The sequence below is a fragment of the Trachurus japonicus genome, chromosome 9 (assembly GCF_045865225.1).
Source record: "Trachurus japonicus isolate A0001 chromosome 9, Traja_1.0".
NCBI lineage: Eukaryota > Metazoa > Chordata > Actinopteri > Carangiformes > Carangidae > Trachurus > Trachurus japonicus.
The window spans coordinates 38,257,119-38,545,476 of NC_140915.1; the positions used below are offsets into that span (position 1 = coordinate 38,257,119).

At 43.8% G+C, this 288,358-nt stretch overlaps 5 protein-coding genes across 13 annotated transcripts; all 5 read right to left on the reverse strand.

Moving 5' to 3' along the window:
• Positions 1–11,207: 11,207 nt before the first annotated feature.
• Positions 11,208–49,467, reverse strand: tet3 (tet methylcytosine dioxygenase 3). Of its 5 annotated transcripts, XM_085787787.1 has the most exons (11): positions 42,704–42,801; positions 41,935–41,995; positions 24,330–27,279; positions 21,763–21,853; positions 19,458–19,551; positions 17,786–17,994; positions 17,141–17,291; positions 16,924–17,013; positions 16,560–16,697; positions 15,148–15,502; positions 11,208–13,374 (listed from the first exon to the last, which is right to left on the reverse strand). In XM_085787787.1, exons 3-11 carry the CDS (start codon positions 27,229–27,231, stop codon positions 11,570–11,572), a joined length of 5,835 nt encoding a protein of 1,944 aa, XP_085643913.1. In that variant the 5' UTR covers positions 27,232–27,279; positions 41,935–41,995; positions 42,704–42,801; the 3' UTR covers positions 11,208–11,569. The 5 variants fall into 5 exon arrangements, with proteins under 5 accessions (XP_085643913.1, XP_085643908.1, XP_085643912.1 ...); XM_085787782.1 differs by lacking the exons at positions 41,935–41,995; positions 42,704–42,801 and adding an exon at positions 49,090–49,467; XM_085787786.1 differs by lacking the exon at positions 41,935–41,995 and having other exon boundaries at positions 42,704–42,884.
• Positions 49,468–54,688: 5,221 nt separating this feature from the next.
• On the reverse strand, positions 54,689–63,014 carry ap3m2 (adaptor related protein complex 3 subunit mu 2). 2 transcript variants are annotated; one of them, XM_085787789.1, is made up of 9 exons: positions 62,890–63,014; positions 60,976–61,260; positions 60,714–60,885; positions 59,608–59,745; positions 59,357–59,442; positions 58,787–58,920; positions 58,478–58,685; positions 58,136–58,280; positions 54,689–56,817 (listed from the first exon to the last, which is right to left on the reverse strand). In XM_085787789.1, exons 2-9 carry the CDS (start codon positions 61,246–61,248, stop codon positions 56,717–56,719), a joined length of 1,257 nt encoding a protein of 418 aa, XP_085643915.1. In that variant the 5' UTR covers positions 61,249–61,260; positions 62,890–63,014; the 3' UTR covers positions 54,689–56,716. The 2 variants fall into 2 exon arrangements, with proteins under 2 accessions (XP_085643915.1, XP_085643914.1); XM_085787788.1 differs by having other exon boundaries at positions 62,898–63,000.
• Positions 63,015–67,849: 4,835 nt separating this feature from the next.
• kat6a (K(lysine) acetyltransferase 6A) lies at positions 67,850–106,099 on the reverse strand. 3 transcript variants are annotated; one of them, XM_085787792.1, is made up of 17 exons: positions 105,878–106,099; positions 102,991–104,457; positions 88,014–88,122; positions 85,724–85,839; positions 85,168–85,249; positions 84,759–84,873; positions 83,494–83,768; positions 82,090–82,202; positions 79,724–79,839; positions 78,388–78,529; positions 77,436–77,597; positions 76,169–76,262; positions 75,816–76,047; positions 74,230–74,428; positions 73,411–74,118; positions 72,972–73,236; positions 67,850–71,937 (listed from the first exon to the last, which is right to left on the reverse strand). In XM_085787792.1, the coding sequence occupies exons 2-17, from the start codon at positions 103,687–103,689 to the stop codon at positions 68,567–68,569; spliced, it is 6,798 nt and encodes a 2,265-aa protein (XP_085643918.1). In that variant the 5' UTR covers positions 103,690–104,457; positions 105,878–106,099; the 3' UTR covers positions 67,850–68,566. The 3 variants fall into 3 exon arrangements, with proteins under 3 accessions (XP_085643918.1, XP_085643917.1, XP_085643916.1); XM_085787791.1 differs by having other exon boundaries at positions 72,972–73,233; positions 83,452–83,768; XM_085787790.1 differs by having other exon boundaries at positions 83,452–83,768.
• Positions 106,100–121,778: 15,679 nt separating this feature from the next.
• On the reverse strand, positions 121,779–137,107 carry cdca2 (cell division cycle associated 2). The gene is made up of 15 exons (XM_085787793.1): positions 136,979–137,107; positions 136,046–136,238; positions 135,571–135,707; positions 132,766–132,931; positions 132,257–132,411; positions 131,686–131,814; positions 128,141–128,270; positions 127,125–127,444; positions 126,722–126,773; positions 126,544–126,618; positions 125,644–125,789; positions 125,389–125,454; positions 125,076–125,147; positions 123,127–123,301; positions 121,779–123,000 (listed from the first exon to the last, which is right to left on the reverse strand). Exons 2-15 carry the CDS (start codon positions 136,236–136,238, stop codon positions 122,075–122,077), a joined length of 2,742 nt encoding a protein of 913 aa, XP_085643919.1. The 5' UTR covers positions 136,979–137,107; the 3' UTR covers positions 121,779–122,074.
• Positions 137,108–142,332: 5,225 nt separating this feature from the next.
• Positions 142,333–242,263, reverse strand: sema4c (sema domain, immunoglobulin domain (Ig), transmembrane domain (TM) and short cytoplasmic domain, (semaphorin) 4C). Of its 2 annotated transcripts, none has more exons than XM_085787794.1 (17): positions 241,574–242,263; positions 208,471–208,607; positions 190,539–190,748; positions 172,426–172,580; positions 166,548–166,610; positions 164,477–164,575; positions 163,909–164,005; positions 163,299–163,418; positions 161,052–161,203; positions 157,733–157,908; positions 155,682–155,826; positions 154,866–155,079; positions 151,294–151,409; positions 149,409–149,566; positions 148,854–148,945; positions 146,080–148,626; positions 142,333–143,619 (listed from the first exon to the last, which is right to left on the reverse strand). In XM_085787794.1, the coding sequence occupies exons 3-16, from the start codon at positions 190,660–190,662 to the stop codon at positions 147,728–147,730; spliced, it is 2,610 nt and encodes an 869-aa protein (XP_085643920.1). In that variant the 5' UTR covers positions 190,663–190,748; positions 208,471–208,607; positions 241,574–242,263; the 3' UTR covers positions 142,333–143,619; positions 146,080–147,727. The 2 variants fall into 2 exon arrangements, with proteins under 2 accessions (XP_085643920.1, XP_085643921.1); XM_085787795.1 differs by having other exon boundaries at positions 190,539–190,752; positions 241,574–241,930.
• Positions 242,264–288,358: the final 46,095 nt, after the last annotated feature.

A 288,358-nucleotide genomic window follows, 5' to 3' on the forward strand; every position in this document is an offset into this window, starting at 1 on the left:
AGGATTGCGTCCCTCACACGGGCAGAATAGCACGTGCAATCCATTTAGCGTGTTTGCCTTGATGAATATGTAAATATGGGCGTTTCAGCCAGAACGTGCAGAATACTGGGAGGAGTAGATGCAAATCGATTTATTTAGCGCGTGCAATGTGATTTACCAAACCAGGAAGAGATTGCGGTGGCTGTTTTTGCGTCTTTATTCACCACGTCTGAAAACCATGTACTAACTGATACAACTTTGCCAAAACGTATGCGTTTATTGATTTGATACCTGTCAGAGCCCCATGTTCTTACATCTCTGCATTTCCTCATATCTGGGTAATTCTGTAACAGTTTTTCAGCCGTGTTAAAAGTCTTTTACGCGCCGTTACGCACGGGGCACGTCTGTCCTGCAGTGCGCTCCTCTCCTCTCCTCTCCTTTCCTCTCCTCTCCTCTCCTCTCCTTTCCTTTCCTCTCCTCTCACCTGGCTGCTCAGCTCCGTCTCTCGGTCCCGGTCCCGGACTGAGACACGTCACCGCTGCCTTCACCCGTCTTTGATCCCTCTGGTCAGTGGTCAGAGCGTTTAGATCCGTGTGTCCCACCTGAGCTCTCTATTAATCCACTCGATCATGGGCGGCATACACACACACACACACACATATTACAGGTGTGTGTGTCGCTGCAGCTGCTGCCTGTTCGTCACTATATGACGAGTTGGGCCCTGTAGCGATTTGTGTTTATTTATCTAAACAGAGCGCGAGAGAGATGAACACACATGCTGTCATTGTATGCATCGGATCAAATGTCATTCTGTCCCTTCGTCCGTCCAGCTCTCTGTCCACTCTCTCCATGGCGGAAACGATTACCACGCGCAAAACCCTCATTTACATACTGCGGTTTGCACGTGTTTTCATTTAGCGGGTTACTCTTAGTAGATCACCTGTTTTGCGTGCACTAACCAAACACGCAATATTATAGCGGGTGCAAACAATATAGCGTCCGCTATTTGGGATCTTAGTAAATCCAGCCCATAGTCATTAATTTATCTTATTACTTGATCTATTTATAAATCTAATGGATATCAGCACAGCACTGATCATCATCACTGCTTAGGTAACCTGAAGGTGACTGGATGTAGCCTGATTAGATCTCACAACAACACCATCAACGAATGTTATGAACTTCAAAATGAAATGTAATGAAGGAATGTGCATATTCTGTTCATCTTGTGTCTGTTCCTTGAATCCGTAAGTTGTCACGGTTTCTAAATCTATTTATGGATTTCCATAGTTGTTTCCTGAGATCTGTTGCAGGTAATGTTATCGTGCTTGCTGACTGTGATGAGCAACCTAAACACAACCTGTTCCTCGCTGTGTATACTGCACTTTACTTAAGCCTGTTTTTTTTTCATACAACAAAAATAGAAAAGTGAACTATATAGCCTACATGTACTGTATGCACATTTTCAACAGTAACTGCACACGTTTTACAAAGTGAAATAGTTTGAGAAGCAGTCGGTTGATACTGCCGACCAGTCCTGACGCAGTGACAAATGGAAACAGAGGAGGTCGTGAGAAAGAAGTTTCTCTGTGAAGCCTCATGCAAGAGACATGGGCGTCATTAAATAGAACAACAGGTCTCAGTGAAGCTCTGACCTTGTAGGCTGGAGCTATTAATGTACATTTTGAGGGAACAAATAATGGGACATGCACAACACACTCCATTTGCATCTAATTACATTTTAAGTTTTCTGTCCACAATATGAGAAGGACACAAATACACATACTCAATACGTGCTTGATATTTGAGTGTCCTGTTCATGTAAATGATTGCCACTGGACCTGATGATGAAACACAAGCAGCTGGATAGCCCAATGAGAAGTGCTAGTGACCTGGGAGGCTGTGGTTCAAATCCAACTTTGAGCAAACATGTTACTATTTAATCAACAAGATCTGAAGAAGAGTTGGTTTGTTTTGTTTGTTTTTAAATAACAAATAGATATGAAAAGTATTTGTATCTGTAATCACAAGGAACTGTTTTTTGCAGCATTATTAGTAAGTGTTATCAGGAAGTATGTTTTTTATATATATTTTTATACCCGTTTTGTACATCCCCATGCACAACATTTATTACAAAAACACATACAAAAGGGCACTTTTTAATACGAGGCAAAAAGGGCAGGGGCTCAAGCACGCTTTGGGCCCTATGTATGCACGTGCCTGTGGCACAGGATCTTATACCCATGCTTTCAACAATCCTTGAAGAACTCTTTATTCGGCGTTTCCTCCGAAGGCCGCGTAGGCTGCGTCCTCCGAAGGCTGCGGCCGCTGAATTGGGACACAGCTTCCAAGAACCAAGAAATCTACCAAGAACCCTTGAAAAACCCTTTCTTCAAAAAAGGTTTTTTAAGAAGCAAAGCATTTTGGAACCCTTATTTCTAAGAGTTCATTCAACTATAACCAGGGCCCAGTTGTTCAAAAGTAATCTGATCAGATTTTGGATAATGGATTGGATCAAATCTTGAAAATGGGTTGTTCAAAACCAAAATCGGATTCTGAGATTCTGAGAGCTCCACAACTCGAAATAGGCGGGCGGTCAGAGGGCGGTCAGAGGGCGGTCAGAGGGCGGTCAGAGGGCGGTCAGAGGGCGGTCAGAGGGCGGTCAGAGGGCGGTCAGAGGTCTGGCGCAGCGGAGAGTGACATCACGGACAGTCAAAAAAACCGATCTGAGTGTTTGGAGCTGTTCAGACTGAGATGAATCTGTCCAAATGTCAGATCGGTCAATGTGGCCCAGTCTGAACAGAGCCAAATCCAATTTGGGCACTTTCTAAAAACAGTGTGGACAGTCAGGCCTAAAAATCTGATTTGAATCAGATTCGCCTGCAGTCTGAACCTTTGAGAGCTGAGGCTGCATCTTCATCCAGAAGTTTCATCTGTGCTGAGCATCACGGGTGTGAATAATCACATGAACTGCTGCTGCATGCAGTCTTCCACCTGTGGACATACACTACTCAAAAAGTTATAGATATTCGACTTACTGGTGAAATTAATGTAAAATGTAAAACGTTCATGTCACAGTGATATTATACATTATAAGTATGTAATGGCAATGTCCTCAACTCAAACAATGTATTGAAACAGCTAACAACTGTGGTGGGTATACCACAATGAAACATGTCAATGTGTCAATAATAGATGCAATAGATGCTGGCGCACCTCTGCCCGTCACGTCGCCCCGTAGCTATTTGAGGATTAAATAGTGCATCCTGTTTTGAACCAGTAGGACGATTCCCAGTTGTGTTGAATGCAGCATCATCCCACTTGCATTCTGTGAAGAGCAGCTGCACTCTGCCCTTGATCAGATCAACTTGAAACAACTTCACTGGTGTTTTTTTTTTTTTTTCAACAGACGAGAGTGGGACAATCTGACAGTGGAAGGAAGGAAGGAAGGAAGGAAGGAAGGAAGGAAGGAAGGAAGGAAGGAAGGAAAATTGATTTCTATAGCACCTTTCACAGACAGCAGTCACAAGGTGCTGTTCACGAGTCGGTCAAATATTGACTATATTTGACCGACAGGGAGACAAAAAAAAAAAAAAGCAAGAGTAAATAAGTGGGTTTTTAGCTGCTTTTTAAATGATATGACTGAGGAAGCAGCATCAGCTCTGGGCAGGGCGTTCCAAAGCCTTGGTGCAACAGATTCAAAAGCCCTGTCACCTTTCGTAATGAGCCTAGTGCGGGGGACATGGAGCAGGCCTTGATATGTGGAACGTAACAGTCTGGGAGTGATGTAGGGTTTCAGGAGTTTGGAGATGTAGGTGGGAGCTTGTCCATGAATGGCCTGATAGGTAATAACCAATATTTTGAAGTGAATCCTGAAATGTACCGGAAGCCAGTGAAGAGAGAACAGAATGGGGGTGATGTGGTGTGATTTATGAGACCTGGTAAGGAGCCAGGCAGCAGCATTCTTCTAATTGAAGACGGTCAGTGGACGATTTGCTGAGGCAGGAGAACAGTGAATTGGAGTAGTCCGACGGGATGAAACAGTGACTATCAGACTAGTTGTTGTAAACTTTGTCTGCGACCTGGACTTATAGGCTACATTTCATTGTGCATTATGACTGTATCTACCTTTAATTGTTTGTTTTCACAGATGAACTGTTCAATGGGAGATGAATAATATGCTTCACATCTCACATGTTCCTACTAAAGCCTTGTTCATGGTCTCTACACAGTTTAGCTCTGACAATATGGTCACTATAGAAGCCTGCAGAGGAAAATGAATGCAGCTGTTAAAGGGACAACAAGGAGTTTCTATTTGGTTATTAAAAAGCTGGCCGACCAGATTTTCTTTACTTTCGGTTTCGTGGCGACTCGGCGAGTCATGAGAATAACGCCGCCGAATCTCCGTTTATGATGGGAACTACGACGGTATGTGATCGTCTTCCAACCTCTGACTTTAATTCTTGATGAATGAAAACATGAGTCTGTCTTGCGCCGGTCAAAGAATTTCACGGTGCGGAGGCTCATAAATGTAGTGTGGAAACACTTCGCTTTTCCAAAACTCCTGGTTGTCCCTTTAATATTGATTTCAATAGCTATAGGAGTTTATGTCGTTTATGTGTTAAGTTGGACATGTGGTTTATTTCTAATGTCCACTAGTAACAAAGCAGTAGCTATGTGTCAGTCTTTTTTAAAATAGTTCAAACGTCCCTGCCCCCAGCTACACAACCTCCTCCAATCAGTTTTATCATTCAAAAGTGACAGTATGAGTTCCCAAAATGAAATGCACTATGGGCTTATGTACAATAAATAACAAGTAAAAGATCAGCAGCAGAAAGGAAGTTGCTGATGGAGGCGCCAGTGACCAGCAGGAGCATGCTGGGTGTAGCTAAGCTAAATGCTAATAGGACTGTTTATATATGAGAGCTAGCAGAGAAGATGGGATTAGAAAGGTGTGTGCATCACTGTGCCGCCACATCAATACATTGCCTAGCAACACAGCATGTTGTCTCTGTCATCTGCAGCCTGTGGAGTTTATGTTGAATATAGCATACATCTCCGCTTTTTTCTGCTGTTTTTATTTCAAGAAGCCTTAGCAATGGAGCCCCTGCCAAGATGTCCGTGTGTTTTTCCTACTTTTTCCCATTGTAGAAGGCGAATTAGAAAAGGCATCACACACATCATCACATGGTTGTAGCCTACTCTTGGATTGTTTTTATTCCTCTCTAATGTTTATTCACAATGCTTTCTACTTGTGTCTGAATGCATTATTTACACAAGCAGTTTTACTTTTAGAGTAAAATGTATCTTAGTAAAAAACTAAAAACTTAGTACCTAAAGTCCAGCAGTTAAAGTGACAGTCGTCTGGATACAGCTACACAAACATTACTGCAGAGTTCAGTGTCAGGCCATCTTGAAGAACAAGCAAACAGACATGTAGCTCCCGGGTAAACAGAGTCTGTTTCTTTGCTTTTCACTCATATGATTATGTTGTAAGGTTGTCTATCCATAATCCTTCTGTTTTTGTGTTTTCTCTCCTCCTCCTCGTCTCTTTCTATCATTGTGCATATAACTATTGTGGTGTTGCTGTTATTGTCAATGATATAATCATAATAATTATGAAAAAATCAGGACAGCGACATTTCTATTATTCTTCATTGTTGGCGATGACAGCTGGTATTGATTTGGTTTTTTTTCCTGTTCCTGCCAGAATATGTCACACAAAATGGATTCATAATATATAATAATTAATTTCTACCCCGCCACACAACTCATCTTTGTGCCTAATGTAGAGAAGAAAGACCTCTTGTCCTCTGCCTGTCTAGAATAGAAAGCAGCCTAATCTTGTCCTTGATGTATTTTATCCGCTCAGCAAGTGCCTGGTATTGTCATGAAAGCCATGACTGAGTATTCACAGTATGTTGCTGCACTACTAGCTCCACTGTCTCTGCAACAGTCTGAAACTAAGCCTGTGGCTCTCAGTCAGCTGGATCAGGATATAAATAAATACCAAATGCATTTTCACTTCAATGTTTTTATTTATCGCGCAACATAAAACAATATTGTGGGCTTTTTACCACATACACTATGTATTCACATAATACACCATACAGCTACAAAGAGAGAGAGACTGAACAAAAACACTTTTTTTTTTACATACTGCATCATTGACATGAAAAATAAAGAACCAAGAACAATCCCCAAACTCAAAAAGGAATGTAGCTGCCAGTTGTGTAGGTTTGTTTTCTTTTCTTTCTTTCTTTTTTTTTGTATGGGCCAGGGTCCAAGTCTCTATCCCAAATTTGTAGAGTGTTCGTTAAATTAGGTGTTCGTAGACATCTAAAAGTGGGCCATACACAGTGAGATGCATATGTTTGTGTGTGTGAGAGAGACAAAAATCTACAAGGTGTTAAGAGAAAGAGGGGGTAAGTAAAGGAAGTGCATGGGTAGGGAGAGGAGGGGGGAGGCAGTACGCAATTGCTATTCTTGAACTGATCAAATATCTTAGCATTCATTTAACATGAACATATACAACATACTCAAAAGATAATTTCAATAGCCTTTGGTACCTGCGCTGTACCAAATGTGAACCCCGGATAACAGTCTTCATAATATATGATTCTATATCTCGTTCTAGTTTAAATGACTTCAAGTACAATATGGAATGAATATTGATAGAGGATGTGATCAACTGTTTTGAGTGCCCCCCTGCCCTCAAAAAGAGATGTAAATCTGTAGCGTTGTAACAAAGGACTTTTCGTAAAGTCAGCACCAGGGCAGCCTCCCATCCTGGGAAACTGCTTTAATCAAAAGTATAGTTCTCTTGACATTCGAAGAGCTCAGAAAAATATTTGTGGTAATCATTTATCCCTCACATTTTCTTTTCTATACACAGTGAATTTAAGGTGTGAGCATCGTCATAGCACCAGCTGACCAACCCCTGTGTCTTGGTGATTGGGAGGTGGCGCCTCACAAGAGAGCAATGCACCAAACTCGTGAGACATTGAGAAATTTACAGTTATTAAGTTATCGAGAGATCATATAGACCGTATCCTCAGCACCCTTTCTTAGGCAAATGTGTATGTGTGTGTCATGTCAGCTATGTGTAATGGTTAAAAAATAAGATGGGCCCTATCTCAGCCCCTGCACCAATCAAACTACTGTTAGCCATGATGTGTGTGCCATAGAATTACCGTTACAAACTAAACACCTGGTGTCTTCCACAGGGACGTCGTTGACTTTTATGCCAAGTGCAAACTTACTATCATGAGAACTAGATTAGATAGTTATGACGGATACATCTAAACAAGCAGGGAAGCAACCTCTTACCCGATAGTCTAACACAACTGACAAAGACAGCGGTTGTTTTAATACACACTAAAACATCACCCGCTGATTCACCTTAAAACTGGCTCTACAACCAGATAGCTCTAAAACATCCAGTAGAGGCGGCTCTGGATGCTATCTTCAGCTCTCCAGAGCAGCTCTACTGATAGAACAGGAATACTTCAAGATTTTGGGAAACATGCTTATTTGAAGATTGAGAGCACTTATGAATTCACTTATTTGCATAAAAATGACAGTAAAAAGGTGGAAACAGCTAACTTTCCTCAGTCCAAATGTATTAAGCACCTCCAAAGTTCACTAAAACACACACTATATTTCATTGATTTGATCCCAGAACTCTTATGGTTTCTCTGGGGTTATTATTTCCTGCTCAGAAGCAGAAAGCCACGTGTTAGTCAACAAGGTTTCAAGGCACTGGCAGGCTGGCTGTTGTCCTCTGTTTCCAGACTTTATGCTAACCAGCTGCTGGCCCAAGCTTCTATATTTAGTATACAGACGTGAGAGAAGTATCAATCCTCTCCTTTAAGGCTTTCAAGTCAGCAAATAAGACATTTCCCAAAATATTGTACTATTCCTTTCAACAACACACAGCACATCCCAGGTTCATGGCTACCTCTTTAGATTTGTCCTCAGCTTACTGACACCAGACCATCTCTGAGCACCATACAATTGCAGTTTTGATATTTGTCAGGCTTCAATTGAAATGTTTCTCCTGCAATGCCAACACCTGCTGCTTTAAAAATGTAAAAACCAATCCATTGTTGTCAAACAGACAATCTTGTCTAAAACTCTACACTACATACCCTATGTAGAAGTTTTGGTTGTAAAACACAGGAGATCTTCTCTTTGTTTTGAGTGTCGTAAGTGGCTAAATAAAGTGTGGCGTTGTGTTGTATCTTAGGGCTAATTGATTTGTTTTTAGAAGGTGACAGGTCTCTTGTCAGTTACATACTGACACGGGGTACAGTACTTAAAAACAAAACAGCAGTGTTACTGAGCACACATTTACACACAACACATGGTGTCCATGTGTTGTTTACTGTTGTTAAGGGCTGTCAGAGTCTTAAAATACCCCCTTGTCATTCATGGTTTAGTTACTATCCTCACCAGTTAAATAATCTTACCTAAATATTTTAATATTTACATTTTTTCATCTCTCTCTTGAGAAAATAATTAAAAAAAACAAAACAAAACGAAAACCTAAGCTTCAAGTTGTCAATAATCGGCTCTTTCTTTTTGTCATTAAAATCAAGATTAAAAGTGCTTTTATAAATCTTTTCTTCTGTATGTACAATTTGTATTAGCTATATAAAAAAAGATGAAAAAAACATCAAAGACAATCATTATCATCATCACCATGTAGTAATAAATAAGAGTAAAAAAAAAAAAAAAAAAAAAAAAAAAAGCAGGTTAAAATGAGTGTGGAGGTCTAGAGCACACAAAGGGACATATGTATGATTATCTGCCATCAGTAGCAAATTGTGATTGTGACCAGTGTCTCTACAATGTGAGGTAGAGAGCTGGAGACCCTCGGGAGAGGTAACAGGGTCTTTCACAGATGACCAGGGCCTTGACCCAAACAACCACCCAGTAGCCAGGAGTCAGCCTGGTTTCAGATCTGCTCGTCGCTCATTTTCATTTTCATCGCATGGTACAAGTTAAACAAGTCAACTGGTCATGTGGTCACATGGTTCATGGAGAGAAAATAAAAATGAGTGATTCACTGGACTTTATCCAGGCGTTCAAATAGTCTCTCTCTTTGGCTCTTCCCTTTCACGCACACATGCATTTGTGTCATTTTCAGACACACACACACACACACACACACACACACACACACACACACACACACACACACACACACACAAACACACACACACAAAGTGAGAGATTCATTGACTCAATGCATTTGCATTTGGTGCCAACTCCCAGAGGCTACAGTAATTTTCTAACATCTCCCTTTAACTCTTAGTACTATTGTTTTCTCTGCGAGTGTGTTGCCAAGAATGCATTGAATGACTGTGCTTTCTCTGCCCTGTACAGTGTGTACTTTGTTTGAGACAAAACAGCTTTGCCACAATTAACTGCAAAAAAAAACAACAAACAAAAAAAAAACACCTCAAAAAAAGGAACCAGTTCTCCAGCCCAGTGACAGAGCTGCAACCACCGAGACGATCGCTTCGACGGGCTGGCTCTGTGGTGACCAAGGTGCCTGCGGAAGGACGCACCCCCGCTCTGCTCGAAGATGACAGCACCATGCAGAGGGAGGAGTGGGCCCTTCACAGTAAATCAAGTGTAATAGGAGAGCACCAGAGTGTGTCTAGGAGCACCAAAAGCACTGCTATCCCAACACTGTTACCTTCTGCTCAAAACCAGGACGGCCTTCCCAAAGGCATCTCCAAGGCTTCATTCACATTTGAGCCACAGTGGGTCAGATGCCAACTTTGCCTAGGAGCTTCTTTGGTGAGGCCCATGCGTGCTCTGCAAACAGGGTGTGAGACCCCCCTCTACTGGCCATCGATGGCTAAAGCAGGCAGCCGAGGATCTGCCGGCTTCTGCTGTGGACCTCAAGTGCTTGTGGGGTTTGTTTGTACACACCACTTCCAAACAGCAGTCGCTGCTGCCCTCTAGAGTTTACACTGGGAAGTGCTAACCCCTATTTGAACGTGATAGGAAGATAAGAGTGCCACCTGTTACGTCTCTGTGGTAATAGCTGACATTGGTCAAATTGCATTTGGAAATAGTATCACTCAGTTTAGCTTTTGAAGAATACCAGACAATGCTCCACACGGGATCACAAAACATTTAAGAGAATTCATTATACTTATACTGTTTACGCGATACATTTCCTGCACTTGCTTGTTTTGAAGCAATAATTCTGGTGTCATCCGTCTGGTACATCACCTCAGTCAAAACAAAAACAAAAATACTTACTTGCAAATGCAATTTGAGTCATATTTGAGCACCTAAGTACGAGCACCGAAGTACAGCATCAAGTGCCATGAAAAGTAGTGGAATGAAAATCGATCAGAGCTGGAAGTTGAGCACCAGTCGAAAGCTGGAGGGGTGTAGACGAGGAGTAGCACATCATCTGACGACAAGAGCAGCAGCAATGTTTCTCTCAGTGCGGTTCGAAGGGGGATGGCAGAGGCTGATGGTGATTTTTTAAATTATTTTTAAATTGGAATAATTTGAATCAGCTTATAACTTTGACAAGTCAAGTCATCTTTAGCCTCTGCTCTCCCATACACGCTGAAACCCACCACTGCTCTGCTGCTGTGTATGTGGGACATGAAAAGCGCAGAATGCAGAGTTTTGTTTTCTAATTGTTACTGTAGCCATATCAAAAACACATGTTGGATTGTATCAGCACAAATACAACTGATCATTTGGACATGTTTTGACAGCTGACCTTGTGGATTTTCCATTTTCCTTGCTTCCCTCCTCTTGTTCTACCATTAGAGTAGACATTATTTATAATAGTATAAGAGTAGACTTGTGTACTGGTAAACTGACTGACCCTTTATGGAGGCCTAAACTTACAGAAGCATATCTGTGTTTTGCCAATATACCTATGGAAAGCCTGTTGCAAAGGCTTTTACACATGCAGTCACGTGATGACTGAAATATTGTTTTGCTCTCTTGCCAAACAGATGACGACTCCTCCTCTAAGCACAGCTGGAAAATTGACGAGCACCAAAAAAACAAAACCAAATAAAAAATCAAACAGAAAGTAGGGTAGACGTTTTCCAAACATGGAAAAAAACTATTATTTGAGTCTGACTGACTCAGACTGATTGATTTAAAAAAATATATAACCAAAAACAATCACATCATTAATAACATTAATGAAAACAGCAATAATAAAAAAAAAACAAGTCTTCATTATAATAATACCTGTAATAACAACATTGACAGTAACAATAGCAATCATAATAATATTGATAATAATAGCAATAATTAGAATCATTAAAATTCTATAAACAAGAAAAAGCAATGGAGTTCCTCTCAAGGGAAGAGAGAGGAAGAGCACCACAGGCAGTGTGTCTGAAGCCCAAACCACTGCCTGACATGAGGTAAAAAACAATAAAAATGTCCCCTCCTCCAAGTGGACTGTGGAGGGGGCAGGATGGAGAGATGCCAGACTGCGAGACGGCTGAGAGACATTCATCCTGTTCATCGCTCTCTCCAGCCCTTCACGGCACCACTCTGTAGCTATCAGTCTGTGTGTGTCTGTCTGACCTCAGACAAAGTGGCTGTAGGGCCCAGTGAGGCGGGTGAAGGCATAGGGAGACACAGTAACCATAGAGGTGGTGTGGAACGTGGGCGCTAACCGCGTCACCAGCCCCTCCCTCTTGTCTTTAGATTGTCCAGGTCCTGGACTGGCACCTGCCACCGTAGATCCCCACTTGCGTTTCTTCCCCAGGGCCTTGATGTCCTCCTGCGAGAGGCCGAGCAGAGCTGCTTCCTGTTGCCTCTGCAGCGCTCGCTCTGCCAGGATCTTCATTTTGGCCTCCCACAGAGCCAGGCCATGCATGGGCTGGTTAAGGTTCTTGTGCTGGTAGAAGACCAGGGAGATGCGGGTGGGGTGGGAGCGATCGGGCTTTTTGAGTGGGGTGGTGGCATGTAGTTCTCGACGGGCACATTCGATCAGGATGGAGCCGTGGGCCGGTGCTACAGCTACACCGCCGATGTTGGGGTCCAGGAAGTTGTGCTCACTGTCAGAGAACACCTCGTCGTCGTCGTCATCCCGACTCTTCATGCTCTCTGCGTCGCTGTCAGCCTGCCTGGGGCCCCAACACGCCTGGTCCGACTGCTGCAGGGCATCTGGGAAGAGCCTGCCCTCGGGGGCAGGGGATGGGGTACCTGCCACTGAACCTCCAAAAGACTTCCAGGCCTTCTCTTGGAGCCCGAGTGGAGTGGAACACCGACTTTCCCCGGTCCACATTTTGTCGGGGTAGGCTCCTGCAGGATTACTGTGCTTCAAACCAGGGCTGTAAGCAGCGGGCCCCATGGCCCAGGCGTTTGGCTGGGGGCTAGGGGCAGGGCTGGCCCAGTGCCTGGGGGTGCTTGGGCCTGGAGTACTTGGCTGTGGTGTAATCGAGCCTGAGTGAGAGATGCCAGGTTGTGGTGTTCCTGGGTGAGGGGTACTTGGGCGTGGGGTGGCAGGGCGCGGGGAGCCCTGGTATAAATTACCTGGGAGCACTGCGCCCGGGTGAGGGGACGGAGTTGGAGAGGGAGGTACCTGGGGCAATGGTGATGGGGCAGGTGAAGCCATCAAGGCATTGGAGCCGGGGTAGGCTGTCCACTGCTGGGGGTAAGGAGCGTGCTGCTGCTGGGGGTGCTGGTGAAACTGCTGCTTGTCCGGGTTCAACGATGAGGCTTCAGGACTCGGTTTATGGTTCTGATGGCTGTCCCAGTTTGTGGGAACAATATTTCCATTAAGCTTGTGCCCAGGCCAGGCAGCAGGCTGGGTGGCGTTGCTCGGCGTGTTGGCCCTCGCCTGGTTCGGCACTGTGCCCTCGTAGACTGGCACATCCATAGGCTCCTGTTTGATTACTGGAGTTCCTCTGTTGGAGGACTCGGAGGAGACGGAGGAAGGACGGGACTGACTGTAGTCTGCAGGCTGGGAGTAAGCGCTATGATTTGGTTGGTTGCTTTGCTCTGGTTGGCCAGGGTAGGACTGGGCCAGTCTGGCCTGAAGGCTCTGGATACTAGGCTTCTTGTCCACCTGGAGAACCTTGTCACCTGCTTTGGGCAAAGAGCTGTTTCGACCCTCGTAGGTCCTCAGCTTAGGGCGGAAAAGTGCATTGGGGGGGTAGTTGTAGTAGCCATAGTGCGCTGCGGGCATATTGGGTGGTGGATGGTACCCGTTAACTGGGTCTGGTGCAGAGGACTGGCCAGGTGGGGGGAGGCCTCCCCTTGCATAGTAGGCATGGTGTGGATAAATGTTGTTGAACGGGTCTGCTGCCTGCACAGGGTATCCATCCATTGACCCGTTGAAGGTCTCCTTCTTGATGTTGGGCTTCATCTCTTGTTTTACGATATCTGAGTGTTCGAAACAAATGAAAGTCAAATTACAGGCTGAACTTCACAAGTCAAAACATTTTAGTTTCAAGTAATCTAACCATTCTGTGGACCTTTATTTTGAGGTTCTATACACGAATTCGGCAAAATAACCGTTAGTCGAGCAGCCGCCATCACTGCGGTGACAGCTCCCAGTCAGGCAGCGATGGGTTCTGTGCGTGACGCAGGCATTTGAATGCAAGCGCCAAGAAGTGGACCTTTTCTCTTCTGTAAATATGTCTAGGAAGGCTGGGAGGACATGTGCCGTCCTCGACTGCTCTAGTATCAGCAAAACACAGCCCCTTACTTCAGGAGGAGTGTCCGTGTTTAGACCGTAACATTACGTACAGCATGTCAGTGTCAGCAGCAGCCGCCAGCGACGCAGTCACAGCTGACCTGTACAACCTGGCTACTCTCCCTTCTCACCGTTACCTTCACATCGTGGTAAAAGTGGATGGTCTGTGAATGTCTCACTGATCCCTTCAATATGATGTGACCATGGTCGTCTAAAAGCTGGTGTAAAATATGTCCGACCCATCCGGAGCTCAGGTCATTTTGACCATAAATCAGAGACCTGTCCTGTAATTGACGTTTTTTCTGATCATCGGAGGCCAGCTGATCAATAAAATATTCTTGAATATCTAAAACAAAGCACAAGTTGTTGTTGTTTTTATTCATGTAGCCTGTCCACATGATTAAATATCCCGCTGCTGGCTTGCTATCGTCAGCACGCATAACGTACCGGTGTGTTATATCGTTTATGATACAGTCTCTTATCTCCCTGTTACTCTAATCTTTCCTGCTAATCGCTCAAACAAATGATTAATTCCTAAATCAATATTGGTATTCATGTAAGATACCTTAATCAGTTACTGGGGGGCACTAAACATCACCAATGCAGCCTATTTATGATGCTGTCATAGAGAATCAGTTTACTATGACTGACACATGTCACCGCAGTAATGGCGCCGTCGCAAGATGGCGGCATACACAAATCGCTCGCCGAATTCGTGTATAGAACAAATCACCTTGTTGTTTACAACTACTTCCTGGTAGAAAACCAGCATTTGAATGAGAACAGTAGTAACGAACGAGAGTTTAGCTATATATATCATGTTTTTCATGCACACACTATTTCTGTGTGTGTGTTTTGTGTTGCTATGTGTTGTATTTATTCAGTTTTGGGGAATCACAGTGTCTAGAAATCATCAGTGGCTCAGCTGACAGTGACAACGGCAGTAGCTAAGCTAACATCAGGACGTCAACTGTTAAAACCCTTCAGTTGTTGGACACGACATGAAACTACTCCAGTTAGCTCAGTCATGTTGGAACTAAGATATCCGCTGGAAAAAAATTTTTTTCATGGAGCGTTTATTGAGTCACTGAGTTATTAAAGCTAAACAGCCAATTTACGATAACCATGAATAATTACAAAAACGTGCACACAGAAATAGTAATGTTTGTCCAATCATTGGTTTTATAGACTTTACAAACATCAGATTAGTCTAAATGGTGATACGTATAGTGATGTGAAAATGAGATATAGCTAAACTCTCGTCTGTCACTATTGTTCGGATGCTGGTTTTCTACCTGAAAGTGGTTGTAAACAACAAGGCGATTCGTTCTATTGCACTCTGATAGAGCACCAGGAAAGGCCCCAACTGAAAATATTCTGCCTTACAGTGTGAACACCTGCTGAACACAATCAAAGTTTTTGAGGAGTAACACAAAAATAAGCACACAACAATTACTAACCTTTATTGCCTTGGGGATTAGGGGACCCACTGACGCACACCCCAGCCTTGACCACTGCTTTCTCCGGCGTCTCCCCTGTCTGCTGCATGAGTTTAGTTTTCTTCTTCTCTGACGCTGCCTTCTTGGCCTCCAGTCGGCGCTGTCGGCAGGATTTGGCGGGCTCGGGCAGTTTGCGTACTTCACGCCGGAAAGCCTGTAGCACCTGGATGGCTCCGGTCTTCATCTTCATGCGCTGGGCCTCCTCACTACCAAACTCATCGGTCGGGGCGACCTTGTACAGAGGCAACACATGAAGCTGCTCGTCCTCAGGGATCTCTCCCACCACCCGGTTGTCCTCCTTAGTTAAAGTGCACACCTGAGAGAGACAGAGAGAGAGAGGGGAAATGTAGACTGTACCAAAATACAGAACATCAACACATCACCACATTCATTTAGCTCATTCAGCGTCTCACACACACACACACACACACACACAAAGATTCACAAGTCTCAGCAGCGTCTCTCCGCACCGCAGCACTATCAAATCCGACACGGCCTCCTGTCGTGAGTATGTAGGCTGAGCTGCAGCAGCTAAAGCTAAAGGGAAGAGGGAAGAGTGAAAGTTGGAGAAGAGGGAGGAGATAGTAGAAGTGGAGCAACTAGAAGTGGCAGCTGAAGTGACGGTGAACATGTGGTTCATGAGAAGAGTCCGGCCCGGTCCGTTCGATTGTGTCGGGTCGTCATGTGTCTGAAGCGTCACACCGGACGCCCAGCAAAGTACTTTGATTAGTGTCGGGGGCGGAGGGTTGAGTCCAGTAGCTACAGCAGCAGGTCAGTGAGGAGACAGAGGAGGCTTGTGTCGTTTATTCTGTGGTAACATGTCTCATATGTTGACTGGTCTACGGCGTGAAGACCATGGACAAGCCAAGGCTGCTGTAGATGCAGCGTTACAGTGTGTGTGTGTGTGTGTCAGCGCTGTACACAGACACACACACACGGGGCACAGCGTCGGAGCAGTGAAGTGAAACAACAACCTGCAGATCACCTGAGCTGACGTGAGCTGTGAGTCAGAGCAATACAACTTTAAGAGTAAAATAAATATAAATATTCATCAAGAACCATAGATGGAGATCCTATTTTATCATGATGACGATGATCTAATCCCTCTCACTTCAGGTTAACTGTTGGCTGCTAAGGGTTTTAAGGCAGGTATTGAGATGACTTCTCTGCTGTCAGTTTTTTTTAATTATGTTGCTGGTGTTACCCCCCTAATTTAAAAAAATAAAAAAACGGTTGAATCTTTTAACATCTTTATTTTTACACTAAATTACATGTTGTAGTATCGATAAGAGTATCGAGGAGTATCGGTATGGGTATGGGTATCGATAAAATCCTAACGATATACATCCCTAGTTCATAGTGAGTGATCTTACCACTGTGCAACCGTTATGGAGGTTGTGCTGGTCCTTATGAGCATGGGCGCAGAAGTCCATGCACGCAGTCACTCCAGAGAACGGCCGGCCCTCCGTTAAGCCCAGCCTGCACTCGGGAGCTTTGGTCTCCCACTGGCACTGAGGGAGAAGACAGCAACAGGAGGGTGATGCTTTTATTTCCTTACTTAGATCCAACATAGACACATACACACAGTAGTTACGTTTTATTCTCTTGCATTCTCAAAGGCTGTTTATCTATAGACACGGGAATCGATTTTTAACTGGATAATAAGTGAAGAAACTGAGGTGTAGTTGGTGTTGGCGTGAGTTGTTACTGTGCTGAGGCTTTGCCTGTACAACGAACCTGGTTACTGTATGCCTGTGGGGCCAGCCGTTTGTACAAAGGAGCCACCTCAGTTGCAAGATGCTGAAAGTTATCCCTGAGTTTGTCCTCCTGCAGAATGAAAACATGGGTCACAGTTCAGAACAAAACAGAGGCACGTGAGCATCACCTCAAAGCCTACTCAAGAGATTACGGAAGTCTTGGTCATTTTCATAGTTCAATTTGACAAAAGGAATACCTCTTCAGGGCGATCTCCTTGTAGCCTGAACTTGCGTGGCAGTTTGCTTCGGGCGTACTTACAACCATTGAAGTACATACTCCAGGAGCAGCCAAAGGAGAAGGAAGCACCACATTTTTCGGGATCCTTGCCTTGACACGCACAGGTACGACTACAGGGGGAGACAGTGAGCGTGCTGTCAGCCACATGGATAAGTGATGTGTACCTCATGCATGCTTTGCATCGCAACATCACCGTGTCAACTGAACAGGGTGGGGAGTTGGTGCACATTTCATTGAAGCGTTAATGTTTCAACATATCAGCACATGTCGGATGAGAAAGTATCCACAAATAATTTGTTTTTTTGTTTTTTTGTTTTTCTTCTTTTTTTTCCTTTTCCACATGAGAACAGACAAGATGATGGAAGGTAATCTCATGGGACTTTAAAATAAACCCAGTCATGTCGTCTACCAGAATATCCTTTGTCAAACCCCTGATAAAGTTCACTTGAGATAAAATAGTTCAGCACTTTAAACACTTTAAAAATAACTCCTTCTCCATGACCAAACCTCTAGGCCGACATGCAGTGATCACCTCTGCAGATTTACAAAAAAAAACCCTGTATGCCAGAAAAACAGTGTCACAGAGCACCGATCAGCCACTCACTCGTCATTGAGACCACAGCGCCGGCTGGTGGGGTTGCCGAATTTGGTGAGGGTGTCGCTGAGCTCGCGGTACAGCTTGTCAGCCAGCATCTTTGGGACACCTTCCCAGGCCATGATGAGGATGATGATGTGTGCGTTGGCGCAGTGGTGGCCCGCACGGTGGCGCACCAGACAAAGCAGCTTCTCTGTCTCACTGCCACGTCGGATCACCTGAGAGGAAACAGTGCTCATCGTTATTTCAACTTTCATTTCACACACAGGGAAACAGGGAAACATCCAGTGTCTTGTTCCAACACAGACCAAAGTTACATCTCTGATTTGCATAATCATAACAGTCAAATTATATTTTGAACATTGCTGTTGCTGAATTGGTGGGTCTAAAACATTTGTGCTTACAGCACAGTCACCTTCACACACACACACACACACACACACACACACACACACACACACGCTTTTCAATTACTGTGCAAAACCCAACCCAGCATATGCTTACTCTGCATTTTGGAATTATATTTGATACCTGTGTTGAAATCTGATCTACTCTGATGAAAAGTAAAAGTCCTAATTCTCCTTCTGATCCTATACATTATGTTCAATTTGAAGGGGAATCAAGTGATATTGTGCAAACTGTAACACATACAGGTACCAAAAAATATAAATGTCTGTTGATATTTGCATGTTATCACTACAGTCTGTCTCTCTCTCCCTCTGTGTCTCTGTCTCTAACAGACACAGACACTCTGCACCAACCCACCTTCAGTAGAATCCATAAAGTCATTAGCAGGATGTGTCAGGGTGACACAGGAGGGAAGAGCAGACAGTTGTTACAGAGTGAGACCTCCTACTGATTTACTTACTGTGGGTAACAAACTCCTTACACGCGCACACACACACACACATGTACACAGCATGAGTCTGCTGTTCATTTGCTGTCATTATAGTCCGATGGGACAAAAACCACAAAATAGACAGGCTTTTCTCAATGCAGTTTCCCACAAGTTAAAGGGATAGTTCAACATTTTGGCAAATTGGTCCATTGCCATAGTCCCTATAGTTTTAGGAGTAGGTTTGTTACCTTTAATTGTCGGTGCAAGCTATTTTTATAACGGTGGAGAAGAGGAGTGAGCTGCTCAGAGCTACGCTACGGAGGCTAATGGGATTTCTTGGTTTCCCTCATCAAACTCATCAAATACACAATCCAACAACTCCAAAACGCTCTGGTGGACAAGTTGTGACCTGCACATTCACCACGCTATGAGATAATAACGGAACGTTACGAGACGGAGTTGTTTTCGTGGTAAATTCATGCAAAACCGCTGATGCGCATTTCCATCGGGGGCAGTTTTTCATCAAGCAGTCTCTGTGTCTACCTCAAAAACAACTCCGTCTTGTAACGTTCCATTATAATCTCATAGCGTGGTGAATGTGCAGGTCACAACTTGTCCACAAGCTCGTGGCTCTGCTCCACCGTTCTAAAAATAGCTTGCACCGACAATTAAAGGTAACGGACCTACTCCTAAAACTATAGGGATTATGGCAATGGACCAATTTGCCACAATGTTGAACTATCCCTCTAAGTATTGAAAAAGCCTTCATAACCTCTGCCATGTGAGGAGGGGTCCGCAAACACCTCACACACATTTGTGTGGCATTTGTGATGTGCCACTTACCCACTTTGCGATAGGACATCCTCGTGAGCTCTTTCCTTCTCTGCCTGTGTACTGCACCTTCTCGATCCGGACGGCATCCCCTTTCTCTCCATACCTACACAAATGGAGAGACAAAAAATGTTAATGTTAATCCACTTTAGCACTTGGTGTTTGGAGCCAGAGTTGACCCCGACCCTGAAGCTTGACTTCAGAGCTCTGATAAACCAAGCTGACATTCATGTGTCTCTACATTTGAAACACATCCTTTTGTCTTCAGGGCCATAAGGGGCCCACAAGTCGACTTCAAAGAAAGTGATGCTGAAAGAAGCTGACTGATCAAATGCTTCCCATAATTTCTTATGGCCTCAATTGCTCTGTTGAAAGTTGCACTAAAATACATCACAAAGACTGTAAGAGCCAGCTGACCACCAGTCTGGATGTGTGTGTGTGTGTTCACAATCCAATTTAAACCATTAGCTGATATTAACTACAGACTACAGCACCACATTGCAAAAACTATGGGCAACACATGGCGTCAGTGAGCAGCCCAGCAGAGCCTTAGCAGCTGCTGACTGATGACTTAGTGCATCAGTGTTGTAATGGGAGACAGAACCTCGTTTTGCAGTGATCAATCAATTATTTATTTGAGTTTGAGTTTTGAGTTTTGGTCAGCTATAGCTTTAGCCTGTGTATTTGCCCACAGAAGTCTATGTAGAGTTTATATCTGTCAACTCTAACAAAGATGGGCCAAACTCAGCAGTTCTGGCTGGAGAGGAGTGTTCACAAGGCTCTGCTGAGATTCACACAAGGATGCCAGTGTAAACCAGAACCCACTAGCCTGAACACAATGCCAGCCACAGGACTTCACTTGGAAATATTTGTGTGGAGTCCCCATGGACATTTATGGATTTATTTCCTGTTCACAACTTTGGATTTGTTCTGTGTGTGTTGGAGTGAACACCTGCTTGAGCGAATAATAGAGCGCTGGGAGTGGGAGACTTCCCGTCCCTTGGTGTAGTGCGGAGGTGCATAGGAGAGGGGAGGGGGTCAGAGGTTGTGTTGGGGTGGGGATGGGCCATCAGAACTTGTCAGATGCCATATCAGGTCGCCTGGCTGCTTTGATACCTGCCATTGTGAAAACGTCAGCCCTGAGCAGAGCTGGCATGACAGTGAACACAAGGGGCTCCTGCTGAATAGGAGTCATCCTGAGGGGGGTTGAGGGAGTGGGAGGAGAGTAGGCTCTCGCACCACAGGGGTGGCCTGCCAGGGTCAGAGGTGGGTCAGAGGTCAGCTAGGGACTATGGGGTCTTCACATCTTACATCATCTCTCAAACAACAAAAGGTGGTCTCTGGGCTAACATCCCCCTCATCCTGTCCTCTCCAGGGACTAATGACTCACTGGTCTTATTGAAAACAAGCTTTGAGTGAACAACAGCCAAATATCTAACACCACCAGGCACCCAGTTATACACAGTTACTACATTCAGTTACTATAACATCATCAAAACGTGTTAACCAAGCGACAACAGCTACGGCAGTTACTCATGTACCATTGTCACATTCAATCAGTGATATGTGTTTGCGAGATAACCACAGCAACTCCATTATAGAGGCTGTAGCTGCACTTTGGTTATTAAAATCCACACCAGGGGAGCTTCCTGATGCTCCTGCCTGAACTGGATGCTAATCCTCTACAGATCAAACTGCTGAGTGCAATCTGTTTTTCATAACAATGTCTGCTGATGCACTGCAGACAAAAGCAACAACAGTTTATTAGATTGGTTTGGGGAGGCTGTCCTGTTAGTACCTGGTAGTTGAAGGGAAATGCGGCATGCCATCAGTTTCTGTTTCTTACTGTAAGATTGTTGATTTTTACAGTAAGTTTTGAATGTGCATTGATTGCACATTCAAAGATATTAAACACCAAAGTCCAAATTGAATTGATGGTAGGGGGTTTTGTAGGATACAAATACTGTAACTGCACTTGATTATGCACAAAATGCTTTCTACTAAAATTCTACTTTCTCTCATTTCCCTTCCTCATTTTTTACTTCCTCTCCTGCCTTCTTTCTCAGTTCTTGTCTCTCTGATTGGATTTCTATCATTTTGCTACTCCTGTGCTCTGCCCCTGATATGCTGATGATGCTGATATTTCCTGTTCCTCCTACTGGATTCTGGGTCACATATTCCCTAAGGACAAAATGTGAGGAGGAGGGAAGGTGGAGAGAGAGAAGGAGGGGGAGGAGGGAGAAGCATGGGAAAGGGAAAGCAAGAACATGTGGGAGGAAGAGAGGAGAAGAGAAGAGAACAGAAGAGAAGAGCGCACCTTGTCTCCATCAGATCTCGTATGGAGGCGACAGTAGGTCCAGATCCCAGGTGATTATAGTAGGGACCTTCATCCTTCTCCAGAATTTGTTCTAGAAAAAGAGAACAAAGTGAGGACATAATACAGTGTGCAACTGAAATGCCCTGTGGCAAATTGCACATTGAAATCTAACCAACGATTCTCAACACAAATAAACGACACAGTCAATTTGACATCAATGACTCATTCTGTTACTAATGGTGTTTATTATACTCAGACTGAGTCTACCCAAATAAAGTTGTTATTCAACCTGGTTGCTTTATTATTATTCTGAGTTAATATAGGAGTTAATACTACACTTTATGATTCATTTTCAGCTTCCTTATCTTGCACTCATAGAGGAAGTCAGGTCAAATTTGACTGGCTTTACTAGCATGAGCTTTGTTGCTCACAGATCAGAGAGCAGTAATATCTCTTGTCAATTTGCAAAAGCCCAAAGAGGTTTTTTGAAACCTCTTTCATTTTAAATATCTTGAATACAACATTCTTGTGTCAAAATAATCAGCAGTACACAAAACTCCTCTTGGTGGAGTCTACTTTATTGCATTGATCAAATGAATCATTTCTCTGCCTTTTACCAGTGCGTCGATTAAGTCCTGCTTGAAGCTAATGGGTGTTTGCCTCATTAAACTAAGTAAGGTCCCAGTCATGCTGGAAACAGTTTGTTTACCTCAATAAAGACCAGAGCTGTGTCTTTCTATGTTGCTCTGCATATTTTTGTACAAGGTCAAAAGTACGGCTAATGTGTTTTGATGTGTATTTTTGGACAAAAAAATTACATATGGAAAGCGTGAGAAAGTGCAGCTGATTGCACCATCCAGTTCTCACAAACAAATGAGCGCACTAACCTCCCTGTGCACAGTGGGCTGTGACTGCAGGGTGTGGTGCCTGAGTGGTGATACTTTGCAAAGCAGAAGATTTTTGAGGTAGGCATGAATGACTCAGTGTATGTGAGTATTAAGAGGGACCACGGGTGTGTCCTGAGTCCTGCACCCTGTGTGCATCTGTGTTTATGTTGGAAATGAGTGTGTGAGGGGATTCAACTATTGTCCTAGATGCATCTTTGGTGTGTAATACTGTGCAGCTGCAGTTTGTTAGACTATAATAGACTTTGTTGTTTGGCTCTGTAACATCTTGCTATGTGTTTTTAAAAAGGGTTGTTTGACAGCTGAAACTGTGCTGCTCTTGCTTTCTTTACATGGCACCTCTGTATCATCTGTAGTGGATAACAACATGAGCTAAATGTCGTCTACTCTATCAGCTGATTATCTCAAATGTGGACATGCACTCAGTGCTGAGTGTGTGTCTGGTTCAAAGGCAATATGAGGTCGCATTCCCCCGTTGGTGCAGGGAGGCAGCAGGGCGTGGCTCTGGGCAGGAAGTGGAGGAGTCATAATAAATTCTTGCGTGGGAATTGTTTTTCTATCCTTAGTGTACACCAAAGGCTTTGTGTTTCCATGGGGACACAAACTGAGGTCTCCACGGGCAGAGTGCTGTTTAGGGGTTAAGACTTAGCTTTGCATTTAGAGCTGTGTGGGTATTGTATTGGAGGCAGTCTCATTCCAATGTGGTGTTGTGACAACAAGGAGTTGACAGGGCAGTGTGTAACCAAGCTTTACCATGAAGACTGTTGTGTGCTTTAACAGCACACAGCTAGCAAGTGTGTCGCTGCAGCTGCTCTCCCCCTGCTGTGTACTCGCCTCAGTGTTTAGGGACAACTAGGGTCTATTTACCAGGCTTTAACCCTTCATATGCCCACAGTTAACACCCAGTGACAGCAGGGAAATTATGCTAGTTATCAACTGCTTCTCTCAAAACAAAACAGAGTTAACAAGCTGTTACCAAGACTGACCACAGCAGTAATACTCTGATTTATTAATGTCTTAATGGACAGAGACAGGCTGGGTCTGTTAAAATAGTAAAGACATTTTATTATTTCACACATATTCTATTCTATTCTATTCTATTCTAATCTATTCTGTCTTAATCATGGGGCATATGGAAGGGTAGATACACCTAGACTGACCTTATGTACCTGTTGAAGCTGACAGGTGGATTTATGTCCATATTCAAATATGTAGTACAGAATTTGTTAAACATATTTCCATATACTTTCACAGTATAAGACCTAATCTGTTGTAAATAAACAAGCTCTAGAAGGGCTCTAGACAAGCCATGGGACTGAACACTTTCTGTCAAACAAAGACTCTGTTCTGCTTCCCTGCCAGACCCAAACCCACTTTTGTGTCCACTGTGTGTGCCACGGCTGCTATTGTTCCTGCTGCTGCCTTCATTGCCTCACAGTCACACATCCCTGCTGCTCCAGAAGGCTTTACTATGTAACGCTGGTCAGATTTGTTGCCCCTACAGTCTTACAGACTTCAGTTTATCTCCAGTCATAGATGAATAGGTTTTGTTTGGAGTTGTGATATTTGTTTGAACATTTCTGAAAATGCGCTAATACGGTATGTGGACTGACAGCCACCTGATCGCACTGCGCACACACAGACACTAACACGCTGACTTACCCACACAGGTGCAGGTTGGGAACTCAGACTGTGGGTCCTTGGGAGGAGTATCCAGCAAGCTCTTGGTGGGGGTGTCCAGGTAGCGCAGCGGAGACTCTAGGAAGCCTCTGAGAGATGGAGAACAGGGCAGGCTGTCCTTGGTGGGTGTGTCCTCCTCAGAGTAGCATGTGGTGGATAGCACTGCTATATCACCCGAGGCTTCAAGCTTCATGCGTTTAGGCATTGGGGAACATGGCATGCTGAAGTTATCCTCTAACACACTGGGCTGCTGCTGCTTATCCACAACAGCCTCCTGACGCAGAGAGCCATGGAGGGGCTCCCCATGCTGCTCCTCCATGGGGCTGTCTGTGGAAGCCTGTTTCAAGGTCGCTTCACTTTGGGTCCCTGACTCGTCCTTGTTAACCTCCATCTCCTGATCATTTGGATGAGGTGCGGAGCTGGCTTGAGTGGTGACACTTAAAGGAACCGATTGGGAGGTGGATGATGACGATGAGGGACTGAGGTCCTGAGGACTGGTCTGGGATTGATTCCCTAGCTGAGGGGCTGTAGCAGTCGCCTCCATGGACTGACTGGCAGATGTATCTTGGGCTGAGTCCCCGAATTCAGCCTCAAACTGGCGGATCAGGTCTTCGTACTTCGGGTCTATGTTGGTAAGACTCGGTAACTGTGAGGTGTTCGATGGAAATGTGGAGGTCGGAGGTATGGTGGTGCTGGTGTTATTGGTGGCTAGGCCGCCCACTCCTTCTGACTTAGCATGGGCTGCAGGTGCCACAGGTGGGGGCAGAGGGCCCGCGTGGGCTGGAGTGTTTTCTGGCATAGCAGAAACAGTGGAAGAGGGAGTCATTGAGGAGTTGGAAATGGATACCTGAGATTGGGCTGGGGCAGGGAGGCCTGCAGCAGCAGCCTGAGTGGAGTTACTGTGGAGGGGTAGAAAGGGGAAGCCTGCTTGCAGACTGTTCAGGGCCGGGGCTCTTTCTAAGTGGACTGGTTGTTTTTGTATGGTGATCTGAGTCTGAGGCAGGAAGGTTGGCATGGAGGCTTTCTGCTTGGTCTTCTTGATGATTATCTGTTTGGGTTTGGGCATGGGAGGCCCCGTAAGCATCCCACTCATAGCTTTAATGACAGGAGATCCCGAGCTGCTTTTTTTCTTCTTGGGTTCCTTAGGTTCCTGTTTGATGGCCAGATGTGGCAAACCTTCTGCCTCCTGTGGCCACCATTTTTTCAAGTTTTGGCAAGCCAGCGGTGGACGTGGGCCCGGTGCTCCAAAGCCAGGGGAGTGGTTAGAGAAGAGGTTCCTCTTGTAGTGAAGGTGCTGTTGCAGAGCTGCCTGAGTGGAGTGGCTGATGGCTGCTGCTTGGCCAGGTGACAGAGGAGTGCCAGGGTAGTGCTGACCCTGCTGTTGACCATTAGCCATGCCATAATGTCCCATGGAGGCAGTGTGATGGTAGTGCTCACCAGAGTCGGGCTCTTGCTTTATTCTGGACAGTGCTGGGTGATCCTGGATACCTCCGTTCTGGTTCAAGCTGAGCTGCTGTGCCACTGGAAGCTTGAAAGAAGAATTGCTGAATTTGCCACTGGTGTCACCAAGCAGCTGTTTGAGTTCTGACATTGGGTCTGAGCTACTGTGAGGTGCAGTAGCAAAGTGAGACTGGGGCTCAGACTTCACAGACATCCATTGGTTTCTCTGTTCAGGCCCTCTGTCTGAGCTCTGTTGCCATTGCTGGGGATTGGGGCTGAAACCTTGAGGCTTTCCCTGACCTGGGAAGGGAGAGGTAGCGGAAGGGAGTGGCGTAAAATGGGGCGGCAGGCCCTGGGACTGGGGCCTGTGGTGCTCACAGGACACTGGGGCCTGCTGGCTGGTGTGTAGTCCTGGGGGGACGGACTGAGAGCGTGAGGAAGATGAATGGCTGCCTGGAGACGGTGGAATCAAACTAGAGCTATTGGGGGGCTGGGGTGGGAGGCTCTGGGGGTTTTGGTGGTGATGGAGGTTACTGTTGTAGGGGTTTTGACCTGGAGGGCAAGCAGCTTGTGGATTGGTACCAGATAGCTGGGTCAGGGCTTCAATGGCAATGGCTGTCTGAAGACTGATGTTCTTTTCCTTGGCTATGGAAAGCACCTGGGGGGAGCAAGGAATTGGGGGTTTGGAGCAGGGCACTTGGTCTGGGCGAGGGCCTTGAGATCCCTGTTGTTGCTGGGAATATGACGTAGACAGACGATGGCCACCATTCAGCTGGGGGTATGACTGAGAGTGATGCTGCAAAGGAGGCTGCTGTACGTGAGCCTTTAAATGTGGGGGAGCTTCAGCCATCTTACTGGCACCTTGGTCCTCACTGGTTGCCAACTTAATCTTCTTCTCCAGCCACTCAAGGTAGTCTGGACAGTCAGGCCCATCACAGTTGCAGTTAGGGGGCTTGTGTCCATGTTTGGCTTGGCTCAGTGCTGTCTGTAGGGTGTTCAGGTCTTCTGGAGGTTGGCGACTTCCCTCTGGAGCCCCCGCAGCGAGTCTGGCCTGAGCCCCGTCAGCACCCACCTCCTGGGTGAACCTCTCATATAGCTGGGCTGTGTTGGGCTGCACGAGAAGGCAGGAAGAGGAGGAAGAAGGAGGCAAGGAGCCAGCGATAGCAGAAAAAGCCACCAGATTGTGGGCGTCTTCCACATTTGCATGGTGGACAGGTTCGCCAGGGGTTACACCGCTGCTGCTGTTCCAACATGGCTGCTGTTGTTGGGTGTCACTGACCTTGCCATGTCCTGCCACCCAGCACTGTCTTGGAGGCACGCTTCCTGCCCTTTGCTGCTCCGTTTCCATAGATGCCTCATCTTCATTACGGTAGCGACTCACCCCATTGGCCAGTTCCAGGCTCAGCACGCCTTCCTGGAGGCGGTCATGTGACCCAATTTCCATCTGGCCTCCACTTCTGGGGCCATCCACTGAAGTGACTTCGCGAACAGTCTGAAAGAGACATATGGAGAAAGGTCAGTTAGGCTACAAGAAGTCAATAAATCCAGGACAAAGCGAAAAATACAAAAAAATAAGTATGCAATGTGTATTCAATAATGAAGTATTAAATAGATCAATTACTATTATTCATATGTAGGCTACTACTTGAAGAATTCGACAAGACCATCAAAGTCAGACTCCATTCCCGTCCTCCCAGCTGTTTTCCAGAGTTTCTCTCCCACCTCTCACACATACAGAACATACAGTGCTGCAGGGTCAGTAGGGCTAAGGAAAACTGAATTAACTATGGCTTCAATAGAGGGGTTTCACAACAGACATGTTTTGTCGAGTAAGTCACAGGTCATATGAGAGTTTGACTGTTATCCATAAATGGACACTACTCCAGTTGGGTTATGCAAAGCAGGCGGTTGGAGTTGAACCATGTGACCCATATAACTGGGAGACTGTGTTGGAGTATTAAATACACACTGAGAGGTGAGAAATACAAAATACAATACACTAAATAACTCCAAAGTCAAAAATCAAGCCCACTTTAAACTGATTTTTTTTAACCATTTGATTAACTGTTAAAACCAGAAAAAATACTAAAATCTAGGCAATATGTTATTGTTGTTTTGCAATTGCGTCTGTTAAAACTTTGAAAGAACTTCTACTTAAAATATGATTTATAATCGGCCTGTTGGTGATAATCTGTTTAACTGCAAACTTAAAGTGTGTAGTGCAACTCTCATTCACTGGAGTGATTATTATAAACCTCAGAAATTTTCATCCAAGACAAGACCTTAAATGGCAAACTTGAATATTTGAAGACCAGTGTGCAATCCTAATATAATCTGTAGCCAAGCAGACAGCACCTCATGTAACTCAACTAAACAAAAACTGAGCGAGCCCTGGTTGGTAAAAGTAGAGTAACATGAGATCTATTGAAGAGCTGTTGAGCAAGTGTAGAGCAAGGAACACTGTCTTCATCAGAAGACTGAAAGAAAGTCCTGTTTGAACTGCAGCAGGAGTTTGAACATTAGTTATTTGGTCACATAGAGGGTTTAACCATTAATTAAAGCAGAATGAAGTTTGGTGTAGTGACTCTCCTTTTGTGATGCTCTACAATGTGTGAGGACATCCACCAGTAGGGCCTGAGATACACAACATCTTATGAACATAAACATACAAGAATAAAAAGTTACAACCACATGCTCATATAAGAGAGGAGCCTGGGGAGTATTAAAACATCAAATATTAGAAATATTGTGCTCATATATGACTTGAGGGTAAATTAAAGCTGTGAAAAATATTCTATATTCTATTATATATATTTTTTCCTATGTGATCTATTAGCAACTAATGAAGGCCACATTATGTTGAGAAACTGGTGAAGTGTGAGTAAGAGAAGAAAGTATTCAGGTCTGACTTGACATGCAGCACAAGATCTGAACCTGACTGAACTTATTTGGAAATATTTCAGGAAGAAGAAACACACCTCAACATCATAAGACACCCTGTGACTTTTTCTGACCCCTTTGTGAACTTGAGAGACACAATGTAACAAAACATGTCATTGTTCTCAGTGATTAAAAAAGCAGTTCCTTGAAGAGTATGGCCAATATAATAATAATAATAACTTTATTTCAATAGCACTTATCGAAACTAAAATTAATAAAGTGCTTCACATTTAAAACAATAACAAATAAATGACAATTTAAAAAATAGTACACTAAAATCAGCAGCAAATACAATACAATTAATTTACAGAAGGAAAAGGGAAGGCCAATCGATAAAAGTGAGTTTTAATAAGGGATTTTAAAGAATATACTGAGGTTGCCTGCCTGAGATCCAAGGGGAGAAAGTTCCAAAGTTGGGGAGCACGGACTGCAAAGGGCCGCTTACCCTTTGAGATAGACGGGATTTTGGGACCGAGAGTGGGCCCTTGCTGGAGGATCTCAGGCAGCGATCAGGCTCGTAGGGAGATAAAGTTCAGATACAGTATGTATGCTGGAGCCTGACCATTTAGGGCTTTAAAAACAAGCAATAAAACCTTAAAATCTATCCTAAACCTCAGAGGTGGCCAGTGAAGGGCTGCAAGGACTGGAGTGATATGCTCGTTTACGTTACACTGTGTTGAATAAAGTGTTGTGGCGTGACAAACATTTCATATTTTTCAAACGATGATTCCAAACAAATATTTGTCTTTTCTCTCAAATATTATATTTAAAGAAACAATCTCTTGCTCCTGATAATTGCTCACCTTTCCCACCCAATACTTCAATGTACAATGCTCTGCAATAGGACAAACAACTGCACCTGTTATAAATAGACATATATAATATATATATATTTTTTAACTGCAGTATTTTCTGAAGTCATTGAAGCACACAACAGCAGAAGATATAAATGCAGACGTATTCTACACACACTGTTTAGATGTTAGGGGTTACACATGAGTGAGAAATTGCTTAATGTGTCTTGTGCATTTTATTATCGGCCATTGGAGTAGGTTTTCAGACCCTCTCAGATATGTGGTGACACTAATCAGTAGCTGATCAGTGCAGTAACATACATGTATCTCACTTCCTCTCTCAGTAAAACTGGGACAGCCGACACATTCATAGCTACACTGAAACACATCACCTGACCTTGTGTCAAATTACATTTTCAGAGTTGTGTGTACGTAAGGCTTCCTTGAAGCACCGGTTTGGTGACAATAACGGCTTTACTTTGAAAAAGGTGTGGACAGTGACAAAGGTGTGTTTCCGAAATGAAAACTAATCTGACGTGTTAAAGGCACCCATGCATGATTTCTGAGATATTACTGGTAGACAGTATTCAGTCCAGGTCTGCCCCTCATAGATTATAATTAAATGAGTCTGGGAGAAGAACAGCAAACAAAGATAACCCAAGGGCAGGCTGAGAAATCATTGACAGAGTTCATGTTGTGGCTGAATAGTATATTCCAACATGCATAATTGCTCTTGTGAGAGGAAAACAATGGCAGACACACTACATAAATACTGTGTGTAGTGGCCAACGCTCCATTAATAACCGATTTTGGTGTCAAAGTCTTCTTCCCCTGTCTTAACTATAAACAGAAAAGATACCCTGAACAAGCACCTTCACACACAGATAGTGTTACCTGTTAAAGCAAACTGCCCTGCATCAAGTATTATTATTCCCTGACAGAGGATATAAAACATTAGTGCTGGGTCTTGCTACAGAATTTGATTCAGAGATATTTCACTTACAATATCTATATATACATACTGTATATCTATACAGCTTCTTATTGCACATCTTGCATAAACATGTAATGATTAAATCCAGTCTTACACATTTAAATTAAGATCATGGTTTAAATTCAAAGTTCAACCACACAAGTTGCTTTTAGACTTGTTGGTGACATCATTGTCACTATGTTATCACTCTCAACAACAATAATAATAATAACAACCCTTTTTCGGGGTGTAGTGCTGTTTGTTTGTGAGAGTAAAGTTGTGGCTCATTACAAAACCAAAGCAGCACAAATTCTAAGTAGGTCCAACTGACTTTGTCATGTTTCTGTGTAAATGCATCATCAAAGATACAGAAACTGCCAGAGCAGTGAAGGATGGATGAAACGACTGTCTTATACTGGAATACATAGTGCACTAAATAATTTCTACAGGCACTAAAACCAAGTCATCTGACAGTCTAACACTTGAGAATAAATATGCACTAGTTCCTGATAGATAAGGATGGGTGAGATAGACACTGTAGATGTCTACCACCCTTTATTCCATCATTTCTAGTCAGGAAAAAGAAAAAAAAGATGGTTCTTGTTTGTAGATCCATCAGTGTGTGACAGTAGAAGTGAGCCTGACGTCCAGCTTCCCCACCATTTGAATATCATTGAAATGAGCCTTTGAAGTGGCTAATTACTGGACAGGCAGTGGTGCTAGGAGGCTTTTGAATCCACCTTCTGCGCCGGGTGTCTGATGGGAGTCCCAGGGGGTGGCGGTAGTATTGATGAGAGGTGGTGAGGTGGGGGTGGGGGTGGCGAACAGCCGGCATGCAATACGTGAGAGGCCCCATGTCTGCACTATCAGTGGCATCAGACGGGAAAGAGGAAGGGGGGGTGGAGGGGGTAGCTCGCTGTGCACGGCAGTTATGAGAACTGCAGTGTTGAAACAGTGACTGCAACACTGCACAACCAAACATCCCACAATCATGCACTGTCAGTCACACAGGCACTCTCTTTTCCTCTTTTTTTTCTCACAGTTACTTATACAAAACACAACCACAGACTCGAGTCACGTGGGTTTAAAGCACTTCATTTTGGAACAAATGGATTCTTTTGGCATGTGACGAATACTTAACCGCACACAAAATAATATTAGATTTAATCTAAGCCTTTGGTTAGGCTTCATTGCTTTGTTCCTGTGTCTGCATACCTTTCTAAACTGGAAATGCTACACTCAAAGTCAAACCTGCAGCGCACAACACCTAGGACTGTACACACCACGTGCTTTGACAAATATTTACACCGTGACAGAGCCTACTCTATTGGACTCTATCCCTGACCTCTCTCTAACTGTGTCACTCCGTTTCACGCACGAATACACACGCACACACACTTTGTACAAGATTGACACAAGTGTTTCAAAAAAAAAAAAAAACATCAACAAAACTAACTGGATCAGATCTTGCAGAACCTGCTGGACCAGGCGCTCGAGTCCATGAGCCCCTTTAAACAAGATAAGCCTTTACAGCTCTGTGTGGGCGCAAAGCAAGAGCTCTTTAACACTGACACTGCAAAAAAACAACTAGAGGAGATAAAGTGAGTAAAGATACTACTGGTGGTGGTGAGGGGGTTAAGTTCGGCTCACGAATAGACAGCTGAACCTAAATCCTAAACACACAACACTCCCCGTCCTCCCTCTTGTCCTCCTCCCTCTACCTCCCCCCCACCCCCCCCCCCACCCCTTCCTTTTGCTGCCGTGCTGAGCAGGAACATGAAGCACTGACAATATGAAGCCGGCTGAAGGGGGGGCTGATCGGCGACGCATACTTACGTGATCCTAGACGTCCAGACAGAGCTGCCGGTCGCAGAGCAGAAAGCAGAAGAGGAGACAGAGAGGCGCATGAGACTCGCTTTGCCGGCACACCAGCCTACGAGCGCTTCAGCCCTGTCCGGGTTGTTCCTTTTTTATTCCTTCCAGCCTGTGCGGCGCACAGACACAGCGAGTGCCGAAAGACGCATGCATGCATTCACTCACGCACACACTGCCAGCCGCACGCACGTAACACACCTCCCCCCCGGCGCAGCACACACGTTTCTCATTCTCTTGCCTCTTCTTATGGCCGATGCTTTCTGTTCTCTCCTTTTTCCTTTCTCATTATCTCTGTCTGCTCCTCCCTTCCCTTTTTCAATATCCTCTTTCTTTCTCTCGGCTACACATGCAGTCGGGCTTCTCTTCGCAGCCCCCACCTTCCCCTCTCTCTCTCCCTCCCTCCATTCCCCTCCCTCTTGCGCAGCCTCTCCCTCCATCTCCTCTCCTCTCTCTCTCTTCAGTGTGTGCAGAGCGAGAGGCCATTATCTGAGCCACAGCGGGCACGTACGATGGAATGGAGGAGTGTGCAGTGAGCAGAAACAGAGAGGGCTGTGAGGGATCGTCTGTGGTAGCAGCAGCCTAGGAAACAGCACAGTGCAGCAGGGCGGAATGGGAATGGGAAAGGGAAAACCACTCTGTCTCTAGTCTATCTACACCCTTCAACATTATTTGCTCTATTACATTAGATGTTGTTGGGTATAACATCATCTAGAGCCGCCGTGTCCCTGACTTGTTTATCCACAAAAGCCAAAAAGTCAAGTGTTAGCAATTTCAGCTATGACAGAGATTGTCTGCCTTTCGAGTGCAGGGGGCGAACCAGCGGCTGCCAAGCGAACACGCAATCTCAACTCACAACGGCGTCGGCGGGAAAAAAGAGGAAAGGACAGGCAATGTTGGGTTGCTTATTTATTCCTTCTGAAAAACGGCGTCTGCTTTTTCCTAATGGAGATTTTGTTCTGTGTTTGAACGTCTAGAAAACCGGCGCAGCCCTGGGCCGAAGGAGAAGAAGCCACCAATAGCGGCTCCTCAATGTCCATTTTCCTCCTCATCCACGTTCACATCGGTTGCTCATTCATCGAATGAATACAAGAAGCTTCAATCTCACACCTGGGGCTGATAATAGCTCCACTAAGCAGGGCTGCATGCACAGGGAAGAAGAAGATTGGTAGATGGCTTGCTAGCGCTCTTCCTGGCCCTTCTTCCGAGATCCAACGGATGCAGGCGAGGTGGAAGGTTTCTGACTGGAGGAAGCTGAGGGTCACTTGATGTACATTCATCCGCTGAAATGAATGTCAACTCTCTCACCAACAAGGGGGAAAGCAAACGGGGGAAAATGATGGCGAGAAAAGTACAAGAGCAAGACATTTCAGCAATGGAGGGAGAACAGCAAAGGACATTAAAAAAATTTCCGCAAGCAAGAGTAGCAGGATGAAGAGAAGGGGGATGAGGAGGATGCTGGGAAGGAGGGACGGCGATGAGAGAGAAGTCCGTGTAAGATAACAGTTTAAAGCGAGGCAGTCGCCGAGTTATTCATTTGACTGATTCTATAACAGAAGGGAAGATGATGAAGGAGGAAGAGGGCGCAAACACAGAACGAGAGAAGGCAGCTTGTTGCCGAATGAAGACAGCAACCACAAGTGATCAAGCCACTACAGTTCGCTTAAGACCTCTGTCCTCCCCCTGTTCAGCATCCTTTGATAACGTCCTCTTGTTGTTCCCCACCTCACCGTTGCTCTGCCCGCCGTTATCATCACCGACGTCGTCCTGATCGCTGGATGTTTCCTTTTCGCCCACTTGCTGGCTGACCCGGCCTTGTGGTTGTTTCCTCTCTTCTCTCCAACATTGCTGGAGTTTTGGAGCAGATTTAACCAGGAAGAGCAGGACGAAGGAGGGGGAGTTGGGGAACATGGCTGTCTCCCCCATGCAGATCGCTGTCAGCTCCTGCGTAGTAATTTTTTTCTGTTGTATTACTGAGCATGTTACCGGCTACAGCGCGCTATGGCTGGATTAACTTCAGTAACCTTTCCCTCCTCTCCTCTTCCCTGTTTCTCTTGGTCTCTTCTCTTGATGTCTCATTTTCTCTGGCTTTCTCAATCTGCCTCTGCCTCCCTCTCTCTCTCTCCCTCTCTCGATGTGCCTCTCTGTTTTGTTTCCTGAGCCCTTTTCTCCTCCAACACAGCTCATTGCATTGCCGTTTCCAACACTTTCTGACGCACCCCGCTTCTCCGGCCCTGCGAGTTGTACACTGTCTGTCTCTCTGTTGCCACACATATTCATATATACACACAGATGAGTGTCAATTCCAAAGAGAAACACGGCGCAGCCTAAGCTGTCTAAAGGGAAGGAGAGGAGAAGTAGAGCATTAGGTCACATGACTGGGGAGTGCCAATGAGCGAAGAGTGAGAGCAGTGAGCAAGAGAGGTAGGAAACACATGTCGCGATGACGTAGCCGCGTCGTCATCGTCCTCGGTGGCTCCCACCAGGGCGCTCGCCTCCACTGCTGGGTGGGCGCATGTATCATCTAACTAACACATGCCCACTCTCTACTATCACCAACACCACAGACCAACGGACGCTCAAAAACATGCTCTTTCATTCATTCGACTGACTCGCTGCAGTGACACTGCATTTCTAGCCCGAGTCTCCACTTAACCCCTGAATCACATGCTCATGCTCACTGTGGATCAGTTCCTCTTCTCAAAGATTCAACACCACATTCTTTTGTCTGAGCTTTGTTATCAGAAACGTAACACCTTTTCATTTTAAGGCCTTGACGGAGTGATACAAGTGACATGACACTTGCCAAAATAAACTTTCAGAGCTAACATGGTCATAGGGCTAAATCTTTGCAGACCGCCAGTCTTCACAGCTAGATCTAACATAAACAATGTGGGGAATTAGTGACACAACATGGCGAGAATGCTTTCACAGAACATCAAGAAAACAGAACAGAAAAAGCAGAACTTGTGACAGAGAGAAGAGCACGTGAAAACGTGATTTTAGAGTGAGTCCATACTGAGTGAAATAAAGAAGTATAACTGGACCAAAACATTGTTACAGATGAGGGAACCCTACAGTAATGATTTATGCCGTTTACGGTGCTAAACAAATATAGTATGGGACACATTGACTGTATGTTATGTAAATGTAACTGACAGATAAAGACTACTCTTCCTTTTAATACACATTCATGAATGGTAAACTTCAAAAAGTGACAATAACTAAAGCAGACATGAAGTGTGTTCTTGGCTTTAAGATGTTTCTGTGATTAAAGAGGCAACAGCACGATGCTGCCACTGAAGTTTACCCAAGAGAGCTGCCCTTACGTCACTGTCTGAACACAATGAGTTAATTCACAACCAGATAACACAACGTGATAGGTTACATTATAACTGGAAGCACTGGCACAGAGTCTATAGCCGTGTCCTAGCTGACTTCTAATTCCTGGAACCCCCCAAGAAAATACAACAATATGAGTTTGTTAACCTTTCAGTGAAAATGAAATGGAAAACATGACTTACGGTGAACCTGCTGTAACCGGGCATTGAGAGAGAAGTAGTAGACGGCACAACAGAGACTCCAGTTCTCACATCGATCGCTTAATCTCACAACGTTGTCAAATTATCGTCCAAATGAGTTGTTTCACGCCCTCTTCTCTTTCTATCTCTCTCCATTTCTCTCTCTCTCTCCATCTCTCTCACTTCTCTGTCTCACTGTTTCTCAGCAGCACAGAGGAAACGTCTTGGTTGTAGGAGGGATGACTGACAACAAAAGTCCATCCTCAGCAGTGTGTATTGGGTTGGCTTGCATATGACTAAGCCTGAGTCATCTTTCTCTTTTCTTCTCAACAAAGTCCTGACATAAAACCCTCACACACTGAAACAAGCTTTCAACATTTTTTTTTTTTTTTTTTACAGTACATCAGTAGTGGGAGGTCTATGATTTGTGTGTGTGTGTGTGTGTGTGTGTGTGTGTGTGTGTGTGTGTGTGTGTGTGTGTGTGTGTGTGAAACACACATAAACGCTGGCGAAGAACAAACTGTGCAGTTTCAAGTCCTCAGTGGGTGAAATGATGATTTCACTCTCCCTGTTCATCACCTCTGATTCAGTGGGAAGACTTTTTGCTACAACAACAACAACAACCCCAAAACCAGTTTCTCCAGCAGCCATTTAACAACTCACATGAGCATCATGGTCATGACATGAGGGTCTTTTCCCCTCCTCCCATGTCTTCCTGTCAGCTGACTCCACCTCTCTCCACCACAGCTCCTATACACCCCCCTCCTCTCCCCCTCATTTTACCCTGCAGTCTAATGGCATCAAGGTCATCTGATCTGACACGCTCACGCTCTCCTTCCCCCTCTCCGTCTCCCTGCGCTCTGTTTCTTTATCTTTCACTTTCTTTCTCTCTTCCTGCCCCCAACACCACTCTAACACACGTGTCTGTTTCTCATCATATGCACACGCAGGCAAAAACACCAAAGAGTCCTGCAAACGCAGAGACAAACTAATGATTTTTTTCCCCCTCCGCACACATACATGCTAGCATGCATACAGTATTGGATTGTTCACTGAGGGTCAACGGGTTTAATGGTGGGCGGGACAAGAGGCTGCAGGGCTGCACCGAGCACATTGGATTTAACAGAGTAGAAGCAACACAAAGTGTTTGAGCCTCGATGAACAGATTAGGCAAATAACTCTCTGAAACCTCTCAGTATTATGACTAGTTTATCATTTTTAACCTTCTGGAACAAACCAGACACAGATGAGCTTTATTTTATATCATTCATTTCTCTGTGGAATAACTGACAGTGCACAACATGATCAGTGTGTACTGTATCTTTCCACCTGTCTTGATAATGAGTAACAGACTGTTAGCATATTCTTATTTAATTGTCACCTTGCTTGTTTTTGTCCCCCCTCCCCCTACACACACACAAACACACACACTCACTCCCCAGGCAGGACGGTGTTAGATTCAGGGTGTGTTTGGGTGTGGATAGTAGTAATGAGTGTAGGGTATCCAGTCTGAGTCATACCTCCTGACATTCGGCACGTGCAAGTCAGCACGAACAGCCCAGCTGGGGAAGGCCTATCCCTCTCTACCACCCCGACCCCCCCTCCTTCCTCACTGCTCCTCACAAAGAGAAAAGGAGGAGTGGTTTGAGAGGGAGAAGAGGGAAAAAAAATGGAAAGGTAGCAATGGGTGGGGGGGCTGTTGGGCAGGGTGGAGCTGCTAAAAAATAATAAGGAGGGGGGAGGAAGAGGTGGGGGTGGCGCTGTTTTTTTGAGAGGCGACTCTTTGTGCTTGAGGTTTGGGACATGAAAAGAAGGAGAGGAATGTAATCAATCTAGACAATATGTTGGAAAATGCTAGGTCTGAGACAAAGACGGTGGGCAACAGACACAAGGGAAATGGATGGGAAATAGGCGATTTAAAAAACAATAAGGGAACACTGTGTCCTCGTATCTGCCAGGGTACCGGGGGCCAAGTCATTGAAAAGAGCTGAGCAGTCAAATCTGATTGGACAATGATGTAATCATTTACAAAACACACCGTAGTTGTTTCAAACGCTGTGACTATTTTAGTGTAGGTGAAGCACATCACAGCCTGAATTATTCTGTGGTGTGTTTCTGTTGATAATATTTTTTTGGAATAGATCATAAATTGCCCAAACTTGAGAGAGAGAAAAGCAGAAAGAGAGAAAGCAAGAGAAACCTTCCCCAGCCCTGCACAGTGGCTGGTTGCCAGCCTTGTCTCTCTCAGGGCTTGGGCTAAGATTAGCTTCCCATATGTTCAAGTCAGGCGTAGCCGGGCTTAAAGGGCCAGTACTCCATGTGGCAAAACAGAGAGCCTCTATTGTGCACTGTGAAACCTTATAGTGCTTAATATACACTGAATCATCTGTGTTTACAGTCAAGGTCAAACCTATTTCTAATCGTTTTAAATGAAAAAAACACATCAAAATGGTTTCATTTTCTCATTAAAAGGTGAAAAGTGAGTACATGCCACATATTGTATTTTTGCATTGTCTCACATTATACTCAGTGCAGTCCACTCCTGCCTGCCTCGTTTGCATATAAATATGCTTCAGAAATCAATATTTTCATGTGCGCGCTTCAATAGTGTGTGGTGAAAACTCCAACAGCTGTGGTGCTGTGTTACGTAAAACCTGGCAGCGTCTGGCAGCAGTGGGATTGAGGACTGAATAAACCGCGTGCCCGGTGGAAGCAGCAGAGGAGCCACCAGAGAGGTGAGAGTTAAAGCGCTCCAGCAACAGCTGAGGGCTCCTCCCCCTTCTCTTTCCATTCATTTTTTATTAACTGCGGCACCAGGCGGCTGACAACCTCCCTCCGACATCAAACACAGATACCACCAACGATGCCAACAAGCCACCAACCACAGCTCACTGTGCCCATGCAGGTTATCGATCCAGGCCGAGGATCCATGGAAGCATCAGCGATGTTCAGTGGTTCATGTACGACTGTGGCAGCGTAGCCGGGCAGACGGTGCCGAGATTAACATCTGCTAATTGTCATACATTAGAAATGAAGCATGACAACTCTGCATAGCTCATCCCAATCCCTATATAAAAATGAATGCATGCAAGCAGTTGTTGGTGATCCACGTGGAATCTCATGAGGATTTCTTTGTGTTGATTTTGAAGTCTGCAGTGTCAATAAAATGCTTCTTTTACAACTTTAAGCGGAAGTCTGAGTGGCAATCACTTGCACTTGCACACATGACTCACTGTTGTTACAACAGTTGCTCAGCGCCTGCAAGCAGCTGACTCTTGGTTCAGTCTGCATGCAGGGCTAAAAGGGACAGTTAACGGGGAAATGTAGTTAGTCACCTTGTACTTGTAGACAATGATTCAGCTTAAACCTGCTTCATATAATATAAAAGTATCTTCAGGCTGAAGGCCTCTATAGTGACAGCAAGTTAAGGACAAACAACAAAGGAAGGCTTTTCAGAACACATAATTCACCTTTGTTCATATTTCTGGCACAGTTGTGGCCAAGACCAGCTAGCACAACTAGCTCGTAATAGTATTTGATTCTATTTTTTATCTTTTTATTCTTTATTAATGTTTTTTTTCCTTTTCAAAATCGTTTAAAATCGATATTAAGCTATTTTATAGTCAGCTATCTTGTTTGATTTCTCCTTGGCTTCATCGCTGAGGAACTGGAATACAACTCCAGCCTGTTTGAAAAGCTCCAAACAAACAAAGTTTTGTTTGATTGATTGAGTGTTTCATTCTGTTAGAGATCTCGCAATATCATTAAATACAGGACACCGAGATCCGACCCTCACTCGTTTCCACAAACCAACTGAGGTGGAGACCAAAGGAAAACCGAGAGAGATCAAATTGCTTCAAGATGATTTTGAGAACCAAAAGCCTGACTTGTTGCATTGTTGACTGTATATCACAGCGTCCCGACACATGGTTAGCAGCGCTGCAGTTCTGCTCTGACTGAGTGGAAACCTCACAGTAAATGCATCGACAGCCAACACTGAATGGAAGAGGTGATGTCAAACCCTCCACTTCCTGAGTTTACTATATCACACCACTCACTACCAACTACACACACACGCATGTGTATGTGTGTGTGTTGCCGACCGACTGGTCATGTGACCAACCTTGGATGCCGGACTTGAGCTAAAATTAAAGCAGTGATGTCATCAGACATTCAGTGTTGCCACGGAAACTAGGTCAGTGTTAACCCTTTGCGAGTGAGGCTGGGGATTCCACGCGAGGCTGAACACATGATTAACAAACGTTCCATCTGCTGTCACGCACTCAGTGGTTCGAGTGTCTCTACTCCACTTTTGACTCTTTCCCACCAGCGTGCCGTGTGAAGCGCACCTCACGCATGAAGAGGAAATCCTGTGTATGAGCGTGGAAAGAAAAAAAAATCACGCGAGTTGCAGTCTGTGTCTTGTAACCTGCTGCGGTAACCTCTTAATTCAGTTTGGTTTCCTGAACGGCAGAGAAAAGTAGCACTCAACTCTGCTGCTGTAAAAAACTGAAATCAATCATTCAAAAAAAAATGCTGCTGGACTCGTTTTAACCGTGTTTATTGTCACATAATGCTTATGTGTTCAAACAAGTTTGGTGCTGTTGCGTGGGTCCTGGAAATACTTCAACAGAGTGTATAACTGCTTATTTAAAATGTCAAAATAAAACCCTCAGCTTGTTGGGTGTACACCATGTTTGTCTTTGTGTATCCAGGCGAATGACTGACAAGGAAACAGATCTCCACCAAGGACACGCATAGCAACCAGGACCCTCTACAAACAGGAGCTTTGGAGAGCCACAAAGGAAAACAGACTCGTTAAAGACAGCCAACAGCTTCCCTCACAAACGGACAGTTGAATCATTTTGTTTCTCTGTGACCCAGATGGTCATATATACCTTGTGGATAAAGAGGCTGTCTACACATGGCTGGGGATTAGAGCGGGGCTTAGAGGTTAGCTTGTGTATGTCTGAGCTAAACCCATTCATGACATTTGAAACTGATTGACTAACCCATATTTCCTATCACTGTAGTGACGCAAGCCGACACATCTTGTATCATTTGTGTCATAAATGTGCTCGTCATGACTTGCCGCTTCCACATGGTGCACAATATTGAAACGTCTGACGGTAAATCACATCAAAGCTTTTTTATCCACTCGCAGAGGACATCACAAGATTCTTATAACGTTACAATTCATACACAGCTTTCTCTATGAAACCCTCGCCACCTCAGACTTCCTTTCCACATAAACACACGAGCGTGCCCCGGCTCGGCAAGCTGTAGAACAGCAGCTCTCAACGGCCACACGCCACAGGTTACTACGCCCGACAATCAAGCACGTACGCATGCGTGACCCACTAACTTTTACTCCCTTTACCTCATTTGACTCCAGAACCTAGGAGAAGAAGGACGGCCCCCTGGCTCCTGAGCCAGCGCGTAGGGTTCCTCCTCCTCCCTCCTCCTCCTCCTCTCCTTGGTCTCTTGCATCTACACATGCCTGGCTCTGGCACCAATCAGTGGGCAGCGTGGGACGCTTTAAACCGAGGACGCCGCCACTTCATCACTGAGGCACACAGCTTACCGCGGCTTGGAGATGAAGCCGAAAAAAGCTCATTTTAATGTAGACAGCTTCCGATGGAGGACAGCGCGGATGCGCAAGATTGATGCATAAAGGTGACTAAACCACATTTATTCCATCCTGCGATCTTTTCAGGGCTGATATAACAAGCTCATATCTTGGTTCTAGAGAGTCTGAGTGTACAGTCTAGACGCCGAAGTGACCGGTATCTATGGTTAAACCCATACACGCACATACAGACATTATAATAATAGTGACATTAGAACGAATGCACACGTGAATAAACACACAGACAGTAGTAGAGGACCTGCTTAACGTGTTGACCAACAACCACCTTTTCACCTCTCAAGAGTCTCACTGCACTGATGAACCAACAGCTGAGAGTCAGACCAACATGGACAGAAATCACGCACAGATGACAAACACACAAACCGCGCGCAGACACAGACCCAGTGCCCTCTCTTACCTCAGCTGCCAGTTTAGGGTTTCCCAAACAGCCTCAAATGTTGTCTTCAAAAATATTCCACCTTTACAGCCATTCAACAGAACGAGAGAGGGGGGAGTGAGAGGGAGACAGAGAGAGATGGGAGGGGGGGAGAGAATAACAATCAATAGAATAATGCGACAAGGGCCTGTTCAGAAAGACTCGTCATTAAGGACGGTGGGACGAGCAGGTAAAAGCCGGTCTACATGTAATTTTCTTATCATTCCTGTCATCCCCCCAGCAACCAACACACACAAAAAAAAAGCAGCTGTGCACGCAAATCTCTTTTCTTTGATTTGTGCTCAAACAGTGAGCCGGCACTTCCCTCTACTGCCGGGACAGAGAATGAGAGACGGCTAAGCAAGGATTCAATTTCAATTATAGAATTATGTAATGTCTGTATCCCGACCTGGCGCAGCCTCCATAATATATGCATTAGACAACCCATCTTTTTTAAAGGGCAACTTGACAAAACATGCACAAGTGTCTGTGACTATGTGAGCTGAGAGTGAGATGTGATAGATTGAAGTGGTTCATCAAAGCAGGTCTGATCATTGTAAAGCAATAGCATTTTTCCTATTTGGCACAGCATGTACCCCTTGTCTACATGGCCCTGGCTGTCTCAATGTTAAATGATGTGTTTTGTCTCCGAGCTGTTCCCCGGTCCCGCCAATCTCATCTCCCACTCCCCCTCCACCCCCCTACCACCCACCTATCAATCTTAAAATAGTCTGGAGTGATGAATATTTACCCTCCAAGCCTCTGAGCTGCCTTGGTTTGTACTCCTCCGTCCGCTGGCCGAATCCCCATCAGAAGAGTCCGGCTCCCTCTCGTCTTCACCTCTGTCCCTCTATTCCTTTCTTCTCTCTCTCTCTCTTTCTCTCTCTCTATCTCTCCACTCTTCTTGCTCGATCTCTCTCTCTCTCTCCCTCGTCTGTGTTCCAGCAGCCCATTCAGGAAGCCATCTTGTGTTTTTAATCTGGTTTTACATGAGCCCTCGTACGCACGTTCTCTCTCTCTCTGTCGCTTACTCCCTTGCTCTACCCCCCTCCCTCTCTCTCCCTCTCTCTCTCTCGTGCTAGTATGCCAATAGGTCTACCGCACACGCGCGTGCACACACACACACACAAGGGATTTTTTTCTCTGTGATCACTATCACTGCTTCCTCCCACTCAGTTCAGTTTTTTTCTCTCTTTTCCCTCAGCATACATGTATGTATGTAATGCCCCTTCAACCTACCCCCCCCTCCCCTCCCTCTTTTTCTGTCTCTTCAAACATATACACTCATGAACAAATGTACACACATGCACACAAAAACACACACGGAGAGACGTCACGCTAGAGATAGCACACAAAGGCAGCCCCGTCCACCAATCAGAGGCCAGGCTGGGCTCTGCTGCTAGGGTGAAATTGAAGGAGAGCAAGTGAGGGCGGTGAGAGAGAGAGAGAGAGAGAGAGAGAGAGAGAGAGAGAGAGAGAGAGAGAGAGAGAGAGAGAGTTAAAAGAGGAGGTTAAAATACAAAAAGGGAGAGACGGTGAGTTTGTTTGCGAGCGTGTGTGTAGGACCATAAAAAGAGAGAAAGAAGCTGAGACATAAGGAGACAAAGTGAAGGTGGACAGGAGGTGTGCATGTGTGTGTGTGTGTGTGTGTGTGTGTGTGTGTGTGCATTAGGGGGGGATGGGTCTTCTCTATGCCTGTCAATTATCTCCTCGAACTCGCCTTCCCTAAACAATGCCTCTGGTATGTGGTATTGCTGAGCACCATCTGTGTCAGGGAGGGCTGCATGCACAAAGTGGACTGGACTGGACTGGACTGCACCGCACACGCGCGCACACACACACACACACACACACACACACACACACACATACACAGACCCTCTAAAACAGCCACAACCCCCCTTCTGACATGCAAAATGCACAATTACATTGTACATGCTGACTCAAAGCAAGTGGAAATGCATTGTATCACAGACACACATTAAAGTCTCACAAGTTGTCATGTTGTCACAAGATCAAATAATCATCTGCTGTGATTGTGTGTAAATCAGTGATCAACCTCTCACTTAAAGGAGAGAAGCTAGTGGGGGCTCAAGTTTCCTTTTTACTCTGTGAGAATGAACATACCGGGCGTGTTTTGGAAGCTCCTGCACTTTGTTTACATTCTGAGAGTGAAAGATCATCTCCAGCTTGTACCTTTTTTTTTTTTGAACCAGACATGAGTGCACGCTCTTGCCAGACTGCTGAACATAACTGCAAGAGCCAGAGGGGAAATGTTACTGTCCAAATCATACCACTGCGAAAATGCATTTGATCTTTTTTCATGAAACCTTGAAAAAAGAAAATCTGTCTTGATACAGATCAGCTTCTCTCACATGGGAAGTTGAACAAAAAAAACAAATAGTGAAGCGAAGCATGTGAAAGAAAGCAAAAAAAAAAGGGGGCAACATTAAAAAGCCGGTGCTGAATTAGAAACCTCCGAAGAGACAAAACAAAGTCAGCGAAAGTTCAGGCAGCCCGCCGAAGACCCGGCGGGTCGAGGCAAAAAAAGAAAGCCAGAAAGCGAGAGGCAGGCAGAGACACAGAGAGGTAAACCAAGGGAGGAGAGGGAGTGTGGCGTGGGGAGGTGAAGCACCCGCGCGGTGACACAGCATTTCTAGTGTCTGTCTGACGCTCTCGTGTGGCATGGGAAATCCCCTCCGCTGACGTCACACGGACCACGTGTGTGTACGAATGTGTGTGTTTGTGTGTGTGAGCGGAGGCGTGTTTGCAGTAAGCCGGACAGTGTGAGCCGGTCCGCTTGCTTGGCTTCACCGTCGCTTCGTTATAGGTGGATGTGGATGTGGATGTGGTTGGTTCGGTGGCTACTACTGTCGTCACGGGGCAAACGTCTTCAGTGGGGACGGTCGTCATGATGACAGCCGCTGTGGTTGTGATACTATAACTGGGTGTAAAAGCTCTAACGAGAGCAAAGGCAGTGGTTGTAGTAGGACTATAAATAATGACGTGACAGAAGAGGAAATGGTACTTCCTCTGCTAAATGTTTATCTCACGCTGATATAATTACCAAAGAGCGTCTATAAAGGGAGGAGTGACAAATATCTACACCGCTAAGAGGAACAAACGTTATCCAGCACATCTCTCATCAGATCGAACCTTCCTCTCGACGTCCCCAGCCTTCAACACACCTGACAGTTACAGACTATCACACACATGCAAATCTTGCAGATCACTCGCCGTTAGCATCATAAACCTGCACGCCCCTTCATTTAATTTCACCTCATTCACACGGCCCATCTGTTGTTGTTACCCACTCACGCTTAACAAGAGATTAGCGCTCTCCTCGACCTGCACACTTGAAGCAAACTCTTCCTCCTGCTCACCGTCACAGTGAAAACCACACGCCACACACAGACAGACACGGGAGAGGTGCGGCTTGTTTCAGCCATTCTGATTGCACGTCGTAAAAAAATCCCAATTGGCTGCAGGCGGATGGACAGAGGAAGACCAGGGTGCTGGGTTAGTGACTAACCCTAACCCTGCAATTAGACTAAATGATGTAATTAATGGTATTGATCAAGCTTGTCTGTCTTTTCTCTTTCTACTGACAAAGCAGTGCACACACTAGAGCTGCTCAATATGCAACTGTTTCTTCAGTTGGAATAGTTTTAGATTTTTTTCATTGAATGATGGATTGATCAACATAGTACAGTGTTGGGTCTCAGCCAGTTCAGAAAAGGGTTTAGGAATGCAAAGGGTCATGGGTAAAAAAACACACGTGTCATGGGAACCTTTAGTTGAACTGCACTTTCAGCAGATTGTTTGACATTAGAAATGAATTTGTTCTGTCCAGTCAAAGGTTAAAAACTGTAACAGGGTAGTGGTCAGAATGGAGGATGTGGTTGCCAGGCAATAAGAGCCTGAGCTGCTGCATCCATACAGAGGTCAAAGGCTGGATGGATGGATGGATGGACGGACGGACGGACGGACGGACGGATGGATGGATGGACACACCACATTACATTCCAGATGACTGGCCTACTAAATATGTGATTGCACGGTCCTAGTTGTTTAAAGGGATAGTTCAACATTTTGGCAAATTGGCCCATTGCCACAATCGCTATAGTCATAGCAGTAGGTTTGTTACCTTTATTTGTCGGTGCTGTTTTTGTTTTTAGAACGGCGGAGCAGAGCCGTGAGCTGCTCAGGGCTATGCTACGGAGGCTTAAGGAATTTCTTGGTTTCCCTCATCAAACTCATCAAATACAAAATCTCAAAACTCCAAAATGCTGTCGTGGACAAGTTGTGAGCTGCACAACCACCACGCTATGAGATAATAACAGAACGTTACGAAACGGAGCCGTTTTCGAGGTAAATACAGCGTCTGCTTGCTGAAAAACTGTCCCTGAACGCAACGTGCATCAGCGGTTTTGCATGAATTTACCTCTAAAACAGCTCCGTCTCGTAACGTTCGTAACCGTTATTATCTCATAGCGTGGTGATTGTGCAGCTCACAACTTGTCCACGACAGCCTTTTGGAGTTGTTGGGTTGTGTATTTGATGAGTTTGATGAGGAAAACCAAGAAATTCCCTTAGCCTCCATAGCATAGCCCTGAGCAGCCTGCCGCTCCGCTCCTCCGTTCTAAAAATAGCTTACACCGACAATTAAAGGTAACAAACCTACTGCTATGACTATAGCGATTATGGCAATGGGCGAATTTGCCAAAATGTTGAACTATCCCTTTAAATAATAAGGTCCTTGTTTTCTTAGGTCAAATTTATGTTTTCTTATATGTATCAGAAATACTCGGAGCAGAACTAGAAATGATCAGACTACAGGTTACTATGATGTGATGATGAAGCTAAACCTGAACAAGCTGATGGTGGACCATTAAGAACATATTCCTGTGTGTGTACATTATAGCTTGTGGAGATACTGGACAAAGAACTAAAAGGAAAGTGGGAAAAGGTTTGGCTGAATAGAGTAAGAGTTCTCTCAGAGGTCAGGGGTTTTGAAATATAGAGGCAGTAAATTTCTATTACCCCTCAGCCACGGAAGAGCTTTGAAAACGACAATGAGTACAATTAGGAAACCCCTTAAGCCGGCTGTTTCCCTCTCAGCTGCTGAACGCACACGATCCGGAAATTCTGAGCAGTGATACCCGCTGGTAGCAACAGCGAGTGGATATGCTTGGTGATCTTTACTCTGATAATGTGTGTCTCTGTCACACAAGTCTAACAGGTATGTAAATATGTATTTAAACTCTGGGCCACCGCATTTTTGGAAAACAAATTCTTGTTTTGTTATGACTGGATGTGCGCCTGCAGTGTGTTGCTGCTGATTCAGAAATGTCCTACCAAACAAGACAGGGCAGGCCTGGAGTGTACTGAAGGAAAACCGTATTTCCTGTTTGTGGCTCAACAACCATGGGCCCTTTTCCTCTAGACTGCAACTTTGTGACTTGCAGGTCCCCGTCTGCGTGGCATCTACACCTCTGATCTACCGCTGTAGACATGATGGGTGGCACTGAGGTTTGTCTGTTGTTGCAGTTGTGCAAACAGTGTCTCCACGGTAGTTATGAAGTCATGCTTTCGTAGCACTTTCCACTTTTTCCGGCTTCTCTACCTCTAATAGTGCTGACCAACTATCCTCCTCCTCCTTGGCTTTTACAGCCCATCCCCCCGTCCCCTGTTGAAGACTCTGATGCACACACACACACACACACACTTCCATTAACACACAAGTGCACACTTTAAAGACATGCTCTCTCTCTCTTTCTTCTCACACCCACAGACACACACACAAATACAAAATGGCCTGAGGTTAACCCCCACTCTCCAAATCGAAGCCTCAGAGGTCAGAGGACAAAGCACAAGCAACTGCAGGAATTCTCCACTGCTGCAGTTCGGTAGCTGTCACAGTCTCTGAGCTTTGCAAACACACACACACACTCTCAGTTAAAACAGGTTTTTCACAGGTTTGTAATATCGAAATAGAATGTGAGACAAATACAACTACAGCAACTAGATTTAAGGTACACTTATAGGTGGGTGAAGGTATAGGGGCTTTATAATTCAGATTTTTCTAATTTGTTTTAATAGCTATAGTAGTTGTTTAACTATGTGTGTAAAGACTGTCTCATTGTGTGAGGTGCTATCTAGAAATACATTTGAGTTGGCAGGGAAACGACTCCCATCAGTTCCGGCTCTGTTTCACACTGGTTAATGTTGGCAAGCAGAAACTAAGACAGAAGAGGAGTTGTCATGAGAACAATGAAAAATTATAACTGTGGCTCTGAATCGATGAATTAATTACAGTTTGGGAATTGAAGTGCCACAAGTGACCACATTAAAGTGTCTGTCATTAGCTAGTTGGGTAAGTGCACTAATGTCTACACATATGGCACATGTGGATGGCTATACACATGTGGATGGCTATCCTACATGTGGATGGCTATCCACATGTAGGTCTAGATTTGACAGGTAACGAACATCAAGGACATCAGGAGGACTGGGGACTGCAAAGGTTTTGCCTGGATTGACACCCCTAAAGAGATGTTTATAATGTTCGTAATGGAAATACTGGAGCAAGCGAACAGATGGACGGACGGATGGATGGATGGATGGATGGATGGATGGATGGGATAGTTCAACTGGGATAGTTCAACATTTTGGCACAGTGGCCCATTGCCATAATCCTTATAGGTAGGTTCATTAACTTTAATTGTCGGTGCAAGCTATTTCTAGAACGGCGGAGCAGAGCCACGAGCTGCTCAGAGCTACGCTACGGAGGCTAATGGGATTTCTTGGTTTCCCTCATCAAACACATCAAATACACAATCCAACAACGCTCTTGTGGACAAGTTGTGACCTGCACATTCACCACGCTATGAGATAGTACAGTAACACAACGTTACGAGACAGAGTTGTTTTCAAGGTAAATGCAGAGACTGCTTGCCGAAAAACAACCCCTGACGGGAACGCGCATCAGCTGCTTTGCATGAATTTACCTCGAAAACAACTCTGTCTCAAGAGTGGTACTCTTAAAGAACTAGAAGCAGACTGCTCCTTCAGCAAAAAACCCTATCACCTAATGACATGAATGTGTTTCAGGTGAACAGAAAGTACCTCACTCACCTCCCACTCGATGTTTCTTCTCTTCAGCTGCTCACATTTGCGCAGTTTGCAGATCTGCTTGCCGGTCTTGCGATTCAGGCAGTTGCCGCAGCTGCCGCAGTTCTCTTTGCGGAGACATGGGGTACAGGTGCCACACTTCTTCCTCCTTTTCTTCTGGAGGTCAACAGCAGCATCCAGGGAGGCATCAGCATCAGAGGGAGAGAGAGTGAAGAGCCCGGCTTGTTGGTGCTCACTCTCAATATATTTGCTCAGTGGAGATGTCTTCTCTAAGGATTTTCTGTACAGGTGGAGAGACTGGGCATCATCTGCATCTACAGAGAATTCCTCAGGTGGTGGACCAGGCCCTGCCTTTGGCTTGGGCATGATGCCTGTCCTGTCTTGTACCTATATCTGTCTTTTAATTAGAGAAATTTAAAAAAGTTTAAAATCAACATCAGATCCCATCCAAATGAATATTTGACTAGTTTGTACTTTTCTTGGATCAGTCTCTGTCATTGACTTTGTCGAACTAGATATCGAGCCTGCTGGAGAAAGCCGTGACTCTTTGGGGTGTTAGCATTGTGCTCATCTTGTCCACTAGTCTGAGCCCTCCAGGGACAAACTACTCTGTTACTCTATGCTCTTGGTTACCCGGGTGGCCCTGGAGAATCCGGATAGGAACTTCCAATATTGAGTCCATCTTTCCCAACTACCCTGAGGGATGGCTGGCAGTCCACCACAATCTGAGCAGCATAGCTGGAGCCAGGGGAATCATGGCAGTGCCTGCCCAGAATACACAAAGCCTGGGAAGGGACACAGAAAACAAAGATAAAGAGGGATAAGAATAAACATTTTAACGAAACCCAAAATGCTAAGGAGAAAACATTTTTATTCCAACTTTTTGTCAAGGAGACATTCATGTCTATATCTCTTGGTTAGATGTAGGTGTCAGTAATACTGTGAGCCAAATGAGGTAAGTTAAGAAACAAGACTCAAGAAAACACTGTAGCAAAGTATTAGTTAACATACTGTAGGTCAAACTAGACCAAACATTATCTTGTCGGGAATCAGACACTGGCTCAAATCAGTGTCATTATATAGGGTTAGGGTAAACTGACTTTGTGTCATAAACCGATATTAGATGGTGGGTCCTACATTAGTGTTCAGTCTGACACTCCTGATTGCTGTCTGGATACTGTCTGGTTTCCAAACACAGCTGTCAGTGCTGTGCATCCAGCTGGCTCGTTGCCATACAGGCTCACATGAGCAGTTTGAGACTGAGACTGTTTAATGCCAGGCCTGTAGTGAACGAGGTGTGGGGGTCTTGGGTGCTTGTGTCATTTTGAATAAAAGAAGGGGGTGATAAGTTGATGCCAGGGACAGTCCTCTTTGTCTTGTGGGAGCATGCTCCAGTCAACCGTCAATGAAGTGAATTGCGCAAAGACAACCCAAAGTTTCTTTGCTTGCAGCCTTCTCTCACAGCCATACTGTTTACAGATATTTACAGGAATGCAGTGGGGTTTGAATCAATATAAATTCAGTGTAGCATTGGCTCCTTTAATGTAGGAAAACCTTAATGTAAACCAGTGGACTAGTGGTTTGCAGTGGATTTAATATGGTTTGTAGGCTAGGCTACAACTTGTAGCTAGCTGTTTTTCAAGGTTGTGCTTTTCCCATAACACCAAATGCAACTTTGTAAAAATAAAAAATAAACTTTTTAGGTTAGAACAGAACAAAAATGTATGTCATTAAAAAAAAAAAAATTTTTTTAGGAAAAGAACATTTCATAGCTTGTTTATTTTCTAGCTAGCTAGCTAACGTTAAAGCACACCAGGGATTCTAGCATAAACAGGGCAGGACCATTACCTAAACACTAACTTTTGTAGGCTACATTATAAATGAAGCAAACCAAACTTCTGAGAGAGTTGAGGGCAAAAACCTTACCAAATGGAGGTCCATGGTGTAGCTTTAGTGCAAAGCAAACGGTTGCTAACCCCTTGACAGTACGCGCAAAAACACTATGGTGCAGGTAAAGACCTTCTCAATAGACATAAAGCAGATATAACGACACTAACGCTGCTGTTCCTCTCAATTTGACTAACCTCAAACCTATGGTAGTGCACGAGGCAATAATAATAATAATTTCCATGGTGATATTTTGAATTAACTGCAGCTGTGCGAAGCCGTAATTAATGACACACAGGTGTTTAACTACAGCAGCACGCGCTCTGCCACCTCATCCAGCACGTGTTAAAATCAACACGTATGTCGGTCGGGAGGCATCAGCACGCGCCCGGTCAGCACTGTCAGAGCGCGCGCCAGCTCCTCTCTGCTACTGTTGTTACTGTACGTGTGTGTCCACGTGGGCCCCGACAGGAAACTACTTAACATGACTGTGGGCAGTCCGGCCAGGGCCACACAGTGAAAGCTATCAGCTAGAGCCTAGCAGGCATAGTAGATTTACACTGAGATAATGTTGTTATCAACAGTAAGGCAAACAAAACACATTAGGGTGTGGATTGGAGCTAATTGCTAATTGCTTTGGGTGACAAAAAACAGCACTCTGACTGGGTGCGAGTTTGATTTACATCCACGACGAGGGTCTAAAACTTTGTTGTTCCAATACATGGCCTCAGTGATCAGGACACCCAATGAAGTCACAATATTATTTTTTTTATTTTTATTTTTTAGTAAATGCATCAATGGAATCAACTAATCCCATATACTTTCACACAACTTCCACGGTGTAGCCTGTAGGATAACTAAATAAGGAGGCATAGGATCGTGTTACTCACAGATGTGCAGGAACAGATCACCACCGCTGCAGCCACATGTGCGCAACTAGCGCAAGCAATGAAAGGCTAATATTATTTGATAGAAAAAATAATAATAGTGAGGCAACTTACCTGAATGGCTCTTTAAATGTTCTCATAGATTCCTCCTTACTGCATTTAAATGTTTGCAAAAAATAAAATAAAATAAAAATAACAAAAGTCCTTAGAAAGCAAAAATAATTAACAATATTAACTGTACGTAAAATGCGACGACGAAAACGTTTCAACTAAAATAAAATATAAAAAAAAAAGGTGCAGGAGAAGGAGGAAAAAGTTCGAGCCTAATGACTTAATGACATAACTCTGACTTGGAGCTGCGTGTCTGGTCAGTGGAGCTGAGGTGAAAACCAGAGAGAAACTTTGCTGAGGGGGTTAAAGTGATCAGGAAATTATGGAGTGGACTCCTGCCAGCTGGAGCAAAGGGGGAGGATGACGTCACACTGAGGATGAGAGGGTTAAGACCCCCCCACCCCACCCCACCCCAACACACACACACCCACCCACCTAAAGTTGCGTGGTACCTCTGAGCTCATGGGCTGACTCCATAATGGCTTTTTACCAGCAGCTCTCATAGCAGCTGAGGTTAAGATTGTCTGATGTCACAAGTGGGGGTTTAAACCAGATGTTGTGACGTCATGCGGGAGACTGAGGGACTTTTTAGGTTTATATTGAAGCCATCCATCACCCTCCTGGACATACTTGGCCCTGTCTCTGTTCACAGCAGCAACAGCAGCAGCAGCAGCAGCAGCAGCATTAACAGCAGCAGCAGCAGCAGCAGCTACAGCAGCTACAGCAGCAGCAGCAGCAGCAGCAGCAGCAGCAGCAGCAGCAGCAGCAGCAGCAGCAGCAGCAGCAGCAGCAGCAGCAGCAGCAGCAGCATTAACAGCAGCAGCAGCAGCAGCAGCAGCAGCAGCAGCAGCAGCAGCAGCTACAGCAGCATTAACAGCAGCAGCAGCAGCAACAGCAGCAGCAGCAGCAGCAGCAGCAGCAGCAGCAGCAGCAGCAACAGCAGCAGCAGCAGCTGACAGAGTCGAGGCGTCTCAGCTGCATTTCACCACAAGTCTCATGACCCAGACCATCCTCAGCCGGTGCTGATGTAAGATTTACTAGTGTAAGGCGCAAGAATTACTCTATCTAACAAAAGGCTGGGAGTGCTGTGCACATTTAATAACAGCTCCGCTCACTTACAACAGAGATATGTTTAATTCATAGAATGGAGTTTGAGTGTCTGGGAAAATCCTAAGTGGATAAAATAGTCTTGAAATCAGGATACTCATAAGAAGTCCTCCTTATGTCGGTGCTTTACAGTATCTTGTCAATCATCAGCCCTCTGTCCACTTTGTTCCCAAATTACTAGATATCTGCAACTCCTGGAGTTATGGTGGCAAATATAATTGGATGCAGGAACCCCCAGGGGTCTTTGCATAATATTTGCTGGTGCTTCCGCTGAGAAGTGCATCGACTGCAGTCTGCTGTGCATGAAATAAAAAGAGTCAGACTCAAATTGAAACAATGTCTCTGGTTTCAATTGCGCCATGACAGTGACTTATCAACACAGACCGTCTCATAATGCTGAATAAAGACACATTTCCCAGACGGTGTAGACTTCACTGTCACCTAACTTGGAAACCATCTGCTTGTGTTCATCTCAAAATGACTGTGTAATGATGGACTAATATTTACATATGAAGAGACTCATAACTTGAATACCTTTATCTGTGTCTAGGATACGCACATTTAAATGTAATAGTGCCAATAAAAAATAGAGTTCAAGATCTATTTAAGCAGTGAGGACTGCATTGAACTAGGTGAGTATTTATTTTGCTATCCTGTTTTATTTTAGTTAGCTTGTTTTCGTCTTGCAAGAGATTTATACTATAGATATCTGTTAACTTTCTGTGTGCAAGTCTCCATATTAATTGTTGTGCAACCAAACATTTGCCACATGTATACTTATGGCAAGCGGATTTAACATTTAAAAGCTAAGTTTGACTATCCAGAATTAACATTGTAGATATCAACAACGTCTTTCTGACTAGTCGTAATTACATTTTGAATAGTTGGATTTTTTATTCAAGATATCTGTAATTCAGTTTTGCCTCTTGTCAAAAAGAACATTTCAGATATCTGCTACTACGTCTTCCTAGGACAAATGACGTCACTTTTGCCATTCATGTGTATGGGGTTTGCCATTATAGATATCTACAATTCAGTTGCGGATATCCGCTATGTGAATTACAGATATCTGTAACTGAATTATGACTAGTACTAATTCCAGTTTGAGATATCTACAACGTCATTTCGCCTAGTCAAAACTTAATTTAAGATATCTGAAAAGGGACATGTAGATATCTTTAATTGAGGTGAATTAAAGATATCTTGAATTGGAATTATGACTAGTCAGAATCAAATTGTAGATATCTCAAACTGGAATTAGTACTAGTCGTAATTCAGTTACAGATATCTGTAATTCACATAGCGGATATCTGCAACTGAATTGTAGATATCTGTAATGACAAACCCCATACACATGAATGGCAAAAGTGACGTCATTTGTGGATATCTGAAATGTTCTTTTTGACAAGAGGCAAAACTGAATTACAGATATCTACAACACATATCCAGTCTGGCTTTTAAATGTTAAAATGGCTTGCCATATATACTTGTATGTGTGATATTCAAAAATCTATAAAATCCTATTAGTATTAATCATAAAAAAATAAAAAAATAAGTGAGCATTTTTGAAGAACCTTAAAAGAGGCAGCACGATATGGAACTAAACAGATTAATCTGTTCTATCACTCAGTTATAACACATCAAATCTTTATTCGTACACCGGTATAACACTCCATTGGAGGCTGTTAAACAAACACACAAACAAAAAAGTCCATAAACACAAAATGCAAACCTTCAATATAACGTCTGAGTTACCTGGTACATAGTTTCATATAATTCTTTTTATTTCGAGCTGTTGACACGGCGCTCTGTTTGCAACCACGCACCTCTATGCCAGAGAGATCAGAGGTGTGAATATGATGTGGAGTCCCAGAGGAATGTATGAATCACACCTTCTCCCTCGTACTGGTTTATCTAGATCAGCACAGTTGGCATGGTGATGTTCATAATTATTTTGACATAATGTATATGAATAGATATTAAGACTGGAACCGTTGGGATGCACTGAGGAAAATTTTTGGATCACAGCACCAAACTGACAGGGGGAAAGATGTTTTTCATATTTCGATACGTTCGATATACTGACAGTTCGGCCGTATTGCGGTTCATCGACAGGCTTCTTACTTAGATGACTTCTGCTTTGTTTAATAAATAATAATTTAGGTTGAATAAAACAGACAAACATGTACCTGAAACCGTCATGGTAGTTGAGTTTTAACAGCTTTCCAGTCATGTTCATCTCACTTGCATTAAAAAGGAAACGTTAGTACCAGCAGTTGTGAAAGTGCATGATTGAGGACGGCTTCAGTATCATACTCTCATACATCAGTGTGTTGACTCCAGTGCTGCAGGCAAAATCATACAAAGAAAAAAAATCAAAGAGGAGCACAAGATCAGAACAAACAATGGACAGATGAATTCTAGGGAAGGAGTTAGACGGGACAAATATAGATAGATGACACGTTCATCATTTTCACTAGGAGTTCATCTTTGGAACAGTTTATCATTACAGCAGTTCTGTCCTAAAAGATTTTGGAGAAAAAATGGGCCCATTTAAATTATAATTTAGGTTTTTCTAGGACAGCAGAAGCTCCCTTGCTACTGCTGGTCCACATAAAAAACCTCCAGGTATAAACTGTAGTACAGTACATCCATCCAATCAACAGCCACCAGTTTTTTGGACTCTCGGGTTGATGTATTTCTGTACAGACGTCCTTTAACATGGGAGAATGCCGAATTTCTGTCATATACATTTCAATTCATAATATCTCAATTTATACTTGGAAAACTCTGTTTTGATTTATTATTGGACCAGTGTTGAATGTTTCTTGTTTTATAGGGCAAATAATAGTCACCTTGACACATTCATTGAGACAGTCATGAAAGACAAGTGTGAAAAGTGGAGGATGGATCACTTTCAAAGCTCAGCCTACATCCACACTTCTACGTTTTCATTTTAAAACTGGGGTTTTCATATCCATGTTGCATTCACCACAGACGGTCTTGACCAATAAGAACGTGGGTATCTACTTCTTTTCCACAGTGCAACCCTGGAGTTTTCAAAGTGCCTGAAAAACTCTGTAGTAGTGTGGATGTGGAAGTGTAAACGTAGCACAAGAGATGTGTTTTAAACCGTAACATTGTGTATGCAGCCTGATACCTACAGCTGTTACAGTACAGCATCAGATTGAGGCCTGTTGATTATTTGTTAGAGCTTGAAATTTACATCTGCATTTGATGAAGCCTAGATTAACATAAACTTGCAAACTGCATGGGTCTGATTGGGTTTAAGGATTAAAACGATTAAAAAGATGCTGTGTCTGTTATAGTTAATGAGTGATATATATTGGGACCAGCTGAATTTGGCCTGGGTTCAGCTTGGACGGTGACAGAAATGTTTAATTACATTTGGTTCTAACTGCAGATTCAGTCAAAGCTCTAACCTGTCCACCAGACATTTGATGCTTTTGACTCAACAGAGAAAATGTCCATTTTTCAACTGCTACGAGGCGTCTCCAGTTTGTGTAGGTAAATCTTGAAATGCATATACACAGGGAATGTACCAACTCCCCCTTCCTCCATCACATCACCCCACCGTCTCATTGCGGTTTGGTCCAGTAGCCACAGAGCAGTAGTCTTTATGTCCGGACCTGGAACTTGCCAGCCTTTGTCATGTATTTGATGCCTTTGAAAGGTTTATACTTCTCACCATACATGTCCAGTCGATTCACCTTCAGCCCTGTAAAAGGACACAGTTCACATTCATTAATCGTATCATTATTCTATAAAAACACCATCCTAACTGTGTGTTTGGGGCGAGGGTGAGTCTGCTGACAGATTTATAGATCTTTACAGAGACTTGATCCACATACAACAACATCAGAGGTCAACGTTAGGCGTCTACACAATATCTGCTGTGATACACTTTAGTGCTTCCTCACATGTGTTACAGTTACATCCCAGTTGATCCATAGCATCATCATCAATTTTATCTCACAGTTTTACTCAGATGCTCTTTGTTTTACTTTACACCTTCTTCGGTTTTAACTTTTTTTATCCCATCTTTTCTTATTGTATCTCATCTTATTTGTTTTTTTTTTTATCATGTATACCCCCACCCCCTTTTATTTATTTATTTAACTGCATCCTGCATTCTAATTTGCATCCTCTTGGTCTCAATTTGTTGTTGGGTTCCTGTATTGCCTGTGTTGCTGTATCACTTGTCCATCTCTTATGTTTTTATGGCATTTGTGACTTGTCTTTTATGTTGTTTTGTGAAGCACTTTGTAAACTTGTGTTTTTTAAGGTGCTATATAAATAAAGTTATTATTATTATTTCAAAAGGTAAAGTTGTGAGTTCTTATGGACTCTTTCAGTTACCCGGATAACCAAAAGTTTCTAAATTTCACCTATTATTGTTTGTATTGAATTGTATTGTTTGTAAATCTTTATTGTCCCCTAAAATACCCAGACACACAAGACAGAAACAGTCTCTTTGTCTCTTAAGTGAAATATTCATTCCTGACAAAGATGACATACTGTATGTCTGTGCCTAATTTAGTACAGAGAACCAATCAGCCTTTAAGCTTTTACAAGAACGTATACATCATGTCATGCTAGCTGGATCAGGAAACACATCTGGAACTCGAGGTAAGGGTAAAACTAAATATCTACAGATGTGCCCATAGAATACAGAAAGAACGAGTTGTATTTGTTGCATTTGGCACCATCTAGTGGCCGTTGTTCACTATGCTCAGACAATGGGGCGGTCAGGTGGTTATCAGCTGAGCAGGCTGTGTGATGAAAACCTCCTCTGTTAGTAGCAGGGACTGAGTACAATAATCCCCAGTGTTTCTAAGAGTAACTTTGAATATATAAACTCTCATTAGGTACTGATAAAATGTGTGGGAGTTAGTATCAGGGTATTTGACAGAAGATCTCAAGAAGGAAAAACTGAAAATTCAACAAAAAAAGAAGAATTCATCCAGAGACATGACTGTGACTGCATTAGGACAAGCTGTTTAGATATTTGCATTTGTGTGTGTGTGTGTGTGTACCTGAGATGGCCATCTGTTGGATCTTCAGCTGGATGTTGATGGTGGGGTTCTCGTCAGGTTTGGAGGCCCCGGCCTGCAGGCTCATGGTGCCTTTTAGACTTGGGAGCTTCTGTGGGTTGATCTTACCGACATCCCATGTCAACAACTGGACAAAACATAAAATATCAAGATGTGTGAAGTGTGAGATCACTGCCACTTAAAGACTCGGCAACACAGAATGAATATACATAGAGGCTGCAGCTTAATGCATCTGACCTCAAGCCACATGATTTCAATCCTACATCCTACACACATGTTCTATCCTAAATCCTACAAACAGCCTTGGTGACAGTTTCTGAGTACCTTTGTGACTGGATCAAAGGTGTATGTTCCCTGGGAGGGGTTGAGGTTGGCGTTGAGGACTCCCCGGGGCAGCTGGCTGCTGACTAGGACCGACTCCACAGCCTTGCCCATGGTCTGTTTTGGACCCAGAGTCAAGTCGAAACGTCCCTGTGAGCTTCCCTCTCTGAAGGTGATGTTGTGTTTGACGTACACTGGGATGGCCACCAGGCTGAGGGAGAAGCAGGCCGACATACAGGGGTCACACGGGCTGCTGGAAAAACATGTTTTGACATTTTCCATCATGTGACGTAAACAGAGGAAAACACTGACTTCTGAGAGCTGACGTGGTAGGAGAGCAGCCGGAAGTTTCCATCAGGGGGGATGAAGGAGAGGATCCGCTCGGCCTCCCAGCGCTTGAACCGAACACACGGGTGGAAACTGACGTCATCCAGCAGCCGAGGATTCTGGGAGAAGGAGAAAGAGATAGTTGGGTGGCAGGTAAAATATAATATATTTCAATTTATCTGTTTAGGTATTTTAATTTTAATTTTTTTGGCTCTAAGACATTTGACCAAAGCAAATCTGAGTTTCAACAACTTGAAATGTTGTTTTCAAATACGGCAAGTGACATATCGTCTTACATACAGCATGCAATGTGCACACACCACACACCTCGGATGAACTTCAAGTTCAAATAAAATGGAGGCACTGTCTTTAATAATTCACAGACAGAGGCCAGCTGAGGCAGAGCACCAGCTGGTCTCTGTGTCTTGGTCATGTAATCATGTGGGCACTTCTTTCTAATGGTCAATATTAGTCTGATTGTGTAAATGCACTAAGAGCTAGCTTGTTGAAAATCCACAAGAGGCTGGAAAAGGTTTTTAAGAGTTGTCAACTCACCATAAATGATAGGGTGAGGTCAGGCATGCCTGTCAGCTTCACACAGGCATCGATAACTCCCTGGATTTCTGCTGTAATAGTGGAGCCTGAGGAGGAAACAACATGTAACACTGCTTTAGAAACAAGGATGTGACCAAAACTCACTCTATAGACAAACACTGTTGAGATTCGAGTAACTTTTAATTTATGCTGATGTTCAAAATATTTCACAGTAATCTATACATGTCTACGTGATTAGTACAGAAAAATACCTGATTTATCAATGATGGCATCGATCTCCTCCACCACATCAAAATAAGCCTCATTGTTGGTGTACTTGACCCCGGTGCGTCGCCATGGCACCACAGACAGCTGGCCTGTAGGGAGCTGTTCACCCACGTTGGTGCTACCTGGAAAACATGTACACATGTTAAAGAGCTGTAACATAAACAGTGTTAACTCTGATGATGTAGCAGACAGTAGGGGGCAGAAGCCTTCAGTGCAGTGCAGGGTCAAGGGTTACACAGAGTCTGGCGTCAGTCCCCATCAGTCTACACAGCAGAAATAAACATCTTTACAGTCTGGTACAAAAAAAAGCAGTATTTCTTATTCACTGTTTTACAATGACTCGTTTCCCCCTTCAGCTGTATTCTGTAACAGTACCCTCCTATTTAAATTTCATTAAGGCTTAAAGGGATAGTTCAACAGTAGTGGTTGCCACACTATGAGATAATAACAAAACGTTAAGAGACAAGAGAGTTGTAGAAGAGAGTAGAAGAGTTGTTTTTGAGGCAAATTCATGCAAGACCGCTGATGCACGTTCCCGTCTGGGGCGGTTTTTCAGCAAGCAGTCGCTGCATTTGCCTGGAAAACAACTCTGTCTCTTAACGTTGTGTTATTATCTGATAGCGTGGTGAATGTGCAGGTCACAACTTGTCCACCAGAGCGTTGTGGAGTTGTTGGATTGTGTATTTGATGAGTTTGATGAGGGAAACCAAGAAATCCCATGAGCCTCCGTAGCGTAGCTCTGAGCAGCTCGCAGCTCTGCTCCGCCGTTCTAAAAATAGCTTGCACCGACAAATAAAGGTAACGAACCTACTGCTAAAACTATAGGGATTATGGCAATGGGCCGATTTGCCAAAATGTTGAACTATCCCTTTACGTTGTGCATAATTAAAAGCACATCAGTTGCTCAGACCTATCTGTAAGGTAGAAGGGAGATTAAACATTTAGAACTTGATTTACTAATTATCTATAAGTGAATAGTGTTAGTGGATCCCTGAAGCTTTAAGGAGAGAAAATCACAATATCACACCAACATGTGTCTCACACCTGCATTTTGATGTAAATAGCTTTATAAATAGTACATATATCCTACCTGTGATGGTGTTGACCATTGTGCGGAGGATGGTGGGAGGCTTGATGAGTTCTTTGAGGATGTTGGACTCTGTGGCCAGTGGGAAGCCGTTGTCCAGCATCTCCTCCAGTAGTTCATAGACCACCACCACATTGTCCTTAATGGCAGCCTCCGTACACACTCCAAAATAGTCCTGGGATCACAGAAAACAGGCAGGATGTGAGTATTTATAGACGTAGATGTGAGTCACTAACTTCAACTGAGCAGAGAAGTGAGCAACAACCTGGAACGTGTCGACGACTCTGTGCAGGAACTCGATGACGAAGAGCGGCGGCACCTCGCTCTGGATGACCGCCACGAAGTAGATGCGATGCCTGAGCACGCTGATAAGGTAGTGGTGCGGCGTGGGGATCACCGGCGGGACGTTCTCCGGCTCGGTGGCACGCTCCTGCGCCTCGAAGAAGTAGTCGCACACCGAGCGGCTGACCACGCTCTTCCAGTGCTTCTCCAGGAAGATGTCCCCCGAGGCGTTGACCAGGAACAGGCTGTGGATCATCTTGGCTGGGGGCTGAGAGACGGTCCAAATAAAAGAGAAAACCAAAGCATTTCACATTAAGAGCAGGATGAAAAGGTCACTGGTCTTTGAGGAATGATACTATACTATTTAGTGCACAAAAAATGGAGTGTTTGACCACAAGTGCCGAATATAAGTAATAAAGATTTAAGTGTACTTTCATATAGAAGCAGATATACGGCACTCAGCCGTCGTTAATTATATCACTTATATCTGAGCTTTTATTGCTCAGATATGACAAAGAGCGCACTATATGACCTGCTGCTACACTTAGCATAATAATAGATATTACTATTACCATTATGATCATCATCACTATTATTCTTGTTGCTGTCATTATTATCAGCATGGCTATCATTGTATAGTGAACTCCTCTGTCTGTCTCACCCACCCTGACTCTGGTTCTGCTAGAGGTTTATGTCTCTTAAAGGTTTATCCTTGTCACTTGTCAAGTGCTTGTTAATGGTGTGGACTGTTGGACCTCCAACATTATAAAGAATATGGTCTGACTCTGGTCTAGAACAGCTCTTTGTCAGTAAGTGCCTAGAGATCTATCTTTTCATTAGCCTATTGCCCCTCTTGAAAAACAATATGTTGAAAGCATTACAATACCACCTACAAAATCATTGTACAATACATGTAATAATAATAATAATAATAATAATAATAATACATTTACTTGGTTAAAACAAATTTAGGTATTTCACATAGGCTATGTATGGACATTATTTTTAAGCAGTTATGGAGTTGTTGGGGAGCTAATATCACATGAAGCCTGACAAAGAGTTTGAATAGAGAAGTAAGACCCAGTCATTCATGTTCACTACAGAAAGTCAGCCCTTCCTCCTCTCACATGACACGTTTCACCAAGTTTTACGCTCTGGACAACGCACAGACATTGGTCATACAGTGTGTTGTGTTGTGTTGTGTTGTGTTGAGTTCAGCATCAAAGAATACTGGAGGTCTGTCTGTATCTGTAATATAACACTACAAACTGTACACTCTTGTTTTAATGGATTCAAGAGCAAAGCATGTTCTCTGTAGAATCCATACGCGTCCTTCTGGTTCAACCCACAACTATTACAATACTATATAGCCTTGGCTACATAAACCTTTCCAAAGCAAAGCAAGAATAAATCCGTGACAAATGACAACATTAAGCCTGTAATTTTGCATTAAGACTTGTGTGCACTGCTCCCTTCTCGCAGAGAGGATAAGAGCCAAACTAACGGGGTTTCACTTGATCCAACAGTGAGTCTGACTCCTGCTCAGTGTATCGCTGCTGGCTGAGGAAATATGACACCGGAATATTCATTAAATATGCGACAAAGGTATCGAGTTCAGACCGGATACAACACAGCGCTACAAAAACCCGAACAAAGCTCTGCTACACACATTTTATAGCATGATAACATTAACCGAGTGACTCGCCAGCTTTCCACAGAGGCAGTAGGCCTCCATCTCTCCACACAGGATGCTCCGTCCCTCCTCCCGCCTCAGTCTCATGACAGAGGAAAAGCCCCGTCACCCGGTAGGTCCGGAGGATGGAAATACACTGAAATAACCGAGCTGTTCTGGCTGAAAATCTCACATTTTCCACTCGCGTTATTCATTAATTGCAACCGACTTACCGAAGACAATGTTGTAGCGTTTTCGTCTCGCCTTACACCTTTTTTTTCTTCCCAATGAAAGATCAAGCGACCGACGTTGCTTCCCGTTCAGTAAAGCAGCTCTCGATGCAAGGAACGTAGCGGACTGCACCGGACCAATCAGAAAGCGAGGAGACTGTTAAGCCCCGCCTTCTCAATCGTGCCATTGGTCAATAATACGGAAGCTGATGAATTGTGACTCGGCTGTGATTGGACCGTGGGGGGAAAGCTACAGTAAACACCAGTAAAGCTGTCCGCGGATTGGCTCTAAAATGGAGATAGTCTGACATTTTGTTTCAGTATCAGATTTCATCTTGTGGAGCTTCTCTCCATTCAGATTTATCAGACAGGTGTACAAGGGAGCACTGAAGAGTTCAGAAAGAATATAACTTAGAATAGATAATATCTTTTAGACAGAATCCAACACTTTATTATGCATGTTAGTATATTGGAAACAGAAAATACCATTGCATTTTCCCAGAAAACAAAGTGAGGAAGAGATGAAAATTGAACAGAATAAAACATGACACTATGTCTATAAAGAGGCTTCTGCTGACGTGGTCATAGTTATTTATGCATAACAAAATTATGTATTTAATGTAAATTATTTATTGCTGACCCTGTGTAATGATCAATTCATGTCATTTAAGATGACAATTAAATACACAGTTAACACATGTGACATATAGAGGGTTTACTAACTTTCTAAAATGTTTCCCCGTTGAAACAAAAATGATCAGAATCAGCCGTATTGTTATTATAGAAGGTGCAATTAAACTGTGTGTGGCTTCTGGCATGAATGAAAGTACAAAAATAACATGGAAGACGGCAGAAAACTGAGTCTGCATGCGTTGCCATCTTGTAATATTTAAACATACAGTAATATGCACACACAGTTTACAGTTATTTTCTTTACGTGACTTATAGTGTGATATACTGACTATTATGGGAACAACTTACAAATGGCAAAAATGACAATTATCCTGTTGTGTCCTAACCTTTCACCATGCATCATGTGGTAAAAGCAGCCAGAGAACTGACCAGTAGTCGATGTTCCCAGAGGACACAGGAGAATGAGAACAGTGTGCACATGATGTCTGAGAGTTCACACAGTCACCGCCAGTCTCTGCTTTCAGCCAACACCCTGAAGACAAAGGTTCAACCCACAAGCAAACAATGATCACCTGAGGAAACTCAAAACATCAGTCAGTTAAAACCTCACAGTAAATGTTAAACACAGACACTAAATGCCAAACTGAAATCTACTATAAAGACTGAACACCATTCAGTAGAGGAGTGTAAACAATAAAGACAGTTTCTGACTTGTTTCTATGCATTCTTTGTTCTCTTCTAACTATATTCTTTCTGTCTCATCTAGTTGTTTTAACTGATATTGAATTGATGTTTCATTGTATGTGTGTATTTTTCATGCAAAGGCACATGTCATTTCTGTGTTGTGAATTGCATTACTTGTGTGAAAGCTTCTTTACAAATGTGGTGAAATATGTTCAACTTGTTATGATGATGATGAAGAATACAGTATGCTCTATGAAAAGTGGTCTGATAACCTCTGTTTAGACTCGAGTGCTATATTGAATTGAAGACAGCAAAAGATCATTCACATGCTCATGGCCTCATCTCTCTGTTGTGATGATAAAAAAAGCTGATGCTACGATCACTGATAGTGATTATGGAAATAAGACTAAACCAAAATGTCATTTTCACATGAACTCATATACTCCTCAGACTGTGTTAACACACACGGATAAACACCAGTACAGTGATAAACAGTGATCAGTTACTGAGTGGTCTAAGATGGTGATTGTCGTACTCAGAGCATCCTGGTCTTCTTTGTGGGACTGGGACACTGTAGCAAACTGAACGAACAAACTCCAGGTGATCTACTTTACTTATCAGGGCTAAAATGATTATAAACTCAAACTGAACTATGAAACTGTAGGATATCAACACTATACGATTACTAATCTTTGCTACATATGGAAACCATAGATGTTTTTTCAGGCTTTTTGGTGTGACATAATATTTCACAGGGACATCTAGTGGCCAAAACTGGTCAAAGCAAATAAGCAACTGAGCTGATTCCAGTGGTCTGTTATCAGTGTTGGCCAACTATACAGTAAGGTAAAATTGAGTATAAATAATATTCAGAATAAAACCTGGTATAGCATTTCTCTGATCTGTTTGCTGCTGATCTTAATAAATTATACCTTAAATCCTGTCATAACCACAAGTCAGGTAGTAGTAGTAGTAGTCATGACTCATGTCACCAATGATGGTGAAGAGTTCCTCTACTGCAATTTTAAATTGGAGCAAGAAGTTATAGTTATGGGATAGTTTTAAAGACCCTGAAAAGCCATTTCCCAGTCAGCTTCTTGCTATGAGAGCTGACACATACATGTTGTTTAATTCCATGTCAAAATTAAAGCAGCTTTGGTTATTTTGCATGATATTTACCACCACTGTAATGCCGGGTTTATGTAAATTGTCATAATTAACTTACTGTGCTAACCATCACATATATCATAAAGTGAGATTTCCATGTGTAGTTTGATTATAAAGCAAGTATATAAATACAGTGAAAGTATCAAAGTGACCAGTCCACCGATAGCCTGTATTCAGAAACGCTGCCTTAAACAAGCCATCAGGAACTCTGTGACTTTGTGATGTTACACTAACCAGGTAGTCACTCACCACTCTGGCAGGGCCCAAGCCCCTCCCACCAGGACTCACCACCCAGCCTTACAGGATCTTGAGCCACTGTGCAGAACTGTAAATGAGCATTTCTGCAGACTTTGCCTGGTGTGACATTAAACAGGGTTACTGACTCAGAGCTGGAACTGTTTCTATCTGTCCTGACATAATTCCAAATCTACCGTCATCACATCCGATCCAACCATCATTTTGTTTACAAGCTGGAAGTGAAAGAAGACAATAAAGATGTAAAATCACACAGCCCCTAACCCAAGTATTTAACATAGTATGTAACCAAGTGCTGTCCGAGTGTTTTTATTAGATCGCTCAGAAAACTATTAGCTGATCAAAAGAGAGGCTCAGAGGTATCTTGCTTGTGATTGGCTGACTGACCTGTTGTTACCAGAGCTCCAGAGAGAAACTACGCTAAACTATTGGTTCTTCAAACCAAATATACTGTAGCTTTATATAGATATCAAAACAAATTGGAGACAAATTAAACACTTCAAATGTAAAATAGGGGCAGTTAAAAGTAGCGGGACAACAATTTCAAACATTAATTTGTACCGGTTCAGATGAAACTATAGAAAGTTCAAGGGAAACATGAATGGCTCAACATAATTTATTTTCATTTTATGTTAAAATGTACAGAGTTCTTTGAAAGTACTTGCTAAGAAAGAAAAAAAAAGGAATAAATGGAAATACATACAGGGACAGAGTAGAGAGTCGAGGCTGCTGGGCGCAAATCAACCTTCACTGTGTGCCCAGCTGTCACTCCTCTTTATTTTGCGCCATCTCTTAGCATACAACGCAACATGTACAATTACAAAGGATACAAAAAGGGAAGCGATATAAACAGACAGAAATATACTGAGCTCATTTTTACATGCCTCTTAAATGTAAGGAAGTCATCCTATACACACACAAGAAGTAAAAAAAAAAGAAAAGAATGCCAAGTGACCTTTAGATATTTGTAGTCCTTTTGTTTAAAATAGCATTAATATACTACACAAAGATAGAAAAACTCTAGAGATGAAATGGAATGGAGAGGTTAAAGGCATCTTAAAGTCACTAAAAGTGAGTGGTAATTTTTTTAAATTTTGAATTTCTTAGTAATTATTACCCAAGAGGCGAGCTAAAAAATATGTATTGTTTTTTTTTCCTGAAACAGAAGTGAAAAAAATGACAGTACCAATATCAATGTCAGAATTTCCTTTTATATTATAGAAAAAACATTTTCTCTACAATAGGTTTTCTAAAGTCAAAAAGAGTCAGCTTGTGTCATAAAAGAAAGCTGCCCAGTCTGATAAAATTCAGAAAGAAACAAAACAAAACATAAGTACAGAACAGAACAATACACACCAAGTATGCAATGTCAGGTCTGTAAGAAAATGAAAACTCCTCTTTTGACTTTGAATACTGGTACATGGAGCGACAAGGTCAACCCATTCACCCCTGCCAGTTGAACGCCGCGGCCTCAACAGGACCTCAAACACTAACTCGCTTCTGACCCTGCTTTTTTCTATGAGTGTGCCTCTGTGAGGGCCGGACCATGCGCTAGATGAGGCATTCAGGCACACCTTTTACAAAGGAGGGCTGTCTACTGCCGTGTCTCTAGCCAATGGGAGTGCAGAGTTTTGCAGAGAAAAAAAAAGCAGTTTTAACAGAATACACCATTCAAAAGCAGACTCCTCGACCTCTTTGGGGTCGCTAACACTTAGGGAGGGGAAGTCGGCGAAGTTAACCGACTTTTGTTTAAAGCAGGTAAATGGAAATCCCACCTTTTGTTCTGCGTCCCCCTAAACTGCTAAAAAAAAAAAGGCTGACATTGTACACCGTCGTCTGTCAGTGGAGTGTGGAACAGCTGAATGTTTTCCTGAGCCAGCCGCCGATTGGCAACGGCTAGCCAGTGTGTGTGTGTATCTGTCTGTCTGTCTGTGTGTGTTTGTGTGTACGTGTGCTGGATATCGGGAAGTACCAGAATATTTACATCTAAACGTTTTCAGAGAGGCGGCAAACTGGAAAATAACGCTACTCGTTTCATTTATGGACATATAATAGACAGTAATGCGCTCGTCTCTTCTGTGTCTTTGCTGTGTTTTTGGTACGACACCGTCCATCCGGGGGAAGACAGAGACTGGATACAGCTCGACACCTCAGACTGCCGGAGGCCCCGCTCCTATGCTTTTTTTTTTTCTTTTTTCTTCTTTCTCTTCTGGAACCAGGTGAAAAGCTGTCTGACCAAGTGACCACAGAGATGTTTGGGTATTTCTGAGACAGCAAGAGGGTGTATCACTTTTTCAGAATGCCACACATATAAAGACCAAAGCATATAAGAGGTCGGACTGCACACAAGTATTTCAAAAAACAGTCAACGAAAACAACAACAACAAAAATAAGATTCAACATTATGTTTAACAAAACGAGAGTCCGCCTACTATGTTTCACTGTCTCTTTTTTCAATGTAAGGCTTCCTATATCAATTAAAAGATTGTGTGCATGGTTGAATATATTCAGTTTTTTTATTCGCAGTCTGACAAAACAAGGTACTCCTGTATCGTCCTTCTCTTCCTCGTTGTTCTCGTCCTGTCCTGCTCTCCTCCTGCGCGTGAGGAGGAGGAGACGCCACACCTGGGAGGACTGTGTGGGTCTGGCCTGAAGCAGCATGGCACGGTCGTGGTCCATATACACACCCCTCGCCCTAGCCACTTGCTCCCATACGCAGCCGGCTGGGAGGGGAGGGGAATCGAGCCCAAATAATAAGGGACAAAATGACAACGTAGAAAAACGGGAACACCCCCAAAGCCCCTCTCTGTCTGCGTCGCCCCGCGCTCCGCTGTGCCTGACGAGGCACCGGAGAGGACGAACGGGGGTAACGGACATTTAGAGTACAGCGAGTATCAGCTCTAGCCTCATGTCTCCCTTTCTCAGTTCTCGGCTCATCTGCTCATGTACGGCGACTGTTTGGGGACGCCGGCGTAGCTGTGGTGGGAGGGGCCGGTGTACATCATGTTGCCGTGGTGATTGGGCTGCATAGGCTGCTGCGGGTAACCCTGCCCTCCCATCATGCCCATCTGCATCTGCATGGGGTACTGAGCCGGCTGGTTCATGTACGGGGGGTTGCCGTGGTAGCCGCTGTTCATCATGGGCTGCGGCATCCTGTAGCCGGCCGACATGGCGTTGAGGGGCATGTTCATGGAGTTGTACGGCGCCGGCGTGGGCATGAGGTTGGGCATCATGCCGCGCTGCACGGCCAGGGTGCGCGGCGTGCCCTGCATGGTCACGGCCCCCGAGCTGCGGCCGTAGAGCTGCTGTTGGTGGGGGGCCGGGGCCAGCTGCTGGGTGGCTTTGGACCGGATGGAGATGTGGCCCTTCACCGTGGCCATCTGGCCCTGCAGCCGCTGCGTGTGGGAGGGGGGGCCGAGGCCGATGTTGGCGGTGGGCATGTTGCACTGCAGCTGCAGGGAGCCCAGGTTCATGGAGCCGGAGCCCAGGTTGGGGGGGGGGGTCATGGTGGGCTGGCCCTGAGGGAGGGGAGTGTGGGGGGAGGGGGCCAGCCCGGGGTTGGACAGAGACACGCTGGTGGCGTAGGAGGTGACGGAGGCCGAGTGGGAGTAGGGCATGGCGTGGGGGTCCATGATGGTGTTGGTGAGCTGCTGGAGTTTGGCCAGGCTGAAGGTGGCCGAGGGCTGGGGGTAGCCCCCGCTGCCGAAGTCCTGCCCCATGCGCTCGTAGATGGTGCGGCCCCCCCCTCCGCCCCCGCTCTCGGGGATCTCCATGATCATGGGCGTGGAGGCGAAGCCGTTTCCCATGCTGCACTGGGACAGGGCCTGCTGCTGCTGCTGTTGCTGCGGGGGCGGCGGCGCCGAGGGTGGGGGCTGGGGGTTGGGGGCTTGCTGCTGGGGGGGCTGCTGAGGAACCTTCTTCTGTGACTGCTGCTGCTGCTGCTGCTGGTTGGTGCTGGGGGGTCTCTCGATCACCACGCAGTTCTGAGGAGACTTGATGCCACAGCTGGGGGTGTTGGACGGCGGCGGGGGCGGCGGGGGCTGCGGCACGTTGCCGGCGCCCGGCCCCCCGTTGGGCCCCGGCCCCGTCTGCTGGATGAGGCTGCAGCTCATGGAGAGCTGCGACCCCCCGCTGCCCGTGGACGAGGTGAGGGGGGGGGCCGGCACGAAGGAGCAGCTGTTGGACTGGGAGGACGAGGACGGGGGGGCCGAGCCGGAGGACGACGACGCCGAGGACGCCGAGGAGGCCGAGGACGCTCCGGTGACCACGGCGGCCGACATCCCGCCTCCGTTGCCCCCGTTCCCCGTCCCGTTGCCCCCCCCCATGGTGGAGTCGTAGCTGCTGGGGTTGTCGTAGTTCTCCGTCGTGCTCTCGATGCTGCCCAGGTCGCTGAAGCCGCTGTCCACCACCTGCTGGGAGTGGTCCGACACCGACGGGACGTCCATCATGGGCGACGTCTCCATGTTCTGCTGCGACGGCGCCGACAGCGAGCTGGGGTGCTCCGGGGTGATCTGGGTGTAGCCCGCCCCCCCGCCGCCGCCCCCGCCGCCCCCCGCTCCGGGGGGACCGGGCGTCCCCCCCCTCTGCCCCGCCGACGTGGCGTCCATGATTCCCGAGGGCAGCCCCGGACTGTTCACCGAGCGCACCGACTGGCCGGGCAGGGGCGGCGCCGGGGGGTTGGGGAGGGGGCTGCTGTGCTGGGAGGCCCCGCACTCCTCCACCAGGGCCAGCGCCGCCTCCTCCTCCCCCTCCCCCGCGTGGCTGTAGCTCTGGAGGGTCCGGCAGGCCGCCAGCGTCTCCTCACAGTCCTGGTAGGCTCCGTGGTGGGGGGCCTCGGCCTCCTCGTCCTGGGCCTCGCCCTGCGTCAGCGACTGGACGGCCTGCATGGTCTCCAGGTCCAGCTCGTTGGAGTGGTGGTGGGCGTGGTGCGGGTGGTGGTGGCCCAGCTCCTCCTTGAAGTCGGGGTGCTGGTGGGGGTGGGGGTGGGGGTGGGGGTGCGGGGGCTCCATCAGCAGCGTGACGTCCTTGTCGTCGTGCAGCGGCGGCAGCTCCATGGGCTCCGAGGGAACAGACATGGCCGTGACCGTCTCCACGGCGGCGGCGGCGGCGGCCGACTCCTCCTGCTCCCGCCGCCGCCGCTCCTCCTGCTGCGCGTCGGCCGGGGAGGGCCGACACTTGGCCTCCTGCGCCTCCTCCTCAGCCTCCTCCTCCTCCTCTTCTTCCTCCTCCTGCTTGCTGACATAGTCTCGCGCCACGCTGTTCTCCATGTCTAAAAAAGCCTCTCCGCCTTGGGGTTCTTCTTTGACGGGAGGGGAACTCGCCCGGGAGGGGGGCTCCTCCTCCTCGTCCTCCTCCTCCTCCTCCTCTTCTGAGTCCTGGCTTTTTCTCTTCTTGCTGCCGTTGTTGCTGCCGCTGCTGCTCTTGTCCTCCAGGTGTCCGTCGCCTTCGTCGTCGGCGTCGTGGTCTTCGCTGCGCCTGCTCCCCGACCCCGGCGTGACGGCCGTCCTCCTGTTGATGCTGCCGCCGGCGCTGCCCGTGCTGCCGCATTCCTCCTCCTCCCGCTCGTCGTCGTCGTCGTCTTCCTCCCTGTCGCCCGTGTCTGTGTCCTGAGGCCGGGACTGGGGGGCCCGGGGCCCTGAGGTGCAGGAGGAGGAGGAGGGGGAGAGCAGGGGACGGGACGGTGGACGGCTGGGTTTGTCCTCCTCCCACGCTTGCTCCGTTTCCTCCTCCTCGTCCTCTTCCTCCTCCTCCTCTGGCTCGGAGGTGGGAGGGGGTTTGGGAGCGGGCTGCGGCGGCTGGCAGAGAGCGCGGTTCTTGGGCGGCCTCCCTCGCCTCTTGGGCACCTTCTGCTCAACGGGCTTAGGGAGATAATCATCTTCCTCATCGGAGTCTTTCTGTTTGCTGTCCCTGTCCGTGTTGGTCCTGCACACGCGCTTGCTGTTCCGATCGTCCTTCTGGAGCAGCTGAGGGTCTTTGTCCAGCTGCTGCTCCAACAGCCGTAGTCTCTCCTGCTCCTGCCTCTCTGCCTCCTCCTGGGCCCGCTGCAGGTACCAGCTGCGGGGCTTTCGGCCGGGCTTCATCTTGATCTTGGGGGGTGGAGGATCCCCACCCTGGGCCTGGCTGTCAGCAGCGCTTCCACTGTTGGGTGGTTTACCAGGTCCCCGTTTCTTCCAGTGCAGCGGCTTGCGGCTCTTTCCCTTGGGCCAGCCTTTCTTCTTCTTGACGGGGACCTCGGGGTTGGCTGTGAGGGTCTTTGACGGTGATGCTGACAGAGCAGCCACAGGCTTCAGCACAGGCGTTAGCTCTGGAAAGAGGTGAGAAGATGAGCCAGCGTTAGATAAACACACACACACACACACACACACACACCTCAGAATAAATCCTGCTCAGTCTGGTTACCGCAGCCTTTGTCAAAAAGTTGACTGTAGACCATTGGTGGTCCGTGAGCGACCTCTAGTGGTCCGCTATGTAACATCACGTTTCAAAATGTACAGTGTCTTAAACACTGCGACATACTAAAGGTGTGTTGTTTTCAATATGAACACACACATACTGGTGAGCAGCCAGCAGCACACCAGCAGCACACCAGATGCGAAAATGATACATAGCTTAATTTCTTTTGTTTTTATTGTGTAATTTCTTAGGTAGTGTGTTTCGCATTCGCACATGTGCCATTGGTGTGCTATTGGTTTACATGAGTAAAAATTAAACTTCAACAATGGAGACACACATACGGCTGCACTGCCCAGCCAACTACGTGCGTCTTTTTATTCTAGATAGATAGCTAGATAGATAGACTTTATTGTCTGTCACGAGTGACAGAAATTGTTCTTTGACAGGCTCGTATAAAAACACTTCAAAACAAAAACGTTGTGCAGTCATGCTGAAAAGGAGGAGGGGGGCTGTTAAAAGCAGCAAATCATTTTTGATTGTTCAGGGTGGTTATTGCAGAGGGGATGAAGCTCAAACGTGTCGTGTACACCAGGCAGTTGGAGCGGATCGAGGTCCTGCTGCGTTCACATAACAAACAGACCACACCAGAGTTGGACTGTAGCCGTTCAGTGTGCACCCAAATGGGACTGTTGTTCACACTGAACCAAACACACCGGCCCACAGCTAAACCCAAACACTGCCTGTGTGAAAACACCCTTAATCAACTCGTATGTAAAATCAGAGATATGATATTGGTAAAGCTGAAATTTGTAGGTTGTAATTTGTGAACTGTTGAAGTTGGTGTATTGTTTTGGAGGCTATGTAGAGACCGGTCAGTGTTCCACAAGTGTTTCTTTATGAGTTAAGCGTCTCTGGTCTGAAAAAGCTTGAGAAACACGGGCTTACCGTCTTCCTCTGAATCAGACAGGTTGGAGTGGCGTCCCCGTTTGGGCGCTGGGTCTGACAGCCTCAGAGCGGAGCGGGCTGGGGGGTAGCGGCGCAGCGGGTGGTGGCCCAGGGGCGTCTCCTCCTCCAGCCGGGGCATGGGCCTCTCCGAGTCCGAGTCCACAAAGGGCTCGTCCAGCACCTCCGTGGTCTCGGAAATGGTCTCCGTCACCACGCTGCTGTGTGGGTGGCTGCGCTGGCGAAAGCGCCGTTTCCTCAGGGGCTTCTGGGTAGAAATGGGACGGAGAATTAGACGTGCTTTTTGAAGTCGGTCTAAAACGACAGCTCACAGCTCATATAAAGATCACAGAGGATTTCATCACACGGACATAAATTCTGTCATAACTGGAGGATGAATTTATTTTAAAAACGCTTTCATCAAAACCACACCGACTCTTACCTTGCACTTGAGCCCCATGGCGGGCTTGGTGAGGATGGGTGGGGAGCACGCCCTCCTCTCTTCATCATCCTCATCGTCGTCATCTTCCTCTTCTTCGCTGCTTTCGCTGAAGCAGCTCTTCCGAACGGGTGGAGACTCGTTCAGCCTGGGGGCCAGAGGGAGCTGTGGCAGCCCCTCCCCGGGCCCTTCCGCCAGTCTGGGCTTAGGGCCTCTCTTTTTCCTCGGGGGCCGCCCTCTCCGGTTGGGGGTTATGGAGGGGTGCCGGGCCATGTCCAGTGAGTGAAAGGGTGTGGACTCTGCTTGTCTGTCCAAGGAGAAAAGAGAGGGGGGGCCGGTGGAAGAGCCGATGGTTTTCCCTCCCTCCGTTCTCTCCTCGTCTTCGTCGTCCTCGTCCTCCACGGGGCGGATCTTAGACGGCCGGACCACCCGCGTGTTGTCCTTCACTTTGCCCCAAGGCCAGTTTTTGGGCGGGCGCCCCCGCGGCCGGCGCTCTCCGTTTGTCGGGGGCGGGGGCCGCTGAGGTCGCGGCGGTTCGTGGACGGGGAGCGGGCAGCGGATGGGAGGGGAAGTCGGAGAGCTTTGGCTGATGGGAAACCCCAAAAAGCTCTTCCTCTCCTCTTCCTCGTCCTCGTCATCATCCTCTTCCTCGCCCTTCTTGGCCTGGTGCATGTGCCAAGACAAGGGCGGCACCTTGTGGCTTGGTTTGATCTGTTCACAGAGAGATTTAAATAAAATCAATCGATCACAACCAATAGAAATCTACGGTGACCTCATCGATCTGTTACATCCACTTCAAACGCATCGATCCACCGGACTGACCTCCTTGTGGTGGTCTTTCTCCGGGTCTTCGTCCTCCTCCTCATCATCGTCATCTCCATCAGCGTCTGAGACCACGGTGTTGGTCACGATGACGGGGGTCCAGCGGAGACACTCGGGGTCGACGTCCAGCTGCCGCGGCCGAGCCTTCAGACGAGTCATGTGTGTGGTCACCAGCTTCTCCCGCCGCAACAGGACCAGCCTGACAAAACCCCAGAGTAGATCAATCAGATGACATACAGATACGTATATGTGTTTATATGTTTATATTTATGTGTTTATACAGTAAATTCTCCAATAGAACTGCAACTGCAGAACTGACCTGGCTTATATTAGAGACAGGTTTCTATATGGGACAGGCTTTTGTTTTGTTGAACAAATCTTATGCTCAGCAAAGATGGAAAATCCTCTCTAATTGTTCTATTCTTACTGTTTAAAAAAGTAAGAATAGAAGGAAAGAGTCGGAGTCGGAGCAAGCAATTATTTAGAAGTGCCGATTAAGCTTCTTCTAAATGCGTGCTCCGGTCACGGACTGTATATACTGTATTCTTTGGTCAGTCAGAGTTTTCAATGGTCCGGTTCAGGTTGAAAACATAAATAACTCAGGATGGACCGGACAATGGTCCTTTTTTTTTGTTTTGTTTTTTGGATGCGTTCAGGCTGAGAATTATTATTATGCCTGTTGAGAACTCTAGCACGAATCAAGCAGCTGCTGCTCAAACAGGTTTTGTACATTCACAAGAACTTGCAGAAAATAGAAATAGACCCGGCTTCTAATTGAGATCGACTTTTATTTGCTCAAACCTGGAGCCAGACCCGGCCAGTATAGAAGACAGGCGTCTATTTGAGAATTTACGTTATACTCTATGGGTGTGTGCTTGCAATGTGTATATGTATGTTTGGTAAATATGCACACATGTAGTTACATGCAGACTAAATGTTCCTTGTGCACCAACATTATGAGGATGGTCACTGTGTATGTTTTACAACAGTACGACTTAGCATCTTTAATCACCCTGAGACCTAAAACTTTATTCTATAGGTCAATCCTGTCAATGACAGAACATTTCCCTCTCACATTAGACCGAGCCAACTGCCCGTAACAATTCCCTACCGTCCACACTGAAATTTGGGCACAATGTCAGAAGTGTCAAACGGCTTGGTTGTGTAACAGTGTTACAGTCACACTGGACCTCTTCAGCAAGATGTTTGAGCCGTTTAGACTAAGATGCAACTATATTTTAATTCCACTGTGATCAAGAATTACATTTAGAACAAAGTGTCTCCAGTGTTTCTAATTAATGTGTTTGAGCAGCGGCAGGAGACCAAACATGAAATGTCTAAAGTTACTAGTCGTAATCTGTGTCGTTAAGCTTTACAAGAATCTGTAATAAGATGCGACTGAGCAACTGTCTGCTGACCAGCACCTCGTTCCGTCCCTGACTGCACTGTAGGAAATTTCAAGTATGCAAATGAAGTAAAAAGAATTAAACATATACAGTGTGAGCCACTCGAGTGCAAACCTGCCCCTATAATGAGACTGAATAATTAGGAGTGTTTCTCAGTGTGTTCTGGGCTGTGTCTCTTACCTGTCTCCTCTCTGCTCCAGCATGTTGAGGCTGTGCAGGGTGGTGGTGATGTCCTGTGGGCAGATCCCCGTCAGTTTGCTGAGCTGTCGTATGTTGATCTGCCGGTCGCGGACCTCGTGGAGACACTCCAGGACCACGCTGCGCCAGTAGGCCATGTAGGACAGCCGGCCCAGGTCCGACAGGGGCTTCTCTGGAGATCCCGGCTGGCCCTCGCGCTTCGACAGTAAGTAGCCTGCAGGGAGGAAAGAAAAGGAAAAGAGGAACATAAGACATCACAGATAACACAGCAAAATATTTTCCCTTTTTCAATTTCTCAATTCAGGTTATGATGCGATGTATTTCTCAGCTCTTACTGAAGTCGATGAGAAAGCGCCCGTAGCCCTTGCGCTGGTACTGTGGAAGAATCATGATGCAGGAGACGTTGTATTTCTGTTGACAGTGTTTCTCCTGGAGAGGGCGGAAAGACACAGACACATCCCACCGTTAGGAAATACATTAGAGAGCTGTGAGAGTGTACAGCAGGGTGATGATGGCACTGGGTCTGCTCACTAGCTGCTGGATTTTGGCAGTGGTTTGGCATGTTGATGAGAGCACCTGTAAGGGTTCCTGCTCTTTTTTTCTTGAAATCATTTTCCAGGACATTATCTCTGCTACAGACATGTCATTACATACACTAATACATCGCCCGTCCCATTCATGCTTTGGAGAAGTGCTCATTTCAACAGTTGTACCTTATTTTGTACATTTAACCAGTTTGTTTCTATGTTTATTCCTCATTGTCTCTCACAGAAGTCTGATTTAAAGGTGTGCAGTCACGGGCGCCAAGTGGCACAGGAGGTTAAGCAGGCAGCTCTCTCTGCCTCCACATTTCCTGTCTCTCTCAACTGTACGATCTAATAGAAGGCATGAAAAGCCAAAAAACATACTTTAAAAAAAAAAGATGCACAATCTATGGCTTTAATTTTTCTATGAAATAATATCTTCCATGCTTAGAAATAATGACAAATCATTTCATAGAGCAGCAGTTAACATGTTGTTTTTGTTTTTAACCACACCCAGAACAGCTGCTGCTCCTCTATCTGCCCCACAGCAGAGGAGACAATAGGTCCAATACTGATAATACTCAAGAGCTCTACTTTTCTCACTAGGCAGTGGCACTTTGGAAAAGAAATCCTCTGCGAAAAGGTCAAATAGAGCTCTGGTAGCTGATGTCACGATGTGATAAATGATTTTCCAGGACAACCTAAGCTTTTCCAGGCCATTTGACTTTTTTTAAATCTAATTTTCCACGTGTTTTTCATGACTGGAAAATTGGTCAACCATTTTCCAGGTTTTCCAGGATGCGTGGGAACACTAAAACTCCACAGAAAGGCAACAGGGCGAACAGCATTCACTGCTCCTCTCACACACAACAGGAGTATGTCAGCATGAGTGATGCCACTGCATTTCAGTTCTTTTTTTTTGTCATGTGAGTTTTTGTGCACAGTGATGTTTTACAGGCTTTGTCAAGTCAATGAAGGAGACAGAGTGGAGTGGACGCTGGAAATACTAAACTCAGTCTGTCCTCGGCAGAAAAACAGATCAGTCTTAAAAAGGATGCCGAGAGCCTCGTGGTCATACCTTGGAGAAGTAGCCGACGAGGTGGCAACCTTTGTTGTCGTTCTGGGTCAGGACGTAGAAAAGGAAGGGCTCCACATCGTAGTAGAGGGTCTTGTGGTCCAGGAACAGCTTGGCCAGTAGGCACAGGTTCTGACAGTAGATTGTGCTCACATTCCCATCAACCTGTTGACGGATAAGTGGAGAGAAACGCATCGGTATCATCAGTCAGGGTAATGCTCGGCCACAGAAACAGTCCACAAGTACATCTTTAAGCCGCTGTTAGGGAGCTGAGGGAGCAAAGTGAAAGTGAATGGACTAGAAGTTAGTGTCAGGCAATGATCTCAGCCGAGTCTCCTGAGACCCTGACAGATAGAGAGGGCAGAGGAGGGAAACAAAGAGCTGTAGAGAGAGAGAGAAACAGAGAGAAGAGAGGTTCACGTTGGCAGATGGCCAGTTATTTCTGCTCTCCTCCGAGTGAGGATGGACTGCGGAGTGGGAAAACCGGAGAGCTGCGGCGGCCGTGGCCTGCAGGCAGCGAATGCACTAGATCTGCTGCTGTGCTACGAGACCCAGAAGAGAAGCTCCACTGATCTATAATTATGAGTTATTCTAATAATGACGATAACACCGACTCGAACAGAGGATTAAATATCCCACTGTAGCCGGCGGAGGTGTCAATTAAACATCATTAGGAGCTTAACTGATAAAAACACTGTTCGGTTGTAAAGATGTTGGCAGAGGCCCAGCGTGTCGGGCGACAGAATAACCTGTGATCACACCGACGCTCCTGGTAAAAGGCTCTCTGCATTTAGAAACTAGAAAGCTGGCTGCGGTTTTGTGTTGATAAGATTTAGGAGGAGATTTGGCTGCAGCGGCGCCGTCATTCACAGGTTCAACAGAGGCCTGTCTCTCTGCGCTGCAGTGTCGCTGACCATCTCACGCTCCCTGTAAACGATCTGATCGCTTCCCTCACCTCGAATACCGAGACCTCATCCTTCCTGTAGATCTCGTTGGCAGGCGGGTGGAACCAGTTGCACTTCTTCATGTGCTGGTAGAGGATGCTGCGGCTCTTCATGTAGCGCAGGCAGAACTCACACAGGTAGAGCTTGGGTAGCCTGGACACGGAAAAGGGAAAAATTAGGAACGGTTGTAAAGAGTGACGGCGTGGTCTGAAATGAGCAGCTGATTGATCCATTGGTTTATCATCAGAACAAACAGCAGCAATCACTGTGCCAATTGATTCATTCTTGGTTAACTCCAGCCTCTCAGACATGAATGCTTGCCTGTGGTTATTTTATTGACTATTTACTATTATACTATTATTAATTATAGGCCTGATGACACTGTTCAATCAATACTGCAATGATGATATGACTTATGCTAAATAAGCAATTATTTAAGTGTGTACATTAACCATACAGTTCCACTGAATAGAATAATAGAAAAAATATTTTGAGCATACTTTTATTGAATAAAATGCACATGAATAATCAATCAATTCAACAGAACGTTAATTTATCCGTTTTTTATCAGTCAGCCCTGAATAATGAATTGAGAAGGCAGATTTATTAATTAAACCTATTTCACAGCTCTTGTTTTCAAATATCTCTGCAAAGCCTGAGATGTACATGATACCAACAGGATCAAAGGCCCATGTGTAATATTTGTCAAGGTTTATTGGCAAAATCTGAATACTACCAATGCATATATTTGTATAAGTGTATAATCGCTATAAAATAAAATCCGTTTGGTTTTCATAGCCTTATAATTCTTCTTTTATATATACATATAGCAAGGGTCTTGCTGAGAGAGAGTCGCCGTCTTGCGCCGCCATGTTTGTACAGAATGGAAAATCCAGCCAACCAGAGAGCACGATTCAAGAGTTTCACCTTCATAAATAAACAATATAATTATTTAATAGATAGATAATAGAATCGGATGCTAGATGTCACTGTTTTCCCCTCATTTTACACACTGGACCTTTAAATCTTATTGGTTAATATTGCCATTTTTCTTTTGCTCTGAGTGGGTTAGAAAGAGCAAATCTGGTGAGAACAGTTGGACAAATGTTATTCAAGTCACATACATGAAAAAAAACAAATGACTCTCAATGACACTCTCAGAAAATGAAACCCAGTTGCCTCCCTGGCTCTGAGTCTGGCTGAGCACCAAGCAGAGTAGGTGGTGCTGTAAACAGCCTTGTAATTGAGCTCCATTACACTGGTGGTAATTTCTGCGCCTACAACAGGACGACGGGGAGTTAAGTACATTATGCTGTCGTGCTTCGTTGCGTTGGTGCAGTAGCGTACCTGCTGTACTCCTGGGGGTAGGGAGACGAATACCACGTCTGGATTTCAAATTTGCCAAACTCGATGACCGATGGACAGCGCATCTGAGGGTCCGGCGGGCCCGTCACACCCACTTTCTGTTGGAGTGAATGAAAGAGATAAAGGAGAAAGAGAGAGGGGGAGGGAGGGAGAGAGAGGCACGGGAGGGTCAGTTCTGGGTTTACTACGGGAGAGATTAGCAGATGACTGAGCAGGCAGATGGGCTTTCACTAGCAGAGGATCTTAAGGAGTCCGGTGTGACGGGCAGGAGACTGGACCCACACAGGCACATAAACACGTCAGCGTGGCAGAGAAGTGGTCAGAAGCAACAGAGTGCCACCGCTCAGAGAGAGCAGGCTGCAGAGTGGTGAAGGACGCTGTAAAAGCTGCCCGCCCGCTGGAGGCTTTCATCAAACTGGCGTGGACGTCCCAGCCTGCCGTTTATGATGATCGTGTACTCCACAATGCTGCTACTCAGCCTCAATAATCACATCAGCCCTTTTCACACATCATTACCTCTTACTACTTCGCATGCATCAAACACTTAAACACTGGTGTGGATGTTCCCATCTGGATCTGGAACAGTGGTTTATGACGTGACAGTGGCCAAAGAAACCCACTCTCTGGTCAACGTGCTGCAGTCACACCATCAAACGGGGCATTAATGTGGCTAATTCATGTCTCCTCCCCTGTAACGACAGACTGCCGCGTGAGTGCAGGACGCTGTCGTTAGAGCCGCCCTTCTCACAGTCCACTCTATGAAACATAAGATGTTCTCACACCAACCCTAACTTTATTGGTGGTGTGCATCTTCACTGGTCTCACCATTCAATTTGAATACGATTCACCGGGCTACGATTCGGTTTGATTCAATTATTCGATGCATGTTGCCACACACGGCTTTTTCATCATTTAACATAGCCAGATAAATATGATAACTTTTTATTTACATCAAATAAAAAAGAAAATATCATTTAAATGCATTTCCACAATACAGCAGCTTCCTTGGAGTCTGAACACACAAAGAAAAAGAAAAGGTCTAGCCTACTTCGATTATGTGACATATCTGCATCAATTCAGAATCGTCCCATTAAGAATCTTGTTGCATCTTTGAAACGGTTATTTCTGGCACCCATACACTTTCTGTGTCAAACTGAGACTTGAGCCTTGAACACTCTCTAATCTACCGAGCAGCCCTGCCCTTCCAAACAGGAAGTAGGCTCTGCCATCAGAGCAGTCACAACCGTATCAAAGGAAACTCACACTTCTTCATACCAAACTGAATATCACAGCAAACAAAGGGCTGTATGCACACACACCTCCATATAGCCAGTAAACAAGCAGTAGTGGAATTTATCTAAATTAAACTGAAGTGACAATGTGACAGAGCCGTGGTTTATAAACCTGTATTAAAAAAAGTCAACTTTCTATTCTGACAGACTGAACTGTGGGACAAGAGCACATTGTGTGGAGTGCTACCAGACATCCCTGTTGCTGCACGTTACATGTTCATGTCATGTTGATATAAACTCACTTGAATTCTGTGCACAGATCCAGATGTCCATGTTTGAGCTGCTTGCATAACTTTCCTCTTTTCTTTTCAGTTTGCACACTGTGGTTTGTTTGTCTATACCTTAACCCTGCTGCTCCACATCAAATACAAAATATCTCCATAAACCTGTCTCGACGTGTTCCAGCGCCGTTCAGCATGTTGTTGTAACTGTTTACCGTTCGTGCTTTCTTCCTCTTTTCAAGCTTGGTGTGAGAACAGGATGCACGCTGGGTGACTACACCTACACCGCCCTCGTGGCTCCTGCAGAACCACATCTCCAGTATTTTAAACATCCACCATCCCTCTCTCTACCTGTGATACTGTAGGGGAACATCCACTTGGTGCCAAAGCATCCGCTGCTGGTCGTTCAAAACCAAATGTAAGCCTGCGCTCCGCTCACCACCCAGGTCTGCCCTGTACTCCGAGCATCTACGGTAATGGATGATTTTAATATACATGCCGGATCTGGCAGCTGTTCTGCGGCAAATTAATTTCTTTCAGTGCAGAGATACAATCGCTCTCTCACAGCTCGTTGACTTTTCCACCCACCAACGTGCCTACAACCTACGGCCCTCATCTGGGCCAGTGACCGGCTTTTACTACTCGGCCGATGTTGACTCTGCTCTTTTCTCAACACATTTTCAACGCCAATGAATTTCAGCTTCTCCTCTTGCACATTTCAGTTTTAACATAATATCACATCCAATTAGTCCAGCCTGGCAGCCTCGGTCAAGGACCTGCAGGTCTGTTCACCACTTAATATTGTGTGTGTCTGTGTGTGTGTGTGTGTGTATACCTGCAGCGCCAGCTCCTGGATGTGTCTGAACAGTTCGATGTCTTTTTCCGTCAGGTTCTCGTGGCCGGGCAGTTTGTCCTCGTCGTCACGCCAGTCGCTGCCTTCCTGATTGTCTGAGGATTGAAGAAAACAGAGGCGACGTTAATGTAAAAACCCAGTGCACAGACATGTGGTAACACTTTATAATAACTACACACTATTATGCATTAGTTCAGCATTTATAACACATGAATACTCATTAGTATGTAGTTTATAAACACAGTTAAAGTTTTACTCATCGTTGATAAGCACTAACTGTGTTTATAAACTACATTCTAATGAGTATTCATGCGTTATAAATGAAGAATTCAGTATTTATTAATGCTTAACTGATGCTTAATAGTGTGTATTTATTATAAAGTGTTACCAGACATGTCAATATGAATAAAGGTGTTATCTAAATAAACAACATTTTCTTTCTTAAGAAGAATTTTGCTATTTACGACAAGGGAAAGGTTTAAAGACAGGTTAGATGGGGTATCCTAATGGGTATCAAGCCCACTTTGCTGTCATTAGTACACTCTGCATAAAGTGCTAAGCCAATGTCTATGAAACTGCAGGGCATATTAGTACTATTTGTAATACACAAGTTAAATACATGAGAGAGCCATTAAGTCATCTCCTCCTCATGATAAAGCAGAGAGGGCTGGTGTGGCTCTTGATTTATATTTTGGGCAAAGAATATATGAACCTGATTATCCACTGCATGAGAAATTCTTCAAAGGGGATCAAGCACTGATCTGGGTGCTGGTGGAAGCTCGAGTGGATGCTTCTGATGTGTCTGCTCGTCACGTTCATTCCCTTCCACTGTGCTGCACTTGAGACTGCGCGCTCTCGGCTTCAGAAACTTCAGTAGAAATAAAACTGCAGGTGGCCACTTCAACATTACGCAGCCGTTTTCTTTTAGTGCATAAGCAACAATTTCCTCAGGCAGAAAATGACAAATCAATTCTGCACCGCTCTTACCCCTTGAGCAACAATTTCCCAATAACTTACATCAGGGTTGGATCATTTTTTTTAAAAATAGGACAAAGAACTCCCGAGCCTCTGCAGTCTGTGCGACGCAATAATAACTGGTAGCGCTGAGTCCGTTTGCCATCAAACCACCCACCTGACAGCCGACGCCGAGTCTGGTGGTTGTAGTGTAAAAGGTTGTGTGTAACACACTCGGCTGCAGGTCTTATAACCCGATTAGTGTCTGCTGGATCGATGAGAATCTAGCATCTTGCATTAAGCTCAGCTGTTTGTCTACAGACGGAAACTGATCCCCCCGCAGCAGTGAAGCTCTGTCTGTATGAGCAGAAAAACAAAGCTAACCCTTACCCCCCCTGTCATCTCCATCTCCCTTGCGACTGGCTTTCTTACGGATGCGACACTGCTGCGAGTAGTCCACCACCTCCTGGCGCGCCTTGCGGCCCTCGGGCGAGGGCGTGAAGAACTTGGTGAGGGCGTCGATGAGGCCCTTGGTCTTGTTGTTGAAGCGCAGGCTGCTCTGTGACAGGCCGTCGTCCTCCCGCATCGAGAACAGGAGCCTGTCGTCGCCGGGGTAACCTTCGCAGGAGGAGCTGGAGGACGAGTTGGCCGAGGCCGAGCGCTTCCGCCGGCCGCGCCCGCCGAGCTTCTTGAAAGGCCGCCCCGGCCTGCAGAGGAAGACGAGGGTCCGGTTAGCAGTGTAGGGCACGTTACTTTTGAAAAGTAGTGAGTTATAGTTACTCTTTACTTTTTCTCATAAGTAACCGAGTTACTACATTATAAAAGTAACTAATTACCAGGAAAAGTAACTATTGCATTTCTTTTTTATAAAATGCTCACATGTGAAGTTTCTGGAACTCAGTTCATTCCTTCACACACTCAGTCCCAGTTTGTATTTGTTAAACCAGACGTTGAATCGTCAGTTAGACGGGAAAAAATGCAGGATATTACATGATCTGGTAAGAAATGTATACTTTAATTTTGGAAAGATAATTTCTCTCCAACCTTTAAGGATTTCATGGATAATTTTTTTTGTTTTTTACCATTAGAAAGATTAACTTTGGAATAAAATAATACTTTTTCTTTTTTCTTTGGGAAATATGGGGAGGGTAGGGATGTGGGCATAATTAAAAAAAAAAAACTGTACCGTCTACATGCCACTGATACTGTATCAGGATTTTTTTGTTGTCTTTTGTGCTGAATTATTGTGACATAAAAAATAAAACGCTCAAATATGTCATATTAACTAACCCTAACCTGGTTATGAACGGGTTTATGGACTGAAACAAATAATAATGATACACTTTAACAGGTGTATTATTTTGTGGCGCGACGTCTTGAGTCAAGTAACGGCGCATTTTATAGTCAGTAAAGTAACAGTGTTATAACAGGGGAAATACTAGCTTCTTTAATTACTTGTTACTGAAAAAAGTAGCGTTGTTTGTTTATAACGCTGTTATTTCAATCAATGCTGGTTAGGACTGTGACAGGTTGAGTGCATACAGTTTTTTATTTTTACACACAGATAAATGGGGCAGAGAGGAGTAATGGCAACAAAACAAAACTCATTCTAGACAGACAGATACACGGCGTCTTGCTGCAGCTCTCCACCGGGCTGACACTGATGAAGACGGCATTAGCTGAAAGCAGTTCTTTACCTGTTCTTGGGCCGTCCCAGTGGTGCATTATAGCGCCGTTTGATTTGTGCTGCCTTTTCGTGTAAGAGCGTCTTTCCCTTTTTCCTGGGTTGGCAGATTTGACAAATCCACATGCCTGTGAGACAAAGAGGGCGGGAAAAAAAAGCACAGATTCACATACACTGAGGTGGATTAGACGAGACAGGCCTCTGTGCAGGTACTACCCATGCTCTGGGACACAGATAATACATTATTATTTAACAGTGAAGCATCAGATGTTTCATTAGGAAGTGGCTGCAGCAACAACAACAACAGATGGTTTAATCGTGTACTGAAAATATCATGGTCATAAGATATAATTGTGTCTGTTTCATCTGAATCCTCGTGGTGCTGTCAACTGGTAATAAGGTGGCCGGTGATGTTTGTTTACCTTTGGGCATCCGCGTGAGGGGAGGATCGCAGCACTCCATGTGAAAGCCCCGGTCACAGGAGTCACAGAACAACATGTTGTCCTGCACAAAACACACACACACACACACACACACACACAGCAGTGTTGATGATTATCAGAGGCCTCATTAAGAAGTGATGAGTTAGAACAAAACACTGGGCTCAAGTTGTACATGTATTACAGATCAGTCTGTGTGATCCATGTCCAGAAGGATGCACGGCTCCAGGGCTCGTTCTCATCACACATCACATAACAACATTTAAAGACTTTATATTCTATCACTGTAAGGTAAAAACTAAACTGATTTCAGCACCTGCTTGGTTTCTTATTGTCTTACGCCTTAGCTTCATCTCCTGCAAACATTTGAATAACAATGACTCCCGACTTGACAGGCACGAGAGCCTTACTAAAATAGCTCAATCCCAGGACCGCAGATATGTCTATCAGCATCTCTATCTGGCACTTAAGCAGAGAAGAGAGCGTTTCGCAGACACTGCTCGGGCTGCCAGTCCTCCATACTCGCTCATCCACTCACCGCATTCTTTCCTTGATCCTGACAGCTGCTGCAAGTCTTGCATTCGATGCACTGCCACCACAGAGCCTTGACACGCGCTGTGAGCTCTGGGGAGAACTTGAGACAGGACGGGTGGCCTGCAGGTAGACAGACAGGCGTACACAAACAAGTGCGTCAACGACACACACTTATTTATTTCTTTTTCTTTGTTGCTGCTGACTGACAGCTGTGACCCACTTGCATCATTGTAAGAGGAGGAGGGGGGGAAAAAAAAAAAAAAAAAAAGAAAGCTCCTTTTGGAATTAAAGCCCTCACTGAATCAAACCTGGCTGCAAAGAGAGTGTTCAAACATAAATGACAATCTGTCAGAGCTGTGCATTTGCTCTGTTTGAAGAGCAGCAAACAAGACGGCCTTGTCTGGGACAGAACCCCGCTGAGGGAAGAAGCAGAACACAATCTGTCCTCTGCTTCCACTAAGCAATGTCAGCGTAAGCAAGTATTGGCGAGAACACTAGAACTCCTGCTGCAAGAAAAAAAGATTTTATACGGGGGTCTGTCATATCTCAAATTTAGAGGGAAGTGCTGCTCACTACCAGTTTGTGTTCAGATTTCTCAGGTTGGCAGCAGGTCAGCTTATGAAATAAAAAGACAGAAGAATTTGGATTTGAACAGGACTGGGTATCGCTGCTGATTTACTGAATCGATTTGATTTCGATTCACAAAGTCTAGATTTGATTCAATTTCAAATTCAAATCGATATTGATTCATTAAGATATATTTCAGTTTTACAGGGATAGCTCAACATTTTTGGCCATTGCCATAATACCTATAGTTTTAGGAGTAAGTTTGTTACATTTAATTTCCCGTGTAAGCTATCTCTAGAACGGCGGAACAGAGCCGTGAGCTGCTCAGAGCTACGCTATGGAAGCTAATGGGATTTCTTGGTTTCCCTCATCAAATTCATCAAATACACAATCCAACAACTCCACAACGCTCTGGTGAACAAGTTGTGACCTGCACATTCACCACGCTATGAGATAATAACGGAACGTTACGAGAGCGTTGTTTTAGAGGCAAATGTAGAGACTGCTTGCCAAAAAACAACCCCAGACGAGAACGCTCATCAGCAGTTTTGCATGAATTTCCCTCTGAAACAACTCTGTCTGGTAACGTTCTGTTATTATCTCATAGCGTGGTGAATGTGCAGGTCACAACTTGTCCACCAGAGCGTTTTGGAGTTGTTGGATTGTGTATTTGATGAGTTTGATGAGGGAAACCAAGAAATCCCATTAGCTTTCGCAGCTGGCGGCTCTGCTCCGCCGTTCTAAAAATAGCTTCCACCGACAATTTAAGGCAACGAACCTACTCCTGAGACTATAGTGATTATGGCAATGTGCCAATTTGCCAAAAATGTTGAACTATCCCTTTAATATCAATTTTGGTTGTTGTGAAAGACATTAAATTAATACTGCTAATTGGAACTCTCTAATCTGTAGCATTGTTAAAGATGTTAATGTTTACATCATCGGGGCGGTTGGAGATTTGTCATCAGGCTGCTCTGTGATCTCAAACATTTAGTACGATTGTGGGAGACTAACAAAAAGGAAATGGCATACATCAAAAAAGATTGATTAAAGGATTTTATGAATCAATATAATGGATCTTTCAAATGAAGATTGATATGAATCAGAAAATTGATTTCTTTTAACCAAGCCCTAGATTTCAACTCTGAATCTGAATTACTGAAAAAACACAAAAAAAGGCATTAAAAAAGTTTCAACAGGTAAAATAACAGTTGTACAAGAGTTTCAGTTGAAGTGTTTGCATTGGTTGAAGTGTAAACTGAAGTGAGGTTGAAGTAAAAGCCGTTGTGAAATGTCAGCTGTAGTGAAGGCAGTCATGTAACCGCTGAGAGGAGATGAATATTCACACTGAGGAATAAAAGTAGTTGAAATGAGACTTGAAGAGTGAGAGATTAATTCATCTGAACGGCCATCAAAGACACAGATAAAGGCCATTAAACTGAAATGAAGAGGTTCAGTGTGTTAAGTGTGTGCACAGTAAATAATTCAGAGTGCAGCTTCCTAATATTTCACTGGGTAATTCTTATACCCACAGTCTAAATGTGCTTTGTAACGTGCTTTTGTCAAAATACCTGCGATAGTAATGTGATAATGCATCTATTGTATCCAACTACATGTGAGTTTAGTGGGGCCAGCTGATTGGTTCTTCCTCCAGAACCGTGTTAAGTGAAACTCTCCATCGGTGCTGGCTGCTGCTGGGTTTTTATGGGTCACGAGTGAACACTCACCGCTGTTGCCACAGTCGGCGCAGGAGATGAGTTCCTCCGGCTTCTTGTCACGATTCTGCTCCTTGGTGCCCAAACAGAAGCTGCAGATGGGGATGGGCTCCGCTACCGGCTGGCAGAGGGACAGAGCAGAAGGGGGGAGGGGGGGAGAGAGGGATGCAAATTGAGACCGTCAGTCAACTTAACAGCTTCATTGTACAAATGAACACAACAAAGTGGCCCCTCTGTGTCCTGCCACGGTGGCAGAGTGTCGCCGTGTGTATCAACAAGCTCAGACGCTACGATGACGCCGCCGATCTGTGAACGACACAGTTTAGGGTAATGGAGAGCGTGAGCGTTCCTGTGATGGGTGAGCTTGTATAATTCATGTGACATGTCGGGGGGTGGGGGGGGGGGGGGGGGGGGGGGGTGGGGGGGGGGCTAGAGGCTGCCATTGTGAGCCCCCGGTCTCTTGATGACTCCTGAGCTGTTTTGATCAAAAGGTGCGTTTGGTTGTTCTGGCAGTTTTAATTCCACTGCAGCGTGTCCACATCTGACACCGGCTTTGAAAACACGCCATCAGACGTTCGGTGTCTGGGGTCGTGTAACTCTTTTCACCCCCCCCCCCCCCCGAAAAAAAAACAAACAAACCATGTCTGCGGCAGGTGTGTACTTGGGATGCAAAACAAACACATCAGTTGAAAATGTACACACACACAACCCTCAGCCAGATTTGTGTCCAAGATTACAAGAGGCTGGGTAACACTTAACTTGTTGTTATGCATCAAATGGGACTTGTGCGAACAATAAAGCTGAGAAATCGCACCCCTGAAGCGCTGCAGGTAAACACACACACACACACACACACACAGAGGAGAGGAAGGGCCACTGGGTGACTCTCCTTGAAAGTTTCTGGAGCTTGGAGCCCTGAGGGAAGTGTTGCCTCGCTTCTACCTCAGAATAAACCGCAAGTAATTTCAGCAAATACATTTTGTTTACTGCCGAGCTCTACCCAGCAGATAGAAGGAGTGAGGTGGATTTGTTTTTGCCGTCACTCCCGACTGTAAAACTCTTTATACTTTGGTTGGTATATGTACAACCAGTGTTTCCCCTACATCTCTGGTTGAAATGTAGAGGAATGTAGGGAAACACTGTCGCGGAATTCAAGCTGCAGTTAAAAAAATCGATTATTTAGCCTCATGTTTATTTTAATCGAAAGGAGCTATAATATATATGTCTAATTGGGATGTCAAGATTACTTGTTTTCACAATTAACCGTGGTATTAAGCGCCACAATTAATTAATCATAAAATTTCTAAATACAGTCACTTTCCAAAAACAATTATGTAGGAGCCATATCGGCAGATCAGCGCAACACGCACCCGAAAACAAAGTCACACAACAACTAGGAGAGAAGAAGCTGCAGACGGGTCGACCAAACGCCGCTGTTCTCCCGCTGCCATCTGATTTTTAAATACCAGCACTCACCCTCAAATAGAATAAAAAATTATAAAATCGAAGCTGAATCGCTGAGCTGAGCCTCATACATCTATATAAGTTAGTTTGGGGCCTAAATCGAAATTACACTTGCACCCCCCCCGGAATGGACTCATCCACCCCCCGACCCCCCAAAGACAAAAAAAGCTAGATGAAACACTGACAGCTTATATAAATGTCCCGTATACTAATGAATTTTAGGAGCAACAAATGTCAGATTGACTTTGGGTGCACTGCGATTTAAAATGCTGGCAAAACATTTTTGACCTTTTCAAATTGTATCCTTTATCAATACTCCAAAATTGTAGTGGGTGTAATTAGGATTTTCTGAAGCGATCAAATAAAAAAAAAGAAAAAATCTCTAAAAACTTCATGCAGATATTTAAAAAAAAAAAAGCTCAATAATCAGGGAAAGCAGCTGCCTCTATGCCAACCACTCGTACAGCCAGTTGTTTTTTACAAACCACACGCTGTGTTGAATGGAGAACATCTGTGTGCAATCAAGGTGATGCCGAATACTTTAAGGTTAAATACATCAGAGCTCTGTCAGTCGGTCGGATCAGCAGCAAGAGCTGTGTCGTCGGGACGGAGAAGACTTCACTGCAAAGCCCTGCTGAACAAAAGACGCTGATCAAGTTCATCACAAACTAACGTGGCGCTGCCTCTGTGACAGTGGAGGAGTGAGACGTCTCCACAGCTGAGCTCAGGGCAGCGTCCTCTGTTGCCTGGGCGGCGGCGTGGCCTGGAGAAAGAAACTATTGAAGCAGCTCACATGACACCTGGACTGGCGTTTACCAGCAGACGTGTGAGAGAGACGGGACAAAGGAGCTTCTGTGATCTAATGACACCCAATTGGAGCTTTTTGGGCTGTCACATTAGACCGTTTTGTGCGAACCGCGCACACACACACACACACACACACTGCGTATTGGCACAAACACTGCGTATTAGCACCATGCTGTGGTGATGCTTCTCTAATCTGCGGCAAAGACATTTACAGCAGCTGTGGAAACATCTGCAAGAGACCGAGTGTGAGACGACACACAAATAGAATAAACTTGGAAAACAACAACGGTGTGATGGAGATGATTCCACACTGTGGCAAGACTTCACAGAACTACTGTCACAGCTCAACTTAAACCTGACCTGATGTGGATAAACAGGAAGTTATTACGGCTAATTAGTGTCAGAGGTCGAATTATTCCACCGTTTATTCAACACAATAGAACATTAAGACCCCCGGGCACATGAGCCGAATGTTTTCATATTATAAAACTCAGACTGCGTCATAATAAACCACCCATTGTATTAAGTGTCCTTTTAACATTTAAAGGGATACTTCACCCAAAATCAATAGCTCACCAATTTTCTACTCACCGTCATGCCAAGGAAGGGTTGGGAGAACTTTCAGAGTCATCAAAACGCTTTTGGAGTTCCAGTGGAGGTCCGGCTGGCAACAGATTTTCATATAATGGCGGTGGATAGAGCAAAACACACACTATGAAACATCCAAATACCTCCATACTGCTCATCCGTACAGACCCAAGTGTCCTGAAGCCGCCACGTGAAAAAGTTGTTCGGAAAAAAATGATTAGATCTCTGTTTTTATCCTTGTTGTAGCAGTAGCTCCCAGTGGCTGCATGAGATTTACTGCGAGATGTTCTTCCATGTTTACATCAAACATCCAATGGTTTACAACCACAAACAAAAATCTTGCAGCAAATCTCGTGCATGCACACAAACATCAACAGAGCCACTGGGAGCTACTACTACAACTTTTTCATGAGGGGGCTTCAGGACACTTGAGTCAGTACGGACGATCAGTATGGAGGTATTTGGATGTTTCATAGTGTGTGTTTTGGATGATTCAAAAGTGAGTGCTATCTGCCGCCATTATATGAAAATCCATTGCCAGCCGGACCCCCCCTGGAACTCCAAAAAATTGATAACTGAATGTTCTCCAAACCCTTCCTTGGCATGACAGTGAGTAGAAAAATGGTGAATTATCGATTTTGAGTGAAGTATCCCTTTAAAGGATGTTCTTACACTATCATGAAGTCACATAACAGAGCAGCAATAGATGCTATTTTTACAAAGCAGTCACTGTCAGGCAGCTACTGATACAAATGCTCATTGAGGCTGTAGCTGTAGTTTACTTAACTACTGGTGAGCATACTAATTTAGCAGAAAATTTGACATTTGATGGGCAGATGCCAGCACTGTAAAAAAAAAAAAAAAAAAAGGGTATTTTTAGCAAAGCCTCAAATAACTCTCTAACATACCCTAATAGTTTGCAATTTAGAGCTTACGATGGACTGACAGACAAATAAATTAAAAGCATGGGACTCTTAAGAAGAAGAGTCTTTTCTCAAGTACATCCTCTGGAACTGTGATCAAGAGATACACTAATCTGGAGAGTTTCAATAGTGATGCAACTTGGGAAGCCATTAAAAAAAGATTTATTTATTTCTTTACAGCCAAGGTCATAACATCTCTTCCAAACCCACAATACAACATCTAATCCTTTATTTAGCTGGAAAACAACAACGTGACATTCACTGAAGTTGGGGGTGTGGGGTGGTTATGAGGTTTTCTGCAGGACAGCTGTGTAAATGCACATAGCTGCAGAGATGTGGGTAGGTACCAGGTCCTGGCAGGGAGGAGAGCTTGATTTATTGGGTTCATTTCCTTCTGACTCGGGCTGATTCCAGAAGCGCCATGCTACACCCCCCCCCCCCCCCCCCCCCCCCAACATAACACCGTACAGGGACAGAGAGAGAGAGAGAGAGAGAGACAAAAGGTGTAGAGTGAGGGAAGAAAGAGGTAAACAGAGAGGAGGGACTGCAGAGAAAGAGCGGTAAAGAGAGAGAGAGTTAGATAAGCAGAGACATGCAGGCTACTGAGAGAGAAAGACTTTACCAGCTCTCTGTTTCTCAGACCGGTTCACAGGTTAAAGTCATTAACAATGGTGAATACGTAATTAAAACAGCCGGATTTGACTGAAAAAACACACCAAGACGGTGAAGGAGGAATGAAGTTAGTCGGCGCCAAGACAGAGAGAAAAGACGAGAGGAATATGAAAAAAAAAAAGCAGAGCGCTGACAAAAATAATGGAGGGCAAAAGAGCGAAGGAAATGGAAAGCATAAAGAAAGAGAGAAAATCTGCAGCAGCAGACCTCAGAGCAGCCTGCGTGCGACCAACACCTCAATCATTCCTGACGCTTAACCCGTTCCTCGCCGGAGGAGGTCAACAGCTCCCGCTTGCCCTGAGAGCGCTCGAGTAAACACGAGCTCAGAGTGAGCGAGTGAGCGAGCATTGCCTTTCACACACACACACACGGACACACACACACACGGACACACACACACACACACACACGGACACCTGGTATAGAGATGCACGTTACAGTGGAGCTTCAGTTACTGGCTGCCACTGTAAATTAATCCCCAACAGATACTAAAAAAACGAAAAGCTAATCCTCCTCCGTGACAGGGATATTGGAACGGTGAAACACAATCCTCAAATTCCTCCTGAGAGCCGGTTTCCCTCCTTGTTTCAGTCTTTCCCGCCTCGGCCTCGGCTGCTCTCACACCACACACACACGCCAGCGCGCTAGAAATGTCTCACGTCGTCGACCGACTTGTTTCAGCTCAGCGTCACCATGGCCGACATTGGACTTCGAATGTGTGTCTGTGTGTTCATGTTTTGGCATGTGATCTTCTTTTCACAACACAAAAGGAAGATCCAGGAGAAAATTGTGTTATTGTGTTACTGAACCGCAAAGACACGCTTAGCAACATGACAACTGTTGGCAACCGGCTGGTTAACTGGGTGGACTCGACACGCCACCTGAAGCCAAGTTACAGGTTCCTTAATAAACACAGGTGAGGGGAACCTGGTGCGACGTAGCCGACACACCCACATATGCATCGCTTAAAGGGATAGTTCAACATTTTGGCAAATTGGCCCATTGCCATAATCGCTATAGTTTAGCAGTAGGTTCGTTACCTTTAATTGTCGGTGGAAGCTGTTTTTAGAACGGCGGAGCAGAGCCGCGAGCTGCTCAGAGCTACGCTATGGAGGCTAATGGGATTTCTTGGTTTCCCTCATCAGACTCATCAAATACACAATCCAACAACTCCACAACTCTGGTGGACAAGTTGTGACCTGCACATTCACCACGCTATGAGATAATAACACAACGTTACAAGACGGAGTTGTTTTCAAGGTAAATGCAGAGACTGCCCTCGACAGGAACCACGCATCAGCTGTTTTGCATGAATTTACCTCTAAAACAACTCTGTCTCGTAACGTTGTGTTATTATCTCATAGCGTGGTGAATGTGCAGGTCACAACTTGTCCGCGAGAGCGTTTTGGAGTTGTTGGATTGGGTATTTGATGAGTCTGATGAGGGAAACCAAGAAATCCCATAATGAGCCTCCGTAGCGTAGCTCTGGCTCTGCTCCGCCGTTCTAAAAATAGCTCACACCGACAATTAAAGGTAACAAACCTACTGCTATGACTATAGCGATTATGGCAATGCCAATTTGCCAAAATGCTGAACTATCCCTTTAAGCACGACACGGTCAAACACACACACATCCTGTAGCCTAGCGTCGCACTGTTTGCCTGCGTTTAGTTTCCAAAGAGTTGAAATTAATACTTGAGGCAACATGTAGCTTTGTCTGAGGCCTCGTACAGACACATAATGGGTTATAGAAAAACAACTTGGTGTAGCCTGGTTTCCCTCTTTATATACTGACTTCTGTTATCCAAAGACAGAGGACAGGAGAGTGAGACAGGAAGGAGAGAACAAAGGAGGAAGGACAAAAGGAGAAGCAGAAATGGAGGAGGAGGAGGAGGGGAGGAAGGATAAAAGGCATTGGGAGAAAGCAGCAGAAAGAGGGAAAAGCGTTACTGCTGTCCTTGTCTCGTCTCAAGTCAAGGATCTCATTAACATGGGAGCCCGATCTCAGCAACCCCCCCATCGCACTTCCCTTATGGCCACCCCTCCCCACCCCTCCCACCACCACCACCTCCAAACACAAACTCATTGATCACTGTTACAGGACATGCCGTGCAAGCGGAGACAACACGCAAACACACATACGCGAGCACGCGCACGCGTTCCTTTCACAAGTTGCACCTTGACGTGCCATTGTTTCACTTTCAATGAGGAGCACACAAACACACACACACAAGAGAACACTTAGCTGGCGTCGGATCACAGATAACACGAGTGTGTGTGTGACATTTTAAACCTGAAATCCCATCGAACGCTTTGGGAGTTAACTTCTCAAATGATTGGGTGGCATCTACGAGCGGCTGGGGAGGGACCTCGTGTTGTGCCAGCGTGTCCCCCGTTCAGCCAGGCATCACCCTCCATTAAGATCAGGGTTAGCCAGGGAGCACAAAGCTAAATCACTGCATCAAACGGAGCAAGGGGGCTGGCCGCGCTCCAGCCGTCACTTCCACAGCTGCTCAACACATTGGCTCTATTTGTGGGGCGGTGAGGTTGGCCATACGCGAGGCCTCACACCGCTGCGCTTCCCGTGCCAAATGCCATTCACATCAGAGTCGGTGGTTGAGCTTGAGGTAACTGCTCCCCCCCCTGGGCGCTGACGCCGCCGTTAATGCTGTTTCTATAGACTGGTGGCCAGCTCCGTCGGCTGCTGCTTGCTCCTTTGCTTCCCATAGGTCAAAGTCGCTGATAGACATGATGATGACCACTCAGCACAAAGGCTTCAAAGAGGTAACACTGGAAAACATTGTCCTATACGTGTTTAGCATGTGACCTGCTGGTAGGGCTGGGCGATTACGGCAAAAATCATAGTCACGATTAGTTTGGTCAATATTGAAATCACGAATGTATGTATATGGAGGGGGGGGGGGGGGTATGCAGGATTTGTAGCTTATAACTATGCTACATTTTTAACTTAATTAAACAGCTTTGGAGTAATTGTGAAGGTTAAATAAATTGTAACAGTGTGCGAGGGAGAATGGAGGCTCTCTGTCTTCCACATGCGTCTCTTGGCTGAAAACCAGCCTTGTGAGATCAAAGCCGCCACCCCAGTGTCCCAGCTCTTGTCTCAAACTTGCCCCATAACCCGTAACCTCTTGTTTATGACAGATGAAACTACACACATATGCACGTCGTAACATCATATATGATATACAACGTCATCTACAGCTCTATTGACTGATTTCTCGCCAGCTTCGTTGTAAACAAATGCACATGTCCAGGAGGACGGTGAGCAAAACAGAGGAAAAGCAACAGCTGGGTTTCCATCCAAATGTATCGAATTTAAAGCAGATATCAGTGGAATGTTTTTGTTAATATAAGTCCTAAATAGTCCTATTTTCCGTCAGCAATCACTTACATGAAGTATTTCAGCCTAAACACGAGTCTCTCCGTCACTCTGCTCTGCTGTAACCCGAGGAGAAAATTTTCCTTGTGGGATACAAGTGTTATCCAATGAGGGGAGAGAACGGCATGAAGGGCTGTGTGTGCAGCCAAGGGATGCGCGTGAATGTGGTGACGTAGCACGAGGACCAATTGATGCCTGACAAGGGCGGGGGCTGCTAACTCATGGTGCGTTCAAGGAAACTCGTACTTTGTGTTTTTCCTTCCTGTGAAGTCATACCAGTTCGATCTGGTACGAGTTCACGGGTCGGAAGTTACGAGTGGCCGTTATAGGGAACTTTCACAGACAACAGGACGGTAAAAACACGAGCTACGGGTTACCTGGAACGCTACCAAGTCGTAGTTGTGACTTGAAGCTGTAACTTACGGTTTCAAAAGCCTGCCTTGAACACAGCATTAGCCGAAACGGCCGTGCCACTGATATCTGCTTTAAGAGCGGATTTTGTGAAAATGCGCAAAAAGCAAATGCGAATTTATGACCGTTTCCATTCATTAGTGTTTTGCGATTAGGAGGAGTGCACCGTGAGATTACGTCATAAGAGAGCGTGAATGTATCCAACAGTTGACACTCAGCTGACACTCAACATCATGGACAATTTACGTACTTTCCAGACTATAGACGCACCTGTATAAGCCGCACCAGCTACATTTTAAAAGAAAATACTGTATAAGCCGCAGGTTTTCATGTTGTAACGAGATATTTACACAGAAAGACAGTCGGGAACTGTGCAAGTTCGCTCGCTTTTCCGCTGTTTTGGTTACGCTCCTCTCGCCCATGTGCATCTGTTTACAACAAAGCCGGCGAAAAATCAATAAATGAAGCGGTGGATAACGTTACATAACGATGTTTCTCCGTGTGTGTTTGTGTAGTCTTAACCGTCATAAACAAAATATTATGGGTTACGGAGCGCGTTTGTGTTGCGGTGCAGAGACGAGAGCTGGGACACCGGGGCGTCGTTCTCCATTTCTTTGAACGTCACTGGGTGAAGTCCAGCAGCACTTCACCCACAAACTCTGGCTCAATTCGCATAATCTGTTTCCATAACAAAAAGTCGCATTTTCATTTAATCGATACGCTGACAAATCCACCCCCCCCCCCAAAGCGTAAAAACTTTTATGCGCATTTACCGCCTTTTTTCGAATTTCTGGCGTTTCCATTCAAGTATTTATTCGCAAGTTTTGAAAATGCGAATAAAAAAAGGTGGATGGAAACGCAACTATTGTTGTTGTGAGTTTCTTCTTTTTTTCTATTGTCAGTTCATTCGGCCTGAGCGGTGGTCGACTAAACAACACTGCTCTCTCTCTGCCATCTTCACTTGTGCTGACTTTTAAACACCGTGGACTCACAGCATTGACTGAGTGAGTGCAGTGCAGGCTTCAGAGGCAGAATCGCGCATGTGTCTATCATTCAGAATAAGACACAAATAGTAGTAGAAGTAATCACTTTTCTTTAATTACATACGTTTTAGGATCGCATGGATCCAAAATCAAAATCGTAATTCGCTTAAACCAGCCCTACCTGCTGAGCAGACAGTTTTGTTGACATTGACAGGAAGTAGTCAGAATGAGAGGTGGACAGCGTGGCTGCACAATTAAACGCAATGGAATCAAATTGCAATATGGCCAAGAGCAGTATTTAAAAGGCAGGAGCTGAATTGTTTGTTATTTTCTGGTAAAACGTGTCATAACTACTGTGGTGCTGGTGCATTGTTAGTGCTGTGAGTGTTGTGTTTTGCTACGAAGACACTCGGTCCAACAAATCATATTCTCAAGACATGAAGGGACATGTTTACAAGACCCAACAAAAAACAACATCCTGAGTTCCAACTGAAATCACAAACATACATCGCGACGGCAATATCTGCCCATGTAATGGCAACATGATGTCTTGTGCATATCGTGCAGCTCTGGTTAACAGTGAGGTCTGTGGATTATCTTGAGTGACGGGGACACTGTTTCTCCAAAAACACTTTGCTGTCACATTTTGTTTTGATACATTTGTTTAAGCGGCAGCAGATATATGATAAGCAGTACAACTATAATGTAGCCACATGGCTGTGAACCAAAGCAACAGAGAGTAAGAAACTGTGTCTAAAGGGAGAGTAATGATAATCGATGACTAACTTCCATTAATCTGCAGATTAACTGATGATTATTTGACTATCAACCTCTGCTCATCAACTAATTGTGGCAGTTCTTTTCCAACTTGTTTGAACTGACGCTTTAAATGAATAACTGTGCATCAGTTTTTCCATTTCTCCGCTAGTGTGCACCGCTAAGTGTCAAACAGGAACTGAGTCTGTGGTCGCAGCACAGCTTGAAGTTTAAACTGGTGTCAGAGAGTGGAGCCAGCCTTTTTTTAAACTTTAGGCTCTAATAATGGGTCGACTGAGGCCACGGTGCCGGTGAAATGCAAACAATAGACGGTTGTCACAGAGATGAAGGATGGATTTTCTACAACTTTCTACAACAGCCACCTCTTTGAAAAAAATGGATCGGCCCAAAATCTGATATTCAAGAAAAGTCAACAATAGGAGACCATTTCATGGCACCCAAACGCCATCATTTTCCCAGCATTCCTGTGGTGCGGCGCTATAACCCTGGCGATGTTCCTATCCATGTAGGGGAGACGCAAAAAGCCTCTCCCGTGGCTGCAGAACACAGAGCAGAACGAGGGGGGGGACGGCGGGGGGAGAGACGAGCGAGGTGGATAGAAAAACAGATGAAGAGACAGGTTGCGCCCAAGACATATAATCAATGTCTGGGGGCATTTTGTATTCATGGCGCTCCGAGTGACGATACATGATGTCTTCACCTTGAGCAAACACGGAGAGGTAATGTGCGCGATGTTAGGAAGACAGGTGGGGGTCGATCCCGTGCGGGGAAGAGAGGAATGAATTACAGTGGATAAATATCTCCATTACGGCTCATAATAAGCAGTGCCTAATGTAGCGGCTCTACAACCACTACCAGCAAAGGAACCATTAGGTGCAGGATGCTAACATTAGCCAAACTGGTTAAAGGGGTCAGTGGGATGTTTTGGAGGGAAAAGTCACAACACAGTGGATGTGGGAGTGGGAATGTGTGTGTGTGTGTGTGTGTGTGTTGACCACGAGTCCCTTTTCACACGTCCTCGCCATGACACTGCACGTCGACATCGAGAACTCTGGTTCACCCCGCTCCAGCTGTTGGGGAGGGGGCAACCGCAGGGCAGGGAGATTGCTCTTGCGTATTATGACAGGATGAACATCACACACACACACACACAAAACTATATACCGAGACGGATATACACACAAAGGCTCAGCGTCAGGCCCATCCCACCTAATGGCTGTAGCCTCATACCGCTAACGGGTGCTCAGGGAGGCAATGAGGTTTGCCATCTATATCCATGACCCCTGGTTGACTTCGCTCCCCCATTCTCCTCCCCCTTCATGACCTGGCAATGGCACCCTATTAGGGTGAGGAGGGGGGGGACGCAGGGAGACCGAAAATAGGGTCTGGGATCCCGTCTGAATGGAGTGCTCCGACACAAACATCAGTGCGTTGAGTACACAAATCTCCCTTCAAACGGGGTCAGAGCCTGTGCTTATCTGTTTGTTTTGATTCCTCCCCTCCCACCTCCACCCTCCGCCTTCACTCATACGCTCTCTCCCCCTTTTCTTGAGAAATTGTAACCGTTAACGATCAAGCAGAGCGATTGTGCACGTCGATGATGCACCAGTCCAGTGGTAGAGCAGTGAAACAGTGGAGTGATCGTGCAGCCTTCTCAGTGCTGTTTCTCCTTAAAGGTACAAACCACTTGCACAGGAGCAGAGTAACATTAACATGTACGACGGGGAAAAGTGGTATTGAACGCGTCAACAGTTGTACATGGTCATGGAGATTGAGTGCATTACAACAACTGTACCTGCTGATTCCAGGTCTGTCTAGAGCTCTCTCTGAGTGCTCTTGGGCAAAGGTTATTCTTTTAACTGAGGAGCACCTGGTCGTGGCCGGTGAAATGATGATCTTTTCACTTTTCACAAGTTTAAAAACACTTGTAACCAATGTTGTCGGTCTGTTTTTCAACATAAGCTTGTGACGGTCTTCAGAGAGCATCATGAGATGCTGCTTGTGTGACACCATGGTATTGAGAAACCTTTTTATTAGTTATTATCACTTAACTACTGTTAAAGGGGAACTATGCAAGCCCAGTCGCTTTTTCGCTGTTTTGCTAACCCTCCTCCCGGCCATGTGCATTTGTTTTTAACTGAGCCGGCAATCCATGGAGCTGTGGATGACATAATAATATCATATACATTTTACAGTGTGTATATTGTGTAGTCTTATCTGTCATAAACAAGACATTACTGATTACGCAGAGTGTTTGTGTCATGGTGCCGCCGAGACGAGAGCTGGGACAGCGGGTCGAAGGCTGGTTTTCAGTCAAGAGACGCTAGGTGGAAGGCAGAGAGCCTCAGTTCTCCCCATGTGAAGTAATTTAACCATCACAATTACTCCAAAGCTGTTTAATTAAGGTAAATTCTTGCATAGTTCCTCTTTAATTTGCACTGAAATTGAAAAGGATTACTTCCTAAATACTGACAGATTCCAGATGGGTTCTTGTCTTTCCATTACAATTTGCACTTCCTCCTTTTCCTCACATGTTTAACACTAATTCCCTGTGTCATTTCACTTTATTACACATTTACTACATTTATGGACATATGTGTTTTGAATTTTTTTGTATATGTGGATTCCTTTGGTTGTTACAGACATCTGATGAAAGTTTCATGTCAATAGCCCGATCAGAAATATATTTGCTGAGGAAAACGTTGACGGGTTCGATACCTATTTTCCCCGCTGTACATCAAGAACACACCAACAGTCCAACGCAAAACACACGACTGAGCAGCAATAAGGTTGATTCCTCTGGAGAGAGATATCAAGGCAACAAGGGGCTTGTGTGAATGCCACATACAAATATCATCTTCCACACTGCTGCAGCACTGTCTTCATGACATAACTAACCTCTGAGAGGCGCCGCACCAACGAAACCGCACAAGTTCCCCTACGCCTTTTCACACTTTGCATACGTGATGTCAGACTGACGGGCGATTGTGTTCATATGTGAGTGAGACGTTTTCAAGAGAATCACTTATGTTAAAAATTCACTTTCCCTCCAGTAATTACTTTGAATTTACAGATGTGATAAGAGCTCCCTGGTGCACTGTAAAATAATATAACACATTCATTGACCTAAAAGGAAGCAATGCTTTCATATCAAGGTGTGCATGCATTTCTCAGTGTTTTCATGTGATTTATTTTGAGAAGCGAGCTAATCAGCAGCTGAGTCACAGAGAAGGAAGTGGTTGATCTCTGTTTGTCTTAAGAGGTGGACCATCTGCAGCCAAGCAGGTCACTGTGCTAGGCAGACCCCATGTGACTACAGCCTGCTCTCTAGGCTAATCCTGTGTGTGTGTGTGAGGGTGAGGGTGTGTGTGTGTATGGTCATCCCTACCAGAGGCTTTTGTGGCTACACTGACACGTACACACCCACACAGGGGCCAGCTAAAGCCAGCAGCCAGTCAAAACAGTGTTTAGGACCAGTATGGCATGCAACTAGCTGATGATGGGCCACTACAGTGATATGACTGGTTTGTTTACTTGTTGGCTGTTAGAGTGCATGTTTGCACGCCTGTATGGGATGTAAAATCAAAGATTTACGGCATGTGTACCATAGCGGGTTTTGAGTCTGAATGCAATGAGTTTGTCTGTCTTTTTCTTTGCATGTGTGTATGTGTGTGTACATGTCCCTGGCCCTTACAAGCTGAGGTTAGCAGGCGGCTGCTCTCTCTGATCAGGTTACAAAAGTGGGTGTGTTCCCGCTCTCCTCTGTCGCCTGCATGTCTGCCTCTCCCTCTCTCTCTCCAACTCTTTCTGTCTCGCTCACTCTCTTCTCCCTCTGTGTTTCTGCCTCTCTCCGTCTTTCTGGTTACAGAAGCCTGAAGCTTGCGTCATCCCGGCCTCTTCCTCTGGCAGCACTACAGACCACCTCTCCCTCGCGCCTGTCTGTGCTCCTCCCCCTTCCCTCTCTTTTTCTTTCTTTCTTTCTTCCTTCCTTCCACCCATCTCCTGACAGCTCCTGACAGGGAGCAGCCCTGCAGCTGGTCCACACTCCCTGCAGGAGGCTGGGAGCCATGTGACTCTCTCCCTTGACCTCCTCTTGCTGCTGAAAACTGGCCCACCAGCCGCCCACCCAGCGGGACTCTGGAGTTCCTAGCCTGGACCCTCGCAGACGTAAACACACACCTGGGCTTCTGCTGCTTACCAGGTAGCAGTGTGACGCTGAGCGGCTGGGTTCAGTGACATCTGGCTCACATGTTTCTGACCCGCCGGTAACCTTCACCTTCCAAACAGATATTCAAAGTGTTTTAAACAAAAAGATACAAACACCGGTTTGTAGAAAGATGCTCGCAGTCCTGCTGGCCACCGCTTAAATAACAGAACTACTACACCATGCTGTATGAACCCTCACAACTGATAGTCTCACACTGAAGGGCCTCGCCGTATTATAGGAAATCACAGCCCTGTCAGCCAGAACCAATGTGAACAAGCAGAAAAATGACAGTTTTTCAAATTGATAGAGTTAAATAATTCTGCAACAACTTTAAGTGTTTTTTTCTGTTTGCACAAATCACACTCGCTTTCGCTCTGTTGCTCCGAAATGTTTTAACTTGAGGGCACTTCAGATTTGTTGACACAATTACAAGTCAGTCACATTTGTTTTTTCAACAGGATATCCGTGATCTTATCAGACGCATCTGATGCCAAAAGACAAAAGTACTTTACATCCTATTTGTCATTTTCAATGTGCACCGTATCTTTGCTAACCACATTGCTGACTGTGCCAGCAAACAGTGATCAAGAACATTCGAGAGGTAAATGTCACATCCACGTGAAAACAGCAGTAATACACATGATAAATGTCATTTGTTGATGTTTAATATTTGATGTATTATGTCTATGTGTGCAGGTTTGAGGTGTATGCACACAGTTGTAACTGTTTGTTAATGATGCATGCCTGTATACGTTACCTTGTCTTTCTCGTGGGGCAGCAACCGAACAGGTGGCAGCGATTCCAGAGACACCGTCCCGGTCCCGTCGTCCTGGGAGCTGCTGCGGCTGATGAGCTGGAACAGCGGACCCTGCTTAACCACACGTCCATGGGCCACTGCCCTTTTCAGGGCCACCCTCAGCTGCTGGTGGAAGAGGCCGGGCCCCATGGAGCCGCTGCCCGACAAGTAGGCCGCCACATCGGCCTGGCACTTGAGAAAGCGCTCAATGTTCTTTAAGCTGGAGCCACCGGGCTCGTGGAGCCCCTCCAGTGCCCGCTTGATCAGCTTGTTCCAGTCAAGTCCCGATTTTTTCCCGGAATGAGAATGAGAGTGAGAGCTGCTGCCGCCGCCGCTTCCGCCGCCACTGCTGCTGCTGCCCCCGCCTCCTCCTCTTTCGCCTCCTCCAGAGCTGCCACCACTTTTGGGTTTGGGAAGAGCCAAGCGCCCGGGGTTATCAGGGTCCTTGTAGGAGTTTAGGCCTTTGTTGGTGACCTTAAGGATTGTACCATCCTTGACACTGAGCTCTAACTGTTCCAGAATCGTTTTCCGGTCCAGACCATGAGACATGGAAACTGCATTGCAAATGCGCTCCTCTGATGGCCGCTGCTTCTGCTTCTTTACCTTCTTGATGGCCTCTAGGATCCATTGCGTGTACGTGGGGTTCGCCAGTTTCACCATGGCTACTGCCTGGGCGAGCGCGGGGGCCCGAGGGCCTCGCCGCAGTGACCGCACACAAAAAATAGGGACTGTAAGCCAAGGAAATACCTGGCCTGCGCCGTAGCGCCGCCGCCTCCACTTCCTCTTTTCCCTCTGCCTGCTTACTATCCCTTGTCCTGGGGTCGCACGGAGAGTCCCTCAGAAGCTGAGTATGAGCAGCACGGAAGGGAGCAGCTAACCATAGCACAAACCCCCAGCGCCAGACCTCCACCCAGTAAAATCAGGTCCACCCACCCACCACCCACTCCCAGCCAGGTGATGGTCCCTGGCAAGAAGCAGGGGGAGCGGAGGAAGTAACAGGTTTACTAGCAACTTAAACTCCACAGTGCAACACAGTAGGGCTGCGAAGATCTTCTCAAAAAATTACAGTGTTTCCCACTATAGGTATCGCAAAACACCTACACATGGACAATAAAATCTTTACAGTCAGCTTCCTACTGTTGGAAAACTATCCAGCTCGCAATGTGAGATGTGAAATCAGATCCAGCAAATGAATTAGTGTTTCAACCATACAGGTGAGGGAAATACAGTAAATAGGTGGAACGTGGACTGATTATAACATTCCACACGATGAGGCTTTTCTCTGCATCCACACTCCTTTGTCTTCACTTGTTCTCTCTCGCCGTCTTTCCGGGCTTCTCGGGTCTGGGACGGAACAGATATCTCACCCCAGGGAGCAGCCAGGGCTGATCACCTTCATGCCTATTGCACTTCAGTAGCTGACAAACCCTGCAGAGAAAAAGAAAACACACAGAGAAAGAGGTTAGAAAGACAACTCCTTTGAATGAGGAAGCAAAAACAAAGCAACAAAATTTAGACTTTACAAGGATGATAAGTTTGAGTGAGGTGCAGACAACCTTAGAGAGAGCACAGACTGGTTCACAACACAGGCACAGTGCCCTCACACTGATATAAATAAAGCCATGCCTGCTCTTAGAAAGCAACCTGAAGTTTGGACACACACTATTACCAGAATTAGACACTGAGCCAAGGAGCACACATGATACTGGGATATGTTACCTATTAATTTTATACAACCAATGTTTCTCTTATTAGATCCACACCACTGCCAAAACCACAACCAGTTATGACACACATACTGTCAACAAACAAGCATGACTACAACCGCTAGTAAACGCTGGAAGTTGCACAAATATATCATTTAAACGTGTGAATAAGGAAGAGAAAGGGGGTATAAACAACACCATCCTAAAAACTGTAGTACCAAGTTAACTACAGAGCTAGTAGGGTTGCTAACGTAAACATGATGCAGTCAAAACACAGACTGTTAGCAAACATTAGCCTGGACGCTAGCAAAAATCAAAGGCAAGTTAATTGCCGCATTGACAAACTGCTTCCCGCGGTGTTGTTTACCCTCACCGATATGATATGAGGCTGCTAAGTGTCTGACAACAAGCCTTCCCGCTAACTGCTGTTGTTTAGCAGGCTAGCGTTAGGCGCTAGCCGACGAGCTAACGTTACGATTATGTTACTAACGTTACTCGCTAACCCGAAACGTAAACAGCACGAAACGAGACGTTAGCCAGCGCTCCCGCACAAATGGACAACAATTCCTCCTCCGCCCGACATTTCAGACCATACAACCCGTCCCACCGCGGCAAACACAGGGAATAATATCACTCTGAATGACATTCAGATATTAACGTGAGAACGCGGCCTTGTAAAAGGCACAATGCAACTTGCAGACGGCCATCTCGGCTAGCGGGCAAGTGCGAAAATGTAGGTATGGTAGCGGCGGATTCCGCAGTATTACATGCTCCGCGGCGACCCTCGCTGGCTTCGGTCCGGCCGGGGGGTCTGTGTCCGCTCCGAGGCGCCTCTACTATCGGTCCCCACCTCGCTGACTTCCTCCCTCCACCAACCGCCCTCCCACGTAACGCTACAGCCTGCGGTACGGGGAAGACAAGGCCGCTAGAGCGGAGTAGCTAGGCCTCGGCTCCCCCCCTCCTCCGTACCCCCCACCCACCTCCGCGATCATCATCCCTCCGTACCCCTCTCTTCCTCTACCTCTCGCGGTTCCCCCAGAAAGCCCGAGCTGGTCCGGTTCTGGTTTCCAAAGGGAAGCTCGGGTAAAGCGGGCCGTGTGTGAAGCCTCGCATCCCCCCATCCGGCTTCCGCTGCTACTCACCGGAATCTCGCGTCGAGCCGCCGAGGAGAAGCTGCCAAAACCGTGCGAAACGGAGACAACAACAAGCCTTAAAAATGCAGCCAGAGACCAGGGGCTCTAGAGCCGACGCCATCTTTGAGTGAAACAGGAGCACGGTTGGTGGGGGAGGGGGGAACACTGAACCGTCAGGCAGGGCCAAGGGACCGTCTGCATGGTGCGAGGCGAAGATCCAGGGGAAGAAAAATTCACTGCAAGGCGCGGGGGGCGGCGGCGGCGTGCTGTTGCTATGAGAGGGGTGTGGATATGGCTTGAGGACATGAAATGGAAGAAAGGGACAGATGGTGGTGGTGTTGGAGGAGAAAAAATAAAAAGGGAGGATATGTGCTCTCTCGCATTCTCTGCTGCACTACAGCTAAATAGAGGGAGATTCAAGGGAGCGTCTGCATTTTCCCCTACAGTTGTAAAAAATAGAAAAAAAAATCAAAGCCAATGAGCATGCCTTAACGTTAGAGGGTATTTAAAGATCAAAGTGAGACACCCCTCCACACTGCAGTCTATTGTAGCAGCTGTGTGTTTTTTGTTGTTTTTTTTCACAGAAGATGGGAGGCAAGCCACACAGACCCAGTCCCCGGAGATGATCAGATGTTGCAGTGTGTAGCTATCCGGAGTATTACAGTACATGATAGAGCATGTTATTATCTGTCTATGCAGAGTAGAGTCTACTGATGCACTGCTCATCCAACTGTGAAACAGAGAATTATCTTTCCACCATAGAAAATGATTATGTAAACTGTCTGCAGCAGACCCACTTTGTTACATTTCATTAAAAGACGGCTGAGTCTAACACCTTCTTTTTCTTTATAATTTATGTTTGTGGGAAGGAGGGGGCTTTTACAGCTCTCGGAGCGACATAAATCACAGCATCTGGTGACAGATGGAGGCAACATAATGCAAAGGTGTCACTCTCACTCTGCATTTGAAGCTGCAGTTTGCTCAATTTGAAAGTAATTTGCACTGAATATGCACAAGTGATGAGTGCTTTTAGTCCATAATGCATTATAGAAAATTAAAAACTACAGCATAAAAAGTGAGAGTCAATCAGTCATGCCTCAGAAGAAAAGTATCTACAATATAAAGAATCTGCCTATGGGAAGTTTGAACAACTTATATACAGTCTTTTTTTTTTTATAATTCATAAAAAAAAAAAAAATCAATATAGGAAAACTGATTATGTTGCTACAATTTCATGATCATAGTGATACAGAGGCGCTTGTGTTGGAAATCTGGCAGCAATCTTCCTTTTCTATTACAGGCTAATGCTGAAAGCTCCCTGGGTGGAAATTAAATTATCTGCAGCTTTGTGTAAAATGACGTGTACAGCAGTCCTCAGAGACAGATTATAGAGTGTCTTATAGGGAGCAATTAGACCTCAGGTTTTCCCATGTTAGAGGTGTCTTATGAGATGTTGAGCTGCGCAGTGGTGATCAAATAAAACTGGGAAGGTCACACTTTACTCCCTGTTTATCTTGCACTTCTTCAGGGACAGATAAATCACATTCCAACGACAAGGCACTAATTTTAATTAATGGTGGTGTTATTACACAGATAAATAGTGTGAAGCATTAACACATGAACAGCTATTAGTACGCCTCCTGAGGACTCACATATTACATTAGTGTGTACAGTAGGCCGGCTAACAGATGGACAATACTCTGGAGAAGCCTGCACCACATCTATCGTTCCCGGCCATGAATAAATAATGTCGTGTGCCATGATCCACAGCAGAGGCCGTGTTCACCAATACACAACAATAGAAACAAACTAATCGGGGTGGGGCGTGTGGGTGGACGCTTGGGGAGTCATTTCACAGTAATTTTGATAAGATCATATTGATTTTCAGTCAGATAAATGGAGTCAGAGGGTCAAGTTTAAGAGTTTTACTTATTCCATTTGAGCTTCTACAGTAATCTACACTAATTGCAGGAGTGAGGGCACAGAGGAGGTTACATTCACCAAATCTAATTTACATAAATCTTTAGAGTTATCTCAACAAAAAGTTACAACTGATTCTGGACTAACTATTACAGCATACCCAATTCTGAACAATATAAAAACCATGTGGAAAAGACACCCTAAAAGTATTCTTGAGTAAGGAAAACTACAAAAGCAGACAATTAATGATTAATTGTTAAATTGTAGAATGGAAATGGGGAACCATTCTGAGAACAGATTTTGAGAATTACCCTTATTTGCAATAAAACATGTCACTTAGTCAGGTTAAGAGGTGCTAAGTAGATTTTATTAGGTTGAGACAGAGCCAAGTTAGCTGTCTTTTTCCACTCTTTATACTAATTGTGTGCACAGAGAAGTGTGAGAGGTATCAACCTTTTAATGTCAGTCTGGGTAAGTGAAAATGATGTCCAAATGTTCAACTAAGTGGTAACACTTCTCTGACTGCAGCTTTTAAAATGTGAGATTTTCTTCTCTTGAATTAGATTTCTTCAGAATCTAGGTGAGATGAAAAAAAAAAACAATCATGAAAAGTCACCTTAGATCCTGAAAAATTGCATTGCATTTTTTTGACAGACTACGCAATTGATTGACTTAATTGAACAAGAAAATAGGTATTTGCAAACATAAAATTAACATTTATGTTGTGTACACTTCACTTACCACGGTTAAACTCCAACAAAAGGAATCTCTCACAATATTTTGCCTCTTTTTTGTAGACATTGTTTATTTTTATAGTTTCTGATCTTTAGAATGATTGGAAAAAAGTGAACAATTAGCACCATGTAATAAATTACCCCTACCCACAAATGGATGTTTTGGTATGAGACCCTTGGCTTCTATCAGTGGACAAAAGGAGACGAGTAATCCTTAGCTTCCTTTCATCCCCTTAATCCCTCTTTTTTAATTTCTGCTCTCTGTGCATCCACCTGCTAGGGGCCCAGAGCCCCCAGCAAGCTGCACCAGTGTCCACCTGCCCCGCTGCTGCTGCCCTCCCCTCTCTCTCCGACACACAGACATAAACACACACACACACACACATCCCGTCCACCTGATGCACAGCTCCTCCTGCTCTCCAGGCCTGCTGTCGGGCCTGCTGGCTCCCGCTCTGCTCCACTTTTCCCCTGCCTCCGGTTTATAAGCTGGACCCGAGCCAAGTCAAATAAACTTACGGCATCCCTCTCCATCTAAAAAAACTTTTCATGCTACAATTACCATGCTTGTTTTGTTGCAGTTGCCTTTTGTCACTATAGATGTCTAATTGTGCTTTGGCCAATTTCCACACAGCTTCTAAAAAAAAAGTTTCTCTTGCTCTTGTTTTTATTCTAAATCCTTCTGTGGTTTCATGTCAGATCCCCTATTGTCGACCGCGCTTAAAATAGAATCTGATTGATTGCCTGTTTAGGTTCAGTAAATGAGGATGTTTACATATAGAGTCCAACTGAGGCGACATTTCCAAGTAAACACAGGCACTTGACACATGACTAATTTATTATCAACCCGTGACAGCCGTGACTACTCGTGTGCGGAGGAGCAGTCAGGTGTATTTAGGGTGAACTGCTGAAGACTTGAAGAATCGGGCATTATCAAAAGGAAGTCTGGAAGTGACTCATCTGAAAGGATAAATGCATCTTCTCTGGCTGATGCCTTTTACTTTGTCAACATAAAGTAAGGAGATACGACTCTTGAGTGCAGCTGTGAGTGTAGGCTTCATTCAATCTGTGCCACCACCCACACACACACACACACACACACACACACACACACACACACACACACACACACACACACACACACACACACACACACACACACACACACACACACACACACACACACACATTTCTGAGTTCCTGTTTTTTTGGGTGATAACTGGAGTGCTGCCGCTCAGATAGCCAGCCACTGTCCAAGGCATGCTTTTTTTGTCCGTGTGAAACTAGCAAGCTTCCTGCTGTGGCTGGCTTCTTGCCAAGTCCCCAAACCCCAACCCAACCACCGCCCCCCCCACCCACCCACCCACCCACCTCCACCACCACAACCCAAACTCAAACTCAAACTCTAAACCCCTCCCATCCTGAAAAAGAGCTGAAACATACAACGGAAATTTCCAGGGCCTGTCCACCCAAGAGCATGCCCCCACCCGTCCCGTAACCCTCACCCACACCCACACCACCCATACCCCCTCCCTCTTTTCCTCCCTCCCTCCCTCCCTCCCTGTAGGCCCCAGCAGCTCCCTCCCCTGTCTTGAATCCAAAGGGACAGAGAGCAGCTGGAAGGTGAAGTGCAGCTTGTGGGCGCCGAGCTGAAAGTCAAGCCAGACACCTCTCGTGCTCCCTCCAACTCCTGCCGTCTGGAATCTCCCTGAAAACACCAGCGCCTTCACTTCAACCCAGGAGGAGTGCTTAAGAGGGCCGCCGAGCACACTCATGAGCCGGGGGGAGGGAAACGTGGAGAACTATTCTCTTTGACAAATCAATTGTCCTGTTGTGGTTAACAGTCGTTGTGAGTGTGTGTACATTTCAAGCAGGGCCCTCTGACAAGGCCATTAACATGCACAAATAGCTCTGACTTTAACAATGTTAAGCACAGCGGAGGGGGGGGGGGAGTCACTGTAATAGATCGTGTTGAAGCAGCAAAACCCAATACACATATATATTTCCTAATTTACTCCAAAGGGAGCCATAGGAGCTGTCACTGAGATGGAGATTCAAGAGAGACATGAGAACAAGAAACTAAGCAATAAAACAACAAGAGTCATTAAAAACATTGAAATATCTAAAGGGAACACTATAGGTAGATCTCCTTTACCTTCAGACAGAGCCAGGCTGTTTCCAGTCTTTATGCTAAACCAAGGTGACCACCTGCTGCTTCCAAGACGTGTTGATCTTACCCTTGGCGAAACGGAAAATAAACCCATTTCCTGAAAATAATTCTATACAGAAAGTGCCTTTGATTTGAAGGTTTGGGTGAAATGCTGAAGGGGAACTGAATCACAGTCTGCTGTCAAGAAAAATCCCCATGTGTTTGGTTTGGCAAAAGCAGAATGAGCACTATTACTAAAGTTGTAATAAAATCACATCATCTGCATAAAAATGACTGTCGCAGTTTGCATACTTTTGGCTTTTTTATCTACAGATTCATCTATGTGCAACAGATACCTTTTATAGATATCATTTAATTTTAAAGTTATTGAATAGATTTAAGAATGACCTTTCTAATAGACAAGGACCCTGTGGCACCTGTTACTGTTGGTAAATTGACTTGTTTTTTCTTTTATTACTTACTATTGATGTATTGCCAACCTATTATTGCTGCTGCTGTACTAACTTATTCTTATTATCATTGTTTTATTTAACTGTCTACCCTCCCATGTGCAGCACTTTGGTCGACTGCTGTCGTTTTAAATGTGCTATACAAATAAATGCTGACTTGACTTGACTTGAATAAAGTACAGACTGTTTTTTATTGTTCACTTTAGATTGTGTTGTTTATTATTATTTATGATCAATTAGTAATCTTCAGAGGCCGAAAGAGGATTTTCCTCTCCCTTCGACTGTTTCCAATTTTACTGCCAAATTAAGTTAGCTGCAGCTTTCATCTTTAATGCACAAACATGAGAGTAATATTGATCTTCTCATGTTATTCCCAGCAAGAAAGTGAATGTGTAATTCCCAGATGTTAGAATTAACCTTCAAAAGGACAAAGCTGAATAAACAATCTTTTTTCACTTTGGATCGTAGGGATCTGGGTTACCGGCAAGTCTCTTTCTTCTTTTCCTGGATTTAATACATCCCTACTTACTTCATAGTCCTGAACACATCTCAACAGAAGCTATTTCTTTGCTTTTCTATTCAGTGCTCTGTTTGGCAACCTCATTCTGCTGGTTATTATACTCCACAGTAACAGCTGTAACTGTAGGTCGAAAACCACCAACAAACCAGACAAGTTCAGACAGTGAAGAAAGCAGTGTGTATGTGTGTGTATGTGTGTGTGTGTGTGTACGCTCAGAACACCATGTTTGATACAAAAAAAGGGAATTACCGCAATAAGATGGGAAGGGGGGTAATTAAAAGACATGGTCATGCCCTATCACCATTTGTTCTGGAGGTTTCTTGGTTTAGTAATATCCAAGTATTTTTTTATAGAGTGAAAAGTCATCTGTGTCTAAACAACTGCAGAGTTTTTTTTTTGCTTTCACACAACAAAAAGCAACTATATCACATGATGCCTTGTTTAGCTGTTTGGTATCCAGACCTCCCACATTACAGGCTCCTTCCCAAGTCCAGGCTTTGGAGCAGAGCAGCCAGCTCTGTAGTGTTTGCAGAGCAGGATGCACCACAGACAACAATGCAGCCTACAGGACTCTCACACACACGCACACATTCCTGTGGGCCTGGTGTTTGGGGTGGGGGGCGGAGGGGGTTAACCTCTGGAGCTCCACAAGCTTTGTCTAGTTCTCCCACACCCTCCCCACCTCCATGCTCCCCCGTCTTTCTTTTTTCTTTTTAACCAAGTGCTCACTAACTTACTGAACAAGATTTTCTCACATCAGAACACCAGCTCCATTAAGAGTCAGGGGTGCGATTGATGTCAGAAAGAATATGCTGGTTAATGGGTGGGTGAACATAAATGATGCGTGATTCCTTTGATTTCATCAATATGAGCCATGCAATATATATTAAAAGCCGTTCAGGTCGCAGTCATTTATATTAATGATACCATTTTCAGATTACTGCAGCGTAATGGGGGCAAAAAAGTGTACATTCCCATGAGTGATGAGCCCTCCACGGCCGTCCTAAATTGCATTACAGAGGCAGTAATGATCGGCGTTGTTATTATGTAAACTGTGGTGAATCAGTTATTCATTCAATACGGTTCCTAATTGAATAATTAGATTCTTGTCTGTGTAAAGATATGCATGTTTGTCTTCCCCTGCACTAGAAAGAGGCAACAGATGGAGCGCGTTATGTAATGATATTGATGTAAATTAAAATCACAGATTACCCAGAGACACATGTAACGATGTGACATGCTTATATGTATCATACTGAAAGTGATAAATACCTTCACTCCATTTGGATAACAGTATCTAGCCCAGGTGACAGTGACAGAGGGCTTGCTGTGTTTTTCATACGGAGAGAGACAACAGAAACTGCTGCAAGAGAGTGATGATTATATCATGTCTCATCCATCCAGGTTTCTCTCATGCACATTTCCTGCCTGGAAACAGGCAACTACAGGGGCGGAGTGTTGGCTAAACACACACCAAATCAGATTTTCTGCCCACTTCTGAATGAGGACACATATAAACCACTTTACAGGCGGACGTAAATCCTAAGGGGGGAAATATTTTAATTGATTTCTGATTAGACTGATTGTCTTGTGCAGTGTGTCTTAAAACACTGGTGTGTAGCCTACAATTTGAAATTTTACAGGCTGAAATATCAGACACTGTAACAGAGCAATATACCAATACACATGCCAGCATTTTGATATGTTTTGTTTTCCTAACAGTTGATTGTCAGTTGGTGGTCCATCCACCTCTATTTGTTTATGAATGAATGAACATTGTGAAGACAGCAGCCAGACAGGCTTTTCTGGAATGTTTTGAATTATGGGATGGGCTTTCAAGAAATTTGGTTGGGGCATGAAACAACAAATTAACAAAGAGAGCTAGAGGAAATTTAATTTAAATTACTCTGCACAGGTGGCCAATCAAATCATGATATCTGTTTTTTATGTTATGTTACGTTACATTACATTACGTTATGCTATGTTACGTTATGTGCTGCTGAGAGGCATCGAGCTAACCACTGAAATAACAAAAACTGCATTCATTCAGGTTAGAGCTTCATGGAGCTATTGTAATTATGATTCCAGTCCTGCCTGCTCCTACAGACTTCTTTTTCCATGTCATGTCCCAATCCAGTGATTAATAGTGAAATTGACTTCCATCTCACGGGAATCCCATGACCCACAGGGTTCCTGAAAAATTGTCAGCCACTCATGTTTGAGGCACATACCAGATAAATGGAAAAAATCTACATCAAGTCAGGGAATCACAGACCTCATGATAATATATCCTCTGAGCCACATTAAGATTTCTACTGAATGCAGCAGAAATCCATCTGATAGTTGTTGAGATTCATCGATCTGGACCAAAGTTGTGCAACAACTCAGTGACACTGACGGCTCTCCAGTTATTTAAAATATATATATAAATGTAACCTTCTGCTCAAATCTTCATGACAGCAGCAAGTCACAGCCAGTCCTATAGAGTCTGCCACAGAGCCCCACTGCCACTGCCAGTGAACTTCCCTCTCTTTGAGGTCATCAGTCCAAGTAATTCAACTTAACCCTGCAACGGCAGACGCTCCAGTCTGGCCCCGAGGCACCGAGTCCTTCTCTGACCCACAGAATCACAACATCCCCTTTTACTAAAGCGAGGGCCTGGAAGTCATCATTGATACTGGCAACACACAGGGAGCACTGAGGTCATCAATAATGACTCCATTTACTTAACACCAACCCAAACACCTGCTCATTTATCATGGCTGACACATGTCAGCCTAGCCCATTTCTCACAGAGGAGCAAGCCAGCCACTGCAGATCTTGATCAGGTCACTTTGGCTCACAGAGGGCTTTAGTCAGTAGATTAATACACAGAAGTCATAGAGAGTTAAGTGCAAATAGTTAAACAGTTGTGCTTCTGGTATAACTGGGTTTTTTATTGCAGCCTCCCAGATTCTGCCAGGAAACTGTTTGCATGGATTTTATACATGCATGGTGGATAAAGTGTTTCTGATTTTGGCAGGCTAGTTGTGCACTGATTATTGTAACATAGGATTCTGTCCTGTGTGTAAACATCTGGGTGTGTTAAAGTCTGTCTGCACACTGCATGCAAGCACTGTTTTTGTGCTCAAACGCCTCAGGGGAAAGTCACTGGACTTTAAATTTATTCTATTATCATTAATATTTACTCATTTAACAGACTCATTTGATATCACCTAAGCTTTGATGCAGTGGGAGACCTTGGTGTCAGAGCTAAGAAGTCATCAAGTGAGAAAGCACCCTGGAACTGAATTGCTAATTAAAGTGAAGCCTAATTAAAACGAATAAAAGTGGACATCATAAAAGCAGTTACACTGGTTTGAAAACGATGGCGTTGTCCACAAAGCCACCAGCAGCTCAAATGAACACCTATGGGAAAGCTCATGATGGACCTCCACCCACTGTGACTAACAGCCTCTCCATTATAGAAAAATAGCAAAAACATGAGCTACTGTGTGACCATTGTCAGACGTTCTGCTCTTATTTCCACTGCTCCCATGGGGATAACATGTGTTACTGATGCTGCTCTCTACCTGCTTTGAGGACCAGTTCCAGGAATTACCTTTTCACTGACCAAAAAGAAAAATGTGGACTTAACATTGACTTGACTGAATCCACTGTCTACAATATGAATGGAATTGAATTGAATTGAAATTAATTCAAAATCTTTATTGTCCCCGAGTGGCAATTGGGTTTACCGCTGTCACAATCAAACACATAAAAACACTAAAGAACAGTAAGAATAGTATGAATATAACAATACAATTAACACATACAGTAGATGTCATTAGTAATTGAATATAATAATTACAGCTGATTAAAGGGATAGTTCAACGTTTTGGCAAATTGGCCCATTGCCATAATCCCCAGGTAGGTTTGTTACCTTTAATTGTCGGTGCAAGCTGTTTTTAGAACGGCAGAGTAGAGCCGCAAGCTGCTCAGAGCTACGCTATACGGAGGCTAATGGGATTTCTTGGTTTCCCTCATCAAACTCATCAAATACACAATCCAACAACTCCACAACAGTTACATGCTGTCATTCCGACACACCGCTATTCCAACATGCAACGTCCCACCATTCCGACAAGGAAATGTGTGTTACTCAACAGGTGACTCCCTTCTTTATGGCATGCTGATAGAGGAATACCCACATGGTTGTTCGTAATTAGGCAGCAGAGGGCAGACAGGGACTAGTCTGCCTGTCTAGCCTCTGTCTTTTTTACTAAACGTAACCAACTCCTTTCTTCATTGCCTAAGCCCAACCAGTGCAAAATCTTTTGGGGAAAAAAATACACTATTAAAGGAATTGTCGGAAAGGCAGGATGTTTAAAAAAAGAATAAGAAAACGTCATCCCGACCGTAGGAGGAATGATGGGACATTTGATAGAAAATTAAGTGTTGCCATTTAGACAATTAGAAGCCTATGTCGGACTGGAGACCTGCACATTCACCACGTTATGAGATAACAGAACATTGCAAGATGGAGTTGTTTTAGAGGTAAATTCATGCAAAACCTCTGATGCCCGTTCCTACTGAGGGCAGTTTTTCAGTCTCTGCATTTCCCTCAAAAACAACTCCGCGAGCCCTCAATATGAAAAGCCCCTAGCTTCCATGAATAGAATAATCTTTGGTTGACCTTTTTTTTTCTCCACAAATTCTGTCCTTGCATTGATTGGCTTTGGGATTACATTTATGTAGATGTGTAGTTGGTAAATGGCTATCATGGTCCTGGAGTGTAGTATTTTACCATGCTAGATGGTTTAGCATGCTAATACATGCTAAAAAGCACTGTATGGGCTACAGCTGAGGCAGGTCAGTATTTCAACCTGCAGGTTAGGCTATAGAGTAAAAGTCAGGGGAATAAGTTGATCCTGGGGAGCGCAAGAGAGTGTGCACATAGTTTCATCATAGTCAATCCAAAAGTCTGTTGTGGATTTCCAGTGGTGTTGGTGCAAGGGATCACCAAAGTCAGTGGTTTTCATCCTCTGGGGACGCCGTATGATCGTTCCAAATCCACCCAACAGTTGAGATATTCAGTCAGGAATGTGAGCAAGCTGTGGGAAAACTGACAGACTGACAACTTCATTGCCATAGTTGTTGAGGTGTCTAAAGGATATTCAGCATATTTAGTAGTGTATTGTGGCTCTTTAAATTACACAGTAAATGTTTTGTAAAAATCCCTGATTTATGAATGCAATCGATTTTTTTCTTTACCAGAACAGAGTCTGAAGCAGTTTTAAGGCAATCCTCTGAGGGCCCTTTGCAGAACAAGTAGTAACTTCCTTCACCGGCCTTCAGCTTGATGCTCACAGAGCAGAACACAGAGTTGGAGATAGAGCTTCTCTTGAGGGACTTCCTCCAGAAACTGCTCTAGTCTTCCAGACGGCCTCTTTCCCCTGGACACAGTGTTGATGTCTGCTCCACTGACTCCTCTGCCCAGGACTAGGGAGTCTCAGGTAGACAAGATTTTGATACCATTGAGCATTTATGATGTAGGTTTGCAGAGCACAAGGTTTGCTCTCTCTTTTTTCTTTTTCTTTTCTTTTTTTTTTAAAAAAAGTATATTTTTTCCTCTGAAGGGAGTGGGCCTGGAACATTTCCCAGCTTGCAACAGGCAGAGGAGAGGGAGAACACCCTGGACAGGTCACCAGTCCACAGCTACAGTTACACAACACAGACAAAAACAGAGCGCTCATATCCCTGCCCAGAGGGAATGCATGTTTCAGGAATGTGGAGGAAACTCACATGAATTCAGAGATTCAAACCCCACAGGACGTCTCTGATGAGGATGCGCTGGTTTCTTATCATGGACTGGTGTGTCTATGGAAACAAATGGTAATAAGTAATAATAGAATTTGTGATGGTAAATTGAGGGGAAAAAAACACATCTGCCCACAAATCCAATTTTCAAGACAAAAAGCTGTAAACATGATGATGCATTAAATCATGGCGTCTCAGGTTGAATTGAATTGAATTGAATTCCACATGTGCACAGGAAATATCACCATCATCATCATCATCATCAGAACCTTTTCATTCAAAACATTTGATTAAAGAGGCATTTTCATTCCACATTCATGCTGCAGTGAATGATCACTGTCTGATTCTGGGATGAGTAAACCTGGGGGAAGAAGAGTTTACCTCTAAGCCTTTCCTCATCTCAACACCAGGGTTTTCACATTGTGTCAGTGAGGAGTGAGTCGAGTCCAGACATGCCCAGGCCTTGTGGAGATTTGTACAGGTATGCTGGGCAGATGTGTGTGTCCTCTGTTCCACTGACAGTCGTCTGCCCTTTGTCCTTCAGTCCCCCAGAGACAACCTTCTCTCTGACTGCACCTTCAAACATATGGTGTGAGTATTTTTTATTTTATTCTAGGCCTAAATGGATCTGTTGAACTGTTCAGTGGAACCCAACAGATTTAATACCATCATCCAATTACTATATAATACAATTATCATATTACTTTGATACAATAAGCTCACAATTTTCATAAATAATTAGGGTCGTGGTCAAGCTAATAAGCATCCCCTCAAAGCTGTAGCATTGTTAGCCAGAACACCAGCAGTGCCGTTAGTCTTATTGTAAAAAGAAAAATCCAATATACCATAAATCCTGTTGCTTCCTGACACAAACAGGATGTTGCTCGTTGTCTCTTTGTCTTCCTCTGGCCTCAGCGTCTGTTTACAGATAAAGGAGACAGTGACAGCACAAAGGAGCTCCACAGAATTTTCTTATTCTCTTCTCTTCTTTATTTATAGCTCAATTAAATAATTCTTCCTGGGAAAGGAATACATGGATCCTCTTCAGTAGATTTCCAGATGTTTTGCAGAATCTTTGCCAAGAAGTGCTGAAGCTTCGAGTGGAGCAGCACTTGTTGGCTCTTCCTTTAATCTGAGTGATTTGATCCTTCTCCCCCCTGTGACTTCACAGTGTTGTGTCTTTGACTTGACAGACGGGGAAAGGATCAAAATTGATGCATCAGAACCACAGATCCTGACTTCTTCTTTTTCTCTCTCTCTCTCTCTTTTTTATTAAACACATCCTTCTTCTTTATCAAAACCTGTCACTGATGTTTGCCACGCTGCAATAGCTGACTGACATTAGGTCAGAGATGTGTTGTGAAGTAGACATGAGCTGCTAGAGGTCTGGTATGTTCTTATCTTTCTATCTCCACAACCGCCCAAAATATCAACCAAAGTAACAGAGGTAAAGACTTAGAATAATCCTGTAAATAAATAAACGTCCATCCATCCTTTGAGTGTTGCAGGGAGCCGATACCACCTGATGGTCACCAGTCTATCAACAAACTCCACACTGAACCAGGGTTCAAACACAGAAGCTTACAGTGTTAACCACTGTACCACAATTTCATGGTTCATACTCTAACACATTTAGTGAAGATCAGCTTGTAAGAGCAGTTCAAGCAGTTGAAGAGCATTTATTTAAAGCGCTTTCTGCTGCTGTAAAGTTGGATAAATCATTACAAAGATGTTTACTGAGAGAGAAATGCACCTACAATGGAAATGTTAATGATTGAACTGGCTGGAAAACTATTTAAAGACATCTGATATGTTGTGGTGTAAGAGAGAAAACAACTCTGATAATTAAAGAATAACCTAATTTGTTAATTCCTGCATTAGCTGATCTACAGAAACTGATCTGTTAATGATGTTGAACTGTTGGTTGGACAAAAACAATGATATTTGATTGAATAAGTTAAGTGCCATAATAATGTGCAGATGACTCTATGGAGAAAACAACTGGCAGCTGCAGTGATATGACACCCATGGAAAAACAAAAAAGTGGCATTTGAAGCCTGCAGAGACGCAGTGGCACAGTGAACCAGAGTGAGAGCAGCTAGAGGGTCTCTTGTTGTTGTCCTGCCTTTGTTTGGTTGCCCTCCTCCTGCTGTCTTCAGCTCCATGGGAGAGCTGTGCCGGGCTTTACAGAGTGCAACTCTCAGCATCAATAATGGAGGGCTCACAGCACAGAGCACAGAAAGGACCGAGGCAGCGGGACAACTTAATGCCATTCAGATACTAATTAACTAATTGAAAGACGAAAGTCTCTAAATCTGGAAAGTACAAATAACTTATTATGCCTCTTTGTGTTCCTACAGAAAGTGCTCATCCGTTTCAAAATGAGGCGTAAAATCAAGTGTACAGTGAGTGTGAAATCTTGAGGCTCAGCCCGATATTTGTCAATGAGATCAATGCTCTCTTATTACTGACAGCCCATAAAGACTTGATTTGCTGCTTTCTGTTGGGATGTTTTTTTAAGTTTTTTTTTTTTTATTGGGAGGAGGAATTGTCGATGGTGAGTCAAGTCCATAAAGTCAATCACATGAAGCTGTAAAATGAGACGTAAGTCACATTCATAAGGGCCTGGAGCACAGGACGACAGGGAGAAGAGGGGAAAGATATAGAGCTGGGAGCTTCAGTGGAAAGAAATGGACTCCATTTTTGTAAAGTCCTCCTCTCCAGCTGTCAGCCCGCTCCCTATCCCATGGGGGGTTGCCACGGTGATAGGAGGCCACATGTCTTGGGGGCGTCGTTTTGGTCAAAGGACCCCATTGTTCTTGTGTTAAGCCGTCTTCACTATGCCCGTCTGCCAGGGACAGGGGACTCGGCCTCACACCCCTAATACACACACACACACACACACACACACACGAGCACACACTCTCTCTTTCTCTCCCCCCTCCTCCTCCCGCCCCCTCACACTCAGAAAACACACCCCACACCCACTTGTATTGAGGTGCAGCAGTTTGGCTGCACACTTAAGATGTTCCCAATTAAGTTTTAAAATCAAGACAAGGGAAGGAGCACAGCCACAACACCAGCAGCGATGGAGTTGGGGGGTGGGGGGGGAAGACACACACAAACCTCAAGGGCTCAGAAAGCACACAACAAGAAACCCTTTTCACGCAAATGAATGTGCATCTACTTAATTATTCCCTCTTTGTGTGATAACATCAGTTGTTCTTCTCCTCATAATTGATTAAGTTGTTGGGTGAATAGCTGCTTTTCCCTGCAGCTCCCGGCCGCCGCCACCAGATGGCAGCGTGGCCCCACTGCGTCAACACCCCACACTGCATTGCTGCTGGCTTTGTGATTCTGTCCATCCGTCTTCCATGGGAATACAAACGAGACCTTGGCGCGCACACGCAGTAGGAGTCACAAACCTCTGGTGTCCTTCAGCCAAGTTAACTCTGACTTGATGTAAAAGGAGGGAGTCAATTACCCAGTGATGGATAGATTACAGCCATGCATCATTCTGGAAGCCAATTTTCCTATGTGAACTGAATCTGAAACTCAATTTGTTACCGCTCTCTTCGTTCCTCCCTGACAGATGGATGGAGCCAGTAAAGAGGAGCTGATTTGAATCTGTAACTGGTGGAATCTGAGGTTAGAGGTCAATTTACTCCCAGACATTTGGCTGTGCTGGAAATGAAAATCAGAATTGTAATTTATGCAGCAATTCATTTGGTTATGGCTAAAGGTCCCGGTTAATGTGAGAGGAAAGCTGCTCTAACTGGAAGTGAAGTGACCACACAGCTGGAACATCACATTTTGTGGAGATAGCGGCTGTTTTATTATGTGGATGAGCTCCTAATGAATGAGTCTTAATCATCTATTTAAATGAACACAGTTTTGGTATGATGGCTGGCAACCAAAGTATTTATTTCATCAGTCTAGCAAGGTACAATTTCACATTTCAGGAAACTCACCAAGAACATCATCTCAATTTGAGTCAATGTGTAAGACAATTTCCAATTTGACTACAGTACCCTTATTCCTACTTTTAAAAGCTTGGAGGCAACAACAACTTGTATCGTTTCTCTGCGTGTCAACCGTCTCCATCACCGAAAGAAAACAAACAAAAAAACACTCCAGCTTCCTCAAATAAACAGAATTTCTTCAGCCTATTAATGTGATTTGTGTGTGTGGGGCACATTCTCCCTCCCCTCCCCCAGCCGTCTTCATCTATCCACAATGAGCAGATATTGATTCGGTGATGCTCGATTCAGTGACTTTGGAGAGGGAGACTGAAGATGCACTGTGATTACCAGCTGAGTGGTTGGATATTGATTAGGAGGTGGTCAACGGACATGACTGGGCTCTCAGTGTGTATCGACTAGGCTTGGTTACTGGTGGGAATGTGGCAACAAATTGCTGGTCAGCCCTAATAATTCAGACAGAACAAAAGCAATAATAATGTTAAACAATCAGCCCATCGAAGAAAAAGTATTCCGTTTAATCTAAAAGAAAACAGGGTGATTAGGTATGTATGCCGGTGTCATGAACACATCAGTTATGTCCCTTTAATCTCAGTTCACTCTGATGAACAGTGTCCCATGTGATCCATTTCAAGTCTCATGAAGCATCGTCCTGTGTCTCCACGGGGACGGAGGGGACAGCACTGAGGCGTCGGCCCCGGGTTTTCCTGCGGGCATCCTTACCGGAGTTGGGGGAGATCCAAGGCATCCAGGCGAGTCCTGCACTGATGCTGCTGCTGCCTGCTTCGCTCTGGTTCCTCAGGCTGCGGCGAACCGACCGCTGCCCTCTAGTGGCGACAGGTTTGAACACATCTTCAAAATTAAAGTCAGACTGCCAGGGGGCCAGATCCAAATTAGCCGTCCCCTCCTCTTCCTGGCAGCCAGAGCTCAGCCTGCTGTCGTCTTCGTGGCCGGCTGCTCGGCCCCCCCGTGCACTCTCCTCCACCTCGTGGCTCTTTGGGTGCTCCTCCGTCTGCTGCTCCCCCTGCTCCTGTAGGGCTGGGCCGCTGGCGGAGCTCCTCCTGGCCTGCTTGGCTTTTCTTTGTGTTACCTCTGCTGGCCGATTCAAAGTGTAGTCGAGTTCTTCCCTTGAAGGTGAGCAGGCCTTTAGCCCAGCGTGACATCCTGACTCTGAGTCTGTGCCGAGTCTATTGGCAGAAGTTGGTGCATCAGCTTCAATCACAGCTCCCTGTTCGGGTGCGGTGTGGGTGACGGGGGTTTCTCCTGACGCCTCAAGGCTTTGAGTGGTTTGGTCTTCACAGTGCTCCTCTGATTTTCCTTCGGTCTGGTCTTCAGACTCCTCGCTCAACGTGTCACAGTGAGCAACACTGACCTTCCTTTTCAGCTTTCTCCCTCTGACCCTCTGCTTTGGCGGAGGCCTCCTGCCTTTCCCTGTGGTGTTATCTGTGCTGGAGTTCAGAGATGTGACTAAAGGATTTTCCAAGGCATGCATCACAGTGAGGTCACCCGTCGCCTGTGTGTCTTCATCCGTCTCAGGGTTCAAGTGGGTCTCTGGATTTGAGGCTGTTGGGAAAAATAAAAACAGACATATTTATGACTACATTTTGAACCATTGTAAATAGTTGTAGATCACAATGATTTTCCCTCCAAAACACAACGAAGTTAAATCCATAGTGAACTGTTAATTGCCTTGGTGTGGTGTGCAGCTGGTGGAGGGACTCTGCTGCACAGCTGGAGACTGACTCATGAGAGACAGCCTCTCTGTGATGGGACTCAGCGCTGGGATCTTGGAGGCGTATACCCGGAAACCATACAGGGAGCGGTCCACGTCCCTGTTCCACCGCCGTGCTGCTGCCGAGGTCACCTGCGGAAACAATCTGCATCATGAGCAGGAGCCTTCTCTCTACTCAGAGTGTTTTATTAGCTGGTGAGTAGCGGTATCCACTTTGCATATGATGGAAGATGACTCAGGTTACTGATTCTCATCATCCTCAACAAGTGCAAAGTTATTGTGAGAATGATGAGAATTATTTGATTGGAGGATTTTAACCATCGCAGGTGAAAGCATCTGAGGAGAAAGCACACTCCCTTACATTCCTGACTAGGTTATTATGAACTATATTTATGATATATCACATTATTAACAATAGTAGATTCAATTTTATGTCCCTTAAGGGATGTATTTCTCTGGAGGAGTGAGGGTGACTTAAATATTGCATGTTACATTTTAATTTGCCATTTAATAATCAAAGCCCCACCTCAGTGACACCATTGCTTTTAATTAAATTTCATCTGCTCAGCATCCAAACCAAAGTTGGAAGGTTAATAGGAATTCATTTAGACGGATGCACAGCCCGGATGGAGTCTGTGTGTAGGGAAAAAAACAAACAAACTACAAAAGCTGTTAGAAGAGGCAGACACTACAAGCTGAGTAAATTGACTGTTGTAATGTGAGCCACAGTCAAGATAGCAACAGTTATCCAGGCTGCAGACTGCCTTCAAATAGCAGGTTCGATGCATTGGGGAATGTACTGTCAGCGATGAACGGCCACAGATTAATCTTGTCTGAACCGACTTCCAAAACACTAGTCTGGTGATGCTCCCCACTTTTATTATTGTCAGCGAATACCATAAAAACACTACACCCAGGAATGAATGTATCGCACTACCAAGGGTTATACTGCATGTATGATTCATCCTCTTCTTCTGTGCCACAGAGTTAAAGGGATACTTCACCCAAAATCAATAATTCACCAATTGTCTACTCTGTTTTTAGCCTTGTAGTAGTAGTAGTAGTAGCTCCCAGTGGCCTTGCAAGATTTACTGAGATGTTCTTCCATGAGCTACTACTACAACAAGCCAGACCTCTCTTTTCTGGAGAAAGGCCTGGTGAACGAGACTATTAATGTGATTAATGTGCGTCACAGAGTTCTCACAGTGAAATAAAAGTTTAACCATTTGAAACAGTAAAATATTTCCCTTTTCCAGTTCATGTTGAAGCTGTAGAGGGACCATCAGACTGTGGCGGAGAATGTCAACGTTAATTCCGTCTGTCTATCCATCCAAGTTTGTTTGTGACCCGTGTTTGAACGTCGACAGTGTGAGAGCCACTCAGGGGGTGAAAGGCAACACACACACACACACACACACACACACACACACACACACACACACACACACACACACACACACACACACACACACACACACACACACACACACACACACACACACACACACACACACACACACACACACACACACACACACACACACACACACACACACACACACACACACACACACACACACACACACACCCTTTAACTTGACTACATGTGTATAAATAAAATCAAACAGCGGGCTGACTCATGCACCACTTGGCTTTATGATTTACTTGAAGAATGAATTCCCTTTATTTTATCAACATGTGGTGAGCGATAAAAGACAAATCTGTGGTTATGTATATCATATCATATCATATCACATATCCACACAGATACTCAACTCCAGCAAAGTAAAGTGTGGTCAGATTGTACAGCCATCAGCTCCTGCCTACCTCCCACAAAGACAGGTCTGCAGATCCCTAGGTGAAGTGGTGTAAAGAGAAATCAAACGAGCAGACTCCACCGACTCACCTTCATCTTCCCGGCGGCCGACTTGGCAGCGGAGCGTGTCGACCTCTTCGCAGGTTCACTCTCCTCTGGTTGCTGGGGGAGCAAAGAATTGGCACCGGGATGTGTTACATTGAGGATGTCTGTGCCACTCTGTCTCACTCACAGACAGAGGATATCGTTGGATCTGATTAAGTTCAGAACCGGTGGAATTAAACAGTAGATTAGATAGCAGAATGTTATGACCCCTAAATTATTGAGAAAGACAATCTTGTCAGGTACACGGAGAATTGTGCAAGTGAGATCAAGCAGAGAGCAGTTTGTGTGAAGAACAGACCTTTCTCTTTCGGCTGCTGGAGCGGGCCGGAGCGTCACCCATGGATTCACACTCTGGTTCTGGCTGCTAACACAGACATGTAGAAGTTTTGTTGCATAAAATGGAAGTTTCATAGTATGAGTTTCTGTAGACAACAGAATTAATTTCCTCACTAACAAACCAAATCTATGTGGAGCAGGGTGTGGCTTAAAATATATCTTAGATGACCACTGACCCATCCATGTAATGTGGAATAATAAACAAAAAACAAAACACCTTTTTCCTGCAGCTGCTGGATCTGACTGGAGCTGGAGCTTCAACATCTGCTTCAGGCTGCTTCTCCTCTGGCAGTGAGGCCGGCCCATCCAGGACATCCACGGTGGAGGCTGGACTGGGTTTAACCTCAGACTCTGAGGAAAGGTCTACAGAATTAGGGCAGAGTGGGGTAAGATGAGTCACATTTCATATTCAGGATCACTACATCAAAACAATTACAGTTTTATTTCTAACTAATATATCTGCATATATTTCAGGATGTTGTGCATCCCTACAAACAAACAGAATGAGTGTAACATTTTGAAACAGCAGTGTAACGTTTTGAAATTATAGTGTGTCCAAAAAAAGTGGTCTCGACTTTATTGGTCCCCGGCTAAAATGGTGCACTTTCATGCAACGTTTTCTACCCCATGTTGTAGCTGATAGATACCACAACTCAGGTATGAAATAAATTTATAATTATCTCTTTTGGTCATCTACACAATTCTCATGAAACTTGTGATCAACTGAATTCACTTTCCAGAGTGAAAAACGTTTTTTGGGACATAAATATCTTATCATTTCATTTGGTTCTTACTTTCACAGGATTAGGGGTTAGGAAAAAATTGAGCATGTGACCAAATATTTAGCAAGGCATCATTTAATTATGCCTTGCACCTAAATATTTGGTCACATGCTCATTTTTTCTTAGGGTTTGCTAGCAACATGGGGTGGCTCAACTTGTCCCACTCTCCACTACAGCTGAAATAATAACTTAACCTAACACCATTATTTATTCTGTAAATTAGCATGGTAAACTAATCAGTAGGAAAATTACCAGAGAGAGAGAGAAGAGAGGATTGAAGACATGGGGAAAAAGGACAATAGAAAGGGAAAAAACACATTGTGGTGGTAGCTCACCCTTTTCTCCCTCAAAAAGAGACTCCTCCATGAAAGCAGCATTTAAATTCAAAGGCTGGGACTCTGACATAAATTCTGAAATTTGGGAACAGTGTGGGAAAAGCTGTTATCAGAGTTTAATTACAATTTACCAGAGACAATGAACTAGAGCATTCAGGATGAAACTGCAATAACCAACCTGTGCTTCCCATCGCTGCACAGTCAATCTCCTCCATTGAAGGGAAAACAATCTAGTATCAGAAAATAAAGAAAAACAATGCTGCAGTGCTCAGTGATGAATTTTAACATGTACTATTGAGATTTTCTAGACATACACTAGACATGATAGTGGGTCATATCATGGTTTTTATCAGTGAGGATAAATAAACAACACAACTTAGATACTGTATTTAACTTTAACATACATGTATACGAGGAAAAGCAGGGCTACTGTGTCAGGACATAGAACAAAAATCTGATCTGGTCTAATTTCCTGGATGTTTGTGGCCATGTGCTGCCAAACTGTCCAGGTTCTCTCACAGTTAACGATCAACACTGGAACTATTATATTCAATAAAAATCAAAATTGGCATCTTGTCTACCTTGTCAAACTTCTCTTCACCGTCCTCGCCCACGAGCTGCAAACTGCAGCGGCGAGAGAACGCAAATGTAGGAGAGGCGCCAAACATGGTGGGGCTGCTGAGGTCTGGCTGAGCCCCGTGTGTCTTGGATTCGCTCCTCTGCGGCGTCTTGAGCAGCGAGCGCAGTGTGCCTTGACCAGGTGTTGGCGCTCGGGCCGGTGTGGCCCCCTTCTGAAGCGGGGTGCTGGGGGGCAGGTTCTTGTCGAAGAACTCAGGTGAGAGCGGACCTCCAAAACGCACCTTCTTCCTCACCGAGGAAATCCCAGTGGACTCGCCCTCTCCTGGACAGAGAGGGAAATCTTGAATGAATGAGCCTGTTATAATACCAAATCTTTGGATCCGAGTTTCTTATGTCATCATAAAATTTGGCCCAAAGATTGAGGTCAGATTAATGAATTTTGTGTTTGAGTGTTTTTGTTTGAACTCCATGTAGAAAATGATGGATTGTGTACAAACAAAAGAAACGTTTTACAAGACCCTCGCTGCTGCCTTGCAAAACTGAAACTTTGGTCGATGTAAACTTTTCACTCCATTTTTGGAACTCCCCAGTGTCTCTGGAGTGTTTCTATGGCAACAAGTAGGTACTTAGTGATTTCCAGGGTTTCACAGACACAGTTGATCGACAAACAAATCCAACAGTTATGCAGAGTAAGAGGCAGATGACCTGTGTGTAAAGCTTTGCTTATGCTGAAATGGACTGGAGCGGAACGTCAACAAACCGTACATCTATTCTGTATTAACAAATGTGCATAGATCATCACAAAAACACTGCATAGACACTAGCTAAAATACATAATAATGTTCTCCAACACTGAAAAACTCAAAAGGTTGGTGGTGAATTTCCTGTGAACATGCAGGATGGACACTCTCCTGGTATGGAGCCTGGATACACAGCATCCGGCCTGGCCTCAAATGGCAAACTAAACTAGATAAAAGGCCAGCTACTCTAACGTGGCCACAGAGAACAGTGGGTTTACCTGTGGGCTTCTTCTCCAGCAGAGTAGAGACAGAGGGGATGTTGACAGGGGAGGCAGACTGAGCTGGTGAGGCTGCTGCAGGATCATCAGGTGGCAGCCGGCCGGGGCTCATGAGTTCAAAGACACCGTCCTGCAGGGAGAGAATCCATGAGATCCCCCATTCTGGTGGAAAGTACTTTGAGCAGCTTCACAAAACACTTTGTTAGGTACAGTAAGTTTTATAGAAATGTGTCTGAGGGTGCACTCACACTAGGGCCAGTTGTTCCGTACTGTGCTGAAGTACGAATCACCCCCTCCCTCCCCGGTCCCCCGCTGGCCCGCACTCACATTTTTCAAGAGAAGAGGTTTTTTCATTGAAACGGAGAACGCCCCGAACACCCTCTACACAAGACTCTCACAGGTCAGAGGAGCAGCCGCAGTAACAGGCTCATCTCCCTGACCTGCACAACAGGAAGAGACTCCTGCTGCTGCCATCAAAATGCACAAAGCCACTTGCTGGGCTATACACGTTTACTTGACGTTTATATCATATCATCATAGGTTATGTAAGCTGCTGGACAATTTGAATTTCCCTCCAGGGAATGAATAAAGTATTTTACTTCTTCTTCTTCATTACCCTGAGCCCCAGGGTGCTCAAGCACGGTTGCCTCCGACACATACGTCATCACGTTGATATAGAGGGATTATTTGTTTAGGGCTGTCCCGATTAATTGACCTAATCGATGACGTGAATACGTCGACACGTACAACACACCGTCGGGTTGTGAACACGTGCAGCAGAAGAACCGATACCACAGCAGCACCATGGTGATGAACGAGCGCCTGAAGCGACAATATCGCTGCGTTCATTCATCTCCGCATAGCGCTCTTTCATTTTTGGTCTTTTCATGTTTGAAACATGTGAATAAAGATTTTGTTGCAGCCAGGACATGCTGGAGGCCGACGTACGCTAGAGCTCCCTGCTCCCTGCTGACTGTTCACTGAATGTGAGTTTTTGAGTGTATGAACATTTGTTTAAATTCAATGAATAAAAACAATTCCTACACTAACTGTCCTAACATTGTACCCTAATAATTAAATGTTTGTTCTCTCATTTCAAGGGGAATTAGCGCTCTAAATAACAATTAATACACAGCAAAAGGCTTTTGAAAAAGAAAGTGCCTAATTTTTTTTTTAAATGGTAGCGAAACAAATGTATCCCGAGTTTCTCCTTTTTCTTCTTTGTGTTAACTCCTTTTCAAATCTTAACAGTCTCAGCCATTTTTTCTAATTACTGATCTCAACACATATTAACAAATGAGCTGCTTCAACACATCTTTTTCTAACCCCTTCCCTCTTCCGTCTTCTGTTTTGACTGTTTCTCCTCTCATCTCATCTAATCTCCGTGTGTGTGTGTGTGTGTGTGTGTATGTGTATATCTCACTGTCCGCTGTCCCTCTTCAGACCTGGAATTAACAAATCTCTCAGGTGATCTCAATAAGTGGAGCTTTATGTTCTCCACTGGGTGAACACAGCCACATTCAGGGTGCATTTTTAGATGATTCAGACCATATTTGGTGGTGGTCCAGGCCACATGTGGCCACATCAGGGCTCCAGAATAGCTTTTTTTTTTACTAGGAGCACAGTGGCCCCAAACTGAAAATTTTAGGAGCGCAACCAGAACATTTAGGGATGCACACTGTAAATCGACTTGGAAGGCACCCGTGCAAGTAGATGAAAAATTTACTTGCACTGTCTCAAATTTTAGGGGCAGTCTGGAGACCTGCAGCCACATGCTTTTGGAAATGTTAACACTAGAACGCCTTCTCCACTCTGACAGTCTAGTTAGTCCTAAGACAGTTCCACAGACACCCCAAAACAGTTTACTATTCCAAATGGAAACCTAATTTCAGCCTCACTCATACATGAGTAGCATCATGTGACCAAAGCTAGAAAAGCTTCGCCAGTTAAAACACAAACTGTCAAAATAAAATAATTATCAGTACTTTATAGGTTATAGGCCCAGGTCTGGATAGGACAGCAACTGGGTGTGAACCTGTCACACTCTTCAATGGAGATCCATTTCCCTTTGCTGCTTTAATTGTCTTTATTTAGTCCATTCATATGAACCCCCGTAGAAATGTTTTTTTTCTTCTTTTGCCATATAAGGTTCAGAAATTCAGAAAAAGAGATTTTGTTGCTGAGAATTAGATGAGACTGTCAATCCCACACTATCTGTATATCTATAGCTGTTCCGGTGAGGCCAAGAATGCAGTGCTTTACTGTAATGGAGGTGGCTGAATCTTGAATTTTAAAAATGTGCATTTCCAAAATTGTAAAACTCCATCATTAAATCCGATCCACTGACAAAGGGGAGTGATGAAGGAGTCTAGTATCATTTATTTTAGTAGTGTTGCTCTTTCAGATCCTACATTCACATCGCTTGATCAGATATTAATCTGATTCCCAGTTCACTCAGAGAAAGTGCACCTGTTTTAAATTGAAACATTTTTCTGTCTTGACCAGTTTTTTACGGCAACTACAATCAGCGCTGACCTCCATGATAAATCAACTGCCAGCCCTACAGCTGCTTCATAATAAAAGTCTACCAGTGGTCCTCTGGGGGAAGATGTGATTTCAAAATGGAAATGTTTTCAATACAGCTCTCATATGGCCAAACAAAGGCTGGTAAGATCAACTTGGGCTATTACATCTTAGATGAAAGCAAGAACTGCAATATAACAGAGTTATGGCTGTAGCCGATATCCAAGTACTCGAATACTTGCTCGGTTTGGGCGGCATCCGAGTGCCATTTCACCCCCCCTCTCCCTCCCTGAAGGGAAGGGATCGGTCTGGTCTTCAGGTCTTGGCAACCACCGTTTCATGCCACAGCCGCCTGCGGAGTGTGATGGTCCGTCGGCCGACACAGACAGGGCATCTCGGTCTCACTGTTTGTGCCGCAGCAGGATTTAATTTTAACTTGTCTAACACGACGCCTCTCTTCGACTCACAGCATAAAGGCTACATTAAAAACATTAAGGCCATCGCCGCCCGCTGTGAAATTGTTGTTGTGCGCCCCTCTCTGGTAAATAATTGTACCAGTTTTTGAAGATACACAGACAGATAGAAAAACGGCAAGGACCCGTCCACAAGGAGTACTCGAGAACTACTTTGAACATTCAGATAGTAAAATATGCCACTTGTTGCAGCCCTAAACAGTGTTTGACTAAATCTAGTGAAGGTTTGGCGCTCTCCGTTGCTTGCATGATCACACGTCGAGTACTTTCAACTTGACAACTGTTGGTTAAGATGGCAGACAGTCACCGTCTGGTCTTGCTCTCAGGCAGGACAATGATATCGTAGGTCTACGTAGTTACCAGCTGGTCTACTGCTGCACCTCACTACTGTCTGCCAGTACACGTTTTACTAACTTGTGTGCTGGGTTAGTTTAAGATACAAATATCAATTCATGTCGTTTCACTTTGTTAATTCAAGCCATGGGGATTTTTGTAATGCTACCAACTTTTTTCTGTGCGTGTGTGTGTGTGGGGGGATTAAGACCAGACCTGTTCTTCCTTAGTGGGGGTACAGGCCTGAAACGCATCATGTCGGGCTGGCGAAATAAGCCCAGCTTGGGCCTCGTCCACAGTCTTTCTGGATTGCAGTGGTCCTTGTGTCACTGGTTCGTCAGCCTCCTGTGGACATAATAAAGGAAATCCTGCTGCTTTCATTCTGCACTGCGACACCGCAAGAACACTTCTCTCATAGGAACAGAACATATTACATTTACCAAACTGCTCTTTTGGTGTGTTTGAGTGATATAGAATATTTAAAATCTGATTATGCTATTCACACAATAGGAGTAAAAGCTCCACGTTGAAAAACAAAGATGAAGAAAATGCATTAATAAATAAACCCCAGTACCCAGCACTTAAAATCAAACTTGCTTTGTGAGTGCTGTTTTTCTCTTTTCGGGTGCATGTAGTTGAAAAGACCTGTGTAGCACTGACATCTACCATTCATAGAGAAGTTAAAAATAATCAGCGGATTCAATGGAAGCCAAGTGCACAGAGGTAAAAACCTTTTAGTTAAATTATTTACAGCAGTCAAGTCAGAACATGGTCAGAGTGAGTGTACCTTCTGCTCCTTCAAATTGAAGTGGAGCATGGGAGCTCCGGCCTCTCTAATCTGCACCTCGCAGGCTTCCAGGGGGCCCAGGCACCTCCTCTTTTTGGGTGCGGGCGTCATCAGGGGTGGGTGGTTCTCCTTGGCTCCATCAATGTTGCTCCCGTCTGAGAAATAATATTACAAAAACATTCAAAAACAAATGAGACTTGGAGACATTTAGGCTGACTAAAAACATCACACGGAGTGAGCATTAATGCTGAAAAAAGGTCAAGACAGACTTGATCAAAAATAATAGACATACAGTCTCACTTCAGAAACAAAGACCTCAGAAAGCGGCTCATTTAATAGGCTGACCGAGCTTAAAAAGTAATGTCTGTTGTCGGAGTTCGGCCTTAACTGTGCTATGCATTAATCCACTGCTTTGAACGGTGCCTGCAGACATCATAAAGAAATCCTACTGGCATAGATCCTCTTCCAGAGATGAAACTATTAATCCTGTGGCAATGAGGCAGCCTCACCAGACAGATAATCTCTTGTCTTGATGCATCCTCCAATGTTTCTGTCCTGGCTTGGCATCGGATCACAGACCTCACTCTCCTCCTCATCCATCAAGCGCTGGAAGGAGGCCATCTTCTCCCGCAGCGTGGATGCGACCCGCGGAAGGAAGGGGCTTCTCCTGACATGCTGAGAGTTGACACAGCAAAGAAGGAGAAAAAAAAACAACCCAAACATATCTGTTCAGTGATGCAGATTGACAAGTCATACTCTTAGGAAATCACGGGAGTAGTATTAGTGGGAGGCAGCACCACATCATTACACAACCCTACATGATGAATTTGAGTGGGGGCCTGTACCCCCACTAAGCAAGAAGAGGTTTGGCCTTAATACTAAGAAGACACACTTCCAGGAATATTACGGTTTGCTATGAAGCACCTTGAGAATATTCTGTCATTACAATTCACACAAGGCAGTAAAAGAATTCTTTCCCTGAAGTGAATTATGACTGAAAAATGTATCTCTTTAGAATCAGACTCACCGCCTGCGGACTTGAGAATTGCTTTTCACGGTGGAAAAAATGACAAAAAGTCCACAGAAACTTCTTAAACCACTTTGGCAACATGATACCCTGCTCTGCTGTTCACGCTAGGCTCGCTGTGCTCCAAATACTCACAGCTCTGTCATCATCACATGGCTAAATGAAGATAAGACTCAGATCCTCCTAGTTCACCCAAAACATATCTTGAGAAATCTTACTCTTGCTAAACCAGGGCACCGGGCCTTTCAGACATTAAAACAAGACACATTGGTGTCAATGTAAATTCTGATCTCAACTAAAAAAAATCTTTTATCATTTGTGGAACATTACAATGGTGAGACCTCCACTAAGCCAGCAAGATGCTGAAAAGCTCATTCACACTTATTTACTGTAGAGCTCTGTGTACTGGCCAACAGCCATGTAGTTTAGCTGCACACCAACCCCAGTGTGTTCATAAAAACTTAAATGTTTCAACAACAACTCCTGTTGCACACAACTTATACTGCCATATTGACCAATCTTGCCATACAACACATCCCAAAGGTGGGTGACAATATAATATCTTGTGATTGGGATACTGTAAGCCAGGTGATTGCATTTAAAACAAAAGTCATATTATTTCTATGCATTTAGACAGTTGCACCTGTATTTGTATTTCACTGTTCTTACATCCAAGAACACAGTACTACCTTTTGTGCAATGTCAAGGACTGTTATCATGTAATCTATAGATTAAACGTTGATACAGCCCTTCACGTCAGAAGATACAATGATATTTTAATGTATTCATATTTTCTTACACCTCAATTAACTTATAAAAGTTATAAAAGTTCTTCTCGTAGTTTTTAAATGGCCTTTCCCCTCTTATGTCACAGAGTCCTAGCTTTAGGCTAGCTCACTGTCTGTGCCCCCAAAATATGGGACATTCTGCTGCTGAGTGTGTTGACTGAAAAACATATCTTTTTAATATCACCTTAGTTACCGCTGTCTGTCTAAATTTGTAATGCGAAATACATGCTCAGCTTTCATTCAAATCCATCATACCAGTCATTTGCGCTTGTGAGAAAATTCACTCCATCTGGCCTTTTAGTGCACACCTCCAGTGAGCTCAGGCAGATATCTTATGCAAGCTGCCTATTAAGAATCTGTGCTGACAGACAATATTGATAAAACCAAAAACACCAGAGCTTGTCTAGTGGTAATCCAACTAGAAGACATTCAAAACTGACATTTTGGAAAGTTTCATTATTTCTGTGGCAAACATTAAGTTTGCTGAGATCTGATACTGAACGAGGTTCTTCATTCTTTCTTAATCTATTGACATTTTAGATCTGTTTCCAATGGGATATTATTGAGTTCATTGAGAAACATGTGGAAATGCAATCAGGATTAACCAGCCACTGTGTGTGTGTGTGTGTGTGTGTGTGTGTGTGTGTGTGTGTCTACAATTCAGTCTAATCTATGAGAATAGAAAAAGATAACGGGCCACAGAGGTTTGCTGCTTTATCTCTCTCACTGTAGGTATTTATATTACATCGAAGCATTACCATCTTAACTTTGAAAAAAATTTACATCAGGAAATAAATACAGAAAGACTACTGCCTTATAATAGACACGTTGCACTACAGCAAACAGGACAACTACATAACTAGTTTAAAACATTGAATATTGACATTTTTACTAAATACCTCCAACTCACAGACTTGTTCTTTTACAACAATGTCAGTTTTTTGTGGGCTATCAACCAATTAATTGGCTATCAGTGTTTTCCTGCACCAAATATCATTATCCTATCAGCCTACACTCCAACATCATCAGTTCACCTGCAATAATTACCATATAATTGCAGACAGAGCAGAATCGCAAGCATGTTTGACAATAAATATAAATTTCATTTATAATTATTAAGTTAAATAGACTTTAAAATATAAATGCTTCAATGTGTGTGCCTATGCATTATTAAAGTTGATGAATTTGCTGCTGGGTTCAATGGGCTGATCCAGTTTCAACTCATCTCTAATTAACTGCTGAAGCATAAGGGAATCAGAGATATTTTGTTAAAGACAAAAGTTCAGTACATCAGTATCGTTCAGTATATATAAATAATATGTATGCACTAATTAATAACTGTATGTAGTTTTAGTAGTGACAGTCCTTGTGCGTCTCTGACAGAGTGATCATGTACAAAATCAAAATGACATGTCAGCTTCAATACTGATCACCAAACTACTCAAACGACATGACTGAGCTGCAAGATTTGCTAAACTACATCCTGAGATGCATCTCACCTCTGGGGTTTGATGGGATGGTGGAGTCTTCATTCTCTGTTGTGCAATGAAGCGAATCAGGGAGTTTGTTTCTGGGGAGCCCCGGGCACCAATACTGGACTGTCGCCTTGCCTTTATTTGTGCTAGACGAGACTTATCTAAAGGCAGAGGAGGAAGCATATGACTTGATTAACATTGAATAGAAACATTCTAGGCTTTTACTTAGGGCTATGTTTTATAAATCTGTGGTACTTAGGGGGAAACCTGTTGCTCTTTTGATAACAGTTTTGCCTGCAATATGGCTTGGTATAGTCATGTTTAAATCTAGAATTTAAACTAGAAATGTTTAAATCCTAATATTACAGATTTCAACAAACCCATCAACTATTTCTACAGCATTTCCCATGGCCTCTTCCTGCGGTGGCTGCATACAACAGAATAATACAAACTCTGTATGGGATGGTCTTAGTTGTTGAACAAGGACCAGTCCTCTCACCTTTGCGTTTTGATGATGTTGCTGGCGTAAAACTCTGGACAGAGATGCCAAACTGATGAGGTGTGAGCTTGGAGAAACTCAGGGGGTCTGAGGTGCCACCGAAAACAGGGGGGGCATCCTCTTCAGAGGGGGACAACATCTTCTCCCTCTGATCTCCCTCAGCGTCAGTCCTGCTCATCTCTGAGGTTGCCATCTGCATAGACAAGTTAAATGCTCATCAATACATTTTTTACAAACAAAAACACTGTATATCTGTCGTATACAACATGTAGCCTTTTGTACACTAGGCCTACCTCTTATTCTTATGTGTATACTTTTACTCAAACTCTTTCTATTTTATTCTTTTGCTTTTCTGTTTACACTGTGTGTGGATGCTTGCTGCTATGACACAATAATTCTTCAGCCTGGGATCAATAAAGTAGATGTAACCAAAAAGGACCTGTAACGTAACGTTACATTATCAACCATGCTAAGTAACGTTAGTTGAAACGTGATGGATAACAGCAGACGATTAGTCAGCTGCATTTCCACAGTATCCTCTGGCTTGGTGGCAAATACAGTGAATAACTATATGAATTCAACATTTTGCATGAACAAAAGTTCATGTTGAGTCCATAATGTTATAAGTGTGTGTCCTTGACTCGTTGTGTGTTGTTAGCTGGATGCTAAAGTAGTTAGCCTAATATCCCCCGTTAACGTAGGAAAACAACTCAAAACTTTACACATGGGCATCATAATAATTCAGTTACTAAATACACACAATGGACTGAATGCGTCTCTAACATCTGCCAGCTAACAGACGACAGCCAGGGACGTTACTGTCCAGGAGAAATAAAACTACATTTAGTTGTTTAACGATTGTCTCCTGATAGTGGACGTTAGCTCACAGCAACAGTAGTATTCATACGGAGTGACAGCAAGTTTATCACTTACCTGGTGTATGTAAGGTAAATGACAGGGAGTTGTGCTGTTAAAATATCTATAAAACGACTAAAATACCAGGTAAAAGGCATCAATTTCTCAATGCATGTTCATAAAAAATAAAAAACGTCATAAAAGAGCAGCAGAGGGTGATTCAAACCACGCTCCACGCAAGAGCCCGGCGGCGGCGGCACATAGATCGCTCCGCGGAAAAACGCTGCCACATTTGTAAGTATTTTTATACAACCATAAACGACGCTGTATACTTTGCAGACTTGTTCGATGATTCAAAAAGATAATATTTGAAACACCCGAACCCGTTCCGTTTAAAAACTGCCCATAATAAATGGGAAAGTGCATCGTTAGAAGGAACTAACTTCCGTATTTTTAAGGGCTTGAAAAGGGACCGGAACTAATTTAATATGAACTGGCCAATAGAAACGCTTGATAACAGACCATGTGATGTCCCACAGTCAAAGCAGCGGAGATGAATGGATAGTCCCTCCCCCTGCTTCCTCTGAGCACTATGAGCTGAACAGCAACTGCAGCGGACTTTATTCAGCTTACACAACTGGACTCAGAAAAACAGTGTCAGAAGTGGGCCCTGTACTGGCAGTAAATATGAAGAAAACAAACAGATACCAGGAAATCATGTAATCATTGAGTATATGCACTATAGGCTACCTAAATTACAACATAAAAAACTTAAGATGCTGAAGTGAATGCACTGAAGAAAAAGCTCTAAATGCATTTTTTAAACTCCAAAATGTAAATTTAAATATGTCATCAAATTTCTGATAGTGTTTTCCTGCTCATGCGCTGTAGCTATAGTGATGAGGGGTCCACTCAATCAGTTGTCACAGCTGCACCCTCTGGGAAAAAACACCCAGCAGAATTTCTACATGCAGAATACTGCAGATAGTAGCTACATTTTACATGTACAAAGAAAAACAACAACAAATGCCTGTCGAGCAGAACCAGGCTGATACCCATTGATGTTTAACATTCAAAGGAGAGTAGGCTACTCACATTTTTAAGCACCTTAAATCCAGCCCCCCAGACACTCTCCAGTCCAAAGCCCTCCAAGCCCAAGAGCTGAGCCCAGAAAAGAGTCCCCTTTGCCAGCGCTGCTTTCCAAACAGCCATCAGCGTAAACCACATTTTAACACAACGCAGACAAACCTATTGAAACACTGGAAAGTAGATGAGACTGTTATCAGTCCCTAAACAGAGATTATAAATTGGCAGAACGATTCTTAGCAGTCAGATAGAAAGCAGGGGCAGAACCTGACCAGGTCCAAGCTCAGCCACCAAACACTGGCAATCGAACAAGGACAACAAGAATCCATGGCAACTGAAAGAAAACAGAACATGTGGTCAGTGTTGGACAGGTGATACAGAGAGAGCTGCACACCCCTACAATATGAATCATTCAATTAAATAAGGGATGTTTACTTCCATTTCCCAACTGAGAATTCAGTGAGCTAAATTACATCTTTAAAAAGTGCATAATGCTCCAAGGAGATGGAGGAGAATGTGCTGTATGTTTTTCTAAACCTTCATACCAGTGAAGCAGCTTTGATTCAAATTAATTTTGTGTCGTCAAGTTACGTAAAGGACACCCAAGCATCCTTGGGTGTCTTGAAAGGCGCTATATAAATCAAAATTATTATTATTTATTTTTTTTATTTTTTTTACTTTATTGCTGTTATTCTGTATGTAGCCTAGTATTTTGTTATTGCCAACAAATTCTGAGTGGCTCTCACACTAAGCCATGCTTTCTTCCTTTTTTCCTCAGGTCCTGGAGTCTAAAATGACGTTTACATAGATAGATAGATAGATAGATAGATAGATAGATAGATAACCAGTGGTCCAGTTGGATTAGAATTTGCTCGACTGTAGGGCCCCATCTGCCGCATTGAAACCAAACAGCTGGAGCTTCACTGCAACGTCTCTCTTTTGGTTCACAGCTGACCTGATGCTCAAAGTGAAAACTCCCACAATCTGTCAGCCAGATAGGTAGCTATCAGCATTTCCTTGATGGAAGTTGCAGAGTGTAACAAACTGTTCAACACACATAACAGAGATAAGGGCATGGGTTCACGACGGCTTGGAGCCATATAGAACTATGTAGCTATATCTATTCACTTGCTTTTCTATTTGATCTTTCAATGGTGAAGTTATAGATAAAAAAAGGAAGCAGTGATGTTCAGCTGGTTAAAAGTCAAACAAGCCACATGAATGAATGGCATCTCAAGGAAAAGCAACTAAAATGTATTAAACTCTAGATACCAATATTTTCATTTGGTTTAAGATAGTTTCACATCAGTCTCAGCCTGCCCTGTGAGACTGAAAACCAACAATCCCCAACCAGCGGATGAACTGTGTATTACTCTTGAAAAGCTCAGTAAACCCACACACACACACACACACAGATCCTCCTTTTGTGAGGTTTGGGAGTTGCGGCGCTGCAGAGTACACTGAGCCTCTCTCCACAGCTGGGACTGTCGACCACATGAGACGTGTGGCTTCTTCTTCTGTTGACACCAAACACGGCTATGCAAGAGGTTTGACTGTTGTTGTTGTTGTTGTTGTTGTTGTGCAGCACAGGCTGGGGAAATGGAACAGCTGCAGACGTTCACAGGTGAAATGACAGCGTGTGTGTCTGAGCTCATGCACAAAATGAGATGTTTACTATTTAAAAAACACTAAAAGTCTTATATTGGCACAAAAATCACCGACATAATGACACATGGGATTTTGCAAACCATTTAGATCCATTTAGTTGCTCACAGAAAACTTTAAAGGGATAGTTCACCCAAAATTCAAATTTCACTCATTATCTACTCACCCTCATGTCGACTAAGAGCTGTGAGAATTTTCAGAGTCCTCCGTGGCTTCTCTGAGTTACGGGGGGGGAGGGGGTCCGTGCAGCAGTATTTGTCCATATAATGGTTGTCAATGGATACCAACTTTCTTCATCCAAAAAACATCCAAATACCTCCATGCTGCTCGTCTGTAATGTCCCTCTTGTATTGAAGCCCCAACATGAGAAATTGTTCCGCCGGTCAGTGAGATTTGCACTGACACAGGAAGAGCAGTGAACCGAGACACTGGGAGCTTCCGCTACAAACAAGCTTAAAATATAGACTTATTTAATTGTTTTCAGAACAATTTCTCATGTTGGGGCTTCAATACAAGAGGGACATTACAGACGAGCAGTATGGAGGTATTTGGATGTTTTTTGGTGTGTCTTTTTGGACGAAGAAAGTTGGTATTGACAACCATTATATGGACAAATACTGCTGCGCGGACCCCCCCGTAACTCAGAGAAGGCACGGAGGACTCTGAAAATTCTCACAGCTCTTAGTCAACATGAGGGTGAGTAGATAATGAGTGAAATTTGAATTTTGGGTGAACTATCCCTTTAAGAAATCATTGTTTGTAGTTTTTCAATGATAAAAAACATGGGCTGTAATATATTTGTAATTCTTGTGAGAATAAGTGAGGGTTGGGTGAGGAGGGATGCAGCGGTGCAGGCTGAGTGAGGGGCGGGGGGCGGGGGCGGTGGTGTGAAGTGTCTGGCGCTGGGATCCAGAGGAGAAGAGGTTAAGCAACTGATTCAGGGACAAGCAACTAGAAACAATTGACATTGATTCACTAGATGGCTGTTGAGGCACTTGAACAGTGGTCCTGATGAGGTGATGAGCAGCACTTCTGGAGAATGCAGGTGTGGAGAGGAGTCAGGAGTGGGAGGTCAGGCCCACACATACACACATACACACCACAACAGACTTTTTCTTTCTTTTTTTGTTAGAAAAATAGGCATCCATTATGTTTCAATTCTCTTATACACTGCCCGTCCAAAAAAAAGTCACCACTTGGATTTAACTATAGTATACATTGGATAATGATTATGTTTAAAGCAGAAGTAAGTGGAATATTTGTGTTAATCTAAGTCTTAAATAGTTGTATCTTCCGACAGCAATCACTTCTATAGAGTGTTTGGTCTGAAACACGGGTCTGTCAGTCACTCTGCTCTGCTCTGAGCCCAGGAGAAAACTTTCCTTGTATCCTACAACCTTTATCCAATGAGGAGAGAGAACGGCATAAAGGGGCAGTCCTCTCTGTGTGTGCAGCCAAGGGATGCGCGTGAATGTGTTGACGTAGGGACGAGGACCAATAGATCCATGACGAGGGCGGGGGCTGCTAACTCCATCTGCTGACAGGAAGTTAGCCAAAACCACCGGATCACTGACTTCTGCTTTAAGCTAGCAACAACTTATTTAACCTTAACTGATGCAGTCTTATTTCTTAAACAACCATGTCAGACACATCCTGTGGTCGTGGAAAATATGTTAATATATTTCAGAAGGGTCAAATTATTGGCATCAAGCAAATAAAACATCTTAGGAGATTTCTGAGACTAAAACTGGGTTAAGAACTGTCCAACGCATTATTAAAAACTGGTAGGATAGTGGGGAACCATCATCTTCAAGGAAGAAACGTGGTCCAATGTGACCACAGAGTCCAGACCTGAACCCCACTGAGAATCTTTGAAAAAGTCTGGACGGAAATAAATGTTGTGGCATTGCAGAAGCTTATCCAAATGATGCCACAGCAAATGTGTGCCGTAATCAAAGCTGAAGGCGGCCCAATGAAAAATTAGAGTGTATAACTTTTTTTTTGGACAGGCAGTGTACATCTATAGTCTCACTGTTGTCATAAGGGTAATGGCTGTCAATGAATGAAGTGAGATATTAAAGTGAAAACAGTTTTTTCGCTCTGACTGCAGAGGCTGGACATTCAGTCATTAATCCATCACCACTTGGTGATAATTGGTACAGCAAACAAAGGTCATGGCAGGGATGTTTTCAATCTGTTGTAGCTGGTTGTTCATTCAGAAATATTAATTAAGACAGATCAGCTTCCCACAAACCTGCAAACACCTATGTGTTGGTTTTTCTTCAAAACACAAACATGTGGATTTAATGTATAACTGAATCCCTATTGAGGAATCACTGCTTTAAAGAACAAATCTATAACACTGTGTACTTAAGTGTAACTTTCTGAATATATGTTAAAGAAGCACTTCAGCAATGCAGTGGTGCGCACTGGAGACTGAGAAAAGACATCAAATGAAATCAAAACTGAATCAGTGGAGGTGAAAATGCGCTGAGGTGAGCCAAGGTCTAAAAAACACAAATGCTACATTTTCCAATTTCCACCTTGTTTTTGTCAGAGCCCGTGTGACAACTATGGCTAAGATACCTCTGATAACTATGACACAATAAGTGTCATTTTTTCAGAGCCACAGAAACATTAGTACTTCCTGTGACCTGACAAACAAACTCACACACCTTGGGTATATCTCTATTTTTATTTGTGTATATATACACTTATAAAAAATAAGGACATATGTACAATGATAATAAATATCAACATGTTTGTACAAGTGAAATAAGTTACTTAACATATTTTAAAAACAAACATAAAAGATCAATAACAGACAAGCAAAAATGGGGCAAAAATAAAATTGGATTGATAGTAGAATAATAACACATATTAATGTGGAAAAAAACAGCAGAACTTAAAGCCTCATGTGAGAGAAAATATTATCAGCGAACAAATTTCTAAGAGGAAAATGCACATTAAGTGCACAACACATGCTTTTTTTCACGTTTGAGATGTGTTTTCCTTTATCGTTTTAGTTTTTGCAACATGTTGTATTAAAATTAATGCCTGATTTTTTAAAAAGGGAAATATATTAAGACATAACCAAGTACCAGTGTAAGGAGCTAATGTGTTTTTAGCTTTCTGCTTCAGGGAAATTAATACTTCAAAGTTGGCAGATTTAAGTCCTGATCAGCAGCAAACATATTTGGATTTTCAGGAGCTGACAAATTAAATAATTGTTTTTCTTTTTGGTACATTTATTCAGCCTTTGATAAAGTGAGGGCATAAAGAACTGGATCCAGCAGATCACGACTGACATGTAAACAGGAAGCAAACAGGAAGTCCATCAGCATCAAGCCTCTTCTGTGTTTTGCTTGAGGGAAAAATTTAGCTGCAGATAAAATATGCAGAAACGTTGCAGACATCAGCTCAGTGTAGCAAAGAGGACGGACTGCTGCAATTTAAATATCGATCTGGAGTCAAAGAAAAATTAATTTAAGTCTTTTCAACAAGAACAAAAGCAACTGCAGTCTACTTTGGCTTTTCAAAAGGTGAAGAGGCACAGAAAAAGTAAACATGTTGAAATGCAGCCATGAATTTCTGTACAATCCTTGAACCATAAAATCAGACATATTTAGTTGTTGTTTTTTTTGTTTTTTTGTTTGTCAAAGAGAGCATTAGTTTTCCACAATATTAGTGTCTGTAAAAGTCCAAAAATGATCGATCAAAATGATGCACTTGTACAAGATGATCATATCAAAGATGTACAGTCCACTTGCAGAGGATCATGCAACACTAGGATGGAGTGCTGATGGCCGAGTACCTCTTCAACATTGGGATCGTATTTGATATTCTACATCTCTCTCAGCGATCTGTACACCACGAGGCAAAAAAAACCAAAGCATTTTGTCCTCTCCTTCCCTCTTGCTGTGCTCCTCTGGTCCCAACAGGCACGTCCCAAAAAACAAAAGCCAACCCTGATGGAAGAAGCATAGAAAGAGGACAAAAAATATAAAGTTAGTAACAGCAAACAAACCAAAAACCTAACCCAATATGACTGTATTACTTTAATTTGTCATGTTACCAGTGGTAACAGTATTCCTGAAATCAGATCTGAAACTAGGTTAGATTTTCTAGGACATCATCACACCACCATCAGACACTTTGAGCACATTGGTTTGTGCAAGTCATTGTAAGGGAATGATACAAATATAATAGATATAAGATATATAAGTTCATATGAGACTTTTCAGCTGAAATGAATGTTAGGTCTGCTGGTTTTCAGAGGTCCAGTAATCTGCCTGTATCTTGTTATTAAACAGATGTTTCAGTCTGACAAAGATCATCCTTAAGTCGGCCTCCTTTGATCTCTGGAAGATGGAAACATTTTCATTTTCAAAGACGTTTTAGCGGGTGGCCTTAGGCAGCGTGCCGGCACTTTTCTTATCGTTTGCCTTGAAAGTAGATTAAATGCACCTGCCCCTCTAGACTTTAGTGCACCAGGAGAGCGTCTGAGACTGAGACTGGTCATAATGTATGATGCATAAGTTCATACAGCAAAGCCAGGATGTACGTGATGCTGTTCCCAAAGTACAGAAAGTGAAGCAGCTGTTAATATCATCATGTTAACATGCTCACAACGTCAAAGCCATTCAGCAGATGTTCAGTAATGTTTTAAAGCCCAGTAGCTCAATTAGTAACCAGCAATATACAAAACATAAACAAGAAGAACATGAACAATGAACAAATCAAACTTTTTACCTGCTCGTGAAAGGTCAATAGATCACAAAAATCACAACAATACATCCTAAACCAAGCTTAATGATAATAATAGTAGTTTAAAGGGATAGTTCAACATTTCGGCAAATTGGCCCATTGCCATAATCTCTCTTAGGAGTAGGTTCACAATACACAAATACACAATTCAACAACTCCAAAACGCTCTTGTGGAAAAGTTGTGACCTGCACATTCACCACACTATGAGATAATAATGGAACGTTACCAGACGGAGTTGTTTGGCAAAGATATGCAAAGCCGCTGATGCGCATTCCCATCGGAGGCAGTTTTTCGGCAAGCAGTCTCTGCATTTGCCACGAAAACAACTCCGTCTTGTAACGTTCCTTTATTATCTCATATGTGCAGGTCACAACTTGTCCACAAGAGCGTTTTGGAGTTGTTGGATTGTGTATTTGATGAGTTTGATGAGGGAAACCAAGAAATCCCATGAGCCTCCGTAGCGTAGCTCTGAACAGCTCACTGCTCTGCTCCGCTGTTCTAAAAAATAGCTTGCACCGACAATTAAAGGTAACGAACCTACTCCTAAAACTACAGGGATCATGCCAATGGGCCAACTTGCCAAAATGTTGAACTATCCCTTTAAGGCCGACCGACCGTCCCTACATCTTCTAGCATGGCTAATCTCATCCTCTCACCACCATTGACTACCGTCCCTGCTCTTATAAGAAGTGCAAAGAGTAGATGATTGGATGCTGCACTCATCCTCATACATGTATATTAGTCATATTGAGTTTAAAGGCCATTCGCTGTAATTGCACTGCTTCATATTCTTATTATCCCCTTCCCATCACTTAACAGAACGTGTTGCTAAGTGATGTTACCAACCAACTAATGATGATTTGCACTGTCTCATCATTTTAATGTAGATTGACATTTCTAGCGGCGTGCATATTCACTTCCTTGAGAATTAGATGAGAAGTCTAGCACTGTAATGTCTGTCTGGTAGCTGGAGCCAGGTTACCTTGGGTTAGCTTAAAGCCTGGAAACTGCGATACTGGCTCACTCCACAGCAGAGGCATCCCCTCTCAGTCTTCAAGAATCTCTTGAACACTCATCTCTTTGGAGAGCACCTCCTCTCCTCACTCTTCTAACACCATAACCAGCACTTACTGTGCATGCCCGCTGCACTTCTTTACCTGATCTCCCTGCACTCTGTCTTACTGAACAGATTTAGTAAGTGGTAGTTGCTTCAGTGTCTGCTGTTGTACTGAATGACGCTTTGGTGTTGCCCCTGGCTTGGAAGTTAAAAAGCTTCTGCCAAATAAGTAAACTGCTATTTGGTTTGAGCTGGACAATTTCTTTGGCCAGTTGGTCATTTTTCTTACACTTTGATTTTCTGTGGATTAAACAAACAGCTTGTACTGTGTTACTTACTGAGCTTGTGTTCCCCTGCTTTTAGTTTTTCTGTCTAAGTGAAGCTAACTGGACAAGGGCTGCAGCTTTATATTCAGCGGACAGATGTGGCAGCGGTATTGATCTGCCTGTCTAAATCTCACCGAGAAAGAAAATAAATATATTTCCCCAAATGTTGAATTGTTCCACTTAGCGATAAGTTCAGTGCCACATTGGAAATCATCAAGAGGTTATGGGCTTTTTGTTTAAACCTGTTATAGCTTGAATTTAATAAGTGGAACAATACCTGTCACTGGTTCATGGCTGCTTCCTGCACGGAGAGCCAGTAGTTTTTCAGCACAGCAGCAATCAGTCCATCCGTCCGTCCGTCTGTCCATTCGTCATTCAACATAGCGTGTCTGTCTTCTTTTAATGGTGGTGTGTTTTACAGTGCTCTTCCTCTGTATGAGTCCACAGTAGCCCTGGGTCAGTCTCTGGGCTTCGGTAAGAAGGAGGGGGGGGGTTCAAGGGTGCGTCACGACCCCACTCCAGTCAAGCATGGTCGGCATTCATAGGACTGTGAGTGTGTGTGAATGCGCGTGTGTGTGGGAGGGGTACTTTCCATCATGGCAGTGCAAGTTACCACCCTCACCAAACACATAAGATATAAAGCACTTATTGAGACATCCAAAGCGGTCGCAACAGTGAGGGTTTCAACTACATTCTCCATGCCTAATGTCTTCATGTCAACCTCAATTTGGAATTAAGTGTGCAATCATTGTTCCGCTGCAAAGAGCTGAATGCAAATAGCCTTTTTTCTTTCCTAAGGAGATGAGCAAAACGTCCAACGGAGCCCAGCCGCAGCGCACGTCGCTTCTACACTGCGTTAATGCGATGTGTGTGGAGTGCACTTGTAGTATATTGGACTTGAACGTGCGGTTTCAAAGTCACCGTGCGTGGGCCCAACGAGTCGCAGAAGCTTGCTCGCCCTCACATTTGTCATTCACAGAGGGGGGGGGGGGCAGCCGCGAGCCGCTTGACAACCGCTTCAACACTGCTGTATAGTCCGTAAGACATAGAAAAAAAACAACAACGAGAAAAAAGAACAACGAGAAAAGTCTTAACAAACCAACCATCACAACAAATTAAAGTGGAAGGGATCGAGGACTTTCTCTGTGGGTAAATACAATGTTGAGGGGGGGGGTACAAATTGAGCAGAGAAAGTCTTGAGAGATTGTCCTTCATTTGAAAACCCCACTGCTCCTTTGACTTCAATTCTCTTCATTTTCCATTTAATTTCCTCTCTCTTTGTCTCTCACTCTCTCTCCTCTCCTCTCCGTCCCACAGAGCTTCTGCTGTAGGGACATGATTGTCGTCTTGCTTTGAGATTAATTAGTCTTTTTTTTTTTTTTATACCGCTCTCACACTCATGGCTCACAAATACAAAAACGGAAGACGTGCTTCCACTTTTTTTAAGTGCAGTAAGCTGAGAAAAAGTCTCAAAGGAAAAGAGGGACAAAGAAGCAGTTCGATATTTCCGGTCGTTTGCACTTGCTGTTCGTCAGCCTTTACATGGTCCACTCCATGTAAAAAAAAAAAAAAAAACGTGCCACAGTTTGAATGCCGTCTGTTTGATTTCCATACTGGAGGTGCTCTCTGCGTTCAGCCTTTTTTAAATACACAATTTACACAAGTGGCGATGCCGCCCGGAACACAATAATTACAGGAGCGCATGTTAGCGAACACGGTGTATGAGTGTGTAGATTGAACATGCTGTGTGCTATAAACGTCTACAGTGAGCCGCCAAACAGGCATTGGCAGAGCGGGAGAGAGAGACAACATGGGGGAACTGACAGCTTGTCGCTGACGGAGAGAGAGAGAGCAGGCATCCTCACGAGGAGGGAGGTAGGTTGGTTGTTTTGTTTTTTGTTTTTCCAACTCGGGGGAGGACAGGCCTAGACGGACGACTCCTCGGGGTTGGCGTCGGGCAACACGCTCCTCTGCTGCAGAGTGCGCCTCAGCTCTTCCTTGAAGGGGCTGGAGTAGTCGTTCCCGCTCATGCCCAGGCCCCCCTGCAGCCCGCCGCCCCCAGCGCCGGCACCGCTAGCCCTCTCCTCCCCCGCTGTGCTCAGGTTGAGGCGGATGTAGCCGTTGCTACCGGACCCTCGGATGTTGGTGAGGCTGAGCCGGCTGGGGGAGTGGATGGGCTGGCCGGGGATGGCGCTGGGCGACGCCGTGCTGCTGACGCTGGTTGGCCCCAGGGCGTGACCGGGAACGATCTTCAGCGAGCCGTCCGAGTAGTAGTAGTTGGCGCCCGTTTCCCAGAAGCGGTCCTCGTCGCTGGGCATCTTGCTGGGCACGAAGGTGGGGGGCTCCTTGGGCAGGGTGATGGGGTACACCAGGGTGCTCTCCAGGGGTTTCATGTCGGCCCCCTTCCCCAGCGCCAGCTTCAGCCTCCTGCGCAGGTAGAGGGCGGCCACGAGGAGCAGCAGGCACGCCGCCCCCAGGGTGATGACCAGCACCCAGAACAGCCCCATGCTGCTGTCGGGGGCCCGCGCCTGCATCACCACCGTGGCGCTGGCCACCACGGCCACCTGGTAGCGCTCCGTCTGGAACTTGACCCCCTGCTCCTCGGAGTAGCAGGTGTAGCGGCCCGCCTCCATCTGCTCCGCTTTAGGGATGACCAGGGCTTTGAGGGTCCGGTCGAAGCGCGGCCCCTCGGCCTCGGGGTCTCCCAACTGGAGCTCGTGTTCATTGAGGGCCCAGCAGGGCTGAGCCAGGTTGGAGACCAGCTGGCAAGGCAGCACCATGTCAGACCCTACCACCACCGTTACGTTCCTCACGTGAGAGTGCTCTGCAGAGAGACAGGAGGGGGGGGGGGGGAATGGACACAACCGGGGGGTTAAACATCATCCGTATTAATTCCAATTCATATTCTGCAGAAGCCACTTGTCTTCTGCTTAATTCAATTTATTCAGCTCAATCCAAATATATTCACTGAGACGAGTCCATTCTCTTTCCTCTGCACTGACAATCAATTCCCACAAGGGGCCACTGCTGTGGTGTGGCCCCCGTACTCACCGGGGCTCGGGACGAAGACGGTCTTATCAAACTTGTTTTTTCCCCGACTGAACCGTTCCAACATGAGGTCCTGTGACAGGGAGGAGGTGGACCTGGGTATAGGAGAGGGCAGGAAGCAGATTAATAATGGTTTCTCCCCAGAACTAAGAGACGTTTCTAAATCTAAATCTATAGTAATCCCCTCAAAACAAGGCCAGGCAATTATTCACTAGACAATTTCAACATTTTAGCTTCAGATAGGATTTAAATGTGCTTAATTAGACTGATACGTCAGCCCTTCAGTAGAACTTAGGTCTGGTATATGTCATCCTCCCCTGATATACAGATGTTTTCTCCCTCAACGCAGCGTATCCATATGTTTTATAGTAATATGTTTCTCAAGGTTAACAAGGAGCAGCTTGTTATATGGAGCTCCAGTTAAAAATATTACCGTGGGTTTCTATACAAGATGAAGATGTGCACTCAGCAGTGTCAATACCAAATCTTGAAAATCTCAAATGATTTCATCCTCATATACAGTATGAATGCATGGGTGCACATGGGTTCCCATCTCACCCGCGGTGGAGGTCGATGCGGACGCAGGCTCGACCCTCGCTGTCCCAGGCGCAGTAGGGGTCCCGTGCAAGCAGACAGTCTGGCTGAGACTGATAGCGGCTGCAGTTAGCCAAGGGCAGCTGGAGAACTTCTGAACGGGAGCCAATGTACAAGTACTTCTATAGAGAAAGAGAGCGCGAAGAAGACGGAGAGGAGGAAGAAGACAAAGAACAGATCCATCCAGAGACAGAAACCAGAGAGATGAAAAAAGAAGAAGAAAGATAAACAGAGAGAGAGAGGGAGAGTGACTCAGTTTGGGGTTAGAGGAGATAATGGGATAATCACTCTCAATTACAATAACATTCACTCCCCTGACCCTCTTCCAATCCAATCTGGGTTGCGCTCTTTTTTGCAGAAGCTGTTATAAAATGTCTGGTCGCAGCTAAGCCAGCATTAATGAGATAAGCAGCGGGCTTTCGGGGGTTGGGAACGCCCCGTCAAAACTGCATCGATCGGCGGACATGCCATCATAGAGCCACGGGGACACGGCCGGTGTCAACACACCCAGAGATTGAGAAAACAACGGGGGCAGAGGTTCAATTCCCCCACCGCGCCGAAGGATTGTAATTACTGTTATTGTGAAGGGGGCTTTGGATTCATGAGATGACATTTGATCTGAAAAAGGCCAGCGCTGATAAAAACATCTGCTGAGTGGCAGCAGGTCAATGGCACCGTGCTGACTGCTTATCTGTTGTCAATGGATCTGTGATAGCGAGTGTCTTGTAAAGAAGGGCATTAACGGAGACGACGTATCGCTGAATACCAATGAACAGGTGGAACAAGAGAAAGACGAACTGACAGACGTCCAAAACTACCTTTGAGGAATATGATCTAATGAAATCCAGATGTGCTGGACGATAAAACAAGGAAAGTTTGTGTGAAGTTTTTCCTGAGATACCATAAAGATTTGTTAATCCCTCAAAATCTGAACACCTCCACTACACTCAAACTTTTCTCACAGTGAGGTTAGGTGCGACAATTGAATTACTTTCCAAAATCACAATTTTCTGTGTTCGACAAAATTAAAAACCTTCTAGGAAAGTGCGTCTCCAACACACATTCCCTGAGATGTTGGTTTGATGACACAAGATAATTCTTTTCAAGTAAATCCATTCACTTTACTGTTTTCATTAAGACGAGGGACTCACAAGAAACAGATTCAAAGTTCAATGGCACTCCTGCATACCTGCAAATAATCCTGTGTAGCTATTGTATTAGAAGAATATAAAGGAAAAAGGAATGATTCAACATTATCTTCCTAGAGCCAGATATTGTCTGGACCTGCACAAAACTGTACAAATAGATAGATCTAAACACCATTAATGTGTCTGACCTTTTACTTCAACATCCATAAAGTAAGTTGCGATGTTAAAGAGAGTGATAAAAAAAAAAAATCCTGGATCTATTCTGCACTAAAAATGTAAGATTTTCCTCCCTGGTCCATGTCCCATCCCCTTAACAGGTTTGGTTTCTGTGATTCCTGTTGGCAACAAACCAACAAAGTAGTCAGCCTGAGTTTTTTCGTTTTTTTTGCATCCAGCTCCCAAAACGCTGGAATCGGTCCTCTCTTTAGACAGTGTGTGTGGTACCATCAGTGTCAATGTAATGCTGATTTCCCATTGAAAGATTTGTAGTGTAGATAACCACAGTGACATCAGGGGATAATTTTCTCGGCTTGACAGAGCTCCTCCAAGGCCACAGAAGTCATTTTCCGAGCGCTTCGACAGGTAGCCCGGGCCGTGACGAGTGAATTGATGACAGTGTGTAAATCTGAGGGAACATATACCTGGAAACCAGCCGAGACGCCTCTTCTTGCCCCCCTCCCTCCCTCACGTCTTTTCCTTACCTTGTTGTGGGAGATGGTCAGGCTGTCCACCGGCTGGGCCGTCTCAAACAGCTGGATCTCCTCTATCACGTGGGGCTCGGAGTTGAGGATCACCACTCTCTGCAGCCAGCCCTCCGCTGCAGCACGGAGGAGAAAGAGGAGAGAGGATTCAGTTCACCTCGCATCTGTTGTGTTCACTCAAACTTTCAATTCCACTTCATTCTCCTCATCCAGATTTTCATGGAATGCATAAAAAAACACATATTCACCCAATCCCATTACAAACTACCCAGAAAACACACACAACCTTTGACAGTCAAACAGTTCATTCATATACCATAGACAGATGAAAAGGATCTCCACGCACACGCACACACACACACTACACACACCTGCGACTGCACACTAGCTCATTTGAATAATAATGACATGCTATGATAAATCTACCCATACACGTATGACAGCGCATCCGTCAATTTGAATATTAATGATCTGTAAACAAACACCTGTGACTCCACAGGATTTCACTTAAATATTGATGGAAATATTCACCAACTCACATCTGTGATTGCAGAGACGCTCATTTAAATATTAATGAAGAGTTATTATAATATACAAACACACTCCTTTGATGCCATAACAATTGATTTAAATATTAAAGCGCAAACTTATTGTGTATGCTCACACTTTCTCTCTCCTTGGTGATTGCCAAAAAATACTGACAGTGCTCCTCAGCGGCTGCTGGATCATGCTGTACCTTGTGATGCCTATTAGCCAGTCTATCACTAACCCGAGGCAATAGCTTTTTTAAGGTTTAATGCTTTATTTTTGACTTGTAACAAAAAAAAAAAAAAACGCAGGCGAAACTAATAACATTAATGATATTTTGGTGCTCCAGTAAGTCGTGACAGACAACTGGCAAGCAAAACGGCAGAAAGGTCTATTAAAGACAGGAGGAAAGCACTCTCTGCAGCAAATATCAAGTGTGCGGTCACATACATCATAACAAATGCACATAGCTACGGAGCCATCAAGTCGTCTGCAACTTTCATCAGCTTCAATTTGTGAAACTTTAACACCGGCTGCTCCAGAATTTCATGCTACTCTGCACCTGAGAAAGACAGAAAATGAGAAAGAAAACAACTTCTTCTGACAGAGCTTACAGCTGCAGCCAGAAACTAGTTAAAGCAAGATGAGACGCCGTTAGTGGCCTTTTAAGACCTCGTTTGAAGGGAAAATTATGAGAGACTTTTGAAAAGCATGTCCACTGTCCGGCCCGGGGGCCAATTGCGGCCCGTGTTCAAATTCCCACCGGCCTGCAGCCTCTGTCATAAAATCAAAAAATATGCGCGTACAAAAAAAAATAAACACGTACAAAAAAAAAGCTATTTTATATTTCACCAGAAGATGGCAGCAGACCTGTGACCGCATTCGGAACCCTTGACCCTTTCCAGACCATTTCTAAAATATAATATCATATAATGTATAATATAATATGCAATGTTTCAATGTTTAAGCTTCCTGAAAGATTTTTTTTTTTGATTTTGGTAAAAACTTCTTTAGATTTATTTATATTCTATGTGAAGAAATGAAAAGAATGCCATTTGCAATTTAAAAAATGTATTAAAAAGTTAATTTGCATTTTATGTTAATGGTTCCAAGGATGTCCGGCTGAATGGTCAGCCCCCACACATTTTCACCTCGCCAAATCTGGCCCTGCAAAAAAGTTTGGACATCCCTGCTCTAGGAGGATGTGGAGGAAGAGGAGCCATGTGTTCCTCTCATGTACAACACTGTGAACGAGGCTGGACCGACGGTGATGGAAGGTGTTTCTGCCACAGCTGATGGCTTAACTGGAGTGTGTGTTGTGTATCTACGTATAGTGTTACGTGCTGACGTGAGCTGTCCTGTGTGGTCCTCTGATTAAGAGACCGTCACAGATAATATGAAGAGCGACTCTTCAGCCAAACAGGAGGCTCGAGAAAATAAAATGCTCGTGCACACACGCACAAACACACACACACGCACAAACGCTGCATAGCAAGCGGCAGGCATATCATCACACTGGCCTCACGCGGCTTCAGGGACCAGTGTCAGCTAATCCCTCAATCCTGTAGCCTGCTTTTTCAGAAAAAAAGAAAAAAAAACAGTCTCGGCAAGCGCTCCTCTTCTCTCTCTTTTCACATCAGCTGTCGCTATGCTGCAGCTAATAGCTAATCAAGCCCGCAGCCCAATTGGCACCATGAGCGCACGTCTGCCAGGGGCCCTGTTGAGTTTGTGCTGTGAAGCACGACAAGCGGGGATGACTGCACTTGGCTCAGGGAGTGTGAGCGCGTATATCTGAGTGTGTGTGTGTGTGTGTGTGTGTGCAGTGCGTATCAATTTGCAAGTGTGTGTGTGTGTGTGTCTGCGATGTGCGTGCGTTCGCCTGCGTTGGCCTCCCTGGTTGCCAGCAGTGAAGCCCCGAGTCCGCTGTTGTCACACTGTCAGTTGCCACAGTCACTCTGCTGCTGCAGTGGTCTGAATTGTAAGTAGCTGCATCTCTCTCCATTCATGAGATTGGCTGCATTCAGATTCACATTCCCCCAAATCCACTGTCAGTTGTGTGTCATTCAGGATTAAGGGTCCGGGAGGCGGGAAGGGGCCCCGGCTGATTCCTGGTCCGCGTGCCAAAACAGGACACCTGCAGACGGGGCCTGATGGCTCCTGACTGGAGATATTAATTAAGTCGCACAGACGTAATGTTTCATTTGATGCATGAAGATGGATCTCAGCGTGCAGATCAAGTCCTTAATTGAAACCCAGCTGAAGTGTGGCCAGATGGCATGTTGTTTTGTGCCACCGTACCTAATGCCAGTACCTGTCCCTGTCTGCTGCTGTGGCCTGTAAGCTCTCATCTCCTCAACACATGCTGTGTGCAGCTCGCCTCAACCCACACACACACACACACACACACACACACACACACACACACACACACACACACACACACACACACACCACACACACCACACACACACACACACACACACACACACACACACACACACACACACACACACACATACACACAGTGGTGGAACAGCCAAATTAGAAGAAAGGCTGTGCACCTCGGATGTGTTTTTCACTGCTACACTGACAGAGCACCATACTTAAAGTAGGTGAGCAAAGTAACAGGAACACAAAATATTGTATCACGCCATCCAATAATACAACCCTGTAAAACATACAAGCTTTAACCTTAGCTTGAGTTTGGAGATACCAGGTTGTACAGGCTTGGTCTAAATGTTCTGGGGAACATTTCAGTGTACATTGCATATGCACACACTGATACACATCAGATATGTGCACTGTAAAGATCAATAACTGAATAGCAAGAGTATGCCACAGTACACTCCAGTGTAAAAGTTTGCAGAGGTTGGAAAAGACCATGAAACTTAAAGTTTGAAGCCAGGAAAACTATAAAGCTGAAAAATCTGAGCTAATATGATCTGAGAACAGACATTTGGGTGATTAAGGAGCAGAGTTATGAAGTTTGGGCTCAGACTGATGGAGCGAACGGTTGTTTTCGGGGCCCCTCGTGTCATCTGTACCTGTGCCGATGAAGAGCATGTTGTACCCCCGCTGGTCCAGGGCGCTGACCCGGTCCACTGCCAGCCTGGTGAAGTTGACTCCCTTGGTGAGCAGCAGGGGGCGAGCCAGAGCTTTGTCCTCCATCAGCGGGTGCTTCTTGGCAAAGTTGAGCGTGGCGTCAGGCAGCTGCAGAGAGCTGTTGTAGCCGTTCTCCCTGTCCAAGTTGGTTATACACTGCAGCACAGACAGGGAAGGACGGAGAGACCGGGGGGGAGGAGGGAGGGAGCGAGGGAAGGAAGCGAGGGAAGGACCAAAGGAAGGGAGAGAGAGGGGTCAAGAGTGAGCAAGAGGAAGAGGAGGAACCTTCTTCGCTGCAGCTGGCACAGGGCTGGCATGGTGAGTTGGCTAGGAGACGACCGCCCTCCTCCTCCTCCTCCTCCTCTCTTCTTCTCCATCTTTCCCTCGCTCTCGCTCTCACCTCCGCCTGCCATTCCACCCCTTCCTCCGCTTCCTTTCCTTTCGTCCTGGTTCATTACGCACTTTGCTTTTTGTGTCGTGCCAGCTTTTGCTGCTTTTCACTTCCAGCCCAACCCTATGCCACCCATACCTCCCCTCCCTCTCACTCTTTATTTTTCTGCCCACTCATCCCTCCTTTTAAGAAGCAGTTTAAATAAATAAATAAATAAATAAAATAAGCGGGTGCATACATAATCTTACATTATGAAAAAAAAGTAACCCTGCCATTTTCTTGCTTCCCGAAAGTTGTTGAAAATATCTCAATGCATGATCAAGATTTCACATCTGGTGTTGCCGGTAAATGGTTTGAGGTTTCTTACCGATCCGGGCCGTGGGACTACGTTGGGGCCGGTGTAGCGCCCCCACCTCTGAGACGCCTCCCTGTACTCCTTGTAGGCTCCATCAAACACCTTCTTCACCTCACCGATCTGGTACTGGCACACAGCCGACACGTCCACGTCGCCCCTGAAACACGGCAGCAAAGTGCGGGAATTAGTGATGTGTAAAAAAAAAAAGAAAACTTTGTCAGATCACCTGTCACATCCAATAACAGCTAGACTGAAATACAAAACTATACTAAACAAAATGGAAAAACAAATCTATCTGTTGCTTGTCGAAAGCAGGGAATATCAACTATGATATGTTTTGATATTTGTAGTAATCACATGAATATTAAACCTACAGCCTTAACTGTCCTCTATTGAATGAGCTATGATTATGTACATTGACATGTCTCCACTCTTGCTGCAGCAAAGCGAAGCGATGTACAAACTGATGCACTACATTTCATCGGCCAGTGAAATCAATCAGCTGGTGCTGTGATTCAGCAAACACATTTCATTTGAAGGTAAGGTCGGTGGTACTTCTTTTTTTTTTTTTTTTTTGCAGTCCAATTTCAGACCCCAAGTGGGACTAAAATTGAGTATCGACACATGACCGAGACACATTAAATCACACTCATTCTCATCATCTCACAAACAGATTTGATTTCCGTGCTGAATCACCGCAATGAAAACATCTTTTTTTCTTATTTAGTTCTCAAACTAAGTCACTGTCATACTGATGCAAGGACATAGTGTTACAAATAAGCTGGATTGACTTTTCAGCAGGATGTCTTGCAGTCAGGAAGTAGCAAACTCCCATAATTCACAGTCTTAACGGCAGGTTCTCAGCCCCAGTTCAACTTAAAATGCAGAGCGTGCTGCTGCCATGAAATGTTACTTTCTTTGAAAGCTGTAAACAGGAAGAAGGGAGGTTGTGTCCATTAATTCACATAATCTGATTTGTCCTGCGGAGGGGGAGCTCTTCCAGTCTGGATCAACACTGTTAATGTGCAGCAGTGTCATGGGTTTTATGAGGTGAACGTCAGAACCAAAGGACAGCGCTGAAGTCTTAGCATGTTAAAAAGGCAGCCTGTTCACTCAGATTATGGCTTGAACTCGGAGTCATCATTTACATAATGTCCAATTATCTTAATGTTATCTCTATCAAAGCCAGGGGGCTTTAAGGAATCCCCAGCGAGTCACACAGGATTAGCACTTTTTTTTTTTTTTTTGGCAGCAGTAGGAGCTCTGAATGAAGAAACAAAGCCTGAAGTTCAAAGAGGGTTCACTTTGTGATATGATATCTTACTGAAGAGCACAAAAGACGCACATCAAAGGGCACCGCCCGGAGACACAGTAGTCACTCTCCAACTTTGCACCCAAAGAAACTCTCCTGCCCTCACCCCTTTTCCTTTGTTGATAAGTTACTCATACCGTGTGTTCTACAGTCCAGCAAATGTCAATCTTCACTCCACTAATAATGCCACACAATTTCTGCTCCCGTGAAGAAAAAATAGTCAATTTAAGCAACAGTAAGACTGAAAAATAAAAGTAAACAATAAAATAAACCGGGCTGAGACCAACTACTCCAATACAGTGAGTCAGTGGAGCTAATTTAACCAGCTAAACATTTTTCAAAAGCTTTGAATGAAATGTTTTCCTCTTTGTGCTTCATGAATCAGTCTGATCCACCGTCATCTGAAATAACCCCGACATTAAATAACTGATAAAACCCAGTAAAACACGCTCAAGCACACTTGAGCTGTATCCACTCCAACTATCTCACATTAGTGTCAGCTAAGGGCTATTTTATTAAAGGCCCAATTACACAGTAAATACCTAATCACACAGAGTGCATAATTAGAGCCATCATATCAGAGCGACTGACTGACCCATGATTTTAATAAAAAGGCCAGAACTGACATGTTGGCAACGTGATGTCGAGTCTTGCTCTGACGGCAGATGGCACATGTGGTAATTAAATCACATTGACTGAAATTAAATTCCATCGACAGCCTCTGTACGAGTCCACGTCAGCTCTGACTCACCACTGGGCGTGGAAGATGCCGTAGAAGGTGGTGGTCCTCCAGTCCTGCCCCGGCAGCGTGAAGACGGCCCGCAGGTTGTTGAAGGAGACGTGGCGCTCTGGGAGGGAACACTCCAGACGAGCTTTCTGGAAAGTGGTCCACTTCTTCTGCAGGGTCCTGGTACCTCCCAGATCCCCCTGAGAGAGAGAGAGGACAGATGAGGTCTTATCAATGGATGAAGTGGATTTTGGATTTATACAATGCTTTTCAGCAAGGTTTTTTTTGTTTTTTTTCATAACACAAACATGAGGTCATATACAAACATTCAGTCACATTGAATAATACACATAAGTGCTCGCCACAGGGTGATACACTTTTGTTCACAATCTACAACAGTTTCAGCCGTCACACTCTGCGTCGGCTAGGTATGTAACCCATTTCGCCCAGTAATCTTTCCCCTTTTCCTTCTGTAATCTCAAAGTGAAAGTTATACGTTCCATACTGTATGTATCATTTATTATATTTTTCCATAGGTTCAGGGAGGGAGGTTCTCTAAGAAGCCAGCATCTGGTTATTGCTTTTTTTTTTTACTTGCTGCCATGAGGATCTTTAATAAATATCTCTCCCTGTTATGCAGATCCTTTGATATATTCCCCAAATAAAATGAAACACAAGTGAAGTCAATATCAAATCCCAGAATCCTCTTTGTTGTAGCTTGTACTTGGGTCCAGAAAGGTTGCAAGGCGGGGCAGGTCCAAAAAATATGAGTATGGTCTGCCGTTAGTTGTCTGCATTGTCTCCAGCATTGGGTCTGGTGGCCTGTTTGTTTTGATTTTATTTTGGGGGTTATGAAAAACCTCACCAAGTTCTTCCAGCAAAAGCATCTCCAACTCTGTGAGTTTGTGGTCGACATCTGGGTGTCTATTATGGTAGTTCATTCCTCTGGGGAGATTACAATTTCCAACTCTCTTTCTCATTTTTGTTTGATATAATCTGTTGAGTGGGTCTTCATCAATGAAATACTTGAGTACAGATTCCCAATAAGCTTTTCAGCAAGGTTATTGTTACTTGACTTGAGAGTCCAAGTCGTATGCTGTTTTTACAGGCGACCTTAAACCACCTCGGTAGCTGGAAGCATTCATGGCCCAGAGTGAAAACCTTTTGGTCACAATGGACCGCTCATTGAAGCAGGAGACATCTTTTGTCCAGCACTTCAACTTTGAAAATGAAAAACATTTGCATATTCATAGATTTGTAGCTCTTCAATGAGAGAGAAGAATTGATGCAAGAATATTTTTTATGGTAATAATGAACCAGTTTTGTGCCAGGAAGTATATTAGACACATTATCTATTAAAGCCTATTATTTTTTCAAGTGCTTAAAAACATGCCTGGAGGGGCTTCAGTTAATCCCACTGGCCAGTCCTTAACCTCCGCTCAGCTCTCTGCACCATGCGCCCAACGTGCCCTTTAGAATAATGTTGCTAGAGAAAATCTTGTTCTGGCTGGACCTTGAACTCCTCTACATGCTGTGACATACATATGTACTGTGTGTGTGTGTGTTTACAGGAGCAACAGGCTGAAGTGGACAGAGAACCACTTTCTATGTGGTACTCTTGGTCTCATGGTCACTTTGCTTTGTGCTGCTGCTGTTTATGTTGCTTCTCATTAACTAACCCTTTACATCCATATATCATACATAAATAAGGTCAGGCCAGCAGCATAGGTGGATCCAATCTCCTGCAGGATAAATAATAACAATCAATAGTATGTGAAACAGACAAAGGGCCCATAAGAGGCCCATTGAGCGGATATGTCCCATTCTTATTATCCTCAGTGATTGCATAAACTGTGAAAATGGAATTAAAAAATGGAAATTCTCATATTACAGCAGTGAGTTATAGACCTTGTGCTACAATATCAGCAGGACGCCCTCTATTATTCATTGCTCCAGTACACATCATGTGTGAGCATCTGTTTCTAATTTGATTCAAAGAGCTTTATTGTTCATCACAGTACAGAAATTAAAGGGCACTTCCCATAAAACAGTGCATATATTGTACACTTAATTGCACGCATCACCTCTGACCGTTAACAATCTGTATCTATTTTGCTCGGTTTAAAGGTTGTTGAGATGAGGGGCTCAGACATGACGCTGAACTCTCGTTGTGTGTGCTGAATCACACAATGTAAAAAGAAAGCTCCCGAAGTCTCAACAAAAACAAAACAAAAAGACGTCTGAAGCCAGGCCATGATCACTGTGGTATATCAAACCTAATCAGCTATCCTAACGAGGCCATTCATTAAGCAAATTAATGCATTAATTACCAAATAGATCTATGTCAATGTAATTGTCTTTGCATAACACATTGTGAGTAAACTGTCATCTTGTTGTTGTGGGTTTAATTAAAGTGGAGCACAGCTATTTTCTCTCTGCTGCTGCCTGCTATTGATATAAACTCTGTTTTAAGGCAGAAAGAAACTTATTTAAACTTATTAAAAAAGCGTTTTTATAACAGGTAGTTCAGAATGTTTCTCTAACATGACATATTGACAGAAAATGCAAGTTAATTTTCAATTTGCCAGATGATCTGACAAATATGTACAGTGTGGAAATTCAGCGTTGGTGAAATGAGAAATTTGAGTTAATCAGTGCAAAAGTGAATACTGGAGAGTCATAAAAAATCCAAACCCTCTAGGGAAATAGTGTGTGTCTTAGTTTAAGTGCAGAACAGAGCTTCCATTTAGCGGTGAAAAAAGCTGTGAGCTCTCTGTTTTTGGCAGTTCACATGAAAGTCACGCTAAAACTAGAGCGAGCGACACTGGATCTGACCTGAAAATAAAGCAACATCCTGTTTCATCAGTGACATCAGGTTATTCCCAGGGTGCTTTGTCACATTTACAGGTGTATTTATATATATTTACTTTCTACATATATATATAGCTGTATGTATAACAACTATATCAGCTGCTGGGAAACTCCTGTTAAAGCCCAAAACCGTTAGAGAGTGCTGTCTCACATTATTAAGTGCTCAGGAACAGCTGCCAAAACAGCTGGAGGAAAGAGAAAACAGCTGATTCTGAACCAAGTGTGCATGAAACTATGATTTCTGCCGTCCAAACTTGTTCTGCGTGCACTGATCTGGCCCCGTGCCATCTTCAATAGTCACTTGCAGATTGATTACTGTTTGTGCTTTAATACACTCCCACGGATTTTCCTCACAGCAAGAGAGAGAGAGAGAGAGAAAGAGAGTAAAAGAGAGAGAGAGTGAGGCGGTTTTAGAAGGGTTTTTAATTGAATCTGCTCTGAGATCAGTGCTGATAACAAACTGAAGTGTTACCTTGCAGACGCGGGCGACTCTGGCCACAGTCAGCTCCGTGTCACAGTCCAACTCCAGCGCTCTCTCGCTGAAGAAGAAGTAAATCTTGTCATCGTCGCCCTCCTTGCTGCCGCTGCTCTCCCTCACCAGAGCTGAACCTACGAAGTCCGGCTCTGCACACACACACACACACACACACACACACACACACACACACACACACACACACACACACACACACACACACACACACACACACACACACATGAAAGAGTATTGTCAGCAGCGAAGACATACAGTATGTGAGTAATGAACAAACAGACATGCTCTGCCTGAAAGTGCATTTGGACCAGACACACGCACACTCCTCGACACACGAGCTTGACACCTCCATCTCCTTCTCTGCCACCTCTTCTCACCTCTCTGTCTATTTTCTATCATCACTCTCTCCTTCGCCTCATCTCTCCTCCAGTCATTTCTCGCTCTCTGTCTCTCCACTGCTCCCTATTAGCGGTCCATTTTGTGTTTCTCACTTCCTCTCACGTCCTCCCTCCCATCTGTCTCAGATTCTCTCTATATCCAGTCCTCATTAGGTTGTGAGTGATATATATATATATTTTTTTAATAAAAGTGAGATACTGGCATTTCTGGACTGAGGGAGCTGAGGGCTTAAATTTCAACCATTTTTAAAAGAAAGTTTTTTTCATTTAAATTATACAAATGCACTTATTCCACAGATGGTCTGTTCTTTTTCAGTATGAAGTAGCATTTTAAGCCATCACGGGATACTTCAGCTCTACTGAAACCCAGGCCAATTAAATGCTTTTAGACCGGTCAGAGGGACCTTGGATTAACGTGAGGCGAGCCTCATCACAGGTCTGGGTTTTTAATAAACCCTCTATATCAGCATGAATAAAAAAACGTGCGCATCAAACCCTTAAACCTCAGCCTCATCTGTATGTTTCCCCGTCCTCCCCCTCCATTCTCCTCACCTCCCTCTCTATCTTTTCATCACCAATCCTAATGCCTGTTCTTTCATCACCCATTTTTCCCGCTGCGACTTCATCCTCCTCTCTACCATTGATTTCTCCATTCACCCCCACCCACACACACACATACACACACCTCCCAAAAAGATAACGATCCATCACACAGGTCCTGCAACTCATTTCTCCTTCTCTTGTTCTTTTGCATGTTCCTGGTCCCTATTTTTACTTAATGAAATTCTGTTAAATAGAAGTGGCTGTTATCAAGCCTAATGAGATTTCTTTTATTTGAACACATAAGTCATTTTTCAGTGTTGCAGCGTCTCGGAAAAAAAAAATATCTCAAGTCTGATCCGGATTCCATTCATGAATTCTAAGAATAGATATTTAACCTTACTGTACAAAATTAGTCACAGTCACATTAGTCATAGAGGATAAAACAATGAGGCTGTAGAGGTGGACGAGGTTTCACGTTTGGTGTGATGATGTTTCATGACTCAAACTTAGCTGCTTGTCAGTAACCAGGCTTCTTTAACCTTCCTCTTGTGTTCGGGTCACCAGTGACCGGTTTTCAGGTTTTAAATGCATAAAAGTACCACATAAATTTGTTTATAGCATCAAGACTTTTTGACTTTGTCAGGAACCTCTATTTAAACAAAATAAAACTTTTTTTTCCCGCCAAATTCTAAAATGCTCTGGTTACATTAAAATTATGACATTTGTGGTGTAGGGTCAATTTTGACCCGGTTATAATGATAAGAACAATAAGTAGAGTTAAAAGTGAAGTCATAAGTGCAAAACCAACTTTCTCATGGATGAGGAAGCCTAACAACGTAACCAAGAGATGAGAAACAAATGGAATGATAAACTATTGTTTTTACTGTGTTTTATAGCTGATTTACATAAGACTCGGGTCAAAACCGACCCTAACACAAGAGATGGTAGCAGAAAGCTGACACTAGACGAAGGTTAGGACAAGGCTGAAATACAGTCACAACTGTTATATTCACACTTTAATGCCATGGAATAAAAAAACCCACAATAATGGGCGTCATTGTACTGTAATCTGTATGGCACTTATTTTCTTTCAGTGTTTTTCCAAAAGCGGATTTATCTGCTCTAACGTAGGCTACAGGCATGTTGACTTCCAGCGGTTATAAGCTAACAGACTAGTAAGCTGTGTAAACACTGCTGTGAGCTGGGACCTCCTGCCATTCGTCCCCTTGTCCCTCTCTCTGCGCCACTTCTTTCTCCATCTTTGCTTTCACTCTCTTTCACTCACCATTCAGCCAGGCGGGCAGGTATTCGCTCTTCATGCTGTAGTGCTGCTGGCCCAGGTTCCTCAGAATGACTGGCTCCGTACCCAGGAAGTTGTTAAGTGTCGCTGAGTATAGCTCCTTATCTGCACCAACAAAACACAAGCTTTGTTTTTTTTCTCACAGGCATACACAGAGTGAAGGTCAGCGGTTCACCAGAGGGATACAAAAAGAGAACCAACAATGCTTGTAAAGTCAATGGAGATGTCCACGCTGAAGTGAACGCAGCACGCAGAGTTAAATTAGACTTGTGGACTCTCAGAGCAATCATATGGCTCCAAAACAGATGGGAAATGCTGCGAGAGCGGTTTGTGGAGATCTGATGCACATTTTATGCCTCTGTTAGGGCTGTAAAAATATGGGCCTGCTCACTCCAATATAAAGACTGCTGGGATGGAAAAACAGGGGCTGGCTGTGTGTTTAGTGTTGACGTAAATGTCAGTAGATTTACAACTGAGGATTAATCTTTCTTTTTGTGGTGAAATGGCCCTTTAATGACAATTAAACATGTTCAGAAACATACAAAATGCTGCATTTGCATGTCAAGCTATGTGTGTGCAGGGCAGGCATACTTACCCACTATCAGGCCGGTGTGCCCCTTGGCAGGGTCATAGGGGCATTTGCCTTTCCCATCTTCCAGGGCAGTATTGTTGAGGGAAAAATTATCTGCATTCTGCACACACACACACACACACATACATACACACACACACACACACACACACACACACACACACACACACACAATGAGTAAAACAGGTGGTTTGTGGTCAGTATGTATTATAACCCATATGACACAGCTGCGAGCTGTGTCTGTCCGTAACAAGGACCATAGCTTCACCCTTCACCATGATGTCCCGTCGCATCAGCATCATAAGCATGCAGATACACACACACACACACACACACACACACACACACACACTAGCATTCACACATTGTGCTAACACAGCGTGAGATTTTTTTCCCCTTTGCCTTTATTTTTATCTTATCACACGGTGGTCTTAGCCTCCGGTCAGATCTCAAGTTGACACCTGTCAGCACTGGCTCACAGTAATGTAACAACTCTCTTTCCAGGGAAAGATGTGCATACTACACATAGAGACACACACACACACACACACACATACTAATGCATACTCACCACGTAGGTACATTTGGGCTGGAAGGCGTAAGTGCCACAGGTGTAGAGGTGCGTGTGGTTGTAGCTCTGCAGGAAGCGGATGTAGTTGAAGCACTCAGTCTGTGACAGAGGTAGAAGGAATTGTTAGAGTGCTGCTGTCAAAGAGCCCTGCTGCCGTTTTGTCCTCTGCTAAGGTGAAGCCCAGTCCATACAGCACAGTGGCACATCCTCGGAGATTTAGTTTTACTATAACGTTTAAATGGGGTTTCTTTCATCTGAAATACCTCAATAACCTTGAAACCAGACAATATCATACGATCTAATATCCTTCTATCAAAAACGCGTGACAGTAACGAGACCAGGTTGTGCAAACACAAACATCAAGCATTTCTTATCTTTTAGGTTTAAAACCAGGTAGACGCTGCTCATTGAGGGCTTCAAAGAAGTATCTATTTGTTTTTATTTATTATTCAGTAACTTAAACTGTGTTATGCAAGTGTTCAGTGTGTACTGAGAACACCACGTAATAGATGACGTGGTGACACAACCGCATTATCTCTGTATCATTTCGAGTAAACAGGAAAAAGCAACAGATTGTTTCCACTCAAAAGGATAGGAGAGCAATGTGAGTTAACAGTATAATATATGCACTGTTTCATGGGAAGTGCCCTTTAATGCCTGCACTGTGATGAACACTAAAGCTCTTTGAATGGAATTGGAAACAGATGCTCACTCATGATGCGTACTAGAGGAATGAATAATTCAGTGCATCCAGTTGATGTTGCCACTGCAGCAGCAAAAACAATATCTGTCATGGTAATACAAGCAATTTGATTTTCTAAAAATTCATTTTTACAGCTCTTGAAAACCACCGGGGATAATCAGGATGAGACGACAGCCTTTTTCAAGCCCTCAACTACAACACTGCATAAAAAGACTAATCATTAAATATAATGACGGACAGTGTAAACACCATATGGTTACTCAAAAGTAAATCCCTGTTACCTTCTGTATAAAGGCAATCACAGATACTCCAGCTTGGACTGTGGAGATGTGCAGAATAAAAGTGCTTTTGCTTTAGCTAAATGATCACAGCCCATCCTGCATCATTTAAGAAAAACTGCACCAAAAAACCAGGGAAACTGTTGATTTTCCGACGGTGAATTTTGAATATTCGTTAACTTTTAATGACCGTTTGAAAGTAGTTTGAAACCTCCAGTTCTACTAATTTCTCAACATGTATTTTCGACTTCAGTTTAGTAGTGATGCTGCCCGCTGCACGCCGCTGAAACTGAACTATTTCCCCTTTCTGTTTTTAAAGCACATGAAAAGTTAGTGTTGTGCAACGAGAGGAGTTTTAGCTCCGTTTCAAAACGCTCCGTGGGATTCTATAAAATATTTAAAGAGATTTCTTGCAAATGTACATTATGCAGCCTAAGCAGTGAAGGGCTCGTGCTGAGACTAAAGCAAAGCATGGTGAGGGGAGGGGGGGGGCTGTTCGCTGTGTATGTGTTCAGGCTGGAATTACATTATCGTTATAGAATATTTGGCAAGAGTCAAAAATCATGATAAGATGTGTTGCACGTTTCCATCTGATTGAAGACTGCTGCTCCGGCTGCGGTGCATCTTTATACACTCATTTAAGTCACAGCTTCTTCCTGAGAGTTAGACTGATCAACACTTGAGTTGATAAGAGGTAATTACAGTGTGTATTTAATGTGCTATGGCTCAAAGTGTATTGTATTGGCTGGGACACTTCCTGTGTTGCATTTTGTTTGTGATTACTTATCTCTTTATCGCATATTAGATTTTTTTTTTGGAGCAATTGGACCATACAGATATTTAATGTTCAAGACTAAACACTCCCTGAATTGAAGCACCTTAAAGTTGCTGATGCTAAACCTGTCTGGAAGATGCACTTGACTGTGTGCTAATGCAACGACTGGAAGGTTTCCAGTTTCCAACTCCAAACTGACTTAATAAATGTAATTGAGTAAAATAAAGTGAGTAATGGTGCTCTAATAAGACACTGTCTTAAAAACCCCTGCCAGTGTGTAACTCCAGAAACGCTGTCAGCTAAAATCCAGGTTACCTGGTTGTTCTTCCCCTTGGCGACACACTCTCTCTTCTTATCCTGCGGAGCCGGCCAGTCAATCTGGAGGAGAGAGAGAAAGAGAGACAGAAAGATGAAGTCTGCAACACATTCCATACGTTTTGTATCTTATTTTCTTTCATTGATTTGGACAGAAAAATAATTTAGATAGTAAATTGATGCTTAAACAACATCATCTCATTTCTCTCTGATAGAATACGTGTGGTGACACCTCATGGCTACAAAACATTCACACTTTCCTTGTTGCCATTTTGCTTAACTCGACCAATAGGCTCCGCATGCTTGACCACCAGCTGCTGTAACTATAGCAACAACCACAGACTCATAAAAAGCACATTTTTACCAGTGTATTTGGTGCTGCAAAAATCTAAATACAGCACAGATGCACTATAAAAGGCAAAGTAATGTCCCAGAAATGAGAGGATAAAACCAAACAGGCACGACATAGTTTCTGGAAAACTATTTTTCAAACCAAATTTCAAAATATTCTTTAATTTGAAAATTGCTCACAGACTGAGCTGCCCAGGTGGTGCAGGGACAACGCGGCTCTGCAGGGACTCAGGTTCAGTCTCTGGCATCAAACACATCACACACACACATAGGTAGGAAACTGTGAGGTCCCGACTGCAGCAGAGCCCCCTATAACACTGTTGGTTAACAGACCAACCACAATGTGCAGTCATGTGAAGGAGGAGCAAATACAAAAGGAGAGGTGCAACTTGTGTCCACTACCTTTTACGATGATGGCTATTTAGTGTTATTTACAGTAGCTCCTTTTTTTAATGACTGTGCGACACATGGCTGAACTTCACTCTATTGACAGGAGTCTAAAATATAAACTGTGTTTACTGAGGAGTTTCCACATCATTAGAAATAATTACACCGGCCATTACGGGCTGAGAGCTGCCGCGATTTCAGAATTAAACTCTGTTTTAGTTGACTGGATTTAAACCAGCAGCAATCAAACAATGGATTACTGCCACATACCAGCGGTCATAAACGTGAATAACTTTTACTTTTATATAGGATGATAAATCTGACTTTTCATGGTGTTGAATAGAAAGAAGCCACCTGGTTGTTCATGAAAATGAACTTTTGTGTAATCCAATATTCATACAAAGTTGTTCAATATTTGAACATGAAAAAAGTTTCAAGATGAAATAAATTTTGTTCCAATTCCTATCTGATATTATAATATTTTACTGGCAAGTCAGAAGAAAATTATTCACCTTACACCCTCATGACTGCTGTCCACTGAATATCAATTGCTCCCTACGCTCACTGGAGAAATGATGGCGTTATAATGGTTAAGATTTAATAAGTGAATTAATGATCTGGGTGAGTAGATGTGAATTATTACCTGAAGCCTCTGTGGTTTTAACTAATGGACTTTTGAACTAAGACCAGATCACATTTAACAGCACTTGATTGGTACTTATTTGCCACTTGTCACTCTGAGCTTTATTTTACAATCAGTCTCTGTTTGTTCCACTAAGATCAGGTACTTTATAAAAAAAAGGAAAAAAGAAACAGTGGCACATTGACAGCGAGCAGGAGCTCAATGTTAATGACAAGTCCTACAAAGACACGTCTGCCAGAATAAATCATAATAAGCAGCAACAGCCGGCACGGAAATGTTTCAGCTCTCTTCAAATTGGTGTGTCTTTATCTCTGAATTTTGGTTGCGACAAATGACTTGTAGAAAATAAGTGCTGTTAACAGTGGTATCTGATGCGGTCACTGAGAAGGTCTCAGCTGCTGAAAATGAAGTGGAAACATTTATTTTGGGAAGGAACTCAGTGCTATTACATGGCCACTTGGGTTCAGCGTTTTTAAAGGCACGTGCTTAATCTCTGATGTTATATCTCACGCTGCATCTCGGCTTATAAGTCTACACTTTGGCCAGATATAGATTAATAAATAAAAGAAAGATCCTGAAGTGTGATTCTCAAGTAACTGCCTGAAGTGTCATTCAATTCAATTCAATTCAATTCAATTCAATTCAATTCAATTCAATTCATTTATTTATAGAACAGGAACAGTGCACATTAATTAACATGTCAGTTTTACCATCAATGTAAATGTGCCAGAGTTAGCCACAGTGGCTAATTTTCATCTGTTGTCCCTGGGGCAGGTTGGTAAAAGTTAACATCATACAACAGTTTATACAATAAAATGCAGCCTATAATAACCTGTATAAATACAATACGGAAATAACATGTATATAAAACAATATGTGAGCTTGTGTGTGTATGTGTGTGGAGACAGCGCTAAAGATGAGATGGTTTGACTACTCATGGTTACTGTACATGTCTGATTTGCTTGTCTTCAGTTTATGTTTCAAAGTAAAGTTAAGTATTTGTGGCCTCTCTTAAATCAGTGGGTAGACTATCCCAGTAGTGAGTGGCTCTAATTGAGGAGACTGTCTGTCCAAACTTGCTGTGTCTGTACTGAACAACACATTCTCCTCTGGTAGTCAGAGATGGGACTTGTGGAGTCATGAAGTCATCTCCATGCCATGTATTTGTTCTGCTCATGCACTAAACCAGCTGAGTTCAACAGCAGGTTCAGTGACTGAGCAGAACAAATACATGGCAGGGAGATGACATGATGACTCCACAAGTCCCATCTCTGGTAGTTGCCCTGGTTGTCCTGCTGCTGCTGTCCTTTTGGACAACAAACAGCATCAACGATGGGGGTGCAAGCCCACGTAAGATCTTAAAAATGTGATTCGTAGCTCATGAAGATGGAAATGTGAATCACATTTCATGTTATTCAAACCTGCGGTGTGGGACTTGTGATTGGTTGGATTGGATTGCTTTGTAAAGTATAATGCTGGGAACAGGGGAAAGCATCTATCAGTGGTGTCCTGATATAACTCAACCCAATTATTAAATTAAATTATGAATTAATAAAACAGTTCACAATCAGCAGGTGAAAGAACAGAAATAAATGATGTGTTTCTTTATTTCAGGTTGCTAAATGTCAGAGGCGTGAAGCGATGGCAGCTGAACAGCCTCTAAGAAAAAGACTGCAGCACCTTGAAAAGCCCCCACGCACTCAGACCATTAGACAAGATGTTCTAACATTTCTTAATGTCATTCACATGGAGTTGTCCAGAGGTCCTATAGGGACTGTGTAGAGGATATTTTCTATCTTTATATCATTTATCCATGTGTTTATTAATATCATTTTGTTCAGTCTAGCTTAATTGATGGTGTTACAGTACATTAATTGGCTGTACATCATTATGTTTATTTGTTATTCTTGTTAAAGCGGAAAATTAAAACAATCAGTCACATGAAATAACCAATTTATGTGGTAGAAAACACTTCAAACGCAAACAGGAACTGTGTGTCTCCATAAAGCATCCAGGGACGAAGACGGACACGAAAGTAATGAAGACGGACAGGGAGTGCGTCAGCGGCGAAGAAGTGAGAAAAGAAGCAGTTAAAGGATGGAGGGAGGAGGAGGAGGGGTGAGAGAGTGATGGGCAGATGGTGACAGAGGGGATGGACTGCTCCCTCGTCCTTGCTCAGTCATTTTTTTCTGCGTTGGCTCCCTCCCTCTGGATGTCACACTGGGGGCCGACAACAGGTGGTCTTATCATTACTGTAAGTCATCGTCCTCACTCACACAGCCTGCGCCTGTGTGTGTGAGTGTGTGCATCTAATAACTGCTCATTACAGATAACAATTCCCAAACCGCTGTAGGCTGCTCGCTATGCCTTCATTGGACTGCAGTAATTGTATTGATTGCAATATGGACCAATTACCGAGGAAACAAGGCAAAACCAGATCGAGTCTCCGAGGCTTGTAGCGTCTCTCTGAGCCTGGAAGTGTGTGTGTGTGTGTGTGTGTATCAGGTCAAGTCAAGGGTATTTATCTTGTGCTTTTAACGGTTTTCCCCAGAGTGCTTCACAGGAAAACAAGATCCACAAATTAAAACAAGGACAATAAAAAAAGGATGATTGAATAAGTGCATCATAAAGTCTGAGAAACAGGGCCAATGTCTGTGTAAGCGTATACGTGTCTGAGCGCCTGTTCACTCCCACACATTCACAGTGGATATGTTTTGTGCTGATAGAAGAGAAATATTGGAGCCAATAGCTGCACATATTACAATCCTAATATTTGGCAGTGCACTCACACTATACTGGTGTTGGAGGCTTTTAGCACCAGATAAAATAAATAAAGCCCAAATTAAAGTAATAGCTTGGCAAAATGTCAGAGAACAGCTCAACTAATTCCCCTATATATATAATGATACTGTAAAAATCCAGATTTTATATATGGAGCTGAAAATATATAATAATATAATATCCACCTTAGAAGTCACCAAATATAACTGAATGCATTATTTAAAATATTCTGAATTATAAAGGCTCATACTTTAACTTTCAGTAGGTCAAGAAAAACGTTCCAAGTTTATTTCTTCACTCCCCAAGAAAAGGTCTGTCATGTTTTAAAAAAAGGTTACAGACAAGTCAAGAACAGAATACATCAATGGATGATGTTGATTTGAATGAAAATGAAGACAGAGGCCTGATGTCTGCAGACTTCTAAGCAACCAATTAGGCCTAACTTTGTTTAATATCGGCTCTCAAGCTAAAATGCTTGACCTGCTCTTAATCTGCTCATGCTACAGAAATACTAACTAAATTCAATTAGGTGTATAAGTCTCAGAATATATTAAAAGAAATATGAAGCTTGAAGTTGGTACAAAAAAACATCAAACTGACGGCACGATGAGCATGAACTACATCAATCAGTGCATGTGGGCTACCTGTTCATCTATACTGTGTATTTCTGTCTATTAACTATCTTACAACAGTAGATGAAGTATTTACAGATATCATCTTTATCTTAGTAACCCCTTCTTTTACTTTTTATTTTCATAAAATTAACATTATTCATTGACATACTCTGTTCTTGACTTGTCAAATTTTCCCCCAGGGCTGAAAAACATTCATAAGACGTCTGTTTTGTAATTTTTGATTTATCCTGTAAAAAAGCACTTTATTCAACCAAATCAAGGTGGTGCTCTGCTTTGGAAATGTTGATATATTGCCGGCCGGCATAAAGCTCTCAGCTGCCAGCAGCAATTAATACATTTTACGATATTTCTGACCCTTCAAGGAGGACACACTAATACATTTTGAGGAAGTATCAAATTGACAGTTTGTACATTATTAGCTTCTACAAGGCCTGAAAATTTCATAAAAGAAATATGGGCCAGACCAATAAAAGACCCAACAGTAGTGTGTGACTCAGTCCACTTTTTTATGGCACTGTGAAGAATCTTTGATTACCCGCCAGAGTTGTTTTTTTCTGAGTGTTCTTAAGTGTCCTTGAGTTAAGAAAAAATGAATCAGAATGAAAATAATACAAGATATAATAAAAAATAAAGTCCGTAAACTAATAGGCAGCTGTGATTGGTGGTACAGGCAGAGATTGCGCTGGTGGTTTCGGTTCTCATCCTGCTTATCCGAGCTGAACCTTTGTTATATCTTACATACTTTCATGTAATAATTCAAGTTTATTTCAAAATGAAATGTGGTGTCTTTCAATGAAGTAGTTGAAACGAGTGTTTATCTGTGGCTTGCTCAGTTAGCAGGCTGATACTGTTTGTTACTGAGCTGTCTGTCTTGAAGCTGTGTGATATTAAATCTTATGCAAGTTAATTTCTACAAAAGCCCTGTGTGTGGGTGTTTGTAGTGACAGTCAGCAGCGTTATGGATATGATTATTTTCGTTTAAACAGTTTCTTGTCCATTCTGAGTCCATTCAGTCCCCCGCACTGATGGGGATTTAAAGACTTGTGTTTGTGTGTTTCTACGTTGTGTTGTGTGCTGTTACCTGTCGTCGGAGCTGTCTGCTGATGTCGTTGGGGTCCAGGGCGAACAGCGTCTCCCGCGCCCCCACGTACAGGACCCTCTCGTGGTCGGACAGAGTCAGCATGCTGTAGTTGAAGACCCCCTGGACGCTGAACCTCGCCATGCCGTTCAACACATCTTTAGAGAGAGAGAGACACACAAACTCATCATTACATCACCGATCACACCTCGCCTGCAAAATCTCTCATCTTTCCTGTCAGCTGATGTGCTGACAGACTAAAAAAAACAAACCTGAGAAGAACATTTCACACTTAACTTGTTGAAATTAGTTAATGTTTCAGCTTAATCACACCACTGAGGCTTGCTCGCAGCCTATAGCTTAAATGTCATTCATCCTGCTTGCGCACGTCTCTCCCACGTTTCGTCTCCTCATTAGGAGCAGAGATCATCTTACTCATGAACTTCAACCATGTCAGTTTGCAAACATTGCCTCAGTTCTTTCCTTTTAATCCTTTAAGCTGTTATACATTTCATATTTAAAAGGAACTTTAGCAGATAACAAGTCTGATTTTCCCATCAGCACCAGGCGTGCGGCTCAGAGGAGGAGGTTCATATTGGACTCATATTTGCACAGGTCCAAAGGAACGCTGGTATTCCTCAGTGTCTGTACTGAACTTGTTTTTGTTTACACATTCGCCGCATCAACTTTATAGAGGAGCTCATTTAATAATGTCATGTTTACAGCTCGTTGCACTGCCCCCTGGTGGCCGAAAAATCAATTAACGCAGGTTCAAGCATTAACACTTTGGCTAGTGAAATGGGAATTGCCTTGTAACGGGCCTCTCATGCCACTTAAGTGGCTATAAGATTCAATTTGACCTCATTTACACCTCCACTATGTGGTTAACTATGAAAGTACCGATGTACAGTTAGAATGATTATCAATTAGAGGAGAATTCTGGTCATTTTCTAAGAAGTAATGCTCTACAGCTCTAGGGCCTCGACCGTCAAGCTTGGGACTGTTTCCATATCAACAAAGACAAAAACGCAAGGAAAACATGGATTTAGGAGGAAGAAAAGGATTGTTGATGATGATTTGGATGGGAAAAAAACAGTTGTATTCATATTGATGCATTTTTCCCATCCAAAATCTTTTTTTCCCTCCTAAATCCATGTTTCCCTCGCGTTTTAGTCTTTGTTGATATGGAAACAGTCCCAAGCTCAACAGTCAATTAGTAAGGTCTACCCAGGAAGCTAGAGTAAACAGAGGTAGGCTACAGTATGTGATAAAAACACACATTAACACTGCTCTCTCATATTAAACAGAGTGGTAAGGAACTGGTGGATGTTGCAAAGCATGTGTAGTGATATTTTGAGCTTCATACAGAGGTATATAACTGCAGTGTAGCACAGCTAGCAGGAGGAGAGCTGCACATATTTTTCTCGGCTTTTTTCCTATGGTCGCACTCGGGGACCTAGAGCTGTAGAGTGTTACTTAGAAAATGACCGGAATTCTCCTTTAATACACTGTGAGAAGCTCAAGTCCTCAAATTAAAGATGAACCTGCAAGAAAATCTCTCAAAACATCATCACAACAACTTCAAGTTGCATGATTTTAACTCATCAGGCCCTAATTGTTTTGCTGAAACTAACCACAGTGTCTGTCTCCAACATCTGCTGTAAACTCTTCCTGCAGGACGGAGCTGTAAAGCGTCCCAAGCTCCGTATTTACTTTGAGAACCTTGGAGAAGAAGCCGGTCTTCGGGGGGGGTGGGGGCTGATAAGTTCCAGATCTGCATCTCAGAAGTGCGATAAGGTGGCGAGTCTATTTGGAAAAGCTGAGCAAATAAACAAGAGGCAATAATGTGCTCTCTCTCGGACCAGCCCTTGTTTTGACGAGGGGCGCGGAGGCGTGCACCACTACAGCCACCGGCCATCAATCCGGGAGCTTTTTAAAAGCAGGATATTGATGAAAACAGATTCTGAGAATGACAGAGAAGCTGCAGGTCTGTGCAGAATCACAATCACCTCCATCAATGAGAGAAATAAATCCTCAAAAGCTTCAATCAGCCCCGGCTTTAATGTGAGTTTTAACTGTGAGTTTGTTGTCGAGCCAGATGTTTGTAATCATACTCCTGTTCAATAGGAATTCCATTAGGAGTGGTAATTTTCAAATTGACAAAAAACGGCTAATCTTGTTTTGGGGGAAAAGAACCTAAACAGAGTCTTGCCTCAGTTTAACACAGCTTTTAGACTACAGATTGTTAAAGGACATAAAAAACTCAGCATTGCAGCATTGAGAGGACTCTTTCTGTAGAGGAGCAGCAGCTTAATCCAGGCTCTGCAGAACACCTATACACAACAATACAAGGATTTAGAGTTGGAGCTCGCAGCATTATTGCAAATGGGAAATGTGATCCCAATGACAACGTGGGCAGAATGCAGAGCGCAACAATGCTTATAAATGCTCACTAATAATGGGTGTAAATCTGCGAGTGTGATTAGTTCATTATCTGCTGTGCACATCCAGATGCAGATAGCATTTTAATACAAGGCCTTAGTGGGGCCTTTCACTCTGATTGGGCCATCACTCAGCATGTTAACAGAATATTAGCCCCCTCATAAACCCGGTTATTGATCCTGTGACATCCAACAGCTGAATCGATGCGAGTTATCTCAGGATTGTCTCACATGTTTAAAGATTTGCTGTTATTTCTGGGATTGTTCCTCATATTTGCAGCTGGCGGACCATCACAAACAGCCACAAAAAGATTAGGGAAAAGAAACCGACTGTCTCCATGGTTCTCTCTGCAGGGTGTGTCGGAAAGAAAACAGAGCTGACTTTTGTTTTTAATCGAAATTTAACAAAGATGCACTTGCCGTGCACAAACACACAAACACGCACACCCAAAAGCACACTGTTCAAATCATCTGACTAGCATACCGACAAACTACTGGTGCAGAGCAGAGAAGAAAGCAAGACAAAGACAGGAGGAAAGAGAGAAAGGATGGTGTTTAGTCTTCATTATCCACACTCTTGTTGCTTGTAGTGTCACCTTGTTCCCCCTCTCCTCTCCTCTCCTCTCCTCTCCTCCTCTCCTCTCTTCTCCTCTCCCCTCCTCTCCTCTCCTCTCCTCTCCTCTCCTCTCCTCTCCTCTCCTCTCCTCTCCTCTCCTCTCCTCTCCCCTCCCCTCCTCTCCTCCTCCTCTCCTCTCCTCTCCTCTCCTCTCCCCTCCTCCTCTCCCCTCCTCTCCTCTCCTCTCCTCTCCTCTCCCCTCCCCTCCCCTCCCCTCCCCTCCTCTCCTCCTCCTCTCCTCTCCTCCCCTCCTCTCCTCTCCTCTCCTCTCCTCCTCCTCTCCCCTCCCCTCCTCTCCTCTCCTCTCCTCTCCTCTCCCCTCCTCTCCTCTCCTCTCCTCTCCTCCTCTCCTCTCCTCTCCATCGCTTCCTCTCTCTTGCTATTTCAGCCCAGACTGAGAACGTGTGCAAAACTCAAGCCGACGACGGCGTGATCGTGTGATCTCGTAAACTGACAAAGATTATTACATATTTTTGTTTTTCTGTAGTGTGAATATGTGTCACTTCTTTAATCACTGCCCCGGCCTGAACACAGCCGCTGAAATCCAGGGAGGGAAACTGCAGGAACTGGTGTGATTTATGGTGTGACCAAACGCTGGTGTGACGCTGTGGCCTAGTTAGGCCTACACAGACTAATACATGGAGAAGCCTGTACATAATAAAGGAACGTGTGTGTGTGTGTGTGCAGGGAGAGAGACAAAGGGAAGGAAGCTTGTTACTGAAAGCCTGATGGTGACTGTTTAACCATTAAAATACCCTGGGGACCATTAAACTGCCAAGTTACTCAAGCCACTTCTGCCCGCTGATTAATATGCAAGATGATCCCTCTCATTACCTGCTGCACAGTAAGAGATGCTCTTCATTCTTACAGAGAAGCAGCATCGCTTGTTTTTCTCTAAATAATTATAATAAAAAGAACAAGGTGAGCTTTTGAACAAACAGGAACCAGAAGCAAAGTGTGAAAGAACATGTGTGATGTGGTTGAACAAGCTGGTAAGTTTCCACTGTCAATCTCTAGATCTATTCAACCCCCCCTGCCAGATGTTGAAAACTTTCCTGACCTGCTTATTTGTTTTTCCAGTTTTTTTTTTTCTGAATTCTTACTCTAAATCCTCTCCATGCCTCATCATAGAGATCAGCTTTTATATAGTTCGTCATTTCTGACCAAGACAGCTTTAAAAGATGATGAGCTTCTGCTTTTATAAAAACGTCACGTTCAACACTGTGCACTGATCTTAGTGTCTTAGAGCAAAGGAGAGAGGTTTTCCACTATCACCACCATCATCCACTGCTGTGCATGGTGGGCTGTTAGATCTCTGCAAATAAAATGAAGAGTACTGGAGCTTTATATGAAAAGTGCCCTGAGATAACTTCTACTCTGGCTGAGTGTTGTATCAATAAGACCTGAACTGACAAAATCAAAAAAAACTAAACAAGAATGATTTTTTTATTCTGCAGCTTCAGGTCGTCGACGTTAGACAATGTCACATAGCCCTCCAGATTTATCTTTTATTTTACATCTATCATTTAATTTCCTGGCTGCAGTATCACATTTTCAAAAGTCCCCTTTAGAGACCGAGTCGGCCAGTGGCCCCTGACCCCAGACTTTTTTTTCAATGAGGCTAAAACTGATATTAAAGTCTAACAAACCTCCGAGTCAACATGGAGCAATAAAACCCTCCAGTGGTTCCCTGATGCTAACCAATTTCCATCTGTGTGCGTGTGCGGTTGACTGTGAGCGTATACAGCAAACATCACAGGCAATCTGGACACGTTCAGGTGAAAAAAAAAAAAAAAAAAAAGCTGAGAGGCGACATGTTGTAACAGACAGAGACGGAGAGAGAGATAGAAGAAGAGAGCGGGGGAATTAGTAACCAAAGGAAGGAAGGGGGGATAAGTACTGAAGTCAGCTTATTATCTGAAGAGCAGTGGTGTATAAACATTGGAGGGTATGTACGGATGGGCGAGCTAGATGAGTGAGACAGAGAGGGGGAGAGAGAGAGAGAAGCAGCATCCTCGGGGGAGAACTGAGCACATCTGCTGTTCCACACAGCCAGGCAAAAAACTCCAGAGCTGACACACTTTCACTGACACACACACACACACACACACACACACACACACACACACACACACACACACACACACACACACACACACACACACACACACACACAAATCAGTGTTGAATCAATGCTGCAAATCCGTACGCTGAAAATACACAATTTATGTGTAGACTAAAAAGACACATTGCATTTGCACAAAAACACGCACGTACACACACGCGCACACACACACACACACACCCGTGCAGAGCCCTGAACAGGTCTCCAGGGCGCCTGCTCAGTGACTCCAACGTCTCTCCACCAACAGAGGGAAAGTTTTGCTCCGAGTGGCTTGTTTGAAGTGATCAGCGGCTCTGTCATTAAGAGGCGACACGGCCAGACGCACTTACCATCTGCCACCACACTGTGGCAGCCCTGAGGCTACCTGTTGTGTGTCCGTGCATGCTTTGTGCATGCGCGCGTGTGAGGTTGTAACCTGCTTGTTTGTGGGTTTCTCTCTAACAGAAACAACTCCGTCTACACCTGTGGCTCGTCGGTAATGATGTGCAAGGGAGGTGTGTACGTGTGTGTGTTTGTTTGTTTGAATGTGTTCATTTAAATTCATGTAAACAGTATCTGTAGGTTTAAGAGAAAGCTGAATTTTAAGATGTTTTTACAGCTGCATGGGACTGAATTCAACATGACTTCAACTAGCAGCAACGCATTAATATGCCTGTAGTCCATGTAGGGGAGGCTTTGAGACTTGTCCATCACTTTGAAGACATGGTGAGTGTGTGTGCGTGTGTGAGGACGGTTTGCAATAAATTACAAGGCCTTTGATGCTTGAGGACAACAGATTGGGATCAGAAGAAAAGGAAGATTATAAATAAAAGAGGGTGAATAAGAAACAGAGGGCAGAGATGAGGGAGGTGTAATGACTCCACCAGATGATGGAGGAATACAAACAAAAGGGCAGAGGCAGAAAGAAGGAGAGGAAACAGATGACAGAGACCGAGCCTGTCAAAGACGCTGTGTTTGTGTGTGTGTGTCTGTGTGTTTGTCTGAATTTGTGAGAGTGGCTAATATCTCTAATAAGAATATAGAGATTTAAATAAAGCTTTGTTTGGAGTGTAAGAAGAGAAACTGAAGATAAATATGTGGTCTGATGTTGAAGTAAATACATTAAATATATCATTTTAGTAGCTGGAACACAAACTGATTCAGAAAACATGAAGATGAATGGTCTTAAAAGGAGCTGCAAAAGCACTTTTACACATTTTAGACCATTAGTTTAAACTCATGGAAGCTTTATTTTATAGGAACCGAGATAAATCTGATTTAAAAAATGTGTTTGCTCTTTTTCCATTGTTTCCTGTTTTCAATGTGTCTGGGCTTGCCCTGGTAAACCTGTGTTTAACATCACAACACTGTTAACTGTGGGTAATTCCTCTTGGGAAGTCTCAAGAAATGCATACATAAAGGCCACACAAGCCCTAAAAGCCCTCAGAGAAAAGTCTGGGGTAAGGTGATCTGGGTCATAAAGTATTAATATTCACAGTAACTATAAATGTAGTGTACAAAAAAAAGGACAAAATGTTTTTTTTTTTTTTTTTTTGGGCATTTACGCCTTTATAGATAGTACAGTTGAGACAGACAGGAAACGGGGAGGCAGAGAGAGGGATGACATGCAGCAAATGGCGCCCGACGCGGGACTCGAACCGGGGCCGACCGCAGCGAGGACTGTGCCTCTATACATGGGGCGCCCGCTCTAACCACTACGCCACGCGACGCCCCAAAGGACAAAATGTTAAAGGGTGCGGTGCAAGTTTGTGTATTTGATGAGTTTGATGAGAGCAACCAAGAAATCCCATTAGCCTCCGTAGCAGCTCGCAGCTCTGCTCCACCGTTCTAAAAACAGCTTGCACCGACAAACAAAGGTAACGAACCTACTCCTAAAACTATAGGGACTATGGCAATGGCCAGTTTGCCAAAATGTTGAACTATCCCTTTAAAGTACATTAAAACTCTGTTGAGGAAAAGTGTAGTATGATGTTGAAGTGGACAATATTATTTTCTCAGCACTTTCAATGACACATAACTGATGCTTTTATTAACAAGGCTGTCTAGAACATCTCTGCCTTTCTGCTTTAGTACTTGAAGCTCCAGAGTTTGAGACTTGACCATCATTTTGTTTTTGATGTTTTCCAGACAACACAGTGTCCTTCATAACGTTCCACTGTTCAATTATCATGCCCTGCAACAATAATGACACACTGTCAAGATGTTTGTCTCCAGGAGACCTTTAATGTGAAGTGGATCATTTCTTCACTCAGGCAGTCAGCTCTAATGTATCGAACGTTGTGGCGTTACAACATTCACCTTGATGGATTCACTATCTCAAGTGAGCTGCGTTTACGTGTCTGTGCTTGTCTGCTATCCCAGCTGTGTATGTATGCATGTGCACACCCAAACCAAACCGAGCCAAACCAAGCTGGACCGAACAGAGCTGCGATGTGGTGTGGAGGAGGAGGGGGGGGGGGGCAGCAGGGCCAACGGCCTGTTGCTCCACGGCCCGGCCTCGCAAAAGGTCTTGAACCGGGTCTCTGGTCTGTGATCTGCCTCCATCGGCTTTCCAGCGCAGCGGAGCTCCAGCTTCCCCCTCCCTGCCTGCTATAAATACACCCAGCCTCTGCTTATAGCTTCTAACCACCAAGCCACTCACACACCAAACTATGATTAAAGGCCTATTTTGGGGAGATCTTTGAAGCAGCGACAAACAGCGAATGAGCGGCAGACGGAGACAGACAGAGGAGGGAGAGACATTGTGCAGTGCCCACACAGACATGCAGATATACCCGAGCATGCATGCAGAGCACTGTCAGACCTGCATCCGAGCAGGTATACCCTCTTTGAAGAAAAAAAAATAACACAGCACTGCTCGCACAAAGACACGCGCACACGCACACTCCCACATGGATGCACGGGCTTTGTCTGCTGAACAGACGACAAGTTCACAGGAGAGTCAGATGGAAGACAGAATGAGAGCATTGGAGATAGAGAGAGAGAGAGAGACGATACGGGGAAGATGTTCATGATTTTACTGGCTGCATCTGCAAACATACCTTGTGCAAATTATGGGCTGAATTTAGGTTAATACAGATTAAATGCTATGTAAATTAAGAGGGAATGCCATTCATAGTTTTATACAGACAGAATAAGGAATCCATGTGCAGAACTCGCTCAGGATGGAATCAGTTCGTTGTAAAGTCTAAACCTAAGCACATTGATGAATACATAATTAAAGTGTCTTTTTTGAGCTGAATAATTACTCCTCTCTGTGTGGCTTAAATGTGTAAGCCCTTATTTATCGGTTGTGTGGCATTTGTATTTCCTACACAGCATTATCATTATTGTTTGTGAGTGAAATTCAACAGAATTAGAAGAGTGTGAGATGAAGGGATGGGAGAGTGGGAGGAGAGGAAGTGGTAAAAAAAAAAGAAAAGTGGATTAACACAACAAGTGAACAAGCCAGCACACTGGAGGGGTGGGGTGGAGGGAGGGGGAGGTGAAGAAGGGGGGGATGAAAGTGGGAGAGGAAGAGTGGTGGTGGCGGCGGTGGCCATGGGGATGGAGGCGGGTGGGGGGGTGGAACAGCCTCGCTCGGTGGGGGGTCATTGCAATCCACAACAAGCAGAACAAATCAAGAGCTGGTTGATGCCACAAGTGAAGATTTTCCATTCCAGCGTCATGGTTCGGCATGTATGACTGCTACAGAGACGGGAGCAAGCTGGGGAGAGGGAGAGCCTTTTTTTTTTTTTACACAAAGTTGCCGTGGCAATAACACACACAACGAGGGGGGGGGGTACCTGTGGAGCTGGAGTGGTGAAGCACAGCTCTGCTGTAGCTTTGGAATTTGATTTGCTAAAAAAAATGTACATGCCAGAAATGACAACACAACAAGGGCAAATCTTCTTCAACTGAAAAGTGATGAGAAAAACCATGAAATACTAAACTAGTGATAATATATACTAAAAAATACCTTAGATGTTTGTAAATATGGTCGCATAACTACAGTAATCGTCCAAAAAATAAAAGTCACCACTTGGATTTAACCAAGCTAATAGGAGCCTCCCATTGGATAATTACTGTATGGATGATTATGTTTCAGCTGGCAACAACTTACTTAACCCTAACTGATGCACTCTCATTTCTTAAACAACCATGTCGTAGACACATCCTGTGGTTGTGGAGATGTTAATCTGTTTCAGAAGGGTCAAATTATTGGCATGAATCAAGCAAATAAAACATCTAAGGAGATTTCTGAGACTAAAATTGGGTTAAGAACTGTCCAACGCACTAGGATAGTGGGGAAACATCATGTTCAAGGAAGAAATGTGGTCCAATGTGACCACAGAGTCCAGACCTGAACCCCATTGAGAATCTTTGAAAAATGAATTCAACTCAGGATGGGAATAAAAGTTGTGACATTGCAGAATCTTATCGAAACAATGCCACAGCAAATGTATGCGGTAATCAAAGCTAAAGGCGGTCCAACAATATATTAGTGTGTGACTTTTCTTTGGGATGTGCAGTGTTAGTGTATAATAGAAACTGCAACATGGCCCAGTGCAACAGCCAAATGGCAGGAGCTCCTGCCACATTGTTGTTGTGTATTGTCAGCAGCATGAGCTCTGTGGTGCTACAAAGACAGCCCGCTCTTTACATCATGTTCTCCAGATGTAAGAGAACATGTTTGTTTGATACAAGAGTCAAGACCGGAGACAAAAACCACACCGTCATCATCTTTCTTTCTTTACCTACTGCAAATCACTGCATCTGCCAGAATAGCTGCAATATGAAGGCCGTCATAAGGTGGGCCACACAAGGCAGAGCTATTACTTTATACTCTAATGTGTCTAATACTTTAATACTCTCATATGTCGGTTCATTTCACAGGGTACAAAGTCAGCCTTGTGTACTGATTGAGGGAAAAACAACACAGGAAACAACCAGCACATGTGACAACCAAGTGTGCTTGTGTCATGAGATTCTTTTCATGTGTTAAGACTCCCACAAAAAACATGTGCAGCATCTAAAGTGCTGTTTCACATGTGATAAATCACATGTGTCATTATGACTTCATATCATGTGAACTATCCAAGCAGTGTATGAATCTATGCCATGTGATATTGTATGTTATTTTCACACATGATGCCGTACATTTCACATATCTGGCAGTGACTCATGCCTCTGTGGGATGTTCTTTTGTTCCTCCATGTGAAATGGAGAGAGGTGATGGCTTTCTAATACAATATAAATAGGTGTAAATCACGGCCCTAGAGGTTGCTTTGGATAAGTGCAGCCTCCTCAGAGCAGCGTTTTCATTTTAATCCATGTGCCCACTTGCCCACACGTCAGCTCTCACAAAGTCAGTATGACAACACAGACCACTCCGGGTCCTGACATCTGGTCCCGGCTGTTAATCTTCACTGACCAATCAGCGCAGGGTCAGAGGATGAGTGACACTCAATGCAGATAAAAAAAAACAGTGATGAATCTCCTTCTTCCGTCCCTCCCCCATCTATCCTCCCAGTCACGCACAGCCTCTCTCTGCCTCCTCCTCTGCCTCTCTCTCAACCACTCATTACTGTAATTGGAGGGTATGGGGAGATACGGCAGAGAGACAGACAGAGGGGGAGAAAAAAAGAAAGGTTGAGTGAGAGAAAGGGAGGGAGGGAGGGAGGGAGGTTTCTGGAGGTCAGAGGCCCAGCCCTTTTCCACTCTCCTTCTCTGTTTTTTTTCTCCCACCATCTCTCATTCTGTCTTTCCTTTACTAAATCAAGAGGCATGAATTTGCTTTGGCTTTTCTTTAAAGATGCAGGGCTCATTTGCTACATAAATGCTGGCTAGATTTTCAAAAGCAGCATCAAGTTTCTAAGGGATCTTATTTCTCCTGCTTTCTTCTCTCTGTCTTTCTTTTCTTCCTCTTTTCTTTCTTTCTTTCTTTGTTTGACCACAGCTGCTGTGTTTTGTCATAGTTTTGGCTTACTGGCCTCTGCTGTTAGGCTGGGCTGAGGCGCGTTTGTGTGGCTGTTTGTGTGTACAAATGCACCAGAAGAAGGCAAAAAAAAAGAAAAAAGACAGGGAGAAGGAGAGAGGAAAAGAGATAAAGGTGAGTGGGAGAAGACAGTGGCGCTATCAACTGAAGCACGTTCTTTGGTGAGTGGAAATGGGCCAGGTTAAGAGCGTGAAATAGCTTTAAAACAACATAATGGATACTCCAATCAGCTGTGGCCAGTTCATTAACAAATGGGAGGAAAAGACAGAGTAGGTAAGTCACAGAGACAGAGAACAAAAGGAGAAGAGGTGAAAGGCAGGAAACAAGAGAGAGAAAGGATATGAAATCCCCTGCTTGAACCTTTCAGTTATAAGGATGAAGCAGGTCCTATTTCTCTTATTGTCAACAAACTCAATGAAAACACACAACCTTGAATTGATTCCACCAGACCTGCAGACATGAGGCTTTTAACTTGCAACTGGACTTCGATTCAACAGAAGTTGAATTCATAAGTGAAAGAAAAAAAATGCTTAATTCATTACACACAGGGCTTTAACAGCTGCTGTGCTTAAAGCAAAAGTAAGGTGAATATTTGTGTTAAAGCAGATATCAGTGGAATGTTTTTGTTAAAGCAGAACTATGCAGCTCGGCCGGAAATAGCTCGCTCCTTCGTTGGTTTCTCTTTTTTTCCCTCTCCGGAGCTCCCCCACAGTTCTGGTAGGCACATGTCACTGTCGTAAAAAAAACAAAAAAAACTCGCCGCCGCCACCTCCTCCACCCCCCCTACACGTGCTTGTGTTTACTGCTGTTTGCTAAGCCCTGCTAACACCTAGCTAACGCTAACACGGCGCTAATGCTAACACGGAGCTAATGCTAACACCGAGCTAACGCTATGCTAACACGGAGCTAATGCTAACACGGCGCTAACGCTAATACAGCCACACACAGGCACAAAGACACAGACATACACACACAGGAATAAAGGTTCCAAAACGCGAAGGTGTGTGTGTGTGTGTCATGATGTATTACATTATCTTATAAAAGACCCATGGTGTGTGTATCTGTGTTAGCATTAGCTCCCTGTTAGCCACAAGCTGAACTTCATCAGTAAACATTTCATGTTTCCATGGTTTCCTCCGACTTTCCGAACTCAAACCAATCACGATTCGTGACATGCATGACGTCATATGCGTTCTTATCTCGTACTGCCGTAAAGCAGTTTCTCGCGATACTTCTATCCATTGACGAGATTTGTAACACCGAGACGGACGACTGATCTTGCAAGTGCGGTTTTCAGCCAGTGGGGGGGGTGAGCGCATTGGCCTAGACCCCATTCACTTCATAACAGGTCACTCTACCATCACAGTGACTCTGAGCCACAATAATTACAGCCCAAATCCTGCATAGTTCTGCTTTAATATAAGTCCTAAATAGTCCTATTTTCCGTCAGCAATCACTTACATGAAGTATTTCAGCCTAAACACGAGTCTCTCCGTCACTCTGCTCTGCTGTAACCCGAGGAGAAAATTTTCCTTGTGGGATACAAGTGTTATCCAATGAGGGGAGAGAACGGCATGAAGGGCTGTGTGTGCAGCCAAGGGATGCGCGTGAATGTGGTGACGTAGCACGAGGACCAATTGATGCCTGACAAGGGCGGGGGCTGCTAACTCATGGTGCGTTCAAGGAAACTCGTACTTTGTGTTTTTCCTTCCTGTGAAGTCATACCAGTTCGATCTGGTACGAGTTCACGGGTCGGAAGTTACGAGTGGCCGTTATAGGGAACTTTCACAGACAACAGGACGGTAAAAACACGAGCTACGGGTTACCTGGAACGCTACCAAGTCGTAGTTGTGACTTGAAGCTGTAACTTACGGTTTCAAAAGCCTGCCTTGAACACAGCATTAGCCGAAACGGCCGTGCCACTGATATCTGCTTTAATATAAGTCTTAAATAGTTATATCTTCCGACAGCAATCACTTCTATTGAGTGTTTGGTCTGAAACACGGGTCTGTCAGTCCCTCTGCTCTGAGCCGAGGAGAAAACTTTCCTTGTATCCTACAACCTTTATCCAATGAGGAGAGAGAACGGCATAAAGGGGCAGTCCTCTCTGTGTGTGCAGACAAGGGATGCGCGTGAATGTGGTGACGTAGGGACGAGGGCGGGGACTGCTAACTCCATCTGCTGACAGGAAGTTAGACAAAACCACCGGATCACTTACTTCTGCTTTAATATATAGGCTACTGCTGTTAACTAACAATATTGTCATTTCACTACTTTTCCGGTCATTGTTAAGAAAAAGTGATTTATGTCATTATTACACCTGGGCAGAGCCTTTCGATGCTAAATGATTTGACTTCATCCTCAACACCAAAACAATTGAACAGCAAAAAAACTCCTGACAACATGACCCTTTAAATGAGCGGTGCTGCTGCAGCAGACGTTGGTGCTGCGCCGGCAGGAGGGAAAGATGTGTTTGGCACCAACAGACAGACAAGATGATGGCTGGGATTACCACGTTCATCACTACAAAGACTCAACAAAAAAAAATCAACGGCAACATAAACAGTGTTGCTAAAAGGAAAAACAAAAATCCCAGATGGAGCCACTTCAACTCTGTTAGCAAAGAGCAGCGTTAGCAAAGAGCTAATGTTACGCCATTATCGTCCAATCAATGAGGCCGTGCCACAGACAGTGTGGTAAGAGTTTTCTCAAAAGACATAGTAGCTGACATTTCTTAATTCAGGTAACTTTTTGTGGCTTAAAGCAGGCTAGCAGTTAGGTTAGCATAAAGTTATTAATAATAATGACTTATTTAGGACGGTTACGCTGTCATTCTGACATCCCACCACTCTGACATAGCCTACCACCATTCAGACACGCCACAGGGCTTTCAATAAAAGGAAATGTGCGTTACTCAACAGGCGACTCCTACTTATCTGGACTCTATCAATCTGAACTTAAACTTAACTTAAAAGGCCTTTATTGTCCTTATCTGGCCTGTCTAGCCTCTGGTCTTTTTACTAAACTTAACCAACTCCTTTCATCATTGCCTAAGCTCAACCAGTGCAAATTCTTTTGAGGAGAAAATATGCTATTAAAGAAATTGTCAGAAAGGCAGGATGTTTAACACAAAAGGCAAGAATTGTCGGGATGATGGGACATTTGATAGAAAATTAAGTGTTGCCATGTAGACAATTAGAGGCCTATGTTGGACTGTGGGATTTGATACCCACTCCCACTGAGACCTGCTGATAGCTCTCAAAAGGCTGCTGTGTCAGAGCTCCATTCACCACACTGTTGCACTGGGTGGCATGCTCCTTAATTACCATAAATATGGCTGACTTCATTTATGTTATGTTAATCTCACATATAGCCCTGATGCGGTAAATATTTGAAATGTCTATTAATCCCCAACTGAAAATGGCCCCTGAGAACTACACTGTTTGTTCACTAACATAAACTACAGTACCCAGCTGATTTATAAAATGACTTAAACCATAGTCGAAGATTTACATCTACAGTTGGAGCCAACAGACTTGGGGTTGAGTGCTGTACAAACAAGGTAGCTGAGTCAGAAAGTACTGAAAAATGGATTAGCATGCTGTTATTTTGGTCTAAAATAAAATCTAGACCAAATGTAAATGGAGAATAACATCAGCCTTATGCTTTAACATTAGATAAAAATGTATTGTATATGCAAACAATGATGGATAAGAAACGTGTACAATGTGAACATAAGTATGAATTATAATCCACATAAAAGAGAAAGGAAATCAAGACACATGCACCTTGTCAGTGAATAGAATGAGAGAATATGCGACAAAAATGAAAAGTATGTAAATTACAACACTCATTAGGAGCTTTATGAAGGCCATATATAATGCGTGTACATAAAACGTCTCATTAGGAACCAACACTGATCTTTCTTTCTTTCTTTCTCTCCATAAATGTGATGAGCGGCTGGTGAAGGATAACAACAGCCTATGATTTAAAATGTCAACACATGACTTTTAAAAAGTAGGAGACGGAGAAGAAGTGAATAGATTAAGAGAGAGAGAGAGAGAAAACGATGCACGGAGAGAAAGAGAGAGAGAGGGGATGCTTGCTTTTTTTTCTGCAACCTCATCTAAACCTGCTGTAATTGTTGGGCGGTGGTGGTGTTGATGTTGGTGGGGGCGGAGGTGGAGGTGGAGGTTGGGCAGGGGTGGGGGGGAATATTATCGCTTTAGCCATCTCTACCCAACCATAACCCATCCCCAACTTACACACACACACACACACACACACACACACACACACACACACACACACACACACACACACACACACACGCATACACACCCCTCCTGTGCTGCCCCGGAGCTCCAAATCCCTCAGACTGCCAGCCTAAGCAGTACACACACTGACACACACATATAAACAAAGGGGATTAGATAGACAGACACGCAGCTACACTCACACACACTCACTACACACACACACACACACACACACACACACACACACTCCCTCTCAACACAAATAGGTATAAACACACGCCCTCTGTGCCCTCACATTTTCTCTCACTCTTGTTTTTTATTGCCTTGTCTTCTCGTTTCTGTCTTGAAAACTCACGCTGCATGCAAACTGCACTTCTCTCGCTCTCTGTCCCTCCCTTCCACACACACACACACACACACACACACACACACACAATCAGACGTTAATATGGAAGCTGTGCGTTTGTATGGGAAGGTAGATGCTTCCATGCAAAATGAAACACAAGGTAAACGGCCTGCGGAGAGACAGAGAGCGAGAGAGAGTGTGTGTGTGTGTGTGTGTGTGTGTGTGTGTGTGTGTGTGTGTGTTTTCCTTTCTCTGTCATTCGTCTGAAGCTACTTTCTGTCCTTTTAAGGCAGTTAGTGACTGGCCTCTCTCTCTCAGTCTCTCTCTCTGTGCTTCTCAACCGTTCTTCTCCTTGCTGCTTTCTTTCCATTTTATATCTTCTCTCTCTCTTTTCGTTTCAACCCCCCCCCCTCCAATCCATCTCTCCGTCTTTCTGCAGCTTTGTTTTTCCATTTCACCTCTTTCATAATATCTCCTCCTCAGCACTGTTGCGAGAATCCATCCATATAAGTCATTTAACCCGGTATTGAGCCCCAAAATCTCATTTTTCTTTAACCAAGTGGAGAAATCTGTCAACGGGTAAGATAATCCCACTTGTTTCCAATGCAAATCAATTTGCGTCAAGAATCGTTCTGCGCTCAAGTGCCACACTCAAATCAAGTACGATACGAGTGACGTGATCTGCCTTCTCCCGTGTTTCATGACAGGGCTTTTATTTCAGACAGTACAGCTAGACTTGAAGCGGATGGTGTTATCTTGTCTTGACAGGCAAATTTATTCAGAAAAATACCAAAAAATGAGATTCTTCTTTTTTTTTTGCTTCTTTCATATAAGACCACATGTGTGCAGCTGTCCCTGTTTGCCCTGTCTGCTTAGTCTTTACCACAACTGAGCGCTGGCCAAAGTGCAGCGTGGATCTGGGGCTGCTCTGCCACTGCCAACACACTGGCTTCGCATTGTCACACTGGAGCGTTTCACCAGAAACTATTGATGCCCTATCGATTGTTTTTCTCCCTCCATTCTCATGTCCTCACATCTCACCACAACACCAGTGATCATGCCTGTAGCGTTGGAGGGATGAGGAGGAAGGAGGGCTGTGTGGAAAAAGAGGGAGAAGGGGAGGGGAGAGGAGGGGGGGATGGGCGATAGCGGTATGAGAAAGCAGCTTTTGAAATATCCTCACACACCACCACCACCACGCGCCATTCTCCTCGAGAGTGGCTGAAATCGGAGCTCTTTGTGAAAACGCCATGAGAGCATTTCGGGTTCATGCGATGAGCCGCAGCATACAAAGCAAAGAAGGGAGAGAGGGGAGGGATGAATGGGAGAAAGAAAGAGGAGGAAGAGAACGGAGAGGAGGGATAGATATGGGATGAAAGGTAGCATAGGTGGTACAGAGAGGTGAGAAAATGTAGCTTTTCTCCACATATTTTTTTTCCTCCTCTCTTTATGGTATTTCCATAATCCCCAAGAGAGAGAATGCAGCACTTCCCCTCTGAGGGATTAAAAAAAAAAAGACTATTTCTCATCTTGCAACAATTGGCATTGTTCAGTGAAGAAAGCTGGGCTTGGCTGGAGAGAAGGGCCGAGATAAATAGCGCAAATACAGTTTGAGCACGAGGATTAGACCGATATATTGTTCTGCTGGGGGTCAAAGTGGGACTCATCAGAAATCATTATCCCTTCCCTGATTGTTGTAATTGAATACATTGTCTTATCAGCTTTGAATCAGATGTCCGACCTGGTGAATCACAACAAACAGCTGTCAGCCTGTTTAATCTGCTTTGTGAGGTCCAACAGTTACCATGGCGCATTTCCAAAAAATGTCCAGGCTGCTGCATGTCTCATGACAACAGTTTGTCTTTACACCTGCTCACCTCTGAGGGAAAGGACAGCTGGACGGTCCAACATGGGAGGAGCTATCACATCTTATAGGTACAAATGTCTTTTGCATATGGACTAAAACATCTTTATTATTATCCGTATTATATACTGTACCAAACTTAAAGCTTGTTAAGTATTCAGCACAGAAAGCGTGTGTGAGCACAAACCTACAGTATCTCGCTAACTAAGCTAACAGTGATAAACGGTGGGGGATTAGCTTGCTGCCTTAACAGGATGATAAACTCTGTATAAACATCCAGTTTTACAGGATAAGAAAAGAGGGTCTGACATGTTTTTGACAACTTAGTGTGAGTACATGAGCAGCTAACGGAGGGGCACTGGATTCTACTGTGACTTGAAGGAATTGCCGCATTATGGTATTTTTTTAAAGTCAGGCTTTCACTGAAATGTTTTAGTGGCCACTGAGGTGGAACCCCTCTATCAACTGGCATTACACTGGTCACTCACCCTTGTATCGAACAGTCTTGCGTGGGATTGGGTTCCAGTTGAGGCCCACCGACTTCTCCCATCCAACCAGAATTACCAGGAGCAGGACCTTTGTCCCGCCCATGGCTCCCATGTCAGCTCCCATTCGCCGGGACCGGTGTCGAGTGATGGATCGGGGGGATCAATCAGTTGATCGGAGGGACTGGAGGGAGCGGCCGGGCTTCTGGCAGCCTGCCTGGTGGAGAGGAAAAACCAAGACATCAGCTAGAAGCAGCAATTCACTTTCCTTATTGACTGGGTTGTTCATCACAGACAATTTTGTCGCAAAAGTGTTTAAAACATGCACGAGCCACACAGAGTGGTTTATACATCCAAGCTGCGCTGAAAGATAAATTTCTGACTCTGAAAGCATGTAGGTCTATAAAACTGAACACAGTCATCGAAATCCACAATAATGTAAAACAGAAATGAGTTATGCAAATCATTGAAGCCAACAAGGACGCAGCTTTAATCGGTGTATGTTCCTCTGAGTGTGAGTGTCTGCCAACAAAAACAAAAGCAAACATTTTAATGACTTTTGGCCTTGGGGGTTATGCAGGAAAGTTCTCCATGTCCCTCCCTCACTCTGAGCGATAATCCAGCTATCGGCACTCAAAAAAGCGCAGAAATAGCTTATCGCTGCACTCTTGTCAAGCCAATTCAGCAGCAGTATATTAAACTGGGGCTGAGTTATCAAAGTTAATTGGCGTTGGCAACGCATCAAACACCAATGTGTTAGGAAATGAATGTCGAGGCAAGGACAATCCAATAGCACTGTGTTGTAAATGAATTGGTTTATACCTAATGAACATGTCAAGTGTGCAGCTACAGAGCGGCATTACAGTCCAATAACAGCACAGGATGATTGACTTGTTACTGGGCTGCAGGTGAGACTGATGCACAGGATGAGAAGTGGAATTTCACATTAAAATACTACACACACACACACACACACACACACACACACACACACACACTGTAAGTATGAACTCCGTGACATCAATAAGTGGCAGAAATGTGTTGAGTGCACTCATCCAAGATGAAGCACGTCACTTATTAACAAGTAACTGTTAAATCAGCCATGAGCAGCATTAAATAAATTAATTACTTTTTCATCAGAAGTTTCATTAGAGGAGTGTTTGAGTGTGAAAATAACTTTTTTAATTATATTAGATGAATGTCATCATTGGATTCATTAGTGAGCTACCTATGCTAACAAACCCCCATGTGCTAAGAAAGAAACAACATGTTCTACTTGTTCTTCTTGCAAGTGAGATTTATTGCTGAAATAAGTCGATTCATCCAAATTACAAAAAAGAAAAAAAAGATCTTCTCTTGTGACATTTAACCTCACAGATGATTTTATCTTCCCACGATTTAGGATGTGAGATTTCTGCTGACAATCGACAAAACAGTGGAGATGAATGGGATTTTATTTGTATTTCTCACAGTGATAAACTTCCCTCTGCAGCAACAGCCAGACACAGCGTCTATTATATCATCAGATGTAGTTAAAGAGCACCCACGCAGACACATGGGAGGATGAGTGAGCCGCTAGCCACCGTGAAAATTGGTGAAACAGATCTGCACATCTTGTTCACCATGGTTTCACCTGGCTGTTGTGTTTACATCACTGCCAATGTTGAAGCTAAATGCCTGATGGAACCATATGACTGAAGAATCACGCCTGAAACACACTAGATTATATGATGTGTTTGCACAAAAGTCTGTTATCACATCTGTGTCTAGATGCCTCCATGACCTCCATGTACTGTAATTAACAGTATAAATCAAAAGTACACTGCAGAAACTAAAAATCTTCCACTTAAAATAAGACTCATTACCTAAAAGAAGTAAAAAAGTGTCTAAAAACAAGCTACTTTTAATGTGGTGAGTCTTATTTTAAGTATAATGAGATTTGTTTTGACTAGAAATTACATTTTGACTAGAAATAAGACAAATATTCTTGGTTAGATATTTGAATTTTTGCAGTGTAGGCTTTCCTCTTATCAAAGGCCTCCATGGTGCTTCACTGGGTTACACTTATGCAAAGAAGTTGTGTGAAGGGTTAGAAAAGGTAACTTGAGAGAGAAGTTCAAACTAACTCTTACATCACGGGGCCAATCACAGTGCAGTTAAGTAAGTACCAATGTGGGATTGTCTGTTTCGAAAGAAATTATATAAAAAAAAGCAGTCCTGTCTGATTACGGAACTGGAAAGAGGATTTTATTATTTCCCTGTTACGTAATCTGATAAGCACTTTGTCTGAAGCAGACTAAAGTCTTAGGATAATCGACATAACGGTCTGTCCGGTGTTTTCGTAGTAGGGACTATTTTTTGTCAGCAGAAAGTAGTTCTTTTTGACAGCTCTTCATACTGTGGTCTGTATTCTTGGAAAGAGGGGACACTGTCAAATTGAAATGTCATTTTTAAATGCTGTAGGCACCATAAGGAACATTTCCGTTCACTTCTATTGTATTCAAATGGCAGCAGAAATCTCAGAGATGAGTATCTAAAGAAAAACCTCAGCATGCAAAACCAAAACTATCTGCATGGCTTGGCTGGGTTATTTACTGAACAGACCATGATTTCAACTTGAAGAGATCCAACTCCAACTCAATAAGTGTCACCTTAACACTAAACCAGTGAGGGAACTTCAGCCTATCTGCTGCTGATAAGAGGAATGATGGATATTCATCGATGTTGGTGTTCTTATGAGGACTAAATACCTTCATAAGAAGCTAAATGCACCACACACACCATCTGTAATCTCTCCCTTCCACACCTGCTGCTGCTGCTGCTTATCGGCGAGGAAAACGACGCCTTTGATGGTGTGTGCTCATTGGAGAAGGGAACCCATTGACTTTTAAACAGGCACAAAATGTCAACCTGTGTTTACTTTAACGCAGCCAAAGAAAGAAAATACCTATGCATGTGTAGCACATTTCACGTCTCCCACTCCCTCTTCCTCGCCTCTTCCCACATGTGAATATTAAGTTTCAGAGCTGGCAAACAAACATTTTGGTCTATTTGGCAGATTGGCAGGGGAGGTAATTGAGATTTGGAGAGGTGTGTGTGTGCATGCGTGTGTGTCTACGTGCCCATTTCCAACCAATGTGACTGTTATTGATTACACTTTTGAGAGGAAAATAATACTCCCCCTCCGCCCTCCGCCCTCCACCCGCAGATCAGATCATGGCGACGTGCTGTTAAATGAGCGTGCTTAAATGCTAGGTTTGGGTGAAAGCTCTCCAAGCCCGGCAGTGCCGACTACCAGCTTTATTGGATCGATGCTGGAGGCCTCGCCGGCCAACGCATGAGTGAGCCGTGAAGAGATTGAGATGGAGGGAGGGAGGGAGGGAGCGAGGGATGAAGGGCTGAAAGGATGAGAAAAAAAGAGAGCGAAAAAGAAAGAAAAACACATTTGAGATGTTGGGGGAGGCATGCAATTTTTCATGTTTTGTCTCCTCTCCAAGATGCTCCATCTCTGTGCTGAGATGCAACAAAGTGAAGTTGGCATCCTGAAGGTCGGATTAAGAGAAGAGGCAGCGTGTAAACACTACAGGGGCAGACGAGGAGGGAGAGGCGGCGAAGGAGGTGGAGAGTCGAGGCTTCTGCCTGTTGGATGAAAGTTACAATAACGTGACGTGTACCTTATTCTCATTTCTACTTTGTCTTTTATTGACTTCCTATTTCATTTTATTTTATCTTCCTCTCTTTCCATTTCTCCGCTATTGCAAACACACCCCTGTTTATCATAAATAATTGCCAAATGCCAAAGCAGAATATAGCATCTTCAAATTCAGCAAATGAACAGGGTTTTAATGATGCACGAAGTGACCTCTTAAAACCCTCTTTGTCCTAAGTGGTAGATACTGTAGAGAGAGATGAGACTTCAGGGACTAATATGACCTACAAGCAGTGGTCACATGACCAACAGTCAAAATACAATTTAATACCTATTGAATAATCAAAGCTTTTGATAACATGAAGGTAAAATCTTGAAGGTTGCTATTGCCATTACAGCCTGAAATACATTTCTAAACTATATGGACTATAGTGGAGTCTGTCTGTGTTGAAGTGAATGGGAACCCCTGTAACACTCTAAGTTACCCCATTAGGATTTGTAAGAAATAGTTGTGTAACAATCCAAACAAATAAATAATGTTAAATTGCTTTCAGTAAATCATCTTCATCAAGGAGTTATCTACTTTCCAAAAGGACACAGCTCAATTATATTGTAATAAACAAAAAATAATAAATTGCAAATGAAATAATGTTTCCGTAGGGCAACTGGAAAAACAAAAAACAAAACGTTAACCTGCTGCTCTTGTGGAGAAGAAAATTCTTCACAATCCACTAGTTTGAAGTAAAATATTCATTGGTACAATAAAAAATGTAGTAAAAGTGTTGTAGACACTAAGATAAGTAAAAGTACCAATTATGTAGTTTAATTTAGAAAAAAAGAGATAAAAAACCTTAATAATTTAAAGAAATCATGAAATGTTGCAAAAAAGATTTTTTATGCTTGACTGAGGTAAAAAAAAAAAAAAAATCAGTTAGGAGTTCGGAGTGTGGTGGAGAAACACTCGGTAAATTAATCATGATGTACATGATATGTGACTTATCTGCTGAAGCTTCGGCTCAACCGGAGAGAAAAAGTATTGATAAGACAAAAACATCAGATCAATGCAAAGCGATGAGGAGACTATACCCTTCCTCCAATAAATAGTTGAAACCAGGATACCGGCCTGTATTGATGGTCTGGACCAGCTCTCCATCTGTAGAATTATAATCCTCTCAATAGAGTCTCAATCTGTTTAAGACGGTGGTGAGGTGACACACCTAACTGCTACCTGCCGACCTCCACGTCAACCCTGCACCTGACCGAGGGGGATGAGCCACACTCATTAACGTCAGCTCTCCTCTGATCTGTGCACTTGTTATGGTGTTAGGATAAAGCTAAGTGGCTTTGTAAGCCCCAAGGATCTGTTCTATTGAACTGGGTGAAATAACCTTCAGAGCCATTGGATGTAATTTACACTAGGTCGACTCTACTCATTCTGCATCGCTCTGATGGTCGTGGATGGAAAAGACAAGTCATTTACTTTCTCTGGTTGAAAAATGTAAAAATGCAGTTAAAATGGGTGCTATGATTTCATGGAAATATAGCAGCATCCAATTATACTGTATCATGTTAAATGGATAGTTCAACATTTTGGCAAACTGGCCCATTGCCATAATCCCTATACTGTAGTTTTAGGAGTAGGTTCGTTACCTTTAATTGTCGGTGTAAATTATTTTAGAAGCTGCTCAGAGCTACGCTACGGAGGCTACTTTCTTGGTTTCCCCCATGAAACTCATCAAATACACAATCCAACAACTCCAAAACTCTCTGGTGGACAAGTTGTGAGCTGCACATTCACCACGCTATGAGATAATAACAGAACATTGCAAGATAGTTGTTGTTTTCGAGCCAAATGCCCCCAACGGCATCACGCATCAGTGATTTTGCATGAATTTACCTTGAAAACAACTCTGTTTCGGTAGTTCAAAATGTTGAACTATCCCTTTAACATATACACAACATTGTAATGTTACTGCATAGTGAGTATTCAACTGTTGAATGTAACAACATCATAGTGTAATGACAGCTTGCATGGCCCACAGTGGTCAGCTAGCGGTTAACGTGCTAATAAATGACCTGGCCAACAGCAGCATGAGCCGTATCTGTACCACCGACTATTGGAAAAGCAGCAGCGGCGTGGTGAGTCAGTGTGATCCATTTAGCTGCTTTAATAGCATACAGCAGAGGGAATCCATGCAGTGCCAATGCAGAAATGGAGTCGTTCACCACGGAGCAATAACAATCAACTAAGAACAGATTAGCTAGCTGCAGGATTGTTTTCCATTCCGTGTTGACTACTTCTCTTGACGCCTCTAAAAACTGCACTCTCTGCAGGGAACTTTATGAACGCCGGGAGAGACGGCTCAAGTCAGTCTGTGATGAATTTTTATTTTCTTTTTCTTTTCTATTCTCTCTCTTTCAAAGCAACTCTTACGATCCCTGTGTGCGCTGTGAGGAGCGAGGGCGCAGCCTCGCTCTCCCCCTGATGACCAAATTAACTCGGCTGCTCCGTCTCTCACCGCGGCCTCTTTAAGGTCCTGTGGTGTCACATAACTCTGCAGGCGGTATCAAATCATCTTTTAGCTGCTGGTGTTGTTGTTGAGCCTGGTTTAGCTAATGAGCTGAGACACGGCAGCCTAATAATATCAGTCAGCACTCCACAATGGAGAGCTCATTAAAACATACAGAGAAATAGGCCACATGTTCTGATTGGGTTGCTGAGCGGTGTGTGTTTTGGCTGCTGCCTGTCGATTTGTGTCATTTCATTGGCACGTCTGTCTTCTCGTGTCTGTGTGTGTTCATTGTGTGTGTGTGTGTGTGTGTGTGTGTGTTTCTTGTCAGCGTGTAGTTGGAGGTAAGATGAATCCCTGCAGGGAGACGCAAAGCAGGGTTCTTCTTACAAAGAGGGCGGAAGACAGGAAGGAAGAGACGAGGAAGGTTTTCAGCCCCCATCTGTCTGTCCTCTTTTCTTCCCCGCTGCATCTCTCTGTTTCCCACTGTCCTCTTCCTGCCCTTCATTTTCCCCACCTCTACCTTCCTGGCAGCCCACATTACCACACACACACACACACACACACACACACACACACACACACACACACACACACACACTGACCTCTGCTGCTGTCCCAGCTGATTGCTAGTCCTCGCAGGCATTGTTTGACTTCAGACCTCGACCTCTGACCCTTGAGCCGGTTAAAGCGAGCCGGGTCACATGGCCCAGCAGCCTGCACCCCGACTATCACACTGGGACAGACTTAATGTCCATTAACCCCTAACTTCCACCCGCCCCCACCCACACACACACACACACATGCACACACACACATACAGAGGGATGGGCTGCAGGACAATCCCCCCCCCCCTCCCCCCACCCTTCATCTCCCCTCTCGCCTCCCTGCAAAACAAACACAGCAGCGACCATCAGCTCTCTTCCTTCCTTCCTTCCTTCCTTCCTTCCTGCCTTCGACCTTGCTCCCTCCCCCAATCCCTCCACCTTTTATTGCTCCGGCACCATTAAAAAAACACACACAAGTGCAAACTCTCGCACACAAAAGCTGTTACACCTAAATAGAACGAGCTGGATCAAACGATTTCACACCTCTTGGACGGAGAGAGAGAGAGAGAGTGAGAGAGAGAGTGTTTCCTGGCCTTTATACCTTCTCTCCCTCCTCTGGAAATCAGGAGATCTGGTGTATTATGATTGGCTATGAAGCAGTTTCTGATGCAGCTTAGGAGTGATATCCAACATTGGATTATTGAAATTCAAAAAATGTGTTGACTGATATCACTGGGTCATATTTAGCCGTGCTGCACTGTAGCTGTGTCAACCTGATGCTTGGTCCAACCGCTCTGATCCAGATGGAATGGCAATAATTTAGAATAATTTATCGGAGGAAGAGGCCTCATTACTTTTTCATCCCCAGACCAAAATTCTAGTTTTATGTAATCAGTTTATGACCAAATACCTGCAAAAACTCAGCTGTGGTTTGTGTTTAGTAACACGCCAGACTAAGATGGTGAATATGGTAAACATTACCCGCTGCATCTTGGCACGCATCACTGTCATTGTGAGACAGATGTTAGCATTTAGCTCAAAGCCCTGCTGTGGCTAAGTAGGCAACAGCCACACTGAGCGCTCAGCGTGGATGTAAACTCCAGTTTTAAAAAGTGAGAAAAGGAGACACTGGGGGGGGGGGTGTAGTGTGTTTTTCTTTCTGGAAAGGAGTGTCAGCATCACAGAGTAAGGTGGGCACACTACTCTACAATACAGACATTTTTACTGCAAACCGGATGAAATGATTTCACTAACCAACGAAGCAATTTTTTGTAATTACTTGATAATGCGATGAAGAGTCCTTGTTATAAAAGACCTCAATGAAAAAGAATAATATGGGTCTTAAAAGAGGTAAAGTGTGATTGTTGGCACAGGTCACTGTTTTAACTTCACTTTGAAGAAGCAAAAATGTTCAAAACATGATCTACCAAGATTCTTTGCAAAATGATAATTTGTGACCCAGGTTAACTTGGCTTCATTTATGCGATTCAAATGTATTCTGAAGGGTTCAAAATGTCATAGAGGAGTCTCTGGACTAAGCAGGGGGCCTGTAAGACAGCTTTAACTAAATGCCTGAAATAAGAATGTATAAACATATAACAGCTCTGATTGTGGAGTGGCATCAAAGACGAAACATTTCAAAGCCCAGGGTTCAAGTCAAGAGAAGAATGGCCTGGGTAATCATCACTGTGATCAAATATCATCTAACAGCACTGTCCGACTGACTGAGATGACTTGTGGGATGTAAAGTGAGGGCGGTCAACATCAAAGTCAGCATTTTCTTTGCTAATACTTCTCACTTACTCACACGGAGCTGCAGAGCCGAGCACGCAACAGGGCCGAAGTAAAGAGAGGCACGGCTCTACATCTCGCTAAAAAGCTCTTTCCTATGCACTGACATAAAGCAGGCGGAGAGCGGACACTCTACTGACAGTGAAACATGCACTCTCCCTCCCACAGCCTGCACACTCAGCATCTGAGAGTCTTGGTACAAAGACACAGGTGAACAATTACAGCAGGTAAAGTACAGACGGACGGGGGTTTTGTATGAAATTCTGCATGGTTTGAATGAACGCTTGAAAGCAATCCCAAGCCCGAGTGAGTCTGCATTGAAGTGATAGCATTAACTAGCATATCTGTGAATACAGATGTTACAAACAGGCGTGTGGAGCCTTTATGCTGACCACCTCACATAAAAGAGCGGTGTGTGTGTGTGTGTGTGTGTGTGCGTGCGTGGATGATGTGCTGGCAGATTGTGCAGTGTGTTTGTGTTGAGCTGGCACAGATGAAAGACTGATAATCAAAGAGCAGTTTGATCAGCTGCATGCACTGTGTGTGTGTGTGTGTGTGTGTGTGTGTGTGTGTGTTTGTGAATCCAGATGAATGTGAAAGACTGTGATCTGGCTTGTATTGTCTTCCTCTAAAAAAAAAAAAAACAAAACCCTCTACAAAGTGTCCGACATGGCCCTTTAAAGCCACTACCATCAATATGTGAACCACCCATCAGTTTTCATGCACCTGAGCACATGACTTCCTATATTTGCATACAATCAAGGGTTTGCTAAGCAGCGCCAGGACATCAAGCCATTTCGAAAAGCGTCAAGTTAATGTCATTGACTTTCCTTCCACATGGTGATTGGAATTCACTTCCCGTCCTAATTACCTCAAACTGAAGCGGAACCGAGCGCAGAATTTGACTTTAAACAACCTATTGCAAATTGATGGAAATGTTAAAAAGAGAAAAAAAAAAGAAAATCCCAGGAGAACTTGCAGTATACCATCTCAGCCTCCATCACTGCTGCCTCCACCCAGCATGCTGCGCTTTCATGTCTCTCCCCTGGGAGATTATGCAGGCCTTCAAATCTCCATCTTCGCTCCTTTCATCCCTACTGTAGATCTCGCTCCCTCCCCCATCCCCCTCCCGTCCCCCCGTCCCCCCTGCCGCCTTGTCCGTGTCATGGTCGGCTGGTCAGGCGTGGTGGGCTTATAATTCTTTGATCGGCGCTCTGATCTCCTCCATCAGTGCCAGGGGCTCCAGCTGATTACAGATGAAATGGATCTGATTTGGACTCTAACTTCGGGCCAAACACCTGCTCAGACCTGAGGAAGCGATGGAGGAGGGGGCGCAGGCCAGTCCAAACCAGAGAGACTGATGTCCAGTTTAACAGACAGCGAGACCATCTGTGGCTCATCTCTTGTTGCGGTGGACGCACGCCTGATGGAAGACATGCTCGCACATTCTGGGAAGTGGGGGGGTGGGGGAGATTTCACAACTGTGATAGGAAAGTTTTGACGATAAAGAACCAAATACTGATCAGATATTAAAGCTGCACCAACAAATATTTTGTGTTAACAATAGGTCGACGGCTAACATGTAATTTGGAACACGTTATCATTAACCAAATCTGCAGTCCCTCTTAGCTCCAAGCATTTTGTTTTTAATCTTGATGGTTTAGTTTGGCAGCCTGCAACTTCTCTCTGCTCTTATCAAGGTTGTAGCCGGCCACAGAAGACAGCTGTTACAGCTAAACAGATACTTCCAGCTCAGCACCAAAGCAAAGACCGATACTAAACAGTTGGTGAACATGCTGGAGCATTTAAAGCCACAGCAGAAATATCAGTCTTTGACTATCTGAATCTGTGGAACCACTTAGTTAACTGTTATTAAGTGTCTTAAAGAAGTGATAATGAACTCAAAAGAACTATAATGAGTTTGAAATGAAGATGAAAACTTTTAATCATCGTTCCACAAACCTGTTCCCCAGATGTCCATGGTTATAATCCAACCAATCATTACAGGAACTCATTTCATCAGTGCATCAGTCTCTGATAAAACCAGAAATCAGTCACTTATCAGACCTGGTCAGGAGCCACTAAAAGAACTGCAGATACATGATGAAGTATTTGGTTAAATGCTTTCCAACAGGGCTCAACAACACCCTTTAATTCCTACATCATGAGATATATAACTATTTGTTTCTCTTGATAAATGCAATAATAAAGAAAACAAGCGAGCCAATTAAAGCTTTGAAATTAATAACAAGGAGAGCACATTTAATCAGTCGTTCATTACCTGACATATCAGTCACGACTGATTGGCTGGCACAAAACAACCCCAAAATAGTACAAGTGAGAACTTGCTTTCATGAACATGAAAATACAGTCTGATTATGAAGGTGACGTGTTGCGTTTGTCTGGATTAATCACATTGGCTGCTGGAGCGTCTGCTGCTGGAGCTTTTGTCTGCGATATTATATGGCACACAGACAGCTGGAAAAAAACTGCTATGCGAGTACATTTAGGTCAGCGAGAGACTCACAATCTAACTACAGATTTCTCTTAGTCCTCTAACCTGATAGAGGAAACCAGATTTTTGGTTTACTTGCCATTTAAGAAATGTAATTACTGCAGAAAGCCAACAATAACCAGGTTAGTTAAGTGCGAGCAGACACATTGTCTGTATTCTGCTCTCTCTCAAACAGCCGCTCCATTTGGGCTCCCCCCCTCTTCTCCGGGTGACCTTGTCCTCCACGGCCCAGCATATGTTGTTTCTGATGAGTACAACTCACGTGCACTCCGCCCCGGCTTGCCCCGTGTTCTGGCCCGGGGGGGGGACAGCACTCTGACCTGTCATCAATAGGCAGATATGGGTGTGCGCAATCGTCCATGTGCACCATAGGTCGATCACATCTCTCTCAATCCAGTGGTCTGGATTCACAGCAGGAAACTCTGCACAGCACGTACATTTACATACTATACTGTGTATCTGTATCCACATGAACACATGAAGATAATACATGTACACTGCATCAGCCTAGGAAACATGGAACAACTATTTAATCATGCGTCCTGTGAACACCCACAGATACACAAACATCTCCCCACTCATATATGTTGCAACCTGCTCCTCACACACCAGTGCACTAATCAAATACACTATTTTCCGCCCACAGCCAGAATCAGACAAACAAAAAAGCTGACAAAGTTTCTCAGTTGTATTTCAGAGCTCATTAAAAAAGTATTCACCACTGTACGATTTAGCGCCGTAATCAGCTCTGAATAATAGAAATGGTCATATTGATGCCTGCGGGCTCCCGACGCACTGTCTCATTTTGAAACAACAACCGCTGGGCGTGCGAATGCAAAACACTATGACACACACACGCCCACACGCACACACTAAGCTATCTCCCTCTTGCTTCTCGCTTCTCTCTCTCTGGTTGCCGGGTCCCTCGGATGCTCACAGTGTACGGGTATTTTGGCTTGGGGAGACCGCCTACTACGCTCCTTGGGGGGCTAATTGTCCAGTAGCGCTCTTTCGCTTTCCCCTCCCACTCTATCTGTTCTGTCCTTTCGGTTCGGGCTTCGTTATTTGAGCGTTTCTTTCGGGGGATGAGTTCAGGAGTTCACGCTGAGCCCAGAGCCCTGGATCCCAGTGAGGTGCCACAGGGCAGAAAGGTTACACCTAGCTGGACTCCTATAGAAACAGCCCACACACACATCAATGACGGGCAGGCAGGTAGGGAGGGAGGGAGGGAGGGAGGGAGGCAAGCTAACACTGACAGAGAGATGAATAGAATGGGAGAGGCAAAGGAGGAAAAAAACAGGACTGAAAGGAAAAGATATGACTGAGTGTAGTGTAAATGTTGAGGGTCAGCATGACTTTGTGGGCTGAGGCTTTCATGGTAAAGTTGAGTTTGTTTATCTGCTTATACAGTTTCATGGCTTTCCAAACAGACTTGCAGTACTTGGATAAAAGTGATTGAAATTTGGGCTGAACTGATCTGTGGTGATGTACCCTGCAAGTGTGGATGAAAACAACTATAGATTGTAGTTGGAGCCTATACTGTATATAATAATTTCAGTTGGGAACATGTGAACATCCCCAAACAGAGGACAAACACGGCTCAGAACATGGCTCTGATGTCTGAAGTCAAGTGTTCAACAAAGCATGGATAAGTAACATTATTTTGAGGAAACAAAACTGCTAAATTATTTCCCAAAGTGTCATTCATTAAAAATTACTGTTTAATTTAACGGGCCAACTTGTATTGTAACTAAATCCAAACCCTTGTTGACTTGAATCTCTGTGTCTGCCAGTTATTTCCTCCGATTTTTGCTCCAGAAATTAAAATGAACGTGTTATAATGTCAGAGAAAGAAGAACAAAAGAAATTTGCAGCATCATTTTCATTGCAGCAGTGTTGTTTTTTTGTCCTTCATATCTTCCCTTGCAGGAACTGTGTTTTCCTCAAAGGGTGGGAATCATTCAGGAGGTGGGTTTACAGCTTGCCAGACTGCTCTTTGTCCTCTTCTACTTTCTTTTAGCTTTTTTTAGCTGCTGTGTGCTGGTCATATAAGACCAACAAAGGCTGCAGCAGCAAACTCCTTGATAGCAAATGTAACCTTTCATTTGTGAGAGAATCAATGTTCATCTGTAACTCGATACTGGTTGGTCCAATTGTTGAATAATATTAGCTCAAGGAAGATTAGCAGGCAGCTTATAGCATATTCATTTATGTTTCCTCTAACTTTATAATGAGAAACTGTGTTGTCTCACTGTCAACACTGAACTGTGCAACCTTGTTCATCTCCCTTGATAACACTCTTATTCTTTTATTTTTTATTCATAAGCCATTCAAACCCTTGAAAGGCAGGTGAAAGCTGTAGAGGAGAACAGTGAGGGAGGCTTTCCTCTGACTCAACAACTAGTCAACAATGAAGGTGCCCTTCAGCAAGGCAGTTAACCCAGCTAGATTCAGTGTGTTCACTGACTGAGAGAAGACAGGAAACGATGAAAGAGTTCAGTTTCCAGTACTGGGCAGGTCCCAGTGGCCAAAATTAGCAGACTGTGGTTCGTATGGGGCAGATCCCAAGGAATGAATGTGCATTACTGTGAAAAATGCAAAGCAGAACATTTCCGACAAGGCGCTCGTGCACACTCAGCAGAAGCAAAAATCCTTCCCCGGATGAATAAATTCGAGGAGAAATCTGCCAATGACAGCTCTCAGATCAGTTAGTGGAGATATTTGTTTGAAGAGACCATAAGTGTAAGGTGAGAGGAATGAGAAGAGAGTGCTCCAGCCCCGGGTCTATTAGAGCCTGATTGGGCCCATTAGGAGGGAAAGGTGATACGTGAACCACAAGCAACGCTCCTCCGGCCTGGCTCTACATTAACCGCTGCCTGCTCTCTACTTTGTTGAACACATAGGCTGATCGATAGCAATGAGAAGGAAGGAGAGAAGGGTAGGAGGTGGCAGGGCGAGGAGGAGAGAAAAAAGGTCCAGGTTTACGGGAAGATAAGCTGGGATCGATTGAGAGACAAGGACTGCTGCTGCGTGGAGAGGGGGAGAGGACGGAGGAATGCAAGATGCAGAAGGTTCACCTCATCAAAACTGATGGAGGGGAACCTGGGTGTGTGTGTGTGTGTGTGTGTGTGTGTGTGTGTGTGTGTAGGGACTGGACATGTACTTGGCCAAGAGTATATGTCTGTGTCACTCAAATGCGTGTACTGCCAGAACAGTTATAGATTATAAGATCTCAAATAACAGCCAGCATCCAAGAAAAGGCCCTGATCAGCACAAACAAATAAAGACCTCCTAACAGCTGGGGGGGGGGGGGGGGGGGGGGGGGTAAATCACTCACAGGGAATTACATTCAGCATTAAAGTCCTGAGTTTTAATTCACTGATTATGTCCAATCACTTCAGAAAGATGTTGGATCAGTGAAACGTTCTTAAGAATAAATGAATGAATATGAGGAAATAAAAAATGACGTATTGACACCTCTGAATATTTAAAACTGTTTTAATCAACTGTGTTATGTGTTTCATTCACAAAAAGCCCAGGTGTAGTTTTATAAGTGAGTCCATGTGCTTTTGAGACGCAGCCAATTAGCTGCTTACTCTATACTTCATGTTTAATTTACGTACATGGTATGAATCTCCTCATAAATCCTCACAACTAAGTGAAAAGGCGTATTTCCCAAAATGTCAAGCTAGTCCTGAAACCAAAGCTGAGCTCTTAGTCACTAATGTATTCCAATTGCTTTTTTTTTTTTACTCTGTCTCTTTTTTATTTTCCTTCAGAGAGAAGCTGCCTTAAGGATCACAGCCCCTTAGGCGCTGAAACACTTTTAAAGTGAAAAACCATTGCAGCCAATGTGGAGTAGCAATAAAAAAAAAGGAAAAATAAAAAAAAACAAGAACGCTGGAAGTGACTGGAAGAGGAAAAAAAAACACAGAGTGAAATTAAAACAGTAATTTTGTTACATGAGAGAAACTGGGAGCAACAGAGTGTCCCTGTTGTTGTTCTGAGGGAGACTGCGCCGTGTTAACGTACATTAGATTCCATTCATCAGGGCAACAGGCAGACGGGGGAAGAAGTGTGACGTTAGCGTTAGCAGCACACAGCAAATTAAACCAGGCACAGATGAGAAAAGAAGGAGATGGTATCTAAAATATGATAAAATACTCTTGCCGGTTTCCCTCAGCAGCGAGAGATAAATGAAAGCGCCCGTCGCTATCTGAGAATTTACAGTAGCAGCTCGTGTTGTACCGCATGCCTCTCGGTGTGTAGGACTGTGTGAGCGCGCACCAACATTTCAATTTCTGCTGTGTGATTGAGTGTGCACGGGGGTGTGTGTATATAAGTGGAGTTCATTTATTTCTGCATATATCTGACACCTGTCACACTATACCTTGATGTGCATAACCTCCACCTCCATCTCTCCTGCTTCATTCCACTCTCTTCCTCCTCTTCCTCTTCCTCCCTCTATTGCTCTCTCTATCTCTCTCCTCTCACTGTCATATCCTCCATTCTTCCACCTTTCTCACCCTCCCTCCCTCCCGCACCCCCACCTCCTCCCCCGAGCTCTTGGCGTCTGTGACGGCACCTTGTCAGAGAGAAAGCTATTTATGATTGGCAACCAATATCCTCGCAGAGATAAACACACACTGTGAAAGACACAGATAGAGAGTGTGAGACAGACAGCCAGAGAGAGAGAGAGAGAGAGAGAGATTCAGAATTATTAGAGAGAACGAGGGATAAGTGCATTGTGATGAGAGAGACACACACACATGCACACACTTGCTTTTTTGAAAAATATGGACTGAGGAAATGGAGCGGTGTCGCCGGAGGATGTTTTTTTTCTTACTTTTGGTGTTTATGTGTGTGAGAGGATTTTGTCGTTGTCATCATTGTATAGTATACATATCTATGTTTGAGAGTGTGTATGTGTGTGTTTAACGTCCTTATTCTGCCCATATGTCTGTGTGTATTCTGCAGGTTAAAGTTGGAATACAAATAACTTTGTTTTATCGAAGGCAATTTAGTGAAGTCTGCCGCAGCTCCCAGACGCTCCATCACACAGACAGCTGATTGGAAATGAGAGACGCCCTAACATGAGATGGCCACCTATACTAACTTACACACACTCTCACACGCGCATACTGTCTCACACATTATTTCCAGCGTACTATATGGGAGGGGTTTGGTTTTAGAGGTAAAGGCAGCAGTGGACTGTTGGTTGTGGATTCTAACCCTCGATTAGCATACAAGCTGTCATGTAAGAGCTACTACAAATACATGATACAACGCTCTTTACAACAAGGACTGCTCAGAAATAACTTTGGTTTGTGTCCAGTTATATCTTCTGAATTAAAAATATACATCAAATCTTCTTGTTTCTCTTTTGTTGTTTCATCTTTTCATATCTCAGCAGTCAAAGCCACAAAGGCCTCTTATTCACTGTGTAGGCTATTACTGTAGTTATTCTGCATCTATTTCTCATATTGCAAATTTGTTTGTAAATACATAGGCCTACCACTAAGTAGGCTACAGTAATAATAGGAAGGCTAAATTTACGCTGCTGTCAAGAGGAACATACTGTAAGAAGATTGACACCACTCTTACCTCCATATAGCCTAGATAACATCCCCTGTAACCTAGATACAGGGGATGTTATTTGACTTTTACTGTAAGTCTTATATTAAAAGGTAGAACTACTTGTGTCATTTGGGTGCATGTTTTTTGCTCCACAATTATGGTGTGTTCTAACCAAAACCCAAAGTGAACTATTACAGTTGTTAAATGATTCACTCCTTACAGCTACAGCTACATTTCATTTCCAGTCAGTGACGGTGACATTGTGTGACCGCGGTCATGCTGCTTTATTCACAACTGTGTCGCTGCTATTTCTTTTTACAATTCAATTATCTAATTTAGAATAATGGAGGACGTGTCCTCTTGATACTTTGGTTATCTCTGGAGGTTCTGGTGGGACCTTTTCTTTTCTATTTCCCTGTATATCCATAAGTCATGCTAAGCTAAGCTAAGCTAACTGTTACCTGACTCCAGCTTCATGTTAACATATATGAGGCTGGTATTGATCTCTGCTTCTAGCTCGCAGTAGGAAAACTCCTACGGTACGGTGTGGAAGTCTTCCAGTCAGACGAGGCCGGGCTGCCTGTCGCCTGAGAGGCAAAACCAGGACAAGAGGCTATAAAACACCAGCTGCCATAAAATGTGCTGTGAGCAGAGAGTCATAACTAAAGGCTCAGCCTCTCAACTTCTCTCCCCAGACTTTAGTCAGCTCGATATATTTCAGTGAGTAAATGAAACTTAAAGTGAAAAAATTACCTCGTGCTTTTATCACACGTCACAAAATTCATGATTCACTAAAACTGAAGTTGTAATTCTGTGCGTGGTCACTTCTGTTTTCTTCATTCTTCTACTTTTGGTGCTTCGGGTGAAATCTGGCCACCACGCTTTCACTCACACATACGCAATCAGGAAACGGTGCAACCCCCCCCTCTCTTGTTAACATGATGCTGTGATATCTGAAATCCAATATTCTATATCCACATTCAATCTTTTCTTTCCCTCTCCTTCTGAACTCCTGCTCCCTCTGCTTTTTCTCTTTGTCTTGCACCAAAATAATTTCTTTCCGGGAGTACCTGAAAATGTCTGTAATTTCCACATCCTGTTTTGACAACTCACCCCTCCCCCGCCCTTGCAAGGCTTCCTTTTCCCCTCCTCGTATCCACCTTCTTATTTTTTTGATTCTTTGCACATTTTACATGCCTCACCACACCTCTCCCTTTCTTTCCTCTTTTCTCCTCCTCTGATTCACTCTGCCAGTCGTGTTGTTTGCCGTGGAAGGTTTCAGAGGAGGCAGCAAAGATGCTGCTGTTTTTCTTCTCCACCCTTTGTTCTGTTTTTACTTTCTTACTTGTTTTTCTTCTCCTCCCTCGCGCGTCTGTGTGCTTTCTTCTTAATCTCCCCTTCAGTTTTTTTTTTTTTTTTTGCTTCAGTCTTCTTCGTGAATGTTGAGTAGAGACACGCAACCCAGATGAAGGTCACATTGGGCTAAAAGAGAGACAGAGAAGAAGAAGAGAGGGGGTAATCAGTGACAGGTGGAAGTACACACACACACACACACACACACACACACACACATAAATGCACACATACACAGACGCATTAAAACTCCACAGTGAAATCATCTGTGGTCTAGAAACATCTGGCTCTTGGGTGAACTACTGTAGCTACCGAGCAAACCGCCAACACAATACAAGAGGTCGTAGGAGCTGTAGCTTTATTTTTGAATGCTCACAAACCAATTGTTGTTTAACTGTGTTAAAAGTTGAAAAGATTTTGAATTTTCAAAGCAAATTTTAATTGCGTTTAATGAGTCGCCATGACTTTGTGTCTCTGCAAACAAGAGATCAGTCACACAGAACAATCGAGTTGAGGATTCAAAGTTTGAAAGATGAGTGAGACAGATATTTACAAAGATAAGAACAAAAGATGAGCATCCAAAGAGAAGAACAAGAGACCCCTCTCTGCCAGCTGATCCTTGAGCTCTGGTGTTTGTGAGCAGAGCTTGTGGACAGACACCAAACACAATCTGGCCCAACACAATCATCTCAAAATGAAAAGAAGGTTATATCAAATATTGGAACAAAACCGCTAAGTCACAAAATAGATTAGAGGCCTATTTAACCCTGAAGAGAGAGCACATGACAGCAGAGTACCTGGCCACCAGACTAAGTAAGTAGAAACAGGCCTTCCACAGGCAGAGACAGATACATGGTGACACAGAATCACACGTCCTACTGTTCTGTGAGACATACAAGGATTTGAGGTTTGAGATTTGAGAGGTTTTTCTTTGAAAAACTAAGCAATATAGCATATATCCCCAGTTTATCCATGTCTCTGAGCCTCAGAAACTGCCCCTGTCTGTGTGGGGAGGAAAAGCAGCCTGCAGCGTGAGCTGGAAAATATATAAACTGCTGTCACACAAAAGAGAAACGATAGAGTGATTACATTAGTAGCACATGTCCTGACAATATAATTGTCATTAAATTGCTTCCAGTATAATCTATTCTACGTATATGGTACTTACATATTATTCAATTTTTTCTGTCTGTTTCTTGTCTGTACTGTATTCATTTGATAACTGGACTGAAATTACTCATCTGTCATGTCAGTAAAGCCAAGCAGAGATTACATGGAAAATGTCTCAAACAGCTTAGAAAAATGTCCTTGTTTCCCCCCCCCATACATTTGGTATCTTGACTTAACCTATCACTACTAGTCAGAACATCCTAACTAATTTTGAACAGGACTTGTTTATCTGGTGTTCTTTATTCCATGTTACTTGTCTATTTTGTATGACACAATACAATCTTAAGATAGGCTATTCTTTCATAACAAGAGTTGAAAAGAGAACAGTTGTGGTCCAAACTTGTGTACCTATTTTTAAGAAAGCTTGTTAGCTAAAAGAAAAATACCATAAAGTTAAAAAACCCCAAAAAACCAAACAGTTGACAGCTGTCTGAAAATCATTGCGATGTAGAAGTGGATGATGCAGTCGAGTTAACAAGCTAGGATAAGTTCGCCCTTTGTGGTTCAGAGCTGTCAAGGTGGATTCTTCCTGCTGATGAGCACAGCAGCGTGTGGACCAACACTGAGCCTGATGTGAAAATGTGTGTGGATTAACTTGATTTCATTGTACTGTACTTGTGCTGCTTTAATACACACACATGAAACACACTCTCTGACCTCACACATCTACACACACACACACACACACACCTGAATGCTTGAGGCTGGCATTCATTGGATCCCACGGTTCACGCTGCAGATCACATAACTAACTGCAGAGTCCCAGCCAAGTCTGTGTTTGTGTGTACACTTTTATCCGCATATGTGTGTATATATATGTGTGTGTGTGTGTGTGTGTCTAGAGGCCAAGATTCATGTCAGCATCAGCAGCACACTAATCACAATTGAGAGCGCCGCGGGCCAAGCGGACACTGTCAGTAACGTATGGGTCGGCTACTGTTACACACAGGGAGCGCACAATGGCAGCAGCCAAACCTCTGACACCATCATAGTTCATTCACTGCTGTCAATAAAGCAGCACTGGAAAACTCTGCTACATTTTGTGCACAGTGTGCTGCACTATATTGACGAGAAAAGCTGTGATGTCCATCAGTCTATATTGACTGAAGCCAGACACGCACACGCACACAACCTCATATTCTGGGTAAGACCATCACAAAGCTGTTAGAAAAATCAGATGTGAAATCTTTTAAAACCCTCTCTGGTTCAGACTTTTTTTTTTTTCTAAATGTCCTGTGGAAGTAAAAGTAAAACAACCCTGTTTTTTATTTTGTGACATGGCAGTTTCCAAACAATCCAATATGTTTTTAACTGTTTTTTTTTTTTAACTTAAAAGTGGAAAAAATGTTCTCAACCCATAAAGGGATAATTTAATCCTTCATGGTTTTAATTGGGCAGCGACAATTTGAAACCAGCTATTGACTTGTTTTTCTAAAAGGAGAGAGCACCCGAAGAGTCTGGATGGATCCTGCAAGAAAATAAAGGCCGAGTTACGTAAAAAATACGAAACTCTATTTGGTGGTGGGGTCTCAGAAATCCAGTTAGTTTAATTAAATATGCTGTAAAGTGAATTCGGACTTAATCAGGGACCTCATGGCTGTGGCTAACTCACCATATGAGTGTGAGTGTGTGTGTTTGTGTGTGTGTGTGTGTGTGTGTGTGTGTGTGTGTAACGCCTCTGGTAGAGCGTTTAACCCTTCGGTGAGTGTCTCCACCTGGGACTGAACCGACGGCCCATCTGCTGAGGCTTCACCAGCAGCAGAATAACTTTAAAGGCTGTTAGGAAAAATGACTCTCCAAGATGAAATATACTGCTGCTACTGAGGCTACTGGCTGGGATACCTATGCACACACACACACACACACACACACACACACACACACACACACACACACACATACACACACACAACTATGTGACAACACAGCAGCATACTGGCCATCTTTGGGAGATTTTTCCTAAATAAGTAAGTCATCCAGACCTCAGCTTTCCATTGGCCTCATCCAGGAGAACACAGCAGCCAAAAAGCCTGCAAGGCTCCACACTTACACACACACACACACACACACTAACCCACACACACACATACACACATAAATATGGATGAACGTCTGCACACAAACCGAGGCCCATAACATATAGTCCCCAAGCATAGACGCAGGCAGACACACACACGAGGCCACGGAGCAGAGAGCGGGGCGGAGTGACAGAGTCTGGTTAAAAAACAGCATTTCAAGAACACCTGCACACACACACACACACACACACACACACACACACACACACACTCACACACACACACCTCCAGGTGCTGGCTGCCTGTGTGTTTGACAGGCAGCACAGTGAGTGGCTGTGTGGAAGCCAGCCAGCCGCTCGTGAATCAGCAATGACTAACAGTTTAAACCTGCACTTTCTCAGCTAATCGCCTGCATGCTTATTGTAAATACATGTGTGTGTGTGTGTGTGTGTGTGTGTGTGTGTGTGTGTGTGTGGGAGGATGTGTGTTGCATGATGTGAGCATGCAGTGTCTATATGAGCCTGCATGGGCCTTTAATTGCCTTGCACCAAATTTGACATTGTCTAAGCTGACAGCACCCTGATGAGCAGAATAAAAGTGGAGCGATGATGTAGCCGTCACTTCCTCCCATCGGCCTCGACAAGAGCACAACTCCACGCTCTGTTTGATCACTGCACAAGACAACGCAATTGGATGCTAATCACATGCAAAGGCCCGAGCTTTGAGCGTGTGCCAAAGTGTGTGAGTCTGCATCGTAAGAGCGCGCGCATGTGGTCTGTGTGTGTGTGTATGTGTGTGTGTGTGCGTGCCAGTGATGGCAGCTCTAATCAGCAGCAGGATTGGAAGAGGCATGTGGCAATAAAGCCCAACAAAATGCCTGCCAGTCCATATTAGAGCCGAGCACTCTCCCAAAACCTGGCCGGCAACACACACACACATCCACGCGTGTACGCACACACAATCCATCTTGCTGGACATCTGGCCAAGGTCAGAGCTGCATCTGAGCGATGAATGCCAACTTATCACCCCACCCACACCACCCACACAACAACAACGGCTCTCCACCCCCCCTTGAAAACAAAAAAGACTGAGCTGCAAAGCCGGACTTTTCTGACTTTGTCCTCCAGAGTGATTCACTAGTGAACTCTGACCCCTCTAAGTGCAGCACATTACTCATGGGTCGTGATTTACAAGCTAAAATTAGAGATGGCCGCCATTTGCTGGGTCCATTATCAACGCCAAGGCATGACAGAGTCAATTCCCACAGAGATCCCTCATGAGAGTCGTCAATCCATACTCAACTGAAGGATCGATTATTCAGTGTACCATAGAAATGACTGTTATACAGCTGAAGGTGTAGCATTTGTCTTCTTCATGCTTTGGCCTCTCCATGAAAGATTATGTCTGCTCTGTGCAACTACTCTGCTCTTATAGACTTTGGGAGATTTCTGGCTTTAAAGATCAATACTGACATTTTAACAGTCGCTCTGCTCTAACAATGTGAAATTTAATTACACTGTACATGTTTTTTTAAAAGCTGTTATTAATGTCTTCCTTGATGTAATTAGATGATTGACTAAAGCTTTATAGATCTATTATAAATATTAATAAACATAAAAAAACGTATGCCACACTGTAAGAAATCGTTTTAACTAATTGGACTGTATGATCACTGATTACGCATTTATTTAGGCTACAGCTTTATTATGAATAAAGGTTTTAACACAGGGTGTTATTAAAAGATTTTTCACAACCTGGCAACCCAGAATTTGCTCTAAGCAATGGCCTAGAATTGATTTCTGAAGCAATATAATTATCCTTGCAATCACAGCAATTTATACCACCTTAATGATAGGCACTTAATTAGAGAAAGGTACCAATAATGTGGAAGAGTTATTGAAAATATCAATTCCAAAGGGACACAGTCCTCAGGGACCCACTTCAGAACCTTGAAGAAATGTTGGTGGCTCACATCCAACCGCAAAGACCGAGGCCAAATGAAATTAGTTTTTTCTTGTCGTGGTGGTTGGCCAAAATCAACATTTTGTAAGCGTTTCAACATTTAAATAATAAAAATAAGAATTCACTTCTAAAGCGTTAAAAACGCGGCGTATCCGGTCGGCCAAGTAGCCGGGCCCACAGGTTATAGGAACCACAACATTTATCAGTCAGAAATCACCTGAGAATGGCTGCGCCCACTGGGCAGATGGATAGTAAGAGTTTTGCTACACTTGATGACCTCGCTAACGTTACCAGTGTGCCAGAGGAAAATATTTGCTTTGCCAGTTGCGAACTCTGTAAGTGCAGCCCACAGCACAGATGCTATCAAAGCCTCTGGCGCCGCAGTCTGTCAGAACACATCCACCAAGTTTCTGGCGGTGCGAACCAGAGATTTCCAGTCCTATTGTCTCTGAACAGGGATGAAAAAAAAACCCTCTGTACTTGTTGGTGTCGACAGATAAAATGATTGTGATTGAATTTTTTTTTTTCAGTGAAGTGGGACCTTCCCACTATTATCCACTCATTTCCTGTGTGAAGCGAAGAGCCTGCATCAGTGCTTTTGGCAACTGATATTTGTTTTGAGCCGAGGAGCTCAGTGCTGCCAGAACACACAGGAGCCGTAGTGGACACCAAATACCGAGCAGCACCTGGTGTGTGAGCCCGACTGGGGGAGAGACACACAGAGAGTGTAAAACTCTCACATTTGTCAGTAGATCCACAACATATGTATGAGTGCTTTATATCAAAGGCACGCACTCCACCGGGTTTTATCTGTTTTGAAAGTGAAAAGTGATGAAATCAATCCATGAGAACAGAGAGTTCATTCACCTGAAGTGAAGTGTGTTTTTGAAGTGTAAGTGCAGTGTATGTGCATGAGAAGAGGAAAGTCTCGTAAAATGAGTGGGGGTGAGTGCATGGGGTTGGGAGGCCTCGGTTGTGCATGCATGCATGTGTGTCTGTGTGTGTGTGAGTGTGTGTGTGTGTGTCTGTATTAGACATCTGTTTACATAAGTGGGAGGATGTGATGGTAAAGCACTAGCTTGGGCCCTGGCCTTTTCACAACAAGGCCCAGGGCAGTGAGGAGGTTTATCCTAATATTTGTCTCATACTGGGGTAAAGCCTAACAAATCCCTTCTGCTGAGGTGCCCTCCAATAAAACCTGCAACGTTCCACACAGGCCTTCTTCATTGGACCACTTACACTCCTGATCTCTGCTTTTCTCACCACTCATGGGTGTCAACTCAGGAGTAAACCTCTCCATCTAGTGAAAAGCCTGGTGAAGGTGTGAATACTCACAAGGTGCAGTAAAAATAAATAAGTAAACACGTTAATCTTGATGCCAATCAGTGTCAAAATGCCTGTTTGACCATCTGTAAATGATCTGTGCTGTTTTGTTACAGCTGCAATAATAAATCATCCATCCATCCATCCATCCATGCATCTTCTATCACTTATCAGAGGGTGGGTCTCCAAGTCCTCCTGAGGGATCCCACAGCGATCCCAGACCAGATGTGTTATATAATGTGTGTTATTATTTTTATGGGTTTTTTTGCATCAAAACTGATTAAATCATTAAGTTCCTTTTTTTGAGCATTTACATGAATCTAAATGGCCCGAAACAAATAAATAAATACAATAATAAACCACAGTCTTGGAGTCTCTGGGGTATTTTGAATATTTATCATTGTGAATTTATTCGGTAAATGGTTCAAACTCCACATGAAAATGTCAAAAGAGCATATAAGTTTCTAGGTTTTACTGGAAATGGAGTTTTTAACAACCAACCATTGATGGGGGGGGTAAAAGGTGCCTGTAATGTTTATGCAAGTGTGTTTTTAAATAAATGAAACATGGTATACTAGAGAACAGTTGCACCAACACTGATGAAGTTGCGACTGATTGTTAAATTATAAAACAGACGTGTGTGTTGATTCCATATATCTGCCAACAGGAAACGCCTCCGCAAATAAACATCCTTGATTTTCAGACAAAACAGAAGAATTAAAAAATGTACTTGTGTCTCAGCCTTGGACCTGCGGGGTAGTTACTTGGCATATCGGGTCTTGAGTTGACCCCTAAAGAACAATTGCTCCCACCAGTGAATAAGTAAACTGAGTGAACATACAGCCCTTCTCTGCATTCGCTGTAATTTTATAGATTTAGTCAAGGTCATGGCAATTGTGCTTTTTCTTCTTCCCCTGTGCAGCAGCCATCGGCAGGGATATCCTGTTTCATTAGCTTTCCTCTCACTGCTGCTGCCGTGTGTCCAACAAAATGTAGCCGGCTGAGGGTCGGGCTCTGCAGCTGAAATAGCAAGCAGCCGGGGAACCATACATGAGTGGAAGATTATTGACAGAGAGGGAGGTTAAAGACTAATACGGTGGCTATAGAAAAGAAAGACCTCCCCTTTCAAAAACATTCACATTTTGTTGCTTCTCGGCCTGGAATAAAAACAAAAAATGTCCAATTCTATTTACTCAATGCAACCTACAACATCATAGGAACACTTCTGTTTTTTTTAACAACCTCCAGTAAAGACTTGCTCTAAGAACCACCTTCTGATTTAATTCCAGCCTTGAGTCTGTTTAGATGCAGCTCTACCAACGCTGCACACCTACACAGTGCAACATTTGCCCACTCTTCTATACAGAACTGTTGAAGCTCTGTCACGGTGGATGGTGACCTCTTCCACTCATTCTCAACAGGCTGCAAGGCGCTGACTACAGGCCATGCAAGGCCGCTGACTGTGTTCTCCTCCAGCAGCTGTACAGTATGGCCAGTCCGACCTGCGTGCTTCACATCAATGTAATGCTGAAAGTAGGGCTGCAACTAACGATTATTTTCATTATCGATTAATCTGTTGATTATGTAAAGAAATAATCGATTAATTGTTTGGTCAATACGATGTTCAAAAATCTTCAAAAATGTCAATCAGTGTTTCCCAAACCACAAGACGACGTCCTCAAATGTCTTGTTTTGTCCACACACCAAAGAGAGACTCAGTTTATTGTCATAAAGGGACAAAGAAACCAGAAATATTCACTTCTAAGAAGCTGAAATCAGTGAATTTGGACTTTTTTTCTATTATTCGATTATCAAAATAGATTGATTAATTATTGTTTGATTAATCGATTAATTGTTGCGGCTCTAGCCGAAAGGGAATCTTCTTCCCGTCTTTAACTTTCTGTCAGTATTTGCCCCCCCCCCCTATCCGTTTCCCTTCTATTAATGTTGGGAAAGCCTGAGGGTGGAAGAATTCTGTTTGGAGGCTGTGAAGCAACAAATTGTAAAAATCTTTGATGTCACTGTATGTGAGCCTGAATCGCTTCTTGCATCTGTGTGTGCAAGTCGGTGTGTGTGTGTGTAGATTCATACTTCCCCACTTGGTACTGTGTGTTCGGGTTACTTAATTTGTACACATGTGAGTACTTGCATCTGCTCCTCTGCTTGTGTCCTTGTTTGTGTGTGTAGGTGAAAGTAGCAGCATGAGCTCAGCACATCATCTCATTATGTGGCGCTCCCCGCCTGCAGGAGGACCCTGTCCCTAATGGCCTCTGTGTTCATTATAGTGGGGAAGGCAGAGGGCAAAATACAGGCCGCCATCCCCCACCATGGTAACTGCCGGACCCCCGGGGGCCGCGCTGCTTGGCTGGCCGTCCTGCTCAGCCTCTTGCTCCGGCCCTGGGGGACAGATGCAGAGGGGAGTTTGACAGCTAAACAAATGAGATCACCTCCCAGCACTGACGTTTACCTCAACCTAACATGACTCCACACAGTTTATCAACCTTTCCTGACCTGTCTGAGCTTATATTTATCTTTAAAGGGTCAGTTCACCCAAATTACATATATGTTTTCTTTGAACCCATTTCGCTATCTTTTTTATCTTCCCCTTTATCTGCTGTTGGTTAAAAGCTGCATCAGTCCTGCCACGACACATCAACACAGGAAGAGCAACACAATGTCATGGAAAAACCATGAGGAGGGCCTGCGCTGCTGGAACAGGCACTGCAGCTGAAAGGGGCTGGGTGACAGGGTGTAACGCCACAATAACAAAAAGTCCTGCCTGCTGCAATGCAAATACATCCTCTCCCAGCCACCTGCAGTAGGAGATGCTCAGTGGAGGTCCTGCATATAACAGTTTTTAAAAGTTCTGGTTGTTGGACAGAATATGTTATACTGGTTGTTAAAAGTTATTTGCACTTGTTACAGCCAACTAGGCCTGATGGTAGTGGTTCACGAGGTGATGTAAAGTGACATTTCTATGTCAGTGTATGAATCGATTGAGTGGCCAAAACCTAGAGGGGGCTGTCAGACGACTGAGGTTCAGCTCCCAGTTACATCTCTGCTTACTGTCCTGATACGCTCGATACGCTGTAGGAGTTCCCTGAGCATCGCTGCACTTCATGTGAACAGAACAGATGCACCTTGTTAAAGAAACATCATCCAGGTCTAGATATATATATATATATATATATTTTTTTTACAGAATATTGCTGTCAAAAGTTTTCATAGGGACTATTTATTCAGTGGAAAGTAGTTCCCCAAAGAGTATGACAACTTACAACCTGGACAAATCCATCCCATGCAGCCTACGCTTCGACTGCAGTCACATCACTCAGCCGCGGACAGAGACGGACAGTCGCGGCGATGACAGGCAGGGAGACCCGGTGCGTGGACGGAAATTACTCATCTTTCTATTCTTACGAGGACATCTGTTCTTCTAAACACACAGCAGGTGACTGACGTCTGCACACACGCACGCACGCAGTGGACTCAACCTGTTTAGCCCCAACATAATGAAGCACATAATCACATCCACGGACGCTGAGACACAAAGGAGTTAGATCAAGACGGATTATCCCCATTACACCCACACACACACACACACACACACACACACACACAGATGACTTCCATGCACGCAAAGACGCATTAGGAGTCCACACAAACAAGTGCGACAACCTCAGACTGTTTCCACAGAACGAGGAAGGAGAAGGAGAAGGAGATAAGGCAGGGGAAGGAAAATGGAATTCTTTGTCTCAAAGAAATAATTATTTGACGATATGAAGGCGTCACATAGAGAGAGTAAAAGAAGGAAAGACAAAAGGAAAAAAAACATACTCTCTTTCTCTCACACACACACAAACCCTCTGAGCAACTCTGGCTGAGGTCATCTTTATTAATAAACCCTCTGACAACAAACACCCTCACATCAAGGCCCTTGCCCTCCCTTTCTTCGCTCCTTGAGAGACGGCAATTGCCAGACTGACACAGAGGGGAGGGGGGGGTGGGTGGGGGTTGTGGGGTGGGTGGCAAGGGGGGGTCGGGGTGGGTTGTCTGTAACCCCATGCACACACATGCACACACACCCGCAGTAGAGGATGGCCTAGAGACGGCATGTCAGTGATCTGTCAGAGGGTAACAGTGCGGAGCAAGGTATGTGTGTGTGTGTGTGTGTGTGTGTGTTTTGGGGTACAGCAAAAGAGAAGAAGGCCAGACAGACAGGAAGTTTGCCCTGCACACACGCTCAGACACACACTAAGAAACATGCCCCGGCTCATTTGTTCCCACTGACAGGAGAGGAGAGGGATGGTTTGCTCCAAGACGTGCCTAAGGGAGGAGGACAGGTGTGTGTGTGTGTGTGTGTGTGTGTGTGTGTGTGTGTGTGTGTGTGTGTGTGAGTGTGTGTGAGTCAGGGGAAGAGAAGTAGTGGAAAGAAACTCAAATTTGTATCAAAGCTTAAAGGTATAATGTGTAGGAATTAGCCCCCCATCTAGCGGTGCGGTTGCATATCGGAACATATTCTTGATGTTGCATTCACATGAAATGGGCAGACGTCAGACAGACAACAGACGCTGCATGTAACAGGATAAACAAGCATCTATGTAAACAAGTGGTCCGCCAGCACGAGGCAAAACAATACAGGCGTGACAACATGTTGTCATGGTGATGTCGTATTGTACGTTTGATCGTCTTTCTCTCGTCGAGTAAAATGACGTCTGCCTGACTGCACCTGAATGCAACATCAGTGCCTCCGTCCTTCCTCACACTACACAGTGGTGACAGTTTTAACAGGCCGAGCCCACAGCTCCGCTGAGTTTCTATGGTTACCTACGGTCACACTGCCACTCAACGTAAAAAATGGCGATGCAACATGGCCGCCTCGGTTCGGTGCGTCGCCCACTTATGTATTTGTAACGACTTGTAACAACTCATTCTAAGGTACCAGAAAGCTTTCATTTGTGCGCGGGTGTGATTCGACTTCAGTGAAATACGTATTTATGAAAGACAGATTTGATTTTTGCTAATAAAAAGCCAAATAAGTTACTGGGGCTTTAAGAATGTGTGTGTTGGGTTATGTGCGACTTCACTCGATGTGTTTGTGTGTGTGTTTTGGTTTGACTTTATCTCCTTATAAATGTTTACCTCTGAGGATTTGCATGTGCTGTTTGCTGTGAGAGAGAGAGCGGCTGTAGCTGTGCAGGGCTTATGATGGAACATTAGGGCCTGACCTGGAATCACTGCAGCACAACATCCATGTATCAGCGCGCTGTGACCCTGCACAGTAGTTTATAATGCTATATGATGTTATCATGAACATTAAATTACATTTGTCAAGGAGGATGGTGTGTGCATCCCTTCTTCCTGGTGAAGCCTGTGGTCTCAACAGTCCGACACATCTTTGCTGGTCTGAGTCACAACGGTACAAAGCCAAGCAAGCACTTTGGACTATATCTGGTTCTTATGATAGATCTCAGTACTGTACTGTATATGTGGCAGCTCAGTATCCAGTATTATTGTGCCTTTTGTTTCTACAACCCCGGGCAAAAATGATGGAATCACCACTCTTGGAGGGTGTTCATTTAGTTGTTTCATTTTGTAGAAAAAGGGCAAATCACAGACATGCCACAAAACAAATTTTATTCAAAATGCCAACCTTCTGGTTTTAAGAAACACATAAAAAGCAAGAAAGAAAATTGTTGTATTTTCTTTTAGATCAAGTAGAGGGAAAAAATATGTAATCACTCAAATCTGAGGAAAATATTATGGAATCTCTTACGTAGCATCAAGATAGAAAACTTTTTACTTTTTGAAAACAGAAAATTCAGAAGAAAACAAATGAGGAACAAATGGGTGGAAACTGGAGTCAACGTCTGTGACCGAACTGTAAGAAACCACTGAAAGGAAGAGATGGGATTTACTACAGAAAAGACAAAGGTCATCATTTACACCTAACACAGTGGGCTAATGAAAAGCAATCACGGACTGCAGATGACTGGATGAAAGAGATACTTTTCTACAAAATTAAACAACTAAATGAAAACCCTCCAAGAGTGGTGATTCCATCATTGTTGCCAGGGGTTGTATACACACAAAGCTCATATGAATAGCTAATATAAGATAATAATTCTGTATATGAAGAGGCCTTGAAGCTTCAGCTCCCTCTTCATCTCTACAGTCTGGTGGGTGAGTACTGTATCCTAGATATTCCTTCCCCTACCTACATCGTCGAATTCTTTCTAGTGTGCGCCAAGGTGCTCCCAATTCAAGATATATAACCCCTGAAAAGTCGGACATGCCCAGAACACCTCCAGAGGGCATCCTAATAACGTGCCTGAACGCTCCCAGACAAATCTTTTATACGAGGCAGCGGTTTGAACTCAGAGCTCAGTGTTGGTCTGATGACCCGTGTTCACCTGGGACTATCGCTGTGCAACATTTATGACCCTGTGTGCCGTGCAAAAAGAGCTAAGTGTGTTTATTTCAGTGTCTTGAAGGCAGATGGGGAGGAAAATGCAGGGAACTCATGAGCTGTGTTTGTGAATACAAACAAAATGCAGCAATGAATTTCACCTTTTGGCTCAGTTTTCTGTCTGGTTGAGCCTTGTCCACTGTTCCTGCAGGATGATACTTCCACACGGTTTCTTTTATTTTATTCTGGGATCGCTATGCAACCAAATGTCAATGCAGTTTTGTTGTTGGTCTGAACGTGTATCCTGTGAAGTGACATTTCTGTAGGTGGCACTCTTTTCCTTTTAAAGCCTCGCCGGCTGTCACCGTCACGGTTCACACGCCGCTTATTCTTCTAGTTATTCCAAACAAACAAACTGCTGCCGCCGCCGCTGCTGCTGACAAATACAAGACACATTACTTCCCCATGATGCTACTTGTTGCAGGAGAAGCTTCATGGGACCGACTTACATAACGCCGTGAGTGTTTACGACAGTGAGGCTCAAGTAAAACAAACAAATAAAAGTTTTATGAACTGAGAATATATGAAATCACTCGTGTGTTGTATCATTTTGCTGAAGCGAGAGAAGCGAAGGGTGTGGCAGATTAATGAACCCCACCGTCAGACACGGTTAAAACGCAGCAAGTTATATCCTACATGATGTAAATCCGGCGAGAGGGATGAATAAGTCATGCCAGATCTTCAGAAGGAGCTCGGGGAACAGAACATGTGACAACATTTCGACCTTACTGCATCGTCTTTGCTGTGTAAATGCAGAACAGCTGGCGAATTTCACCATTCGCTCTGGTTGGGCTGCATTTAACGTTTTGGTGGAGAAGCAATTTCTTTTTCCACCTCAATGAAGCAGTTTTATGATATTTGTGCTTCTCTTGGAGGCTGCGGGGTGGAGAGATGGCAGACAGCGAGGGTACAAACACAAATGTTGCCAAATGGGTTTCGAGCACACTGTGTTGTTGGTACAAGTTCTACAGCTCAGACCTGGACAGACCCGGGACGGTCTCAGGCCCGTTTTCTGGTGCAGGGCCACGAAACTGAAGTGTTGTCATATTCATATGGGAGTCTATATTTACCATTGTACCTTATGCCTGCGTGTATATATAATGCTGCATGTATATATAGATGTAAATTCAATGATTGCTCAAAAATAGCAGCGAGGCGACGCCAGGCATTTACATTCATCTCACTCCGCTGCTGCTTACTAAATGGTAAACAACTGGCAGCCCAGACACCATGACCAACAGGGATTATATCACCTCGTCATGAGATCACAGCGGGCCTGTAGCCAATTGCTCAACGTGCTTCAGACTGTCAGGACTGGTGGAGACAAGATTAAACTCTCCACTCAAACCCTGGGCTCACTTACATTTTATCCATTTCCAATGTGAGCCTAACTGGAATCAATGCCGGAGTAATGGACAGTGAGAGACCGTGTTAAAGTATAATGCTACCTGCTAAATGTAGTTTCTGGCCATTCAATGTGAGCAGAGAGCTTACCGTGTAACATTGTAAGGATAAATTCCCTCAGTGGAAGAGGGAGGGAGGGAGGGGGGTTAGAGAACGGGAGATGTGGCCGATTTGAATCTTTAAGGTAAATATCTTAAGAAGCTCTTTTTCTTGGAGATGCAGGATTTAGAAACTTGACTGTTAAATTGTAAAAGAACAACTCAGATCCGGTGTTCTCCGCACAGTTTATTTTTGTCAGAGTGGAAAATTCTCTGGAGCCGCTCTTACACCACCATGTGACAGCCAATAACTACCATACAACAAAATGGTATAAGGAGGGTTAGCAGCTCATTAAGGCAAGTTTCACTGCAGGGTTTTAAAGCAGGAAGCCCAGAAGCTGCATAGAAAATCATTACTTCATCTACATCACAATCACAGACGGAGACTCAGCTTGATTTTTATACAGACTGAAACATAAAGATCAACTTTAAGAACCTGTCATTTATTCATGCACAGAGTCGTCACATGTAGCTTTGTCACCAGGGTGCTTTTTTTTTTTCAACTTTCCAGCCATCGCAAATTGCAAACAATTTTGAATAATATCAACATAAACAAACCTGCCTCTGAATAAATGTGGCACTCACTGGTGGCTGACACATGCTGTCAGCGGCTGAATCAAAAGCTCAGTAGTCAATTTAAAATGGAAAAATGTCTTCGGCCCGGTAAGTGGAAGCAACATCTGCACCAGTGGAGGGCTGTGCTGCAGAGGCAGCCTGGTTTTTTTTAAAAAGGACGTGTCGAATTCAAGACGCATGATTTTTTTTCTATCACATTATATGAAAATTAGGACACACACTGAGACATTCAGGGGAAAACATCATCCAAATCCAGTTGGTAGAGGTAAATTGTTGTGAAAGTCAAACCTTTAAAAGCAAACACACACTGATCAACAGTTACTCAAGGAACATCTGATTTAGGAATAAAAAAAATAGGCGACTGCACCAAAAAGGGGAAAAATAACACTCCCTGGCCCTTTAAGTCAAGTTTAGAGGAGAGAACTAGGCCATTTTGTTGCTGCAATGGAAAAACAAAAGTGGCAGGGTGTCTGGGTGGCAAACGCAGAGGGGGGAAAATGACAGTGGTACAAAGAAATCAAATAAAGACTGACAATAAATGAAGTGCAGAGGAGGCCGGTGGTCACCGAGCAGAAGTCAGAGAGCCGCTGACGACAACAATCACCGCCTCGCTCTTCTTTATCTGCAGTATTTGCCGCTCTTCCCGTTCTTGTCTGCATCACTCTATCTTACTTCTCCGGCTCTCTTTCATCATTCCAGAAACCTCTCAGGCTCCCGTTCCCTCAATATGAGTTTTCTGTTTTCTTTCATTTATTTCAACCTCCATTTTCTCTTTTTCTCGGTTCTATCTGGCACTTTCTGACTTTTTATTTTTCTGTCTATTGGACTCTCTCTCTCTCTCTGCCTCCTTGTTTCTCCCCTTTTTCCAGTCTATTTATCTGCCTGACACTACATCTCTGTCTATTTTCAGTCTTCACTCTTTGAATGAGTGATATGACATTTTAGGAAACACTTTTTAGGTTTCTTCCAAAGACTGGGATGAAATGTCAATATCACTCTCGTGTCTGCACGACGGACTTGAAGCTCCAAGCAGATTCAGTTAGCTTAGCATAAAGACTGGAACCAGGGGAGACAGTTGGACTAACTTTAGTCTGAAGTGGAAAGAATGAATCTGGCTGCATCTTCCATTTCTTCTAAATTAATAAAGAGAGATGACTTAGATTCTGTTATAGCTTTTAACACAGAGACTGAAAGCACAGCTACCTTAGGTGCGTGCCCCTGCTTTCAGTTTCTCTAAACAAGGCAAACCATGTCTAGACTTCTACTTCAGGCACAGACATCAGAATAAAGTCACTTTTTGAACAAAATGAAAAAGAACACAAATATATACACACACATACAGACATTCAGGCTGCTCCTCTCTGTCTTTCTCTCCCCCAGGTCTATAGTGTCTATACCTGTGGAGTTCCTCCATTTAAATGAATGATGAGGTGCTGATCAATCTCATGATCCCTTTGCTAAAACCAATAAGTCAATAGACAGACTCCAACTGCTGATTCTACAAGCACAGACACACACTCTCACAGTGACATACACACTAACACCTTTGTAGTTAGGTAACAACACTCTGGTGCGCTTTCTCCACTGTTTGACTGATTAAGTGTGCGGCAAACGTAAACCAACATACTGCTACAGCCCAGGTGAGACCCACTGCAAGCTTTTAATGCCTTCAGACTAATGACTGTGTATGTGTGTGCGCTTTGTGTCTGTATCTCCTAATTAATATGCATTTGTTGATCTCTGTACTGTGCGTGTGTGTGTGTGTGTGTGCGTGGGAGCCTCTGTGTGTGATGCTGCGGTATGTTCAACAAAACAAGAATAAGCAAGTACAGAGACTTTATGTGTCATGGTGCCACAGCAGATGTGTTTGTTAATTTTACGTAGCCCCCACCCCACCACCCATGGAGACACACACTCACACACTACACTACAGTTGTCTTCCCTCTGGTGTCTTTGTGAGTCAGTCCTGTCAGTGTGTGTGTATGCACATCTTAATCTCCCAGTTTAGACAAACCCAGCAGAGATGCTAGTAAATGTTGTTAATAAAGTCTAGCGGGAGGTCTGTCTGCCATATAACCGTGGTAACGCCTACGCACGCCGCACACACACACACACAAATACAGACATCCACAAATGCAGATATATATAATTAATAAGACTAAAGGAGATACAGACACAAAGCACTCAGACAAAGACACACCCTCACACACTTAAAGTCAAGGACACACAAACGCACAAAGACACACACTGGAACAGGTACAAAACACACATTCAGATTCAGACACAAAGAGATTTAAGATGCACACAATGTTAACACACACTCACATTGTTGCAGACACAAAGAAACAGCCGCACAAACTCAAAGAAACAAAGGCAAAGGCACAGACACAAAGAAACAGAAATACAAATACACACACATACACAGACACACACACACACACACACACACTGCGACAGAAGGCATGGGCCTGACAGCATGCAGCAGCAGCAGCAGAGCCGAGGCAACACCATGGTAGTCAACGCAGCTCTAGAGACCACGGTTTTGTGCGCTAAATAATGCGCACGGCAGTCGACAGAACGGCAGCTCGGTGCAACAAAGCGAGTGTCCACACAGCTGCAAAGGAGAGAAATCACACACACACGCACACATGCACACAAGCAATCACACACCAAGACAAAGCGGGGCGCTCCGGTCTTCACATGAAGACACAGGCTTATAATTAAACACACACATGTTACCAGGCATAAGCCTCATATTGAAGTTGCTGTAATTTTCCTGTCTTGGATTTGATATCTAATCAGAATAAACCAAAGAGATTCATCCAGCTGCCAACTGTCTCTGTCCTAAAGGCTCCTCCACTTTCATCAAGCCCCCCCCCCCCTCTGGAGTGAGACAATTAAAACTGCTGAAGTAAATGAGTTTCCCCCCCCCTACATGTAATGTGCTAGCCAGACCTGAATTAAACCTTCCAGAGCCACTCCTGTCACAGAATCATACGTAATATAGTTTTATGTCCTGTTCACTTACACAGTTAAAATATTACACTTCACTTTCTGAATCACAATAAATGCAATTTAAAGGGACAACGAGGAGTTTTGGAAAGAGAAGTGGTCTCATAGGCTACTACATTTACCATGAGCCTCCGTGCGCACGGTGAAATTCTTGGACCGGCGCAAGACGGACGTCTTGCCAAGAATGTTTTCATTCATCAAGAATGAAAGTCAGAGGTTCGAAGACGATCAGATAGCGTCATAGTTCCCACCATAAACGGCGATTCGGCTGTGTTATTCCCGCCGGGCAGCGTCCGCGAAACCGAGAGTAAGGAAATGCTGGTCGGCTCGCCCAGCATTTCCACCACTAATAATAACAAAATAACGATAGAGACAGAACGATATATTTATCTAAAATGGACCCATTAACAAGTGTGGGTAATGTAAACGTAGATTCATCCGCATTAATATGAGACTTTTTTAATGTCGTGGAATTTTTCGTTCTGCCGATGGAGAAACTCCTCATTGTCCCTTTAACATGAAGCTGTTAGGCCCTGAAAAAAAGTCTTGCTACTGTCAGCTAAAAGCTCTTAGTTAGCTCATAGACATATAGACACATAGATGCCGCCTCTGACGCTGCTGTCCATTGGAACAACACGTCAACGCGGCCGCCATCTTGGGTGGGGGAAGCCGTGTCTACTCACTGCATTAGTCAACAGAGGCAGAGGTAATAACTCACTGAATACTCAACCAATTTTCAAGCCGTTTGGTTTATTATAAATGTCAGACATTTTTTTTATATTAAACATACACTTACATACACACACCCACATATACACTGAAATTTGTTCTACAAGGGTCTGACTGGGTCTGACTGCTTGTCAGACATACTGTATGTCTATAGTCAGAAACCCCGTCCCAAGATGGCAGCGCTATTGACGTACGCTGAGAAGCAGAAGGCGGCATCTAGTCAGTATATATCTACGTTAGTTAGCTAAGCTACCGTTAGCTTAGGACTCTTGCAGTTGCAGCTGATGTAAACTATCAATAGACAGAGGTATTATCTTCTGCACTTTTTGTTAGTAAGTTGTTGTGCAACTTTAATTTAGTTGGACAAAGTTAGTTACAGACAACCCATCTGGTAAACAAGGATAGGAATTAATAATGAACCTTTAGCTGTCAAAACACATGCAGAGGGGCTGTTTGTTCAGCAGCCTGGTTTTGTCTTGGGTATTAAAAAGAAAACACAGGTGGAGTGGTTTAGCATGCATAATTGATCAAGGCTAGTCTGCTGTGTATCATTGCTACTGTAGTCCACCTAGATACGGACCTATAATCTGACGCAACCACTTTTTTTTTTTTTACCTGGGAAAAATGAAATCAGTCAAGAAGCAATTGCATAAAATCCTTTACTCCTATGCTCTGTCTGTTGAAGTTGTAGCCTTCCAGAGATGAGATGAGACCCCGAGTGAAGCAACAGGAGACGTGCTTGTCGATCTGACCTGAACGTTTCCATATATGACCTGAAAACCCAGGAGGTGTCAGGTCAGGACCTGCTGCAGTGTCATTATTCACCAACACTGATACTGAGCACTGACTACCTTTAAGCTTCCTTCACCACACAGTCGCTTTCTCCCTCCTCTTGCTTTCTATGCAAATGCTAGAAACAGGGGCTCTGTTTGAAGTGCCTGTGCCAGCTTGTGTCTTGTACCCATAAAACTAGAATTTATCATTTTTACACTTCGTCCATCATTTATTTCCTTGGCTTGTCTCACAATAGACAGTCATAATGGCACCGATACAAGTACTGGCCCACACTCAGCAAAACAAACAACCAGTCACTGTTAGCCTGCTATGTGTTCGGAAAGCAGAGAAAAACTCTTTCACAACCACACACACACACACACACACACACACACACACACGCACACACACGCAGCAGCTAACTTAATTTCAAAATCAATTAATTAAAAAGTACGGTCTTCTCCCACAGGGAGTGAAAGACAAATTTGAGGAATTTAATCCTGGTACACAAATCAGAGCTATTCAGCTGCAGAGATATGAGAGGACAGGAGGGATGGAGGGATGGAGGGATGGAAGGATGGAGGAGTGGAGGATGGACGGTCAATGAATTTTAATTTCGGAAAGCGATTTAACTCAGTTGCTTCAATTTGACACGACGCCTCTTGCTTTTAGTTGTAAGGCTTCTCACATATCTATCTATCTATCTATCTATCTATCTATCTATCTATCTATCTATCTATCTATCTATCTATCTATCTATCTATCTATCTATCTATCTATCTACTGTATCTTTTATATTTTTAAGGGGTTGGCTTATTATTGATTGGCTTAAAGTAGCCTATATGTGTTTGTATGCCTCTGTGAGAATGTGTGTGTGCTCTGTGTCCACTGTAACCTCAGGCAAAAAAAGAAAAGAAAAAAAAATCATAATAAAGAGTTTTTTTCTCCTCCCTGGTGTTCCTAAAAAAGACTTTGCCTAATAAGCATGAAAAAAAAAAAACACTGTGAGATAAACTGTTCCATATGCCACGAGTCTGTGTGTGTGTGTGAGTGTGAGAAAGAAGATAGAGACGTGTGACTGTGTGTGTGTGTGTGTGTGTGTGTGTGTGTGTATGAAGGTGTGTGCGCAAATGTGTGTTGGCAAGCAAAGTGTGAATGTGTTAGTACAGGTGAGAGTTTATGTGCATGAGAAAATCCACGTGGTCTTCTATATTTGTCTGATGTTACGAGTGTGTTTGTGCTAGCATGTGTGTGTGTGTGTGTGTGTATGAAAGAAGAAGTAGTAGAAGAAGTTTTTGGATTCGTTCCTCAACTAAACATAGCGGGTAACAATCCTCTCTGCTCATTGAAAAGCATCTTGATTGTGGTTATCTTGATAGCTTCTAATTTGATCATGGAGTATATGACGTGCACAAGCTGTACGCACTTTGAAGCAGTTTGTCGCTCCTCTCCAAAACGTGTTCACACATATAGATTGAAAACGCTGGGACGACAGCTGCTACTCATTGGGAATGAGCTGTGTGTGCTGTGCTGCCCCCCCCCCCCCCCTCCTGTGCCTGACTGATTCACACAGCGCTCTGCTACACTACAGTTGAAAGTTCAGAGAGTATCAGCTTCATGCAAATGTCTCAGGACGCAGACGGGAGCCGACTGCCATCCTCTTGCTTTTGGTGGGAACGACAGAAGCTCATAGTGGTTTACTGCTGCACTCCACTAGGCACACGGGGACTTCAAAGTGTTTAAACTTGAAAAAAAAAAAGGAGGATCATCACAGTATCTGGCTTCTATGAGGTTACAGGAGATATACTGTATAAAAGAAGAACAACATATACCCAACATTGTCGGTGTGCGTGTCCATTCATGAGAGGACAGATAGTGCCGACCACTCTGTTGTCTGAATTATTCAAAAGGGTGTTTTCACTCTGATGGACAGCTGTATGAAGAATGTTCCAGCAAAATCCTGAAAAATCAGAGAATATGTCTGCCTTACAAAAGCAAAGTGTAGTATCTGCAGTTTTTCAATTTCTTTTTTTTTGACCAATCAAAAGTGTGGCAAATTCTCTTCAATCTGGTAGAATTTGATATTGGTACTGCTAAAATTTCCAGAGTTATTGGGCTTTTTATTTTTGCTGTCCATTCAAAAAAGCACTGTGAAACCAAGGCAAAGTGCAGTATCTGCCATAAAACGGTCAAAATTGGTCAGAAAGACAAACTACAAAATACATTTAATCCAGTCCACCTTTATCTAATCAATTACAGACTTGGTAGTTATTCATAATTTGATGCTTAAACCTGACAAGAAAAAACACAAAAAGCTGTTTTTCTCAGTTTGGCATTTTTACAGATGTAGCCCAAGTATTGCTTATACAGAACTGACCCTTAAAAAGTGTTATATCTACAGTAAGGTACATTATCATTGGAAACATGTAATGCAATAACATGTTAGCAGTATAGAGGAAACACATCACATCACACCTCACAATGTGGTGGAGGAAAGAATGTAAAGCAACATAATAGCATCATACGATTCCTCAAAATTTCACACGAAAGCATGAATGTCTGCATACATGAGTCAGACAATAACTAGAGTGCATGTTCAGTGCGTGTGTGTGCCTGTGTGTGTGTGTGTGTGTGTGTGTGTGTGTGTGTGAGTCATAGGGAGATGACAGAGAGGTCTATTACAAAAATACACAGGGAGTACTGGGGACTAAAGGGGAGACAGGAGAATAGGAGGGAATACCTAGAAGCAAAAGATGAGAAAGATTGAAAGAGAGAGTGAGAAAAAGAAGGTGAAAGCCAGGTTAGAAATTGATGGTGTAATTGTTGACTGCTGGTCGGTTCTTATCTGGGCTTCCCAGGGCTGTTGTCTGGGTAGGATGGGTTCTTTCTATCCAATCACTGTCTCTCTCGGAGTGGACCAAACCTGGGAACCTGCATACTTTTCCCTTTTCTCTCTCTTTTTTTATTTACCCTTGTATTTTTTCCCCCTATCTCTGTTTTTCTCCTCTTTTATCTCCTCTCTGTCATATTGTTGTGGCTTCATCCCACTGAGCATCCCATGTCTCGCTTCCTTCTCTGCTCTCTCCATCCCTCTGCACTCAGGGAGGGGGCAGTGGACTGGAAAAGAGCAGCAGGGGGGAGAGAGAGGGGAGTGCAGCCATCTGGGGGTCAAAGGTGAGTCTGCAGCAGGATGGGGGCAGGCGAGGGGGCAAACACAGAGTCTTTCTCTCTCTTTCAACCCCCCCACCCCTCCTCCCCTGTGCATAAACCAGACCAACACCTCATCGACATTACTATTACAGCTGCAGCTGAGGTTAGTGCTGGCTAATAGGATGCTAACCAGGACTAGCACTGATATCCAGGGGTGTTGCAGAGCTGGTAGTGATGCTAGGCAGTGAAGCAGTCAGACTCTAATGACCACACATAGCTGGATTTAGATTTGATGCAACAACAGCCTTTTCTTGGAAGCTCCCATGCAGCGTAGGTCTTCACCTGCTGATAGCAGCAAGACAGCACAGACCAAATGTAGCGCATGTGATGAGGCCGTATTGAGCTTTGATTATATTTCCCTGATTGTGTTTACTTGATACAAAGCAACACCACGTGTGCTTATAAAACGGGAGGACGTGCAACAAAGAAAACTCTGTTTGATCACAGAATCAGGGATAATGTTTTTTTTCCATGTAGTTGCTTTTCTTACTTTTTTTTTTCATGCACTGTGACGGGGAGTGAAGATGGCAACAAGCAGAGGGATTTGCAGTATAGATGTGTTTGTTGGTTTTACTAAAAAGAAGAAAACAATTGAGTTTATCTTACAGCTTCTGTAATGTTGTCTCTCAACAATCCTCGCTGCGAAGAGCAAAAAGAACAGCGTAGCTACAGCAGCTGTGTAACATATACAGCAGTTAACATCTTACTGTACCACAGTGTGGGAAGCTAGCCTTTATACTGCTGATACTATGCCAAGGTGCATGAACATCAGTAAATTAGATTTAGCTTTGTTGGTTGTGCAACATAATAAATCTTTGTGCCTTTATGTCCACGGTCACTGAAAAAGCCTAAGGATAAAAAAGGTTGTTGTTGTTGTTTTACTTGAGGATACTTTTTGACAATACTAATTCTATCAAATCCATTTAAGGAAGACTACAGTACAGATTATGGTTCAAATTGAAGTTTTACTGTAGTTTTGTTTTTAAGATCGACGGCTCAAACATTTGTGAACATTAAAAAAAACCCACCAGGATTATCAGACATGGTCTATGCACGCCACATGCTTATTGGTTCACTGACACTTCATGATTCAATTTACTGATTTATCCCATAGGTGTCAACATTTGGTATTGGAAGATGAGACATGTTTCGATCCTTGGTAGTAGAAAACCAATGGATAAAGTATTAAAGTATCAGAGTGTGATACCAAGCTCTGGTTAACTCCTCCAGATGATCCGCCTAGTGGCCCCATTCTCTGGTTGGACTTGGCAGCACACGATGTGCAGTACACCGCGTGTGGAGGAGTATGCATCACCGCAGTGATGCTATAGCGCTGCGTCTACTGTTTCTCCTCTTTCTTGGTTATCAGGATAAATTATTAAGCCATGTCAGCCTGATTTTGGTATCACATTGACTATTTACTGCGGTATTCTTAGCTCGCTTGCAGGATCTAATTGCATCCATCACGGGCAATATGGAAAAGCAGACGAGTAGGTGGAGAGGTGGCACCGTCAACAAAAACAAACAGCAGGTTTAGCACGATTCTGTACAGCCTGTATTTACTTCTCATCCAAGGCAAAAAAAAAAGGCTTGAGTTTAACAAACCTTTTCGTGACAGGTTACCTTGCTGCAGTCAGGTCTGCAGCCTGTGTGAAGGCTGTATCAGTTCCTGCTTTTTGCCACAGACGAAGAAAGGGAAGGGGTGACTCATGAGCTCAGATCATGCTGGAGTCATCATACTGGGATCCATGAGGCAAAATCTGATTAGTCGCTCTGGGGGCAAGGCATCTCACTCCTCCTCGCTGCACTTTAAATCATTTTTTTACGGATCACGCTGGCTGTTTGCTGGGACATCTCCAATTAAGGGAAAAGAAATACACTTTGGCTGGGGAGATATTTACACAGTTCTCGCACATTGTTTGCCATCGTCTTCACACGTGCCAAAAGGCCCCTGTGGTATTAGAAAGAGAAACTTAATAGTCAAAGCATTGATTTCTCAACAATTAATTGTAGCATTGACTTTCCTTTATGTCTTGATGGGCCAGGTTTCCATGCGGTATTACCAGCGTAAGCTAACTTTGAATTTCCAATTAGAAGTGCTGTGCTAGGCAAACAGCTATATTTTCATTAAGGAGGGGCTAACAGCTAACTTTGATTTTCCTACAGGCCAAGTTAACACTAAACAAACACAGCAGGAAATAAGCAGCGTAGCTCTGAGTCTCCTAACAGCTATGAAAGCTAAGCAACTCCCACACACTAGCTCAACGGAGCTCTGAGAGAGCGGGCCGTGTAGGGGCCCTCCTGCTGCTGATAAGCCTGCATGGGCTCCTCTGTAGTGCCTACCCTGGAGAGCGGCCATTAACCCGGCTGCAGCGCCTTCCTGGATAAGCTGCAGCACCAGTCTGCAACCCGAAGGGCAACTTTTTTTATTGTCCTTCCCAAACTTTATATGTGAGTGCGGGGCGATGGTTTAAGGAGGGGCTGTGGAGCCTGCAGTACAGTACGCCGGTGTGTGTGTGTGTGTGTGTGTGTGTGCTCAAGCTGCGCGCTCCCGGCACTTCCTGCTTACTAACGGCCAATCCCACGGTAGGGAGGGTGAGCTCTATCGGACCAGAACAATGCCTAAAAAAGGCTGTCATAAAAACAAACTGGTTAGCAGAGGGAAGCGGGGGTTAGGGGCCTTTTCCCTCCCGCCACTGCCCATCTACATCATTATTCACATGCACACATTAATGCAACACAATCTCAGCGGTCCAGTCGACGCAACCAGTATTTTTTTTTATTTTTATTTTTTACTGTTATCTATTGTTGCTCATGCATACATATTTGCATTTGCACTATCCAGGAAATATTGCCCGGAAACAGCGAGAAGCAAGAGCTGAATATGCATAAACATACTCATAGCAATAAACATAGCAATGTTGCCACTGGGGGTAAACAATAGGAAGCTGTGCATTCACAGTGGGGCGAAACAGCTTTGACATGTCACCAGAACCAGAATAACAAAAAAAGAGAGAACAATTCCAGTTGTCCTCTCTGTACACAAAACACTGCACGTCCAACTGAGCCAGAAAACATCTGCTGAGTCGCGACAAACAAAACAACAAGCAGCTGATGAGCAGGCACATCGGGGGCCTCGGAAAACATACTAAATACCTTACATGGTGCCCCCGAAACACAGTTGGCTCGCTGACAAGGTTTTTGGCCGGGTATATTACTGTCTCGCTCCGGTCCAGCTTCACAATTTCAACCAAAGCCAGAAAGCAAGAATGGGCACAGGAAACAAGATGAAAAGGGAAAGATGAGTCAAGATGCTATCTGAGGAGGAAATTGCTACAAGTATCAAATATAATTAAGATTTTTCTCCCCGACTTCATCTTTGAATCAGTCACTGGGTTGGAAAAGCACATTGCATGACTGAAGATGCGACACATAGATGGATCCTACTGCATAAATGCAGATAGTATGGACTTTAATGACACTATACTTTAATGACTATGAACTTTAATGACTCAAATGATGATTTAATAATGATAATGAAATATGAAAACTCACTGATTGCCACGAGTTAGATGAGAAGATCGACAACGCTCACGCTGTTTGTTGAATAGGGCTGCAGTCAGGATATTGTTAGCCTGGCTAAGTTTAGCTTAGCTTATTTTTAGTTTAGCTACAGACTGAGAGCAGACGGACACCTGGTTATCCCACTGAAAGATGACAAAAATCTAGCTTTCAGCACTTTGAAGATCTCATATGATATAACACAAAATCTGGAGGATATTGGTTGTTTCATTGTTGTTTTATATTGTATTGAACAGTGCAAAATACTGTACCTTTCAGGCTTCATCCTAAACCCAAAGTATTGTCAAAAATGTCTTTCTCTGTCGTAGCCTACCAACACTCAAAAATCTGAAATTATTCACTGTCCAATGAAGCCAAATAGCAGATAATAATCCCAAACGAGAGCTCAAACCAACAAACATGACATTTTGGCTTAAATAAAATGTAAATTATTAAGATTTATCACAATAGTTGTAGATGGAATAGTCAGTTGTTTCAGTTCCAGTTTGACATGTTGGGAAATATATCAAGAGGTTGTCAGGAGAGTAGTTTACTTACAGCCACATGTGTCCCACTTAAGCTTTGTTTCATGACTCTGGCTTTGTAACTAACCTCATATTCCTTTAGTGAACAACAAATACGAACTAGAAATACATAAACAGACACAGCTGAAGGTTTAATGTTGTGTGTATTTTAATACTTTAGAGAGACACTGGCTTGACTCAGTGGGACGTTGTTTTTACAGAACCCTACTCCATCTCAAGTAAGCACCAAAATCCATTTAACCTCTTTGACTCTCTGTGTCCTGTTTTACATAAAAACTTGGATGGAGACCCAGTTATTGATAGATAGATTCATCCAGAGAGCACAGCAACATGGAGATAGATAGATAGTGAGATAGAGAGAGAGAGGGAGAGGTAGAAACAGACAGACAGAGAGAGAGAGAGAGAGACAGAGTGAGGCTAGCGGACAGCAGATGGCCAAAAGTGGTCAGCTGGTAACAAACAAGCAGGTCAGGGCTCTCCTCCACCTCCATTCTACCGCTCATAAATAATGCAGAGGACTGGAACCACCCATAGCATCTCCACCGAGCTCCTTCTAAAGGCTCCAGCCCTCAGAGGGAGTCTTACTACTTAAAAGCAGACGTAGAGATGGTTGAGCTGAAGAAAACAGACGCTTTTTACTGATGGTGTAGGGGATTACTCTCTGTCTGTTTGTCCATTTGTTTCAGGCAACAGTAACCAGATTTGGGTGATGCCTCTCTCACCACTGCATTCTGACATTTCTTGTAAATAATGTTGATCAGAAGGGAAATTACAGGCCAGAATGAAAAGCTCCGTTACACACAACTTCCACACTGAAAGAAAGAAACAGATCTGATACATCCACTTATTCTTGCTCCACAGATTTGCCTCCAGGAACATCAGTATGCACCATATTGGATTTTCCACCACTCTGACTTTCCTGGAAACACTTCTCCCCCCCTCGGGGCATTATTTATTTATTGATTGCTCCAAAGGGGGAGCTGCATCAGTCATGAAGGGTGACAAATACTTATTGCTGGTTTGTGATCTACACATATACATATCAATTTTAGGCAATAATGTTAATTTTGGGAAATAATGCTGATAATAATCTTATGTAACTGAATCGAAGTGAGGAAAAGATCCCCAGTAGCTTTTCCCAGGGCATTCTGGGTACTGCCACTTCTATGAAAGCCACCAAAAACGATTCCTCTGCGTTCTATAGTAGCAGAGTTTTCATTCACAGTGTGCTGAATATGGACTTGTCTGCTGAACTAAAGTTGTGCTACACAAGTGGCAACTTCTGACACTCTGGCAACGCAAAAAGATGACCTCATTATGCTACTCGAATTGAGCTGAAACGAGTGTGAGAGAGGAAGAGGGAAAAAAATCTGTGTGCATAAGTGGGAGAGGGACAGAGAGAGAGAGAAAGAGAGAGAGAGCTCAAAGGGAAGGCTAAGTTGCAGAAGAGCAAAAGCTTCTCGTCTCGGAACAACTGCAATCACAGCTGCTGCCAAAACCCTCTGGATCCATCCTCAGCGCCTGACGGAAACTTCTCAACAGGCCTTAAAGCCACTAAGAAGGCCAGGGGGCTGGAGGAGGTGCAGTGTGCTGTGTGTGAGTGTGTACGTATGTGTACCTCGGCTCGTGTTCGTGGACTACATCAGTCGGTCGTGCTCTGGTGTCGTAAAATCAATGAATTATGTAAGAAAACAAAAGGAAATGGGGAAACAACAAGATCAACATACTGGATGTTGTGCCAAGGAACACACATGAAGATGACACGGGCGACTCGGGGAGCACGTTCGCGACATTCGCAACAGCGCAAACAAAACCCTCGGAAGTCGTACATCCTCATTCTGAAACAGAGATGTTGTGTGTTCATACTTGAGTCTATAATGCAAATTAAAAACAAAACCTTGATGTCTCACAGTGCAACGGAAATGGAGGTGCTGCTCACAGCTGGAATTTAAAAAAAGCAATTCCAAGTAGTGAGGAAACGGCAAAACATAAAAATAAATGATAAAACAAATCACTTGAAAAACATTTTTACTTTCTCATTGTGAAGTTAATTTGCCGGTGACATTTCAGATCTGTTTGACTGATGCATGCTGAATCATTTTTGTTTAATATTAAGAGCACATTTTTATATGCTAGCTGCAATAAGTCAGCTACCATATGGACTTGTTTGCAGCCAACCTGTACTGAAAGATGGCGAGGCAAGCACGAAGTAGAGCGAGCTGTTCTTCTAGTTCGACACCTCTTCAAAATAACAGATAGTGGAAATGGAGAGAGGTCAATGACACAGCACACAACACAAAGGGCCTTCTGACACGCTTATCCTCTACAGGAAAGGCAGAGAGAAATAAAGCACATCCCAGGAACAGAGGGAGGAAGGAGGAGAAGCAACATCCCAGCGGAAGTTACAAGGTCCATGGTTTTTGGTCTTGAGTTTGACCAAAGCTTACAAAGGAAAACAGAAACGACGACAGGAGTTTGCTCAAAAACATCATCACATACGCTCGCACACACAAACACACACATATCCTTGCACACACAAACACAAGGTTTGTATCACTTTGACCCTGCACCCCTCCGCAGCACATTCACCATCACGTTCCTGTAAAGAAGCGTCTTCCCGTCCTTATTCTCTAAACATCAGGCCTCTCCAGCTCGGCCCTGCCTCCCACTGTTTCCCTCCAGCTCACACACACACACACACACACACACAACACCCATCTGCTTCAGCTCTCCAGACCTTGCATCTGGCCTGCCATGAACCATATCTATGCTCAACACACACACACTCACACAAATGTGGAAATCGTGAAGTGTTAAAAAGACAAAAAAAGAAAAGAAGCCGGGACAATTCTTCTTCTTCCAGCAGCACCGGAACGCAGAGGGCAAGGCCAGAGATGTGAACTCTCCGCAGCTTTAGCAGGAAGCTCAACACCCAGACCAGTTTGAACCAGCAAACACAAAAGCAAGATCTGCCTCTAAAGGAGATTTCTACAAGAAAAGAAAAGCAGATATTGCGGGAATTAAATCGTTGGTGGGATGAAAAGGATGTTTTTGAAAAAAAAAGAAAGAAATCCCTCCTGTGGGAAGCTGGCACATCAACTGTTGCTCAGCAGAGGCTGTGAAAAAAAAGAAAAAAAAGAAAACCTCCTCCTCTCCCACCATCTAAAACACATTATCGTTAGCGAATTGCGACGCATACGCTCTCACTACACCATGAACGCGGGGCTGAATGGTCTAAGTGTGTGTTCCTGCGTGTGAATCTTTGGGAGTTGCATAATCAGAAATCATCCCGTTATTTCAGGAGTTTACCGTGCATTCAGCTGCTCGCCATGTGGGCTGTAGAGGATCCGTTGCATTGACGTGATGCATGTGACACAGAGATGACAATTGAACACACACAAACACACACACACACACACACAAATGCAGAGTCAGACGGGAGACATCTGGTGCAGTGATGATGTAACGGCTGTGATGCAACGTTGGCCCTTTGGTGTCAAAACACACAGTTTCTGTCACATATGTGCGCACATGCACGGAGTCGCGAAAACACACACACGTTGACACAGATAGTGAAGTTGAACTGGAGGGATCGGTGATTAACTGATTAAAGCAGAAAATGATTGCAACAATTTAGATAACTGATTTATTGTTTGAGGCACTTTTCAAACAACAAAATACAGAAATTATCTTTTTCCCATTAAGGATTTACAGCTTATCTTTGTTTTATATCCCAGTTAATTCAACATCTTTGGGTTTGAGACAGTGAGTTGGGCAGACGTGATATTTGAAGATGTCATTTGAGGTCTTTTCTTCACTTTATGGACAAAAGAATGAATCTGTCAATGGAGGAAAAACACAGGCTGATTTAACCATTATGAAAATAGCTGTTAAAGCCCTGTAGTGAAATGAACAGCTGCAGGAAAACACGCACAACACCATGATGCACCCTACTTAAGTTCAAATACCAAAAATAATAACGCTAAAACACTGTACATTGTATATATGTGAGCCGGCACACGCATGCATGCCTGAAGCCTGACTGTAAAAGCACGCCTGTTTGCATGTGTATGCGATGCATGTGGTTCTTTGTCTGCCTTGACTGTGTGCTGATTAAGTGAGTGTGTGTATGTGTGTGTGTGTGTAAGGAGCATGAGGAGTGTGTGTGTGTGTGTGTGTGTGAGGGAAGATGGGAAGGAGGCTGGCCATCAGGATGTGGAGTCCATTGTCTGTCCGACAATGAAGAGATCGAGTCGGCAGGAGTCCTGTGGCTCTCAATGGAGGTATTAACATCTGGGGCCAGAGGGCTGGAAGTGTGTGTGTGTGCATGTGTGTGTCTGTGTGTGTGTGTGTCTTTGTTGCGACTGCCCTGGATAAAACTGGATTTTCAATGCCCCCCCCCCCCCTCCAGACTCAGAATAAAGCAGATCAGGAGGAATCCTTCAAACAACCAAATTGGTTTTCAAACATCTCTTCTTGTATCCTGCTTCAGTTTTGTATAATCTACTCTGTGTGTTTATAGGAAGGATTATGTGTATTCTTAAAGGTCTGTGAACTTGATTTCACAAATTAAAAAGTGAGTCAAGTGAATTTCGGAAGGATTATCCTCCGCTACATCCCGCCACACTGCAAATGTCAACTTGCAGCTCTGTGCTAACGCTGAATTTTTACCAGGATGTCACTTTCATTAATCTGTGCAAATGACATAGTGACACAAACACACACACACGCGGCTACACAGAGCGACCTGCTCATGAATATTATATATAAAAAAAAAGAAAAGAAATCCCAAGACAAACTTCACAAGGAAAACTATACAAATATCACAGCAGCCAGTGGATCCTCAAACACAATGACGCTCATATAAATCCCCTCCTCCTCCCACCCCCACATGGCAATAACATGCCTCCACTGACTCACCCACAACCTTTACTGTCTTCACTTTGTAGGGCTGTGCCCCCCCCCCCCCGTACTGTCTGTTAGTTAACTGGCACTGGCACCATATTCAGCTTGTAAAAAATAAAAAAACAGGCAGGGAAACAGGCGGACCCCACCAGCACCTCCCCATGCTCACCGTCCAGTGTGACCGCCTGCCCCCTCTTCCTCCTCAGTAATTACAATACCCACTCAAGTGAAACTAATGCTTACTTCATTAAGGCAAAAAAAAGAGAAAAAAAATCAGGCGGAGGGGAATAAGAAGGAAAAAGCTCTCCAAAGTAATATCTCAAGTCAGTGGATTATTGTCACCATAAGAGCTTAATTTTTGAGTGTCAGCTGAGCAAGTGGGAAATACAGAGGCAGGGACTCATTGCTTTTCTGGCTCTGGGAGTGGATGAGGGCTGTCACACATATGACAACTACAACCTCTCTATGAAAATGAACTCCATGAAAAAAATAAAATAAAAACTCCACATTATTTCAGTGGGATGCTGCACAACTCCATACAAACCATATACAGCTGTGGAAGTGCTTCAACTACACACTGTAAAAACTCTGTCCAGGGAGAAAACACCAACCACAGAGTCAGTATGGGCAGGGAGCATGACAGGAAACTGATTGGATCATGTCACAGAAAATACTAAACACGACCAAGCAGAGAAAAGAAGCCTAAAAGTTCATCACAGGACACAACACACACACACACACACATACACACACACCCCAGACTTACAGACATTGCCCCACACAGGCTATACTGCATATGAAGTGGTGTCCCTGGCTCAGGCAGTGCATAATAAGCAGGTTATAGCGTAGAGAGATGAAGACGGTGTAGATGGAGCAGTATAATGTAGATATACACAGACTAGAGTGAAAACCCGGACTTGATTCCCTTCCAGCAGCTCCTGACCGCAGTGCGCTGTGTTTACACTGCGCGAAAAAAAAAGGGGAGATAAAGTTGCACCACACTGAGCCCCCCCACCTCCACGAACCGACCCCCCTCTCCCTCCCTCCCCACGCAACACCTCCAATAATCTGTCCACGCAAAACGCATGCACTGTTACCTCAAAGCGTCTTGATTTCCAAGGAAAAGGGAAAAGAAACAAAAAAGAAAGAAAGAAGAGAAAAGACGGGAGGGCTTCGTGGCAACAGTTGGAGACCCGGAGAGTCGTCGCGGGGATGAGGATGTTTCTCTACCTCCTCTTCTACCTCCTCTGCCTCCTTCGTCTACTTTTAATCCGTCCAGCAGCTCGCGGCGCCGCAGACACCATCGCGATAATAAAAGAACGAACGGCTCCAAACTTACCTTCTGATCACGGTGATGATGGTGGATGATCGCAGCCAACGCGTCCTGCGCTTTCCTCTCCGGCTTTTCCTCTGACGACAGATCCAGTATCCTTTCCTCCCCTCTTTCTCTCTCTCACTCTCTGTCTCTCTCTTCTTTTTCCGTTATCTCGGGTTTGTTGTTTTTTTTCTTTTTTGTTTGTTAAATCGAGAGTTATAGATTATTCCACGTCCATCCTCATCAATTTTCTGACGAATTCGCCCTCGGTTTCTTCACTTCTCTTGTCTTCCTTCCTCAGAAATTTCAAATGTTACGACGCTGAGGCAAAATCGAGCCATATGATCCTGTCATTCAGTTTCTACACAGAGGAACTGGCTCTCCGCGTAACTCCCCTCCCAAGGCTTTGTAACGCGAAACCAGAGGAGGAGGAGGAAGGGAAAAGGGGGAAGAAAGAAAGAAAAAAGAGAGCGTGAATTTAATCCACTATCTAGGACGAGCTGGATGGATCTGTTCCCCTCTCTCTCTCTCTCTGTCTCTGTGCTCAAGTTTCAGCAGTCCGTCCCCAGCAGCTAGACCGGAGTGGTCGTGGCGCTGCGTCTCTGTGCCAATCTCGACTGATGTGTGTATGTGTGTGTATGTGTGTGTGTGCGGTGCGTGGCGCTGCAGCGTGTGTGTGCGCCCCCAGCCTACTTCTGCAGTACGCATCACAGCGGGGACCGGGGAGGATTTCAAAAAAGGCACACAAACAGGTCTCCGCCCATTAGCCTCTCCGAATAAGGGCCCCGACACAGACGAGGGGCCCCCAGCACCAGCAGCCACTACACTGCTTGATTAAGACCGCTTCATTGTGCGGAAAGTGGAGGGTCTGTTTTTTTGCAAAGTGCTTCCCAACCTGGGGTCTGACCCCAGACACCCAGAGGTCCTGCTTAACGGGCTCCCACAGCCAAATGAGCATGAAGTGGAGCGTGGGGTGGCCTGCGTGGCGGTTAAAGAGACCATTGTTGTACTGGAGGGTCTGGTTCAAGCTCCTCTTCCTGCCCTGCTCCTGTAACCAATGAGCAAGGCACTAACTCCAAACCTGCTCTGCAGTTGAGCCTGATTTTAATTCTCTCTATAGAAGAAAATAGACCAAAGCAATATTTCACTGTTGATCAATACAGAATCAATACAGTGATGTTATTATTAGATCCTCTGGTGTTACAGGGAGATATAAATAATCTGCTGTGTTTGACACTTTGATCCCTTTGCACCAAATCCAACATAGTTTCTTGTCTATTCCATTTTTTTTTTTGGCTCATCTAAAAAAAATCAATAATTGATTCTATGAAATAGACACTTTGGGGTCTGATGTGTCTCCACATGACAACATTGGGAATCTATCTGCTTGTTTCAATTATTGATCGCTCTCAAGGCAGGAATTTCTATTTATCAGCTGCTACGACAATCAAAGTTGAGCATGGGTATGGAATACTGTATGAAAGCAGCAAAGTCACATTGTTAAAATAATAAAGATGTCAGTTTTTAGAAGTTGTTAGAATAATATAATTTAACTTTTCTTTTGTGTAGAAGTAGATCAGAGGCATAGTTACTCCCAAATCAAATCAGAATATCCATTATGTGAACTTGTAGAGAATGTTTTGTAAGTTGTAGCCTGTTAATGAGTTTGAAATTGTAACTCTGCCAATTTAACAAATGTTTGAGACTCAAAACAGATAAATAAGACTAGATCAAAACATAGGAGGACCGCTGCTGAACTGCTGTAAACACCTGACATCGCATCATCTTTCCACCCTGCCCAGTGTCAGCCTGTCTCGTCTCTTTCTCTTTCTGCTCCTCTCCTTCTCTCTCTGTGCTCGGATATAAAGTATTTTAATACAGCTGAATTCCCATTAAAGCTGTTCTCATTTACATCTTTTTTTCTTTCTCTCTTGTCGCTGAACTGAAACACCCACGTTACCTTGCAAGCAGCAGCTCTGCTTCTGCTAAAATCCTGGTTTTCTAACACTGATGTCATCTGACAAAAATCACCAGTCGCATAAATTAAAGACAAGAACTGAGCTGTGAACTGAGGATTGGAGCTATATTTACTTGTAAAATGATCATTTAGAGAGAAAATTAGACATATGTCTGTTGGCCCAGTGCATGCTGGGAGGTTTCCCTTCAACTGTTTCAAATGACTCATTTTCAATTGACTTACACTGCATAAACAAACAGAAAACAAAATGTACTGAGTTAACAGCTGCACGCTGGAATTGTGAATTTTTAAATAATAAAAATAATCCTGAGCAGACAACGAAAACAAGAAATTAACAGGCAAGAGTTTGGATTATGATCCAGAGATTAAGAGCACAGATTAGAATGATAATCTCTATGCATTAGCACAGAAAATATGACAAATTATTTTTGTCTCTGTCAGTATTGATGTAGCTGCAGACACGATGGGGCCTGTTAACTCACAAACACAAATCAATAAACTGATGAGAAGATGGCGATTTCCCAAAGGAAAGGTGAAGGGAACCTCATCTGTGTGTTCACTGCAGAAAATATTAGACACTTCAGCACTGTTCACCAGTCTGCACATCTCTGCTGATGCTTCACTGGCTGAATTCACTCGCCGCCGTACGGAGACGCTGCGAAGAATGTTCCCCAAATCCTCACACAGACAGATTACCAAATAAACAAGGCTGAATTATAACGCTCATAATCTCAAGCACACATTAGATTGTAGACGCTCTGGCACAGATTTATTTGCTTTGAGAGTTAATGAGTTTGGATTTAGGACACTAATTTGGAGTCCGACTCTCATTCCACAGTGTGTTAAAAACAGCTCAGTGATGAAAAGGAGAAGCAGCGCGGCCTCGGGCCACATCAAGAGACACTGATGAGAAAATGTGGGTTTCATGCTAGAAAGTTATGGTAAATATGGTCTTCTAGGAATTTAAATAAAAGCACAAGAAACCCTACGTAGACCTTGACCTTCTCTCTTGTGCTGCGCTTTTCAAAAGCATTTCAAAATAAAAGACTATGATGAAAATTAATTTGCAGGGATTATTTGCACCCAAGGTTGGATAAGATAGACTTCAGATGTATTATGTGAGGGAGCAGTCATGTGTGAAGTTCCACGCCTGACCTCAGGTTCAATTTGTTATTGATGTACTGTGCTGCCAATTCAGCAGACGGCGTGGAATAAATTTTAGTATACGGAACAACTTTATAGGGTGTTTTTCTTTTTTTTTAGCTCGTGCTCCTTCTCAATTTCCTATACGCAGAGACAGTTTCATGGCCCCCAGGCCTGTAAAAGCCATTCAGATACTTGAGGAATCCACAGTGCCAATCTGACAGCACTGACTCTTTCTGCTCGGCTTGAAATATTTAAATTCTTCCAAAAGGCAGATCCGGTTTTATCACTATTATATTCATTCTTTGGCTTCAGTCTTCTAGTTAGATGGTCAGGGATGGCTGTTTGAACTGTCTCTGTGAGAGCACTTTCAAAGCCTGCCTGACTCACTCTCTTATTTTTTTCTATTTTTTTCAAATACTTAAAAGTGTATAACATTTCATACCAACTGCTCTGGAGTTTAATTTACATCTCCTTTCTAGCGGGAGCTTTTTGATTCCCATTTTCAATTTTTTTTTGTTCGAACACCTGCAGTGGGCGTGAGGGAACACTCAAATTTGTCAGCGTTCCTGTTTATCAGTCAATGTACAGCCATCAATAGACTGAAAGCGAAAACTTTCTGGCATAAAGCAATGCCATTGCATCACGCATGAGGCCTCGAGAGCGTGAAAGCATAAATTATAGGCTAATGGCTGACAGAGCGGCAGAGAGAGATAGTGGCTGATAGCGAGTCAGCAGCTCAGAGCTCTCGCTTACTCGGGGTTTTTACAGCATTTGATAAACAATAATAACAAGGATATGCATGTAATTACAGCGCTGCAGTAGTTATGTTTTTTTTTTCTTGCAGAAATTAATACGAGAGGATAAAAAGATACAGATTTGCATTTTCCTGTAGAGGAGCTTTAATAGATCATCTTCAGATTAGAAAGTCCTTAAATAAATCAAATAAAGTTGCTTCAGTCTGTGTGGCTCAGACTGCATCTGTATGTCACATCTGCAGCAGAACGCACTGGACTCTTTCATGTCACATCATAAAATTAAAATACTCTCCATCCAGATGATTGTTTTTGTTTTGTTTTTTGACGTCTATATTAAAAACTTCTCACGTACAAAAGCTGTGCAAGCTGTGTAAACAGGGTACAGGTTTCAAAAATAGAAGTGGACATAGGTGTCTGCATCATCATATCAAAGGTCATCAAAGATCAGACATCAGCACAACCCCTGACTTCTCAAACTAAAACAATGTCAGCACAACTTTCCAAAAGTCTCCATTTTGGGTGCTTAAAAACCCTGAAATAAACAGATGTACTGTATTGTTTAGGTGTGGTCCAAGTGTTATCAGCTGTCCATGCTTCTTCTGTGTGTGTTTATGTTCTGTGGTGTCATAAAGAGTCAGTGAAGTGATTATGAGGAGGATTAGACCGCATGTTCTCAACACTGACAGCTAAGGATGACAGGATTTTACATCTTTATGTTTTTAGGACACCAAGACAAACTAATCTCTGCACTCATGGGCTGATGTGCATACATGTTGTCATTGGTACTGAATATTAAAATGCACAGATCAATTTTCAGATTGCTTTCTGAACAGCTCCCCGTCAGCAGACAGATTTAATGGGAGTTGAACTTCTGATGCTAAAATCACATATTAAATCCAACATTCAGACTGTTTACTATTCCAGATAAGAGGCAATCTGTCTCTGTCCGGCTGTTTGGTCGCGACGAGATTGATAAGGAGTGCTGACTCTGTTCCACGGTCCTCTGCAGAGTCCATGGAGGAGATGGGTAGAACAGGAAACTCTAAATGCTGTGGGCAGCTCCGTCAGTGACAGGCTGCTCCACCTGCGCTGTGTAAAAGAGCGCTCCTACAAGTCCTTTGTCCCTGCTGCTGTCACACTCCTCAGTGCTGTTGTCAGACTAAAACATCTACTGGACCAGGAGTCAGTCACACTGCCAGCTCTAACCTTTTCACGACTGTCTCACTGAATCAGACACCAACCCCACACACTTCGGTTTTGCTTCAACAAGTGCAACGACTGCATTCTGAACAACCGGGGAATTACGTATTAAACTTTTCTAATCACAACTTCATTTTATGTGACTTTATTCGTCTACTTTCTTTTTATGTTGGTATATTCAGTACATCTGCTCTTTACAGTAAAAGGTCATTACATGTCATATTTGCTTGGAAAAATCTCATATTGTATAAAGCGAGCGCCGAGCGGTCCACCTATTGTTTGATTATAAAGCAGGAAAGTGTTCTATATTAATACTGTGAAAGTGTCAAAGCCGCAGTCGACAGAAAATGCACACAGCCTTTATTTAGATACTAAGCCTTAAAACAATCCATCAGGACTTTGTGATGTCAGTGGCTGCCATGCCCCAGGCCCCAGGCCCCAGGCCCCACCCAACTGGACCCACCTCCAACCTCGCAGGATTTGGTTCATGTGTTAACCTGAAATCTGCCAGTCTTTGGTGCTTTCAATAAAATACAGAAAACATGTCAAATATGGGACTTTTTCATTTAAACTACTTGTTTGTCTGCTGCTGAATGTTCCTGTTCCCTATATCACTTAGAGGAAAGCAACACGACTCAGAGTAAATCAAGGCATACAATATCTATAGTGTACAAGCTGCCACCAACCTGATGCAGAATGCAACTTAATCCACACTGTTAGGACGGTCTGTTTGAGGCTGGCTCGAGAAATCCAGCTCTTCGTATAGTGAACGTAGGAGGGATTAACTCTAGTGATTCACAATTCAGGTCAATCTTCCCCAGCAACAACAGAGAAAGAGATTTTGCTGGTATTGATGGGAGCTAAACCCTAAAGAGCTTCAGCATCAAGGCAGGAGAGAAAAAAAAAAAGATCTTGGTTTTATCCATTCTTAACTGGCTGATTCAAAATGCAGTGTCATTGTTTTCCTCCATTTTCCAGATCTCACATGTCCCAGAACTGGTGGTACCAAGGTTGAAAGAGTGACGAGCCGCCGCAGGAACATTTTTTAGCACACAGTCTGGCAAATGTAGAAAGCAAAGCAGGCCAGGCGGTGAAAAAGTGGGGTAAAGTCTCATTACGAGGCAGAGCACAGGTCACCTCCCGAGAGCCTCTGCTCTCTTTACATCGCTCCTCTCATTCTGCTCTGTTTGGACTTTTCCATCACAATGAGACTTTGGGTTTACTTTGGCTGAGATTCATCCTGGGGAATAGTTAGAGATGGGAAACAATTGTTACCTCCATTACCTGGTGTTACCTTCCATTGTCAATGGGAGGCTTTACCAGCACGATGGATCACACAGCTGTCAATACATGTGTGACGCTGAAGAATGTAGGCACAAGAGGAACCAAACACTTCAACTTCTTTAATAGATATGTATCATATTCTCTGCTTGACGGACACCAGTCCTATTGAAGTCGACAGAACTGACCTTATAACAGAATTAGGATCCTAGACTATAATCTGGATCATAAAGAGATGGAAATGAAAAGTAATGAATGGTTTTAACATCCAGCAGTAGCAGTTTGATTCTAAGCGGCGGAGAACCAAAGTTGTCATAATCAATCTAAAGGTCTTTTCGCAACGTTAGCTTTTTGACAGAAAACCGCTTTCAGCCGCTGCTGATCTGTCACATTTCATCTCATTGCAATTTCATGGGTAAACATTTGTGGAACGAAGTGGAGAAATCTCCTGTCTTCATTTGAAACGAATGGCCCAAATGTTTCAGTGCCTCTGCAGTTGCCTGGTGGTTAATATCTATTGAGACAAGTGTATTAAAACATGCCCCATGTGATGAGCGGCTCCCTCCTCCCCCCTCCACAAAAGAAGGAAATTACAGCTCTAGAGAACATTATTTCATTCGGCTTGTATATTCATTAAAGGGAGATGGGAAGCGACAAGAGAAGTTTTAATCAGAGCATTTTTAGGGAGGGAAGAAAAAAAAAAAGAAGCGCCTTGGAACTGCTTTTCATTACGGCTTCATAAACATGGCTCTTCTTACTGCTCTGACCTGCAGTTCAGAATTGTGGCGTTTGATTAGTAAGGAAGCAATAAGGCCAGGTTTCACCAAAATAAGGCAGTTCAGTGAAGGAGGGTGTTTTTCCAACACTAGAAAGAAGTTTAATTTTCTTAAAAGTCGAGGTGATAGATCAGCTCGATGACAGAGATAAACCACTGGTTCAGCCCCGGGTTTCTTTCACTTAATTTCACAGAGTCTCCAGGCCTATAAATCAGTGCTGGATCTCAGCTTAATTTGGATATCTAGTTTGCCTCACTGCTGCTCTGTCTCTCTTGATGGCATAACACTATGCTAATGTACTGTCTTAATGTAAAGAGGAATAGTTTCAGGGGGTTATTAAATTCCACTGGAAACTGTATTAGTGGGATTTCTACAGTCCCCAAGTGAGAGCGCGCCGTCTGTCAGTGCAGAGGGAAAAAAAAACTGCAGTGGGAGGCAGGGTTGGGGCCCCTGGGACCCCTGCATCTCTCCTCTTCTCTCCATCTTCTGCTACGCCCCTGGACCCTAGCTGGCTATAATAAACAGCCAGCGAGTGCCCTTCCCTCCCCTCAGCTCCATCACTCTCCTCGCCGCAAAGTCTAGTTGATGAATCTTCTTCAGGAACTATGCATATGCAAACACGCTGGCAAACATGAGAGAAATTATACATGGGCAGCTTAACTCCTACACTGTTCTGTTCTTTTTTTTGCAGGGAGATACATAGGAATAGACTCTGGTTGTGCCTGCAGATATCAGATATTCTCATTTGGGATGCCAAAAGTTTGGCCGGGGTGTGAATGAAAACAATCCTTGGTTTAACAAAATGGAGCCACTTTTTAAAAGGCCAATTTCTGCCCCAGGCTTGTTGGTAGCTGGCTATGAATGCACATCATTCGCATCCACTTGTTTGCTCAGAGAAAGCTGCCACGAATGTTGAATACAGCGAGATGTACCAGCCCCAGCTCTGAGAGTGTGTTTCTGTGACCATGCATTTTCTATCTGTAGCTGAATTTCACATTGGATGCATGATCGATTTGAACAAGACTAAAGCTGTGTCCCAAAATCCACACATACAAGATCTAAAGAATGAAGATATGGTGCGCTTTACCAATATGGTACTGATACCCAGTTCCTGGGAACCTACCAGTATGCAACGGACGGTAGATACCTGTTTTTGGTACTTTTTTTGTGTGCTAGTTTAAGTTATTTTGTTTGTTAAAAGAAATAGTGAAATTTTCTGAATGTTTTAATATTTATTTCTCAATATCAAAACACTATTGTTGTTTGAAACACAACATCATCCCTTTATCCACAAATGCCTTGCCTCTGGCGAGGTAAAGCAGTCTCCTTAGCTTTAGTAAACAGGGTCACTGTTGCAGCTCTCACTGTAACTTCTGAGCAGGTCGACAATCGGACAGACAGACCGGTAAATCAAAACAAGAGTGTAACATTAACATTAATGTTAGAGAATATGTGGAACCGAGCCAATAATAACAACTAAGGCATTAAGTCAAAATGCCAAGTTAATGTTAGCCAAGACAAGAACAAAGCGCCAAACACTTGAGCTTGATTAACTACCTGGAGCTGATGAAGTTGACGATGCCTTGCGTAAAGCACGGTCATCGTCACTACCGTCATCTTCATCAAATACTAACGCCACTTCTTCTCCCATGATGCTGACTACGGGTGACGAGCCGCTGGCTGCTGCAGGCGTGCCAACGGTGCCTGCTGCAGAAGTCGTAGCCTTTGCATTGAGCTGTAGCGTAGCCAGGTAGGGGGCGAGTGGGGCGGGCGCCCCAGGCCCAGGTTCACCATAGGCCCACTGACAAGGGGGTTCTTGAGGACCGATTGCTAGAACCACAGCAAATCTGTTTGCTTTGCTACTGTCAATTGAACCCGTCGCAGTACCCCTTGCAGCCCCCCTCTTCTTCGCTCTTTTCCTCCGCGCGCTGTTTGTGTTTGTGTGCACTGTGCAGGCCTTTACAGTCTATGGTGCAGGCTCATACAGCACCGCAAAGCACTCGCCCTGCTCATCAAGCTAGAGTTGTAACGGGCCTACCCGCGGTCGTTGAAGTGCGGACCCGACACGGACCGATACACTGATTATTGGGCCGAGCCCGGCAAAAAAAAGGAGAATAAGCCAGATGGCAGCCTGGCCCTGGCCTGACCGAGTCATTACGAACCCGGCTCGAACCAGCGCGTCGGGTTGGGCTGTTTATGCTCATTTAATTGACAGACACTATAATTTCGCTCTGTGCACGTCCTCACACATAGAGAGAGACTCATAGGAGCTCAGCTTCACGACTGAGACACGAATAGCGTATTTCCTCAAATAATAGGCATTATTCAATTAATAGCTGGGTCTCACGGACGTTCAGTCAGGGGAGAGGCAGTGCCTCACCTACTGTCAGGATTAATTAAATTATTTAGTTAATCTAAGGTTTAATTATTTTTTTAATTTCAGATAACTTTACCACAGGTTTAAATGTGTCAGCATTTAGTGATTTTCTCTAATAAACGACCTCTACCTCCGGTCAGAAACCACTGTAGCCTACGGTGTGTGTGTGTGGCTGACGCTATGTTGCCTCATTGCGTAACTCTACTGAGTGTGAGCGGCACGTACATTCACGTTGCTTTCGTGAAGTGTAAACAAACAGACGCCCCCTCGGTTTTAGCGTCCAGCAGTTTAGCGGCTAATTCAACAGCAGTGATGGATAACTGTACCGGAGAGGCTCTACAACTTTTTTTTAACTTCATTTGAGGAATAAACGGCAGCTTTTACCTGACGGGAGACCGACGCCTGAGCTACGGTAGCTAACAGCTAACAGGTTTTACCTACTTTTCTCTCTCTCTCTCTCTCCCTCCCTCCCTCTCTTCTTTACACACGCACAGCCCAGGTTGTCTGTCATATCTGTTGTAAACCTTGTAATAACAGCTTGTTGAGTACAGTTAACATTATTGTTGCTTCGGTTTGAGTGTGGATTAATTGTTAACGGTTTGTTGTGTAATGTGAGCGGTGGTTCAATATCCCGATCCTGTTATTGATGAGTTGGATTTTAATAACAGCTGATAAAGATGGCGTGGATTGTGATGAGAAGGTGTTGCACACATTTTAAGACTTATCTGTGCAAACCACTGTGCAAAACCTGTGACTTTCTTGCGTGATGAGCTGATTTGCTGACTGTGAAGACTGAGAGGAGGGGACAGCATTGCTGTCGGACCTGGGGTTCTGCTCCGTGTCCGGAGACGGACTGCAGAGCAGCTGTGAAAATGTTCTGATTGATGAGGAGTGAAGCGCTGCGCCGCAATGTGGTAACTTATTGTTGATTTCACGGGTCTATTGTCAGTCTCCTAGGCAGCTGATAGTCTGTGTATGAGTCTCGGCAAGAAGTTGAGCACTGTAATTAAGATATAGTTACAGTCTGTCATGTGCGCATTTACAGTGGGGGGACGACGACTCTCTTCCTCCCGACTGCGTCCCAGGGGCTATTAATTATCGTCCCAAATATACATTTTTATGTCCACGGGACAGCGTTGGTCTGGAGCCCTGTGTATTAGACTACATTTGTATCGCGCATTCCTAATAGGCCCACTACACGGTCTCGCCCCATCTGCATGAACCAGTCAGCTACGCCACTGGCATTGAGGCTGTCAAAAATTGTGCAGTCATCAGCCTTGAGGATTATTTAGTGTTTAGTTAAACGTTGCAAATATTGCAGCGAGGGTAGTCTGCATCGAATTTTGAAAAATGTAGCCATACCTTCGACTTTGTCTGACATGTTGATGAGCTTCACTAACAGGAAGTGGTGACTCCTCCTCCATCACAGTCGATCAAGCTACACTGACACAATCACGCTCTTGTGCGTCCAACACTGTTCGCGTCAGCCAGACACTCCTCTACTCTCTCGTGGACATGAGGGTGCATTCGGTTACTAAAATGTGTGTGACCGTTTGATTTTACGTGAATCAATTATCCGGATGTGGGAATTCGGTTGGTGCCAATAAAAAATTCAGTTGTGTGATCACATTGCTATAGAAGTATCAACTCTAATTGAATGTACTGGTTTGTGTCACATTTTGATGTAGTTCATTTGTAATGATGATGAGTCTGTGAGGCACAATGCTAACATCAGCATGCTAACATGTTTGCAATCAGGAAGTTAACATGTTAGCATGTATATCATGTTGAAAATCTTGCCCAGTGTTAGCATGGTAACAATTAGTGCTCAGCTCAAACATGGCTCATGGTTGATATTATCAGTTTGTACCAGATGTCATGGCGATCCATCCAACTGTTGTTGAGACAATATGAGACGTTCAAAACAGCAGATGTGAGCCAGAAGTCATGGAGCATCACATTTTGAACTATGAGATAATACAAGTTTGTTGAGTGCAAGCCATTTAGTTTTTTTGTTTTTTTGTTGTACATTTATATTTCAGTAGTGGACAGACATTAGCATTCTTTGAAACATGCTGCAAGCATGGCTAAAAACCCAAATATAAGACCCTGTGGATTAAATATAATGCAACATCTACAGATGGCATTGATCTGCTGCATATTTTTAATCGCTGATGACAATGGTTTGACAGGACGTCCATGTGGGCATGGGGGGCAGAGAGGATTACGGTCCTGCCACATTGCTCAAATCTAGTTTGTTGTTGTATGTATCCACCCAACCCCCCCACCTCCCCTCATGGTATCATCTAATGCAATCATCCTTCAGTCAGTGTTCAACAGTGAAAATCTAATCACACTGGTTTGAGGTTTCAGAAAGCCATCTGCTTTAATCCAATTCCTGACAAATATCCCTGTCACGGCGCTCCCTCTGTCACCGTAACAACTATCCATTTCAGCGGGCTAATTTTACAGGTTCATCTTGTTAGGGGATGAGACAGATATGAAGGGTTGACAGTGCTTGAATTCTAGAGACAGCCGCTGATGCCTCCCACACCTTGCCCATCCCACTGGGGGCATTTTCCACTGCTGCGACCCCGGATGGCCCCCTCAGACAATGACAGGAGGACACTGAACTTCTTTCTCTCAGCCAAAAGAAAAAGCCCCCTGCATTACGCCATGTCTTGCATTCTCTGGAGTCATGGGCGTCACAATGCTTTTGCGAGGCATCTAAGCAATCCTAAAGGGCAAGTCGCTCAGCCGTGAAAAACAGTCAAAATACTTACACTTGCCATAAATGCCCATAAGCTGGGCAATCTTTCATGCTTTATAATGTTGTCTCCAGTAACACGGCAACACTGAAGGCCTCTGATAGGGAAAACAAAAGACAAATGACTGACCGTGGCCTTTTCTAATCTATCAATTTCTTCTAGAGCCTTTTCGTCCTTCAAGCGGAGCTGCCGCATGTGGGCCTGGCTGTGCACGGCTGTGATTATATCACTACCAAAATGCCTTGGACGATGTTTGAACTTGCTCAGACACATCTTGTATGATGGCCTTTAGCCCGAGACACCTCGGCTGCGACAGTCCCAGAGTTTAGTCTGACACATCTACTTCCCTCACGGAAAATAGGTCTTTAAAACTTTCTGTGAATCTTTATCAAACCCTCCTACACAAAGAAACTGGTGGTTATGCCATTTAGACAGGGGTCTATAGCATTGCTTAGTGATATTTAGTGTTTCCTGGCACTTTGTGAAGCCACTGGAGTGTCTCCATCCTGCTGGGTAAGTGAGTGGACTGGTACCATTAGTAGACAGACTGTGGGCACCGGCTAAAGACTTAAGGCCCATTGTTAGAGGACCAGTTTAAATACCAGCATGTTGTTAATACCCCCACACACTGATTCACACATACTGCCTCCTCGCATGCACACGGAAACGCACATACACGTCAACACACTCCCACCTTTGTGCTCTATCTCCAAGACATTAGCACTGTTACTTCCAATAGCTCCTCTGTCTTCCAGTGTGTGCATGTGGGGCAGTCAGTAGTGTAACAGTGCACTTCTCTCTGCTAAGAAAGGTGAATTGTGCTGTATAACCACTTAACCCTCACCCCCCCCTCTCTCCTATGCCACCCTCCCATGGCAATGCCAATAAAACTTGGATTATTTTTATAACACAATGTATGGCTGCTGACTTTACAAGCTCCCCTCCAGCCCCTGGGTGATAGAGAGGGAGGGGGAGGAAAGTGAGGAAAAAGGAAAGAAAGGCCAGGTCAAAACCGCTCCATGTCTCCAAAAGGGCAGCATATCCAAAACCATCAATGAAGGCCTTTTCTGCTGGGAGGAAAAATAAACACTCTGACTGAACCTTTTCCTTTTGCTTTTGCTTCAGTCTGCTGCTACAGAGGACACTACTGTAGCTGTGCGGCTGCCTACCAAAGCTGCTAGCTTTCCTGTCCCGCCCACTTTCATCGTCTTTATCATATGAAAATCTCTTTTGACCTTCTGCTTTAGATGTATTTGTACAGTTAAACAGCTCCGGTGGCAAAAAAAAAAAAGGAGCTTAGGATCTTTTTTTTCCTGGCTGGTCATAAATCCAGCGTTGTGTTGATTTTAGCTGAACTACTGCAGTTACCATAGAAAAAACTGGATTTGTTATTAGAGCCTCTCATTAAATTACCCAAAAAACTCTCGCTAACAGCTGTTCAACATATTTGCTCTCACTCTGTACTGTACATTAGAAGTGTTTACCTTGTGAAAGCACTCCCAAATCTGTGGGGGCTGTAAAATTGTATCGTTTATTGCATATTGTATTTTTTGTGTTTCCCAAAATGTAGCTATAAATTGAGCTTACCCTTGAGAGGTTTACTAAGAATAATTTTATATCAAAAGTGCATTTTCCATATGCAGAGGTTCTGTCTCTGTATCAGAGCTGTGTACAAATCAAACAAAGAGTTACAGTAAGTATGCACAGGAGTAGTACTGTAGCCTATATCTGTGATGGACTTTTATCCTTACTTGCCTTTGTTTGCACCAAGCAAAAATAGCGGAAAATGGAAAATACACAATCATGGAAGTTGAGCATCAAATGCTGCAAACTGTTCTACTCAGCTGACCCTAACACTAAGGACCCCAACAATCACAGAAGGGACTTGAGGGTGGTCTGATCCAAGCAGAAAGCAAAGCCAAAAAGTGCAGTTCCTTGATTTTCCTCCTGAGACTGGTTCCATAAAACCGTGTTAATCGAGCGAGTTAATCCCCATCCCCCCTCCCATGTTAAAACCAAACAGTAGAAATAAACATGTGACAGTTTCATGTTTTAGCCTCCCGTCTCCTCCCTCATGACAAATATAGTTTGAGTCGTTGAACATAACCTCCAGGCCATATCTGTGGTGTTGGTGCTGTTTTTGAGGATCAGACATAATAATTTGTTCACTGTGCAGTTAATAGACTGGAGGTCTGTGTTCATGTTTTTGATATGGAATGATTAGCAGGTGTTAGTGCTCATAATGCTTGTCTTGTTAGCTTAGCTCCTAAATCAATTAGCCTTGGGTTAATTAGCTAGATCTTGTTGTGGAGAAGACCTGAGGCACCATCGGTTATCACCATGGTAAATGTATAATGTGTCTCTGCTGTTACTTATTGTTAAAGGGTTTTGCACCAACATAGAAAACATGACTAAACCCGAGGACGGTCTTGCATCTTTCAAAACTTCAGGACTCGGCACCCTTCCCTCAACCAGTAATTTCTGAGCAGTTCCTAATTTTGTTGAGTGAAGCTAGAACAACTGTTTGTTCTGCCTGCTCATTGACAAGAGAGGCACTTGATTCATTGAGGATTCTGACTGCAAAAAGACCAAGCAACTGCCAAAGAAGGACATGATTAATCTGCCAGGTAATGTAACTTACAATTACTTGGACTCCTTTCAAGAGGCTAAAAAAAGCCTGCTTATTACTGCCTCAGAAAGTACACCACTAAATGACCTTGCTATTATAGCTGTAAAATTTGCCAGTTGCGTCCTCTTATCCTCTAAAATTGGGACTCAACTTAATTTCTCATCCTCTCCGCGCTGCTTGATAAAATCAAAGTTGAGAGAAAATTTCCTCCAGGCGAAGCCAACTTTTCTGCCATTTCTCATCTGAGCTCAGCGCGATGTGTGAGGAGATGATGACTAATTCTGTGAAAATTAATCAGGGTGCCTGTATTTCCTGGATAATTCAGCTTTAATCTTATATTTAGAAGTGGCGATAACAAAAGTAACAACTTATTTTTTGTGTGATCAGAAACTGTAATGTGGCATTACTCAAATTGAAATAGTAATTTGTTTCACTGCCATAGTTTGGTATAGCTCAATGAAAAGGGCTTGGACGGGGGTTTGGGGCGGAGGCGTGGAGAGAGAGAGAGAGAGAGACGACTGCAGGAGCTGCTGCATCAGCATGTGTGCAGTAATGTGATAGCAAGGCCTGGCCGCACAAAGAAAACACAACCAGCTCTCTAACAACCCTCCCAGTAAGACCCTGAGAGGGGAGGGCGGTGGGAGGATGGGGGGTGGAAATGGGAAGAGCAGCAGCAGCAGCAGCAGCAGCAGCAGCAGCAGCAGCAGCAGCAGCAGCAGCAGCGCTTCAATAGTCATGCTCCCTTTAAACTCTGATGGGAATATTGTAATTCTAAGATGAGCACATACGAACAATATTAAAAGTGGTAGCCTGAAGTGCAGAGACATGATCTCTAGGAGCGGGGAAGCTGCACCAATATCTGCTGCAAATAAGAGGGAGCTTTTTTTTTTTTTTCATTTTTTAATCTCTGTCAGTGCCAGTTTTTTTTTTTTTCTTTTTACATCTTATTTTTTCAATCAGTTTTGTTTTTGATACATGATATCGTCTGCGCTGTTGAGGAAATGCATGCTGTTTGATTTATAACATAAAAAAATAAATAAAATGAACAGACTTTGGTTACAGCGTTGGATATTTTTCGACCACAACAACCTGATTGCTGTTAAACTGTAAGTCATGAGGGGTTTATGTGGAGCACTTGAAGGTGCATTACATTTGCCCTCCTTTAAAGCCAGACCTGTCCCACTTTCTACAGCAGGGGGGGCGTGCATAATTTTGATAGGAGTTGTGTAGTCGGTGGTGAGGCACTGGACCAGAGGTTTTCTGCTTGATTCCCAACTCGCTGCCAGAGATTATTTTCCTTGCTAGTGGTAGTCAGAAGCTTACGTCTTCACTGGTGAGGCTATGGAATATGTGGTGAATACATTTAGACTTTAAGACGGTTGAATATACAGTACCTGCTCTCTATTAGCATGTGGAAGGAATAAAAAATATATTATTTACACAGTTAGAAACAGAAATGTGTCATTTCCATCTTCTTTTCATGATCAGTGTGTTCTGTTTTTTTCTTCTTAATTTTGCAGTGCCCTCATCTTCTTTAGTGTTTTTATTTTTTCAGTGGTTTTAAGGAAGATCTTAACCTCGCCCTTTTTACAAGCCAACTCCTAATATTTGCACGACTGTAGTTAGTTGAAGCACACATCTGATTTCTCCTCCTGTGGTCAATGCAGCTTCTAACAACGAGTGTTTTGTTCCAACAGAGGGATTCTGTCAGTTTGTTTACTCAAATCTACGTGGAACCTATATAATAACTAACCACAAACCACAGACGCATCTGTGGTAACTTAATTAATCACTCTTACCTTCAGTTGTTGCTATGGTTTCTACACCTCCCAACCCTTGTACATTATGTTCGCTTTAAGACTTTACTTTCCTAATCCCCCACTTTTCAATTTTCATATGCAATCTGGTTAATGTTTTCTAATCATATTTATGCTTTGTACTCTTCCACTACGCTTAAATCCACTTTAAATGTCTCTTAAAGGTGGCACAGACTAGCTGCTCCAGCTGTAGGGCTGAGGGGGGTGGGGCGGGCGGTGGTCAGGCCAGGACAGATGTGTTTAAGCTGGCAGGGAAAGCAAAATGGAGAGGGAGGAGGAGGAGGAGGAGGAGGGGTGGAGAAACTTCCCCCAAAGCCCTGCAGCTTTCATCAAAACACTTCCTGGTTCTGAACTTAAATCCCCCCTCCGTCATTCCCAAGGGTGGTATCCCCTGACTGGGCTCGGTTTCACCACGTGACGGACACACATTGTGCTGGTGTTTTGAAAAAGGCAGGCCATTATTGTAGCTGAGTGAGTGGAGGAGGCCGGGATAACACGGCGCATATGGAGGCAACTGTGACTGTGACTGTTGTGACATAACCAACATGTGACTCTTTCTTCTCCCCACTGTTTTATATACACATTTTCATAATGTGCACACGTAATCACACACACATGTGGTGTTGCACTGACTCTGGTGGTGGGATCAGGTGGTGATGAGAACAGAGCATGCGACTCTCCACTGGCGACCTGAACAACACACACACACACACTGGGCGCTTTGTGAACTGTTCAAAATCTGTTCCAAATGCTATAACACAGCCACACACACACACACACACACACACACACACACACACACACACACACACACACACACACACACACACACACACACACACACTTGTGTAGTGTTTGTATTTTCCTCGTCGATCCAGTTGGGTAGAAAAGGGGGGAAAAAAATCCTTTTGAAACCTGAGAGCGGTCTCCCTCCATCAGCGGCCCCTGTGCCCCCCTCCACCGGGCCGGGAGCAGAGCGGCAGCAGCAGCAGGAGAACACGGGCCTCTGTTGTCTCAGCCGGAGCCCTTTGGATACATTTTGAACTTCTCCTCCCAATGGACGCAGCAGCATAGAGACCTTGTTGTGCTGAGGAGCATGTGAACGCACTGCTGACTCGAGTGTGGCGAGCAATGTGACTTGTTACTGTAACAAGGTCAAGCTACGCTGACAGAACTGAGTGGAGTTCGGCTGCGTATATATGCACATGTTCGTACGTCTCTGCGTAGGCAGCCGTGGACAAAGTGCATTCACAAATTATTCAGACCCCTACACTTTTTTTTTGTCACACCTTTTTGTTGAGTGTGTATAATGTTTAGTGTATAGCCCACGAGAGTTTCTTCAGTGAATAGCTCTACATCTGCAACCTTCTACTGACATAACAGCATCGCAAATTATGGTCTCAGATAATAATATAGAATCAGTTCTTCTCAGGCACAAGTAGAAACTACACTCACAAAGGCAGGTTTTGATGTAAGGGGATTGTATTGTATAAAAAACTGTACTATAGTGCGTCTCTGCTTCGCATCATACTGTATTTTGCAATAGAAAAAAGCTTTTTTTTTCTGTATTCAAATGATGATTTGAATACAGAAAAAAAAAAAATCAATGTTTCTCTCTGCCGCTGTTAAACATTGTGTTATTATCAGTCTCTATGCGTGTTTTGACTCTGCTCTAGTGCACTAGCGCATGAAACATGTCAACCTGCATTAAGCTAGATGCTTATTTGCTTATTAGCATATTTGACAAGCTCTGTAACTCCTCTTGCGGACGTCTCCAGGTGGATGCTAATTTATGAACAGAAAATTTCTAAAATAGAAATGTGTATTCAGAATAATGAAATATATCTAAATCAGTTTCACATCCAAATACTCTTGTCATTATTTGGAAAATAAAGTAAAGTAAAAATTATGTCATTATGCTTCCTCTAGCTCCTCTGTTGAGAAGAGAGTAGGCGGCCGAGTTTCCTAAGACAGAGCAGTGTCACTGGCTCTGATCTAGAAGCCAGGACTAAGCCCTCATGGCACATCCTCCATCATGTGACACCTGAGCGACCCAGAACTTGTTGTTTTAGCTGCATGTGGTACATTCTTCCATTGAAAAGAATCAGTGAAACTGGTTTCACTTCTTAGACATTTTTGAAATTAATCATAAAACTTAAGTTCAAATAAAGATGATGAAAGAGAGAGAGATACAAATGAAAAGTAGAGTATGCAAAGGTAGAAAGTATATCTCATAATTATTTATATGGCAATGGTATATCAATTTAATGCTTTGAAGATGTCTGTATTGCTGGAATTAACATAATTCCCTTTAATCTAACGTTCCTTTGTGATTTCATTGCATCCCTTCTCATCTAGAAACAATGGAACTTGCAAGGATAGTGAAATTAATCAACTTCCTGTGGAATATACCCATTTCTATATAGGCCACGCACAAAAGGAACTATGCAGGATTTCCACCTTAACTATGCTACATTTTTACCTTAATTAAACAGCTTTGGAGTAATTGTGATAGTTAAATAAATGACTTGTAACTTGTTAAAGGGAGAATGGAGGCTCTCTGCCTTCCTCCTAGCGTCTCTTGGCTGAAAACCAAACTTGCAAGAGCATTGCCACTGCTCCGGTGTCCCAGATCTTGTCTCGGCGGCACCGCAACACAAACGCCCTTGATCTCTTGTTTATGACAGATAAAACTACACAAATATATACACATCATAATGCATAGGCTATGATAAATAACATTATCCACCGCTCCATGGATTGCTTTTACACTGGCTTTGTTGAAAACAAATGCACATGGCCAGGAGGAAGGTTAGCAAAACAGTGGAAACACAACCATGGCCTTGCATAGTTCCCCTTTAAATCTGGATGCAAATACTGATCCAGATCATTTTTGGGTCAACCAGATAAAGATAGATATAGATAATGACATCTCTGTGAGTGCCTACAACACAAATTGTGACAAATTGAAAAAGAAAAAGCAACACAAATGGGTTAGTTAGGTGTTGAGCCACCAGTGCAGCCTCACTTCTCCTTGGCTTTGGGTCTCTGATCTTTACCAGAGGGATGAGAACCATTCTTCCAAAAAATATTTTCTCATTTGCTGTTTCACGAGGATGGTAGTGATCGCTGTCCAACATGATTTCCCAACCAAATTTCCCACAGGTGTTCAGCTGGGTTCAAAGACAATAGCAGATGATTCATGCCGCATTATAACTGTCCAGTGAACACTTGCGCTTCACTGCCTTTATGTCTTCATTAGAGAGGAGACTTTTATAATCTCATGGGCTTCTAATATGTCTGTAGACTTCAAACATGTTTATATGTCAGTCTGGCTCACCCTCACTGATCTATCTAGACTATATTTATTGTCGGAAGCAGGTGGTGACTGTCAGTTGATGAGAGCCTCAGCCGTCATTGCATTTTGGAGACAAGAGTTTTTAATATGCCCTCTGAGCAGCGCTACGTCTTCAGGGCAGATTGGAGCTGCAGCGAGTCTCTACCGAGTGTAACGAGATGGGCTAGCTAGTTGGCATGGTAACTTCAGTCGGAGACAAGATGTGCCTTCCACTGCTGGAGACAGCTGACGGTGGGTAAAAGGATAAAAGTTTGTTGCTGAGCTCATGTTACCTCTAAACTTTTATGTCGGCAGCTAACGAACATGCTGATTTAATTTTCTACATCATCTTTGCATGTGTGTTTCTGTGTTTCTTTCTTGAGTATTCATGTTGTTTACACACCATCTGCATGTGTCTAGCCTACCGCAGCCTAAATTTGTGAATATATTTCGAGTGTGTTTTGCGCGCTTTGAGCATTTGTCTCGTCTAGAGGTCCTCAGGGGCCCTCCGGAGATGCACGGCTCTGCTTAATGCACACCAGCTACTGGAATCCCACTCATCTGCTCTGGAGTGAGCTGGCATAAACAGGAACCCCGGGGAGCTGGTAATATGTTAAATGATCTGACTCCAGTCCTGCTCAACCTTATCCAGCCTATGCAATAAGAGATACGAGAGCGTGATGTGTGTGCGCTTGTGCGTGTCCCTGCGACGAGAGTTCTGTGCATGCGTGGGTATTATGAGCACTGCCTTCAGATGAAAGACACTAAGCCAAGAAAGAGAGAAAAAAAAGAGAGCAGCTGAGGAAAAAGGATGCAAATTACCAAGACAGAACTGGATGAAATCAAGTGGAATTGCTCCTTTGGTGTGGTGAGCGAGGCAGAGCTGTCTTTGTGTGAACGGTTCAAAGGCGGCGGGTATATCTCTCCGGGCTGTAATGCAGCCATATATATACATAGATATGGTGTGATCCATGTATACACACAGATAACAGTAAAGGTGTGTTTCAAGTAACACAGGATCAGGGAGCAAGTGATGGCTGCCGGTGAAAAAGTGTCAAACTGAGACTTATCAGCTTGTCCTCCACCTGTTCTGGCACACCGGAGGGAGCAGACTGAGGGAGAGCCAGCACAGGCAATTCAGAGAGAGAAAGAGAGAGAGAGAATGAGAGAATAGGGGATAGAAAGAGTGAGGAACTGGTGTAAGGAGAGGAAGAATAAAACAGACTCACGAGGAGGAAGGCAGAGAGAGAAGAAATCTGTGGTCTGGAGAGTGAGATGGAGAACGAGAAGCGAGGCCACGGGGGGAAAGAGCGGCAAAAACAGATAATAGCTGCACAGAGATGGGTAGTGAATGAGAAAGCTATCTTAGAAAAGCTTAGAGGGGGAGATAGAGAGGGAGAGAAAGCTCAAGAGGCAGAAAAGGAGAAAGGGTTGAATAAGAGAAGAGATAGCAACAGTGTGAGAGAGATGGAGGGTGGGTGGCAGAGAGACGGAGAAGTGGATGTCTCAGGCCATTTCCTGTGATGGTAGCCAGAGGCTTTCTTTTTCCCCCTCCAATCACCACACCAGCCCCCCTGCCCCCCCACTAACTCCCCCTCGCTAACTCCACCACACTGCCATCTAACTGCGCTTCGAAAACACACTCACACGCTCGCACACGCTGGCATACAATTTGATTGCGGAGCTTTAACCTCTGTCTGGCTACTGTAAAACGCACGGCAGCGCGATCATAATGGAGTCTGGGAGCAACACATGTTTCTCGGCCCATTCAGTCTTGCTCAACAAGTGACTGCTTGAAAATAATTACATCTCATTTTATTCATTGTCAGTGAATTACCTGCTTGAGTGGCTGCGCACAATGGCACCCCGAGATGTGGATACATACTGTAGGCGGGGCTGTGGCTGTGGGCTACAGACTCAGACTGTGTGTGTGTGTGTGTGTGTGTGTGGGTGGGTGAGTGAGTGTGTGTAAGCATGTTTAAATGTATGTTTTGTGTGGATGACTGCACAGGGATTTTTTTTTTTACTTATTTGATTCTTTTGATTCCCCAGTGAGTGAATGTGTGGTTATGCCTGTGTATTTATGTGCTGTTAGTTGTTAGCATGGGTTTAGTATATAAAAAGCATCACACATGTTATTGGTAAGTTTACAGATTGTGGATTATATGGATGTCTTTGTTTGGGGTATTTTGGAATTACAGTTTTCGGTCATTTTCGGAGACGCTCATCTGGCAGTTTGCGTGTGTTGCTCAAACAACAAAAGAATGTTTATGAGCTGTGAAGAATTGGAGGGTTTGATCAGTAAGCCAGTGGTTTCTGTGCACATTTGTGGAGAGTCGTATTTACTTTTTTTTGCATACATCTACCAATACAATGCAATTATCTTAAATGAACAAAGAATTTTAATCTGTTGTGATTGTCAAAAGCTACAGTAATTATTCAGGGATGTTAATGTTCATTCGAGAATCCAAAAAGCAAAACTGTAAATGGCTGTCAAAACAAGCAAAACTAAACTTTACACTGCGGTCCTATCCATAAGAAGCACAACAACAGACTGTGTCACTGTGACTTTGGTTGTAGGTTTCTAACACTATAAATACACAATATGACAAAAGCAAAAATCTTATCACACTGGGGTCCGTGGTCCAATTTGTGTTAGTTCAGGGTGTTGAATGTGAACAAGGAAACTCTTCAGAGATGCTTCTTACTTTATCGTCAAATATGGAACTTATTTCCTCTATGATTGTTTTTTTTTGTGTTTTTTTTAAAAAACTTTTTCTTATGGTTATATTGTTTTGTCTTTGGAAAAAGCCATACCACAGTAGCTAATCAGAGCTAGGGGACTTCTAGGGGACACTGGGTTTCTTTGTAATGGACATACAGTATATGAGTGGTATCCTGAACTCACACTGTTTACAAGCAGCAGATTTATTTAAGAAGATTTACACCGAGATTGTAGAGCAAAACAACATGTGGTATATACAACATGCTTGTTGGATGCTACTTCCACATCTGTACCACTTCTGGCGCACACCGAAAATCTCCTGCCTGTCAGCCAACACTGGAGGATAACAACTAGTATCTGCTCAGCTGTGGAATCACTGTATGGCTCAGACTCAGGCTGAGGACTCAGAAGTATTGAGTAAGATTCATTTGTTTCATTCTGTCTTCTCTGCACACAGATTTGTTGTGATTCTTATTATTATGAGAGGACTTGTTAATAGTAAACAAGTGGCTTTTCTGATGTTGACAGCTCAGGAAAAGCCTCGCCTGGTGGAATAAGAAAAATGTCAAGAGAAAACAAATGAGGCGTTTATTATGCACCCCCTGTCTTTACTGCATTGTCATTTGTTTTTGAATAATCAAAATAAATTTCATGGATTTCCTTTGTAATCCAAACTGACAGTAATGAGTCCTAATTGTGTATCTTTTAATTTGTGCATGCGAGCACGGGCTACACTTTGGGTCACCTTACAAGTGAGCGTACAGTGTGTGTTACACTACAAGTTAGCCTTTCCCAGTGTGTGTGTGTGTGTGTGCCTGTGTGCCTGTGTGTTTGTGGGCTGTTTGTTCAGACTATTGGAGAGCGGATGACTAGAGAGGGGGAGAAGATGTATCTGTAAATATTTAATATCATCCATGCACTATAGTTGCCCTGCATTAGACTCCAGGCAGAAATGAACAGCTGACGGTTGTGATTGGGCAGCGTCTGAGAGCATTTGGCCAGGAGACAGAGACCGAGAAACAGAAAAGTACAGGGGAGAATAAATCTGTAAAATTGCTCCCTCTCTCTCGCTCACTGGATTTATTTTGTTTGTGGGGCAGAGGCATGATAGTTCAATAAAGTGCACAATAAAAAGTGAGGAAAAGGTTTAAGCAGTAAGTTGAGTAAAGCTCTGGTAAAGTCCCTGCATCTTTCCAGAAATCGAAACCATCAAGGCGGATGATATCAAGTACCTGGCTGCAGGTTTTTTTGAGACGATTGAGAAATGATTGATTGATGAATTTATTATTGTGTAGGTTGGAGATGGAAGTTGTCAGAGCGCCTGTGAATGAGAAAAGAATGTTTTTGACTCTTTGGTGATGACCGTGAACAACAAAAACAGAATTTGCTGCTTAAATTCTTAGAGCAATAATTCATTTTTAAATATTAATAACGTGTAGGCCTACAACGTGACAGCAACAACTTTCATGTATCCACACTGGCTCCAGACTTTGGTCCTGACCCATCCAACATAATAAAAACAACAGCCAGAGTCCTTTGTCACATCTAGGCGTTGACCAAACGTCATGTGCCCTAGAATAACCAACCTGAATTCAAACAGGATAAATTAAGAGACCAAACTGAACAAAGGTCAACCTGAAACCACTCACAAAGCTCACAATGAGACCAGCAAAGTTAACAACCAGCATCTTGTCCAGCAGCAGTCAACAAAGATGTTCTGCTCCCTCAAGGCAGCTGAAGCAAAGACCTACAGTTTCTACTCTATTTTTAGAAACATCTTCAACCAACTACAGCCTACTGCAGCGATCTTATCACATGTTGCCAGAGGTAAATTATCCTGAGACCACCCCCCCTCTGCCAAAGACACAGGGTTTTGACAGATGTAAACAAACCCAGGAGGAGTAGATTCATTCAGCTGTAAAAGTCATGAGGTTGTTACCACATTTAAATTCAACTTACATTCAGTCAGGATGTCCTGGTCCTGGTCCTGGTCCTGGTCCTGGTCCTGGAGGAGAGGAGGCCTCGGCAGGGAGCCCATGTTGTGGTGAGGTGACGTTGTTGTTGAGGTGTTTGACGCTGACGTTAGCCGGACCTAGCTAGACTGGCTAACACACCTGGTCAACCTGTGGTCAGGTGAAGAGCTGAAGACCAGAGGGACTTGTATTGGCTTGTGTTGTTGGTGTTAAAGCTTCGCCGGTATCCAGGTGGATGTGTTACCGATGAGCATGAGAGACAGGCGGTGTGGAGGGAGAGCAGCGCCAATGGGTCAGAGTGGAAGCAGGTAGCTGAGTAGGCTACCTACAGCTGTGTATTGGAGTAGCCTACTGCTCAGGGTGACCAAGCGTCCTCGTTTACCCGGACATGTCCCCTCTTTACGTCCTGAGCGGGGCATCCGGGCGGATTGTATACATTCATGAAAATGTCCAGTTTTCATTGTTTTTCATGGGACAATTAAACACAGACTGGCGCTTTGCACAGAATACTCCGGTGTCCCCGAGAGGCTGCCTCTATGCGGGCTCTGCGACGCAGAGGGAGCAGACGTCGGAGCAGCGTCGCCTCTGCTCACAAAATGCCGAAGCGCTGTAGGCTACCAGGGGCGGACTGGACATCTGTGTGTTCTGGAAAGAACGGCCGATAGTCCAGGACGGCCGGCGGCCCCAGTGACTGTTTTCCTTTTCTTTTTTCTCAGCCGTGTTTATCTGTGATCAGGGCCGGCCCAAGCCTCCATGGGGCCCTAAGGGGCCCTCTATTATTGCCAATAATACTAAATATTGATCATTTACACACCTAGCTACTACAAACTAATTTATATTTTTCTAATCAGTCATTACGGATCATCATCCTAGCCTCAAATTTTTTTTAGTCATCTATGGTTTTTAATCTGAAATGATATCAAATTCAGCCAAAAGTGCGGCCGGTTACTCGTCTTTCCGAAACCCCGCTTTTCCGAAAATAGACTTCCATGCTTCGTAATAGCGAGGTTTCCTATTTTTTCTAAAGACCCCGCTATTCCGAAAAGGCTATTGGGGAAAACCCTCCATTCCGAACCCCCCCACTCCGAACGGACAGACGGACGCAATCAGAAAGGAAACGGAGACTGCGCATTGACCCTTTTTTTCTTTTTGGGATCAAACAGATCATGTGCATAATTAACTGCAAAAGAAGCACTTCATATTAGTAACATAACGCTCATTATGCTTCTGGTCTGTCTAGCCTCCGGGCTTTTTACTAAACTTTACCAACTCCTTTCTTCATTGCCTAAACCCAACCAAAGCACTGAGCAAAGAAAACAGCGGTGTTTCGGGGGGACTTTCTGAACAGTGGTGTTTCGGAGTGTGTGTGTGGGGGGGGGGGGTTCGGATCAGCGGTGTGTCGGAATGGAGAGGTTTCCCCGTGCAGCCTGGGGTTGATTTACACTTATTCAAAGTGATACAGGCCTAGTACAAAAATGTGTCAAATGGGCCTACTAAAAGTTACAAAATAAACCAATAGCCAATGCATTTGCTGTAAACATGTCATCATTTCTTTTTGGTTTTAAACAAACTGCAACACCAATATGAAACAGCAACTTAAAGTGCAACCACAACAATTAAGGGTTTTTGTAAATACACAGGATTTCTTAAAGGATTGACAGAAGTTACACAAAGTTGATTGCTCTTGGGGGCCTTATTGGGCTGGCTCTGTCTGTGACACTTCACCTTCACCAGCGTCCAAGTGTGTGCTGTCTTTACTTGTTTGTTACGTTTTCAGTGCGTTTCTTTCCCGAGCACTCAGCAGCTTAAACAAATTGAAAAACAATCACGCAACTCGCAACACAATCTATTTCATTTGGTGAATTCCGTAACTGAGCCGTTCTGACTCAGCCTCCAGGTTATTAAAACTGCTACCGTTCGTCTTATAATTATGTGCAGTTGGCCAGCGCTGGTAAAAAGTGGTGTGCGCACAGCTGATTTTTGGAACAAGTCTCGTCACTTTTTCCCCCTGGGAGAAGCCTGAGTGTGTCATTCTCGATCTCTCCAGAACCTCTGCTGCATCGATATGAGCCCTGCTGGCTTTTACCCCCCTCCCTGGCTGCAGCAGAGAGCCATTTGGAAAAGATGTTTCTATACTTGGGTTTCTACCAGCATCAATAGCAATATTATCGCTCCCTCTCTCTGTCCTCCTCTCCTTTCTGGCCCGTCCGTCCATATGCCCTGCTTTCTGTTTTTTGGTAAATTGATATTGCTGATGTGATGCGAATGTCATGAATTTTCTTCTTTGCCTTTGGGGTTTCTTGCTTGACCTAGCAGTTTTTTTCCCTGTGTCCTATATCAAGTTGTCAGCCTTGGCTGTCCACCATCCAGGATGCTTGCCCTCGCTCGCCCATCTGTCTCTGTCTCTCCTACTCTGTTAATCCCGCCTTCTTTCCTTGTTCTCATCAGTTTTGAACATTGTGGTATTAATCTACTTCTGCAGGAAGGAGGCACGGACTAGATGCTGTTATGCTTTTAAACCTTTTTGTTGTTCCATTGGTCAATGTACACCTGTTTTCTTTTTCTTTTTTTTTTAAAGAAAAGGAATTGAAAAAATAAATTATTCACAACTAAAGTATAAAAACCACACAAAGAAATATTCCTTTGCACTTTTAACTCTTTTTACATCTTAGCCAGTTTAATAAATATTACCAAACCTTTTTCCATTACCTGTGTTTACCTTCTATGAATTGGCAACAACTGATGTTTTAATTGAATTCAAACTTTAGTCAATAGCTACTAAAACCAGTGCTGTATGTTAACTATAGCTGAGTGAATTAAACAGTATATTGTTGAATAAAAGCCCAAACCTTCTCTGACCTTCTACTGTATTAACAATAGGCAATAGAGTGAATGTTTTGTGATATATTTTTGAGCTCAGATTCTATTATGTAGGAAACCTCTGAGGTCCACAGTACAGCTCTATACAATGCTTGTCTGGCTCCTTCTCACCGGCCCTCTTTTTTCTTATTTTCCTCTTCACTCTCTCCTCTCTTTCCACCATTAGTTCAATCACAATATTGGCATGTCTGCCAAAGAAGTGCAGAAAATGCAGTTTCAAACACCAGCAATCAACAATTCCCTCTTTCTTTTCTGCCTTCTCCTGTCTTTTTCTCTCTTTTCCTCTTCAGACAATGGCTGGCCTGAACAGACAATGCACAGCTGTCATCCCCCCCCACTATCCCTTGACTCCTCCTCCACTAACATCTGTTGCATCCAGTCAGGTTTTGGGCATGGTGCTGAGGGGGTGGACGCTGAGGTCAAAACCAGATCGTAATGACTTCCTCTGTCCGACACCCCCACGTCATCTTCTCCTTCTCTCTCTTGGTGGAGTTCCCGGGGGGGCTGCTGGGAAGGATGTCTGAAAACTGAATGGGTCTCTGTTACCGCCAATCTGTTGCTCAGAAAGATTCCCACCATCATTACCACAGTGGTTGAGCCTGTATTAAAATACATGCACATACTGTAAGAATACACAATGTAAATACACACATGAGGTTCATATACTGTAGATGAATGACTGCTCCCTGCAGCTTCACAGACAGTGAGCCATATGGCTCGAACTGACAACATGCAGCAATGGTCAAGACAAGCAATTAGGGCCACTTTGAACATGGATCGATCATTGGCACAGAGCAGGCTGAGTGTCCAGCTCCTCACAAAGCTCCTGGGATTGTCACAATCATCTGCTGCAAAACTCTTCAAGGTCCCAGAGGAGCGTTTTCAAATACATGACTCAAAGATTTTTACAATGTTGCGAGGCAAAACAGAGTCAGCACCTGTAAGGAAGCTAAAAAAAGAAAACCCAGTAACATCTGTTGGATGTCAGACGTAGAATCAGGGCCATGGGAGGAGGGCAGGCAAAAAACAGAAACAGATGTGTGCATTGGATTGATTACTGGAGGGTTTGGGATGTTCAGTAGTGCTCATAAGCAGTGGCCCGGCACAACACATTAAGACATTAGGGTCAAACACAGGGACGGGCTGTGGCTCTGTAGGGACAGCAGTGTGGGTCAGTTGGTCAGTCCACCTCCGTGCTACAGACTGAAATATCTCAGCAACTGGAGGATTGATTGCCACGAAGTTTAGTAAGAAAACAATAACTGCAGTACAATCCAAAAAGAAAAAAAAGAAAAAACTGTTAACTGTTTCCTGGGTATAGCTGTTATAATCAGTATACAGACATTCAGCATGGATACTGTCTAACGCAGGGGTACTCAAATACATTTGTCGAAGGGCCAGAATTTTTCTTAACAGACACCTTGGGGGCCGCACATTCAAATAGGCATAGATTGAAATTAAATTCACCTATTTCGTATGATAATTTAAATTTTTTTATTTTACTTGTAAGCACATAATTTTTATTTATACACTTCATGGTGTTTTGTATGATATGAAAAATCTTGACATTATCATATCATCATTTACATATCATGCTGGAGCTTTACACTGCTGACTTGTATCCTCAGACATGCCCTGTGATTTTCAACTTAAATATGACCTGACCATCACAGGACATGTCTGACTCTGTTCTCATGATACAAATCATTGGTCCTGAAATGTGTGTTTCTCTTCTATAACACACAACATCTCGGAGGCGACGTCTTTCCACACATGGGCTTCCTTCACCTTTCAAACGAGGCAGAGCTCAGTGGGAAACAGTAGGAGACACAGGCCGAGGGCACCGGGACACAACACCGGGGGAGAAGCAGGTCGTGCAGCTGTGCGCAGCAGACGTGCACGAAAAAACAATTGCGTCTCATCAAATGTGCGCGGCTACGGCTTTGAGTTGTGAGCGTGCATGACGCGCGGCTACATTGAATGGGTTTGAGCTCGCGCAAAAGACGCTTCATCTGAACGGCCCCCCATGCATGATGCACACACAGTTGAACCAAGACGACGGTGAAAATCACCCACGGTCTCTGCAGACAGGCAGTGAAAACCCTGCAGTCCAGCCCGCTCCCCAAACACTCGCACATGGTGATTTGGGTTCGTCGGCGTTTCTGTATCCCAGTGCAGCGCCTCACAGGCACACACAAACGCTCCGCACGTGTTTCTATGTCCCAGCGCTTTGACTTACAGGCGCACGGAGCCCGAGAAATACAGTAGACAGTAATATGTAAACTAGTAGAACTCAGTCGCGGGCCTGATTGGAAGGTTCGGCGGGCCGGATGCGGCCCGCGGGCCGCCTATTGAGTACCGCTGGTCTAACGTATCAAGCACCCTAAACTGACATAAATTAGATATTACAAGGTGTTATCCTTATCCTGTAAAGTGCATATAAATAATATTGGCAGCATGCAAATAAAAGTGGAATCAGTTGAGCAAAAATTGGCATAGCATGAAATTAGTTATGGATAGTCATTTTGTTCTTACAGAAAACATGAGGATTGTTCATACCAAAACAAAAAAACAAAAACCCACTAACATCATTTCAGTAAATGCTACCCCTTTGTTTTTGTACAGCCATAAAATACATTCATGTATATGTGCGAATGCATAAATATGTATGAGAGACGTTAATTGCCTAAGTAATGTGACTTCTATCAGCCTCGGCTGATGCTAAATGCACTCAGGGTGACAACCCTGTTTTTCACAAACTGGCAGGATAATTAAAACAGAACTGCAACACAAACATTAGATATATAACCCTGAGAATTACAGTCCCACACAAATAGTGATGTCTATAATCATTACCGAGAATGTTCCTTAAAAGCAGCGAGTAAGAAAGAACAAAAAAAGGGAAAAACACCAGCAAGTTTTAAATACAAATCCAACCTCGCACTTTTTGCACACAAGCAAGTTTAAATTGAACCTGTTCATTTGAATGTTTCATGAATGAGACCCAACACAAAAAAAATGTATAGTCTACTCAGCATCTTCCCAATCTGCTCCCAATGGCATTCCCTCAGTCAGAGAGGGGGTGTTTTAGCTCAAACTGCCATCTAATTAAGAGAGAAATGAGTGCGCCACAGGGTTCTGGCTCGACTTTGAACATTATCATCTCTCTTGCAGATACCCTTGGTCGCCTGCTCTCCTCCAGGAGTCTCGTCTTTGGTTGTAGTGATACATGATCCCCTCCATTTGTCTGTCTGGCTAATCAGCCAGGCCATTCACGTGGAGATGGCAGCTATCCACCAAGGCAACACAGGAAGGGCAACCCGCTCATTACCATGTGTCTTTCTTAATCAGTGCTTTTTCCCTTCTTCTTTTTTATTTTACACTTCTTTACTCCCTTATAGCTTTGATTTTTTTTTCTTTTTACATCCTCTCTCTTCATTTTCATTCTTCCTCTGGCTTCATTTCTCTGTCTGGCTGAAAAACCACCAAGGACCTGCCAGTTCTTGAAGCCATTCGGCTGCATCTTATGTGTCTGCCTCAGAGTTCCAGCTTGGTGGGGGTGAATGGGAGGACACTGTGTTACATTTGAGTTAACAGGCAGCGCTGGCGAAACACATCGCCATGGGCCCTTTCTGCCGAGCACTTGCAATCGCTTAAGCAGAACTTAAACAATGAATGACTGGTGACAACATGGAAATGATAGTGGGGCAGATACTGTTTATCCAGCTGTGAGGCCTGGCTGAAGTGGTGTTAGTGTCTCATGTCTGCCTCTGCAGCAAGGTGCTATTAGCACGTCATGAAATATGCTGCCGCTGCTGCTGATGGGGGATAATGTGGACATGAATCCTGTCCAGTGGAGAGGAACACACATACACTCATGCAGTGTTGTAACCACTCATGACACTGTGCGTCTGTGACAGGCTAGTGGACCAGGCAGATGGTTAAAGTGAGCGTGGACATGGCTGGTGCCTCTGGAGGGCTGCTGGTCCAAGGCCATGACTGGTGGAGAGGGCCAGTTTGCTCCTTGGTGGGGCTTACTGTACAGTGCATATTTATATTCCTACATGTATAATTACAGTATGTATGGGAGGTATCAGTTGCTTCCAAAGAGGCCTTAAATAATCTGCAGACTCATTACAGCAAGGCTATCCTTGCAGGGCAGCTGGGAGAATCCATCCAGCCAGATCCCAACAACAAAGAATTGTCTACAGACCTCCTCAGACCGCTGACTGTTTAGTTTTGTTTTTTTTTCTCTTTTCGGTGCTGTACTACATCACAAGATGGACAAATGGTCCATCCAATCACCTGCCAAATAGTATTTTTTAGAGCACCTGCCCTTCTCGGCGTAGTCTCCAGTGCAGCCTTCCCAGATGGTCCAGCGAAACAAACCATCTGCTACATCAGGTTGGAGCAAAGCTGCAACAGAAAAACACATCACCTGAAAATTAAAGTTGACAAAATGTGTACAAATATTTCCCGAAACGATGACCCACTCTCTCCAAACTGTAAACGGAAAGACACTGTTAACTCCTAACATCACACTTGACTAAAAATCATACTGTCACCTCAAAGATCTGTGCAATCTTATACATTAATGTATCAGTTACATGCAATGAAACATCAAAACACACTATTAATAAACTTAAATACCCAACACAAGAATAGAGAATATCACATTTCACAACTTAACTGCATGCAATTTGTGTCGAATTTAATTCATACTAGCACAGATGTCATGGGAAGGGTTAAAATTTTGTTCAGCCTCTCCTATCAACTGCTACAGGAATCAAGTCATTTACCTGCACTGCTTCAGACAACAGAGACTTTGATGTTTAATTGATCACTTCAAATCAAAGCGTCATTCAATGGTTCTGTTCTGTTTTTGCTACTTGGTTCAAAGGCGTCTATCTCTTCCCCTGTCACCATAAGAGAGTTGTGTTTACATATCATGGTGATTTTTTTTTTCAAAACTGCTGCATAATTTAAAGAACTCCTACAGCGGGAGGACGTGGTCTGCTAACATCTCAGAGGGATCAGAGGCGGCATCCAGGATTATCCAGGATTAAAGGCAGATACCTGACCTTTGCCAGAACAGCATATAATCAGGGAAACGGCCCACTCAGGTCATCATTAATTCACACCGTTACCATCATTACTAGCATCAAAACTTATTAAATGGTGTTTAGCCATACACACACTGTGTGACAGCTGTGAATGAACTGGGCCAGATGATGTTTTAACCAACAGTGACCATTAAAGTTAAAGTGTATTCTGTACATCAAGGGCATAGGATTGGTTTTAACATTGCAGGCGACACAGCAGTCGCTCATAAACAAAGAAGACTCCATGTTTTTTTAATGTCCATATTTACATTTAAATACAAAATAGTAGATCAAAGATTAAAAGAAAGGGGAACCGATGACATTATGTAAACTATTTTTTTTATTCAACATTTAGATATTGATTCTCAGAGGAACTATACTAGAATAAAACTAACAACTAATACATCAATTTAATTTAACAATACAGTAGCTACTGTCTGGTTAGTCTTCTACTTACTACAACTGCCTCTAAACTGACACTGATGACTGACTGCACATTGATCTGCTCTTGCAGTTAGTCTGATGTCTGTACATGATGTAACCCTCCAGATAGTCCCCGCCCACTCACTAAATCAAATTCAAGTTGTAAGACGAAGCCTCTGGTAGTCTGCATCCAAATGACCCAATGTAACCTCACTCCAAACTTAGCGCAAACAAGTCCAATATATGGACACTTCTGCCATCCCAAAATATCGGTAAGTGGGCATGGTGGTACAGTGGTACAGTACTGTTGCCTCACGTTGAAAAGGCTCTGGGTTTGATCCTGGGGCCTTTCTGTCTCTCCAGCTTTCTCCTAAAGACATACAAACTAGGCTGACTGGCAGCACTTAAAGGTGTGAATGTGAGGTGGTTTGTCTCTCTATGTCGGCCCTGTGATAGGCTGATGACCTGACTTGTCCTCACCCTGTGTCAGCTGATTGGCTGCAGCCCCCCACGGACCCCTGCGTGGATAAACGGTACAGCCAAGGGACAAATGTACACCCTCACTGATTATCTTTTTTATTGGATGTGCGTGCATGTGGGCTGCAGGGATTTGAGGAGAGTTTATTTAAAGGGATAGTTCAACATTTTGGCAAATTGGCCCATTGCCATAATCCCTATAGTCATACCAGTCGGTTCGTTACCTTTAATTGTCGGTGCAAGCTATTTTTAGAACGGTTACGAGACAGAGTTGTTTTTGAGGCAAATACAGACACTGCTTGCCAAACACATGCATGAATTTACCTCAAAAACAACTCTGTCTCGTAGCGTTCAGTTATTATCTCATAGCGTGGTGAATGTGCAGCTCACAACTTGTCCACCAGAGCGTTTTGGAGTTGTTGGATTGTGTATTTGATGAGTTTGATGAGGGAAACCAAGAAATCCCATTAGCCTCCGTAGCGTAGCTCTGAGCAGCTCGCGGCTCTGCTCCGCCATTCTAGAAATAGCTTGCACCGACAATTAAAGATAACAAACCTCCTGCTATGACTATAGGGATTATGGCAATGGGCCAATTTTCCAAAATGTTGAACTATCCCTTTAAGTTTATATAAGTTTCATGACAGCGAGCATAAATGTTAAACAACATATTGGGAGAATGGACCAGCTGATCTGTAGAAGTAGACATAAGGAGAGGGTTACATTTAGAAAGAACAGACTATTCTCTAATGTTTGTCCAGGTGACATGGTGATGACAGGGCTGCAGTATTTTTAAATTTTTTTTATGTAGAGATAAATTTCTTTTTAAATGGTTTATTTAACACATTTGCAGAGAGCACATTGTGTGTGTGCATGCAGTGGGAGGTTGTGATTTACAGAATTTGTCAGAGAGACGGCAGCTGTAACAAAGAGCCAGCAGTTCCTTCATGCTGCAGCCTGTCTGAATTCATTTCTCCCCGTGTTACTGCTGCGTGGCTGGTAGAAAATTCATCTCAGCCTGTTTAGCATCAGTCAAGGCCGTCTCACTATTATTCATAACAGGAGGAGATTCTCCTAAAGAGTCTTTGTAACTAATATAAAGGATTTTCATCTCTTTTTCTGGCTGAAGAATCAGGCGCGTTATTATGATTGTCATTCACATACGCTCTCTTGTGGAAAGCAGATCTGGCACTAAACTAACAGGTTCGCAGCTCCACAGCTAAGAACAAAATAAAATTTGATCTTTTGGGGGGCAGGTGTGTTATGTGATGGCTGACAGGTGGTAGCACGCGTGTCTATTGAGTGCGCATGTGTGTGTGTTTGTTAAGCACGCTGTCACGGTGGGCAGGCAGATCGCAGCAGCCGAGCAGAATAGAGACTCACAGTTGTTTACTCCAGAAGAAAAAAAAAAGGGGACTGAGAAGTGTTGAGGGCGGATAAGCGGCCGTCTTCTTAATTCCTCACTGAGAAAGTGTGTTTGCCTCTGAAACTTCTTGTCAAAAGCCTCCCTTAACCACCCCTGCGGCCAGCCATGACTTTGTATTGTCAGGAGAAGAGAGAAAGAGGGAGATTAGAGGAGGAGAAGGGTGACAAGAGGAGGAGAGGAGAGGAGAGGGGACAGACAGAGGTGACGGGAAGGAAAGGATGGGAGCAGACGAGAAGTTAGGGCGTGAGACAAAAGCTGAGGTGTGGAGATATTTGGGGGAGGCCTGTGCTACTGTATCAGTACCACACATCCCTACAAGCAGTTAAAGTGTGAAGGGGGATTAGAGAAAGCAGAAAACTAGGTTGGAGGATGAGTACTGAATTAGAACAGGACCCCTGAGAAGGAGGAGAGAGAGAGAGGGAGAGAGAGAGAGAGCAAGAGAGAGAGGAGAGGAGAAGGATGGGAGTTGGAGACGAGGAGGAGGAGAGGAGAAAAGGGGAGACATGGAGCAGGACAGAAATAGAAGACAGGAAAAGACACCACTCAGCCGAGCGGAAGAGGAGAGACAAAAATAGAGGGGGGAGTTGGGAAGGGTGGGGGCTGGGGGGGAGGGGGGAGGGGGGAGGGGAGGGGGTGGTGTGAGTGATGAGGAAGGTGGAAAGAAAGGAGGGACAAAGAGAAAGAGAGAAAGACAGAGAGAGGTGAGCAGTTAACCACTACAAGGCCCATACAGATGTGAAGTGAGTTATTGTCCTGAGGTGTGGATTTACAGCTCCCACTCATGTGTGTGTGTGTGTGTGTGTGTGTGTGTGAACTTGAACTACTCACTTTGGGAGGACAAAGATCCACTCATGGTGACGTCATGGGGGCAGACCATGTGGAACGGCTAAAAACAGCTGACCCACACACAGAAAAGTCTTTTGTTGTGCATTATTGTTGCATTATGGGAAAAACCCCGTGTTTGTGCAGCTTGAACTTTAGAAACTAAACGTCAGGGTATTTTTTTTGCTTTAAAAGCTTTGCTTACTTCATCTATTCATTTTGCTTAGTTTTTCTCACCTGTCCTGCTTTCACATGAATGAGCTGCCTGACAACGATCACTATATTTCCTTCAGCCAATCAGAGGCTGCAGCATCTGAATGAATTAACTGATGAACCAGTGATGTGGACTTCAGGCTCTTCAAATATTTCTTCAACTTTTCATGTTTTCCATTTGTGCACAATATATCAAACCAATTATTTTTAATTGACTCTTAATTTACTTGAAATTGGTTTCTTGATTAAGAGTGTTCCTTGTTAAAATATCCCTCCATCAATCAATCAAAGTAGTTATAGCTACCGCTTATCCTCTTGATGGAATTCTGAAGGTGCAAAATGAAATTAGTACAACTAATTTAAAATGTATTGACACTAAAAAATGTGTCATTACATCTATATGAATCTCTGCTAACCATCATCACAACTCCATCAGCGTCACTTGCTGCACCTGTTGCTTGATTCAGTTTGTAACTGCACTGCAAGCAGTGTGTACACACTGTATACTCCAGGTTTTCATTTGCTTTCACTGATGGAAACCAGTCCCAATTACTGTTCCCGTGCCCTCAGGCAAATTAATGACATAATGCCTACGTTCACTTGGCCTTGCTATTTATATTCTCAAACCAGGCATTACCCAGTAAAAAGGAAAATCATTTCTTGCAAAGATGAATTTATATGAAATCACATACAGTAACAGATTTCACATGATTATCACGGTTTTCATAGATGATAAAACCCACAAGCTGTGAAGCTCCTGGTTCAAAGGCGTTTATTTTTTTTCCCATTCCACCGCTGGATTTATATTAAATTTGGGGTCAAGGTTGCGGTACAACATGTAGCGCCTTTCATGAAGGTTAGAGCCCGGCTGTCACCTGGGAGCAGGAGTCTGTGAGACAGAAGGAGAGAGGAGCAAATAAAGAGAATGAGAAGGAGAGAGGTGTACAAAGGTACTCGCTGCTGGCGTGTGGGTCCACACACACACACCCACACACACACAACATTGTGCACAGTGTCAGTGAGCCACAGCAGAAAGCAAAGAGCTCTCAGCTTTTAAAGCCATTAACTGCTGCTGAAAGACAAGGTCACACTGGTGGAATAGTTTTGTTGCAGAGCACATAGCAAAATGAACACTAAGTAAAGATAAACTTTGCTTATGCTCTTCTGCAGAGGGAGAGGAATGTATCTGCTGCCATCTCAACACGAACACTTTTGTCAAGTTATTATAGAAAAATAACACTTTGAATAAAAGAAGCCCATTGACACCTTACTCCCACTTTTGCCTGGCATGTTTGATGACAATGAAACATTTTGAATACAGTAGGAGTGATCATTTATTTTTCAATAAGAGAAATTCTGATGGGGCACCGAGTGGCTACGATCCCTGCCTCGAATCCCGCATCGGGTGGCCCTTTCCTGCATGTCATTCCCCCTCTCTTTGCCTCTCCATTTCCTGTCTTTCTCAACTATACTATCCAATAAAGGCATATAAAGCCCAAATATATAGTTAAAAAAAAAAAGAAAAGAAAAGAAGAATTCAGATGAGGAATCAACAGGTGGAATAGGGAATACATCCTGGTGAATAGATATACACCTACTTTTTCCCTTGGGAAATGTTTTTATATGCAGATGCAGTGATGGAACTGCACCATATACCTTATCTTTACATTTGTGAATGTATGACATATATCTTATTTGAATACAAGAACTGGGAGAATATATGAGTTCTATACTGTTCATGTGCCACAGGTCAGTAGCAGACAGCAGCAGATTGAAAAAGAGTGCGGCCACCCAGAATCAGACGCCTCTGAAACAACAGGAGCATCACAGCTGCTTCTCCGTCTCAACCCTGGTGGTAAATGCTGTTAAACAATGTATCACAGTGTATTTTGTTGATGTATTTTAGGGCTTTTCACCATCAGCTGAGCCGCCTGTTTGATCAAAGCCTGCGCAACAAATCGATATGTTTGCACAGTGGCGTCTCACTGAAACTTTCTTTTCTTATTGATCTCCACTTTAATGCAGACTGTTTCTCCAAAATAATTGCAGACAGTTATGCTTTTGATTATTGGCTCAACACAGATTGCCCTGGACAGACTCTTAGCAAATTGAAGTGTGCAGCCTATATGTGGAGGAATATGAGTGTGTGTGTGTGTGTGCATGTGTGAGGAAACTGCCTAAGAAGCTCATTCTCGGAGAGGATTGCTGGGTTTGAAGCACTTGTTTTCGCCCCAGCTCAGACAATGCAGATGGAAACCTCGGGCTGTATTTGTAGTGCATTTGCGGTGGTGAAATAAAAAACATTTCTTGATGAAAAATCAATAAAAGGATTCCTGTATATGCGCTAAAACTTCTAACGCGTCTTTATTCTTTAATGACTATGTCCTAGTTTATGGCACTTTTGAAAAGTACAATGTTTAATTTAGTTATTGCTTCTAAATGTCATTATTGGGGTTATTCTCCTTTTTATAAGGAAAATGGAAATAAGCTGAATTAGATATCAAGGCGGCACACAAAACCACAGCTGGATTGGATGACACAATATGCAGCCCTGAAACTCTGAGAACACACATAAAGCTGAAAACACACACACACACACACACACACATACCAACAAAAAGAAAATCACAAGCATTTTCCATTTCAAAACAACATGGCAACATGACAACAAAGAAGCCAAAGAAAATAAATAATGAGAATGCGGCTGGATTTACTTGATGAAATGCCAAAATGTACAATCAATGCAGCAGAATAAGTCTCTGCCACCTACTGAGAAGTAGAGAGGAACACAAGACTGCTGGTATTTTTTTTAATGAATTATGCATCTTCATTTATTCACATTGTTTCAGACACACAGTTTAGAGTGTGTGTATTGTTTTGTCTTTGCTTTCACTTGTGTGTTTTGTGCAACTTTTTTTTGTGTTGAGGACACATCAAAAATAATTCAACTGAATGAGTCTAATTCAATCAGTGATGGAAGTCAAATGAAATTAACAGTAAAGCAGGAAGAAGAGACAGAAGTAACCGCAGAAAGCTAAGATAGAGACATAAAGAGGGTCCATATGACTGTCAGTGGGGGTGTTGAAGGGTGTCAGCTTCCTATTTATGGCTCATGGAGCTAAATCACGTTGTCACCCTCAACAGTTGAGTCAGTGTGTGAAGTTGACCCTGCCCTGCCTTTAGTTCATGAACACACAACCACTTCTGAGGCGTTACTATCCATCACGGGCAAACTGGCCTTAATGGTGATTGACAGTCTGACTCCAGGGTTTTTTCCCCAAGGCTCAAAGGGTGCATTTAGCAGCCTATATTTATGCGTGTGAATCAGTTTCTCACATTTCTTGTTTTTTTTTAATTGTGTGGATAAGATATTTCTATTTGAGTCTTTCATCCGGTGTAAATCTAAAATCAGCAGGCAGAGCCTCGGCGTTTTTTGGGCACTGTCAGTGAATGTGTTTCTGTTTTCCCCGGATCTCGAAAAAGACACTATGGGCGACACACGACACAAGTCATGAGCCAGATGGATGTCAACACAACAAGTGAGTGGCCTATAGCTGACCTCACCCTGCAGCCACAAGAAAAGACTCAATATTTTTCTCCTCTCCTTTGCAGGTTTGTGTATTATTTGAAATGTGTATACGCTCCTAGTGCTGATATACTGGTGCTGTTCTCACTGCAGACACCAAAATGCCTCTTTTCATAATGCTCTTCGGTGGCATAAATATTCTTTGACAAAAAACATTTTCTTTCACACTGATTATCACTGTTCTCAACAAAAGAAACTAAGGCTGTGAAATACTAAGGACATGCAGGGAGATGTATTCACTCGCTTGTCAATAGTTACTTGTTGAAGAAAAGTGGATACCACTCTCTCTGTCTCATGTCTGTGTGCTCAATGCAAAGCCACTGCACGCAGTTAGTGTCAGTTATCACAAAAAATAGAGGTGGTTAGCAAAGGCTGTGAATTGCACAGCACTCAAACTTCTAGTCGGCTGTATGCATACAGTACATTGCATCAATTCTCTGTGGAGTTTGCACAGGAGATGAGGTTTATATGCACATCTACACATACATTTGTTACCTTTTGATAGTCAGGCTCATAGATATGGAAAAGAAGATCTGCAGTCATTTGAAATCTTACAGTTTTCATGAAATCTGGTTTATTACAAATGTCTAATGCGCTACAGTAAAATAGGCCTATTGTACTGTATATTAGGCAACGTTCACACTGCAAGCCTTTTTTTTGGGCTATTCACATTTGCGGTTCTGAACTGACCCGCATGCGCAAAAGGACAATAACAACGACACCAGGGGCCTCATTTATCATTGTGGATACACGCTTTTTTACACGCTCTTTCCCCCATTTTGTGCGTACGCACTTTTCTCCGCCTAATTTGGGATCTATCAAACCAAAACTTGTCGGGAGTAAGTGCAAAAATTTACGACCAGTCCGACCATGGCGTACTGGCATTTACACGCTTTTTGAAGAACAGGAGGAATTGGCGACGCCGCTGCAGAGTCAGAGAACTGCAGTATGCGAGGGAGAGAGGAGCGCGGACACTGTTTGAAGTAGCAAGTGGTGGTGATGATGACCCCCCCCCCCCCACCACCACCACCACCACCGCACACGTGTTGACGTCGGCACTTTACATGAAAAGCACAGCGACTCAGATTTTTCCCCTGTGCATTTACACTAGTTTGCTCCTATATACTGGCTTTATAAAACGAATTTCGTTTTCTTTTGATATCATATTGATATTTTCCCCTTGCATGTAGGCTACACCTCTTCCACAACCAGTCTGTCCAGTCTGGAAAATAATTTCTGCGACGTGCGTGTGTTACGTAGTCAGACTGGACACACACAAGCAAGCAGCAAGCACAATAATGTCGGCGCAAATCAAAGCAAATGAGAAAACATGATCGATATTTTTTGTGTGAATAATATTTATTGTATTTAACAAAAATGGGTGCTGCCCAACATCAGGAAAAGTCACAGACTGGTGGACTTCAATGTTTTTTGTTTTTTTTAATATATAGCTATGCACAAATGAAAATCAAAGTCTTCCAGTGAACGGAAGTTGGGGGTTAGTGGAAAGGGGTGCAAAGTACTGACTGGCAGTGGAAACCCTGCTTTAAATTATTATGACATAATCTAAAATAAGAGGCAGAATAAATATGATTCTTCTTCTTTCTGTTCTGTTTCATTTAGATTTGGGAGTTTTTTGTTTTTATTGAAGCCTTTCAATGCAAGATGATGTTTCTGACTGATATTGCCGTGTTACCGTGTATCTCGCTTTCAGAGAAATTCCGCTTCTTTCTCCGCTCTCCGTCCGTCTGTTGTCTTCACCGTCTTCCACTGACGTCATTCCACACGTTTCCAGAGTGCACATGGCTACTTAATATGCACGTAACTGATTTGCATTGACCACTTATGGTTGCGTGAAAATTTAAGAGGACTTTTACACGCTCTTTGATAAATGAGGCCCCTGGGGCCTCATTTATCAAAGAGCGTGTAAAAGTCCTCTTAAATTTTCAGTACGACGGAAAGGCAAAATGTGCGTACGACCAAAAAATATACACTCTTTTCAGATCTATCAAACTCCGCGTACACACGGCTGCACGGTATTTCCCTTGATAAGTCACACCGGACCTGAGAAAAGCGTGGATGAGAACACGCCTCATACCCAGCCCCCTAAACAGCCCCACACAACCATATGTGGTCAATGCAAATCAGTTACGTGCATATTAAGTAGCCATGTGCGCTCTGGAAACGTGTGGAATGACGTCAGTGGAAGACGGTGAAGACAACAGACGGACGGAGAGCGGAGAAAGAAGCGGAATTTCTCTGAAAGCGAGATACACGGTAACACGGCAGTATCAGTCAGAAACATCATCTTGCATTGAAAGGCTTCAATAAAAACAAAAAACCTCCCAAATCTAAATGAAACAGAACAGAAAGAAGAAGAATCATATTTATTCTGCCTCTTATTTTAGATTATGTCATAATAATTTAAAGCAGGGTTTCCACTGCCAGTCAGTACTACTTTGCACCCCTTTCCACTAACCCCCAACTTCCGTTCACTGGAAGACTTTGATTTTCATTTGTGCATAGCTATATATTAAAAAAAACAAAAAAAACATTGAAGTCCACCAGTCTGTGACTTTTCCTGATGTTGGGCAGCACCCATTTTTGTTAAATACAATAAATATTATTCACACAAAAAATATCGATCATGTTTTCTCATTTGCTTTGATTTGCTCCGACATTATTGGGCTTGCTGCTTGCTTGTGTGTGTCCAGTCTGGCTACACTGTAACCCTTTTCTGTAAATTTACAGTAAAATCTGAGCAGTATTTTACTGTAAAACTGTTATACAGTATCATACTGTAAACTGCAATGCAATCTGGGAGAAAAAAATGTGATTACAGCACTTTAAGAGAAGGCCCTTTTTTTTTACAGGATTACTGTAAACAGCAGAGCATTGTGGGAAGGTGAAAAGTGTGGGAAAAATAAATTTGAAAATCAACAGTTGCAGTTTTTTTGCAGCTTGTGTGTGAGCAGTCACAGGAAGGCTACCTGCTCACCTCTGATGTCTGGAGCTGTCCACTGAGTAAGTTCACATAAATTTATCTTTTTTTCCGGACTTAGGAGAAGGTTTGGATTTTTTTTCCAGTTGAATTTTCTGTCATTTAGAACCGTGTTTGGACAAAGTTGTTGAATCTTTTCATTTTCAGTTAGCTAGCTCAATTTTCATTCAAGCTTAGCTGAAATTATAGAGCATAGCATTGTGTAACCCTGTTTAAACAACACGATTTTACTGGCAGAACTGGTCTAACTTATGCCTGGAGTAGCTAACGTTAGCACGAATAGCCTGCAGGTATTTTTCGTACTCGTTTAAAAAATAGAAAAAATCTCCACAGAAAAATCTCTGTGAAGAGGCAAAACTAACTGAAAAAAGATCGCCTCCGGAGCATGCATTTCATGCAGGCGCGCTGTCCGCTGTGTCAGTGCTGAAATTTGAATGACAGCACTGCTCGTGAGAGAGACAGTGACATTTTTTTTATTTAGTCCTTGACTTTGACTTTTTTTTTTCTCCACCGGTTTCTGCACGTGGGTCCTCTGGCTTCTGCCACAAGTTGCAGCTGACCTAACAATAGAACGGTGCTACACTGAACAGGATTTTTCTTTTTAATTATTACGGTATTATTATTACTCCACTTTTTTAGCCGTTTAAAAATATATCTGTTTATGTTGGTGAAATCGCCGTGATGAGAAAAAACGTTGTTAAGAGTAACGGATAATCCATGTACTGATGCAACATTTTTCTCATTCTAGAGCCTGTGTCCATTCTGCAAGGCAGACGTCCGCTTTCAAGCAGTTCCTCGTCATCTCCTCGCCGTGTCCGTGAGTTCGAGTGGCCAGAAAAATGTACGTTTAGTCCAGGCATTTGTCCTGGCTGTTTTCTGCATTTCCTATATTACGGGATTATTAAAACAATTTGATGTTCCTGCCTCACAAATACAAATTGTCAGTGAGTTACCAAATGTCATTATGCACTGTAACTGAAATACATTTTTATTGCAATAAATATTTGAATTGAAAAATGAATACTGTCTTGCTGTCATTTCTTTATTATTATTATTATTATTATTATTATTATTATTATTATTATTATTATTATTATCATTAGTAGTAGTAGTAGTAGTAGTAGTAGTAGTAGTAGTAGCCTATTACAGTAATATTCTGTAATCATCATTAAATACAGGATATCACTGTATATTCAAATACTGTAAATTTACAGTATTATACTGGCAGCAGCTTCGCCAGTATAATACTGTAAATTTACAGTATTTGAATTACAGTATTTTGCTGTAATTATAAGATACAGCAAATTGCTGTAATTTTACAGTATTATGCTGGTGAAGCTGCTGCCAGTATAATACTGTAAATTTACAGTGAAAAGTCTAACAGTGTACGTAACACACGCACGTCGCAGAAATTATTTTCCAGACTGGACAGACTGGTTGTGGAAGAGGTGTAGCCTACATGCAAGGGAAAAATATCAATATGATATCAAAAGAAAACGAAATTCGTTTTATAAAGCCAGTATATAGGAGCAAACTAGTGTAAATGCACAGGGGAAAAATCTGAGTCGCTGTGCTTTTCATGTAAAGTGCCGACGTCAACACGTGTGCGGCGGTGGTGGTGGTGGTGGTGGTGGTGGCGGGGGGGTGGGGGGGGTCATCATCACCACCACTTGCTACTTCAAACAGTGTCCGCGCTCCTCTCTCCCTCGCATACTGCAGTTCTCTGACTCTGCAGCGGCGTCGCCAATTCCTCCTGTTCTTCAAAAAGCGTGTAAATGCCAGTACGCCATGGTCGGACTGGTCGTAAATTTTTGCACTTACTCCCGACAAGTTTTGGTTTGATAGATCCCAAATTAGGCGGAGAAAAGTGCGTACGCACAAAATGGGGGAAAGAGCGTGTAAAAAAACGTGTATCCACAATGATAAATGAGGCCCCTGGTCTATATCTTCTCTGTGCCGCATAATTTGGTACATGCTGATAAAAATATGCAACTTATAATAAATATCATCAAGAAAGTGTTTGAATATTTTGACATCTGTGACATCTGTGAACACATTTGAAATGCTTTTTAGTTAATCCATCTATTAATGATTACCTTGAAGTAACAGGAGTGTTTAGAGAGGTGTGCACTGACATAGCTGATTAAAAGTATAGAAAGAAATGAGGTGAAGTGTCTGTGTGGCCCAACTCTTTGGTGCCCCTGCAACTGCTGCCATGGCAGCCTTACACTGACAAATGATAGATGCACTTAGCTGATGGGGTGTTATTGTGATAAATGCCATTTTGAATAGCATGATGAATGCATAGCTATACAGAGATATATACATGTCTTTTATTGCTTCAACCCGGTAAAAGTCTCAATAAAATTAAAATCTCTTTTTCCAGAGATGTGATGGTGACTTCACCATCGTCCCTCAGGAAACTACAGATTCACACACAGACAGCTCCAGACCAGACCATCAGAGGGACTCGCAGACAACTCTGTTGGGTCCACTTCCCAATCTCTGGCCGTCAGTTTGATGAATAGCTCAGGGAGTAGTCATAAGTGGCCCCCAGAGCCTGACTGATCAGAGGTCAGTTGTGCATCTCACTGGCAGTGATCAAGACTCAGATTTGGGGAGGATAAGTTTATTCTGGGTCTGCTCCTCAAGGGGAGACTGATGTAGTTCACTGTCTGTCTCCTCTTCAGCTGCATTTCAATTTCCCCCCGATCCTCCGCTGCTGCATGGAGCAGCATCAGGAACACTGACTGTGTCTATACCCTGCATACCAACGCTTACATTAATCCATTTCACCGCTGGCACATGTGAACAAGCATTAGGCTGCTATTTCTAGGCAGCCTTCAGAAACAATGAGGCAGAAATCAATGAGGAAACTCTTGAAAGAAGTCGAGTCATTTGCATTAGAAACGATGGAAGTTAACTGACCTAGCTGACAGAGTGACTCACTGGTTTTGAGAAAATGTAACGTCTGCAGGGTGGAAATATTTGTGTAGTGTGGAGGTTGTTTTGGCAAGACTATGCAGTAGTTACGTAAATCTTGAAAATCATCATGACCTTAAGGCAGCGGGTTAAAATGCTGAATTATCATTTCATACAGCCTGTAATTTACCACCTACAAACAGACGCAATGAATAGCTGAACAAATTGAACATTTTTTTCTTTTCTTTTTATGGTAGAATCATTTAATTCCTGGCACCTATACACCATCATCAATGTATTGTTTTTAGGGCATACTGACGTTAATTCTTACAGCCTGTAAAGCTCATTTCTGCATGGCATCGTGGTTATTAGTAGAATCACAACAGTATTCAAAGCCTTAGTAAACCCAGGTGCTGAGGGGATTAGACTAAATAAATTACAGTATTAATCATGACAAGAAACTGTAACAATCTGTAATAGGATACAATATTTGTGTCTAGTTGCGATTCAAAAAATCTGACATGAAACTGCATCTTAGAGAAGACAGTCAGTGGATATCACATGAATTCAAATTCTGAATCAGTTGCATGTGTTAATTTCCCGTCTAACTGGGTTCTGTTGCACTGGCGTGAGTTGTGCAGAAGATTAAGATCAATCACAGAATAGGACAACCAAACAAGACAGAAGACAAAATGAAAGTGGAATGACAACAAGGACACTGAAGCATGAGAGAAAACTCACAGAGAATGAAAGAACAAGGGGTCTTCAGTGGCAGATGATAAAGAATTAATAAAAAAGGACTGATATGAAACTTAAATTGATGGCTACAAGGCTAATCTTGAAGCAGTAGTTTTTTTTGTTATTTTTTCACTTGAATAGGGGAAATATTCTGTTCCTAAATGTTTGTGCCAGGGCATTCTGCTTGAAGAAGGCCACAATGGCCGAAAGCTTGCAATAAATTGATCTGGACAGTGTTTTGAGTGTGCGGTTGCTATTTCGTTGTTTTCTAAGTGCCAGAGCATTGAAAAGGGTCTTGGTTGAGCTCAGCTCATGGCTGATTTCTGTCTCAGAAAGGTGAGTTTCTCATAAGGGATGTTATGAAGCTATTAGTTCAGTAATGAGGTCAAAGTGGTGTCATCACAGACTCAAGGACAGAATACAAGTTTCTGAATGAGCTGTTTTGTGAGGTTTTGACTAT

What these genes read in the sequence shown, in the direction of transcription:
- cdca2 (XM_085787793.1), bottom strand. Translation starts at nt 136,238, where the DNA reads ATGGCAACCTCAGAGATGAGCAGGACTGACGCTGAGGGAGATCAGAGG. An exon ending in CATCCCATCAAACCCCAGAG is followed by an intron (nt 132,932 to 135,570) that starts GTGAGATGCATC and finishes GTCAACTCTCAG; the next exon opens with CATGTCAGGAGAAGCCCCTT. An exon ending in CAGCTGCACACCACACCAAG is followed by an intron (nt 123,001 to 123,126) that starts GCAATTAACAGT and finishes TTTTCCCAACAG; the next exon opens with CCTCAAATCCAGAGACCCAC.
- ap3m2 (XM_085787789.1), bottom strand. Translation starts at nt 61,248, where the DNA reads ATGATCCACAGCCTGTTCCTGGTCAACGCCTCGGGGGACATCTTCCTG. An exon ending in AATGGTCAACACCATCACAG is followed by an intron (nt 59,746 to 60,713) that starts GTAGGATATATG and finishes CATGTTTTCCAG; the next exon opens with GTAGCACCAACGTGGGTGAA. An exon ending in CCTTTGATCCAGTCACAAAG is followed by an intron (nt 58,281 to 58,477) that starts GTACTCAGAAAC and finishes TGTTTTGTCCAG; the next exon opens with TTGTTGACATGGGATGTCGG.
- sema4c (XM_085787794.1), bottom strand. Translation starts at nt 190,662, where the DNA reads ATGGGAGCTGACATGGGAGCCATGGGCGGGACAAAGGTCCTGCTCCTG. An exon ending in TAGTCCCACGGCCCGGATCG is followed by an intron (nt 155,080 to 155,681) that starts GTAAGAAACCTC and finishes TCTGTGCTGCAG; the next exon opens with TGTATAACCAACTTGGACAG. An exon ending in CGTCTTCGTCCCGAGCCCCG is followed by an intron (nt 148,627 to 148,853) that starts GTGAGTACGGGG and finishes GTCTCTCTGCAG; the next exon opens with AGCACTCTCACGTGAGGAAC.
- tet3 (XM_085787782.1), bottom strand. Translation starts at nt 49,452, where the DNA reads ATGCCCAAGCCAAAGGCAGGGCCTGGTCCACCACCTGAGGAATTCTCT. An exon ending in CCCAACCTGCACCTGTGTGG is followed by an intron (nt 21,854 to 24,329) that starts GTAAGTCAGCGT and finishes CTCTTTTTCTAG; the next exon opens with AACAAATTCTGGAGAAGGAT. An exon ending in TCCATAACGGTTGCACAGTG is followed by an intron (nt 15,503 to 16,559) that starts GTAAGATCACTC and finishes TGTCTCTCTCAG; the next exon opens with GTGTGCACTTTAACTAAGGA.
- kat6a (XM_085787790.1), bottom strand. Translation starts at nt 103,689, where the DNA reads ATGGTGAAACTGGCGAACCCCACGTACACGCAATGGATCCTAGAGGCC. An exon ending in TGCCCCACGAGAAAGACAAG is followed by an intron (nt 88,123 to 102,990) that starts GTAACGTATACA and finishes TCCCTCTGCCAG; the next exon opens with CCGGTAGCGGAGCCCATCCC. An exon ending in CTGGGACGGCCCAAGAACAG is followed by an intron (nt 83,769 to 84,758) that starts GTAAAGAACTGC and finishes CTTCCTCTGCAG; the next exon opens with GCCGGGGCGGCCTTTCAAGA.